This window comes from Erpetoichthys calabaricus, chromosome 7 (genome assembly GCF_900747795.2).
Source record: "Erpetoichthys calabaricus chromosome 7, fErpCal1.3, whole genome shotgun sequence".
NCBI classification, from domain to species: Eukaryota; Metazoa; Chordata; class Cladistia; order Polypteriformes; family Polypteridae; genus Erpetoichthys; species Erpetoichthys calabaricus.
In genome coordinates this window covers 67,977,923-68,266,280 of record NC_041400.2, presented here as the reverse complement: position 1 = coordinate 68,266,280, position 288,358 = coordinate 67,977,923, and the positions used below count along the sequence as shown (strand labels likewise).

Genomic DNA, 288,358 nt, shown 5'->3' with positions numbered 1-288,358 from the left:
ACCCAGCGTATGGCCGAGTTACTTATCGTAGAAACCTTCATCAATGCTCTCCCCGAACAACTCGCCCAGCAGGTCTGCAAACAGGAGGTAACCTCCATGCATAACCTCATTGAGGTAGTCGAGCGACACTGGGCAGTCTGCAAATCGGACAGGTCAGAACGGTCCTCTCGCCAATCCCAACAGGTTCGTGTACCTTATTCTGAGCCCACCCGTCCTCCTTCCGAAGTCTCTGCTCAAAAAAAAGAAAAACCCTCTTCACTGTTTCAAGTGTGGGGGGGTTGGTCATATGTTTACCGCTTGCCCTACTCCGCAGCCCATGGACTGTTCACTAGGAAAGGGAGAGAGGTACTGTGCTGTAATCAATCCTTTGTCTTTTCCTTATACAGGAGTAGTAATCCTTAATGGCTATAGAGTGACCGCGATGTTTGATTCCGGGAGTAACATTTCCATTGTTGCTCACCGTTATGTTTTACTGCAACAATGGTTAAATAGCAAGATCAGTCTGAAATGTATTCACGGGGAAACTCGTTATTACACAGCCGCCTCATGTGTCATATCAGTGGATAACGTAAGGAAAAGCACGGTAGTGGTGGTTATGCCTGATCCACCTTATCCAGTGATACTAGGGCGGGACTGGTCTAACAATAACTGTGGTGGAAACATTTCTACTCCTTTAATAAATGAGGGCTTGGTTATGGATAGGGAAGACGCTAGTCTGACTGCCTCCATGCTGTGTATTAGGTCCCTTACACCCGTTACAGCCATATTATCAAACGGAGATGAAGGTCCTTCAGGCACTTTGAGAGGCACACCACCTCCCGAAGGACCCGAACGGACTGAAACTCCGCCCCTTGAGGTCGCTCAAGACCTCATTCATGAATCAGCTTCACAATTTAAATTTACACCTTCTTCGTTTAAAAGGGAACAATGGAATGATGACTCCTAACAGTTTGCAAGAAATGCAGTAGTTTCAGTAAACGGACATATGTCCTTAGATCCACCACCACAAATGCCCTAATTAAAAATGATTTATTGTATCGTGTGGCAGAGCATGAGGGAGAAAGAATAACATTGCTGCTAATTCCACGCACTTATCATCATCAGGTGTGTGAATTAGCGCATGCTCATCTACTTGGAGCCCATTTAAGGACCGAAAAAACATTAGAACTAATTAAGTTCAGATTTCATTGGCCAGGAATAAATGAGGAGGTCAGACGTTTCTGTACTTCATGTCCAGAATATCAGATCCGTCAGATTCCTAGGAGGGACCATGCTCCTCTTATTCCTCTACCCCTAATTGATGTCCCGTTTGAAAGGATCGGCGTGGATCTCGTGGGACCCTTAGAGCCCTCATTGCGTGGTCATAAATACATATTACTCATGATAGATTATGCCACACGATTTCCAGAAGCTGTTCCCCTGCGCTCAGCAACCTCTAAAATAATCACATGGGAATTAGTAGGGATTTTCGCTCGTGTTGGGATTCCCAAGGAGGTATTAACAAACCAAGGAACTTCTTTCACGTCGGAGACATTCAGGGAGGTTGCTAGGTTACTGCAAATTAAGCATCTATAAACATCGGTCTATCATCCTCAAAGTGATGGATTGGTAGAATTATTTAATCAAACACTTAAAAAGATGTTACGCAAGGTAGTTAGCGAGGATGGAAGGAACTGGGATCAGTTACTCCCTCTCGTGTTCCTTGCATATCAGGAAGTCCCACAGACCTCAACGGGCTTTTCTCCCTTTGAACTCCTTTATGGAAGACAGCCCCGAGGTCTATTGAATATGCTAAAAGAAGGTTGGGAAGAGGAGGTCCTTCCCATCCTCTAATATATTGGAATATATCGCACAGTTACGCGATAGATTAGACAAAATTAGGCCGGTACTTAAAGAACATGTAGAAAAAGCTCAAGCAGCGCAGGCGCGATATTATAATCGAAACACCACCCTCTGGGAATTCCACCCGGGGGATCGTGTGATGGTGCTTGCCCCTACTTCCCACTCCAAATTACTGGCACATTGGCGAGCGTGTCTATCATATCAATTTGCTGAAACCATGGAAGGATAGAGAGGCGGAGCCTCCCTCCAGTATGCCACGCTCCCTTTTCGTAGAACATAAACCCCTTAATTTCGGATCTAATTTGTCATGGAGGCAACAACAAGAGCTGGAAAATGCCATATTGTCCATACCAGAAGTAATAAGCAAGCAACCAGGTTGCACTACGCTGATTGAACATGATATAGTAACTGACCCAGGTGTGGTTGTCAGAGAGCGCCCATATAGACTTCCCGAAGCAAAGAAGGCAAAAGTGGAATTGCAAATTAGATGGATGCTAGAATTGGGCATTATTGAGGAAAGTTACAGCCCCTGGTCCAGTCCAATCGTCTTAGTTTCTAAGCCTGATGGCTTGTGGAGGTTCTGTAACGACTTCCGACGACTCAACCAGGTGTGCAAGTTTGATGCTTATCCGATACCTCGAGTGGATGATCTCCTCAAAAGGCTGGGAAATGCTCAATTTCTAACTACACTTGATATGACGAAAGGGTACTGGCAAATTCCCTTAACAGCCTCCGCTAAGGAAAAAAACGCCTTTAGTACACCTAGTGGGCACTGGCAATACAGGGTCCTTCCCTTTGGTTTGCACGGGGCACCTGTGACATTTCAGCATCTGGTGGATACACTGTTACGGCCCCACAATTCCTACAGTGCCACCTACCTGGATGACGTAGTCATCTGTTCTGGCACATGGAAGGATCATGTACGGCAGGTTATGGCAGTCCTAGCCACACTAGCACAAGCCTGGCTGTGAATCAACCCAAAGAAATGTTTCTTTGGATTGAACAAAGTCAAATATTTAGGCTACCTGGTGGGTGGTGGTTCAGTACAACCTCAGTGTTCTAAAATTGACGCCATCATTAAATGGCCCCGTCCGATTACTAAGAGACAAATACAGGCTTTCTTGTGATTAGGGGCTCCTCTTAAAGTGGTGTGGGATGATAATACTGAAGCTGCATTTTGTGACTTAAAACTGGCACTTATGTCAGCATCTATTCTAAAATTTCCTAACTTTTCTTATCCTTTCATCCTCCAGACCAATGCATCGGACACAGGATTGGGTGCCATGTTGAGCCAATGCATCGATGGTGCTGAACACCCCGTGATGTACCTCAGCCGGAAACTGTTGGATAGGGAGACCAGGTATGCGGCGGTGGAACGAGAGGCTTTGGCTATTAAGTGGGCTGTGACGCAACTTCCATACTACCTGCTGGGACGGGAGTTTACTCTGGTGACGGACCAAGCAGTGGGTGGCTCTGAGTCGGGAGTCAAACCCTCGTGTCACTAGGTGGTTTTTGGAATTACAACCTTACAGGTTCAGAGTCACTTATCGTTGAGGATCTCTTCAAGCCAACGCTGACGCCCTCTCCCGGACCTATGACCTCTCGGTTCAGGCCGCCTGACCCGATGGGTCTGAGATGAGGGGAGGGTCATGTCACACACATGTGCTTAGGAGGCAGTCAACAAGCCCGGAGGTGAGTGATATATTGTCCAACAGGGTTGAATTGTGGTACTGATATCTCTCTCTCTCTACCTTTACAGTACCAAAGTGGAAAAATAATAATACACAATCACCATCAACAATCCCGATACCTGAAAATGGCTCTGCAACAATAACTTCTTCAGAATCAACATCACTTCCGACTCCCACAGATGACATCACTTTCCGGTCCCTCGATGATACATCACTTCCAGCCAGTACTGATGACATCACTTCCGGCCAGCTCAGATGACGTAATTTCTGTTGCCAGCTAACTTCCTGCCAACTCATTTCCTATAGCCATTTTACTGTATAAAAATGATCCTCTCAGCACTATTGGGGGTCGAATTTTTGATATATATTTCAATTTACTTTGACCAATTTTGATTCCAGACATTATACAAGGCAATTCCCCAAATCTTTTCAACGTATTATTGACCTTTATTATCACAACAGGAAACTATGACCAATGGTATTCCACAAAACATCCTTATGAAACTGAGACTTAGATGAGTCTCACTTCAATAAGCCTCTTTTTCAAATCCAGGCAAAATTGGTTCCGTAACCACAAAGTGTTTCTCGTTAACTCAAGTACTAGGGTGCTGTACCGTGTTAGCCATTATGAATGTAGAGAAAAGCCAAGCAAAATGACACCTTTTATTGGCTAACTAGAAAGATTACAATATGCAAGCTTTCGAGGCAACTCAGGCCCCTTCTTCAGGCAAGATGTAATCCAGCCTTACATCTTGCCTGAAGAAGGGGCCTGAGTTGCCTCGAAAGCTTGCATATTGTAATCTTTCTAGTTAGCCAATAAAAGGTGTCATTTTGCTTGGCTTTTCGTTAACTCAAGATATTTAGGCAATCCACAATTATGCACGCACTCATCATATTTAAGCAGCCTGAAAAAGAAAGCACAAAGGAGAGGCTCAATGTGAAGACTGAGTAACAATGACTGTATATATATGAATATGATAGTGTATTATAGGACAGCTTGGAAAAGTCTACAGTTTAATTTAATTGTCTTAAAATAAAAGCCCTGGCTCACAGACGATTACACTATTTCTGTAGCAATTCTGGCACCATAAAAGAGTGAAATAGGTGAGACCTTCAAAAAGACCCACAAAACAGGCCAGAATCCTAAATCACCTACTCCAATGTAGGTCTCTTCCAGGCAATCCTGACCCTAGGGAACTAGGGTACTTTGAGTATGTCCAGGCCTCAAAACAGGGAACTGGCTTTTAAAGTTTAAAAAAACAACAAGAGTCTCAGATATCTCAAACATTTCTCACAAGAATGAAAACTTAAAGCTCTGGCTTGTACAGAAACAATTCCCTCAAGGACCTTAAAAAAACAAATCAGGGTTTATTCATTAAACAGAAAAATAAAAGAAAATACTTAAAAGAGCAAAAACGAGTTGCCTGAAAGGTGAAATGCAGAAATCAAAATTGAAGAAGAAAAGATAAAAAGCAAAAAAAATTGAAAAAAACAGGAGAAGCAACTATTGTATATTCAAAATGTCACCTCCAAGAAGAAACCAAAAAAGCAAATCAAAACAAACTTAAAAAACAAAGAACCACAACCCAAGGACAGATAAAAAAAATCAAAAACAGAAAACAAGAACTTATAAGTAAATCCAAGAAAAGGGATCCAAACAACACAAGCAGGAGTCAACGTCTCAGCACTGTCTTAAAGCATATCTGCCCTTTACTTAAGCTACATGCAGCCACAGCTGCAGTTTTAGGGGGACCTGCCACCTTAGGCTCAACATACAAAGAACAAGGAGAATATTTTACCGATTTTTTTACTGTTGCCATTGAACTTCTCACTATCTGGTTGAATAACCAATCAGAGATTTGGGAATGGTAAGAAAAGGAGTTGAACCAAAATTATTTATGGAGATGACATGATATTTTTAATTACTGACTCATACTCATTTCTTCCAAAATATCTTAACATAATTTATAACACTACTTATTCAGTAATTGGTGCACATGACAAAAATTACCAGATTAACCTACATGGTTTCCATATGTACTACTGTAAATGTCACGACAAGTTTTCCAGAGTTCTATAGTTCAACAATAATTTGAAGAAAACCATATTATTTCCTTATTCTAACACAGTTTTACTTAACTCTTTTAGCAGTTCAATTACCTAGTATTGACAAGGATCCACTGATCAAAATGTAGATTTGGCAACATAATGGAATGTGTTAAATAAGACCTCATCAACGGGTCATGTTTTCATCTCACATTAGCTGGAAAATTAGTATTGTTAAAATAAACATATTCCCAAATATCCAGAATAAATTAAACTTTATCTTTGCAATTTATTTTTTGCCATTTTATTACTATGTTGCTTTGATTTCCAGGGGACAGCAATGTGCATGTGCCATCATGGAAGTTATATTTCTAAACTGAAACCGCATATACTTTTATGTTTGAACTTGAACAACTGTTTCTCAAATGTAACTTTCAAAACATTTTTTCTTAATATTCAAGTACCAGCTTTCCTAACTGTCTCTCATGTAGTAATTATACCTTCTTTGTAGGGCAAAGTGACCATTGCTTATTTTGCTAGGCTTTTAGTGGTACACATGGTCTGTAGGACAAGGACAGTAGATTTAGAAGGTAAGCCAACTAAACTCTCACCTGCATTCCAGGGTGAATACTAAGTGAACGGATGAACTGTGGGCGGCACGGTGGCACAGTGGTAGTGCCTCGCAGTAATGGAGACCTGGGTTCACTTCCCGGGTCCTCCCTGCATGGAGTTTGCATGTTCTCCCTGTGTCTGCGTTGGTTTCCTCCAGGTGCTCCGGTTTCCTCCCATAGTCCAAAGACATGCAGATTAGGTGAACTGGCGATCTTAAATTTCCCCTTGTGTGTGCTTGGTGTGTGCGTGTGTGTGTGTGTGTGTGTACCCTGTGGTGGGCTGGATTTGTTCCTGCCTTGCGCGCTGTGATGACTGGGATTGGCTCCAGCACACCCCCATGACCCTGTGTTAGGATAACATGTTAGTAATAAAAATATAGATATGATGACTGACTGACTGGCTGACTGGATTAACTGCAGCTCTACCAACAGTTTGTCCAGCCCTGTACTTCATCTGATAAAAAGGGTATTTATCATGTCTATAGAGACTTCTTTGGGCAAAAATGCTTCCCAAAGGACATTCATTTAGGTGTGTAATCTGAAAACTGTAATGCACATATAAGCAGGCTGTAGTCCTGTAACTAGAGTGGACATGGATCCAATCAACAAAGGTTAAACTTTCCTTTAAAACTAGAGGCATTTATTTCTTCTGTCTCTTTGGAGTAGGAAGCCACCCACTCTGCTCGGTTCAAAAAGCTCACAAACTTTTCATTGGCCTGGAAGCTACTCTGAATAAACTCTTGGACTTGAAAGTTCTGAACCCACTCTAAGATCTACTCTTCCAAACCAAGCTTGGTGCCAATGATTGAGCCCAGTCTAAGACTAAGAAGCAGCATTTCTTCAAGAAAGGAACTTTAGCAACTAAATTATTTTGTCAGAAAGAGTAATATCTTCCCCTATTACATGACAGAAGACATAGCCAACAGCTTAACAGAAAGTTGGGAAAGGCCACAATACACGATAGGAGAAGGACCACTTAGAAAACATAATGATTGCGCTCCAGTGCATGCAGAGTCCTCCATTTTAACCTAGCAGAATAAGATGCAACTACGCACAGCGATGGACATCATGCGTAAAGACTTGGTATCATAATAAGCTGTTTATTTGTGCCTATATAAATTAGAATTCTAAATAGCTAATAAACAGTCAGCTAATGCCCTCCCTTCTTATATTTGACTGTATAACTAACTCATGGCTGTGGCATGTAAACATCTAAGCTTTTACAATCCTTTAACTACATTGGAAACAAAAGCCTTAAATCACAACATATCAATTTAGCCTTCTCTAACTGAGGGCAGTACATTAGAGCAGGATAATTTGAGTGTGATGTTGTGCTATAATTCCATAAGTGAAATGCTAAATTGGAAACCTTGTAAAACCAAGAAACCTAGAAAAGTAAATAAACTAAGAATAGCCAGCCCCGTTTGAGTTGCATTTATCTAACTAGCCAGTCTAGTCTGTCTTGTATCCTATCTTTATATATAACTAGACAAAGAGCCCGTTCCGACAACTTAAGATGAAACAGGTACGAGTGGAATAGTAATAAGTATAAGCACCACAAACCTGATATAGGTGTATTGAATTAATGCGTAATTGAATCAGAATGTGTAATTAGGCCTCGAGCTGTAGTCGAAATCGCCTTTCAGGCCTCTAGAGCTTTAATCAAAGTCGCCTTCTCTTTGAATTTTTGCGGCCGTAAATCTGCCGCCTGCCGCGATGTTGGGGTTGGATGTCAGTCGAAGTCGCCTTTCTCTTTGAATTTTCGCGGCCGTAAATCCGCCGCCTACCGCGATGTCGGTCTCATAAGGTTTTTCGGGCATCTGCGCAGAAGGCGACTGCGCATTCGGCTTCAGACGGACGTGAGTGAGTGAGTGAGTGAGTGAGTGAGTGAGTGAGTGAGTGAGTGAGTGAGTGAGTGAGTGAGTGAGTGAGTGAGTGAGTGAGTAAGGAGGCTGGCGAATTATGTATTAAGATATGCTACCGCGGCTGTTCATTTGTCTGTCCAGGATTTTAAATCACCTGTAGTTCGCAAACCGTTTGAACTATTAACCTGAAATTTAGAACACATATACTACGTAACGTCTACTATCCACTTTCGGGGTGATGATTGACCTCTAAGGTTATTCCGCTTTTTATTTTATTTTATCGTAGAATCAATTCTTGGCAGCCACCAGCAGGGCGACCATATGGCGCATGTGTACGGGCGCTGTTCTCATCCCTTTGTTGTCACTTCCCCTACCTCTTTTTTATCTTAAATCATTCTTGAGGCAGGTTGAAGACTTAAATGCCAGCTTAAGTGAAAAATTAAATAAAACGTACTAAGTGATTACAACACAAACACTGCCTTAATCAGTTTTAACACAAAAAGATGCAAACGAAAGAAGAGAAGAAGTGGGCCGCTAGGGTGGAGAAAAGAAGAGCTGCTCAGGAAGCAGCAGTGCATCAACCTCTGAGCAAACGAATGCTAAACGTACAGAGAAACAGTCTGAAAACTATTAGTGCTCAAGTCAAGTGTGTTCACTGCACGTTATTGTGCAGTGTGCCATTACTGGTCTTCTATATTGATATATAATTAACTATATTATTTGTATAATTCTTTTGTTTATCAGGAAATTGTATTATTATGTTTCTTAAAATGAGTGTGCTTCAGTTATGCTGATATAAGTCTAATGGCTGGAAACCCCATCAGAAGAAAAAGTAAGAAAAATAAAACGGTGCCAGACCAAATTATCTAATTAATCGTTGGCATTGCCAGAAACAATATCTATAATTAATTAACTGATTTATTGATTGATTTTCTTCTCACACCACCTTTGCACAAACTGTCATGATACAATGGGAATAGGATGACTTGTTTTACTTAAAACTGAAAAAAATCACTTGATGAGTAACTGTTTAAAAGTGCTTTACAACCTGGCAAACCTTTTGCATTTCTGTCTTCATTTAACATGCAGAGCATGATGAACCATTCCTATCGTTTTGGATATTTAAGTACTGTGAGTGGTACTTTCATACTAAATCTTTTTTTTTTTTTCTTTTTCTGCTCTGTATTTAGATGGCAGAGTGTATGTTCTGGTTTGAATAAGATGCAGCATCATACAATTAAAAATTCTTAAAAAGTTTCAAAAGTTTGAAATATGTTCATTGTGATTAAGTTATAAATAATCATTGCAATTTTTAAAAAAGAATGCAACATGTCATTCTTATGTACAGTATTGTAACTTCTCACTTAATAGCATCACGAAATTCACGCAATCCTCAAAGCTAGTTATATCTGTATTACACTTGTGCATACCCCCAAATGCCAAGAGGTTGACAGGGGCACAACCAGGACAGTGCAGTATATGCATAAGACCTACTTAGAGCCATGTGAAGAAACAGCCAAATCTGGCAGAAGGAAAGGTCCTTCACAATGGAAAACACGGTGTGCTAGGGGACACCATGCCCTATACGTTTGTTGGTTTTCCTAGAAAAGCAATAGTTTGGGGCCTCAATGTGAGAGAGAGAACGAGCGAAGCAACCAGCTTTTGAAAGGTAAGCCTCACCATCTCCATAAAAAGTCACTGAGACCAGGGAGGAAACACTAGAGGGGGCAACACTTCCTGATTACTAGACGACACAGTCCCAGGGATACTTGTAGTGGACCAAGCAACATGTCTGACACAGAACATGGCTGCTTTGGAGACTTGGCCCTTTAAGGCCAAAGTAAGGCTCAGAGGTATAAGGGCAAAAGGAAATATAAAAGGTTTTCTAACTTAGCGTCCCTGGAGCTTGCTGCATGCCCCATGACTCAGGCAGGGTACTCCCAAGAATGGGGTTTAAAGGCGTCTAATAGCTATTGATGATTTGAGTGTAGAGTCAGAAAGAGAATGACATAAATGCTTAAATGACAGAAGGATTAGAAGCCACTTTCTTAAAATAGGGATAATGAAAAAACAGGTAAAAGGAGTACTTTTATAGCACTTTGTGGTTGGCAAGCCAGTGCACTGAGGTTCAATACCTGCTTAGTCAGACCCAGGACAGCATGAAGTTTTGACATGCTACCTTTCTTTTGAGATTTTTTTGTTAAAGGTGTGGTTTTTATATACTTTTTGCTTCCTGTGTGGTATTCTGGCAGCCAAGAGAATCTCTTCCTATTATTGAGTGAACCTCTTTCTGACTTCTATCCATTTGGGTGTGTTTTTGACTTATATGAGTTCAACAAAAATAAAAGAAAAACAGTTTTTCAGGATAACATGTTAATGATTATATGTGGCACTATTATTTGCTCATTTATTTTATTACTGCTCCAATAAATCACTCATTTTCTTTCCTTTTCTAGTGCAACTAATTAAACACAACAAGAACAGAAAATGATTGTTCTGTATTAATTTGGTTTGTGGTTATCACAACTTTCTAATAGCCAGTTTTGTTAAAGAGCTTCTTTTGAATAGCCTTAGAGCTCCACTTAGTGGTCATTCTTTATACTAGTGGTAAAATACAGAAAAGAAAAAAAATACTGAAAAAAAGAGAAACAGTGACACTAACTGGACAAATGATTACTGACATCAAGCATGAAATGCAGGGGAGGAAAAGACATTCATCCATCCATCCATTATCCAACCCGCTATATCCTATCTATCCTATCTGCATGTCTTTGGACTGTGGGAGGAAACCGGAGTACCTGGAGGAAACCCACGCAGACACGGGGAGAACATGCAAACTCCACGCAGGCAGGATCCGGGAAGCAAGGAAAAGACATTCACTTTCCCAAATTTCTGTTTCTGTTACACTTTGTATAGTGCCTTCTAGTCTCTGCCACTTGGCAGAAGGTTTTATTTACTGTGCAAATGAACCACTGCCTGGCACTGTGAAAATAGCATATTTTTCTTGTGTCTGCAAATTGTTTTTTTTCCCTGGGTATTCCAGTTGTCAGTCCATACCCAAATATGTGCTAATTTGTGGATTCAAAATTAACCCTGTACACATGAGAGTGGGTGTGTACAAATGTGTATTCTTTGATGCAGCTGCATCTAAATCCAGTGCTGGACATAATTATACATACTTTAAATGTAATATTCTAATACTCTGAAGAATGCAGACTTATAAAGGTAGATGCTTTTTATAAATGCCAACTGGCTATGTTTATTTACTTTTTTTCAACTGTCATGGCCTCAGGCATACTGCCCATACACTAGACCAGGGGTGGGCAAATTCAGTCCTGGAGGGCCGCAGTGGTTGCAGGTTTTTGTTCCAACCCAGTTGCTTAATTAAAAACCAATCCTTGCCAATTATTTAATTGCATGGCTTGCTAGTGCTTTAACTCTGCCATGTCAGGTCATTCTCATATCCTAGATTTATTTTCCTTTCTAAGGATATCATCCAAATGATTTGAAGTCTAAAACAGATGAGTAATTCTCAGTGCTTCACTTTTTTCTCTTCACTTTCCTTCCAAGTATTTAAATAAACCAAATAGTGCGTGATAAATACACACAGGTGTAAATGGTAACAAGCTAAATGGAGAAATGCTGGTCTCTTTTGTCATTTGCTTGTTATTGCTAATTAGGAACAATTAAAAACCAAGAATGCAGCTGTTTAAGACTAAAATAAGCAATAAGGGTTCAAAATCTTAACGAGCGAGACAACTAAAGTGAAGCTGAAGTGTTACTTGAGCAATAAGGGCTTCTTATTAAGCAATTGGGTTGGAGCAAAAACCTGCAGCCACTGCGGCCCTCCAGGACTGAATCTTCCCACCCCTGCACTAGACAACGGAACAGAAGAGGTGTATTACCCTCTGTGATGGAACTGAGCCACCAGCGAGCCTGAACCACAATCACAAAGGATGTTTATTATCCAAAATACCTCAAAAGTAACAAGCACAGTTTCTCTCTCTCCACAATACCTCACAATTCCTCTCCTTTTACCACCGCACTGCCATCCACCAGTTGAGTGTTGCTGTATGTCCTCTCAGCTCTAACTCTCCTGGACAAGGGAGTGCAGGCCCTTTTATTGAGAACCTGGGAGTACTTTCAGTGCCAGGGCTGCTGCCCATTGTAAGTACTTCCAGGTCATAAGGAAGTCCACTGTATTGGGGAGTGCATCTCCCTGTAGCAGCTCCTTGCGCCACCTCAGACCACAGCACAGCTCTGCTGCCAGACTAAAACTCACGGTATTCCCTGCTGGTTCCTGAATGGGCACTGATATGGAGGGCTGCATCTAGGTGGAATAAACATTCCTCAGAGACCGTCCTTCACTGTCCTTCTTTTCTTTTCTCCCATCCAGGGAAAGTACTGGAACCATTTCCAGCCGGGATGCCTGTCAATTTGCCCAAGGCCTCCCGTCCGGGTAAGGAATCTTCTTCTCTGCGTCCATCCATTAGGGCAGCCTTGTCTGGGTGTGACATCCTTCCCTCTCTTGGCAGAGATGCCTTTCTGTGAACTCGAGGCCTCCCGTCCATGTAAGGGATCTTCCCGACTCCATGCTGGGATGCCTGTCTATCCGGTGTACCACCTACATCTCTTATATTATTTATAGCATACTTCCTTTCCATGAACTTTCTGTACAACCCTACCAGTAGATTACATCTATGCAAAAAAGCACTGCAAGTTCTTTCACCCTGCCAATTTATGTGACATAACAGGCAAGAATGTCACATTATTCTTGTATTGGTAATGTGACTAAATCAGAAAACTAAGGAAACGTAATTTATAATAGAAAGACAGAGCATTTGTTTTTTCTTGCTCAGTTGAAATTATAAGATAAATTGAACTTCACAAAAATAAATATGAACATGTTCATAAATTAGAAGTCATAAATCTGTGATACAGGAAAGCCAGCTGAGGTGGTTTAGGCATATTGTAAGACTGCCCCATGGGCGGCTAACCCAAGAGACCTTGCAGCACACCTAGGACACACTAGAGGGAATTATATTGCTTGGCTGGCTTGGTAACACCTGAGAAGTCCCCCAGAACAGCTGGAATCTGTAGTTGGGAACAGGAGAATCTTGTTTGCCACCTGCTGCCACTGTGACCCTCATTAGGGAAAGCAGATAGGAAGAAGAAATGAGATGAAATCTGTAATAAAAATATGAAGGCATGTTTAACTGGGACCGTACAATTTAGGACAAGATTTCTCAAGTAATAATAATATTAATAATATTAATAATAAATTTTATTTATATAGCACCTTTCCCGTGCTCAAGGCACTTCACAGAGTCGCATAAAGAAACAGCAGGTATACAGTATGTAACATTGGATGCAGATATTTCCTGAATAGAACATTAAAACAGATAGGTACAGGATATACAAAGCCATTAAACAGAATAAAAGACAAAAAACCAGAGTAAAATACTAGATTCAGTACTAAAAGAAAACCTAACAAATAACATCATTTGTGATATAACACGCACATAAATTGTACTGAGGATGTGGACAGAGAGGAAGACTGAAAGAGGAAGCAGAATGCCAGGTTAAGTTAAAATCCTTCCTGAACAGACAAGTTTTAAGTTGTTTTTCAAAAGAAAGAGTCAGTTGATCTAATTAATTTAGGGAGGTCATTCCAAAGTCTGGGTGCTATACAGCTAAAGGCCCTGTCACCCATAGAGTGCAGGTTAGTGTAGGGCACAGCAAGATTGCCAGAATCAGAGGACCTTAGTGGGTGAACAGAAGCATAGTGATGGAGAAGGTCACTGATGTAGCCCGGTGTGAGGCCATTTAAAGCTTTTTAGGTTAATAATAGAATTGTATATTAAATTCTGTAAGACACAGGGTTTCAGTGGAGGCTGTTGCTGTTTGTGCTAGGACTCTTGCAGCAGAGTTTTGAATCAACTGGAGCTGTGATATAAGATTAGAAGTGAAACCTGCCAATAGAGAGTTACAGTAATTGGTGCGGGGATGTGATAAAAGCATGGACAAGTTTATCAGCATTAGAAAAGGAGAGGAATGAGCAGACATGGGATATGTTATGGAGGTGAAAGTAGGAAAGTTTTTTAATGTGATTTATGTGTGAGCAATAAAAAAGGGAGGAATCAAAAATGACACCAAGATTCCTTGCATTAGAAGAAAGTCTGATGAAATCATCATCAATAGTGACTGAAAAGGAGCTCATTTTCTTAAGTTGTGCTTTAGTGCCAATTTGCAGCAGTTCAGTTTTGTTGCAGTTTAATTTTAAAGAGTTCAGTTCCATCACAAGTTTTAATTTCACTGAGGCAAGTTGTGAGGTGAGAAAGTTCTGATGAAGTTTCACTTTTTACATTGAAATAGAGTTGAGTATTATTTGCATAAAAATGATAACCCAGTCCATAGCTACAAATGATATGGCCAAGGTGAATCATATAGATATAGAAAATCAGAGGGCCAAGAACAGAGCCCTGAAGAACCCCTTGTGTGACTGGCACAGAGCTGGATCCGCTGTTGCCAAGACTAACAATCTCTTGCCTGTCAGTCAGATAGCACTGGAGGGTGCCAGAGATATCTAGCATGTTCTGCATTCTGGATAGTAGAATGTCATGTCTGACAGTGTCAAATGCTGCACTAAAATCTAACAAAATGCCACAAGCAAAACATTAGTTACCTGAAGCAGAGCAGTTTCACAGCTTTGCTGTGCCCTGAAACCAGACTGAAAGGGTTCTATCAATTTATTAGAGGTTAAGTAATTGGTGAGTTGGGAGGCTACAACACACTCAAGAACTTTTGACAGAAAAGATAAGTCAGAAAAAATTTTAAGATTGTCAGCATTAAGACCAGACTTTTTTAACTGTGGGGTAACGGGTGTAAGGGTAAGGGGGGAGTGGTGGCTCTGAGGCTAAGGATCTGCTCTGGTATCCCAAAGGTTGCCAGTTCAAATCCCTGTCACTGCCAAAAGAGATCCTACTCTGCTGGGCCCTTGAGCAAGGCCCTTAACCTTCAATTGCTCCAGGGGCGCTGTACAATAGCTGACCCTGCACTCCGACCCCAAGGGGTATGCGAAAACTAACAAATTCCTAATACAAGAAATTGAATAAGGCGAAATAAAGAACCAAAAAAAAAAAAAAAACAGAAGCAATTTTAAAAGTAGCTGGCACAAAGCCAGTGTCATGGGATGTATTTATTATTGTCATTGCAGCTGGGATTATGGCATGAAGGCAGGATTTAAGAAGTGTGGTGGGGTGGGGTCCAGTACACAGGTAGTGGGCCTCATCTTACAAAGTAGGTTATTAACAAATGCAGATGTGACTGGTGAAAATTTAGAAAAAGAGTTGGATGGAGTGGGAAGAAAATGAAAGATATAAACAGATGTTAGTTGAATTATTTAGATCTTCAATTTTATTGTAGGAAAAGTGGAGGATATTTTCACAGACTTCAGCAGAGGAAGAAACTGGGCCAGATGCAGGTTGAAGTAGTTTATTAATGACAGAGAACAAGACTCTTGGGTTATCATGGCCACTTTGTATTATTTTGCCATAATGTGTGTTCTTGGCTGCAGTTAATGCATCCCTGCTCCACAGCCCTGGAACTCACTACCATCTGAGCTTAGAAATATTGAATCATTTTCACTTTTCAAATCTAAACTTAAAACTCATTTGTTTAAGACTGCTTTTTCTCTTTGATTACAATTGCTCTGTCTGATTTTAATTTTTGTATTTTAGTTTTGATTATAATCTGTGTTTTATCTATTGCTCAGTGTCCTTGAGTGTTTAGAAAGGCATCTAGAAATAAATAAAATGTATTATTATGAACCTGGTTGATCTGATATCATCAGGTCTGAGGTTTCAGGACTAGGCTTTTTCTGTAATGATGTAATGCAAAAAAAAATTTTTCAAAAATATGTTGATGGGTTTCTTTTCAGTTCCTAATAATTTCAGATGTGTGGGCCTAATATAAAAATCAAAAAACTAGACAGATAATGTTCTTCACAGTTTCATTGACTGAGTAAGTCAGTATCACGAAATATAGCTATGCCAATGTCATTTTTGGCTGGGACGAATAGTGTTTCTTTTCTTCTTAACAAGTTTTTGTGCTGGATATGTAGAAAAGATATACTGATGATCGTGTCAGTGGTGCCTCTCGCTTCAGAAGCCAGCTACAGGAATTAATTGATTTCACTAGTTTCCATTTCTACCACAACTCTCCCATTTCTAGATAGCAGCTTTCCTAGATTTAAAACCTCTTTCATTACAAGCCAATTAACTCGCTCACTTGCATTCTGTACAGATCCTTCCATCCCTTGCATATTAGAAACTTTGTACAATTTTCACAGTTCCTTAGACTCCGTCCCCCTCTGCAGTGAACAGTGAAGAACTCAGAATGAGGTGTTTATTCATTGATAGAGGATACCCTTAATCAAGCCAAGAGTAGCCTTGTAACATCCACTCTAAGGAGAACCACAATAATGAAATCTGTATCCCACGGGTCATCAAACAAAATATCCCAATTTTGCAGACTGATTCCTCCACAAGAGCCATTTTTAACACTTCCTTGACCTCCTTACTTTGACAACCTATTCTACTCAAACTTTTTGTTAGCAGCTCACTTCACAGAGGATAGCCACATTCCTCACCAGGCACTTTAAGCGACAGCAGGATCTGCTTTGTAACTTGCTAATATATCACCAACAATACCCTTGTATCTGGTGCCTCTGGTAAATTCAATATTAGACAAAGGCACTCTTACCTGTCTGAAAATCTTATCAACTGCATTTCCTTAAGGACATGTCCAACTATTTACATAGGTGAAACAGGGAGTTGATTAGAGGGCAGTTTCAGGGAGCATGTTTGAGCTGGCAGGATCAGAGAGTCTTACAAGCCTACTGTAGAACACTTCACATCCCTTGATTATAGCCAAGCTGATCACTCTCTTTGTGTTCTTTCACAAGGCTTTAAAGACACTTTTCAAAGAAAAACTGAAAATGCTAAGCTCAGCCTTTTGATCACAAGGTCTTAATGACCCACTAACATTTGAATCTGTCCCTTCATCTTCTGTAATGGCAGCTATTTCTCAAATACTCACACCTTTTTTCCTTTTGTCTGCCAAGGTTTTCTTTCCTCCTAAATGTTGTTACCCACTCTTACCTTTTCAGTTGCATACCTGATGAAGGCTATACACAGGGTTACCATTTGCCTGTGTTTCCTTTAACCCTATTTTATCTTTGTAGATCCATGTTGACACAGCCCTTCACTAACTCCATAACTCAAATTATATACAGTATTTACAGTGAAGTCCATAAGTACAACCCCAATTCCTAAAACGCTGTGTAAAATGTAAATAAAACCGCAATGCAACCATTTGCAAATGTCATAAACCCATATTTTATTCACAGTAGAACAAAGAAAACATATCAAATGTTTAAACTGAGAAAATATACCATTTTAAGAAAAGAATAAAGTAATTTTAAATTTGATGGCAACAACACTTCTCAAAAAAGTTGGGACAGGGCCATGTTTACCAATGTATATCATCCCCTCTTCTTTTAACAACAGTATGTAAACATCTGGGAACTGAGGAGACCAGTTGCTGGACTTCTGGAGAGGAATGGTGTCCCATTCTTATCTGATATAGGATTCTAGCTGATTAACAGTCTTGGGTCTCTGTTGTCATATGTTTCGTTTCATGATGCACCAAATATTTTCAATTAATGAAAGGTCTGGACTGAAGGCAGGCCAATTCAGTACCCGGTCTCTTCTACTACAAAGCAATGCTGTTGTAATAGATATAGTATGCATTTTAGCAACCTGAGCCTTAATGACTAAAGCCAAAGCCAAATGGAACCTTCATTCGCGTTTTAGTTATGAAACCCGGACTACTAACACGGTTGCACATAGTTTCCGGAAGCCATACGCGTCTCTCAAGTGAGTAAACGTGAGCCGATTTAATTTTTTTTTTTTATGTTATTTCTGTCAACGGTATCATTAGTTCTTCAACAGACAATTAGTTTCAGGACTACATAATACCCACATTGTTAAAACGGATTTGCGTTATGTTTTAGATTACGTCCAACAACTTATATAAGGTACGTTTTATTTGTAATGCATTTTATGAGAGGAAAGAAAAATAATTAACTTATGACCACAAGGTTAATGAATCGAAATGCATAACGAGAAGAGCAACAAGTTGAAGCATTTACAATACTGAAGCCATCAATTTTTGTAAGCGTAGTCTGCGTGTTTCTTGTACACTGTTAAGCAGATGGTTTGGAGAGTTGTCTTATTGTTAAGAATATCCGCGCAACTTTGCGTTCATGTAGAATTATTTTATGCCTGATAGGACGCATTTCCTGGCTTATTCACAAGTGTACCCGAGACGCAGATTTACAACACACGTATAAAGAATGTGTCAGTTAACGTGCCGTTTTTGTTTTAATCAACCTCCATAAAAGTCTAATTAGTTTAAATCTAATGGAATCTGCTTTACACGAGCGTCAAGTTCATCTAATGTTCATTTCAATTTTCTTTACTGGGCTTGTACATTTCCATGTTTTCTTTTATAAAGTGGTATTTAGAAGCCTTCCCTTTTCTATTCCACAAAGCATCTTTAAAAAGTGAAATATAGTTCGTATTTCGAGCTGTTTGTTGAGTTTTCTTTGGCCGTTGAATGTTTTGAAAAAGCTTTTCGAGATTCCGAGTTAACCAATTAATCCTTGCTCTTTTGAGTCCGAGCACATTGATTGAATTTCCCACCCGCTTACTGTGATAGAGGATCGTGTAAAGTAAACCTTGTATGTTTTGAAACGTGTATACTTTATAGGTGAGAAGGAGTTGCATGCAGCATATTGTCATGTCAGGTATGCCTTTTCACCTAAAGTTTTCAAAAATAAATACATAAATAAAAACACTTAAAGGGATACTCCACCCAAAAATATTTTTTGATGAGACAGAGAATTTTTAATCTCATGTTTTAATGCAGAAATGAGAGAAAGACGTTTACGACATTAACAGGTCATTAGTGACCATTTATGTTCAACGGCAAATGATGTGAAAAAGTCCATGAAAACATTTTTTGCTGTCTCATAAACCATATCTTTATCAAAACGAGCAAAAATACATGCTGTTTTGGTAAAATACAGTTTTAAAAGTACTTCGCCAAAAGGTAATATGCGTCATAAATAGGGAACTAGTACTAAAATAACTCGTGGGAAGGACTTTTTGAATTGAAGACCCATAAGGCCCCCACCCCCTTAGGTGATCAGGAGACCTGTCTTCAATTCAAAAAGGCACGTTTTTGACCATGTAGATAATGGACATATGGATTATGTGGCACAAGTAATATGAGAAATTGTTTTACTTTTATTCTTGGACGTTTTTCACATTGTTTGAATATGAAGATATGAGATTAGATTTTTTTTTCTGGCTATCTCTACAAAGTACATGGGGTAAGTAACACATAAAATATATACCTTTTGGGTGGAGTATTCCTTTAAAGTTAAATCACTAATACATCTTTAGTCTTTCCTTGTAAAAAATGTTTTTGTTCCCCACTACAGGGCTATGCAGTGGTTTTAAGTCCTTTTTAGGCTGTATTTTTTTCTGTACACTTGTGAAGAATATGTGCTGATTGGAACTTGGTTGATGTTTCTTTAGTGCAATGCATAATTTTATGCTGACAATAGGTTTAATTCATAATATGAAGAAGCACACCACTGGTGAAAGCAGAGGCCTAGGCCAGGGGTGGGCAGATTCAGTCCTGGAGAGCCGCAGTGGCTGCAGGTTTTTGCTCCAACCCAATTGCTTAATAAGAAGCCCTTATTGCTCAAGTAACACTTCAGCTTCACTTTAGTTGTCTCGCTCGTTAAGATTTTGAACCCTTATTGCTTATTTTAGTCTTAAACCGCTGCATTCTTGGTTTTTAATTGTTCCTAATTAGCAATAACAAGCAAATGACAAAAGAGACCAGCATTTCTCCATTTAGCTTGTTACCATTTACACCTGTGTGTATTTATCACGCACTATTTGGTTTATTTAAATACTTGGAAGGAAAGTGAAGAGAAAAAAGTGAAGCACTGAGAATTACTCATCTGTTTTAGACTTCAAATCATTTGGATGATATCCTTAGAAAGGAAAATAAATCTAGGATATGAGAATGACCTGACATGGCAGAGTTAAAGCACTAGCAAGCCATGCAATTAAATAATTGGCAAGGATTGGTTTTTAATTAAGCAACTGGGTTGGAACAAAAACCTGCAACCACTGCGGCCCTCCAGGACTGAATTTGCCCACCCCTGGCCTAGGCGATTCAAAACATATTTGCAGTATGTTTTAGCTAAAGCCAAGCACCAGAGGCATGTGTACAGGTATGTTTTTATACTGGAAAGTCCCCAATTAATTCCTCTCAATGCCACTAAGACAGGCAGAGATGTCTTATAGGCATGGGAAAGTTCAAACTATAGTGTAAACTATTGTTGCCCATAGTTGGATGAGAGGGAGCTATATGCTTGCAAGAGTTTCCTGTATTCTAGACAGTGGTGCAACTTTAGAGTTATTTTAAAGCTTAATCAGCTCTACAGTAGATTCAGACATGTATTGAGGAACTGCTTTAGTGTGAATATTGGTAAAACAAATATATTTACATTTTATTAACATTTATAATAATATAATGGAAATAAAAAAAAACTCTAGTCTCTCTCAATATATAAAAACTGAACTATTTAAATCAATTCAGGAAAGGTGTATTTTTTCCCCAACCTCTTAACATGAAAGTTGTTAAATTTGAAGTACATTGTTGGGTAGTGCCACAACAAGGTATTTTACAAACTATATCTACAAGTATTATGCACTTCACCTTTGGTGTAGAAGGACTGTTTAAAGTAACTAAGAAATGAATAATATAGTAAGTGTGGGCAGTTTTGGTAACACACAATTAACATAATCTGTTAATTGTGAATTTCCCCTTGGAATTAATAAAGTATCTATCTATCTATCTATCTATCTATCTATCTATCTATCTATCTAATCGTAGAGAAAGTTCAGAAAAAAAGCAACAAAATATATTTCATGAAACCAGAGAATGAGCAGTTAAGAATAATCCTTTAGACATTTGCATTTTTTTTGGTACAGAGATTAACGGCAGACGTAATAGAACAGTTCTGATTGTGAACAGAATAAGCAAGAAGGAACCTGGGGCCTCATGTATAAACGGTGCGTACGCACAGAAATGTTGCGTACGAGCGTTTCCACGCTCAAATCACGATGTATAAAACCTAAACTTGGCGTAAAGCCACACACATTTCCACAGTAACTCATACCTTGGCATACGCAATTTATCCGCCCGGTTTTGCAGACTGGCGGCACCCAGCGTCAAAGCAGTCCTACTGTTCCTGTGTGATCACCCTTTCTTTCTTAGGTCCACATTCCTGGCGCGGCTTTATAAATACACTGAAATTAACTGCATATTGTTTATTAGTGTAATGCATCTGATTGTAATTAACCTGTAACAAACAATATAATGGTCCAGGGAATAGCCATAGTATTCCAAATACCATAACTGCTTTAGCGTTGTAACTCTCACTGCATCTTCTTCTTTCAGCTGCTCCCGTTAAGGGTTGTAACAGCAGGTCATCTTTTTCCATATTACTCGGGAGTATTTATATCACTGTATCTGAGTGGGAAATCACAGCAGCAGCTGATCGGAAAGAGAATTATCGGTACACAGCATGAAGCAGACGCTGCCTGAGCCACAGCAAAACGCTTTAGAGACTTCCCTGTACGGACTTCGCGGTTTAGAAAAGGTTTCATCCCAAGAACTATAAACGCACTAAATCAGTCCATCAAGTGCTCCTTGTAGAACTGTTTGTACTTATAAGTACAATCGCCTCACTGTAAACTTGGGATACAGTTATAATATTGCACAACCTGCGCCACTTTATAAAGCGCGTATTTACATATGATGACGGTATTCATTTTTAAGATGAAATGTAGCAAAATATGTTGATTATATTATACAGATAAAACTTTAACTTCATTTAAATAATCTGTATTGTTAATAATTAAACATGTGAGGACACGGTGCCTCAGCGCTACCTAGTTCAGTAATTGTTCCTGCATTGCATTGTATTCTTGCTGATGCTGACGCGACACTGGAAAGATAGACGGATATAATAATTAAACACGTACTACGAAGATATTTCAATGTTCCTTAAAAGTTTTGAAGAATCGGTATTCTAAGCTTACAGATGGCTTCATGTCTATTACATCGCTGATTGTGTGGCGATTGGGTTTTTAGAGAAATAAGAAGGAAGGACAGGAATTGGAGGATAGTACGTTTGAAAGAGACAGTAGTGCTGTGATAAATTACAGTAATCCCTCCTCCATCGCGGGGGTTGCGTTCCAGAGCCACCCGCGAAATAAGAAAATCCGCGAAGTAGAAACCATATGTTTATATGGTTATTTTTATATTGTCATGCTTGGGTCACAGATTTGTGCAGAAACACAGGAGGTTGTAGAGAGACAGGAACGTTATTCAAACACTGCAAACAAACATTTGTCTCTTTTTCAAAAGTTTAAACTGTGCTCCATGACAAGACAGAGATGACAGTTCTGTCTCACAATTAAAAGAATGCAAACATATCTTCCTCTTCAAAGGAGTGCGTGTCAGGAGCACAGAATGTCACATAGATAGAGAAAACAATCTCTAGCAAACAAATCAATAGGGCTGTTTGGCTTTTAAGTATGCGAAGCACCGCGGCACAAAGCTGTTGAAGGCGGCAGCTCACACCCCCTCCGTCAGGAGCAGGGAGAGAGAGAGAGAGAGAGACAGTTTGTTTTTCAGTCAAAAATCAATACGTGCCCTTCGAGCTTTTAAGTATGCGAAGCACCGTGCAGCATGTCGTTTCAGGAAGCAGCTGCACAAAAGATAGCAACGTGAAGATAATCTTTATCGTCTAGGTGTGCGAACAGCCCCCCTGCTCAATCCCCATACGTCAGGATCAGAGAAAGTCAGCGCAAGAGAGAGAGAAGAGTAAGCAATCTAGCTTCTCAGCCATCTGCCAATAGCGTCCCTTGTATGAAATCAACTGGGCAAACCAACTGAGGAAGCATGTACCAGAAATTAAAAGACCCATTGTCCGCAGAAATCCGCGAACCAGCAAAAAATATGCTTTAAATATGCTTACATATAAAATCCGCGATGGAGTGAAGCCGCGAAAGGCGAAGCGCGATATAGCAAGGGATCACTGTATTTCATTGAAGGTCGCACATGGCGCAGCAAGCCTCTTGCGTGAGACATGAACAAGCACTGCGCCACCGTGTTCCCATGTTTAATAACATGCTTTCATTCCTATCATCATGAAAAAGATATCACGTATACATCTCAGTATTTTAATTATTCAGAGAGCTGTTATTTCACGAATGTAATGGATTATGTGTCCTGTCGGAGAAAGAGAAAGCCCGTTTAAAAAGTAGTTTTCATTTTTTCTTTATTTTTATTTGAACTTTGTATTGTGTATAATTGGAAATATTGATTAGTTTTGAATGGTATCTATGTTCTGCAGTATTTTTGTTGCATAAATTGGAAACATGTCAGATAATGTATTACTATATTAATGGAAGGACTTTTTTGAATCTGGTATAATTATGTTAAGTTTCAGGGAGGCTACTTTAACTTGTATTATCTGCAATTTTTTATGTATCTTCCTCACATAAATTTCCACAGGAAATGTATTCACAATAATTTTATTTGACCTCTAATCCACAGCATCTTACATGTTCCAGAGATTGCAGGAGATGTAGACATGCAAGTTCTCATGTGGTGCTTGTATGCTCCTGGTAAATTCTGTGGGTTTATATTTACTGTTTTTACTGACTGACCTTTTGAGAAAAGTTAATTTGCTTTGTAATAAACTAACTTGATTAGCTTGTTGTGTATTCATTTGTATTCAAGATTTAAGTGGTTCTTTGGTATTGAAAAGATTACAGCTAAACATTACCTCTTTATTTTTACACACATAATTTAAATAAAAAATGTACATAGACTAGCTACTGGTTATTTTCCTGCATAAAATAGCCTGTAGTGCTACAACACTGAAAGCATGTGGTTTCGTAAAGCAGTTGTATAATATCTTGACATGGCGCAGGTGGTCTTAATGGTGCACTAATTCAATGGAAGCAGTGAAAAGTTTAATCTTGGTTGCTGATCTTTCCAAGTAGCTGTCCAAATGATTATTATTTGGAATAGTTTCTCTGTCCTGTGTTTTTTGCTTCTTTTATTTCCAGCTATACTAGACTATATTTTGTAGTGGTGCTTAAATCTTTTATAAAATTTCCATTTTTGCATTCTCAAAAGGTTTCAGAATAACACTGTTGCATGTCAAGTAATGGGTAACTTTTTGTTTCACACTTGACATCTTGAGATTTTCATCTTAATTGTAACCAGCACATCTGTAGCTCCTAAAATTCACAAAAAGATACTTGTAAACTGAATGCAGGAGGTTTTCTTTCAGGCAGCTTTTGTGCAAAGTATCTACTTTTTTGGCTTTGGAAAAGGAACTTGAACTCTTAAGCTTTTTGCTTCCCCTTAGTGTGACCACAGTTATCAGTTTCCAGATAATAACTAAAGGCCCTTCATAAACAGCGTAAAATAAAAGAGTATAATAACTTGATTTTATTTAGATGTTGTTGATATTTGGGTGAAAAGTGATTTAAGTGACTGCAGTGTATTCGCTTCTCAAATCTAATGGTTACCAATAGGTTTTTTTTTTTTAAATTGTGCAGTCTCTGATCCATTGTATGTGTACACTGTACTTACTAAGTCTTTGCTGGAGGTTTTGATTAAGAGCCTTGCTTTTGACTAATGTTTGTAATATTAAATTTATCCACATTTATTAAATTCTGACATAAAATGAAAAAGTAAATTTGGACACACCAAATCAGAATTTAAAGATGTAATTAAATGTTTCATGCTCAATTACATTTAATAAGTGAAAGGCAATTCTGTGCATGACTATCTACATAGTGGCATAGTTCTAGAAATACCCTACTGGTCCTAAAACATTGCATATTCTGTATGAGCACTAACAGCACTTTGAGTGTGTGTTTTTTGTGAATAACACTATTTCAAGCAAAAAAAATGTTCTCCCTACATTTAAATATTGTGGTAAGATCGTTGTATTTATATCCAAGTATGTAGTAGATATGTATGCATTATACTAGTGTCATATAATTCAGCCTCCAAAACTACCTTTTTATGGACTATACATATTGTCCTAATAAACAGTATATAAAGGAATACGTTCAAAATCATATGGTACTCCTTAGACTCTGTAAAGCAGGTGTCAGTGGAATTTCATACATTGATATTCTCAGACAAATAGTGAAAATTCTCTCTCCCGCAAATGCACTTTACCTCAATTTGTGCTAAACTGGGTAGTTAATATTGAATGGAAAAGGGAAAAAACTTTGAAGTTACTATCGTAGAAGCATTGTAGTGGCTGAAGTCAAAGATGTCAGTTAAAGCTAATTCTGTTTTGGTCTATAAATACATGCAACAGTATTGTGTCATACCAGCACAAACAACAAGATGAAAAAAATGACTCTACTAGTAGTTATTTTTCAGCCATTTTATGTGTGCAATGCATATTCATTATTCAGTTTTACTGTATTAATAGAATATTATTCATGATGCTTATTACAGAATATATATAATTTAATTTAAGTCTGCTTTTTAATTGTTGGAATTTGACGAGTATAAGCACTTTGGGTGGAAGCAGCACTACAGTTAACGTTCACTTGGTTCATTGAATGTCTGGTTGTTGCTGTACTGAAAAGTAGGCGTTATTTTGGGGGCTGGCCTCAGTCCACCATAAATCACTTCCATCAGGCTTTGAACCAGGGCAAAATAGGTTGGGGAAATGTTGCAGAAAAGCTGAGTTATTTTTGGGTTCACAGCAGTTTGTGTTTTATGTAAGCAACATGGCCAGACAAGGTAGCAAGTGAAGCTATAGCAAATAATTGGACGCTCATTTAGCACTGGAAGTTGCACAGTCAGTTTTGAATTTATTGTGACTCTCTCTTTTGGAAAATGTTTTAAATACAGTGTTAAATGTTTACATGAAAATGAATAGATTTATATGTAATCCTGACCGAGATCCTGACAGGTGCCGTGACTGGCACTTGTGCATCATTTTACTAGATACTTCTGTAGAACTATTTTTTGACAATTTTTTTTTGTACATTTGGCAACAGACTTGTATGATTATTTTGATTTTTACTGTTTTATAGTTATTAATGAATACCATGTTGGTAAGAAGGAAAAGGTTTTAAAGAATCATAGAAATTGATGGCGTTTTGATGTATTTGCTTAGACTGATTGGACTTATCTGTAATACATTTATATAAAACTACAAGTAGTTTGCCATATATGATTATCACAAATCTGTACCTGGGGAGTATAATACATTTTTTTAGTATCTTGGCATATTCAGTCCCATAAAGTCACTCTGATGTGCAGTGGAGGAAACTAGAAATGCTAGTTGATTGTTGATTCAGGAGAAAATAATTCTTTGGTGTTTCCGAGACCTAGACCAACTGGCTTCTGTGCACTTCCCTGGATAGTTTACGATTTGTATTAGTGCAGACTGGCAACCACGATGGCCTTTGTATGATTTGTTAGCCTGATGCTGAAATTGGGCACTGGGGCTGCCATTTTCCCCTTTTCTCTCCCTCCTTTTTTAATATCTTTCACAAGACTACTTTGGTGAACTCAGGATTTGTCAGTTGGAGACCAATTCATTATTTTAGAATTCTTGTAAAACTGCATTTGTTTTGTTTTTCTTGATCAGACTTTGTTATTTTTGTCTGTATAATAATGAGACTTAGCAATTGAATTGGTCTGACCTTAACTGTAGTATTTATAGATTATTTATTTATAAAAGCATATTTAAAACAAGAGGTTGCACCAAAGTGCTGTACAAAGAAGCATTAGAGTAAACATGCAGAAGCATATCAATAAGACAACCAATTATAACATCCACCACAATACCATTATGTACAGTGAAAATCAGAAGAAAACAAGTAAGTCTTAAGCCGACCATTTTTAAAACCTCGATAGAGGATGAAGAACTGATGTGAAAAGGCAACTCATTCCAAAGTCTAGGATCAACAACTGAGAAAGTTCAGTCTCCCCTTGATTTCAGCTGAGATCTTGGCAGTACAAGGAGAATTTGTTCAGATGGACCTCCGTGCTCTTGGTGGAACTTAGGGGTGAAGGAAGTCACAGATATATTTTGAAGCGAGACCATGCAAGGCTTTAAAAACAAACAATAAGATTTTAAAATCAGTGCGACACCTCACCGGTAGCCAGTGGAGAGAGGCTAAAATGGGGGAGATGTAATCCTTTTTTCTCTACCCAATTAAGAATTTAGCTGCAGCATTTTGAACCAGCTGATGGCGCGACAGAGTACATTTTAGCAGACTCGCATATACGGAATTACGATAATCTAGGTGAGTTGTAATAAAGGCATATATGACTGTTTCCAAGTCCTTCTGTGATAGAAAGGATTTTAGTTTAGAAATTTGTCTCAATTGGTAAAAACTGGACTTTACTACCATGGAGATTTGTTTTTCATAACTTAGGTTTCTGACATCATTATGAATCATTGCTGCCAAGGATCCTGACTGAGTTGCTGATTTCAACTGCAGATGTGGTAGGACCAAAAATAATGACCCGTTTTATTTTTGTTTAATTGTAAGAAATTATGTGTCATCCAATATTTAATATTCTCAAAGCATTTCAACAGGTTTTTTTACAGATGAAGTGATGTCAGAACTAACTTTGAGGTACAGCTGCATATCATCAGCATAACAATGATACACAACATCATGTTTGTAAAAGATGGCCCTCAAGGATAGCAAATAAAGAGAAAATAGAAGGGGAGCCAGGATAGAATCTTGTGGGACGCCTTGTGTGAGAGGAGCTGATTGAGTGAAATTCCCATCTATGTTAACAGACATAGATTTGTTCTGTAGGAGGTGAACCATTTCAGTGCACATCCTTGAATGCCTACTTCATCCTCAGGCTGTTTTAACAGAACCCTATTGTCCATTGTGTCAAATGCCGCACTGAGATCCAGTAAGACTAAGATTGCAGAAGAGCCCGAGTCCAATACCATAGCATATCATTTGTCACCTTCAGCAGAGCCGATTTAGTACTATGAAGTTTTTTAAAACCTGACTGAAACACATCACATACATTGTTATCCTCCAGATATGAAATTAACTGCAAATAAACCACTTTCTCCTTAATTTTGGACAAAAATAGGAGCTTAGATATAGGCCAATAGTTTAAAGAGCTGTAGGATCAAATATGGGCTTCTTCCGCAAAGGCTGAACAAATTGCATGTTTAAAATTGTCTGACATTCTACCAGATTTTAGACAGTTGTTAATAATAGCCAAAACAATTGGACTAAAAGCTCTGAAAGTATCTTTAAATAGGTGTGAGATAGATAGATAGATACTTTATTAATCCCAATGGGAAATTCACATTCCAGCAGCAGTATACTGATAAAATAACTAATATTAAATTAAAGATTGATAATAATAATAATGCAGGTGAAAAACAGACAATAACTTTGTATAATGTTAAATGTTAACGTTTACCCCCCCCCCCCCCCCCGGTGGAATTGAAGAGTCGCATAGTTTGGGGGAGGAACGATCTCCTCAATCTGTCAGTGGAGCAGGACAGTGACAGCAGTCTATTGCTGAAGCTGCTCCTCTGTCTGGAGATGATACTATTTAGTGGATGCAGTGGATTCTCCATAATTGATAGGAGCCTGCTGAGCGCCCTTCGCTCTGCCACAGATGTTAAACTGTCCAGCTCCATGCCAACAATAGAGCCTGCCTTCCTCACCAGTTTGTCCAGGCGTAAGGCGTCTTTCTTCTTAATGCTGCCTCCCCAGCACACCACCGTGTAGAAGAGGGCGCTCGCCACAACTGTCTGATAGAACATCTGCAGCATCTTATTGCAGATGTTGAAGGAGGCCAGCCTTCTAAGGAAGTATAACCGGCTCGGTCCTTTCTTGCACAGAGCATCAGTATTGGCAGTCCAGTCTAATTTATCATCCAGCTGCACTCCCAGATATTTATAGGTTTGCACCATCTGCACACAGTCACCTTTGATGATCACAGGGTCCATGAGGGGTCTGGGCCTCCTAAAATCCCCCACCAGCTCCTTGGTTTTGATGGTGTTCAGTTGTAGGTGGTTTGAGTCGCACCATTTAACAAAGTCATTGATTAGGTCCCTATACTCCTCCTCCAGCCCATTCCTGATGCAGCCCACGATAGCAGTGTCATCAGCAAACTTTTGCACGTGGCAGGACTCAGAGTTGTATTGGAAGTCCGATGTATATAGGCTGAACAGGACCGGAGAAAGTACAGTCCCTTGTGGCGCTCCTGTGTTGCTGACCACAATGTCAGACGTGCAGTTCCCAAGACGCACATACTGAGGTCTGTCTTTAAGATAGTCCACGATCCATGCCACTAGGTATGAATCTACTCCCATCTCTGTCAGCTTGTCCCTAAGGAGCAGAGGTTGGATTGTGTTGAAGGCGCTAGAGAAGTCTAGAAACATAATTCTTACAGCACCACTGCCTCTGTCTAAGTGGGAGAGGGATCGATGTAGCATATACATGATGGCATCCTCCGCTCCCACCTTCTCCTGATATGCAAACTGCAGAGGGTCAAGGGCGTGTTGAACCTGTGGCCTAAGGTGGTGAAGCAGCAGCCTCTCCATGGTCTTCATCACATGTGATGTCAGAGCAACAGGCCGAAAGTCATTCAGCTCACTAGGACGTGATACCTTTGGGACTGGGGTGATGCAAGATGTTTTCCAAAGCCTCGGGACTCTCCCCTGTTCCAGGCTCAGGTTGAAGATGTGCTGTAGAGGACCCCCCAGCTCCGATGCACAGACCTTCAGCAGTCGTGGCGATACTCCATCTGGACCCGCTGCTTTGCTGGCACGAAGTCTCCTCAGTTCTCTGCTCATCTGCGCTGTTGTAATTATGGGTGGGGATGTCTCTCCTATGCTGGTATCAGCAGAAGGATGTGTGGAGGGTGCAGTACTCCGAGGTGAGAGTGGGTTAGGGTGGTCATACCTGTTAAAGAAGATGTTCATTTGGTTTGCTCTCTTCACATCTCTCTCGATGGTGGTACCCCGCTTCGAGCTGCAGCCAGTGATGATCTTCATCCCATCCCACACTTCCTTCATGCTGTTATTCTGCAACTTCTGCTCCAGCTTTCTCTTGTACTGACTGTACCGACGAGGTAAGAAGGCGGTATCGTGGCAGCTTGTTGTTAGCATAGCAGCGTACAGTTCTTACTGGAACTGCAATGTCAATACAGAAGTTGATGTAGTCAGTAGTGCAGTCAACAACTTCCTCAATGTTCTCACAATGTGATCCCTGCAGGATATCCCAGTCTGTAGTTCCAAAACATTCGTAGAGTATTCTCAGCCTCCAGGGTCCACTTCCTGAATGATCGTGTGGTTGCAGGTAGGACCCTCACTTTTGGTTTGTAGTGAGGCTGAAGCAGAACCAGGTTATGATCTGCTTTCCCAAGCGCAGGCAGCGGGGTGGCGCTGTATGCGTCTTTAACGTTTGCATACAGTAAATCAATAGTCTTATTTCCCCGGATGTTACAGTCCACATACTGGGAGAAGGCAGATAATGTTTTGTCCAGCGTCACATGGTTAAAGTCTCCAGCGATTAGCACAAGCGCCTCAGGGTGCTGCGTTTGTAACTTAGCAACAGTAGAATGGATGATGTCACTCGCTGTCTCCATGTCCGCCCGAGGAGGAATGTATACAATAACAACAATGACGTGTCCAAACTCTCTGGGTAATAGGGACGCAAACCTACGGCCAACAGTTCGATGTCCCTGCAGCAAGTGGAGATTTTGACGTTAACATGTCCAGAGTTACACCACCGTGTATTAACATAGAGAGCGAGTCCTCCTCCTTTGTGCTTCCCGCAGGTACTTGCGTCTCTGTCCGCTCTAACTGTGTTAAACCCGGGTAGCTCCACGTTAGCATCTGGGATGGTGTTAGTTAACCACTTTTCGCAAAAACACAACAAACTGCATTCTCTGTAGGTTCTGACATTTTTCACCAGCGCAGCCAGTTCGTCAATCTTATTTGAGATTGAGTTCACATTCCCCATAATCACAGAAGGCACCGAAGGCTTAAAACACCACTTTCTCGCAAGCCGCTTCATTTTCAGCTTCGTGCCTGCTCTGCTGCCACGATACCACCTTCTTACCTCGTCGGGTAAATAGGGAACCACACCGGCACTGGCATTTGTTCTCAGCGCTCGAAGTTGAGTACTTGAATAGGCGAGTCTCGGCGTGTAAAAATCCATGCCCACGTTATAAAAGTAAGTGAGGGTAAGATATCTAGCAGATAATTGGAAGGTTTCATATGCAGGATTATATCAGCTAGCTGAGAAGAAGAAATAGGTTGAAAGGAAGTAAACTGACTGTGCACTGGCCTTAGAGGGGCTGGTGTCATCCCACAGTAATCAAAACTTGGAAGAGTAATGTTGGAATGAATGGCTTGAATTTTATTTATAAAATAGAGAAAATGCTCACAGGTGTCAGGTGTACTCTCAGGGAAGCCGCTAACAGGTGGGTTTAGGAGAGTGTTTATGGTGGTAAACAGCACCCTAGGTCTCAAGGCAGCATTAGCAATCCAATCTGAAAAATCATTTTGGGTCTAATTTGAAGTCCAGTGTAATGCACTATGGCAGGGGTACTCAAAGTTTTTGAATGCCGGTCCACATTCAGTTCGCCACCAACCATTGGGGTCCGCTATAGCCAGGTTTACCGTGTAGGACTGTAGGTGTAGGTCTGTAGGAGGCTAGTAATAGATTCAACGCAAATGCTAAAATTTTTACAGAAGACCAAGACATGCACAAAACATGGAAAACAATTCAAAATAGTCACATGACTAGTTGCAATTAACACACCAGTTGGTACGTAAATGATTGTCACCCAGTGTGAAGTGTGAAACTGTTGTTTCGATTTCATAATGGCAGCATAGTTCGGTGAGTAACCAGTCAGTGCAATTCTTATTGCATTCCTGAGGTTCTGGTCGGTAAATACACTTTGATGTTTCGTCTTGATAGTGTTCATAGTGGAGAACGCACACTCACAAGAATATGTTGAACCAAACATAGTGAGCACGGAAATCGCCAGTTTCTTTGCAGCAGGATTCTAAGAATCTGGAACAAACTTTGACCAAAAAATTGTTATGCCGACTTCGTTCAATTTAGCTTTCAAAACGTGAGAAGCTTGCAAATCAGCTGCTTCCATTTGCAACAGTGACGGGTTTGAGTCCATTCACCGTCAGGCAGGACAATGAAAGGATCAGCAACAAACAAAAACACAGGCTTCAGTTTTCTGAAATCCTTAAAACGTTCATCAAACTCGACCTTCAAATGATGTAGAAATGTGGAAATCAACTGAAAACATGCCTGTTGATCAGCTGTCATGCAGCTCTTCAGGTTTGGGAAATGCAGAATCTTGCCATCTTCCAAGTTATTGATGAAAATGCTCAGTTTTGTTTCAAAGGCACAACATTTTTCTTGCAATTCGACAACGGTTTTGTCTGCACCCTGAAGTGACAAATTCAGTGTATTTATATGTCCCATAATATCAACAAGAAATGCCAGCAGTGCGACCTTGTCACTGTCTTGAATAAATGTTAAAAATTCTGCAGCTTCTTTGTATTCAAGGACTGCAGGAAGTCAGCTACATCTTCACGGAGATTCCAGAACCTTTCCAACACACAGCCCTTGCTTAACCATCTGACGTCATTGTGAAGCAGCAAATATCCAAATTCTGCAGACATCTCTTCAAGAAAAGAACGAAACAGACGATGCTGCAGAGACGAATTACATCGTAAAAAATTCACTAATTTCACAAGAGTAGACATCACTTCCGCCAATTCGTCACAAAGTTTTGAACAGAGGGCAGACTGATGAATGATGCAGTGATAAGCAACAAGGTTGGGCTGAAGTGCCTTCATATGAGTGACAAGTCCTCTGTCTTTACCAGTCATTGCTGGTGCCCTGTCTGTTGTAAGGGAAACCATTTTTGTTACATCCAATCCAGCTGCGTGCATAAACTGCGATAATGCTGAAAACACGTCCTCACCGCGGGTCTGTTTTGCTAGCGGTAGTAATGTCAGAAACTCTTCAACAAAATTATGGCCATCAAAAAATCTTGTGAACATACAGAGTTGAGACATGTCAGTTTTATCAGTGGATTCATCGCACGCGAGAGCAAACAATTTAGCCTGTTTAAGATCTGATATTAACTGACCACCGACCACATGTGAATTTCCCATTGGGATTAATAAAGTGTCTATCTATCTATCTATCTATCTATTGTCAGAAAGGTCATCTGCACGATGACTAGCAGTACTGTCTGATAATGGTATCTGCTGAATCAGTTCAACACACTTTTTGTCGCTAAACAGAACCGAAGAAGCAGACATCATGCATTCTTTAACAACCTCTGCATCAGTAAATGCTTTCTTAAATCTGCCAAGAACCCAAACAATGCGTAGCGAAGCTTCTGTAACATTTGATTGTGTGGTGGTCGCTTTCGTCATCAGCGATGAACTCGCTACCAACGACGACTTAAGGGCGTCGATCTTATGCGAATGGAGCTCTGACTTTGGTGGATAATTCGCATTGTAAAAAAGACCAAAAAATGCCAGATGACCAAACGCAAATTTTACGTGCCAAACAGTTTTCAAAAATGCCAGATTTCAGTTATTTGGCATAAAAAATACCAGTTGGCAACCCTGCTACAGAGTAAATAATAAAACAACAATAATTTTGGTGCTTTTATATTCGGACTTTTGACTTACGCAGAAGACAGTCGCGGTCCGCCAAAAATGTCTTGGCGGTCTGGATTGTGGACCGCGGTCCGCCGTTTGAGTACCCCTACACTATGGGAATGTCCAGACATTTTTTAAATTTTTTCCTGTATCCTACATGGTCCCTTCTTTCACAAAAATAAGTCTTACTTTTCTTATGTGAATCTTTAATTTTTATTTTCCATTCTAAACATGGGATTAATTCACCATTTCTCTGTAATGATAATTATCAAGTTCTTCATCACTAATTTGGGTATTGGATTAATGAAAAAAAAAAGAGTCACCAAAGGCACATTAAGCACAACACATGAACAACAGCTGCTTGATTTATCTATATATATATATATATATATATATATATATATAATATATATATATATATATATATAAAAATCCCTATGTGCGTCCAGGTGTCCGTGTGTGGGTGTCTTCTGGTGAAGTGCGCATGCGCGGGGGCACGGTGCTATGCGCAATATTACTGTCAGAGAAAGTTAGAGGCGTTTTTACGGAAATACAAACCAGTATTACTGCGAGAGGAAATTAAAGGTACACAATACAGTGACGCATATTACAGCCACATACAAGCCAGTATTACTGTCAGAGGAGATTAAAGGCATATTACCGACGCGCACGCCTGTATTACCGCCAGAGAAAATTAAAGGTATATTACGGACGTAGAAGCCAGCGGACGTACAAGATGGTATCCTTCAATAAGGGTGCGCACAGGCATCCTTCAATAAGGGCGTGCACAAAAAGGCGAGCCTCAAAAGGGCACAGCGAATAAAGGCGCGCGTAAATAAAGATCTGCACCTGTTGCTCTTCACATATTCCAGAGCCATTTGAACTAAATTATCTACGCGCCCTTATTGAATAGAGCCGTACAAGACAGTATTACTGTCACAGAAAATAAAAGACACACAATACACAGCGGCAGCCCACGAAGAACGGTCAGCTCAGCAAGTAAACATCAACAAAAGAGAGGCTGAAAGAAAGAAAAATATGACCAACAAAAAGAATGAGGCCAAAGTCCCTTGCCATTTAATATAGACTGTTCCTACTAATGTTTATGCACTACTGTTCTAGCGCCTGTTATTGTAACGGGCTAAATGACTAGTTATTAAATATATCACTACTTAAAATGAAATGTTAACATCTTGGTATTGCAGCAGCAGGGATGTGACACATTTAATTTCAATTTCAATTGAACTGCAGAGTGTAGGGTATCTTTGTCTTTGAGATCAAGATGGTACACCCTCCCACTGACTGTTGTAGATACACTAAGCAGTACAAATTTCACACTGTAATGGCACCTAATAAATATTGTCTCTAGGTAGCCAATGGAAAGACAGTGCAGGATACATGAAACATATCAAGATGTCTGGTTCTGCTTCACCTTTGTCATGAATCACACCAATCCAAGATTTTTTATCATGTATGCACCCAACATACTTTCTAATAGGACACTGATCTAATGTGAGGGATGCATCTGATCCATCAGGAGTGTAATCGTGAGCAGGCAGGATCTCAGCTGCTGCTTCAGTGGTGAATATTCTGACAGTCGCTTGACTGTCTTCACCAGATACCCGACTGACTGTAGGGATGTATCAGTGGTATTCCCGAGTACCAGGTACTCTTTTGGCCATTGAGAATCGAATTCTTTGTTCAGCATCATGAGATAGGACATCGCCATTTGATATGAAAAAAAGTTTTGACATTTTTGATAACTTACTAATTGAAAACTCAACGATTACCATTATTGACACATGGCACATTCAGCCTATGTTTAGAATGGAAAACAAACATGAAAGATTTACATAAGAAAAGTAAGGTTTGTGTTTTGAGAAAGAAGGGATAATGTAGAATAAATGACAAATATTTTTATAATAATCTGCACATTCCCACATGCCGTAAGGGTTCTGAAAATGAAATCCAAAATGATTTTATGGATTTGAGAGGTCTGCTTTTCAGACCCTGGTGCAGTTACTTTTGTTTATTGCTTTTTTCAGAAGGCATACAGGGGTGCGGAAATCCAACGCCCAACTCGTCCGACACGGGTAAATTGACCGTCGGACAAGCGTGTTTTTCTGTTTCAGTTGTCCGCGGACAAGTGCAATTTTCTGGAGAAAAAATATTATATGTGCTGTGCAGGGCACATTTTACCACTACTTTCACATTTTAAACATTTGGGTACGTACTTTGTGCGGAAACCGTCTACTTAGGCATGTTCTTCATGTCTCAAATTGGTCTTCAATATTGTTTACAAAATGACGGCTGATTTTTCAAAGGGGAAGCACTCTTACGGTCTTACATAAGTATTTTACCCTAATACTTACATGCTTGGAGATGCGGTCATTTTTTTCATGCCGACATTACGATGTAATCTGATGATTTTTCATTATAATCAATAACTTCTATATATTACCAGTAACAGCGTACTGCACGATAACATGCAGTGAATAAATACACTTGACTAGAGCATTCATAGTTTTCATCCTCTTTCTCTGTACGTTTATCATACATTTGCTCAGAGGTTGATGTGATTGTTGCTTCCTGAGCAGCCCTTCTTTTTCTCCACCCTAGCAGCCCGCTTGTTCTCTTCTTTCGTCGGCATCTTTTCGCGTTAAAACTGATTAAGTTAGTTTTTGTTTTGCAATTACTTAGTACGTTTTCTTTAATTTGTCACTTAAACTGGCACTTAAGTCTTCAGTCTGCCTCAAGAATGATTAGCGAAGGTGGTGGGGAATGAGAACGGCTCCCATATGCATGTGCTGCCCTGCTGCGCACTGCCGAGAGTTGATTCAACAATAAAATAAAATAAAAATAAAGAGTAATACAAATCATCACCCCGAAAGCGGATAGTAGACGTCACGTAGTATACTATATGTGTATCAAATTTCAAGTCAAAAGGTGAAATGGTTTGCGAGCTACAGGTGATTTAAAATCCTGGACAGACAAACAAACAGCCACAGTAGCGTATTATAGAAGAAGATTGATAGAATTCATTGTTTCTACATAAAAATGCAGTCATTTTACTTACAATTGTTTTCACCACATAACAAAGCTTGTTAGGCAGTTAATCTTTCCTGAAATTTGCGATTTCGTGTAGGTTGTGATATATTGAGGAGTTCAGAAATTTATTGTGTGACAAACATCAATTTTGATGAGCTGTCAATAGATCATTTTTGATTAGCGAATATTTCATATAAAACAAGTTGGTTTCGCGCAGTTTATTAAAAATAAAGAAAACATTCTAACGGTTTCCAAAGGTTATGAAATATCTATAAAAATCTTCACTGTAACTGTAGTATGTGAAACAGAACTAGTGTAGCTATAATGAAGGCATTGTTTATTAGTGAGTTAAAATGATAAGGGAATCTTTTATAAAATGTTCTAGAGCAAGGTGGCAAAACTACTCCCTGAAAGAACTTTTTTCAGTTTTAAAATGGAAGGCAGTTTTGGTATCAATAAAAGAGATCAGAAAAAATAAGCTATTTTTCACTTTTGTTATTTGTTTATGGACAAGTGAATTTAACTGGCGGACAAGTGGATTTTCTAAGTTTACTTGTTCGTGGACAAGTAGAAAAAAATTGATTTCCACACCCCTGGCATATATATTTATCTGAATAAGGAAAAAAATAATCCAAAGTCTATGTTGGCTACAGATATGTGTTACAGAAGCATAAACATAACTAAACAAAAAGCTCAAATTTAGTCAATTTCAAGGGGCTGCTTTGACCATGCAGGGTCATCTGCTATACTAATTAATGTACCAGCATGCAAAGTCTGAGCCTGCTTGGTGGTTTAATTCTTGAGCTATGGACTTGTGAAATTTGATGAAAAAATGACACCGGATAAAATCGATATCCACCCTCCCCTCGGATTTTATCTTGGAAAGTATTGATCTTCCATCAAAAAAATTTTACAGGGTGTCTCCTGACTAATATGGGTATACCTGGTAATTTTTCCCAGAATTTTTTGAGTCAGAATTATGTGCGCCATTGGTTGATTTGACATGGAATCACCCATTTACAGTATTATTAATTGATCAAGCTGCGAAATACCCCATGGGGAGCCCTTGCTCCTGGATCTAACATTGATTAATCGAGCCGCTTGAAGCTCCACAGAGAAACCTCACCCCCCCAGTCCACAAAGAGATTCTCTAACTAATAACTGTTCAGTTGAAGCAGTTGAAAGCTTTGCAAGTCTCACTTCATGAAAATTACTGGCCAGAAGTGCTCAAGCAAAAAAGGAATTAATTATAAATGTTTTGATTATTTAGGTTAAATTAATTGGCACTTGCAATTTATCACTGTATGAATCTGTGTCTGTGTTTATGTACCTGTGTAAGTGAGAGTGGTCCCTGTAATGGTTTTGGCCAGACCTGTGGATTAAAAAGTTTTTAGAACCTACCTACTAAAGTTATTCCATTGAGAGCTACAGTGCCTGCACAACACTCATACACACTTCACTGTTACTCCATGCATACAGTGCATCACTTTTTCAACATTTTGTTATGTTACAGCCTTATTCCAAAAATGGATTAAATTCATTTTTTTCCTCAGAATTCTACACACACACACCCCATAATAACAACGTGAAAAAAAGTTTACTGAGGTTTTTGCAAATTTATTAAAAATAAAAAACTGAGAAATCACATGTACTTAAGTATTCACAGCCTTTGCTCAATACTTTGTCAATGCACCTTTGGCAGCAATTACAGCCTCAAGTCTGTTTGAATATGATGGCACAAGCTTGGCACACCTATCTTGGCCAGTTTTGCCCATTCCTCTTGCAGCACCTCTCAAGCTCCATCAGGTTGGATGGGAAGAGTCAGTGCACAGGCATTTTAAGATCTCTCCAGAGATGTTCAATCGGATTCAAGTCTGGGCTCTGGTTGGGCCACTCAAGGACATTCACAGAGTTTGTCCTGAAGCCACTCCTTTTATATCTTGGCTGTGTGCTTAGGGTCGTTGTCCTGCTGAAAGATGAAACCGTCGCCCCAGTCTGAGGTCAAGCGCGCTCTGGAGCAGGTTTTCATCCAGGATGTCTCAGTACATTGCTGCAGTCATCTTTCCCTTTATCCTGACTAGTCCTCCCAGTCCCTGCCGCTGAAAAACATCCCCACAGCATGATGCTGCCACCACCATGCTTCACTGTAGGGATGGTATTGGCCTGGTGATGAGCGGTGCCTGGTTTCCTCCAAACGTGACGCCTGGCATTCACACCAATGAGCTCAATCTTTGTCTCATCAAACCAGATAATTTTCTTTCTCATGGTCTGAGAGTCCTTCAGGTGCCTTTTGGCAAACTCCAGGCGGGCTGCCATGTGCCCTTTTACTAAGGAGTGGCTTCCGTCTGGCCACTCTACCATACAGGCCTGATTGGTGGATTGCTGCAGAGATGGTTGTCCTTCTGGAAGGTTCTCCTCTCTCCACAGAGGACCCTCTGGAGCTCTGACAGAGTGACCACCTCCCTGACTAAGGCCATTCTCCCCCAATCGCTCAGTTTAGATGGCCGGCCAGCTCTAGAAAGAGTCCTGGTGGTTTCGAACTTCTTCCAGTTACGGATGATGGAGGCCACTGTGCTCATTTGGACCTTCAAAGCATCAGAATTTTTTCTGTAACCTTCCCCAGATTTGTGCCTTGAGACAATCCTGTCTCGGAGGTCTACAGACAGTTCCTTTTGACTTCATGCTTGGTTTTGTGCTCTGACATGAACTGTCAACTGTGGGACCTTATATAGACAGGTGTGTGCCTTTCCAAATCATGTCCAATCAACTGAATTTACCACAGGTGGACTCCAATTAAGCTGCAGAAACAGCTCAAGGATGATCAGGGGAAACAGGATGCACCTGAGCTCAATTTTGAGCTTCACGGCAAGGCTGTGAATACTTATGTACATGTGCTTTCTCAATTTTTTTATTTTTAATAAATTTTGCAAAAACCTCAAGTAAACTTTTTTCACGTTGTCATTATGGGGTGTTGTGTGTAGAATTCAGAGGAAAAAAAATGAATTTAATCCATTTTGGAATAAGGCTGTGTAACATAACAAAATGTGGAAAAAGTGATGCGCTGTGAATACTTTCCGGATGCACTGTATATTTTATTGATTGATTGATTGTTCTCCTTTGTGTTATCATTGGAATTTATTTTTCCTGAGTGAACTTGGAGTGTGACCTTGATTAAATAAGAGTCATCCTCACTTACAGAATCTGGTCAGATCTTGCTTGTAATCCAGATAAATCATGGACACTTTACGCTTGCAGCATAGAATGCCTTTTTGATTTTTTAGAATGCTTGATAATTGTGAATCCCTCCCCTGTATGTGAACTGTGCATATGGGTGTTTTATTTTCTTCTTCTTTGTTTCCAGCTGATAGTAATATACAGTACTTATGAATTACCATTTACTGATATTGTTTCTCTAAAGACCTAAAACCCTCATTTATGTAGAAATTATAATCTCTATTTTATATTTATATTGCATTGTTGTTTTTTGCACTTTTATTGTGTTCTGTAGCGCTGCAACAAATGTTGATTATTGGGACAAATATTAAGAAAGCTTAATCATCTTAGCTGAAAATGATGGCTTGAAAATGAGACTGGCAGTGATGTAATATTTGCTATTATTCAGTATATGTAATTTTTTATGTTTAAACAATTTGTTAATTTTATTAATTTTATTAAAATCAAATAACATTTCCATACAAGCATTTCCATACAAGCAAGTCACCCATGAGAAAGAAAGAGTATATGTCATTTAAAAACATAATGAGAAAAACAGAACCTGGAAAGAGTTTCGTCTTTAATTCATTACCAGCTTACCGCAGTGTTTCAATTTTAAATTTAAAGAAAAAAAATGTTCTTTCTTTGTGCTACATTAAAATAAAAAAAAACATATTTTCACAGCTCAACCTTATAAAGTAAATGAAATGGGTTCAAGTTCAAAGTAAGTTATCTGAAATTTAACCACAAATTTGAAGTCAGTTTGATGGAAATGAGCTGTTGACAGCAAAATGTGATGTTATTTGACTAATTTTATCACTTAAAAATTCACATTCAGTCAATAGAAACCTAGTTTTCTATAATGTTAAATTGTCATTTCAACCGTAGCCTTTATGCATAGAACAATAAGCTTGTAAAAGTGGATTGCACAATGTTAAAAAAAAATATTCTATTCAGATGTTTAAGCAGTCCAGTGTTCAAAATTCAAATCGCAGTGCAACAACCCATTTAATCAGGTAACAAGATATTAAAAACATGTTTCCTGTTTTGTTATTTTACAGTTTTCAAGCCATGACTCGATGGGCCCGTGCAAATAACCACCGACATAAGCCATCTAATGCTACACCATGGAATCAGATGTGGCAGACTTCTAAAAAAGCAAACAATGGACAAGGTTCATCTCAACTTTCTACAAATGCACAGAAACTCTCAGTTAAGCAGAATCAACAAGGAGGTGCCATACATAAAACAAAGAAAAAAAAAAAGGACTACAATAATGAAGATGTGAATGGGTTCATAGATTATTTAAAGCAAAGTGGTCAGCCTTTGCCACTGGATTATGTGGGAGTAGAAGCAGAAAGTGAAATATTTAAAGAGGAGCTCTCTGTTGCACTGAAAAAAGATAAAAGAAAAAATGACAGAAGAATAAAGAGGCAGAAGGCTAAGCAGAATAATATGGTACATTTTTTTGTGATTTGGAAGTAATAATGTTTCTTTAAATCTTTAGGTGCTTTTGTTTGATGGAGCCTATTCAGAATTCATCATCCTGCATGTATTCATTATGATGATCTACTAAAATTTTGACATATCTTTTTTGCATTGCTACCTTCTCCCTGTGGCTCAGTTGTTTCCTTTATGTGTTTTAATGACTTTTGTGCAATTGTAAGTTCTGTTTGTGTTACTGCATGAACTGCTATTCATTATCAATTTTTTATGGACTGAACATAAATTAATTGCATTTTTCCATCAAAATACGCTGAGTAGCTTTAATACGGCAGTCATTTTTATCAGGTAATTAAAATGTATGAAAATAAAGAATCTTTATTTTAAGATTAATTTGGCTATCATGACGCCGTACCTCTTGCTGCATCCAAACGGTGCCATCTTTCGCCTTCCGCCTGGTGCAGCTGTGTTGTTCTTATATGTTAGTGGACGTTTCTTTCAGGGAGGGCTTCTGTTCTCTTTCTCCGATGTAGAACCCTCATCCTTATCTGAGTTCACCTCTATTATAGGACTTAATTTATTTGAAAACTATCAGTGTCAGATTGGGGCGAGCGTGAACGTGGCAGAGAGAATAAAAATGATAAAAAAAAAAAAAAAAAAAAAAACACGCTAACCTTTACAAGTACCATACATTTACACTGGCTGTTACAGACTCAAATCAAATGTTTGTTTTTAGTGTATAATAGTAACAATAAGAGCAACTCACTACTCAAAATGTAGGCTGTTTGCGCCTACATTTGGTAATTCTAATGTTAAAAAACTGTTTAGAACATTAGAACAACCTAGACAAGAACACGCCATTCAGCCCAACAAAGTTCACCAGTCCTATCCGCTTAATTCGAAAAAAACATCAAGTCTAGTTTTGAAAATTTCTAAAGTGTTACTGCCTACCACTCTACTTAGTACCTTTTTCCAAGTGTCTGTGGTTCTCTGTGTAAAGAGAAAATTTACCTTTAACGAGCGAAATTTACCTTTAACAAGTTTCCAACTGTCTTAATGTACTTGATGAATTCATTTTAAAATGACAGTCTCAATCCAATTCCTCAATAATTTTAAACAGCTTTAATCATGTCACCTCTTAAACTTCTTTAGCTTAAACTGAAAAGGCTCAGCTCTTTTAATCTTCATAATTAATCTCCTTTAGCCCTGGAATCAGCTTAGTTGCTCTTCTGTGGACCTTTTCTAGTGTTGCTATGTCCTTTTCGTAGCCTGGAGACCAAAGCTGCGCACAGTACTCCAAATAAGTCCTCACCAGTGCATTATAAAGCTTGAGCGTAACCTCCACACATTGTGCTATATAACCTAGCATTCTGTTTGCCTTTTTAATGGCTTCTGAGTACTGTTGGGAAGTTGATAGCGTGGAGTTCACTGCAACTCCTAAATCCTTCTCATAAGGTGTACTCTTGATTTTAAGACCTCCCATTGTGTATTCAAATGTAACATTTTTACTTCCTACGTGTAATACTTTACTTTTACTAACATTAAATTCCATCTGCCACCAATCTGCATAAGTCCTTCTGTAATGATTTAACAGATTCCAAATTGTCTGCTAATCCACCTATCTTGGTATCATCTGCAAAATTAACCAGCTTGTTACTCTTGAGTCATTTATATAAAATATATATATAATTACATTACAGTATATATTAACAATAGCACTGGCCCTAGCACTTACCCCTGTAGAATACCACTCTTAACATCAGCCAATTCTGATAAGGTTCCTCGCACCATCACCCTCTGCTTCTTGTGTTTGAGCCAATTCTGCACCCATCTAAAAATATTCACCTGAACTCCGACTTCCTTTAGTTTGATGCCCAGCCTCTCATGTGGCACCTTTATCAAATACTTTCTGAAAGTCAAGATAAGTATCATATGCTCCACTTTAATCATATCCTTCTGTTGCTTCCTTGTAGAATTCCAGCATGTTAGAAAAATGTGACTTTCCTCTTCTGAACCCATGCTGACTGTTGTGATAGAAACCAGGCATTAGTGAGCCCAAGACCACGAACACACAGAGTTCCAGGTTCAAATAAAGGATGGGTTTATTTACCACAATACCTTTTCTGTCACACAAGCACAAGTTTTTCTCTTCACAATATTTTTCTTCTCACCACCATACTACCTTCCTCCAGTCAAGTGTTGATCTACTTCCTCCCTCCCTCCTCTGACTCAACTGGAGTGCAGTCGCTTTTATTAAAGAATTCGGGAGTACTTACAGACAGCAGCAGGGCTGTGTTGCCAGACTACACTTCCCAGCATGCTATACTGGTTCCATACTGAGCCCTGATATCCGGGGCCACTGCCATCTAGAGTGCTGGGCAAGTAAAAAGTCCCCTGCGACATCTTCCCTTTCCGGTTGACTGTCCATCCATCCTTTCTGGCCCTGTCTTCCAGGTCTGATCCCCTTCATCTTCCTGGCCAGGATGCCTGTCTGCCTGCTAGGAGCCTCCCATCTGTTTAAGGAATCATTCCTTCTTTTGGCTAGGATGCCCAACCAGCCTGTGTGGCATTTATACTGTTCAGAAAAACTCCTGTACTTGCCATGTGCTGCTTGAACTTATCCTTAATTCCTTCCACTAATTTTCCTGTGATGCATGTTAAGCTTACTGGCCTATAGTTGCTTTGATCTGCCCAGTCACCCTTTTTATATAACGGGATAATATTTGCCATTTTCCAGTCCTTCAGAATCTCCCTAGTGCGCAGTGACTTCCTAAAACTATGCACCAAGGGTTTATATATGTACTCGCTACCCTCCTTAAGAACTCAAGCGTAAATATTATCTGATCCTGGTGATTTGTTTGATTTCAACCTATTTAATCTGAGCAGTACTTCTCCCTCCTCAATTTCCAAATCCTTCAGTACCCCCTTAGTAGTCCCATTTACCGCTATGAGGTTATCCAGTTCCTCACTTGTGAAGACCTCAGAAAAATGCAAGTTTAGAGCATTCACTATTTCGCTGTCTGTATCTTTTAGTTCCCCTTTACTATTTCTGATGCACTTCACCTCTTCCTTGACTGTTCTTTTACTACTAAAATACTGAAAAAATCTCTTAAGGTCGTCTTTTGCCTTATCTGCTATATTCCTTTCCAGCTGTCTTTTAGCCTCCCTAATACCCTTCTTAATGGTTGCTCTCATATCCTCATACGCCCTACGATCCACTTTGGAGTTATTAGTCTTATATGCTGTATAAAGCTGTTTTTTTCCTTTGCAGCTTTTTTTTTTTTTTAACCCACTGTGGAGTTTTTAAAAATTTTCTATTAATTCCAAATTTAGTTATGTACCTGTCCTGCATTACATGCAAAACATTTATAAATCTGTTCCACTGTTCCTCGACTTTCTCCACACTTAAAATATTATCCCAGTCTACCCTCCTTAGACTTTGCCACATCTCCTCAAAATTTGCCATAACAAAGTTAAACTTAAGAATTTTAAGTTTAATTTAATTTTAAGTTTGACCCTAGTGGTTCACCTCTATACCCTCAATTTCATCTTGATTGTTACAAAATACTAAATCCTGACAAAATTCACCCCACATTGGTGCTTTAACATGCTGTGTTAAAAAACAGTCACTGATTATTTATAAAAACTCCTGCTCTTGTGCTCCTCCATTTGCAAGGTTATCTTGGTTAATATTTGGATAATTAAAATCACCCATGATTATAAAATCCCCTTGTAAACCTGCCTTTTTAATATTACTAAAATGATGTGTGATGAAATTACTGTATGCATTGGGTGGTCTATAACACACCACTAAAATAAGGCCTCTTTCCCTAATGCTCTCCAGGCAAAGCCACATGTCCTCATTAAGATGGGGTTCATCATCCAAATGAAGAGGACTTTAAATTCTGTTGGACATAAACAGCAACTCCACCTCCTTTTCTGTTCTGTCTGTCCTTCCTATAAATGTGTATCCCTGTATGTTACACTCATCCCCATCTTTGCTGTTTAGCCAGATTTCTGTTATTGCTATATCATCATAATTATGCTCTGCTACATACAGCTCCAATTCACTGGCCTTATTTTCGATACTTCTAGCATTAAGGCAAACTATTTTTAATGTATTACTCCTTTTATATTTAATTGTTGGGGTAGAATTTACATTACTCCCGTTTCTATTTCTACAGCATTTTTTGTTCCTCCATGTATAGTTCTAAACCTGGCCTGTCCTAAACTCCTTGCCCCCACTTTCCCTATTTTTAACAATCCTCGACTAGCCTACTCATATGCCTCCCCAGTACACTGGTACCCCTCCAGTTCAGATGTAACCTGTCGTGGCAGAACAGGTCCCAATGCCCCATAAACCTATACCCTTCTACCCTGCAGCAAGACTTGAGCCACGCGTTAAGCCTTCCAATCTCCTCATTCTTACCTGGACTGGCATGTGGCACAGGCAGAACCTCAGAGAAGACTAACTTGGCAGTTCTGCTCCTCAGCCTGGCACCCAACTCTTTGAATTTTGAATTTAGATTGCACAACTGACAAACAACCCTTATGTATGTCATTTGTTCCAACATGGGCAATGACAACTGGATCCACCCTCATTCTGGCCAAAAACCTATCTATGCTTCCAGGGAGGTCCCCCACCTGTGCACCCAGAAGGCAACATACTGTGCAAGACTCTCTGTCTCTGGAGCAAACCTGTGCTTCAATCCCCCAAATGACTGAGTCCCCAACTATCACTACCTCTCTCTTTCTGAGATTTGGTTTTGAGGTGGCCCATTGGGGCTCCTCATCCCTGCCTACCATGTCAGAATCATCAGACACTGTCCAGCTTCGCAAGGACCTGAAAACGGTTTAACACTTATAATTCTGTGGTTGATGCCGCTGAACAGTGTGCACCCTTACGCCTTTTGACCGTGACCAACCTACCTGTCTGGTCTGGAATCTCTTGCCATGCCATCTTATAGGAGCACACTATCTCTCTAAAGGACATCTGGGCCAGGTCTGCCAATTTTCTACTAAAGTGCAAGCCAGCCAGCTCCTCCTCCAGTTCATTGTCCCTGAGCTTGAGGTGCTGGATCAGCTGTCATCTCCTGCAGATGTAGGCCTCATAGATGACTGGCTCCTCCAAGCCATCATCTAAAAAGTCCAAAATCCAGCTGGACTAGCATTGAACGGACCTCATTTTTAAAATTTGATTCAGGATTTCTAAAACTGCCTTAACTTTTTCTTTTTTTCAATTAAAATTAAATTATTTAACTTAAATGGTAAAACTAAAAAATTTAGCCAACAAAAATAGATTATAGAACTGCTACAGCTATTTTAAATCTTCTGTCCCCTGCTCCTGTACCATTCTCTCTCTTTCTCAACTGCCTACTGTCTATACTTCTATGAGGTTACATTTAATTTTGTTTTTGTAAGTTTGCGCTCGTCTTATTTCTTATTTAAAAGCACTCCACTCGCACTGTCTGTATTCCCCCATATTAATAAACCCTTATGCTGTTGCCCACTTAACTGTCCTACCTCCAGACTGCTAAGAACTATCCATCCATCCATTGTCTCCCGCTTATCCAAGGTCGGGTCGCGGGGGGTAGCAGCTTGAGCAGAGATGCCCAGACTTCCCTCTCCCCGGCCACTTCTAGCTCTTCCGGGAGAATCCCAAGGCGTTCCCAGGCCAGTCGAGAGACATAGTCCCCTCCAACGTGTCCTGGGTCTTCCCCGGGGCCTCCTCCCGGTTAGACGTGCCCGGAACACCTCACCAGGGAGGCGTCCAGGAGGGCATCCTGATCAGATGCCCGAGCCACCTCATCTGACTCCTCTCGATGCGGAGGAGCAGCTGCTCTACTCTGAGCCCCTCCCGATGACTGAGCTTCTCCCCCTATCTTTAAGGGAAAGCCCAGACACCCTGCGGAGGAAACTCATTTCAGCCACTTGTATTCGCGATCTCGTTCTTTCGGTCACTACCCATAGCTCATGACCATAGGTGAGGGTAGGAACATAGATCGACTGGTAAATTGAGAGCTTCGCCTTGCGGCTCAGCTCCTTTTTCACCACGACAGACCGATGCAGCGCCCGCATTACTGCGGTTGCCGCACCGATCCGCCTGTCGATCTCACGCTCCATTCTTCCCTCACTCGTGAACAAGACCCCGAGATACTTGAACTCCTCCACTTGGGGCAGGATCTCGCTACAACCCTGAGAGGGCACTCCACCCTTTTCTGGCTGAGGACCATGGTCTTGGATTTGGAGGTGCTGATTCTCATCCCAGCCGCTTCACACTCGGCTGCGAACCGATCCAGAGACAGCTGAAGATCACGGCCTGATGAAGCAAACAGGACAACATCATCTGCAAAAAGCAGTGACCCAATCCTGAGCCCACCAAACCGGACCCCCTCAATGCCCTGGCTGCGCCTAGAAATTCTGTCCATAAAAGTTATGAACAGAATCGGTGACAAAGGGCAGCCCTGGCGGAGTCCAACTCTCACTGGAAACGGGTTCGACTTACTGCCAGCAATGCGGACCAAGCTCTGGCACCGATCGTACAGGGGACCGAACAGCCCTTATCAGGGGGGGCCGGTACCCCATACTCTCGGAGTACCCCCCACAGGATTCCCCGAGGGACACGGTCGAATGCCTTTTCCAAGTCCACAAAACACATGTAGACTGGTTGGGCAAACTCCCATGCACCCTCCAGGACCCTGCTAAGGGTATAGAGCTGGTCCACTGTTCCACGACCAGGACGAAAAACCACACTGTTCCTCCTGAATCCGAGGCTCGACTATCCGACGGACCCTCCTCTCCAGGACCCCTGAATAGACTTTTCCAGGGAGGCTGAGGAGTGTGATCCCTCTGTAGTTGGAACACACCCTCCGATCCCCCTTCTTAAAGAGGGGGGACTACCACCCCGGTCTGCCAATCCAGAGGCACTGTCCCCTGATGTCCATGCGATGTTGCAGAGGCGTGTCAACCAAGACAGTCCTACAACATCCAGAGCCTTGAGGAACTCCGGGCGTATCTCATCCACCCCCCGGGGCCCTGCCATCAAGGAGTTTTTTGACCACCTCGGTGACCTCAGTCCCAGAGATGGGGGAGCCCACCTCTGAGTCCCCCAGGCTCTGCTTCCTCATTGGAAGGCATGTTAATGGGATTGAGGAGGTCTTCGAAGTACTCCCCCCACCGACCCACAACGTCCCGAGTCGAGGTCAGCAGCGCACCATCCCCACCATATACAGTGTTGACACTGCACTGCTTCCCCTTCCTGAGACGCCGGATGGTGGACCAGAATCTCCTCGAAGCCGTCCGAAAGTCGTTCTCCATGGCCTCCCCAAACTCCTCCCATGCCCGAGTTTTTGCCTCAGCAACCACCAAAGCCGCATTCCGCTTGGCCTGCCGGTACCTATCAGCTGCCTCCAGGGTCCCACAGGACAAAAGGGTCCTGTAGGACTCCTTCTTCAGCTTGACGGCATCCCTTCACCGCCGGTGTCCACCAACAGGTTCGGGGATTGCCGCCACGACAGGCAACCGACCACCTTACGGCCACAGCTCCCGGTCAGCTGCCTCAACAATAGAGGCACGGAACATGGCCCATTCGACTCAATGTCCCCCACCTCCCTCGGGATGTGGTCGAAGTTCTGCCGGAGGTGGGAGTTGAAACTACTTCTGACAGGGGGCTCTGCCAGACGTTCCAGCAGACCCTCACAACACGTTTGGGCCTACCACGCCTGACCGGCATCCTCCCCCACCATCGAAGCCAACTCACCACCAGGTGGTGATCAGTTGACAGCTCCGCCCCTCTCTTCACCCGATTGTCCAAGACATGTGGCCGCAAGTCCGACGACACGACCACAAAGTCGATCATCGAACTGAGGCCTAGGGTGTCCTGGTGCCAAGTGCACATGTGAACACCCCTATGCTTGAACATGGTGTTCGTTATGGACAATCCGTGACGAGCACAGAAGTCCAATAACAAAATACCGCTCGGGTTCAGATCGGGGGGGCCATTCCTCCCAATCACGCCCTTAAAGGTCTCACTGTCATTGCCCACGTGAGCATTGAAGTCTCCCAGCAGAACGAGGGAGTCCCCAGAAGGTATGCCCTCTAGCACCCCCTCCAGGGACTCCAAAAAGGGTGGGTACTCTGAACTGCTGTTCGGTGCATACGCACAAACAACAGTTAGGACCCGTCCCCCCACCCGAAGGCGAAGGGAGGCTACCCTCTCGTCCACCGGGGTAAACCCCAATGTACAGGCTCCAAGTTGGGGGGCAATAAGTATACCCACACCCGCTCGGCGCCTCTCACCGGGGGCAACTCCAGAGTGGTAGAGAGTCCAGCCCCTCTCAAGGAGATTGGTTCCAGAGTCCAAGCTGTGCGTCGAGGTGAGTCCGACTATATCTAGCCGGAACCTCTCAACTTCGCGCACTAGCTCAGGCTCCTTCCCCTTCAGAGAGGTGACATTCCACGTCCCAAGAGCCAGCTTCTGTAGCCGAGGATCGGACCGCCAAGGTCCCCGCCTTCGGCCACCACCCAACTCACACTGTACCTGACCTCCTTGGCCCCTCCCATAGGTGGTGAGCCCATGAGAAGGGGGGCTAAGAACTAATCAATCTTAAATAAAGAGAAAAGCCATGCATAATGACACCTTTTATTGGCTAACTAAAAAGATTACAATATGCAAGCTTTCGAGGCAACTCAGGCCCCTTCTTCAGGCAAGATGTAATAAATAAATAAATCTTACTTAGTGAGTATCTGCTGGTAGTTTAATTTTTTACTATCTTATCTGCTCCTACAGCCCCTAGTGCCTGATCAGGCATCTTAACGTTTGCCTTTATTGCTTTGAAGTCAGTCATGGGCTTTAACTAAAGAATTACTGTTTCAGTTACTTATTAACTATTTATTGTTATAGATGCCATTATCAGTTACTGCTGCTTTCTACCCTGCCTCCTCAATGCTAGTTCAAATACAGATAACAAAAACAAGTACAAGGAACTACACCTCCAAACACCCGCTACTTTTGCTCCTGTGCTCAGCTCAAGCTCTTTTGCAGAGTCACAAACAAGCAATCATGGTTGAGAACCAGAAAAACAGTGGTCAGCCACAGAAACTGAGTGAAGCAAAGGAGCAATACATTAAGCTTTCTTCTATTTTAAACTTTATTGGTGCAGAACTGGTTGAAACCACTGGGACACCCATCTACATTCCAGAGAAGTCTTATCAGAAGTGCTCTTCTTGTTTACAACAAAGCCACTCTAACAGAGTGCAGTTTGTCTGCCAGCGGGCCTAAGAATGGTACATGGATGAATATCTGTAGGTAACAGTGATGCACAGTAGAGGTTCCCTATAGGGTTGGGGCTGCATTTCTGCAACTTCAGCTGGTGATTTGATAAAAGTTGTTAAACCCCACATTGCTGAGAAGTACAGTCGGTAATTATCTATCATGCAACAGATGGTATGGCCCCAGAGAGTGACAATCTCAGCATCATTGAGCCAGACTGGGATTATTTGCAGAGAGACAGAAGCAAGTAAGACAGCCAAAGTCTGTATTATGGCAAATTCTCTTAGAGATGGTAAAATATGCATCAGGAATGTTGTTTTTTATTTTTTTTTGTTGCACCATAAATACCTCAGAGCTAATTCCCCTGTCAGAAAATTGTGTGTTTGTTTTTCCCAGCCTAGATTTTTATACTTTAAATTTAGGATTGAAAGATTCAGCCATATAGTCAACTCAAGAATTAGAATATTCACATGGGAAACAAAAGCTATTCTAAACACAAGAAATGCATCCATCTAGTAAAGATTACATTTTTCTCTCTATGACTGCATTTGTTAATTATCTGTTTTTTGTTTGCCATCTACACCTCCTAACCTCCTCTTTTTATGATGGGAAAACAGATATGTTTCAAGTGCAGAAAAACTGGCCATGGCCTAGCTGATTGTCCACAGGCAGAAGAGGATCAGGACCTGGGAAGAGGAATTTGCTACCGTTGTGGATCTACTGAACATGAAATCCATAGATGCAGAGCAAAAATAGACCCTGCAGTTGGTAAGAAAGTGAAAAATTGATTTAAATAGTTGTCTTTAAAGTAGTAAAAATATCCTACAAAACATTTTCACACCACTTTTTCTGTTCACGTTATGTTTAAATTCTGTTTTGATATTATCACTGCTGTAACCGGGGTATTATAGGAAATCTGCAAGAAAATCTGTACCAGGGACTGAAGTATATACAGTAGTAGAGCATCACAGTATTTCACAAAAAAGCAAAGGCATTTTCTGATAGTGTCATTGTCAAGGTACTATGACTGGAGTGGTCACCGCCATAACAGTTGTTTAGAAAATTCATATGAAATTATGTTGGCTGCATCAAATAAGCAATTGGTACCCAAAACTTTACATCTATGTAATATTTAATATCTATGTGAAAGTTAAAAATCACTTATCAAACGTTTATTATCATTTAGAGCTATATGAAATGAATGGCTGTTACATTGGGCTAAGAATATGGAATGCTGTTTTGAAGGTCTTATTATTAATATAATTGTGATTGATTCTACTTCAGTATTTTATATTATTAACACCTGAAAGGATTAAAATTGTTTAGATTTTATGAAGAAACATAATATTCAAATTTTAAATTCCGGAGATATTACTGTAAAAGCCACTAAATATTCCCTTAATATGCCACTGAAATCACTTTCTTTAGTTTCCAAATATCAATAGTTTTAATAAGTTGTTTTTTTTGTTATTGTTTACCAAATTTACATTATATCAGTAGCTTTTTGCTTTAAGTAATTTTGCATAAGTATATACTAAGCATGTACACTTCACGTTTTCACTTTTATTCTCTTGTAGGAGAATTTCCATTTGCTAAATGCTTCATTTGTGGTGCATCAGGACACGTTTCAAGATCATGTCCTGATAACCCTAAAGGGGTATATTCACAAGGTAGGAGAATGGTTTGATTCAGTTAGTGTTTCAGTTCACAGGATTAAAGACAGATGTTGTGTTTAAGACTAGTAAGGTTTTACTATTACAGCAGTCATTGTCTTTCTATATATTATTCCAAGTATGGAGTCTCTACTTTCTCTTGTTGTCTATCTTCATTAATACAATACAATACAATACAGTTTATTTTTGTATAGCCCAAAATCACACAGGAAGTGCCGCAATGGGCTTTAACAGGCCCTGCCTCTTGACAGCCCCCCAGCCTTGACTCTCTAAGAAGACAAGGAAAAACTCCCAAAAAAACCTTGTAGGGAAAAAATGGAAGAAACCTTGGGAAAGGCAGTTCAAAGAGAGACCCCTTTCCAGGTAGGTTGGGCATGCAGTGGGTGTCAAAAGAAGGGGGTTAATACAATATAGTGCAGTACACAGAACAGAACAATTCCTCAATATAGTAAGAAATAAAAAATATAAATTTTAGAAGTACAGAGCAGAATTTAACAGTAGATGATATATCCCATAATAAGATTTGGATTTGTGTAGAGTCCTGGAGACCTCATCCTTCAAGCTGCCTCCCCCATTTGGCCATTCCACGGCTGAAACAGTGCTGGGCCAGCCAATCCGATGAAAGGACCCCTCTTTCCCACGATTCCTGCGATCCTCCATCTGGGATGACTTTTCCTTAGGCAGGCAAAACAACTTGGCAGGTGGGCCGTGGCACCAAGTGCCACATTTGAGTACCGAGCAGAAAAACAGAATAAGTGAGGGTTAGTATACAATTATAACTGTCATGTTACTTATGTTTAAGTGCTAATGACTAACAACGCTGCGGTGGGTTGGCACCCTGCCCAGGATTGGTTCCCTGCCTTGTGCCCTGTGTTGGCTGGGATTGGCTCCAGCAGACCCCCGTGACCCTGTGTTCGGATTCAGCGGGTTGGATAATGGATGGATGGATGGATGACTAACAACAGAGATGCAGTCTGTACAGTTAATCAGCAGCTCTAATCAGGATATGCTAAACTGAAGTAGTGAGTCTTCAGCCGGGATTTAAAAGCTGAGACTGAAGGGGCATCTCTTATAGTAGCAGGCAGACCATTCCACAGTTTAGGGGCCCTGTAACTAAAAGCTCGACCTCCCACTGTTATTTTATTAATCCTTGGAATCATAAGCAGACCGGCATCTTGAGATCTTAATGTGCGCTCAGGTTTGTAAGTCATGATAAGTTCAGACAAGTAAGCCGGACCTCGACCATTTAATGCTTTATATGTTAAAAGAAGGATTTTGAAATCTGCCCTAAACTTAACCGGGAGCCAGTGTAAGGATTTAAGAACTGGAGTTATGTGTTCGTATTTTCTTGTTCTTGTAATAATTCTTGCAGCCGCATTTTGGATTAACTGGAGGCTATATAAAGAACAGTTTGAACATCCAGTGAACACCGCATTGCAGTAGTCAATCCTACTAGAGATAAATGCATGAATTAGTTTCTCAGAATCCTGTTTATTTAAAAAGCGCCTTAATTTCCTAACATTTTTAAGATGGAAGAAACATGTTTTGGACAACTTTGTATTATGCACTTTAAATGACATGCTAGAGTCAAAGATAACTCCTAGATTGCGTGCTGATTCAGTAAAATTGACTGGGATTCCAACTGAGTTAAATGATGACAAAATATTGTTGTGATCAGCATCATTCCTTCCAACAATTAACATCTCTGTTTTATCTGTATTTAAAGACAAGTAGTTCTCATTCATTCACTCCTTTAATTCGCTAACACAACTAATTAAAGACAACATTGGAGACACTTCATTTGATTTAAATGAAAGGTATAACTGGGTGTCATCTGCATATAAGTGAAAATTAACATTGTTTCCTAATGAGAGATCCCAGTGGAAGCATGTACAGTGAAAACAGTACTGAGCCCTGCGGGACACCATATTGAACTTCTGTGTATAATGATGGAGTATTGTCAGCACATTTCTGTACATATTGGAATCGATTTGATAAGTAAGAACTAAACCAAGCGAGCACAGTGCCTGTAAGCCCAACATCATTTTCCAGCCTGTACAGTAAAATAGAATGGTCGATGGTGTCAAACGCTGCACTTAAGTCCAACAACATAATTATAGTGGAGTTTCCTTCATCAGAGGATATCAGAATGTCATTTACAACCCGTGTTACTGCCGTTTCTGTACTATGACCAGTGCGAAAACCAGACTGGAATTTCTCAAATAAATTGTAATGCGTAAGGTGTGTCTGAAGCTGACTGGCGACTACTTTTTCTAGTATTTTAGAGAGAAACAGTAAATTTGAAATAGGCCTATAATTAGTATATGTGGGTCAAGGTCTGACTTTTTAAGTAATGGTTTAATGACTGACACTTTTAGTGTATCAGGTATTGTCCCATGCAATAATGAACTATTGATAATGTTTAGGATAGGCGCTGCAAGAACATCCATTGCACTTTTTACTAGTTTTGTTGGCACTGGATCTAGGGAACAAGTAGTGGGCTTCATTTTAGAAATTAAACTTAAGACTTCCTGCTCAGTTACAGGATTAAAATTACTAAAGTGCTGAGTGCAATGTGAGACAGGGTCTGCTAAGCTAGTATTTGGTTTGTACTGTGATGTACTGAAATACAGACTGTTGATTGATTTATATGGAATAAGAATTTAAGAGTGTAGTATTTAAATTAGTATTCATACCTACAAGTATTTTACAGGAAAATGAAAGATTATGTACATACTGTTTTTACTGTACATATGTGCCACTTGGAAGACAATTTTTTTTTTGTTCTCTGGTTTAAGCCACTCAATTCTAGTATAAGACTTTAGTCCACTGAAATTGGGGTGGGGTTGGTGGTCAATGCAGTGTTACAGTGTTTTTTATAACAAGTTATACCTGATATTGACAACAAGTATCATTTAGCTTTTCTGCATGGTGTTTTGGAATCTCTGCCTCAGTTCTAACATTAGTAATCCATTGTCAATGGGAATGTAGAAACAATTTTTTTGACTTTTTACAGCAAATACATCGCTTATACATTCTCGTAATTGCAACACCGTAAACATTAGCTCTACTGCTGAGATTAGTAAATCATATTCTGTGAAGCATTGTAATGAGTGGTCAGTGGCATAGAGCGAGTTTTTAAATAGTTGTGCCCTGTGACGTGCTGGCTCTGATTGGGCCTGGTTGACTTTACCCTGGTGACACTTGGGGTTCCTGGTTGATGGTGAAGGCTTGTGTGAATCTGTGCGTCAGTCAGGTGCCTCATTAGCAACTCAGAGGGAGCATCATTGTTTCACACTCGTACCCAGTTAGGAGATGCAGTATAAGAGAAGCTTGCATAACAGTGAGGGAAGGACAAAAGAGAAGGAAGAAAATGAAAGGAAACAAAGAAGAAAGGTTAAAAGATAGGAGAGAAGAAGGCAGGGATAAGGAAGAGCTGGTACGTGAGAGAGCGAGCAAGTGACAGATGCAGGCAGCCGGGAGGAGAGCCCTTGGTAGAAAGAGGGGCTGATGCTCAGGTCTGAAGAGAGTTACTCTCACTGAGCGCTATGGATACAGAGTAACATGTGGCTTGCTTTTGCATAAGTCTGAGAAGACAGCGGGAGTCGGAGAGGCTTGGATGGGGATCCCTGTTAGGGCCGAGGATGACTGCAAGGACCCAAGCCACATTAAGAAGAGGTTTGGATGGGGCACTCTACTGGGAGTCATGGAGCAGTATAGCCCCAAACCTGGAAAAGGATAGCTGTGTCTGTCGGCAGGCATCTCCCCTGTTTCTAAGATCCTGTTTGGGATTAGCAGAGGAGACATGAATTTTAAAAGGACGTGCTGGGGAATGTGATTTTAAAGATTTTCCTGCTCTATGATTTTAGCTTCATTTTTAATGGTTTATTTATGGGATTGTTTTTAAGCTACACATGTTCACTGACTTTTATGGATTATTTATTTATTGAAGATTTTGCACTGCATTTTTTATTTGAGCAGTTTTTATTTTTTTCCTACCCCATTCCGTAAATGTGTGTCCTCATTTGCCTGACTCATCCCTTGGTTAAGTTGCATATGATTCGGGTTCAAGTGCTTAAGTTGCTTGTTTGTGTTTATTTTGGTTTTTGAGACTTTACAGTAAATAAACAGGTTAATATGAAACATACATTAGATAGATAGATAGATTACTATATGATAGGAATCTCAAATTAAAATCAAGTACTCCACATACTACAAACTTGGATGATTTCTGCAACAGCAGCTGATAGGAGCACTAGAAAGCTAATTTATATTAAATTCCTAAGTACTGTATATAAAATTATGTAATTAAAGCGAATGTGGAAAAGCAAGAATTCTATGCTGAAATCACTTGTCACATGTGTTTGCATTGTTCACAAGCACTTGTCACAATGCTTTGCTTGCTTCAGCTCTGACTGATCAAAGATTGTGTCTGTGTGAAGGGTACATCAGGACTGAGCTGCAACAAAGCTCCATGAGTACACGAACAAAAGAAAAGAAGGCTACTGTTCTGGGAAAAAAATATCAACTCTGAATTTTTTTTTAGTATTTGAGATCTGAATATATCAGACTGTTTAATAATTTATTATAAAAATAGCATATTAATGCTCTATATGTACTTCATTGATTGTACATTTATGTAACCATTAGAACTTAAGATGCATATTTGTGTAGATTTAAGTAATGTTTTAATTGAATTATTGTCTAATGTCTTGTTTAATTCAATTAATGTCTGATGACATTTTATTGCTTAAAAGCCTTCCTGAAAATATAAGGGCTAATCTCTATATGTGTTATGCATATAGTATAACCAGTCTTACTATGGAGATTTGCTTATGTACTTGAAAAATAGAGTGAGATTAAATGTCAGTGTTTTATCCCATTAGTGTGATAAATTGACACATTTTTGCCGATAAGAGTATGATTTCATCCTTCTGTCAAATTAAAAGAACACTAACACTGAGTAAATGAGGAGTTTCATGTTAACCTAGCATGCATACGTTTGGGACATGGAAGGAAAAGAAAATATTAATATTCATAGGACTGTATTTACATTACATAGGATTGCAATCTTTTTAGTTAGCCAATAAAAGGTGTCATTTTGTTTGACTTTCAATTATATTCATAGGACTAACTTACTATTTGAAAAATACTTTCATTATTGCCACCATTGTTCATTTAAAGATTGTTCTATTAGTTTGCAAGTTAATGTTAATGGTGACAATTTACTACTTGGGTTTCATTAACTATTTATTAACACACCCACCCATGTAATGATTGAAATCATTATAATTTGAAGTTTAAAACCATTTCTCATTATGATTCTGTTCAAATCAATCGGCTTCTGTCACTTTTTCAGAACCCTTTTTATGTTTTTTATTTTCTTCTTTGCAGAAACAGCAAAGCACATTCAATATCTGTGCCTTTTAGAAAACTGTAATAGTTGACACAACAATGTCTATAGGTTCATTGTTTCATCTAACTGTGGCAGGGACTGTTTTATTACAGTGTACAAATATTGAATATCGTGCATACTATAAGTGCCGATTAAAATTATAGAGACAGGTTTTGGTACTATTGAGTCTGAATGTATTATTAGCAGTTTAAGTGTTAATTTAGAGGTAAGTTTGAGGCTAAAGCAAATGGGCTGTGAGCATTTACAGTATATTCCTTATGTTGATCCATAGTAACAAGAAATGTCATTGTCTCAAGCACTCTGTAAATGGCAACACAATTTTAAAAGTGTGCTTAAGTGATATTTGCCAGTATTTCTAAAGTATATCTTTGTTCAAATAGGTGGCAGCTGTAGAGTATGTGGTTCAGTAGAGCACTTCCAGAAGGACTGTCCAGAAAATCGGAGCTCAGGTACATTGAATTTCTTAATATGTGTAGTCTAGTTTTCTAAATGCTGTGTCTTTAAGATGTCTTTAATGTATTGTTTAAGAAAACTTATCTTCACCAATAAGGCATTAAGCTCTTTAAAATGTCAGAAAAAGCTGACAATGTAACTATGTCACTCTGCTGCTGTTATTTGTGCAGTGATCACTACGGGGACACTAATTAATACCTGTGTGATGCATATTATAAGGTACAAGTGCCTGTGCTTGGCATTAAGTATATTTACATAAACTGTAAGATAATGTCACATCAGTAAGCAAAAAATCCTCATACCACTCAGTAAGCAAAAGCACTCAAACAGAACAACCAGCTGTGACACCTGACAGTATAGTATACCTACTTGACAAAAAAGGTTTGGAAAGGTTTCTACTTGTTTCTAAGACCCTGAATTTAGTAAAGTTGTTAGGAAAATGGATAGTAGGAAATTTCACTTTTGTAATTTGATTGGTAATTTTTAGGTTGCTCATATATTTCAAAATCTTTAAGAAATGCTTAAATGTAAAATATTACTATTTTTATTTGAATTATCCATGTGACCATCATGGATAGTATTTTAACTGAAAACCGCAAACACAGCTGTGCTGGTATTTTATTGGTAATATATATCCATTTATAAAATCATCTTACAGACAAACTGAATTTTAAATTCTATGGATTTGATCCGACATACATTCCATGGGTTTTGTCATAAATTCCCTGAATTTGATTTTGAATTCTGTTGGTTTCATCTTCTGTAAACATTAACATGCAAACTGAGATTTATAAAACCTTTGACTCGTATAAGAATGTTGTTACCCATACACTAATTGAAAATTATCCTACAAACGTTTCTTTATTCACCAATAGGTTACTGCTTGCTGACTTGTTTTCACCACAGTGCATCCAGAAAGTGTTCACAGCACATCACTTTTTCCACCTTTTGTTATGTTACAGCCTTATTCCAGAATGGATTAAATTCATTTTTTCCTCAGAATTCTGCACACAACACCCCATAATGACAACGTGAAAAAGTTTACTTGAGGTTTTTGCAAATTTATTAAAAATAAAAAAACTGAGAAATCACATGTACATAAGTATTCACAGCCTTTGCTCAATACTTTGTCGATGCACCTTTGGCAGCAATTACAACCTCAAGTCTTGTTGAATATGATGCCACAAGCTTGGCACACCTATCCTTGCCCATTTTCGCCCATTCCTCTTTGCAGCACCTCTCAAGCTCCATCAGGTTGGATGGGAAGCGTCGGTGCACAGCCATTTTAAGATCTCTCCAGAGATGTTCAATCGGATTCAAGTCTGAGCTCTGGCTGGGCCACTCAAGGACATTCACAGAGTTGTCCTGAAGCCACTCCTTTGATATCTTGACTGTGTGCTTAGGGTCGTTGTCCTGCTGAAAGATGAACCGTCGCCCCAGTCTGAGGTCAAGAGCACTCTGGAGCAGGTTTTCATCCAGGATGTCTCTGTACATTGCTGCAGTCATCTTTCCCTTTATCCTGACTAGTCTCCCAGTTCCTGCTGCTGAAAAACATCCCCACAGCATGATGCTGCCATCACCATGCTTCACTGTAGGGATGGTGCCAGGTTTCCTCCAAATGTGAAGCCTGGCATTCACACCAAAGAGTTCAATCTTTGTCTCATCAGACCAGAGAATTTTCCTTCTCATGGTCTGAGAGTCCTTCAGGTGCCTTTTGGCAAACTCCAGGCGGGCTGCCATGTGCCTTTTACTAAGGAGTGGCTTCCGTCTGGCCACTCTACCATACAGGCCTGATTGGTGGATTGCTGCAGAGATGGTTGTCCTTCTGGAAGGTTCTCCTCTCTCCACAGAGAACCTCTGGAGCTCTGACAGAGTGACCATCGGGTTCTTTGTCACCTCCCTGACTAAGGCCCTTCTCCCCCAATTGCTCAGTTTAGATGGCCGGCCAGCTCTAGGAAGAGTTCTGGTGTTTCGAACTTCTTCCACTTACAGGTGATGGAGGCCACTGTGCTCATTGGGACCTTCAAAGCAGCAGAAATTTTTCTGTAACCTTCCCCAGATTTGTGCCTCGATACAATCCTGTCTCGGAGGTCTTCAGACAATTCCTTTGACTTCATGCTTGGTTTGTGCTCTGACATGAACTGTCAACTGTGGGACCTTATATAGACAGGTGTGTGCCTTTCCAAATCATGTCCAGTCAACTGAATTTACCACAGGTGGACTCCAATTAAGCTGCAGAAACATCTCAAGGATGATCAAGGGAAACAGGATGCACCTGAGCTCAATTTCGAGCATCACGGCAAAGGCTGTGAATACTTATGTACATGTGCTTTCTCAATTTTTTTATTTTTAATAAATTTGCAAAAACCTCAAGTAAACTTTTTTCACGTTGACATTATGAGGTGTTGTGTGTAGAATTCTGAGGAAAAAAATGAATTTAATCCATTTTAGAATAAGGCTGTAACGTAACAAAATGTGGAAAAAGTGATGCGCTGTGAATAACTTTCCGGGTGCACTGTATATATGGGCAGAAAATTTTGAAGGCTAGAAACCTTGGCTTCACTTCACTACTAGAGGGCTTTGACAGTTGCATATTATACAAAGAATATGTTGTTTTTGCTCATGATGAGGAGGGGCTCACAGAGCATTATTGACTATCTCTACCATCAATTTCTTCTCTCCCCCAGGAGTTTTACTGTTAGTAATTACAGTGGAACCTCAGTTCACGAACGTCTCGGTACACGTACAACTCGGTTTACGACCAAAAAGTTCGCCAAACTTTTGCCTCGGTTCAGGACCACACACTCGGTATACGAACAACCCAGGTTCCCTTTCGGTTTGTTCATGTTCAGTCTCTCCCTGTGCATTTCCTGTGCAGCGAGCAAGAGAGGGAGCGAGCGAGAGAGCGCGACGCACACACACACACAGAGGCAGCCCGAGAGACAGAGGCACACACACACAGGAGCACGCGTGAGAGAGGCGCGTGCACGCACATACACAGGAGCGCTCTAGAGAGACACACTGTGAGCTGCGAAGGTGATCGCACCTTCAGAGAATACAGACGCCCCTGGGAAAACCCCTAAGAAACATGGACAGACTACCTTCACATTCCTCCTTTCCCTTCTGGCCGGCTCTGTCGCGTAATATGCCTCTCGCGCGGTGCTCCGCCTTCTTAAAAAGCCTGCACGGGCTTCTTTCAGTTTGTTAAATAGGTTGCTTGCTACTCCTTCTTTCTCTCTCAGACAATCTCTGCTCCTGGCGGAGCTGTCATCTCTGACTTGTCATGGAGCACGTTTAAACTGTTGAAAAGAGACAAATGTTTGTTTGCAGTGCTTTGAATAAAGTTCCTTTTTTTCTACAACCTCCTGTGTCTCTGTGCAAATCTGTGACCCTAGCGTGATAACACATACAAGCGCTCCAGGCTCGCAAAAGTGAGACGCACACTCACACATTTGGGGGGAGAGAGAGGCGCGCGCGCGCGCAAACACACACACAGGAGTGCGGCTAGAGAGACACACACAGGCGCTCCAGGCTCGCAAAAGAGAGACGCACGCACACACACACAGGCGGTTTGGGGGTGGGGGGGTATTGGGGGGTTGTTAGTGGGGAGAGAGAGGCCACACACGGGCGAGCTAGAGAGACAGACACAGGCGCTCCAGGCTCGCAAAACACACACACACACAGGCGGGGGGAGAGCGCGGGAGAGAGAGCGAGCGAGCGAGGTAGAGAAGGCGTGTTTTTGTTTTCAGTTCTATTTACAGTGATCGGGTTCGTAGCCTGCATTGTTGCAATGTTACTTTTCTTGGTGGTTTGTTAAATTACGGATTTTTCAAATGTTCATTTTTTTCCCTGTGCTTAAAACTCATTAAAAAAAGTGTTTTTAGCGAGCGGTTCCTAGCACTATAGCGCAAACTATTGCAGTGTTAGTTTTCTCTGTTGTTCAAGGTTTTCTCTGTGTTATTCAATGTTTTTACATTTAGTTTATCATTACGCTGTGCATTCTATGGTATAATTAACTATATTTGTGCTTAAAAACTAAAAAATATATATATTTACATACAGTTCGTACGGTCTGGAACGGATTAATTGTATTTACATACAATCCTATGAGAGAAATTGCTTTGGTTCATGACCAACTCGGTTTACGACCAGAGTTTTGGAACGAATTATGGTCGTGAACCGAGGTTCCACTGTATGTTACTCCACTCGAGGTGGAAGTTCTCCTATACTTCAGTCCAAGTTGGAAGGAACCTTTCAGAGAGAACTTTCACAAAGTTCAGTAGTAGTATCAACTTTCTTTCAGTTATATTTTCCTGTTTGCATGATTTTGATTTCTTGCTTTTTTTGACCACCATTGTCACAGCCTATAGTTTTAATTTTCCAATAACACCAGTTGCACATATAATGTGTTCAGTTGTTATTTAGAGCATGAAATGTATATGTTTGTACTTTGTTTTGTCAGAAGTGGATAATTATAATAGGGTAATAAAATTGTATTTTGTGTCATAGCTTAATAAAGGTAAGCTTATTTTTTGCCTTCTGAATTTATTTTTAAGAGTGGTATTATTGGTATTTAAATAATATTTCAAAATTAATCAAAGATAGAGTTGGTTGTAGTGTTAAGAAATATATCAATAAAGCATAAAATGTAGTTGTAATTCAGAGATATATATAACATAATTTGATAAATGCCTCTATTTTGGATGCACAATTTAATCATTGTTATTTTCTCCTGTATTTCATTTTAAATATATTCAAGTCTGATGTGTTTATTTCTGTGTTTGCTTTTTTTTTTCCATTTTTAATTAGGAAATTCTGTGACAGTAGGAAGATGGTCAAATCAAATGAGTGCTGATCATGAAGATATTCCAGGGCCTGTGAATAAAGTGAAAACCAAAGGACAGAAAATTGTGACATTCTGATTCACCATTAAGGATTTTTTTTTTTATGTTACTGTGGATAAAAGCTTAACTGGAATTTTTCACGATTGTACATTTTGCCTTTATTATACCACCAAACAGATCTTCCACACCCCAGGTGTAGGCTGCATTTAATGAAGCAGCCACTGAATTTTCTCTAAATTTAAGTGAATGGCATTTAGTGACTTGCCATAACGAAATTTTAGAATAATTTACAGCATCCTTGTATAGTCATATCAGAAAATTTCTAGGAAAATGTATAACTTTTGTTGTACTTGTCACCTTATCTTGACATTCTCAAATGCTTTGTGCAGCAGGGTTTGTGGAAGCAAGAAGATGAAATATACCAGAGACAAAAACGTATCAATTAACTTAAAAGAATTTGTGCCTTTTGTAAAATCTGCATAAAGTATTTGTCTTTTATTAGTCAATAGTCAGCTTTTGTAGAAGTCCACAAAATCCTATCTGTGCATACTATATCGATATAAGGCCTTTAAATTATGTGAAAAGATATTTACTGTAATACTGTTCAAATCAAAAGACATTTTGCCAGCAGCAATTAAATGTGCGCAGCTCCAAATGCATCAAAGAATATCTATTTTGATTTATTTTCCTGTTTTTATGTATTAGTAAATTATAGCTACTTTATATGAAAACCTTTAGGCTGGCTTGTATCTAACATTTTATTTGATAAAATGATTTGTGTGCAAATTTGTAACGGCCGACCCCTTACCCGGCCGGCAGCTACACCTCCAAGACCTGTGGCCTGGATAAACTACTGAGCTGAATCTAAATAACAAGTCATACCTCTTAACAAATGAAAATTTCCCCCACAATCGATGGTTTAATCAAGCACGCCAAATACAGATATGTAAAAATAGGTGATTAATTATATTAAATGAAACAATAACAAGAAAAATAGCAAAATACATAAGTATCCCTCCACCAAAGCAAGAACGTGACAACACCATATATATATATATATATATATATATATATATATACACACAATAAACCCTCCCTTGCCCTTGTAACATATAACAAACAACACAAATAACAAAAATGAATGAGATATGGAAATGAATGGTCGTGAACTTGAGTTCAAGTAACAATTGTCCTGAATGCAGATGACTGGTTAACTGATATGTGGAGTGTTTGTATTTCCCAGAACAAAATGGAACAGCCTCACCGTGAATCCTTGCCGTGTGGTGGATGATGAAGTCCGACCCCGGGGTCTCTCGTGATGAGGGTGTTGGAGTAAGTCTGGTGGAATGAAAAACAAACTGGATGCAAATGCGCGATGTGGAATACAGCAGGTGCAGATGGTTCGTGGTCGTGAAAATGAAAGTCTCCTTCTCTCTCCTCTCTTTTTCCTCTGTTCCCTCCTGATTGTTTATATAGTCCTGTGCCGGATGCAATTGATTATTATACACAGGTGCCTTCCATAATTAAGGGGCTGTGGTCTCCCTCCATCATTCATCCCCCCTTTTATTTACGGGGACGACATTTGCTGATGCACACATTAAACCGCAAACTGGACGATGGAAACAAAACGCACACAGTACTAACATTGACAACACTATTACTGTGTAGCCCCGCTACAAATTGTCCAGGTAAATAGCACTAGGAAGAGACATTAACCCTAAATTTAGGCAGCAACTTTCCAAAAAAGATTATGGTGGGGGCAAGAGGAGGTAGGATGGCTCCATCTGTCCGGGTAGACAATGGCTGTGCCCAGTTTAGGACTCAGTTGAGTGTGGAGCAGCATAGGCTTTGGCTGAAGAAACCCATTCTTGAGTGGAAGTCCTTGCTACATCTGCTGCAGACAATTGCTGGTGGTTTCAGTTGGGTAGCTGCTGCTGCAATTTTCCTCCTTGCTCTTCTGTTTGACCACAGTCGGGTTCTCTTCTCTTTGGCAAAGGTGATGCATATGCGTACAGCCTGTCGCCAGGCACAGCAGTTTGCAGCTGTCTCTTCTCATGTGTCCACACTGATGTCAGCAGTCTTCAGGGTCACGTTTGCAAATTCACTATATCGCAGTAGTGGGTGCCCTGTGGGCCAGAATCCTGTGACAAGCTGTCCATATAAGATGTCTTTAGGAATGTGACCATCATGCATAGTGTGGACATGGCCCAGCCACCACAGATATCGCTTTGTAAGGAGTCTTTGTAAAAAGAGTCTGTACGATCTTGTTCGGCATGTGGTCCTTCCAGGAAATGCCCATGCAATGCTCTGTACACTACCATTTTGGTGGCTGTGGTGAGCTGCTCATTTCCCCACACTATCTTGGAAGGTTAGGCCATGGTTAAAAGCAGCTTTCTCCATCCACCTGTTGATCTCTGGGTCAAGGGATGTAGGTGAACTCATTATACAACTTTCAAGGTGTGGTCACAAATACCGAAACAAGTGTTCAGAATGCCATAAAATCCAAACTCTTAAGTCAAGTAACAGAAGCCTTTACAAGCTTGACCAATAGAAGTCAGAAACTAATGACTTAGTAATTGCTGACCCCCTATGGCTTAACATACAGACTTAACAAAAAAAATAACTTGACATTACCAAAAGAAAAAAAATCCAAAATCACCAAGCATTTGTTTCCATTCTCTATTTATAATAGGGTAAATATTGAAAAAGGTATGTTTAGTTAACGCCTTGTTTTCTTTAGTCATGTGACTGTGATGGTTGGGACCGTTATGTTATCAGTTGTGACATATAAATACAGGTCCATGATTTTAATTTACTTTCAACACTCTGTGGATAAACAGCTACCAATTTTCTTTAGTGCTGTTTAAATTTTAAATAGGCCCTAGTTGAATGATTGCTCTCTAGTTTTCGAATTAGAAACTAGCTCCATTTTGAACATTTGAAAATTTGAAATGTAAGTTATGTAGTTTTGTTTTATTAATCTATGGATGGATGGATTTACTGACCTGTGTATCTCCAGTGGGTCTACTTTAATGAACTACTTGCCTTGGATGTGCTAGATGAAGCTTTAACCACAGCATTAAACTACATACCAGTGAGTTTCTTTAAGAATTAATCAAGCTTTATGTACAAAGCTATGAAACATATAAATTTGTAAGCATTTTACTTGATTGAAACTTTCAATTCTGGGTCAAGTACTCCTTTATTGGTATCCAAGAGAAGCAAAATGAATTTGTGGAAGAACCCCCTTCCACTTCATTAGAATAGGCTGAATGAGGAAATATTATACAGTTGAATTTGAAATGTTGCCTTCTATCACTTCCAATTTTTTCCTTCCATTGACAATAATGTTTAAAAAACACAAAGTAAGATAAATGCCTAGAAAAGTAAAATTAAGGCTCCTATAATGGAACAAGTCCCTCATTAAGCACAAGACACACAAATTGAGGTGCTGAACAATGGCAGCAAGTACTCTCAACTGAAGAGTCAGAATATGAAAGTTTTGGCTCAAGAAGTGTTGCTTTAAAAGAGCTGGACAGTGCTATGTGGATGAGTGTCTGTAGTCAACAGGACAGTGAAGCACAGTGGAGGTTCTCTGCTTGTTTGGGACATCATTGTGACCAATGGAGTTTTTGATATGGTCAGAAATAGTGAAATCTTCAATGCTGACATGCCAGCAAGTTCTCGTTCATTATGTAATCAGGTAGGCATCTGATCAGTTACAACTTCATTCAACAGCAGAAAATGGAGACTTAACAAGGTCATAAGGAACAAGTCTTTTAACAGATGGTATGACTTCCACATAGCATCATCAGTGCTGTCTGTGATTACCTGTACAGACATGAGCAAGTGTGCAATCAAAACTTGCAGGGGGACTGAGGCTTATAAAACTATACAGCATTGTTCCTAAAATCTCAGTTTGAAATAAAATTTGGTTTTGCCAGGATCATTAGTGAGAAGCAGGATGTGCTCCTTGAAAGTCCTATCAGATTAAGTTAGTCGCCAACATGGGTAAAGTCCATGGCTGCTTCGACTCTTGGGGGTGATAAAAAGGATACAAAAATTGGAGGCTAGTGCTGTTGCTGGAATGACTCTTTTGAGCCTTCGTCCACTTTAGTATTTAAGTTAATAATAGGAAGCCTGCAGAATTAGAGTTTTGAGACAGGGGTTATGTCCTCGAAATGGGGTTACAAGTTCCAGAGTACAAGTAGGCATGGGCCAATGATGGCAGTTAAAGTTCCTTCACAGAAAGTTAGAAAATCCAAGATGTGATAATAATTTACCAGCAACTTATCAAACTCTTATTTGAGCCTGAACTTCAGTATGGAAGCAGTTATGAATCACAATTCCAAGTTCCCTTAAGAGAAATGGTTACAGGTATAAGGGAAGAGCATGTGTAATACAACACTCTATATCACGCATGGACCCCATATGCTATCTGACTGGACCAGTCCCAATTACTTGCAATATTTGCAAATGTTTTGGACACCAGGACTGGAATAGAATTAAAGTCTGCTATTCTGATAATGATCATGTAAAAAGTTTACACACCTAAAGCATCTCCTAGAACATGTGACTTTGAGTAAAGCGCTATATAAATGTAATGAATTATTATTATTATTTACAATTCACCCCTGGATTGACTGCATTAAAAAATTTAAAGTGGGCATTTTTCAATAAGCCATTGTGATTGACAATGTAACTACTCAGTTTTAAATTTCTCAGTTGGTTTTAAATAGAATGCCAGTATCATAAGAAATGTGCAGTAAACACAACTACCTGTTTTACAATGGTAAATGCTGAGAGAAAAAAAAAGTTCCCTGCACTCTCAGAAAATCAGGTGAGTGCTGCATTTTTTGGGCATGGTATATCTATATGCACACACAGGAGGAAATGTCTTAAGACTGCCGTGCTATAAGTGTGTGTGTGTGCACACCTGGGGAGTGTGGACCCACTTTGACTGTAGTTATATAAATTTAATGTTATGCAATAAAGATGTAATTGTTTAGTCTATTGAAGTATTTCTGATGCCATTTACATTGTTAAAGTAATTGCTGAAAATTAATAAGTATGTTATGTTGTGTGGACAAAGTAAAAATATCTGTAGTTAAATTAACTGAGCTCTGGATTGATTTAGGAAAAATATTAAGATTGGGTTTGAAAACATGTAAGTTTGACAACATGAAGAATACTCCATTTATTTTAAACATATGTATTTATAGCACCTTCCCAGAGCTCTGGCCAAACTCTGTGAGATGTTCTTTCGGTAAGTATAAGGTACTCAGGAGACAAATTTTCTCAAAACAAATGTTGTCCTGCAAGTTATGAAATATGTGTGTGTGTGTGTGTGTGTATTGTGGTTACCTGTAATTTGAATGAAATATTCAAAAACAATATATTGACATTATTAAATGATAAAAATATACAGGAGTACAGAAAAATGATTTTGCATGAGACTGAGCTTATAAATTTTAATTGTAAAAGTCTTTATTTTGACTTGCTTATAGAAGGAATGACAATAGGGATGGCATGGTGGTGCAGTGGTTATCACTTCTGCCTTGTAACAGAGAGACCAATATTCACATCCTGGGCATTTCCTGTGTGGAGTTTGCATATTTTCCCCCTTTATTTATGTGTCTGATGTGTTTCCTTCCACAGTCCAAAGACATACAGGTTAAGTGAATTGGCACTATTGTGTGGGGGTGTGTGCTCGCTCTGTGATGAACTGGCATCCTGTCCAGGTATTGGAATATATGTAAGATGTTATATTGTTTTTTTTTTCCCCATCCTTCCTTTTGGTCATGAGAAACAAAATAACCTGTATATATGGGAGAGCCATAGCTCAGCCTAAGAATCAAATCGGCCAAGAAATTGACTGGATAGACTCAGTAGCAAAAATATTGAAATTGGTTGTTGAAGATGTCAATTCAGAAAATTTGAAAATTAAGCAATGAACAGAACACGAAAAGGAAAACAGCAGTTTTCCTGTCAATGTCTGCTTAATGATCTGAACTTTTGAATTGTGGGGTTTTTAGTTACCATAAAAAGATCAGATTTCAGTATTTTTTCATTTTTCTTGTCACAATTTGGGGAGAAAAACTGAACTATTTTGATACTCAAGTCCTATTCTGTGAAATAATTAAAAGACTATTTAATCATAATAATGTTTTTCTTTATAGTGTCAGGTCAGATCAGGTTGGGGAGCATACACTGGTACAGCACATTGCCACACCCACCTCACAATGAAACACCTTGGGATGCTGGTTGACAACCCCCAGGCAGACACGCAGTCCAGTCTCACCCTCTGGAAATGATCATCTATCTGCTGCAGCCAGGTGTTTATATGTGCGTCCCCTTGGCCTGCGGGCCAGATCACACTCCCTCACAATGCAGGTAATGTGCCTCATTCAGGACTACATGAGCAACTGCTCATTCAACACAAAGTCAAACCAGCAAAACTGAAGGAGTCCAGTCTTCATTTCAGGTCACTGGATAATGTCCATGTCTTGTAACGATATAGCAATATGGGAAGCACCAGGACTCTAAAGACTTGGACCTTCGTCCTTTTGCAAGGATATCGGGAGCGCCACACACCCATTTCCAGCAACCTCATGACCACCCCTTCTACTGATTTCATGGAAATGTCATCAGAGACATGAATGGTGCTGCTGAAATAAGTAAACTTCTCAACAAGGTTGACACTATCTCCACAGGCAAACACACTGCTGATGGCTGTGCCCAAGAGGTCATTAAAGGCCTGGATCTTGGTTTTTATCTAGGACACAAGCAAGCCCAGACAGACTCCTCACTCAGTCTCTCAAGAACCCTGATCAAATCCTCCATTGACTCTGCAAAGACCACATCATAGATAGATAGATACTTTATTATTCCCAAGGGGAAATTCACATACTCCAGCAGCACCTTACTGATACAAAAAACAATATTAAATTAAAGATTGATAATAATGCAGGTAAAAAAACAGACAATATCTTTGTATAATGTTAATATTTAACCCCCCCCGGGTGGAATTGAAGAGTCACATAGTTTGGGGGAGGAACGATCTTCTCAGTCTATCAGTGGAGCAGGACAGTGACAGCAGTCTGTCGCTGAAGCTGCTCTTCTGTCTGGAGAATACACTGTTTAGTGGATGCAGTGGATTCTCCATAATTGATAGGAGCCTGCTGAGCGCCCTTCGCTCTGCCACAGATGTCAAACTGTCCAGCTCCATGCCAACAATAGAGCCTGCCTTCCTCACCAGTTTGTCCAGGGGTGAGGCGTCTTTCTTCTTAATGCTGCCTCCCCAGAACACCACCGCGTAGAAGAGGGCGCTCGCCACAACCGTCTGATAGAACATCTGCAGCATCTTACTGCAGATGTTGAAGGACGCCGGCCTTCTAAGGAAGTATAACCGGCTCTGTCCTTTCTTACACAGAGCATCAGTATTGGCAGTCCAGTCTAATTTATCATCCAGCTGCACTCCCAGGTATTTATAGGTCTGCACCATCTGCACACAGTCACCTCTGATGATCACGGGGTCCATGAGGGGTCTGGGCCTCCTAAAATCCACCACCAGCTCCTTGGTTTTGCTGGTGTTCAGGTGTAGGTGGTTTGAGTCGCACCATTTAACAAACTCATTGATTAGGTCCCTATACTCCTCCTCCTGCCCACTCCTGATGCAGCCCACGATAGCAGTGTCATCAGCGAACTTTTGCACGTGGCAGGACTCCGAGTTGTATTGGAAGTCCGATGTATATAGGCTGAACGGGACCGGAGAAAGTACAGTCCCTTGTGGCGCTCCTGTGTTGCTGACCACAATGTCAGATGTGCAGTTCCCAAGATGCACATACTGAGGTCTGTCTTTAAGATAGTCCACGATCCATGCCACTAGGTATGAATCTACTCCCATCTCTGTCAGTTTGTCCCTAAGGAGCAGAGGTTGGATTGTGTTGAAGGCGCTAGAGAAGTCTAGAAACATAATTCTTACCGCATCACTGCCTCTGTCCAAGTGGGAGAGGGATCGATGTAGCATATACATGATGGCATCCTCCGCTCCCACCTTCTCCTGATATGCAAACTGCAGAGGGTCTAGGGCGTGTTGAACCTGTGGTCTCAGGTGGTGAAGCAGCAGCCTCTCCATGGTCTTCATCACATGTGATGTCAGAGCAACAGGCCGGAAGTCATTTCAGCTCACTAGGACGTGATACCTTTGGGACTGGAGTGATGCAAGCTGTTTTCCAAAGTCTCGGGACTCTCCCCTGTTCCAGGCTCAGGTTGAAGATGCGCTGTAGAGGACCACCCAGCTCCGATGCACAGACCTTCAGCAGTCGTGGAGATACTCCATCTGGACCCGCTGCTTTGCTGGCAAGAAGTCTCTTCAGCTCTCTGCTCACTTGCGCTGTTGTAATTATGGGTGGGGATGTCTCTCCTATGCTGGTATCAGCAGAAGGATTTGTGGAGGGTGCAGTACTCCGAGGTGAGAGTGAGAGTGGGTTAGGGTGGTCAAACCTGTTAAAGAAGTTGTTTCATTTAGTTTGCTCTCTTCACGTCTCTCTCGATGGTGGTACCCTGCTTCGAGTTGCAGCCAGTGATGATCTTCATCCCATCCCACACTTCCTTCATGCTGTTATTCTGCAACTTCTGCTCCATCTTTCTCCTGTACTGCTCCTTCGCCGCCCTAAGCTGGACTCGGAGTTCCTTCTGCACGCGCTTGAGCTCATGCTGATCACCGCCTTTGAAAGCCATTTTCTTCTGGTTCAAAAGGCCCTTGATGTCACTTGTAATCCATGGCTTGTTGTTAGCAAAGCAGCATACAGTTCTTACTGGAACTAAAATGACCATACATAAGTTGATGTAGTCAGTAGTGCAGTCAACAACTTCCTCAATGTTCTCACTATGTGATCCCTGCAGGATATCCCAGTCTGTAGTTCTAAAACATTCTCTCAGAGCCTTCTCTGCCTCCAGGGTCCACTTCCTGAATGATCGTGTGGTTGCAGGTAGGACCCTCACTTTTGGTTTGTGTTGAGGCTTAAGCAGAACCAGGTTATGATCTGCTTTCCCAAGCGCAGGCAGCGGGGTGGCGCTGTATGCGTCTTTAACATTTGCATACAGTAAATCAATAGTCTTATTTCCCCGGGTGTTACAGTCCACATACTGGGAGAAGGCAGGTAATGTTTTGTCCAGCATCACATGGTTAAAGTCTCCAGCGATTAGCACAAGCGCCTCAGGTTGCTGCGTTTGTAACTTAGCAACAGCAGAATGGATGATGTCATTGTCCACAAAGTCAAGAACAGTGAATCTCTCATCACCAAAAGATGCCCACAGCCGTTGAACCCCGTGATCCTGCCCAACACTCAGTCCATGCAAGCATTGAACAGAGCAGGGGCCTCATGTATAATGTCGTGTGTAGAACTCACACTATAACATGGCGTAAGCACAAAAGCGGGAATGTGTGTACGCACAGAAAAATCCAGATGCAGGAATCTGTGCATACGCAAACTTCCATGTTCTTCTGCTACATAAATCCCGATCAGCGTGAAAAGTAACGCTTGTGCACGCGCCTGCTGTCCCACCCCAACTCCTCTCAGAATTACGCCTCTTTGAATATGCAAATCAATATAAATAGCCCTTCAGCTCAGCCTTCTGTGAAAAGACAATGGAAAAAGCACGGGGGAAAATATAAGAATTTCAGCAAATACCAAGTGGAGACAAGGAAAAACGTACTATTTGTTGGTTTAAACAGTGGTGTAATCAACAAAAGGAAGCTGATCGAGTGACAGAGTGTCGGAGAAACTCGAAAGCTCAAGTTCACAAAGTCGCACAGTGCCCAAAATAAAAAAGAAGTCACATATCAAAGTCGCCGTGAAAAGTCTGAGTGTCATATGAAAGCTTATTAGGATACAGAGTGTCTGAGTGTCATATGAAAGCTTATTAAGGTGCAGAGAAAAAAAAATAGGCACACATTGGGGAAAAAAGCACAAAATGTCAACTATAATCTTGAAATTTCCACTTTAATCACATAGTTTATTTTGTCATTAAAGTAGAACATCATAAACTTCATCTTAAAATCGTTAAATTTACTAGTTTCTCAATCCCATCGTAACTAAAGTAGCACGTTAAATGCTTTGTTTTGTATTTGATCTTCTATGTGTTCTATGTGTGTGAATCACTATGTGCTTCAGCACTTTCTCTTTCTCCGACAGGACACAGAATCCATTACATTTGTAATATTACAGCTCTCTGAATAATTAAAACACTGAGATGTATGCATGATATCTTTTTTATGATGGTAGGAATGAAAGCATGTTATTAAACATGGGAACATGGTGGCGCAGTGATTGTGCGTGACCTTCGATGAAATTATTGCAGCAGTACTGTCTCTTTCAAACGTACTAACCTCCAATTCCTGTCCTTACTTTTCTTTCTCCAAATACCCAATCGCCACACAATCAGCTCTGTAATAGACGTTAAGCCATCTGTAAGCTTACAACGATGATTCTTCAAAACTTTTAAGGAACATTGAAATATCTTCGTAGTACATGTTTAATTATTCTATCCTTCTATCCTTCCAGTGTTGCACCAACTCAGCAAGAATACAGCACGAGGTAGGATCAATCCGTGAACTAGCTAGCGCTGTGGCACCGTGTCCTCACATGTTTAATTATTAACAATACAGATTATTTAAATGAAGTTAAAGTTTTATCTGTACAATATAATCAACATATTTTGCTGCATTTCATCTTAAAAATGATATCGGCATCATATGTAAATACGTGCTTTATAAAGTGGCGCAGGTTGTGCAATATTATAACTGTATTGCAAGTTTACAGTGGGGTAATTGTACTTATAAGTACAAACAGTTCTACAAGAAACACTTGATGGACTGATTGAGTGTGTTTAAAGTTCTTGGGATTAAACTGTTTCTGAACCGTGAAGTCCGTACAGGAAAGTCTCTGAAGCGTTTTGCCATGGCAGAGGCAGCGTGTGCTTGATGCTGTATCCCGATAATTCTCTTTCCGATCAGCTGCTGCTGTGATTCCCCACTCAGATACAGTGATATAAATACTCCGAGTGGTGCAGTGAGAGTAATATGGAAAAAGATGATCTGCTGTTACAACCCTTAACGGGAGCAGCTGAAAGAAGAAGAAGATGCAGTGAGAGTTACAACGCTAAAGCAGTTATGGTATTTGGAATACTATGGCTATTCCCTGGACCATTATATTGTTACAGGTTAATTACAATCAGATGCATTACACTAATAAACAATATGCGGTTAGTTTCAGTGTCTTTATAAAGCCGCGACAGGAATGTGGATCTAAGAAAGAAAGATCCACATAGGAACAGTAGCACTGCTTTGACGCTGGGTGCTGCCAGTCTGCAAAACTGAGCGCAGAACTTGCGTACGGCAGGGTATGAGGTACCGTGGAAATGTGCATGGCTTTACGCCAAGTTTAGGTTTTATACATCGCGATTTGAATGTGGAAACGTTCTTGCGCAACATTTCTGTGCGTACGCACCGTTTATACATGAGGCCCCAGGACAGGGAACAGACCCTGACGAACCCCAGAATCACCTGGGAAAAATGCAGAGGTTCTGCCTCCACTCTGCATAGCACTAGTACCAGTGTACAGGCAAGCCAGGATATCCAGCAACTTTGAAGGGATCCCACAAAGTCTCAGAATGTCCCATAGGGCAGCTCGATCAACTGAGTGAAACACTTTACGAAAATTGACAAAGGCTGCAAAGAAACTCTGTCAATATTCACGTTTGTGCTCCAGGAGAACTCACAGTGCCAGGATGCAGTCAATGGTAGACTTCTTAGGTGTAAAACCAGACTGCTGCGGTTGCTGTTAGGTGGCAAGTGATCCGTCAGCTGGTTCACCACTTGTACAATCTCCGTGAGATTGGGTGGTTCACAGCTAATTGGAGGATCACCCTCAAGAACTGTAGACCCAGAGATATAGAACACCCTAGCTGAAGGATCAGTTTTCAACAGCTGCTCAAAGCAGCCAGCCCAGCAGGTCACAACTGTAGTGTCATCCATAAGGACCATTCCATCAGTCGCCCTTCCTGCGACTCTCAGAGGAACAGATTCGGATGTGCGCAATGCTTCGATTCCTCTGTAAGTAGGACATGGGTCACTAGACCACAGATGATGTGTCACTTACTCACAGATTCTTATAACAAATTCCTCCTTATCTGCCCCCAGAGTCCTTGCACCCATTCTTCTCCATTCCCGGTACAGACTGGAGTTGCCATCAAGCTGTGCACTGCAGCTCCTCTCGATGATATCCAGGGTGCTCTGCAACATTAAACACCTCCTTCCAGAAACACTGATAACATCATCACAACCCTCAGCAACCTTCAGAGTCTTGTCATGGAAGGTCTTCTACATCACATAAGGATTAGTAGTTGCACCCAAGGCTGTAAGTTCCTCACACAAACTGCATGCATACTCGTTAGAAACAGCCTGATCTTGGAGTCTGGCCAGATCCAGCCTCATTTTCCTAGTAGGTAGTAGCCTACTGAACCTAAGCTGGATCTTCAGAGTAGCAACAAGTCTGTGGTCCGAATTCACAAATTGGGCAGTTGTGTAGACCCTGGAGTTTTGTAAAAGCCTCTAGCATCTGCCCACAAGGATGTTATCAATCTCCTTCACCACACTGCCAATATTGGAGTACCAATTCCAACGATGCGGCTCAGGGCACTGGAACCAATATCCAATGATCCACAGCCCTTGACCTTTCGCAAAGTCGTGGAACATGGAGCCATTTTCACGACAGTCACCAGACCCATGGGGGCAGACACAATCTTCATAGCCAGCCCTGTCAGTGCTAGTGGTCACATTGAAGTCACTCATGACCAGAAGAGTGTCACCTCACGGACACCCATCAACCACCTAGCAAAGTTGCGAATAAAATGTCTCCCTCATCAAGACATCACTCATCTGGGTTGGAGCATACACTGAGACAACAGACAAGGCACCCAGTGAGTGCCGTAATCTGAGTCTCATAACATGTTTGTTGAAAGAAGTGACATCAGACACTATTGGAAAGAGCTGATCCGCCACAGCAACAGCTACTCCCTGAGTATGACGGATATCAGAGCAACCAGAGATCTGGCCAGTCCAAAGTCTGTGTACCTCAGACAGTGCCACCACTGAAATGCGGAGTTTATGAAGCTCCACAGACACCAGAAGAAGATGATCATCATGCTGGAGAGACAAGACGTTCCATGCGCCTACCTGGATGGGCTGTCTCAGATTGGGACCCAAGTGCTGCCGTGCAGCAGGCGACTCCACAACACCACACCAGTTCTGATCCCCAACATTGACTCTTCTGGGGATGAGGCTCCCAATGGCTTTCCCCCATCCTCTTCATAATGTGAGTACAGCAGAGCTACTCCCGCAGAGAGCAAAAAGGAGTCCTGTCTGTCATCCCAGAGCTGCGTGAAGTTTGTTTTTTTATATATATATATATATATATACAGTGGCTGGAGTGACAATCCTGCCACCAACCCTGACGATTTCCTTGCAAGTTGGGAGACCGCTTGTAGGGCCAGATGCAGTTTAAGGTCATACCCAGGACCTAAATATGATACATGTAAGCGGAAATAGAATTAATAATAACCTAATATTACTGGCACAAAGAAATGTATATTTTGATTGTGCCTTATTGGTTGTTAAAACATTAAAACAAACTCTTTCAGAAGGGAAAGTCCAGGGTGGGACAAACATTCATTAAGATGTAGGAGGATTCAAACAATTTGGAGCAGGAATTTTTGATATAAACAAATCCAGATTTGAAAGATTTAGAAATCTTGAAGCTGGAAAAGGAAGTCTGAATATGTGTCATCACTGCTGAATTGTTGTAGGAATATATTTTCTTCATTTCCTTTTATTGTGCTTTAAATATTTAAGCTAAATTATTTTGATATTAATCTTATTTACATTCTTTCATTTTTCTTGGTTCTGAGAGATGAGGGTTAAGGATTGTCAACTTAAGTTAAATACAGCTCCATGATACTATGGCCTGCAACAGTTAACCACATTTCTTAAAGTCTCAACAGCAGGTGCTACAACCAGAGATCTAGAACTTCAGGGAGAATCTTTAGGACTCTAAATTCACCATTGCCTCCACATCTCTCATCCTTTAGCCCTGGAAAGAGAGATGGGTATAGTGGGTATTTAACCTGGTCACGATCTAGACACATTCACAATAAAATAGCATTCCAAAATTGAGCTGTAGTGATATCACCATCATAATGATAAAAATATTAAAATCAGGAAAACAAACTACACATAAACAGGCATACATTCATAGTAACTACAAGCATGGTGTAATTAAGCTCACAATGCATACATTTCACACATCTGTCTTGTGACTGGACCATAACTCTGAGTGATGCCATCAAGCAATAGCCTTGCCACATCATATATTTTCAGATTTCCCAGGATTCAAACCGTTTTGGTGGGATAAAACACTGCATATCTGTCAGACAGTGTTGGAGTTACAGTCACTCCTAATACTTCAAGAGCATTATTTGAGGATGGTGTAAAGGACTGCCGGGTTCCATGCCCGGCAGGGACGCCTCTGCTACATCTGTTCCGGGGGAGCAGCCATGGACTGTTCAATACCTCCCCCGGGACGCTTGGTGGCAGCCTCCCTGGCAGCCAATGATTCCCCAACCCAGCGCATGGCTCCATGGGAGATGGAGTCCTCCACAGCCTGGTTGGGGGCTCGGATGGCCACCAGGGGGAGCTGCGTGGAGTCAGCAGCCTGGCTGGTCATACCTTCAGCCCCACCCGGAAGGGCAATTAGGGCCAGGTGGCCAAGCACCTGGACCGCTTCCGGGTGGGAAATAAAAAGGGCCAGCCACCACCACTCAGAGAGCCAGAGTTGGGAGGAAGGAGGACGAAGCTTGTGGTGGAGTGGTGGGAGAGAAAGAGTGAGTTATTGTGTGGTGGAGAAAGAGGTGCTTTTGAGACTGTGTATTACCTGTGGGTCACGGGGAAGACGTGCGCCCACGGGTGAAGAAGAAAATAAAGCCCTTGTGTTTTATGTGCCTCTGTGTCGTTCTGTGCCGGGTCGGGCGCTATATAGCGCTCTCTTTTACAATGGAATTATACTATGCAATGAAAACTCTATTTCAGTCTCCTACATTACATTGTGCATGTGTTGACTTATCTTACTCAGCTGAAAGATTCCTCATACACCTTCCATAACTCAATGTGTAGGTCATTTCTAGTATTAACTACCGTGGACATGGTGTAACGCGGTAAGGTGGGGCCTGAGTAGACAGCTCATCTGATCTCACCAGGAAGTGTTCTGTTTGCAGTGTTTAGAAGCAGTATCTGATGGCCGAGGTCAGGAGTTCTCCTTTAGCTTTTCAACAATCACTCTGACACAGGATGAAGAATTGGGCTACCATCACAGCAATCCTCTTTTTAAGAGTAACAGAAATTAAACAAAATCAAGGTATAGTTGCCTCTTTCTTTGCTTTCCATCAACGAGTCTTTCGAATTGAATGCCGTCTTCTTTTCTAGATCCAGATTTATAACAGTTGGCCGCGAAGGGGCAGAGCTTCCGCAGCATGGTTTATGATCAGGAATCCTCTGGGTTTTAATGCTATAGTACTGTAAGCAAAAGACAGGAAGTGGTTAGGGACAAGTCCTCCTCTCATCACGGACTGGAACCTCTTACTTTAACAGAACCTTGAAGGTGTCTCAATTGCACACGTGTGACAAGCTAAAGCTGTAGAAAAACTGCTTCTGATGACCACTGTAATCCAGTTGTTGTGGGTTCATGAGTTCACAAGTTAGCACAGTGTAAATCTACAAACTGAAATGGCTAATTTATGGTGTGAGTCCACGGCAACGGAACTGCAACCAGAAAATATCAAATTATTCTTGTGAGGAATAGTACAAAGCTTCTAAGGCTTCTTTAATTCTGTCTCTTTAATTAGAAAGCATAGAATTTTGAATGGAAGTGACCAGGAGGAGAAACATCATTGAATGACCAAAAGTCCATCCGATCTTTTGTCTAAAACAAATAATAATCCTAAATTGTCAAAAAGCAATAGTCTTATGATTTGTAGCTGGAAATTACAATAATCAAAAACTTTTACGCATAATTGATGATGTCTTATGGTTTTATTTGCAAACTCTGATAAAGATGGATATGAAGCTTTGGCTTTTAAGGTGTTACACTGGTGACTTTAATTGTGCAAATTCTGATACTGTGCAAGCTTGTTGTGACCAGGGAAATGTTCATCCTATAACAGATGTTGCAAAAGATGAGAGATACTTTTTAGAAAAAAATTAAAACATAACTCACTTCATAACATTTTTAATTTAATTATAAAATAATTACCCCTGCTTAATCTTTTGGTTTTTTTTGTTGATTTTTCATTATACATGATGAACTGGATTATTGTAGAATATGAGATAAATTTTCCTTTGTTTGTATTGAACAGACTTTGAAAACTCAATATAACAGTTTATTTGTCGTTTTCATTGGTTTGAACTCTGATGATGTTAAGCCAATATAAATATGTTTTCCAAGTAAAACCATTTTTTGCTTTTTTCCTGTTGGTCAGTCTCACCAATCTTGTTCTCATAATTAGAGGATCTTTGTCCTGCATGTAGCACTTTCTACTGATCTCTGTTAAAGTGCTATTTTCATGCATGTGTCCAGTTTGGAAGACTGTCCATGACTAGATGATTTTGGAAGAGAATGTCCTTGTTTTTTCACATCACTACAAAATAAATACTTAATCTACAACTCTTCTGTGTATAAAATAAAACAAGTGACATTTCAGTTGCTTTGCTAGGAATCTGTACTGCTAAATGTGAACAATGGCAGACAAAAAGAAATGAAGGTTGTGGACCAGAAGATAAAACAGGAAACATTTCCTACATCAGAAACAAAAAGCCAAAGGTCTGTTAGATTATTATACCAAAGCTCTATGGGGAAGCCAAAAATCACAACCAGAAACACACAAGACATCCTAACACCCTTGTGAGATTTTGAGACAATCTGCTGCACATAAGGTTGTTAGACTATCCACAAAGTTGCACACAGAAGAAAATGTGCCACCTTCTTAGTGACAACCCAATGACATCACTTCCTCCTGTGACATGGTAGCAGTAAAGCACTTCCAGCAAGAAAATGGTCCAAAATAGAGGTGCACACATGTAAACAAATGTTGGTATGACATATTTAAAACAAAGTGGGAAAAATAACTAATGCAAAAATAACAGGAAGACACAAAATAGTTCCACAAATAAATTCTCCATCAATCAAATCCCCCTAATAATAATACTCTACTCTATAATAAATCACTAAGTACTGTGTGTCCAGTCCCTCTTTTGATCTGGATGGTCATTTTGACTTTGGTGATGGAGGAAGTGTGAATGTAAGACACACAAGGAGAAATAAAGATATATGAGACATGCTGAGAGCGTCGCCTTCAAAGGCAGCAAGTATAAAATCAGACAGGATGTGAGAAAAGTGCCTCAAAAGTAATGAGAGTCTGAGAAGCAAGCTTTACAGGAACACACTCCAAAAAGGGAGCACCAGTTAAAAGACATTCACACACGTGAATACAGAGGATACAAGGTGCTGAAGGCACACATAGGGCAAGAGATAGCAAATATTTTTTATTCTGTTACCTGTCTTTGACAGGTACTGTGGCTAACAGTTAAAAATATAACAATAAAAATTCATCAAGCACTCAAATTCAGAATAAAGATGAAACATAGTATAAAAAGAAAAAGAGGACAAATTCAGACCTTGGAATCATAACAGAAGGATTGTTCACTGCATCTCAATGATTCATCCACCCAGCTATTCTCAAGACAGTTTCACCAAGCCTGGAGTTATGCAGGCTGGCACCTATGCCAGTGACATCTGCCACAAAGTAGAAAGCAATAATGAGAGAGAGTCCATTGCAGCTCAGTAATTATTTTCTAAAAATGATACTAAAGCTTTCCCAAAGACACAAAATGACATACAATTTTCTGTTTGATGTTCATTGCAATGTTTTGCAAATACATAAAACAATATTTTATGGCATGTAATAGACCTTATGTTAATATCACAGCTTTACTAATAAAGTAATTTTAAAATGAAAAATTATGTTTGGTGTAATTATACTTTGTAAATAAAAAATCAATATGTGCAACCATACAGAATGAAAAAGACCATCTGCCACCATTTAACTTCACCTTATACATCTAAGAAAATATTTGTTTTTATGTAATTTAATGATTAGCTAAATATTAAGAAATGTGGAAAACCTGAAAACCAGGATGCAGAGTCTTAATGTCTCCCGACTGCACATTTCTGCTTTCAGATAATTGAATTATCGTCTATTGCTGCTCTCAGTTATTGGTCTTCCTGCTGCCCAATGATGGCCATTACCAAGAAAATGACCTCTAATTAAAATTATTCCTCTGCACAATGTCTTTGAGTGAATATGGAATAATTTCAGTTGTGCAATGGTAAAATAAGAAATAAAGCAAAACCAATAAATAAAGTAGATTAAGAGAAATAAAAAAATAACAGCAACTTTAGTGTCGGGTTTGTAGTGTCATATTTGTAAATGCTACATGTGTATTTAAAGCAAGTGGTAAAAATGGAGACACTTTGGTTTCATGGCCCAAATAGGGAAACAGATATTTTTCTCTTTATGTATCAATGCCTGTTCTGATTGGCATATTGATAAAAAGAAGAATTTGTGTAAAGATCATAATTACACATTGATGTACTATATGGCCAAAATACAAAATAGCTAAAAGCTATATATTTTTCTTGTTACAATTTTGGCTTTGAAATTTCAGTATAAAAGAAAGCAAAGCAGAAAAAAAATGAATGCCTTTTTGCTGTGGTGATGATGCATGGACAAATTTTTCAGTTTAGATCAGGTCCAGAAGTCTTTGTACTGAAGCACAGGCTGAACTATTCTGCTAAGATTGTAGCCAAGGCTGTGAAAAAATAAAGATGGAAACTCAGTGCAAAATTGATGGGTACCTTTGCAAAAGATTACGTCACCGTGATTTGTGCTCTAAATCGATTTGTAGACATTGTCAAGCATGGATGTTGGTGGACTCCTCCAAGGGCTGAGGAAAGGTATGTAATAACCCGCCGAGATGAGAGGGAGGCTACTGTTGACTTTGTCCTGGTTCTCTTCTTCCCTCACAGCTCAGAGAGACCGCCCAGTAAGGGAACTTAACCCTGCCCCTTCCGGGGGTTTCGCAATAAAAGACGCACAGCCTAAAGAGAGGTGTCTTTTGCCAGAAGACCCGAATAAGCTGCACGGCGGAGCACGAGATTAAAACTCCAAAGAAGGAGTAACACCAGAGTGGGGAGTAGCAGATTTTTTCTTTTCTTTTATGTTGGTTCATTTTGTCTTATGACGAATGAAAGGGACAGCCCAGTTGGCGTCTCAAATTTTTGACTGATTCCAGTCTGTCCTTCCACTGCCTGAACACAGGTGGCGTAGTCAACAGGATAGGTCAGGCTTTTTCAATGGCTGAGCCCATAGGCCTCGCCGAAGTAGTACAATAGCTGGCGATCAGCTCGCCCACCTGCAAGTCCGCCAGGTGTAGTCCATGGATGCGGACACACGCCGCACATACCAGGACAAGGTCCCGCCCAACTACTAGTCCCCATAAGACCTCAGGAAGATGTCGAGGCATATTTGACCATATCTGAGCGGACTGCCAACTGACAGCATTGGCCGCGCCACGATTGGAGTTACATACTAGCACCTTTCCTAGCAGACGAGGCACAATGTATGTATTATGCTCTTGACAAACAAGTAGCTGCAGATTATCCCATCTTAAAAAGGGAAATCCTTGCCCGCTACGGACTAACCCCTAGCTGCCAGGCCCAGCACTGTCAGGAGTGAAGATTCGACCAGGAGCAACCTGCCCGGGCCCAAGCCATCGACTTGTGGGGAAGAATGACCTGTTGGCTACACCCAAGTGAAAATACACTGGAGTAGATTGTAGAGATGATCTCAGCAGACTTCCTTGTTCACGCCCTCCCAGAAAAATTTGCCCTGTGCAAAGACTATCATGGGCTGACATGGAAACCTTGGTAGAGATTAGTGAGCACCACTGATCTGCCAGCCAGACCGAAAAGCCATACTGGCTCCAGCGTGAGACACAGAGACCCCATCTAAGAAGAGCGAAAAATACCCCATTCCACTTCGTTGCTACCTCTGTGGTGAGCCAGGACATACAGTGGCCATCTGCCCCAAGGGAGATGACCCGATAGACTGTGCCTGGGCTGAGCCAGGTAGGTATTGTTTTGCGGTCGCGTCTAACCCTCTCGTTTCTCCTTTCACAGGCACGGCCAAACTGAACGGGCAGCTAGTCCAAGCTCTTTATGATACCGGCAGTAATGTAACCATCGTTTCTGCTCGCTACGTCCGGTAGGGACAGTATGATCGCAAAAGGACCAGTCCCATGTGTATTTATGTTGAGGCTAAGGAGTGCCCCACCGGGACCTGTTGGTTACTGGTCAGTAAGCCCAGATGCGGGTGGTGGTGATTCCAAAGCCTCCATACGCCCTGATAGTAGGGAGGGTCTTGTCCTAGAGCAACTCTGACAGAACCATGCTGTGTCTTATTGGTTCCTCCACACTGGATAAGGACGATAGCCACTCATCCAAGGAGGAGTCCCAGCCATGCAAGAGAGCAGGTAAGGGGATGGCTACTCAGTATGTCCTCGCAGATCTGGAGCTGACTAAAGAAGCGCTGGGCAGCAAGAATAATCCTCCCACTACATTTCAAGACTCCACCGCTCAACTGAAGGCCTCCCTACTAATCTACTGAACCTACCCATACAGTTCCAACCCCTGCCCTCATCTTTTAGGTGAGAGCAGTGGAACGATGACTCACTAAAGCATACCAGAAATACAGTCGTGGCTATTAACGGACAGCCCACCGAAGATTCCACACCTCCCACACCTCACTTTGTCTTTGAGAATGATCTGTTATATCGAATGACTGAAAGCCCAGGCGGGATATGCAGCCAACTCCTTGTTCCCCATCCATTTTGATGGGAAATATGTGACCTGGCTCACATTCACTTCTTGGGGGACATTTAGGTCCTGAAAAAACCCTAGAGCGTGTAACAGCTCACGCAAATTCCCAGGAGGAATTGCGCCCCTTTAGTTTCCCTGCTTATAACTGATATTCCATTCGAGAGATTAGACATGGACATTGTGAGGCCCCTCGAACCCTCGGCAAGAGGACATAAATATATCCTAGTTATGGTTGATTATGCCACCCAATATCCAGAGGCCACACCCCTTAGGGTGGCTACATCCAATGTGATTGCCCAGGAGCAAATAGGGTCTTCTCGCGAGTGGGCATCCCCAAAGAAATCCTCACAGATCAAGGGACACTCTTCATGTCACAAACCTTCAAGGAGGTGAACAGACCACTCTGGACACCTCAGAATGTCTGTGTACCACCCCAAGATGGATGGGTTAGTTGAGACTCAGCTTTACAACTGGTACTCCCGTCTCCGAGAGTTCCGCCCAGGTGACTTCATCATGGTGCTTATCCCCACAAATCATTCCAAGCTCCTGGCACACTGGCAGGGACCATTTGAGGTAAGCGAAAGAAAGGGATAGGTGGATTATCTAGTTTATCAGTCCAATCGGTGTGCGCAAGAATGGATATACCATGTCAACCTGCTAAAGCCGGGGATAGACTGTAACTCTCTGGAGTCAGCGGGCTTCCCCGCTGTTTCCTTGTTTATGGACGCTGAACAATTAAACTATGGTGATAAGTTCAGCCTTTGACAGAGACACGAGCTAACAGCTATAATAACCTTGGTGGAGGGAGTAATCTGTATCCAGCTAGGCCACATTTCACTGATAACCTACGATATCGTCACGGAGCCAGGGGTGGTCATACGTGAGCATCCCTACCGACTCCTGGAGGCTAAGAGGGCAGAGGTAGAGTTGGAGATAAGTCGGATACTGGAGCTGGACAACCTTCTGGAAATCCTGGGTGATGCCCCGGTATCTGTCCACCCTTTACATGTCGAAAGGTTACTGACAGATTCCCTTGACCAAGGCAGCAAAAGAGAAAACCGCGTTTAGTGCCCCTAGTGGCCACTGACAGTACCGTATCCTTCCCTTTGGGTTGCACGGGGCTCCGCGACATTCCAACGTCTGGTGGACCAACTGCTCCAGCCCCATGCTACCACGACAATATTGTTATCTATTTCAGCACCTGGGAAGAACACCTACAACACGTGTAAGATGTTCTCTGGGCCAACCACAAAGACAGCCTCCGGATCAACCCCCAAAAGTGTAATTTTGGATTGACCAAGGCAAAGTACTTGAGTTATGTGGTGGGCAGTGGACAGATCAAACCACAGTGGTCTAAAACAGCTGACATTCACGATTAGCCCTGGCCGCAAACAATGAGGCAAGTCCAGGCTTTCTTAGACTTAGTGAGGTACTTCTGCTGGTTTGTGCCCCGCTTCTCTGAACAAGCCGAACAATTTAACAAAAAAGAAGGCTCCCAATTTGGAGGTGTGGAATCCCATGGCCGAGACTGCATTCCGTGACTTAAATGAGGCCCTGACTTCTGCTCCAGTATTAACAACACCTAATTTCTCTAGTGCTTTAATTCTCCAGACCAACGCCTCGAACACTGGTCTTGTTGCCGTGTTAAGCCAAGTCGTCAATGGAGCAGAACACCCTATTATGTATCTCAGCCAGAAACTGCTGAATCAGGAGAGGAGGTATGCAACAATTGAGTGTTAAGCCCTAGCCATCAAATGGGCAGTGACACAACTGCAATACTACTTGCTGGGCCGTGAATTCACACTTGTCATGGACCATGCCCCCCTGCACTGACTCTCTGCTTCTCAACACTCAAATCTGAGGATCACACAATGGTTCTTGAGCCTCCAACCATATAAATTTATGGTGATACACTGGAAAAGATCACTCCATGCCAATGCTGATGCTCTCTCCCACATCCATGACCTCGCGGTGAGATCCGCTCGCCCCTCCAGGCACAAGCTAAGGGAGGGCCCTGTCATGCATGGACATTGGAGGACTCCTCTGAGGGCTGGAGAAAGGTATGTAATAACCCAACAAGTTGAGGTGGGGGCTAATGCTGACTTTGTTCGGTTTCTCCTCTTCCCTCACAGCTCTGAGAGATCGGCCAGTAATGGTACTTAGCCCCGCCCCTTCCAGGAGTTTCACCATAAAAGATACGCAGCCTAAAGAGAGGTGTCTTTTGCCGGAAGACCCAAATAAGCTGCTTGGAAGAGCACTAGATTAAAACTCCAAAGAAGCAGGAACCCCAAAGTGGGGAGCAGTGCATTTGCATATTTTTTCTTTTCTTTTGTTTTGGTTCATTTTGTCTTGCAACAAATAAAAGGGACGGCCCAGTTAGTGTCCCAAACTTTTAAATGATTCCAGCCTGTCCTTCCACTGCCCAACCACGACATATATAATCCTCCTAGGCACTTCAGATACCTCACAAAAATATTTGTCTTAGATGGTTGCATTATTAGTGTGTTCATAGAAAAGAGTGCATTTTAGAGTTTCAGACATTCCTTTTGAAAAAAAGTGAGGCAATACAATAAGATATTTGAATGTCCTTAAAGAAAGAAACTAGTGATACATCAGTCTCCAGTTAAAGATATCAGGATTTTGTGGGATGATAGCCCAGGACTTGATTAAGCAAGTATAACAAAGCAGATGCTAATCATCAGTTACATCATGTGTAGGCTGAACCTAAGTGATTAACTGGAACCAAAACAGCTGTGTAGAGGAAATAAAACTAGGCAAAGGACAACCAGAATCAAAAGATTTAAGTCTTAGATCAAGGCAGAGATTAACAGGCCAGAGAGAGTGAATTTGCAGGAGTAAATCAACGTTTTTCAAACTGACTGCACGATAACAGATAATGCAGCAGGAGAGCTACGGGTTTCTATAACATGATTTTTTTTTTGTTTTTTATCCAGGTTACTCAAGAAAGTTCCAGTTAAAAGAGCATTAGATACTTAAATGGCTTCTATTTTGTAACTACATTATTGTTTAGACTAATTCTTGCAGAAAAAAAATTGAAAAAGGTAATCAAGAGAGTAGCTACCACACACTGCTGCAATCTGCCACAGACATTTAACATCTGTGCTTCTGTGCTTCCATCCATTCTTTCTTCCAAACAAATCTATTTGGCATCAATTGCAATTTCGCCCAGTTGTTCTTCTTCTGCTGTTGCTGCTGGTGATGATGATGGGCTGTCTTCTTCTGCTTTCTTCTAAAGTAAGCATTAATACATACTGTACACTTTGTGTTATCCCAGTGTTTAGTATACAACTGAGGTCCAGGATGGACACTATATCAATCAGTGTACACCTATATATAGATGGGATGACAATGAAGTTGACTAGATGTGAAACAGCCCATGTCCCTCAGTATAATTTACAAAGTGTTTTCAGGCATTCAGATGTTCTTCTATGGTTATATTCTATTGTAAAAACATTACACTTGAAAAGACTTTTTTAGCTTGCTGTTTTATGCTATTGAACAAACAACTAGACAACAGTTTCTTTTAAAATCCTCTGATTTATTAAATTGTCAGAAAAGAGCTTTTATGAAATGAACTTGGTTTCTTACAGTCTAATATTATAATGACTTTTCCTTTTATTCCTTTACTTATTCCCTTTTATTCCTGGTTTATTCAGTGCTCATGGTCACTTTTAAAACTGAATCTTTGAAATCTATCCCTTTTTTCCAATATTGAAAAGAGCCATATTATATATTACATATATATTACATTATATTATTATATTATATTTATTATTATATTACATATTATTACATATTACATATCCCAGCAGCATTGGAAACAAACAAAAAACAATCTAGGATAGAATCCTTGTTAACAAACACAGTTGCACTTGCACACATTCACAATAAGACAATTTAAATAAACCTAACATGCACGATTTTGGGATGTGTGAAAAACCAGCATACCTGGAGAAAAAAATCGACATAAAATCAGAAAGAAGTAAATTCTCCACTGAGGTACTGGACAAGCCTGGAATGAACCCTTTGATCTTGGAACCGTAAAGCAGCATTGCTCAACTGAATCTTCAATAATCACCTTTAAATTCTGGAAAAGGACAAGTCAATATTTGAACAATACAGTATATTAAATCAAGGAAAAAATGCTTTAAAAAGTAGGGGATCCTCAGCCATACCCCATCACCTTCCTTTTCCAATCCCAATACTCTCCTTAAAAGACGTTCTCAGTCTGAATTTAATTCATAGATATTTGTATTCATTCCAGTTCTGTTTTTAATGTCTCATCCATTGATTTCAGAACAGTGACTTGAACTCACTTTATATGCACTTCTCAGTAGGCCAATTGTATTAGGAAAGTTTTGAGTGGGATCAAAGTCAACATAGCAAATGATACATTCGGCCACAATGTAAAAGTCCACTTAGCATTTAGATGGATGGGTGATCTTCAAATGGCTTGCATGATGTGGCATGGTTGGAGAAGTACAGTTTGTGAGTTATGACAGAAGACCGCCCTGCATTTAAAGAAAAAAAAAATCATGTTAAATATTATGTTAATTATATTTCATTTGCAATATATCCTCTTAATTAAAGAATGTTGTCATGGAATTCATTACAAAAATTAATTTACCATATATGTCAAAATGCCACACTCTGAACACTTTCCAGAAATCTGATACACGATGAAGCAGTTTCTTCCACTGATTTTGACCATCCTGTCAGGGTACCAGCAACAAATGGTAGCACTCCAGGCGTCACCTGGTTATAATAGGACACCTGTTAGGATGGTAGAAAGAAGGATAGGATTGTTAAATTGAAATGCAGCCCCAGTACAGCAACTGCAAGAGTGACTCCTTTGGGAAAGGGGTACCTCTGTAGCTTACGTTAAACTGTTACTTAAGTTAAATGGTAATGCTTCACCCATCAAAGAAGCCGGAATAAACACAAAGAAAAATTAAGTAATTTAAAAATAAGGGGGATTTGTTATAATATAGCACACAAGGAGGATACAAGGAACAACAAAAGCACACCAATAACCTAAAGGATACCAAAACCCTGATACCTCTCTGGGCACTCCTTCATGAATGAGTCGTTGTGACTATCTGGTGGAATGGCTTCCCAAATTCCCATCTCATTACCACACCACAAATTCTTCTTCTTCACATCACTTGCCAGGCCAGGTCATCCCCATTATAATTTTTAAGAACAGTTATGTGTTACATTTAGTGGACTCAGGTACCCCTTGCATCAATGTGCCCCAGCATGGGTAATTGGAAGGTATCCTGTCCTACCAAAAATATAGCAGATGTCCACAAATAATACACAAATACCTCTTTGATGCAGCTCTAGTGGTTATCTGTTGCTCATTCCACTGCCATTATCCTTCATCTGTTCTCCTATTACTTACTAACAATATAGAGTTTGCCATTGCCTAGAGGTTGAGCTGGATGATATCGACTTAAATTGATATTATCATTTTGACCCAGAATGTGATTTTCGATATATCTCAATATGTTCCCAAATACCTTAAAGATTGAAGATTAGCACCATATAGAGATGTATATACATGTTTTCCATGCAGAGTCCAAAACCTGGTATACTTTCTCATAATATATCTTCTTCTTTCGGCTGCTCACGTTAGGGGTTACCACAGCAGATCATCTTCTTCCATATCTTTTTGTCATCCGCATCTTGTTCTGTTACACCCATCACCTGCATGTCCTCTCTCACCACATCCATAAACCTTCTCTTAGGCCTTCCTCTTTTCCTTTTTCCTGGCAGCTCTATCCTTAACATCCTTCTCCCAATATACTCAGCATCTCTGCTCTGCACATGTCCAAACCAACGCAATCTTGCCTCTCTGACTTTATCGTCCAACCATCCAACTTGAGCTGACGCTCTAATGTACTCATTTCTAATCCTATCCATCCTTGTCACACCAATGCAAATCTTAGCATCTTTAACTCATAATATATAATATTATAAAATAAGAAAGTAAAAAAATAGGTTTATTTTTTCAAAAAATCTACCAATTTCGTGAAGAGCTGTGCCACAAAGAAGCAGGCAGAGTATTTTTCCAGCCATTTTGTTTTATATCTCCTCTACTACTTTTTAAGTTTTAACTGTATATATTGCATTCAAGTCCTTACCTGTTTTGCTGGAATCTGTGTCTGCTAATCACTGCCAGCTCAGCACACATTGCTTGCACTCTCTCTGTCTCTCTTTGACAATTTCCAAATAAGAAACGGCAAAGCTCTTGATTAATTACCGCCCTAATTGTGGATCATAATTCATGTGTAGCAGATTGTATATATATTGTAATGTCCAGTGGAGTATTTAATAATAATAATAATAAAAAATAAAGGGCACTGTGACTAACTTCCTAGATTTAAGGCTCAGAGATGGAGTGGCTCAGAAAATGCTGACGGACAAATCAGCGGATTACCAGTTGGGTTGCATATGCAAATGACCTGCAGATAAAAAGAGGAAGTGGTCTTTTTTCATTTGGACAGGTGAAAGTCAATGGAAAACTGTGTCAAGAGAGACAGAAGGAGGGTAGAAGTAGCCAACTAATGAGGCATTAATAGAAAAGCTATTGATAGTTGGCAGCAGGTTATCCTGGTGTGTCCTGGGGTGAAAACATCATGGTGGTGAAGATGGCAACCCTCTAGGCAAGAACATTGGGAGTGTGCTTTGCATATGTTCATTTGCTCTTTCGTTCTTGTTTTAGTGTTAATAATTAAAGACAACAAACTTGGTTCACCTGGCCAATACTTGCTTTCTTTCATTAACCACAGGGTCATGACAGTATGTTTATTATACATATATATTTTATTATTTACTCCATTTGTATTGATTTCAAAATAATTTATTGCATATATATGATTTTTATGTCTGTAATGGCATGTCTGATATATGTGAGTACTTATTCACCAACATTCACCAGCATAGTACTGTGCTCTATTTGTGGCCAAACAACAACAATATTTTACATCTTGTGTTCTTAAAAAGTTCTTGAATCCTTCTTTATCTGAAGTATAACTAAGTACTTTACAGGACTGATGGAAAAGAATAATCTTTAAGGGTCGCTTGAAATTTTAAAACTTTATATATTGTAATTGTTGAGTAGTGTGATGTGGCTTAATAAAACTTCACGTACAAAACACAACTTCCTTCTTATGACCTTTATTTACACGCCATCCCTTCTCTCATTATCTTTTTCTCTCTTTTTCCTCTTCATTAGTCTGTATATGAGTGGGGATGACACTTATTTCCTGTGCTGCAGCAGTAGTAATAAATTCCTCATGTGACTTAGAATCAGCATTTGCATATTTTAATCCATGATTGTACAGATATATCCAATTGTATGGGTCTTTTGCAAGAGGCCATCTGGTTCTACAACCATTTAGATTGCAGTCTAATGCCATTTTTCTCAAACCTAACAGAGGCTTGTAGTCAGTGATAATACAAAAAGGATGGCGTTTGAGATACTGATAGAAGTGGTGAATGGACTACACTATAGGACTACACAACTCTCTGTCATATATTGACCACTCTCTGTAGGTGTTAAAATGTGACTACCATAAGCAATGACATTTTCCATGCAGTAATCATTCATTTGGGACAATGCCTAACTAATGGTTGTGCTTGATGCACTTGTAAATAGAAGGGACCCTTCTTGAGTGAAATCTAAATATGCAAGAATGAGACTGTTGGTCCATGCATGATGAAGGGAACCAAATACTTCCCGCTCCACACAAGTTCAAGGAAAAGGTGTCCATTTCCGAATGAGAACATGGAGTGGCTATGACATCTTAGTAAATGAAATGCCTGTAAGAGAAACATAACCCAGTCAGGTTTGTAGGCATAGACCAATTCCTAACTTTCTTAATGTCTCTGCTATCAGGCTGAAGCCCAGCTGTTGATATAATGTTTCCCAAAAATGTTGCCTACTCTTGTGCAAAGTTACACTTTGAGGGTTATAGTTTCAGATGGACTACTCTTAGGTGGTCATACCTGTCTTTCAATGCTGTCTTTACTTGCCAGTACCTTGAAGACAGGTTCATAGTCCATAGATGAACAAAGAAGAAATACTGAGGGGATCAAATATGTCATTAGTCATGGGCAATGAACGTATGTCTTTAATTTACTGTAGTTTAGGCCTTTATAATTGACACATAAATGCCATGTGCCATCATTTTTTCACACCATTATAACAGGTAAAATCCAGGAACTTTGATTAACTTCAATAATGCCTTTTGCTAGCATATCATCCACATGGGACTGAATCACCCCTTGCGTATTGTAGGTGAGATAGGCTTGTTTCTGAATGGGCATCTCAGACTTTGTTGTGTTTTTATGTTTGATAATATCTGTCATGCTAAAATCTGTAAGGATATTACTGAAAACACCACTATAAGACAGGAGCAAATTGTTCAGCTGTGACATCCTGGCAAGCAAGAGGTTCACATATAATTTCAAATGGCAATGGGGAATTTGACACATTGTATACAAACACTGAATCCTGAATTACTTCATCCTCTGATACTGGGCTAAATCGGCCCAACTCCATACCTGTAATGTATCGAGATGAAGTTCTATGTATTTTACGTTTTATTATTGTTTTTGTTTTAAGTTATTATTTTTCACGTTTTAATGTTATTTTTTTGGTTTTGAATGTGGTTAAGCATTGCTGTACTGTGTCTTTAAATATGAGTATGTTCCATTTTCTTCCTGGGTGGAATCCCAGTCCATCTCTGTTTAGGAACTGCTCCCAGCCCTATAAAGACAGTACAGTAGAAATCATTGTGAGGCCTTTTGGAGTGTATTACTGTTTATGGTCGGATCGTCTGTTTGCTTTTTTTTTAAATTATTTTGTTCTCTCTTGGAATTGATTTCTGGATTGTGTTTTTTGGGACATGTTCGCTGTGAATTGCCTTTTAAGTAACTCCTTTAAAGCTTCCGATAGCTCCATGGAACTTTTGTTACATTTTTGGTATCTGTCTATATATAAAAGAAAATCCTGGAATGGAAAGCAAATGCAAGGCTATGATACGTGATAATCTCGTAAGACATTTTAAAGACCCACGAGACCAAATAGGACAATAGGCAGCAAAACATTCAGTCTTGTGAAGGATTTGAGCACACACAGATCCAGGGCTCTCAGCGCATATAAAGCGTATAAGGACAGTACATTATAAATTAAATGTCGACATCTAAATGAAGAAGAGAGCAGCGTGGAGAAAAGAGACTCAAATGCGTTGGACAGAAAAAAGAGCAAAAAAGAATAATCAAGGTGCAAATTCAGAAAATAAGGAAAGTAATTATCAGCCTGGAACAAGTGGAATTGAAAACAAAGCATGTCCAATCCGGCTCAGAATTAAAAGACAATGAGTAAAAGAAAGTAGAACTTCATAAAGACGTTTACAAATATTGGCGCTAAACACATGCAGAGCAGGTTAGAGACTATGAAACCAGGGAAATTAGAAAGGCTCAAAAAAAAAAAAAAAAAAACGGCGCTATACACATGTGGAGAAAGTTAAAGGTTATGAAAGTAGGAAAATTAGAAAATATAAAAAAAAAGTAAAGATCGCAGTAGCGCAAACAAACAAACTGCCTCATTTAACTATGCACCAGTCTAACTTTGGTTTTGCACAATAATTACTACACTATTGCACCTTAACACTTAATTCTACTTTATTCACATAATTCTACTTATTTATTATGTTCTACTATACTGTTACCTTTCAATCTATGACTTTTTGCTAATCTAACTGATATTCTTCTAACTTTGCACAGTTTTTGATAAGCGGATCAGGATGCATTTCACTGCGTGTTGTCCTGTATAACTATGCATGTGACAAATAAAGAATCTTGAGAATTTCAAATACAGAGTTTACCGCACATGCATTTATTGGTTACTTTGTTCATGTATATATATTTATCTGTCTGCTTATTTAAAAAGCTACATTTACCCCAGGAGTCAAAAATGTTCTGTCTAGCCCTTGTACAAAAACCTAGACAAGAACTGGGGTATCACCTTGGTAACCCCATGTACTTTTGGAACTGTGAGAGGAAAATAGCACGACTTTACAGACAGGAGTCCAATGCAGAACTCTACTTAGTTTTTCACTTTGTAAAAAAAAATTATTAACTGCTGATGATGTAGATCATTTTGTCTGTGCTGAAATTCCAAATAGAGAAACCTATCCTGACCTCATTAAAAAGATTCAGCATATTGGGACTCGCAAGATTACAACTATTGTTTTTACAGAAGTTCTGAAATAAAAGTGAAACTAATGAAATAGCAACAAGTCAAAGAAAAAAAAATCTTAAAAGTGTGTATCCGGAAAACCAAACACGGGGGTTGGCGAGCGAAGCGAGCAGGGGGTGAAGCCCCCTAGTTTTGTAAATAATTCTTCCTTTAAGGGCTAGGGGCAGTATTAGGGTTAGGGTTAGATCCCTTTGTTAGCCTATCTTTGCACCTGCTGAACTTTATAGTTACACTCGTCTGGTGGAGCATTTGTCATATTTAAGATATTAAGGATATTTTGGGACTAACATTGATTTTAGTCCGAGGGAGGCAATTTAATTGGGAATTCAGCCCACGGAATGCAGGTATTTTCCAGGTAGGCAAAAGAGGCCTGACTTGGCCAGTGAAGTTTCTGTGAGGCATTATTGAGAACTGAATGGTGGATGATGGCGTATCCTGGCTGGGAAGATTGTGGGTTACCCTCCCAGTTGGGAAGAATAGATAATGGATGGACAAGGACAACAGGATTTTATGAACAGTTCGCCCCCCAACATGAGGAGTATCAGTTAACCTCTGACAGGGTTGTCTGGTACTTAAACTGCAGAATGGAAACCTTGTCAGGGTCCCTATGTGCTGCATGGGGGAGCTATGAAGAATGAACCCTCCTTTTTTGGGAAACTTCCCTACAACTCTGGAAGGGCTTCTGTCATGCCACGACATGACACCGGACCCTCTTCAACGTCAACCACAAAAGGAAGCCACCTGTTCTGCATCATGGAGTCAGAGTTGGAAGGTGGTGCACAATCCTCACACAGAAGAAGTAGAAAGAGACAGAGGTGCTGTATATTACGGGGTGCTGGACTGAATTAAACCCTCAGAAGGAACTCTTGTAAAATAAATATATTTTTATTTAACCTTGAAATTGAGTTCGGCTGAGTTTTGTCTGGTGTTTGGGGCTCTGGGGTGCTACCTAGTATCTACAACAGAAACACTGCTGCTGGTTTTAATTTAACCTTTCTTGCCATCTTTCTTTCCAATCTCTCGTTACCCTATCCCTTTTTCCATTTCTCACCAGTCAATCAAATCTAGAAACTAGTAAACAGAAAAGTATTCTAAACAAAGTAATTGATTAACAGTGTTTTTCCTTAAATCTAAGAACATAATAGGGAATAAAACATGTAACTGAAGAAAGAATATACAATTATAAAAATACAGCAACTAAATAGCATAATTTGCTTTTTCCCTCTTACAAAATGCTCAGAAAGCATATTATAAAAAGCACTCCTATTTTTATTTTAATTGATACTTAATTTTCTTATTACTGACTTCTGGTAAAAAACAACTTCCCCTAACTTATAATAACCTTAAGAAATTAAAAGATCACCAGGACAATGTGTTTATAAATGTTAATGCAAATGAATGCACTTCTTGTGGAATATCTAAATCTATTGTATTTTGGAAGCTCAGTTCTGTTGCTAAACAAAAACTTCAACTTTAACATGAAACTAATATGGCCAATAATGCAATTTTCTCCCTTAACTGATACACAAAAATTGAATAATTTACACAAAGGAAAATTTCAAAGGCTGCTGTTTTTATCTCCATTTATAGCATTTTAATACAAAGTGGAGACAGTGTGAAATAGATGGATGAGTGCTTGTGTGTGCTTATGTATTGCTTTGATGTGAATTAGGGGTTAGTTAGTGTAGTTTTCTAACCACTGACAAAAAACAAGAAGTACTTTTAGGGCATGAGTTAAGCAGGCAAAACTGTTCTGCAATATAATAAGTGATTTCAGCTTTTATATCCATCTACCTGCCAACAGTATGCAACGGAATGGAGTATATTTTACGGAACTCTGCTTAGAAGGGGTCCGTTTTTCTAGGGAGTCTGGAGAACACGTTGCAAGTACAGCAGGTGTATGGGTGACCTGTTCATATTCAATAATGAATATTAACTTTAGATGTTATAATTCCTGCAGTATAATCCAACTAAACCATTTCGAAACAGCAGAGATAACCCTATTTGTTCTTCCTGTTTGGATCCTCCATTTTATTTTCACATACCCACCACCACCACCAGGCAATATGGGCAGAGTCAGATTTTTCAGAATGTATTTAATGTTCATAAGAAGTTGTGGAAAATCAGATAAAAGTACTGAACATCACAATATTGACTTTTGTGTACTTATTTTTTTTTAAATATCGAATCAAGAAATCACTTAGTGCTATTTCACCTTCCACTCTGCCATGATGATGAACATCAGCACTGACAGAGGCAACTCCTTTCTAATTGTCAGAATCTTATAAGGGCCTGTCAATGTCTTGGCATCTGTTATCACTGATATCACTAACATGGAATATTCCTACTCAACCTTTGCTAATAGAATAACGTGTAGAAAACTGTAAAGAAAGGACTACATCTGAATATGAACCCAAAACATTATGTGGCCTATGAAATCTTTGTTTTAATCTTTGCTAGTCTATGGGTACTTGTTATTCATAAATTGCTAGGATTAGGACCACATAAAACATGAGATACAATAGTTTGTCATTTACTGGGAAGTAAAAATGAAATGACTAGCAGAATAAGCCATAGTATGGCAATATAAAATTCTTAAACCTGCTTTATCCAACTGAAAAAATAAAGGGCTGGAGCCTTTCCAGGCCCAATCAGCAAGGCATTAGTTCAACGAGCTCCCATAAGCTAGTGTATAGAAATATAGCAGTAAGCTTCTGCTGTTTGAAGGCTTGAATGCACTATAACTTGGGATAAAGGCAGTCTTTATTGTTGAATATAGACATTATAAAACATCAGAGAATATGCCAGCAATTACCTTTCTAGCTTGAAGTGGACTGGCATACCAGTTTACTGGCACATTGAAAGTGGCATAAAATTACCATTAATATATCATTCATTATAAATACAAAAAGCAGATACACTGTAGGTGCGTCAGAGGATGATTGCTAAGAGCGTTACTTAGCCCCTGTACAAGTGCCGCCTGATTGCAGCTTATAAAACACTGTGGCATTATATTAATTTCCCTGTCCGGCATTCTTAGCACTTGAGGTTACTTATTAATGCACATCTTAAGCAAGTTCATTCACTTGATTAAATTAAAATCAAATTTCCTTTAGTTTTCTCTTTTGAGCCTGATTTCTAAAAAAAAATTCTGGTGTGTATTTTTATTCAGTATAATTCATCTGCTTCCTGTTGCCTTTGTTGCAAACAGTATCATTACAGAAACTCTGGAAAGACTACTGGTTTCATTAGACAAAAAACATCGCCTTGGAAGATTAAAACAAAATTAGTAAATAAGTGTTATAAACAGATGTAGGTGTTAATAGAGAGAAGAAAAACAAAGCTCAAGCAGTTTTTGAAGAAAATTCTTAACTTTAGATAGAAATAGAGACACTTACTTTACAATGATCATTGGCACCACCATCAATAACAAAGCCTGCACAGAGAATTTCACTTCTTGTGTATCCCGGATCAGGGGGAACTGAAGCCACAATGACTGACCTTAATGCTATAATGTAGGATTCCCTGTAGCAGTCAAAAATGGCAACAGTAAGAAAACACTAAAGACAACACTCTCCTAAACCAAAGTGTTGCTTCTCACATTATTTCTTTTAGTTACTGTAAGGACAGGTTACACTAAGTGGTAGCAGAAAATAAAATGTATCCATGCCAAAATTGTGACATTTTTGTGTTGGATATGAAAGGCTATTTATTTAATGTATCCTCCTGGCAATATTCTGTGTGCATAACCTGAGTTAAAGAACCCATACTGTTTGTTTTAAGTGTTACACAAAACTTTTTTCATGGATAATACAAATGAATTCTCTTGTTTCACTCTTGAAAATGATCTGCAGAAAATATTCCTAGTCTGTAATTGCCATCTCAATTCCACTGAGTCATGTCAACACATATTAAAGTGAAAGGCTTAGCTACTTGATACAAACCCTGCTTTAGATGGCTGTCTGCATGACATAAGCACTACAAAGTCTCTGGCTTTTTCCTTGTTGACTTCTTGACATTTAATATGATAAAGTCGATCATCTTTGCCAACTGATTCAACTTCTTTACAGTCCCTGAAAAGAAAAAGAAATTTGACATTCTATTTTTAATTTGCCGTGAATACCCTTGTTGATCCAGGCCTGTCCTGTTTCAGTGCTAGAGCACTGCATCGGCTGCAGACTTCATTGAAGACAATAAAATGTAATGGATAATTTAGACCTGTAAAGAATCCATCATTTCGTGATTTTGTTTTTCACAAAAAAGTTACTGTAGAATCTATATTATGTTCAGAATTGTGGCACTGTATTTGGGCTAGAGGGTGACATTTTGGCTACCTGTGTTGCCTTATGGTTCTGGAATCCTAGATTCTAATCCTGATTCTAGTCAATGTTTGTGTGGATTTTCTCTCCATGTCTGTGTGTATTTTCTTTTACCAACCTAAAGACGTTTATGTTAGGTTAATTGGCAGTACTAAATTCACCCTTTGTAAGTAGTACTGGTAAGAGTATTGCACTGTGTAAAATGAAATTCTTACTTAGATAACACTACACAACAAAGTTTTTCCTTCTTGAACGCTGTTGGGTGTTTCTTATAGATTTTTGGGTGGTGATCACAAATATCACATCAAAATGTACCCATCACATACTGTTTCAGAGAAATCTTCACTTTTGTCATGATTTTTTCTTATATTTGTATCCAAACATTTTCGCTCCCGTAAGTGACTTATCAACAATGGTTTGTGTAGCCTGGGCATGTCCAGGCATGGAATCAGGCCAGGTTGGAAGCTGTTCTGTGGAAGTTGACATCCTGGGCATGCTTGGGCAGGTCTGAACGAGCCTGACGCTGTCTCAGCATGCTATAAAGGTGGCTTGCATACACTGGTCCTGCTCATTCAGTTAATATAGATAGTCAGTGTGTATGTATAGTATCAGTATAGTAAAGTATAGTATCTGTAGCAATATAATAGTAAGTCAGCTTGATGCTATAGACGTTTTGGTGTCGGGCAATACGTCTCTTCAATGTCATAAACAGCCGCGATACATTCTGCTATATTTGTGGCAAATATATACTTGCGCCTCAGAGACGTTGGATGACTGCTCTTGTGAAGAAAGCTTATCATCTGTATTTCAGCTGCAAAATTGGTGATCAAGACAAGGAATGGCCACCTCACATTTGCTGTGCAACATGTGCTGTCAGTCTGACAGCCTGGCTCAGAGGCACTCGAAAGACGATGCCGTTTGCTGTTCTGATGATATGGCGAGAACAGATAGACCATGTGACGGACTGTTACTTCTGTTTGACTAATGTGTCTGGTTTCTCTGCCAAAAACAAGAAGTCAATTCAATATCCCAATCTGCCTTCAGCAATGAGACCTGTGCCACATGACGACAGTCTTCCAATTCCGAAACCACCAGAGGATTGGACCTTAGACGAACCAGATGAAGAAACTGCAATGCAGGGTACTGACAGTGACATTCACCTGGATTTTGAACCATGCTCATCAGGCAATCCACATCTGATAACACAGTCCAAATTGAACGATTTGGTCAGAGATTTGGGTCTGTCAAAAGCAAAAGCCGGACTGCTGTGTTCGAGACTTCAGGAATGGTGTTTGCTGTCACCAGGTACAAAAATTTCTGTGTTTCGAGTCGACAGTCTCTGTTTCTGTTGTGACATTGAAGGATTGTTCTCGGCCTTGGGTTGTGATCACAACCCGGAAGAGTGGCGTCTCTTCATTAATTCTTTCAATGTTAAGCCTGAAAATTGTTCTACTACACAATGGCAACGTTTATTCTTCAGTACCTGTTGGCTATGCAGCACACATGAAAGAAATGTATGAGAATATAGACCTGTTGCTGAAGTATGCCCAGTATAGCAGGTACAACTGGAATATCTGTGGAGATTTTAAAGTCGTTGCTCTGTTACTAGGACTGCAGCTCGGCTATACAAAGTACTGTTGTTTCATCTGTGAATGGGACAGCCATCCCAAAGAGTTGCTCTATTCTCGACAGAACTGGCCGCTCCGTAAAAAGTTAGTTCCAGGACAGAAAAATGTGGCACATGAATCGCTTGTCAACCCGGCAAAGATATTTTTGCCTCCTCTTCACATAAAACTGGGACTCATAAAGAAGACTCTGATCTCCCACAACCCTGAACTAGATTATGTTATATTTCATCCAGACAGCCTAGTTTACCAAAAAAGAAATGTACTATTCAACCTGAGGTTTTCAGAAAGAAGTGGTAGAGTCAAGGCAAAAATTAATTCCTCTCAATGACCAGACTAATATTTGCTGTAATTTTATTAGAGGTCTATGCACTGCTACACAAGACACTTCTAAATGAAGCAGCAATCTTATTTTAAAGTACAAACAGTAACTGATCAGTTGGACTAGAAAGCTTCTGTCATTGCAGCCCAACAGGTACAGTTCTGGCAACCCTCTTTCATCAAGCTTTCCACCCAAATGATATTCTTCACTCTGTAATAATACACTTACAAATAATGCTTGTCCCACTTAGGTCGAATGCTCAGGTCTGACAACATATAAAAGGATTTTTTGGCCAAAACATTCACATCCATTTCCACCTTTACTGACAGGGAATCATATTCTTCATGCATGTATGTTCGTATCTGAAAAAAACAAATATTTTTACATCAGTAACCATCATTGCTGGATGTTTTAAAATATATTTAAACTATTTCAAATAGATTAATAAATGCAGAAGCCCAATTAAAATTGCTTAATGTTATGTTTAGAAAGCACTCCTTTTCTAAGCACAATAGTCAGCATACAGATGCATTAACATGCAGGAGGTATTCCTAGAGTTTCATTCTATTATGCTTTTATGAAGAAATCACAAAGAGAACAAAGAAGATTTGGGGTAGCCACCCTGTATACTTGCAAAAATAAGCAATTGAAATGCAAAACAATATCTTCAGACTGAGCTCGATACAGAACTGAATGGTAGTGAACAAAATGGTGGAAGTAAGGTCAGTAGAGTTGGGACAGGAAGTGAAGTCAGGAGCATTGGGACCAGAATTTAGGTTGTCAGGAGGGACTTCCTTCTGATGTTCTACAGCTGAGGAGGAAACAGAGAATGCATTATCTGACAGAGCCAACCCCCAGTCCTGCAGACATTCACACTTATTCAGGCCCATAAACTGTCTCGTAATGTGTGTGAGACACTGTGTGTGATACTGTATGGCGCAGGGATTGTAGAGGATGCATACGGAATTCCTGGGAGTGGAAGTTTAGCTTTGTAAATTTCTAGGTTGCATGGCAGCTATCATGTTTTTTTAACAGGCAGATTGTTATAATTGTACTACTAAGAGCCTATTACCTGGGGTGACAGGTCTATGACTTCTGCTAAACCAGATCCATTCTCAACCATACTACTGGAAGAATAAAGTGCATTAACATTGCAAATTTTTGTGACCAATATCATCAATTCATCTGCCCAGTTTGTGAAACTGTTATGCACATGCAGATTTACTGCAACTTGCAGACTATACTAAACATGGTGAAAACAAAATTTTCATAGATAAAACACCTGTGGACAATGCTATTTCTGTCCTAATAAGGCTACTATATGTTGTCTTCAGTATTATTTGGCTCTTCCGGCTAGTAAAGGATTCAGCAGCAAAGTACATGTGGGCTCTAAATCACATTACCTGGCTTCTACTTGAGTCAAACAACATGGCTTCAGGAGCAAAAGAACAAAAAGAGCATGTCACATTACACAACTTTAAAAGCAATTTTCACTCGCAGACTTCAATTAAGTAAATCTTAGTGAGTCAGAGGCAGTTGGCAGGTTTGATTTTTATCTTAAGTTGAAGTGGTTGTATTGTGTGCATGGGAGAACTAACAACAAATTAGCACTAACTCAGAAATACAATGCATATAATTCAGCTACGAGAAATAAGGAACACAAGTGTTTTAGATCTTAAGAGAGGCTCATCAGTCTGATGTTATTTGTTTTACATACCATGAACAGTAAAAAAGAAATGAAAGGGCAGTGACAGAATTCCTTACACCAATAAAGCTTTCACATGGGCAATTGGTCCGTCATGTAGCATATTATTGGCTTTCAGTAAAAGGGGTAAGCTTGCAATACTTTGGAAACTGTCCTGTAAAGTCATTATGCAGTTGTCTGATTTGACATACCCTGCAATTTCTAGTCACCTAATAGGACATGTTCAGGTGACAAGATAAGCAACTGCAGTTACTATATTCTCTTCAATCATTTTAAAACCATGCATTTATGTAATGTAGAGATATACAGAAAACCATTATGTATTGTTATTTGGATATATCCGTACCATTGTACCTTAAGGACAACACATTTAATATTCTGGTCTAGCCACAAAAAACTTGATGTTTAGAATTCTGTGGAATAGAGACATGAAATCCACCTAAACAAGAAAATAAAAAAACACAAAGGTCATTTTTTCTTTAAGGGGTAATGGGAGGGAGATTTTTTTGCTCAGTGTCATTTTAACTAGGGTTTTGCTCAAACCCACCTTGAGCCAATTATCTTTAGTTGCCTCATTCACCCTGCTCCAAGCTCACACATTTCAGGTAATGCATTGTTGCACATGCGTACTCAGAGAAAAGAAGCACCAAAGCTCAAGTTTTACTGCACACTGGTGTGAGAGAGATTATGCCTCAGAAAATCAGTCTCTCATCATGAAGGTCTACTGAATGTGTTATCACTCACTAATATTTATTCATTTTTAGCTTTGACGTGATGCAGCTAAATACTACAAGCACATCATGTGCTAGTACAAATGTCAAGAAAATGAGAGGCTTTATTCTATTAAGGTATATATTTTTGTGATTTACTGCCTGTGCTCAGATGATGGTGACAGTGCACTAGCATGGCATATAGGAAATGGTAGCATTATAGATATATGTATTTTTTATGGAATGAGTGGTCCTCATTATGTTATCTTACTGAACTTATGGAATGACCTGAATGTGTTTTTCCTCAATTGTGTAAAGATGTGGTCTCCATATTTAAAAAAAAAGGTATAGCAGCACTAGAGAAATTCTAAAGGAGAATGACTAGGCTGATTCCAAGACTGAGAAGTATGAGCTATAAAAGAAGATTTATTTCAGTTTAAGCATTTTCATTTACATTTATTAGTACATTCTTTTATCCAGCATGACTTACAAAAGAGGACAACATAATCAAGTAAATGTTAGTCTGAGGACTACTTTGAAGCAAGTGTTATAGAACAACGTTTCTCAATTGACTATCACAAGTAAAGAGCTTTAAACCAAATGGTATGCAAAACTAGTTGATCTTTCCATAGCTATAAGAAGTTTCCAAAGCCTTTATCAATAAGACATAGAACAAAACAGTCTTCAAACATTTCTTAAACACATTGGACAGCTCGTTCTACCAGTTAAGGGCTGCACATGAAATCAGAGATTTGATGCCAAGTTAGCCTAACCTGCTTGTCTTTGCAGATGTGGGAGGAAAACTGAAGCAGAAACAGGGAGAAAGGCCAAGTGTGACATTCAAACCCAGAATGCTAAATCCATGAACTAGCAGTGCTACCGTGCTGCTCATCTATAAAGATGTTAAATTTACGTGTGCCCACCAGTTCCTTTGTCAGGAAGGTGGACAGTTAGAGTCAGGTAGGTAAGTTATTCAGGGTCAGCTGGAGAAGGAGTTGCAGTGAAACTCAGATTACCCATAAAGGGCTCTAAAGGGTTTAGTGAAACAAACGCATTACCATTGACCTATGAATGCTTGGTAGCAGAATCTTTTCCAGAAAATTTTATTATTGTAGTTTCTTACTCTAAAAATTGCAAGGAAAGAAATTGTGTGAAATCATTAACAAATTAACAGAAAATTCATCATTATTTTTGAGACCTACTCAAAGAAACCATCATGTGATAGATATCTCAAAAATTAAAATGGCCTTAGTCACCTTCCTGAATTAGTCAGTTTGTTTACTAAATTTAATCTGAATCTAATTACATTGACTATACAAAACCAAGGATTGTGCTTTGCAGTGAACATTCACTTTTATTACCCTTCTGTATTTAGAAAATGTTTGTTACTTAGTTCAAATATAACATGTACTCCAAGGCCAACAAGCATAAAACAGAAAATAACAAAAAAACCTAACTGATTAATTAACTGAAATAAAAAGCTTACTCTGAAGTGTTAGCACAAAAAGTGTAAACAGGAGCATGACTGCTTTAAAGATGGACAGTAAGAGATCAGTCTGTAAATTATAAATGTACGATACCAGGGGAGGAATTCTCACTTGTGGAGAAAGCTTTCTTTTCCAGATTCATACCTTGAGCCCTAAATAAAAAAGTTAAGTTGATTATGAAGTGGGATTTATAAGTATTTTAGCCCATCAGTTTTGCTTATATCCCTGACATAATGTATGTGTAGGATCAACAAGGTTCTGTGCTTGCATATTAACCAGACTTTTGCATCCACACAGGGGATCAAAAGACAACTGTTCATTGGATATTTAAGAAATTTCTGGTGTTGTGTGTTTGAAGAGGAAACGTATTATCTCAAAAATTTGAAAACATCAAATTCTTGACATAAGGAACTGACTTTCTAAAAAATGACCACCAGGGGTCAGCATTGTACAATGAACAAATTAAAAATAAAAAGTAACAATCCAATCTGAACAATAGTGATGTGCTTATTTGCTTTTGCACAAGGTATGAAGATTTTGGATCTCCTGCCAGACCTTATTTATCAAACCTAGTTTTACCGCTGTTTGCAAAGAAATGATTTTTACAGTTGTTAGGTTGTACCTTGACCATCTTTATTTTTTAGCCCCCTGCATGTTAGTGTATTTGGCAGTACAACGCTCACTGAAAGAGTGAGAGTCAGGCGAGTATTCATTAGTTTTGCCTTTGCTGTCTTGCAGTGACCATGGGTATGTGAGACTATGCTGGGAAAAAACTGAAGCAGCAAGAAGAATAAGAGGGTAGCACAAAACAACTATTTGCACAAAACAAACTGAATTAAATTAAACCAGAGGGGAGGATATATTTCAATAAAATCATACATCCCATTGATATATAAATAAACATTTATAAAATGTAGCTTTTTGTCATTTCTGTTGTTTGAAGCACAGATACAATAAATAAAAATATTTTCATTGCTTAGGCATGCAATTCTGAATTGTGATTTGTCTCAGAGAATTTTAACAGTAACAACAGAATGTCTGCTTGCTAGATTTTCTATTACTTGACATATCTAAGAAAAATGGAATGAATCCCTGCATGTAAAATTTAAAAAATAATCATATCACTTCAAATACAAAATGCTGACATTAAAGTGTTTTGGCACCTCAGGTAAATTAGGATTGTCCTGTCAGACTGAGAAGACATTCAAACCTCTTGGCCTCCTAGACAATGCCTTTGAATCCCTTATGATCATGTCATCTACTATGGGAAAACCGAATGCCGGAACTACTCTCCTTAAAATGCTGACCACAAAAATCACAGCTGATTTAGATGGAATATTCAGCCTTGCTGAAGTTCAAAAAAATAATAGCTGTAGGCAAAATCTACTAATCCAGTCTGTTGATACCCCTGACCTTAGCCTACTCCTATCATAAATTAGGAGTCCTAGGCACATTCATATGGACATGTATGCCATTTTTCTGCTTCTAAGAAGGTGCCCTTTTCTTCACAATTTTGTAATCCTCTAGAGGAGGCCAGAAGATTGCCTAAGAAAATTACAGGATACTGTGCAATTTCTGCAAATAGGTTAATAGGAACTAACACCAAGCTGACAAGAAACTTTATTTTAATATTAAGCTGTATACAGTACGTGTGCAAATGGCATGAACTTGAAGTGAACTTGATGCAACATATGACAATAAAACACAATTTTATGTCATGTAAACAACATTTTATGCAGTGCCTCGATGCCACGCAATGCTTAACCTGTATTCCGTCTGTAATCACCTGTTAACCTATATATGGTAAAGGGACCGCAAAGTTTTAAGTGTCCATCTATTCATGCATTTTTGAACCCATTGCTGGTAGTGTGTGAAGGTGAATTTCTTACCTTAGGCTGTGAAATGTTTATTTCCCATCCAATTCTTCCTGCCAATACAGTAAGAGCAGCAATATTATTATAGCTTAAATATGCCTGTTAGAAAGAGAAGGAAACACATTCTGTAACACTTTCCAAAATAAAACTACAACAATGTAGCATTTCTAGTCAATTACTGAAATGCGCTTACTCAGCAATCACATTCAGCAAATCAAATCCTGACACAGCACCTGCAATGGAAGTCTACATATACTAACATCAACCACTGTTGTTCAACTGCAAATACACATGAAGAGTGCAGTTACATCTCCTTTTTCCTAATGGAAACTAGAAGAATTGGATGCATTGGCCAGTAATCTTCATTAATTCTAGGACATGTGTAATCCAAATTCCAACAGAGTGAACTCAGAACGCCAAAAAATATTAAGAGATATCTTAACCGAATGAACTCAGAGGAGACAACTTCATATTATTAGTTACTAGCTGAAATACCCAGTTTTGCCCGGGAGGAAAATAAAGCTGTTTTTTTTTTTAGTTGTTTGAGAAAAATATAATAAAAAACACACAACTTTAAAAATAAAAATAAATTAACATACAATGAAGATTTACTAATGTGCTTGTCTTGCGGTCTTGTATGTATGCTATCATCCAGTTGATGCTCAGAACCGGACAACTCTATTTAATTTCAAAAGCAACAGGCTGCGGGTGGTGCTCAAACATAAAGAATGCTGGCAGTCACCTCCAGTTCGCCCTCCGGTGGTCGTTCCAAGTGTCAACTGGATGATAACATGCATATAAGACTGCAAGATCACCCTGCACCCTACCCAGAAGGGGGTGGGTTAGAGCTGATTCCACCCTACAGTATTTTTAGTTGACCAATGAGAAACATGTGTATCAAGTTTCATGAAAATTGCTCCAGCCGTTCGGAAGTGATGCTGGAACATACATACTGTACATACACACATACATTGACTTTTATATATTGTCACACACGCGTGTTTAGGAGACCACTAAAGGGCTTGAGTACATGTAATTCCACGCTGGACCAGGGGGTGGCAAAGTGCACTAATTCTCCCAGTCGATCTTTTACAGATCATTCTAGGGAAATCCCACCCGGCTCAGGGGCAGTCAACGATGTCACTTCCGGTTCCAGTCCTGATGACATCACTTCCTCCACTGACCTTTAAAGCCGCCATCTTGCTCCCAGTTAGGGAGTTCTGTTTTGGACTCTGTTGTATGAACATGTCTGTGCTTTGTCAACAATTTTGCAGCCGGGAAAGATTATATGGGTAGCTGCCCCAAACTTTTGCAATGTCTTATGGTCGTTCTTCTTACAATATATAAATAATGTAGACCTTTTCATCTCAGATTTTCCAAAACCCCATAATTCATTGATAGTTAAAAGATGAAAACCCTTTGAGAGACTGGTTGCCATCAAAACATGTAGCCACTTATCCCTCCCTGTACTTGATAACAATGATTATGATGGTTGCTTGAACTTTCTATCAAGTTCTTCCTAACTGGGTTTACACCAACACAGTACAAGTGTGGATGTGTGAGAGGACCCCACAATATCATTTATGGCTGGTGTAATATTACAGGTACCAGTCTTTGTTTGACCTTGACCAGAAAAAGTTATCCTAGAAATTGAACAGAATAATAATATTGCTGTATATTTATTTAATAGAATTTTTCACCATGCAGAAACATTCTAAGGAATTCAAACCAAAATAAAAATATGCTACAAATGTGACAGTTAATATCTATAGTTTCTAAAGAAAAATATGTGGTAAGTTCCACCAACTCTTATACACTCAAAAAGAAATCAGAAATTGGATGAATTAATTAATGAGACCAATGCATCCAGCATTATAATATACCAATAAGACAGCATACATTTTGAAAGAATGAAAGAATTCTAAAGAATGCATGCCAGATGGGAGAGCATTCCAGTCTACAAGTACCACAGCTTAAGGCTTAATCAGTGCACACAGCAGGAGAGCAAGGTAGAATAAACAAGAGTTCAAAGATCAAAGACATCTTGTTTGGAGGGGGCTTTGAGTTTTATTTGTAGTCTGTTTTTCTTCATTTCTTTAATGCTGATTTATTTTCTTTGTAATACGTTTCATTTTTTGCTATATGTTCCTGATGTGTTTCCTTTTTGTAGTCTTGTAAAAGAAAGAAAACCTTGGGTCACAAAGCAAATAAAATATTTTCAGGAAATGAAAGTACAGTATTATGATGAAGTGACGCCAGCGTTCGCATGCAGCACTCCAAGTGAAGCCTTCAATGACTTTAAAGTGACACTAAAGAATGTATGGTGACTTCTAGTAAACAATATATCACTATTAACAATGTTTGTTTCTATTACATATTAAAAAAGTAAATATTAACAAAAAATGCATTTAACCATTGCATAATGAAAGTGATGTTTAGCCATGCATTGAAGGGCTTTTCAGTTGTGTACCTGGAGATTCCAAAGCATCAGTAGAGATGAAGCAGCATCTAACTGAAAATGTCAACTGCAGTCTCATGGAAGCACTGACACCAGCTGAAAGTGGCTGTTCACTTTATTTATTATATTATCAGTCCTTCTTAGTTCAGTTCTGGGTGATTATGGGGCAAAGCCTGTTGTGGCACCATTAGGTGCAAGACAGGACCCGGCCTTCGAAAAAAGATAATAATTCAAACAGACACCCACAGCTGGGGTCAAGTCAGAGTCAACAATTAACCTAACACACAAATTATTAGAGATGTGACAGGAAAAAGGAGAACATGGTACAAAACACAAGTGTTATGTGTCAGGAATAAACATTTGTTTAATAAGCATTCTATTTATTTATTTTTGTTTTTATCACAACACCATTTTGGAACTCTATGGGCACTTCCAATTTGGGTCTTTTTACATATCACTACAAGGTCTATATCAGGGATTTCAAATTCCAGTCCTGGAGGGCCACAGTGGCTTCAGGTTTCCATTTTAACCCTTTGCTTAATTAGTGACCTGTTTTTGCTGCTAATTAACTTCTTTTCTTTTCTTATTTTCAAAACCTTTAGATTTTGGTTTTGGACTCGTGATCATCTGACTTCCTAATTTTGACCACTTGTGTTAAATGGTCTTTTTCTATGAATAATTAGATGGTGTAATGGTCAGACATGGGGTCATGATTTACTGTACTGATGAAAAGAAATGCTTTAATCCATTATGTTAAACTGTTTTCTCTGTTCTAGGGTCAAAGACATCTGAACACTGAACACATTTAAATCTTTGAAAATGTACAATGAAAAACTGGTAGCTTTTAAATAGATGTGAAGGTGCAGAGGTGAAGAAAAATGGCGTTGGTTCACACTAAGGCCTGCTGAAAAATTTATAGACACTTGAGTCCTGTATATCAGTACATTCATACTGTACATAAAATGCAGAAGTTAGTAGCTTTACAGACCACTCAGCAACCCTGAGAGTATCCTTCTTTCTCCACTAAATAATTCCTGTCAAATCCCTTTGGATTTTCTATTAAATATAGTTGTTTTTATTTTTATAATTTTCCATTAAGATAAGGAAAGCCCAACTAATAGTTTACTTATATATATATATATATATATATATATATATATATATATATATATATATATATATATATATATACACACACAGTACTGTGCAAAAGTTTTAGGCAGGTGTGAAAAAATGCTGTAAACAAAGAATGCTTTCAGAAATATAAATAATGATTGTTTATTGTTATCAATTTACAAAATGCAAAGTGAACAAACAAAAGAAAAATCTAAATCAAATCAATATTTGCTGTTACTACCTTTTGCCTTCAAACCAGCATCAATTCTTATAGGTACACTTGCACAAAGTCAGGGATTTTATAGGATTATAGTCAGGTGTATGATCAACCAATTATACCAAACAGGTGCTAATGATCATCAATGTCACACGTAGGTTGAAACACAGTCATTAACTGAAACAGAAACAGCTGCTTAGGAGGCTTAAAACTGGGTGAGGAACAGCCAAACTCTGCTACCAAGGTGAGGTTGTGGAAGACTGTTTCATTTCATGGCAAGATTGAGCACAGCAACAAGACACAAGGTAGTTATACTGCATAAGCAAGGTCTCTCCAGACAAAGATTTCGAAGCAGACTGGGGTTTCAAGATGTGCTATTCAAGCTCTTTTGAAGAAGCACAAAGAAACGGGCAACGTTGAGGATCGTAGACGCAGTGGTCGGCCAAGGAAACTTAGTGCAGCAGATGAAAGGCACATCAAGCTTATTACCCTTCGAAATCGGAAGATGTCCAGCAGTGCCATCAGCTCAGAACTGGCAGAAACCAGTGGGATCCAGGTACACCCATCTACTGTCCGGAGAAGTCTGGGATATATAAATAAACAGGGAAGGCACATGTACTGAAAGAAGAAAAAAGATCAAACGTGCGTTGTACCTGTAGCACTGAATGAGCTCACTTGCTCTAACATCACCCCTCCCCCGATCTGACTCTCTAAGTAAGATCAGGGGGAGGGGTGATGTTAGAGCATGTGAGCTCATTCAGTGCTACAGGAACAACGCACGTTTGATCTTTTTTCTTCTTTCAGTACATGTGCCTTCCCTGTTTATTTATATATCTCTGCCTGTCTGTCTCTCTATTACGCAGTGCTCGACTGTCTGTGTGTTATGGATCTTACAAATAACAGTTATAAGGACAGTTGTTCCTGTTAATTGCAGTCTCAATTGTTAAAAAATATTTTAAAAGGAGCATCCCACATGAAAATATAACGATCTCATTAACTGACAGTGCATACCAATTTATAAATTTTATGTCCGTTTGAGGTTAAAAAGAAAAAAAAAAGCAACATTTCATCCCCAGCGGGGAATCGAACTCAGGTCTGTGAGGTGGCAGAGCTGTTGTGCTCTAAGATGCAAATCTTAACGCGCTATGCCACGGAGGCTGTTGCACCATCCTTGCAGCTTTTGTGAAAGTGTTTATTTGATCTTTGGAACTTGGGCTTTACACATTCTATAGTTTATGCCTATTACATTTTGTAACATTTATTACTAAAATATGACAAAGATTCTGTTTTAACAATGTGTTTACACAGATTACTTTAGAATGACGATCCATTATTTCCACTGTAAAACTCCACTTCACTCCCACATAATCAATGAAGGCAAGAGCTGGGAAAACTTCGCTCACTTTCTAAGTCGGTGGGGGGATGGAATAGCCGGCTGCTGGCAGCTTGTCTTTTATCAGCACATTTAGAGGACAAAGGATGCTGGCGGAGAGGTGTGAACGGATTTAAGAAGCGATTTAAGGTGGGCCGGATATACGAGTTTTTTCATAGGCTCTGGTAATTCTAGTGTTAATTAGAAGCAGATTCTCGTTGTTAATTTAAATCATTATTTAATTAAATGGCTTGTTCAGTCTCTCATTATGTCACAGCAGACATTTCTAAAGCTGTTGATTTTCTTTTTTCAGTGGGCACAGTCAAAATGTATTTTGGACCTGAGCAGACTAATACTTCTCAGACCTTCACCTTTCTTTATTTTCTAATATCGTATGATGGTCACAGGTTTAGCTGGTTATCTGTTGGCTCACTTTACATCTCATGATTGTATGATTGCTAATTAAGATAAAAAGGAACAATTAAAGGGTCGGAGCCTTAAAAAGTAAATCAACTAAAATTAAAGCAAAAGAAGTCAATTAATAGCAAAACTTAGACATTAATAAAAAATGTTTAGAATGAAAACCTGTAGCTACTGCAACCATTGCAGCTCTTCAGAGTTGGACAACCCTGTTTGTTTTTGACTAATTACATATTTAAAAGTCTCAGGATTGTGCAAATATTCATTGCTTGACTGAAATTGGAAAGTTGAAGCAGAATTACAATTAGCATCGATCAATTTATTCATTTTAACCTGGCAAAACCCAGGTTAAGCTGCTTGTGTGTCTTGTAATCCCACCTCTGCCAATCTATCCACCTTGGTCAAAAGAGAAAGGTTCAAACACTTTAAAGTGTCATTCTCCACTTTAAGCCCATCTGGAAGTACACCAAACACAGCCGCTAGTGGATTAGGAGGGATTGTGACATCAAGGCTGTCTGAAAGGCATTTAACACTAGAATTACCAGAGCCTACGAAAAAACTCGTAAATCCGTCCCACCTTAAATCGCGTCTTAAATCCGTTTGCACATCTCCGCCAGAGTCTTTTGTCATCTAAATGTGCTGATAAACAAAAGCTACTAGCAGCCAGCTATTCCATCCCCCCACCGACTTAGAATGAACTTCTCCTAGCTCATGCCTTGCCTTGATTTGATTATCTGGGATTGAAGTGGAGTTTTAGAGTGGAAATAATTCGAGCGTTATTTGGAATACACGCATTTCATGTGTGTTCCATTTCTACAGTATAGTAGTCTGTGCAAACACATTTTTAAAACAGAAACGTTTTTCATATTCTAATAGTAAATGACAAAATGTAGGCATAAACTATATAATGTATGAAGCCTGAAGTCCATATATCAAAGAAACACTTTCACAAAAGGTACAAATAAGAGAACACGTGCGCTTTTATTCAAAAATATAACTGCACAAAAAAAAAAGCCGCGTTAGCATGCCACATTGACATTCTTGCTATATCTACTGCGGTGGCGTAATGGTATCAGTTCCTGACTGGGAATCAGAGGGTGGTGAGTTCGATCCCGCACGGCTCCACTTCGAGAAATGAACTGCTCTTATTCTTACAATTTTAGAATAACAACATAAATTTGATTTCAGTCTGTAACAGCCGGTGTAACTTGATACTGGTAAAGGTTAGCTTTTTTTTTTTTTTTTTAATTCACTTTTCATTCTCGCAGTCGCATTCAGAATCAATCCATACAACCCCATCTGACATAAAGACGCGCTATAGGTCTGCAGTGTACCACGATGCATACTACAGCGCCCCCCCCCCCCCCCCAAAAGGGTTCTGACACACAAACGCTGACGAAGCTGCCTTCTTCGTATCTCACCGTCACTTGAAATCAGCGCGTCTATGTCAGATGGGGTTGTATGGATTGATTCTGAAATGTGACTGCGAGAATGAAAAGTGAATTAAAAAAAAAAAAAAAAAAACCTAACCTTTACCAGTATCATAAGTTACACCGGCTGTTACAGACTGAAATCAAATTTATGTTGTTGTTCTAAAATTGTAAGAATAAGAGCAGTTCACTTCTCGAAGTGGAGCCGTGCGGGATCAAACTCGCCACCCTCTGATACCCAGTCAGGGGCTGATACCATTACGCCACCGCGGCAGTTGTAGTAAGAGTGTCAATGTGGCATGCTAACGCGGCTTTTTTTTTTTGTGCAGTTATATTTTTGAATAAAAGCGCACGTGTTCTCTTATTTGTACCATTTGTGAAAGTGTTTCTTTGATATATGGACTTCAGGCTTCATACATTATATAGTTTATGCCTACATTTTGTCATTTACTATTAGAATATGAAAAACGTTTCTGTTTTAAAAATGTGTTTGCACAGACTACTATACTGTAGAAACGGAACACACATGAAATGCGTGTATTCCAAATAACGCTCGAATTATTTCCACTCTAAAACGCCACTTCAATCCCAGATAATCAAATCAAGGCAAGGCATGAGCTAGGAGAAGTTCATTCTAAGTTGGTGGGGGGATGGAATAGCTGGCTGCTAGTAGCTTTTGTTTATCAGCACATTTAGATGACAAAAGACTCTGGCGGAGATGTGCAAACGGATTTAAGACGCGATTTAAGGTGGGACGGATTTACGAGTTTTTTCGTTGGCTCTGGTAATTCTAGTGTTAAAGATTTTGGTCCAAAATTATGTTAATTTGGTGCACGTCCAAAACATATGGCCCAATGAGGCTGGAACTTGATTGCAACATTCGCAGGTTGAATCTTACCCTGGAAACATTTTGGACAATTTCAAATGAGACAGATGCACTCGATATATAATTTTAAGTTGAATAATTATACGCTTTGCGCATATGGAGCTACAGTGAATTTGGTGCATGGCAGCCTTCCACTCCTTTTCTGAAATGTTGAGTAAGAGATCCTTTTCCCACTGTACTCTGGGATTTTTGAAAAGGAGGGACTTTAAAAATGAAGAAAATTTTGCAAGTTTTGTTTAACGAAACAAACAAAGTTTCTAATTTGGAGGTAGTGAAAGAAATGTGTTGCTGGAAAGCTAAATTTGGAGTGTAATTGTTCATAGGATGTGAAGATATTGTCTATGTACAGGTCCCTAAGTGATTTAATCCCGAATGTTTTCCAGACATTAAAAACCGCATACATTTGAAAGGGTGGAAAAAGGTGGTTATTGTGCAGAGGTGCCACAGATAAAAGCTTCTCTATCTTTAAGTACTTGCTACATTGGTTCTCAGTGAATGAATCACAATTGGGTTGTTAGTATATTGGTGAAAACTTGTACTTATTGGGGTACAAAGCAAAGAATATAAAAAGTACTGCAGGATTTTATTTCTATTGTGGATCAAGCCTGTGTGTTCATTTATTTTGTAACAGCCGACCCCTTACCCAGCCGGCAGCTACACCTCCAAGACCTGTGGCCTGGATAAATTACTGAGATTGAATCTTAATATCAAGCCGTACCTCTAACAAATAAACTTTTCCCCACAATCGACAGTGTAAACATAAGCACAAAAGAAAAGCAAATATGTAAAAATAAGTGAATATATTAAAACAGAACACAACAAAACACTAACGCACATACACCATGTAGAATATATATATATACATATATATATATCCCTCCACCAGAGCAATACCGTGACAACACTATATATATATATATATATATATACACAACAAACCCTCCCTTGCCCCTGTAACATAACAAACAACAACAAATAACATCAATGAATGAAACACGGAAACTGGCAATGATATTGAACTTGAGTCCGAGTGTACAACTGTCCTGAATGCAGATGACTGGTCAACTGATAAGAGATGTGTTTGTATTTCCCGGATTAAATGGAGCAACCTCACCATGAATCCTTGGCGCGTGGTGGATGATGTAATCCGACCCTGGGGTCTCTGGTGATGAGGGAGTTGAAGTCAATCTGGCGGAATGAAAACAAACTGGTGCAAAAGCGCGATGTGGAAAAACAGCAGGTAAGCTGATTCGTGATGGTGAAAAATTGTCTCCGTCTTTCTCCTCTCTCTCCTTGCTTCCTCCTGATTGCTTAAATAGTACTGCCAGATGTAATTGATCATTAACAGGTGTTTTCCAATTTGGGGCTGTGGTCTCTTTCCATCATCCGTCCCCCTTGTAATTTACGGGGACGACATTTACTGACGCACACAAACAGCAAACGGGACGATGGAAACAAAACGCACTCAGTACAAACATTGAACAGCACTACTATGTAGCCCCGCTACATTCATCTCAATGTCCAGGTTTTTATAGCTTGTATATTTGCTGCCCAGTAATAAAACTGAAAGTTAGATAGAGCCATGCCACCTTCTTCCTTAGGTCTTTGTAGGGTTGCCCTTTGAATACGTGGATGTTTTGATTCCAAAAAAAATGAGGTTATGATTGAATCTAACTTCTTAAAAAATGATTTGTTGATAATAATAATAATAATAATAATAATAATACATTTTATTTATATAGCGCCTTTCCCATGCTCAAGGCACTTACAGAATATAATAAAGAACGGCAGAATATACAGTATATAGCATTGTACAAACCAGATAAATAAACAAAGAAGATTAAGACAGTAAATTCTGAAAAAAAAAAACAGACAACATAATTGATGGTCTAGCACACACATACAGGTTACGTTGGCATCTTGACAGAGAAGTAAACTGAGAGAAAGGTAATAAAGTCAAGTAGAGCTAAAAGCCTTCCTGAACAGATGAGTTTTGAGTTGTTTTTTAAAAGAATTCATGGAGTCAGCTGACCTGATTAATTTTGGTAGGTCATTCCAGAGTCTGGGCGCTATACAGCTGAAGGCCCTGTCACCCATAGAGTGTAGATTAGTGAGGGGCACAACAAGATTACCAGAATCAGAGGACCTTAGTGGGCGGGCAGGCACATAGTGATGGAGGAGGTCACTGATGTAGTTTGGTGCGAGGTTATTTAAAGCTTTGTAGGTTATTAGTAGGATTTTATATTCGATTCTGTAGGACACAGGGAGCCAGTGAAGATGGAGCAGGATGGGTGTGATGTGCTCGCTGCTGCTGGTTCGAGTAAGGACTCTTGCAGCTGAGTTTTGAATAAGCTGGAGCTGTGATATAAGATTAGAAGGGGCACCTGCCAGTAGGGAATTACAATAATCGATGCGGGATGTGATAAAAGCATGGACAAGTTTCTCAGCATTAGAGAAGGAGAGGAAGGAGCGAACACGGGATATGTTACAGAGGTGAAAGTAAGAAAGTTTCTTAATGTGATTTATGTGGGCGGAATAAGTGAGGGAGGAATCAAAAATGACACCAAGATTTTTTACAGTAGAGGCAGGTCTGATGAGATCACTGCCAAGATGGACTGGGAAGGAGCTCATTTTATTAAGTTGCATTTTAGTCCCAATTTGCAGGAGTTCAGTTTTATTGCAATTTAATTTTAAAGAGTTCTGCTCCATTCAGGTTTTAATTTCACTAAGGCAGGTTGTGAGCTGAGAAAGCTCTGATGAAGTTCCACTTTTAACATTGAAGTAGAGCTGAGTATCATCTGCATAAAAATGATAACCCAATCCATAACTACGGATAATATGGCCAAGGGGAAGCATATAAATACAGAAAAGCAGTGGACCAAGGACAGAGCCCTGATGTATATTGGAATGTTTAGAAATAGAAATAGGAGCTTAGGAAGGATAAGCATCTTGATAGTGTTAATCCTTCCAGTTAAAGTGAGATGGAGGGTAGACCATCTATGCAAGTCTTGCTTATTTTTTTTCCATACAGACAGCAAAATTTTGTTGATAAAGTGCTTTATATTTACTTGTGATATTTACCCCTAGGTATTTAAACTGATCAGTAATGATAAAAGGGAAGATGTCCAATCTAATATTGTGTGCTAGAGAGTTCACTGGATTTTGTGGATCTGATATACTGTATATATAGTACCATATCATCTGCATATAGTGAAATTTTCTGTTCAAGTCCTTCTCTGATAATCCCCTTTATCTCATAAGCATTTTGACAGTGAACTGCCAGTGGCTCAATGGCAATTGCAAAAAGCAGTGGTGACAAGGGGCATCCTTGTCTAGTACCACGTTCTAGTTTGAAGTAGTCTGAAATAATGTTAATGCAAACTGAAGCTTCTGGACTGGTACACAGTAACTTGATCTACACACAAATGTTCGGGCCAAACCCAAATTTCTCCAATGTAGTGAAAAGGTACTTCCATTCATTCATACTTTTTCATTCATGCTTTTTCTGCATCTAACTATAATAATATCTCTGGGATGTTAGACTTTGTGGGTGAATATATTACATTAAACAGGCGTTGAAGATTGGAAGCTAAGTGTCTGCCTTTAATAAATCCAGTTTGGTCTTGTGATATTACCGAAGGAAGCACATCATTCTCAATCCTTCTAGCTAGGACTTTGGAGAGTATCTTAACATCATTATTCAGAAGTGAAATTGGTCTGTATGATACACATTGTAATAAGTCCTTATTTTGCTTAGGAAAGACAGTAATTAATGCTTGGTGAAAAGTTTGAGTTAGAATTTTGTTGTCTCTGGCTTCTATAAATGGTGTTAATAAGAGGCAAATAGTTTATATCTATTTCACCACCTTTGAGTTAAGTGCTCAAGGGGCTATTGCTTAATGGTGCTATGATTTATCCTCAATGTCTAAAAAATGTGTGTAGTAACATGATTAGGAGGACACTCATTAAATTATAGTTTATACTTTCTGCCGTTTTTGCCTCCCATAAGCTGGTTCACATCAATGCCATTTATGTTGTTTCCCAAAGCTATTTCTTAACTTAATTTGCTCCTGAATGTAAACAGATCACCTGGATTGATTCAGAATATATTCCGAGTTTCTACTTACAGTATAATAGATTGTTGACAATTTTTTTTTTGGAATATTTTGCACTTATCTTTAGACTGTGGCTTTGAAAACCTTCTTAATAATCTAATTATTGTTTCTTGCTTGGGCCATGTTGCAACATTTTGTCTACTCAAAACCTCTTCCTTGCCTGCTTGTTTGTTCATGTTTTTGTTCATTTATTCTCTGACCTTATTTTCCTCATTATGTGTTTGTATCTTCCAGCTGCCTGTCTTGATCACTTCAACCCATTTTAATAGCTTTGTCAGCTGTATTCATCCTCCAACATTCAACTAAATTCACCAAACTGCAATCAGCCCTCCACCTGATGAACAGTTAGCCTTTGGTATTCAAGAGAGGGTGAAGCTCCAGTGCGAGTTGGGTGTTGTGTGCCATATTGCCATTCTCATTTATTTAGGTATTCCCAGAGCAAATGATGAATATGTTGGCAGGAACACGAAAGCGAATGAAAATACAAAATTTACCAGTATATTTATGTATGTTTTAATTATGGTAGTGGATCTGGAAAATTGTGTTTTCTATTAGGATTATTAGGAATCTTTTTGAAACAAGAAATTTATTAACTGTTTTTGACACATAAAAACTTATTTTACCAATAAATCATCACACAGAAAGAAGACAGAAGTGGCACGCATTAGGGAAACAACTAATATTCTTCTTCCACTTTAGCACCAACTGCTTAGCTTTAAATCTATTTGCTTCTTTCAGTATTCATCCTTACTTTCTGCTTAGCCTTTACGTCACACTTCTGTCCCTACTGAGAACCAAACTCTCTGCTTGTGTTTTCTGTTACAACCTATAATAAATCATTAATTGTTTAGGTCATAGCTCAACAATTAATTAATGGACAGATATTGTTGGGTTCTGTCTGTGTTAATGAGTTTCTTTGTTTCCATGTCTGTTTAAATAAATTTGTGTTTTAATGTGTACTCATTATGTAATTAATGATTTGTAAGGCCCTGTGACCCTGTGTTCGGATTCAGCGGGTTGGAAGATGGATGGATGGATGGATGATTTGTAAGGTTTGTTTTTACATTTTACCTCAGAACTTGGCATAATGCTTTGCACCTGCACTCAGTGAAGAACGCTATACAAAAATAAACTGAACTGAAATGAACTGAAATCATTTTTAGATTCTACAAGGCATTCACTGGGAATGCCTAAGGACCCTACTTATAGTAGTTTATTATAAGCTCAGTGACTAGTTTGGCAGCCAAAGAATCAATAAGAAACTTAAAACCTCACCTGATTACTTTTTTCCCAGGGCACAGACAGCGGACCATCTTCTTTACATGAAAGAATATGTTTTCTGCAGGAAACAATATACTGTATTATATTTTATAAAAGATGATTAATACACAGAATATCCAGAAGCTTTTTAAGTTTCTATGCCTTTCCTCTGGTGCAAATCCCATAAGAATAAATTATTTCTGGTTTTATCTGATACTGATTGGTATAATCTGGAGTCTTGAGCTCAACAGTAGATTTCATTACATTTAAGGTGGATTTCCCAGTTGGTTTCATTAAATTCTGAGCTAGAATTAAATTATAACACCCTTAGATTTAGTGACGCATTTTAAAGGTGAGAAAAAGGAAACAAAATGCAATAGATAGAGTGATGAAATAGGTAACTGGGACAACAGGGCTCAAAGTCTCTAAAGACTTTTATTAATCTTTCACAGATCTGGTGAACGTCTCCTTTCAAAAGTCAGTGGATTGGTTTTCATATATTCTTTGTGGCAAAGGACTGGCTTGATACCAGTGGTGAAGTATAAAAAATTAATTCATTAATTTGGACAAAATTCTTTGAGTGGCACTAAAACCTGGGAACTAACAACCATAAAAGTAATTTAACAGAATTTTTAGTATTAATAATTACACTAGAACTGCATTTCCAGTGTTGCTTTGGCATGTCAGTGTCACATTCACAAAATTTCAGCAATAAAGAATATATTAGAGGGACAAAAGTGTTGATGATTTTTAAAGACTTTAAGATTATAAAGGGACATTTGCTAGCTCTATATTCTGTTCATTACCCTGTTCTTCCCCAAACTAAAAATCACATTGAACACAAAACACTTAAATTATAAATGTTGAATACGCATTGACAGGACTCAAAGAATAGGACACCTATTTTGATAAGACATTGTCCCTTAATGTATTTTACTACACAGTGGCTGGTGCATCATTCTTCTAAAACAGACTTAGTCATAGCTCTGATCAGTATAAATTCATGGATTGCTGTTGCTCCACAGGTACTTTTAGATAATGACACACAGTCTTTCAGAATTATTTCAGCCATAGTTTTTCATCATCTGATGCTGAATCTTTGTTCTCTTTTATTACTACTTTGCTCAATTTCCTCTTTGGTTTGTTTTGTACTTTGTTCTGAAACATAAGTGTACTCCACTGCATTTGCTTCACTTGACAGTATATCCCTCTTTGCCCTTTACTTTATGATCTCTTTATCCTGTAAACATCAGTGTCATGCTACTCTTTTTGTCCATTTGCTACTTAATGAAATATAAACACTGCTTTATAAATTATTTTAAAATAGCTTTATTGGTCCACTCCAGTATGACTTTTTCTGTGCTTTCATCAGCATTCCTTTGTCCACAATGCCATTTAAACATCTGTATAAGCCAAACATTTTCATCCTTTCCATAAACTCAATTCAATAATACAGTATGACTGCATTATTCCTATTTTCATTGCACACAATTGGTATCCTTCTTCTTTAACCCTATATCAAAAGGTGTGTGTCATCTTTAGTCTCAAAGGAATTTACAATTCATATGTCTCTAAAGATTAGTTTTCTTCACAATCTGCTAGTTTGGCATATATGCGTCTTCTGTCTGCATGTTCAGCTACTTTCATTATTCAGGTGCATCAGGTTGATTCTCTTTTACTTCTTTGTATTTCCAACACTGTTTATGTTTAACCACCATGGCTTTTCAATTTTAATTTAAATTAGGCAAGCAAGAAAAAACCTAAACCTGCAATCTCATACGCAGATAAGTTAACATTGTCTACAGAGCAGGCTGTGGACAGTGTGACACACTCTGATAATTAAAGAAAAAAAATTGCATTTTAATTCCCTTTGTGATCTTTCAGCACATTCCTTAGATCATTTATTTCTCCCAAGAGCTGAATGGCTCTACATCAAATATTGTTTTAATTTTTTTTCTATTACATGGTCTGCATGTCCAATGATTTACTGGCATGGCATTAAATCACTGTCATGGATTAGCTCCTGAAGTTAGCCTAAAACTACTGAGATGAACTCAAGCACAACTTGATCCTTTTTTTGGAGCAAATAGGTCTGAAAATGAATACAGTAATCCCTCGCTATATCGCGCTTCGACTTTTGCGGCTTCACTCTATCGCGGTTTTTATATGTAAGCATATTTAAATATATATCGCAGATTTTTTGCTGGTTCGCGGATTTCTGCGGACAATGGGTCTTTTAATTTCTGGTACACAAGTAAGTCCGCAATTCCCTAGCGAATTGGAAATCCAAGAATGGCAATCAGTTTCTGTTCCGCCCGATATCTGGATGGATGACATATCATGGAGGGTGGGTGCGTTGTGGGAAATGTCATGTAATTACATAAGCATATCCGTAGTAAAGCGGTCTCGTTTTGTGGAGACGTGATTCCGTTGCCTTTGCTGACACCGACTGTTGGCAGAGTGGAGCACAGCAAGTTCAGTTTACAGGCTGTGGTGTTCGTGTGCCAGCCACTGAGTCTGGGAAGCCGCTGGGTTAGAGTCTGTGACCGTGTTTTGGGAAGTCGCTGCGTTTGACTCTGGGGCGGTTCGTTTATTGTTTTTTTCCATCTGGTGTCATATCTGTGTTTTCTGTGGCTGGACTGTTAATAATGTATTACTTTAATACTGTAATGTGATTCAAATATGCTGTGTAGTCTGGACCTTTGTGGATTCCGTACTGTAATACTGTAATGTGATTCAAACATGCTGTGTAGTCTGGACATCTGGGGATTCCGTACTGTAATACTGTAATGTGATTCACATATGCACTGAATCATTTTGTTTTTGTTTTCTCCATGGCTGTGTCGTTAGCTATGGGCTCGGATTTGTATTTCCGTTAGTTGAGCTTTTTCGTTTTTGAGCCGTGACTCCTTTGCCTGGGAGCTGTTTCGTGCGCTTCATTTGTCTAGCGGGTGTGTTTTCTGTGACTGTGTCGTTAGCTATGGGCAGGCTCGTTGCAGTGGCGATCACACTGGTAGGCGTGTTTTCTGTGGCTGTGTCGTTAGCTATAGGCGGGCTCGTTGCAGAGCGGCAGTGCGCGTACGCTTCGATGTGCCCTGTGTCCATAACCTTCGGTTAGTAATATGGATGCTTCCTCAGTTGGTTTGCCCAGTTGATTTCATACAAGGGACGCTATTGGCAGATGGCTGAGAAGCTGCCCAATCAGAGCACGTATTACGTATTAAATAAAACTCCTCAAATATATTGTGAGCACGGGGGCTGTTCGCACCCCTAGAGGATACAGCTGCTCCTCAAAAAACGCTGAAAGATTACCTTCACATTGCTGTCATCCTTGCTGGGCTTACATGTGGCTGCTTTGTCAATCGATATGCTTCCTGCACGGTGCTTCGCATACTTAAAAGATCAAACAGCATGTATTGATTTTTGATTGTTTACTTTTCTCTCTCTCTTGCTGTGACATTCTCTGCTCCTGACGGAGGGGGTGTGAGCAAGGGGGCTGTTCGCACCCCTAGACGATACGGACGCTCGTTTAAAAATGTTGAAAGATCTTCACATTGCTCCCTTCCGGCTTTGTCAAGCGACATGCTTCCCGCACGGTGCTTTGCATACTTCAAAGCTTGAACGGCACGTATTGATTTTTGATTGTTTGTTTTTCTCTGTCTCTCTCTGACATTCTCTGCTCCTGACGGAGGGGGTGTGAGCAGAGGGGCTGTTCGCACACTGGCCTAGAGGATACGGACACTCCTCTAAAAAATGCTGAAAGACTACCTTCACATTGCTCTCTTCCTTGCAGCTGCTTTATACGGCGGTGCTTCGCATACTTAAAAGCCAAACAGCCCTATTGATTTTTGATTGTTTGCTTTTCTCTCTATCTCTCTGACATTCTCTGCTCCTGACGCGCACTCCTTTGAAGAGGAAGATATGTTTGCATTCTTTTAATTGTGAGACGGAACTGTCATCTCTGTCTTGTCATGGAGCACAGTTTAAACTTTTGAAAAAGAGACAAATGTTTGTTTGCAGTGTTTGAATAAAGTTCCTGTCTCTCCACAACCTCCTGTGTTTCTGTGCAAATCTGTGACCCAAGCATGACAATATAAAAATAACCACATAAACATATGGTTTCTACTTCACGGATTTTCACCTTTCGCGGGGGGTTCTGGAATGCAACCCCTGTGATCGAGGAGGGATTACTGATATATGCCCACTTTTAACCCTACTTATTAGACACTTTGCAGATTCTATTATACAACATGTATGTGTCTTCTATTATTCTACTGTTGCTATGATTTCCTGCCACAACAAAACATAAAAATGGGTGCAGGCCATGAAAAACCAAAGCCAGACTAGCCCTTACCTAAGTTTGCCTCCCCAAGGTAGGCCTTACCACAGGCAGTCTGCCCCAATATTTAACAGGCAGGGTTTAGCCTTCACAGCCACAATACAGGACACAAGCTTTTAAAATTGAAAAATACTTAAAAGTAATAGTAGGTGAGGTAGGAGGAACACCTTCCTCAAGCCTCAGGTCTGCAATAGCAGAACAAAGTTTCTTTATAGATAGAGAATGCATACATAGAGAATCTAAAGAAAAGGGAATGTAGGCAAAAATAGGATTTGGCATATAGGCAAACAAACCAAGAACACAAATCCAAAGATAGAGTAACATGGGTTAATATACACAAAGAAGAGCAAAAACCACAAAAAAAATAATATAAATCAAATTCTCAATGCATATGCTTCTGTATAAACCAAAAAGTGAAGCTTCTCCCTTCATACATCTGGTGTAAGCAGGATTATCAGGTAGTCTCCACTTTAAGAAAGAAGGCCAGATAAATAAAACTAGAACATCCATGATTATTACGATACAGAATAGCAAAATGATAAATAAATACAATAATTATTAAAATTACACTATGCTATAAGTACAAAGAACAGCCAAAAACAATAACAAAATCTTCAAAAATCAACAAAAACATTATTTTACAGAAAGTTTACTTCAACAAGGGGGAAAACACTACTAAACCTTAACAACTCTCTTCTTTTCAGACTAGCTTTCTAATCTTCATGTTTATTATGTCCAGTTTTCACAACACTTTGTGTTCACAGGTTCATTTGGTATCATTGTTTACATGTATGGCTGACTCCACATTGGGTGAACAGCTTCTCATTGTTACTTGTGGCAGCATGGTAAAGGATGGAATGTTATTGGCATTGACTTCATTGAGACGTCAATGTAGCATGAGCTGTCACACATACAAGGTCACACAAAAGGCCAGTACGCTGATCAAGGGAGGAGGCAAGAGAGTAATGAAAAGGTTTGGCAAATATGTGGCCTAATTTGTGGTTGAAAAACAAGAGCAAAATGTAAAAATGCTGGAAAAAGCACTGGTACACTGCTAAGAGACTGCATTAATACTAGGTTTTATGAGACAGAAAAACAATTATTATCTAGCAAAGGTAAAGTGAATATAGATATTAAAAGTTAAGCCACAGCAATACTCAATCCCCCTGCTTCTTGATCGGATGTGAATCACAGTGTACAAAACAACAGGGGCAAACACCACACTTTTATTGAAAAAATAGGTCTTAAATATAAAGTACCTGTAGTTATATATAGCCACTTGAGGCACTTGTATAGAACAACACATACCTGGCCACCCTAATTCGTTTTCGAACAATTGCACCCACATATCGTCGGAGCCCATCCTTTAAAAGACAAGCAGATAAATTTGTTGTTAATATTCATATTGCATTGGTTGTAGACATTCTAAATAACAGAGCAAATCAAAAAAGCATAAAGCTCACATCAAGAGAAGTGAAAGGTCAAACTGATGGTTGGTAGCTGGGCTGACATGTGAACTAGGAGCCTCCTGGACTACTGATCCTCATTTTAAATACAACACTTTATCAAATCTTTGTAAATTCACTGACGGTAAGTTTATGATTAGTGAATTATTAACACAGAAGCTTTCCTTAGAAAAGGATTAATTATTCAAATGATACAGTAAGGAACCATTCAGACATGCAGTGGAAAAATTGCTTAAAATTAACATATCAAAACTAACCTGTATGTCTATCTTTGGAGTAATCCGATGTAATTGCTATGAAGGTTCAGGAGCATTATAATCCTTTTTCAATTAGACTAGGGAAGAGCTTAGTAGCTAATGGCTTAGCCGAGCTATCCGGAAGAGGAACTCAACAGAAGTCACACTGGTTCATAGATTCTCATTAATAAAACACCTCATACCAGAGAAAGTATTTTGGCTAAATTCATTTGGGAATACATTTCCTTCAGTCTTTTTCTAATTTTTACAGTATGTGTATATTCCAAAATAAGCAGAACAAAATCAATCTAAATATTTAGTTTAAAGCAGACATAACCATCTATATTATTAAAATCCTAACCAAGTGAGGAGAATTGTTCAAATATTTAGCATTCTTTTTCTTTATCACCAACACTCCTGAAATGTATTCTGAGATCGGCTTGGGATCCCTCTGACCACAATTTGGATAACCAGGTTTAGAAAATGGATGGATGCATTTATTTTTAATGACAAAGCAATTCATTCACAATATAGCTATTTTCAACACTGTATAACTGAGCCTGTGGGTTAATTTAAATCTCAGTATATTATATATAAAACATTACATACTGTATATATTAATCCATAATTAACTAAGTTTGAAATGCTTTGACCAGACCATAGCGGCTAGTAGAAGCATAAACTCCAGTTGCTTAAGTAAGAATTATAACAGAGTAAGACATTGAAGTCTGTCAATCCAAGCCAAGAACTCAGCAATTTATGAACTGTTTGAAGTATCCACTGAACTATGAATAGAGAGTCTCTCATTTATGTTGGGAATCACCTCATCACCTGATTCTAAAAAGAAAAGATACCTTTGTTGTATATTTAACACCAGGAAACTCCCTGCCGTCAACTCCTGAAGTACTGTAGATGAGGAAAGCGCTGTTTATGTGTCGAGGTTTTCCTTGAGTCCATTCTTCAATATTGTAAGCTTCAACCCGCACTCCCACCTCGAGACTGGAAAGCGAACAAAAGAACTAAAAAAACTAATTGTTGCTTCAAAGGGTAGAACCATCTAGTATAACATTCTTGGACATCAACCTGGCACAAGATTCAAACTCAGGATGGTGGATCCATGAAGAGGCAGAGTTGACCACTATACTGGCGTGCTGTAATTGAAATTATGCAATGCTATTTTGTTTTGTACTATATTTAAAAATTCACAATTGTGAACAACTGAATCAATATGAGAAAATATGTAGCATCCTTGAACTTCTCAAATATGAATACCAGAGATCTGATTCTTCATGCAGAAGGTTTATCTCTTTTTATCTATCTAATTGGGGAAAATGCTTAAGCCAATAAAGAATTGTGAGAGCCAGAGTATCTCCTGGCAGCATGGGAAGCAAGAATGAAACCAATCATGGGTGGGATATGGGTGATAGGGGAGGGAGTCTTTATGGAACAAAAAACAAATGGGACTCGGTGAATTTGCTGCTGGTGTGATCTCATTAGCCTCCTTCTTCACCGCAGTATAAATAGCTTGCCTAAGTAAGTCAACAACATAATTCATTGCCATTTTATTCGCTCAGTATCAACATCTGTCAAAAGCCTTGCAAAGTGTAGATGAAGAAGAGAAAATATGAGATAACATGTCAACATTTAATGAGAAATTCACATTGTCATCACTTTCACTTGATTCAACTAATGTTTCTGTTTCAGTTTGTTCTAAAACTGGATTTACAGATTCTCATTTACATGCCATTGTGTTTCGGTTGAAGGCTCTGTGTCACCAATGAAAATCGATGAGGGGGAGTTACCTTAGAGTGACAAATGCTTGGAAATATTCGTGATTTTTTTGAAGTATAATGATATTACATCCACTGGATAGCAGCAGAATACTATCCCATGAATTATTCAGCCTTTACACTGTAAGGCGGATCATTAATTGTCACTCCTGAGCCTAACTTGGGCTTAACTGTAATAACCTAGAATTTCGAGCCTAAACCATTTCTGACACTATGTGTTGTTGCCTGTAAAAGAAATCATGCCATGCTAACATTTTGAACAACTGAAACTATTTGAGAAAATGTACACCATCTTTAAACCTCTCAAAAATGAATCCCAGAAATCTGTTTTTTCATGCAAAAAGCATATCTATGTTGTCATATTAACTGCAGAAACTGTTTACTCTGATAAAGAGTTCTGGGAGCCAGGGATGAAAGGAAGGAATGGGTAGGACAGCAGTCCAATGTAAGGTACACTGACTCATAAAACCAACCTCACTCATACTACACCAGTTCAGAGGTATTAACTGTTGGCAACTGCACTGTTCTTTGGGATATAAGAGGAACAAAAAACAAATAAGCCTTTTTTTTTGAATCTTCAAAATCTATACAAACAGTGCTGAGGCAAATCTGAAGTTATTTGGATTAAATTGTAGACTAAAAATGTGAAATAATGAAATTTTCCAAAATATATAATTTAATTAATAGAATTAAAATAGTTTTGAAGTAAATAAAGCAGTATTTATTTATACATTGTATGAAAAGATAACAATTAAATGAAGACCAGTTCCTGTATGGAAAGACTGGGTCTCCAAGGCTACATTTCAATGCACAGGCTCTAAATAAGATATCACTTAGGTAAAACAGACTGCAAAATACATGAGCCTGGATTTGGTTAAAATGGGCTCTGCATAATGAATGTACTTGTGCATTTTTACCCATCAGACAATAAAAAATGACAATGAATTGACCCATGATTATGGTATTTCAGATATATTGTACTGCAATATTTCTTTAACACTAGAATTACCAGAGCCTACGAAAAAACTCATAGATCCGGCCCACCTTAAATCCATTCGCACCTCTCCCTCAGAGTCTTTTGTCCTGTAAATGTGCTGATTAAGACAAGCAGCAAGCAGCCTGCTATTCCATCCCCCCACAGCTGCACAACATGCACAAAGTTCTCCCAGCTCATGCCTTGATTGATTATCTGGAAGTGAAGTGCTGGAGTTTTAGAGTGGAAATAATAGATTGTTATTTGGAACACATGCATTTTACGTGTGTTCCATTTCTACAATACTCCGTGTAAACACATTGTTAAAACAGAAAAGTTTTTCATATTTAGTAGTAAATGACAAAATGTTGGCATAAACTACAGTATATAATGTGTGAAGCCTGAAGTCCAAAGATCAAATAAACACTTTCACAAAAGGTTCAAGAAAGATATAACAGCTTCCGTCGTGTAGTGGTAAGATTTGCTGACTTGTAATCAAGAGTCTCCGGTTCGATCCTGACTTCCTCCTAAATTTGCCATTTTCAGTAGTGAGCTGCTCTTATTGTTAATATTATACAGTACACACATACATTTGGTTTGTATCTGTATCAGACGGTGCACATTTATAGGACTTGTAAAAGTTACCGTTTTTTTTCACTTTTATTCTCTCAGTCACGATCACGATACATACTACCGCCCAAGGGATCTGACGCTGTTAGTTTTTATTTGAAACTAGGAGTAACTGTAAATGCGAGTGGTGTTTTGAGGCAATGGAACTGGACATTCTCTGATCTGGAGGGATAAAAGCTGACACACAAACGCTGGTGAATTTGCCTTCTTCGTATCTCACCGTCACTTGATTTTTTTTAATTCAATTTTATTGAGTGTTCCAGCTCACGCTGAATTAGTATGGTCTATGAGGTCAAAAAAAAAAAAAAAAAAAAAAACCAGGGACATAGTTATATATGATATTTGGAATTATTCATTTTATGACCTGTATAGTATATTTCGGAAAACATTGTGGCATGGATGCAACATTATTCATATTATTCATATTCATTCGCATAACGCCGCATGTTTTTTTTTCCCAATCTTGCCAGTCCCCACATGTTGCTGTTTCTTTTGTAGGACATGCAGAGGCAACAATAGTACAGAGAGGCCAGTTCAGCGCTATATGCAATCATCACATTCAAATGTTAACAGTTCTCACACACACAAGGATTGTCCTTCCTACATTTACGGTGTGTGTACCTGTTGCAATGTGCAAACTTCTCTCTCTGCTTTGGTTCCTATTACATTGAAAGGGCACCTGACACTGACTCAGTTTACTTTCCTGGGGTAAGCGGCTGTCTTGAAACAGAAGCTTCTCGATGTTGCATCCTCCTTTTCTTTTTCCATCGCCTTTTCTAGTAAGATGCGACAATGAAATTCCTCTGCAAGATGAGCCATGAATGCTCTTCTTTTCTAAGTGGCCTCCATGCAGCACATGTGAGTTGATCACTGCCAGGTCAAGCGTGTTATAACGCAAGCAACTGGCCACCTGCGTGTTCCTGTGGCGGACTGAATAAGCTGACGCCTTCTGGTGCACAATGTCAACGCAGCACAGAGAAAAAAAAAAAAGACAAATACTGTATATGGGACAATGGGTATAAATTTATTGTACTTATAAAAGTTAGCTTTTTTCAGTTTTATTCTCTCAATCACGATCACGCTGTACCCCCTGATCTGACTCTAAGTAACAGTGCCAGCATAAATTCACACCTGATCTGATGCTGTTCGTTTTCAAATAATATTGCATTAGTGCATATATTGTCTCTCTTTCAGGTGTGTAATAGAAACCACAGTATAGAGAGAAGTGTGCGCATTGCAACAGGTACACACATCGTAAATGTATGAAGGACGGTCCTTGTGTGTGTGTAAACTGTTAACATTTGAATGTGATGATGGCATATAGCGTTGAACTGACCTCTCTGTACTATTGTTGCCTCTGCATGTCCTGGAGTACAAAAGAAACAGCAACATGTGGGGACTGGCAAGATCGGGGAAAAAAAAACATGCAGTGTTATGCAAATGAATATGAATAATATGAATAATGTTGCATCCGTGCCACAATGTTTTCCAAAATGTACTATACAGGTCATAAAATGAATAATTCCAAATATATATAACTATGTCTCTGGTTTTTTTTTTGTTTTGTTTTACCTCATAGACTATAAGGTGCATACTAATTCTGCGTGAGCAGGAACACTCAATAAAACTGAATAAAAAAAATCAAGTGACGGTGAGATACGAAGAAGGCAGATTCACCAGCGTTTGTGTGTCAGCTTTTATCCCTCTAGATCAGAGAATGTCCAGTTCCATTGCCTCAAAACACCACTCACATCTACAGTTACTCCCAGTTTCAAATAAAAACTAACAGCGTCAGATCCCTTGGGCGGTAGTATGTATCGTGATCGTGACTGAGAGAATAAAAGTGAAAAAAACGGTAACTTTTACAAGTCCTATAAATGTACATCGTCTGTTACAGACGCAAACCAAATGTATGTGTGTACTGTATAAATATTAACAATAAGAGCAGCTCACTACTGAAAACGGCAAATACAGGAGGCAGTATGGATCAAACTGGGGACTCTTGATTATAAGTCAGCAAATCTTACTGCCAAGCCACGGAAGCTGTTGTATCTTCCTTGAACCTTTTGTGAAAGTGTTTATTTGATCTTTGGACTTCAGGCTTCACACATTATATAGTTTATGCCAACAATTTGTCATTTACTACTAAAATTTGAAAAACGTTTCTGTTTTAACAATGTGTTTACACAGATTATTGTAGAAACGGAACACACATGAAATGCATGTGTTCCAAATAACGATCCATTATTTCCACTCTAAAACTCTAGCACTTCACTCCCAGATAATCAATCAAGGCATGAGCTGGGAGAACATTGTGCACGTTCTGCGAAAGTGGGGGGATGAAATAACAGGCTGCTTGCTGCTTGTCTTAATCGGCATATTTATAGGACAAAAGACACTGACGGAGAGGTGTGAACGGATTTAAGGTGGGCCGGATCTACAAGTTTTTTCGTAGGCTCTGGTAATTCTAGTGTTAAATCTAACAGCAATGCAAAATTTGTCTCACATTCTTTTTTTTTATTTTATTGGTTTTATTAAAATCAAATAGCATTCCATACAAATAACTCAGGTTTTAGAAAAAAAGGTTTGAAACAAATCAACCTTCAACAAATCAACATTCTCGATATGTTGCTATGCAAAACTGAGTTAGTACTTACAAGTGTCTCAAAACACATTCTAAGATTAAAATTTTTACCAATGCAGATAATGAACACAATGAAAGTGCAACTTTACATCAGTCAAGATAAATAATATACAATTAAATTTAAAACAGATTAATTCCAAAGTATTTGAAAGCAGCACTTGTGCAAACTTTAAAAACCTGTTTTTTTTTGTTACTAGGGCAACCCATGTAGATGACACTCTTTAAGGAAATTCTTTATCTCTTTGAATTTCAGACAGTCAAAAATACTGCTGGTCCTATTCTAATAAGTTACATACTGTATAATAAGTGTCTTTTGTAAGTGCAAAGCTCAATTGCATTCTTTTCTATATGAAATTATGCCTGATTCAACCAAGAAAAATAAACATGGTCATTAAAAAGAAACCAATTGACATAAAATATTACAAACATAATTTAAAAGATTTGACTCAGACTGCCTCACATGTCCCTAGATAAATATGTACAGATTGTACGTACAGATTGATAAATATGTACTGGCCTTCTCATATGGAAGACTCTCCGTGCCAAGATGAAATTCCCAAAATGAATATGCATTGAATTTCAGTGTATTTTACATATTCATTTTGGCATGATTTTTTCATATTATAATTATAAACCAATCATCAAATAATTAAATGCTTTTCAGTATGGTGTGCAATGCCGTGAAAAAGATTTATTTCCACAACCACACAGGTATTGTACCAAAACTAAACAAAGTCAAATGATCAGTCAGCATCAAGAGGCTGCGCAAAGCTTATAAACAGCAGGGGTAAGAGTGATTCTGATTATAGCTGTGTGTTTCTCTGAATTTAAGGTGCTTTGTTTCTTCTCAATCTATAAAACCATCCTAAATGTCATCTGTTCTAAAACTTTTATTTATTGGTCAATTATATAAAACAGATTTGGGGTGAAAAATGTGTTGTTCAGGGCACCTAAAAAGTGATGTTGGAAATGGTTCAAAAAAGCCTGCAAGGCACAACATTGGGTCTGCAAATAAAGACATTGTAAGGGTTAAAGCAGAATACTGTCAAAAATAAACTTCAGTGGTTTTGTATCTTACGTATATTTTAGTAAATTCAAACTCTGATGACTTTCTAAATATGGAGAAAGTCATATCCTGACTACATTTAGCCTGATACTGTATCTATCTGCTGTAGGATATCTGACTTCTGAATTTTATATGATTATCAATAATGCTAATCAGAGATGAACTGGCATTTCTGCACACTTTTCCAGACAATGAAGTGCCTAGAATTACATTCACCTTATGCTTGCAACCGCAAGTTAACCCTGTTGCCCACTCTGATGGGCACACTCACATATTTATAATCTGGCGCTGAACTGTATCTGGAAGTAGACTCTGAGCAGAAGCTACATCTTCTCTTAAAAAGTAGATGCATGCATCTTTAACACTTTCTTAGGGACTCAAATCACTCTCTGCTTGCAGCCAGACACTCAAAAGTCCATTTGAGCTACCTGCTGAAACATTTTCTCTTAGATCTGTTCTTCAAGCTTTAGCTCTGTGACAGTGACAACCATTCTGGGAGAAGAAGCCTTTTACTCCTTGAAAGGAACGTAAGTGGCTAAGCTCATTGAAAGACCATTAAAGACACCTTTTACCTACAAAGTCACAGAGGACACAGTAAAGATCCTATCATCCAAATTGAGCTTAGGAAGACAACACCATACCATGTCTTGTACAAGTACAAAGAACCATGTGGCAATGGCAAATAAGTGAACACCACTGCAATTAAAATGCTTAACTTAAACCTAGGACTATAACAGCACCAGTTTGCACAGCAGTAGACATATCCTTAAAGACCTGGTATCTTTAAAGCCGTTTTATTTTTGCCAAGATAGCCAAGAACTGTAACATCTAGTACTATAATAAGTGAAGCATGATTATAGATTACAAGAACTTCATAATCACATCTTATGAGAAGGATCTAAGAGTCATAATGGGCTCATCACTACATACAACAAGACACTGTGCTGAAGAGCTCAAGAAGATTAAAATGATGTTAGGTTATGTCTGTATATCATGATGTGTGGAGTACAAGTCAAGGGAGATTATGGTTAAGTAATATGACCCACTAGTGCGGCCTCACTTGGAATATTGTGTACAGATAGGTCTCTGGGCTACAAAAAACACATAGCAGTGCAAGAGAAAATCCAGAGGAGAGTAACCAGGCTGATTCAGGGACTGGGAGGTATATACAGTATACAGGTCCCAATTTGGTGCAGCAGTAATTCTGGCACAGCTTCTAACATCCACGAGTAATATGGTGAAAAAATAAATAATGAAACTCATTGATATCCCTGAAATTTCCTTTTTTTAAGTTGGAGAAGATGCTTTAAAAATGCAAGATGGTGAACCATGTTTTAGAAGGACTTTAAAATAAATCACGTAACTCAATATATCCTGAAGGTCTAGTTGTAATCTGATAATTAGGGAAACAAAATGAAAATGGCATTATGACACCAAAACAATGGCTAAAATCAGCATGTGGCATGCCAGTATTCATGCTCCATTGTGTGCCTGTAGCAAAGATTAATTGAGTTAACCCTTTATATCTCTTTATTATTCTTCAAGGCACATGCTTCGGTCCAGGAAAGGTTCACAGTGCTATAAATAATACCAACAATAAAAGAGAATTTTTTACATTTTTGAGTTTTCTATGTGAAACATTATATAAATCAGGCTGATACCAGCAACAAAAAAAAAATACATCAGTGGTCTCTTATACTCATCTTCCCATGGAAAGACACATACCTTTTTTGAAAAGTGTTGTTGACTACAGCTTTGAAAACCAGTCGATCCCCTATAGTGGAAGGTCCTCTGAATTTAAACATATCAACAGACTTTAGGATGGGAGAGAAACCACACAGGCGACTGTGAATAACAAGAACAACAATATTAAAGAAAGCTTTAAAGATAAACATTGCTAAAACAAAATATAGCACATAGCATTCAGCACTCCAAATTGTGAATGTCCATTTATGTCATATGATGGAGCACAATAGTGTGATCCTCAAATGTAACAAAATGATCATTAGTTGGTATTTATGTTTTCTCAGAAATTTTCCAAATGACAATTCTATATATCTTATTGAAGTAAAATTAAAATTGTAACTTGGTGACATCACTGTGATACATAATATAAATTTGCAGACCTATGCTGATTACATTTAGCTTTGCAGATCATTTGTGCATCCAGTCACACATTCATTTTTCAGTTCAATTTTCCATCAATATGTTCCCATGAGTATGAGGCTAAAGACAGGATGCCACCCTGGACTGCACATTACTCCATTCTACAGCATTACAACTACACTGTTATTAATGTTTGTGTAGGAACATATAGAACTATTTTTTCTCAATTTTGGATTTGTTTTATGTGTTTATTGTTTTTATTGCTATGACTATCACTTGCACATGCTGCCATTTTGTGAGTATTTTCTTGCTAGGGCTGTGCCATTGTGTTATGCATTCATAAGGCATGTGATGCAAAGATCATGTGACACCTTGTGTCATCATCATTATAATATAAGGTATTAGGGCATAGTAGCTTGTTATCCAGTCATCAGACCAAAAATAAAGAAAAGAAGAACAGTTTAGTAACAGGGGGAAGTTAAACAAAGACATTTTTGAACAACAAATCTTCGGACTAAGACACTGGCTTTGTGTTTTTGTTTTGACATTCACCCTTGTGTTCCGAGTGTTAACACTAGAATCCCTGAAGCCTGCGAAAATATTTGTAATGCTGGGCCACCTTAAATTCCTTTGCAGCTCTTCGTCAGTGTCTTTGTTTTGCAAGTGTGTCAATCAGCACAAGCAGCAAGCGGCCTGCTCACTCATCCCCCACTGAGGCAGCTGAAGTCAAGTCAGATGCAAAATTCTCAGAGCTGAGAGTAAGGTATCTGGAATTGTACAAGGTAAATAATATATCATTATTTGGAATACAATGATATGTGTAAATGCAGGATGACAGGAAATGCGAGGCAAGAAATGTTGAACACATAACTAAAACAAAAACTTTTTTCATGTCTTCTTATATAATACGCTACCGTGGCTGTCCGTTTGTCTGTCCAGGATTTTAAATCACCTGTAGCTCGCAATCTGTTTGAACTGTTGACCTGAAATTTGGTTCACATATACTACGTGACGTCTACTATCCGCTTTCGGGGAGATGATTGACCTCCAAGGTCAAAGGTCAATCCAGGAAAGTCAAGGTCAAAAATCAAATAACCTGTAGCCTGAAATTTGGTACACGTATACTATGCTGAAACTCTGCACTACAGCTTTATATTAAAAGCGAAGAGTTTTGGAATTATTAATGTTTTTATTTTAGATTTATTTTATTGTAGAATCAACTCTTAGCATGTGTACAGGCGCCGTTCCCTACCACGTTCGGCGTCACTTCCCCTACCTCTTCATATCTTAAATCATTCTTGAGGCAGATTGAAGACTTAAGTGCCAGCTTAAGTGAAAAATTAAAGAAAACATACTAAGTAATTGCAACACAAACACTGACTTAATCAGTTGTGATGTGAAAAGATGCCGACGGAAGAAGAGAAGAAGCGGGCCGCTAGGGTGGAGAAAAGAAGAACTACTCAGGAAGCAGCAAGTGCATCAACCTCTGAGCAACAAATGCTAAATGTACAGAGAAAGAGTATGAAAACTATGAAAGCTCAAGTCAACTGTATTCATGGGACGTTATTGTGCACTGTTACTGGTTATAGTAATAACTGACAAAATGTTGGCATGAAGTGTGAAGAAAGCGTGTGAAAACTAAAGTCCAAATATGAAATAAACACTTTCACAAAAGGTATAACAAAACAAATGCATTTTTATTCAAGAATATAACCAAACAAAAATAAATCATTCAATTTACATGTTACTGGCAATGTGTAACAACTGAAACCCAACTATCAATCGATAAAAAGTAGACAAGTCCGCTTGGGTGGTGCAGAGGTAAGGACTGCTGTCACATAATCAAAAGGTTGCGGATTTTATCCCAGGTCCTCCTCGCATTTACCGTTTTAAGTTGTGAGCTGCTCTTATTGTTACTATTACAAGATATAATAAAAACATACTGTACATTTGATTTGAGTCTGTAAGAGCCGATGAAAATTTATGGTACTTGTAAAAGATAGCACTGAAGCATACACACAAACACAGCTCAATCTCAAGCTTGTCTTTTGAGCAAACAGACACTGTAGTGTGTATTGAGGATGTTACTTTTCCTCACAAATGGACATTCACATCAACATGTCATTTGAACATTTTTTTATCCAAGAAAAAACTGAATAAAAATCATTCAAATTAAGTTTATTCAAGAATAAAGATCTAAACAGCAGCGTGGCGAATTGCTTGCATACTGAAGTGACCTTTAGCTGCAGGTGGAAGTCCCATTTTATTTTATGGTGCCAATCACAGTGCAGCAGTTTATTAGACAGCGAAAGCACTGTGAAGAAGCTTTCTGTTGTTACGGTCCTGCCTTTGTCCAGAAACGGCTCCATAAGCTTTATGACCATAGACCAGGAAAGTCTTTGCCTTCGGTTGTAACTCAAAACACAGCTCTCAATAAAATGTTGCCAGATGTCCAAAATCGCAACAAACCTGTCATTTTTCACACGTTCTGCATGGGTGTCTTTGTTGTCAAAGTGCAAATGCTGCATGATAGTCTGATAGCGGTCACGGGACATTGTATCTTTGATTGCCGATACAACAAATTGTTCTGAGCAGGCATCAGCCACACCGCTACTGTTGTGAAAAGAATAGAGATAAATGCATTCAACTCAGAGAGGGAGAGGCAAGTTCGTTGTACCATGTGAACGTCACTGAGAGAATAAAACTGAATAATAAAAAACAAGCGCTAACTTTTACAAGTATCCAAAATTTACACCAGGGGGGTATTTTTCGTACGTCGCTTAAATCATCCGAGATCAGGTGCCTCATCTTGGATACCGGTGACACTCATCCAGGATAGGTCAGTTTTTCAAATGCAGCCATGTATTAGATTAGTCTAGCTGGATCTAATCATACGAGATGAATGCGCGCGCCCGTGGTGATTGAAAAGCCCATATATATTGAGTCTAGAAAACATGATCAGCAAGTCTTTGATAGGCTGTAACAAAATGACGAAAGAACGGGCGCATTTTTTTTTCACACACGCGGCGGAAGACCTTTTATTCGAAGGACATGAAGAATTTCAAGATTTAATATGCACAAGGGGTAACACTGCAAAAGCCTGCCCAGACCAGAAAAGACGGCTGGCAAAAAGTGGCCGACAAATTAAACGCTAAGTAGTGTGCATTGTCCTTACTGAATGCAGCGTTTCATTTCCTATGTGTCAGATTAATTATTATTTAATATGTCATAATTCCAGATCAAACATGAGCACAAGGAGAACATAGGAACAGGTTAAAGTGAAGTACAAGAATATACTTCAAACTGGTAAATATTGATATATAACTATTTAAAGAATTGTTGACATAAATAATCATATATAATATAAAAAACATTAATTTTAAAGCTAATAAGAAGGCAGCCAAGCAAAAAACAGGTGGAGGTCCACGCGGTCCACACCTAACCCCTGCAGAAGAGTTGGCTCTCCAGCAAAATGCCCATCGCCCTGTTTCTGAGGGCATTCCAGGGGGAGGCTCCTCCTCAGAACCAGTGGCAGGATGCAGTTGTCACTTCATTTCAGGTAAAGGATGGTCATTGCATATATTTGTCCTTCATGTGTGCCATAGGTATGTTCCATATAGCCCTCTTTTTTGTTGGGTCAGTTGCAGGGAATGTCATATCCCTTGAACCTGTGTCTGACCAACGAGATATTGATGAAGGTCAAATAGTTGATGAAGACACTGTGTCTGATTATTCTTCAGAAGGAGAGGTACATTTTCCAAATAATGTTTGATCAAACTCCACTCTGATCAGTCCCATGTGCCCCAATCACATTTGGAAGTCCTGGTAATGAGAATGTTAGGCTGATTGAGATTCTTCATGGAACTGTGGGTGTTTTAGCCTGTGTTTTACCTACCTGCAATGGCATGAAACGCCTCTTTTATTGTCTGCACACACAGGTGTCCAGGAAACAGTATGAAAACCCGAAGGAAATATTTCAGAGCCAAACAGACTTTACGAATTGCCTGGGAAACTGCACTTTTAGTTAGATTTTCCGCATCGCCTACAGTATATAAAAAAGTGCCGCTTGTTAAAAACCTCAAAGCAATGCATACTGTCTGTGTGGTTGTGAGAGCCCGAGTTCGCCTAGTTTGACTTCGAATATAAGGTGCCAATAAATCTTTGAGGTACAATATTCCCCCTCGGCTAAAGCGGTATTTTCGTACAGAATTTCCTCCAGGAGCAATAAAGGATCTTGCTGATCGCGCAAAACTCTCTCTATATGAAATTCTCTTCGTATAATTTGCGCACCAATATCAATTGGTCACTCATTCATGAACGGCGAAGCCATGACTGGATGACTCCCACGCACCGTCACTGATCACGCGTGTAAACTAATCCTTGTTTACGTAGAACAAACCTGCTCCAAGCAGGTTTGCGGATTAGGATGTGTTGCTATGGCAACACTTCCAGCAAGAGTTTCGAAAAACCTACAGATACAAGATCAGGCCAAATCGTCAACAATTACATCTGGCTAAACGACTAATCCACATACGAAAAATACCCCCCAGGTGTTAAAGACTTAAATCAAATGTGTGTTTTTATTAATCATAATAATATAATATAATAATAGCAGCTTACTACTCAAAACACAGGGCACCGGGTCTCAAACCTGAGACCTTTTGATTATAAGACAGCAATTCTTACCTCTACACAATTCAAGAACACATATAAAGTCCCTGTAAATTGACATTTGAGCTTGGGTTTTTAACTAATTGGCAGCAATATGTAAATCAATTTTTTTTTCTTTGGTTATATTCTTGAATAAACGTGCACGTGTCTATTTGATATTTGGACTAAAGTCTTCACACATTATACACTTCATGTCATTATTAGTATAACATGGAAAAAGTTTCTGCTTTAGGTATGTGCGCAGTATTTCTTGCCTTGCATTTCCTCTCATCCTACACCTACCCAGATCTTTGTAGACATGGAACACAAATAAAATGAATGTATTTCAAATAACGATATACTGTATTATTTACCCTATACAACTCCAGGAACGTTACACGCAGATAAGGAGCCTTGGCTTGAGCTGGGAGATCTTTTTGCCGGAGTTGAGCTCCGTCAAGGTGGGGGATGGGACAGCAGGTTGCTTGCTGCTTGTGCTGATCGACACAAAACAAAAGATGCTGATGGAGAGGTGCGAAGGGATTTAAGTTGGGATGGGATTACGAGTTTTGTCGTGGGCTTCAGGGATTCTAGTGTTAAATAGAAATTTGTAAATCTTGTGATGCAGAGATCATTCAAGATTAAAGATTCTTTATTTGTCACATACACAATTATAAAATTACAACATGCAGTGAAATGTGCCCTGAATCAGCCATGAGACTGTGCAATAAAGTTAACAAATAGATAATTTAAATTAAATTTAAAATTAAAAAAAGAAAGAAGGAATTTAAATTTTAAATTAAAAAGGTAGAACTAAGGTGATACAATATATAGGGAAAAAAGTATATATCCAAAGCATTACAATTTAAACAAGACCTGAGCTATGTGCAAATGTAACAGAATAGAATAACTATGTACTGTAAAGTCAGTGAGCTAGTTTGCTGGTTAGAATAGACTTAAAATGGCATGGCAACAGCTGAGAAGCAATGAGGTAGAAAATTCAGTTTGTGTTAATGAACAGTTAAAAAAATTTGTGGTGGCATGTCCAAGTTAGGAAATCTTAATGCCTGTGGGTAGAAGGTCCTCTTGAGCCTCTCTGTTCTGGCCATAATACTCCTAAACCGTTTGCCTGATTTCAGCAGGTCAAACAGATAATTACTGGGGTTAGATTAGTTTCTGATGATCGTAGTTGCTCTAGTCCTGGATCTCCTGGTATAAATATCCTGCAGAGATGGTAGATCCGATCTGGTGAAGCGTTATGCTGCTCAGATCATGTGACTCACTGTGTCATCATAATCTGCCTATATAAGATGGTGGCACACAGAATTGTTATCTAGTCATTGGATTGAAGATAAAAAAGAACAGTTTAGTAACAAGGAAATTAAAGATGCTAGTCTAAAGACATTTTTGCAACAAATGTTTTGAATGTGACAGTTTATGTTTTTGTTTTCACAAGATGCACTGAGAAAGTGTGAAGGGTGCTTTCCCAGATTTTCCAAGATTGATTTAAATAGTGATTTTGCAATTTGGTTTTGTGTTTTTGCGACTCCAGACACTAGGAACTAGCTCTGACCTTTTGACTTTGAATTTTGGTTAGCAATATGGCTTTATTGACTTTCTTTCTAACTTCTTGTTTTGACCCATAACTATTTTTGGTGAAGTCCTTTTCTCCTGTCATCACTCATAACATTTTTTTTACTGAATACCTTTCCAGTTAATACACAGCCAAGAAGACATCAGTACAATCAGTACACTGGAAAAGGCCTGACATAATTCAGAGTTCTGCCTCTGAATCCACCTTTTCTGGTCCTGCTGCCATGTAAGGACACTGACAACAACCGATAGCATAATTTGTGATAAGCAAGGTAAAAGACACAATGTGGCTAGAGTTTCTGAGCCTTAATTGTGATATGGGATAGTTGTAGCTCCCAACCTTTTCTGACATTTTGTTGATACTTATTTTTCATATATCATTTCAAAACTCATTCATACGCTTTTTGACAATGTTCGTTTTAGAATCACCAAGTAATATATTTAGAATGTGACTTTAAATGTTCAAGCATTGACTTTATATATTAAGGAATGTAATATATTTGCCTGTTTAGCACAACAATATATACATTGTTACACACATGCACCTGGGAGACAACTTGCGGTCTCATCAAATAGTTATTCCACCCAAAGTCAAAGGTTGGCACTATTGCCTAATGCTTCTCCTCCTTTCTCCCTAACAGATCTGACAACGGGAAGCACCGGTGACTTCACTTCTGCGTCAGATACCCCAGAGCATGCCTCTTCCACTCTGGCTTACTTTTAAGGGGTTAGTCGACAGGATTACCAGCAATGAGCAAATTGGTAGACCTGACTTTGGTGGTGGCAGCCCCAATGGAGGAAATATAGGCCAGGCATTGCGGATTCAGATGGGAAACCAAATGACTCAACTCACTGAATTGGAGGCTTTGTGAGGAATGAGCAAAGAGTCCCTCCAAGGTATTAATGCCACTTTGTTCTGAAGATGATGTGGAGACATACTTCTTTTTCTTTGAACAGATGGTCATCCGGAATACTATACTTGGGAACACAAGGATGGGGTACACATTCTGGCTCCTTTCTTGATGGGCAAGACTCAGAAGGCTTATTACGACTTTGATGAGTAGGCAACCAGAGATAACGATAAATTAAAAGCCGGGATCCTGGCATGCCATTGTGTGACAGCAGACCTGCAGGCAAGACAGTGTCATGAGTAGCATTTCAGTCCAGAGGGTCAGGGGCACTTAGAAGTGTACAAGCTGTGCAGAAAGCTCAGGAGCTGGCGCAGAATTAACACCACAGAGCAGGTGGTTGAGGTTGTCACTTGTAACTACCTGATTAATTTGCTAGCTGAGTCTCTTAGCCTAACAGGTCCACAGGCATGTGTGGCAGCACATTGACTTGCTTGTCGAAATCATCAAGAGTCTCTGGCTGGCCATGCATGTCAATGATGCGAAAGAGCCGGACGATTGCTGCAAGCCCAGAAGGGATCATGGCCAAAGAAAAGAGCTCAGCCAGTGAGACACAGTGCCAACCACATGGCCTAAGGATAAATCTCCATCCCTAATGTGCTCTTTCAAGTACTGAGGGGTGGAGCACATCATTCCCAACTGCCCCTATCTGGAGAAGTCAATTAACTGTAAAGGTAATGATCATTCACCAACCTCTTACCTCCATGTATAGGTGTGATGGTAGTAAATGTTAATAAAGTAACTGCTCTCATTGATTCCAGAAGGTACGCTTTAATTTTTGCTTACCGATGTGTACTTCCACAGGAATGGGGCTCCAGACAGGCCAGTCTAACATGTATACACGGGAAACCCATCAGTATAACTGTGGTCACATTTCAAGGGGATACTCGCATGATGTCTATGTACATGATGCGGAATCCCCAGTATCCCATCGTACAAGGAAGGGACTGGTCCAAAAGAAACTGCAGAAAGGAACAACACCCACCTGTGGTTAAGATGGGCCTTTCTGTGGACGGAGAACTCCATCCCAAGTTGTCTCCACACTGTGTGTTATCCTGGCTCAAAGAAGAGAGGTTATGGCCATTCAGTAGGAGGCAGGTGATATCTCAGTATCACGCTCTACAGAGGATGTTGACAGAATGTCCCAGACCAAGGCCCCACCCCAGGAGGTCACCCCCGATTCTCTCTCTGAATTACACTTCCAATTTCAGCAGTTGCTGACCTCATTTAAATGGGAACAGTGGAATAATGATTCCCTGAAATTTGCTAAAAATGAAATTGCCCTGCCTGCCCGGGAGTTGTTCCTGCCTTGCGCCCTGTGTTGGCTGGGATTAGCTCCAGCAGACCCCCATGACCCTGTGTTAGGATATAGTGGGTTGGAAAATGACTGACTGACTGAAATTGTCCTTGTAGACAGGTCATGTATTGCACAGCCCATGCCCCTGGAGATACATTTCATATTAAAAAATGACTTGTTATATTGTGTAGCAGAGTATGAGGGGGAAGTGAGGTCCCTTTTGTTAGTTCCAAAAGCCAGGTTTGTGAGCTGGCACACTCCACCTCTTAGGTGCCCACCTCAAGCCCGGTAAAACATTGAAAAGGATATACAGAAGACCATTACTGGAACTGGGTATTTATTCAGGGAGTTGATTCAAGCCTCTCTGAAGCAACCTGCTTGAGAATATGCTATTAACAACATTTACTCTTCCTATTTTCCATTATTTTGCTGTAAGGCAATTCAAATGGTTTCTACCCCAGCTGGGAACCCTAATCCTTTCCACATTTCCTTGTTATTTATTATACCTGTATTTAGCCTGCTCACTGCACAGAATTTTTTTTAAATTATTTGAATCCTCAGTGATATGTCCCCAAACCAACCCTCCACTTCTTATTTGGTAATAACAAATAGGAAATAAGGAAATCACTTATTAGAAAATAAGGAAATTAAGTATATATTTCTTTATATTGAATTTGAACTTTGACATTTTCAAGTGAAATTGGTCTTGAGAAAGCAACATACAGTTGCCCATGTGAGAAGACATGATTAGGGAAGAAAACTCCAACTTTTTGGAGAGTTTGTCCTTGTGACTTGTTAACTGTCATAGCAAATGCAGCAGTTATATGTTACAGTTGGAGTGAGAGAACCAAGGAATTTGACAGGAAAGTTGATTTCATCCTGCTCAGTTCCGTTATTTTATTGAGTCAATTGACAGATACTCCACATATTGTCATTTAAGAAGGTTTCATATTTGATCATTGATTTGGAAGGTTTCATCATTTCTAGGACGTAAGATGGCACAGTTTGGATTTTCACTTACGTCTTGAATACAAGCATTTTCACTGAATATTGCTGTGATTAAATAATCTGTTTCAATGAAATCTTGAGCCACTTCAGTTATCTGTGGTGGGCTGGCACCCTGCCCAGGATTTGTTCCTGCCTTGTGCCCTGTGCTGGCTGGGATTGGCTCCAGCAGACCCCCATGACCCTGTGTTAGGATATAGCGGGTTGGTTAATGACTCACTTCTGTTATTATACAGGTGAAATCTCATTGTAATGAAATTCATGAAACTATAAAAATATTTCATCATAATGGAAATTTTGTTATAACAAAGATGGGGGAAATACGTATACTATTGTGACAAGGGTCTCTGGCTATTCACCATCTCTAATGGCAGTGGTCCAAGGACAGCTCTATAGCTTCTCTCCTGCAGTTTTAACACAGGACTTTTGCTGTTTGTCCCACTCTCCTGGGGCCTCATGCATAACAGCGTGCGTAGAATTCTCACTATAACATGACGTAAGCACAAAAGGCGAAATGTGCTTACGCACAGAAAAATCCAGATGCAGGAATCTGTGTGTTCATCAACTTCCGCACTCTTCCGCAACATAAATTCCACTCAGCGTGGAAATAAATGCATGTGCACATGCTTGCTGTCCCACCCCAACTCCTCCCAGAATTACGCCTCTTTGAATATGCAAATCAATATAAATAGTCCTTAAGCCCAGCGTTCTGTGAAAAGGCAATGGCAAAAATACGAGGAAAAATAGAAGAATTTCAGTGAACACCAAATGGAGGCAAAGAAAAACGTACTATTTGTTGGTTTAAACAGTTATATAAGCAACAAAAGGCAGTTGATCGAGTAACATGGCGTGTCGGAGAAACTCGAAAGCTCAAGTTCACAAAGTCGCACAGTGCCGGAAATAAAAAAGTTGTCACATATCAAAGTCTGCGTGAAAAGGCGACTCGTAGCCCAATGTCTGAGTGTCATATGAAAGCTTATTAGGGTACAGTGAAAAAAAAGGCACACAGTGTGAAAAAAGCATGAAATGTCAACTTTAATCTCGAAATTTCCACTTTAATTACGTACTTTATTTTGTCATTAAAGTAGAACATCATCTTAAAATCGTTTAATTTACTAGTTTCTTAAATCCAATCATAACTAAAGTAGCATGTTAAATGCTTTGTTGTGTATTTGATCTTATATGTGCTCTATGTGCCTGAATCACTACGTGCTCTTCCTCCGACAAGACACAGAATCCATTACGTTCGTAATATTACAGCTCTCTGAGTAATTAAAATACTGAGAAGTATACGTGATATCATTTTCATGATGATATGAGTTAAAGCATGTTATTAAACATGGGAACACAGTGGCGCAGTGATTGTTCATGTCTTACAGCAAGATGCTTGCTGCGCCATGCGCGACCTTCAATGAAATGCTTTATTACAGAAGTACTGTCTTTTTCAAACGTACTAACCCCCAATTCCTGTCCTTACTTTTCTTTCTCCAAATACCCAATTGCCACACAATCAGCTCTGTAATAGACGTTAAGCCAACTGTAAGCTTAGAAAGCCAATTCTTCAAAACTTTTAAGGAACATCGAAATATCTTCGTAATGTTTAATTATTCTATCCATCTATCCTTCCAGTGTCGCGCCAGCCACAGCATGAAAACAGCGCGAGGCAGGAACAAACCGTGAACGAAGCTCAAGCTCACTAGCGCTGTGGCACCGTGTAGTTAAAGTTTTATCTGTATAATATAATCAACATATTTTGCTGCATTTCATCTTAAAAATGATATCGTCATCATATGTAAATACACGCTTTATAAAGTGGCTCAGGTTGTGCAATATTATAACTGTATCATAAGTACAATTACCTCACGGTAACTTGCAAGTACAAACAGTTCTACAAGGAGCACTTGAGCCGCCGTCGTGGATGTGGATCTAAGAAAGGGTAACCACACAGGAACAGTAGCACTGCTTTGACGCTGAGTGCTGCCAGTCTGCAAAACCTAACAGAGAATTTGCATACAACAGAGTATGAGGTAGCGTGGAAAAGTGCGAGACTTTACGCCAAGTGTAGGTTTTATACATCGCGATTTGAACGTGGAAACGTTCTTACACAACATTTCTGTGCATACGCACTGTTTATACATGAGGCCCCTGGTCTTCCATAAAAGTGATTCCAAGCCACTGGTGTTCTAATCTGAAGATGCGAGCCAAAGCTGGGTGATTGACTCATTGCCATGGCTTCTATCTTTTGTGCTTGAGTAATGAAGTAACAGCTCCTATTTTTAATGAAGACTTGAGACTGTACCTGCCTTCTCTATACTGTATTTTCCTTGGAAACCTGGACTCCCCTTTCTGTCTCTTGTGCAACTCTCTGACCCAAGCTTGGCAATACCTGTATAAAAAAACAGTGCTTCTTAATGTGAAAACAATATTATATTTGAAAGCAAGATGTTAGATGTAACTTTTTCAATAGAAATATAGATATGAATACAGAATGAAAATGAAAATGAAATATTAGGTGTAACGTTGTTTCTCACTTGTTTTGTTCATTGCAAAGAAAACTTTGAGAAGCACTATGAAACTCAAACAGTACAGTATCCGCAAAGACACAACTACCCACCTGGATGCTCGGTAAAGCACTGACTCAGAATTCGGCTATACCTTTATGATGTCGCACCTACACTCTCACCGAGACTGCCCAAGACTGGAAATTTTGCAATAGACTGTCAATTTCTTTTAGCCTATCACAAAAGAGACAGCCTGTTGCAGGGTTCCTGAAAGTATAGGCAAGGAATTAAGTTTTTTTTTTACATCACATTATTATCTTTGGTGGCCATTTTTTGGTCGAAAAAACATTTGTTATATTGAAATTTACATTTTGGTAAAATTAAATCTGTTAAACATGATATTGTATGAACATTTGTCTGGGAAATTTTGTCTGAAGTTTCTGGCTAATAAAAAGACTCAAAATGGTCTTTTATGCTTTTGAATATCTTGGAGCAATCGGTGAACATATGTAACTGCATGTCTAAGGGTCTTGCTAGCTTTATCCCATATAATCAATTTTACTTCAAGCAATTCTTTTGCTTCATTTGAAGTTTATTTTGTTCTTGATCATGAACTTTCAGTAATAGGAATAGTAAGTTCAAATAAGGAGTGAAAAAAATAATTATTGAGAATATATGTGGGGCATACCCCTTTATGTTTCTATAAGGGCTAGGGACTTGGGGAAACCTTTAATCGATTCAGCAGGTGTCTGGCTATGTGCCCCTAATATTTCATTCAGTAATCTTCGCATATGAAGAAGTTATACACAGAAATGGGACAAAAAAATGTGTTTTTTCAATTGCTGCCATTTTGAATGTGGCAGGGCCATCAGATAGGGGTCATACTCCCTTTATGGTTCTGACCAAAATTATTAAGAATGTTTTAGTCAGAATTCTGAGGTCATAACTCCAAAAATGAAAGTGCCTATTCCAGACAAAAATCCTTCTCTTGCCTTACATTATATAGATACTGTATATTAATCATTATCGCTTGCATTCTGCAATCTTTTCCATTTTCCGTGATGAAGAGATATCACAGTTTTTATGAAAGTAGATATAGGAACAGAGAAATATATAGAACACTTATGATGTACTTATGAACTGAACTAATGATCTTAAACTCCCAGCTAAATAATTGTTCAGACATGTGAACTAACAAATACATACAAATATGGTTCTTATTTCTTATGGGATATACTATTCTAGATAGTTTAAACTGCAGAATACATAAGGCAGCAATAGGACATTCATCCATCCATTATCCAACCCGCTATATCCTAACTACAGGGTCACAGGAGCCAATCCCAGCCAACACAGGGCACAAGGCAGGAAACAAACATCGGGCCGAGCACCAGCCTACCGCAGGGCACACACACACACACACCAAGCACACACTAGGGACAATTTAGAATCGCCAATGCACCTAACCTGCATGTCTTTGGACTGTGGGAGAAAACCGGAGCACCCGGAGGAAACCCACACATGCAAACTCCATGCAGGGAGGACCCGGGAAGCGAACTCAGGTCTCCTTACTGCAAGGCAGCAGCGCTACCACTGCGCCACCGTGCCGCCCTATAGGACATTCAAAACAAATCAAAAGATGTCAGTATGGTTTTAAGCCATAATATAAAATAAACACATATCTTTAATAGTGTATATGGACTTGTGGCACTGTAACTTGTAATTTTGTGTAGTTTGGTGTAATATGAAATAGTTTTGGTGCATCATTTCTAATTTTGGATTAATAATTCATTTCATTTTTTTTGTAAAGTATTTTGAGTCATGTCATCGTAGTGCCATTTTGGCCTTGCCTTATGTCTTTTGTTGTTATAGTTTCTATCCATGAGTTGATGATGACAGTGAACGTCATAGGAGGTTATTTAGAGATGGTTGTGTGAATTTACAATCATCCAAGTTTTTGGATAAAAATATTTTAAAAATCTTGCAGTTTTGATCTTTGAGTCTCACTATACACTTTATGTTTTCATGATCAGGTTTTCAGTCTTCCTGGTTTTGACCTTTGCCCATTTCTCTGAATATACTTTTATTTTGTCCTTTTCTAATATATATTTTCTGGTCTATGTTAAAAGTAGTCATTCAGGATGAACATGACTATAAGCACATCATGTTAGCTTGGACCAATTCATGATGAATGATCCTCAAATGAAGCACATCTTAAATGATATTAAACAGCTGCAGGGTGATGTAAAACACCATACCAAAACAATTTAATGATCTGGGAGCCTCATCACAGCTATACAACAGTGTTTAGGGAAGTTAGCCATGTTAGTGGCTCCAGACAGAACCATCAAAGAAGTGCATAATCAACTACCAAAATATTTTCAATGTTGCCCACAAACGTACAGGGACAAATCTTTGACCAGCAGTCACTTATACCATAGATAGGTGAAAAATAGCAATTGGTATATTATTGTTGGTAAGTAAGCTTCAAAATAGTTAGCCTCAAAATAAATTATACCGTTTTAATTTTAAACATTTATTAAAGAGTTTAATGCTGTTTTTGACTAAACACAGCATAAAATTGGTTACTGAGCTGCAGACAGGGCAATAAGTCCACTTTAAATTATTTTATAACTTCTAAGATACAAGTGGTGGATGAGGGTTGGGATAAGTCTTCTTTAGCTTTTTTAATGTGTAAATGAATTGTTGGAAGAATTACAAGATGTACCAGCCGTTCACATTGTGGGGAAAATTTTGAAGGCATTATTAGTTTGACTTTAAAACTGGGGAATGTTTTGAATGCTAGGCTCCATAACACTCAAAAATCAAAATAAGCTGAAAAACACAAGGCATGACAGCTAATGCTCCACCACAGAACAGAATGAACAAGGCCCTAATTGCTTAAGGGCGAGGACAGGGACCTCTACTACTTCTGCAAGGTGAGGGCAGATTTGAAAGAAAACAGAATTAGGAAATGGCACAGACAAGTCAGAATTCATATGGATCTATAAGATAATAATTAACCTATAAAGACATGTAGTCAAAATCATGCTGCAGAGAACAGATTGGTAAACCAAAGGGTATCTATAACCAAAGTCAAGAAGCACAAGACATAAATCATAATCAGTTGGTAGAAAAAAAAAATAACCAGAAATTGAAAAACTAATAATATAAAATTTAAAGTCCACTTTAAATTATTTTATAACTTCTAAGATACAAGTGGTGGATGAGGGTTGGGATAAGTCTTCTTTAGCTTTTTTAATGTGTAAATGAATTGTTGGAAGAATTACAAGATGTACTAGCCGTTCACGTTGTGGGGAAAATTTTGAAGGCATTTCAACATCAGATGTAGTATCACTTTATGTGTTTCAACCAGAGTGAAAACATACATTTAGTATATAAATCTATGTTTTCTTAGCTTTGTACATTTTGATTGTTTATGTTTTCTGTTCAATGTGAAGATATTTGTTGGCACTACTAATATGAAAGCTTTTACTTATATATGATATCACCCTTGCCACTGACATAGTGCAGATGCCCTCTTCAATGAAATTAAGTGAGATATTATATCACTTTCCTGTTAGTAGAAATTAGAAATTAAATGTGATGATACTGCAAACACTACATTCAAACTGAAGACAGGAGAAGTATACCTGAACAATTTACAATCCACTTTGGGCCTGTCACTGTTTTGTAAATGATGGCATTGATATTCTGATGCATTTGAAAAGAACAGAAAGCGTGAATTAAATGAAACACTCATTTCCTTATACCTTTTAATTATGAGATGAATAAAACATGCAGCTTGCTAGCTTTTGATGTAAAACAAGTCCTAAGATGTTTCTATATGTAAAATGAAGAGTACAGTTTGACTAATGGCTGGTTTTCAGACCAACGTTATGAATTTTTAAGAAATTATATTACATTAGTACTTTGAATGCAAAATATTCAAATTATGTTGTTTACTGTTCCCTGAAAATTTGTATATATTCATAACAAGTAAAACATTATTTTCTACACAATTGAGTGCTGTCAGAAAGACAAGTCACTTTAATGCTGTAATCTTTGTGCCATTTGGTAAAATGACTAGGGTAGTCCAATCTGTGAACATGTTTCTTTGTTATTCTATAACAAATGTTTCAACTTTGGTAGGGTGCATTTCAGTTGTATAAATCACGTCTTGGCAGAAAGTGTTAGAGTGCTGCATCAGGTACATTCAGAGCGTGAATTCAAAACCAAATACAATCTTCACTTACATAACAGGATGATAAAAACATGAATTTATTTGTCTTTGTTTAGACTGAGTGAATGACTTAACACCTACACTACCCACATGGTTTTCTTGAGCAAACGGGAATGGCATTTCTGGTCCCAGTTACAGAGTAAGTCTGATTAGTCAATTGAGCTAAAAGGCTAATTAGTGAGATTAATCAGTTTATGTTGCCCTTTAAATCAAACTGCCGCCACGTTTCTATAGTAAAACTGATGAAGAAACACACTCCTTAATGTACCCATTCTGACTGGACAGAAAACTCAGTCCAGCCTGGTCCTCAAACACAGTTAGAGATGGAAGGGAGCAGTAGGCAAATAGCCAAGATGGTCCTGTTTTCCTTTTTTTTTTAAAGAAATCTGTTTAGTCTATGCGAGCTTTTACTGAATACTGCTGGGGTTTTTGCTCTGTGTTCAAAATGCTACACACTCGGAGGTACAGTATGTGATCTCATCTCAGCACTTTCACCTCTGAAGAAAGAAATAAGAACACCCCCACTTTTTCTTATCATTAACAGCCCCTTTAATAAATTTCAGATACCTTGCTGCCACACTGGCTGCATTTTCCATCCAGGCCATAATTTGCCCACCAAAAGTGTTGCCATGGTGATTGGCATGCGGCGGCAGGACAAGCTCAATGCTCTCTACTCGAGTAGTTTCTGTTGATACTAGCGAGCTGTCGTTTCCATTAGCTGCATCTAGGGCAGAAAAAAAATGAGTTACTATTTTTGGGAAAATGGCCCTGTTTATGTTTTCTGGTCTTGCAGCACCCATGTTCCTACCAGCTCCACAATATTTTCAAGAGAGCTGTTGAGACTGCTGCAGACTGCAAACAATGTGATTTTAACTGGGTGAAAGCTGTGTTTAACAAACGTCAAAACAGTAATCAATACTGCCTGATCCTGAAAAAGCAAAAGCTTTGATAAATTACAAACAAAGGGAGGTGAGAAGGGAAGCGTGAGCAGCCCATAAAAAAGCACTGTTCTCATTGTCTTTGTCCCCTGATAGAAAATCATAATCTCAGGTTTGTGGCTTCAGAGTGCAGGCAGGAAAAAGCACTGAGACCGGGCAGCAGACAAAGTGAAGTGGAGGACAAAACATTGCAACCCTGGCATGTTTTTAAATAAACAATACATTAGCAAGTGGAATTTTAGGAGAAAAACCTCCTTCTCTGTAAATAAAATGGCTTACTTATTATTGCATAACCTCAGCTTATTGGAAAAACAATATTTTGGGGCACCAAGGAAAATATATTCATGAAACCAATTAAATTACCACTACTTTTTCAGTTGTTCTATATGCAGGCTCAGGGATTCCAGTATGCTGTGCTCAGCTTTAGTGCTCCACATTCTACTGTAACTTCATATGAAGAGGAGAGTCCTACCCAATAGATGAGGTACTCACAGGACAGTGTCGAGGGGCATCAGAAAGAAAAGTCTTTTTTAGAATCTGAGACATTTGAGTGAAGATTAAAAAAAAACATATTCCACCAGTATATGTTATTCAATTTTGTTTTTGATTTCTTCAGTTTACATTTATTAATCCACTTGGATTTGTCACATTATGTTGCATATTCATATAACAACACATTTTTATGTAAAAGTAGAATGCAGATTTTGAACTTCTGCAAATAAATCAGGATGACAACAAAATTGTTTATAGAAAGCCACCATGTAAAATTACGTAAGGATAAATCACAAGAAAGTTTAAATAAAATTTCTAGGATGTTAAATGAATTACTTGGAATTAGAACCATTAGTACCACCAATCCTCTTTGGAAAGACGCTAATCTTTCAAAACTGAGCTATTCAGCAAGAGCTTCTTTAAAGATGTAAGCAACAACTCAATGTCCATCCTGACCGTATCACATAAGTCCTTAAAGAAGAAACAGCTTTCATTGGGTGTGTGATGAAACATTGTGTATCAAGTTTTTTTCTATTTTTAAGTATACAAAGTACCTTTAAATAGAGTAGTATTCACCCTCTTGGAAATGTTCACATTTTATTATTATATAACTTTTAATCATAGGGATTTCATTTGTTTTTTTCACGTTGACCAACAGATTTCTGCAAAGTGGTCTAAATTAATTACAAACAAAAAACACAAAATAATTTACTGCATAAGGATTCACCTACCTTAAAGTCAATCTCAAGTTTTGTGTGCACAGGTCTCTATCAGCTTTGCACATCTGGGCAAAGTAGTTTTTCCTCATTCTTTGCAAAACTGCTAAAACTCCGTCAGGTTGCATGGGAATTATGAGTGAACAGCCTTGTTCAAGTCCAGCCACAAATCCTCCATTGGACCAAGATCTGGGCTCTGACTCAGCCACTCCTGGTCATTAACATTTGTTTAGAGCCGGGCCTGGAGGGATACCCACAGGTAAGGGTCAAAGATGTGAAGGCAATGGTGACTTTAGGGCTGTTCCCGTTCACTCTGTAGTTGCAGATCTTTGGTCATAGGACCTGGTGTTAAGACTTAAACAGGTTTGAGTCACCTGTTATAGGCCATACTTAACACCCCTAACCATGCTTAACCTTTCAATGAAACTCCTAGGATGACACCTCCCCCACCACCTGAACCTCTGAGACCTGAAAAATGTAAAAATCTAATTAAAAATTAAAGAGTTTACCTTTCTTCTTAAAGCATAAATATAAAATACAAGGATTAAATGCAATTGATATATAATACTTTTAGCATGTTTCCTACTTTTAGCTTCTATAATGCAGTTAAAAATATAAGTAACAAAAAAACTAACATACCTACAAAAATTCAGTAGTGATTACACAGATTCAGATCTGTCTCGCTGTCTTCAAGATGGTCTCTATTTCTTTCAAATCTCATTGGGTTTTTATTTAGAACTCCTGCTCAAAGATGTCCAGAAACTTCTACATCTTACTTAACTTTTGTCCCATGCTAGATTTTCCTGTGGAGTTGGTGTAATATTTCTTTTGAAACAAACTGTTTCATTTTATACCTAATAATCCCTAACATACAGTATATGATTAAAATAAAAATTTCTTTGCATAAGCATTATTATATCAACAAAATGATAAAGAGCAACAGACAAAACAGAGAACAAATGTATTAAATCGATTATATAAAAACACAAAAACATAAATGGCAGCAATCAAATCTGAAAATGTAACCCTCCAACCCCCCCCCCCAGACCAGGGGTCCCCAACTCTGGTCTTGGGTTTCATTCTAACCCTTAATTAGTGACCTGTTTTTTTCTGCTAATTAACTTATTTTGAATTAATTTTATTTGACTTGCTCTTGAAGACTTAGACCCCTTAATTGTTTCTTTTTCCTTAATTAGCAGACAAACAATAATGATGTATAAAATGAACCAAAAAATTTTGTTGATTATACAATATTTGAAAATAAAGAAAGGTGTAGGTCTCAGGAATACTGACCTGCTCAGGTCCCCAACGTATTTTAACAGTGCTCTTACAAAAGAGAAAATCAACAATTTTGGAAATTTATGCTATTGCACAATGAGAGCAGCAACAAGCCATAGAATTAAAGAACAGGTTTAATTAACAACAACAATCAGAGCCTAATTAAGCAACTGGTTAGAGTGAAATTGGTTGGAGTTCCAGGCCATGACTTAATTGGTCTTCTGTTGGCTCACTCACTTCTCATTCCATTTCTTTTGGGGGCCATTTAAGGAATAAAATGAAGCAATTCAGAGGAACAATGAAAAAATTCAGGGAAATAAATCTTAAATAACAAGTGAATTAAAAATAATTCAAAAGAAGTTAATTAGCAGCAAAAACAGTACACTAATTAATAAAAGGGTTAGAATAAAAACCTGCAGCCACTGGGGCCCTCCAGGACCAGAATTGGGGACCCTTGCCCCAGACCAACACATACAGTACAAAAATAACACGAATGGAAATTACTCTTTGACCACAGGCAATACGCGAAGTCCATGCAGTTCTGTCACTTCTTCAATGAAACTGTAGTCTTTTTTCTCTTACTCTTTTTGGCAGTGTCTCTAAAATGCTTTATCCCAAAAAAAGAAAAATTGCTTTCAGCTCATCCAATCTAAATCCTCTTGACTGTCCCGTCCACTTCTTCCTAGAGTGCAACGGACGACGATTCTTCAAGATGGCCACTTAAAAAACTGGAAAGGGCTTCAACATTTCACTGAGGCAATCTCCTATCTGGTTGTGGATAGACTACTTTTGTATTCTCCACCACAAAGATTGCGCTCACTCTTGTTCATACTTCTTCTGCCCTTTCATGCTCCTTTTCAGCTGTAAATTAGCATCTATTTACCATGGCAACCTCCCGGAAATTACTGCAACAGATCATACTCCACAAAGGTCCTCCTTATGGCGAACTGCCCAATGTGCCTGATTTTTCCCTCTACTTTACTATAGGTGCTGGCGACAGGATTTACATTAAGGACTTCACAGAGATACAAATGGCAAACCAGAAAATACATTATGATTCCCCACTCCAGCCTCTCTCAGAGAGGAATAAAGAGGGGACTTAAGGCTTAAGGTTGACCACATTTACAGTATCTATTTTAATATCTGCTTCCTTACCCCTTCTGTATGCAGTAGTTCTTTGGTCCTAGTTGGTTTAGAATTAAAGATAGTCCTGTCCATTTAGGCACAAGCTTTAAGAAATACAGTAAGACCCCGCTTAACGCTGCTCCGTTTAATGCTGTTTCAATATTACATGTTTTTTTTTTTAAATTCTAGCTTTTCACTGATTCACTTTGTAGACACATAAAAGCGTGGTTTTCAACGAAAATGTCGGTTTTCACCACAATTGCACAACTTGATTAGATACTTGCATGCAGTCTCACGGCACATTTGATATCAGTGCAGTACAGTACATTACGTATGTTTGACTGCGTCACTGTTCATTTATGATTGGTCATCACCATTATTGTGTAAGGATATAAACATAACAATTTTATTTTACTGTAATAAATAACAAGTATCCCTTTTTAGTTTTAAAATGAGTGGTTGCAAAGAAAAATAAAGTAAAGTGAAAAGGAAAAGCATTTTGCTGGAAATTAAAATGCAGGTGCTCAGACGATTAGATGCAGGTGAATGCCAAATTAGCGTTTCTGAAGATGAGGAAAAGAAGGAACTTTCGACAGATTTTCTAAAAAAAGGTTTAGCCACTATTACAGAAATTATGGACCAGTTTATACAAAACAATCCAAATTTTGCTAGAAGTTCAAAGGCAAGACTAAGTGTCATTGACGAGATGTCTTGCTATCGATAATTGCTTGCTGAATGACAGAGAAAAAGGAAAACAACATTAGATGACTTCTTCACAAGAAAACCTTCCTCATCACAAACATAAATTATGTATTTACTCGAATATTTTTGATTTTCATGAATGGCTTATGAATAAAAATCAATATTAGCAATAAGAAATGTCTATAATTAATGTAATAAAAAAGTATTTAATTATACATGTTACAAAATAAAACAAAAAAAATAATAAACTTTTTTATTCTCTGTCCTATTTCACCTATCCCCATTATTTATGTGTTAAGATGACCTCGTTTAACACTGTTCTGTTTAGCGCTGGGATTTCTTGTAACATATCCCCAGTGTTAAGCGGGTTTTTACTGTACCTTTTACTTGTATCAGAAAGATGGTGAGTTCTAACCCACCAGGTCACATGTCGAGCAATGCACTTTACTCTGCCAGGCACTGTAATATCTGGCATGTCTGGCTGTCACACTCACCAATCTCTTCTGAACATTCCTCAAAAATTGTCCCAGGGTGGTGAGTGTAAGGCATTGGGGTGTGTAAGGGTGCTGCTGTTATCAGATGGTCAAGTGCAACCTTTAGTTGTTGCCCTAGTGCTACCAAGGCAGGGGGCGCAATAGTAGCCTCATGCACTGCCATACTGATGGCAAAGTATAGCTCCTGGAGCCACTTGTCCCAGTCCTGATGGTGGTCACCTACACAGTAGGCCTGCATAGTCTTTAAGGTCCGGTTCACCCTCTGCATCAGATTGGTCTGGGATGGTAGGCTGTGGTCAATTCCTGCTTTACACCGCTGGCAGCATATAGCTTTTGCATTAAGATACTAGTGAACTGCGGGCCTCTGTCAGATGCTATATACAGTACTTTGGTACCCACCCCTAAGTGGGTGAATATTTCATTCATCAGGATGGAGCAAATCTTCTGTGCTTTGGCATCCATTAGGGCAAATAGATCCACCCACTTTGAAAAATTATCCACAACGACCATCAAGACTATCTTCTTGGTGGAAGTAGAAGGCAAAGGTCCCATCAGGTCCACAGCCCAGCATCTCTCTTGGTCCAGACAACATGGTTGATTATAGCTCTCCTGGTGGTTTTCCAGATGGGACCGTCATCATCTTGCATTTCTGGCACCTCTTCATATGATCCCACACATCCTTTCGCACAGAGGGCCACCTTGTCACTTCCAGCACTCTCAGCAGGGTTTTCAACCAACCAAAGTGTCATCCAAATGGGCTGTCATGATAATATTGGAGGAATTCAGGGATGTACCTTTCTGGGATCACTAGCTAGAGCTTAGATTCCTCCAAGTTTTTGCTGGCACTGATCAATATAGTACACCGTACATACAGTTCCTCAAGGTGTATGTGACCAGGCTGTGGTTTACCAGGATCTTCCCTACACCTTTGGCACACAAGACACACATGTTGGGCTTCAGCCAAGTCCTGGAGGCCCAGGGGCAAATGATTCCACTGGCTTTGTGCCATAGCCACACACACTTTGCGTGTTGACTCAGGGTTCAATAACAATGCATCATGGACTACATTGCCACAACCTATCCAGTAGAACACCTTGAAGGTGAAGCCTTGGAGTCATAGCACCCACCTGGTCAATCGGGAGAACATCTTGGGTTGGTTAAATATCTAGGTCAGGGCACTATGTTCAGTGTATACCTGAAACGCAACTCCCTTCAGGGAATGATGCCATTTTTCAACCGCCCACACCACTGCCAAACACTCTTTCTCAGAGGTGGAGTAGCTCATCTCTGTCCATGCAGACTTCATGATGCAAAAGCAATCACTCTCTCCAATCCATCCTTCCTCTGAGATAAAACAGCACCAAGGCCATAGTTGCTGGAATCAGAACGGACTTGAAAGAGTAGTGTGAGGTCAAGTTGAGCCAGGATTGGTGGGGATTGAAGCGCCGCCTTAAGCTGGTCCACTGCATCTTGGCACTCAGAAGTCTATTTTCCAGGGCACATACTTTCTCTTTAGGTGGTTAACGCTAGAATCCCTGAAGCATACAAACTTTTTTGTTGTCCCTGACCTCCTTAAATTTTCCTGACATACACCAGGAAGCTTGTAGCTTCTTATCACTGTGCCATTTGCCTGATTTTGTTTTGCAAATGTGTCAATTAACACCACGCAGCCTTCACTCCCCAACATTCAGCCAGATGAAGGCATCAGGCAGCTACCAACCTCATAGCTGAAGAATGTGTTGAAGTGTTTATCTGGCAATGAGTTGTAAGGAATTATATAGGTAAATGAAATACCATGATTTAAAATATATACATTTCATGAATGTTTTGTGTCTACAAGTATCTATGTAAATTAGGTATAGTATGACATAGGGAATGTGAGGCAGGAAATGTTGAACACAAAGCTAAAACAGAGATTTTGTTTTCATATATTATAGTAATAATGACATAATGTTGACATGAAGTGTAGAATGTGTGAAAGCTGAAGTCCAAATATCAAATAAACACTTTCACAAAAGGTATAACAAAACAAGTGTGCTTTTATTCAATTGCCATGTTGCTGAAGTCCAAATATCAGTCAGTACAAAATAAAAAACGTTCGCATATGTGTGTGTTTATGCATTTCACTTTCGCTTTCAACCAGTGGATATGTTGCTCCACTTAGATCCATGCAGGTGGCGCAGTGGATAAGCGGGCAGGAGATAATGGGTTCAAATTTCTGGTCCACCCTACATTTAGCATTTTGAGAAGTGAGCTGCTGTTATTATTATTATTATTATTATTATTATTATTAATATTATTATCATATAATGAAAACATACATTTGATCTGAGTCTGTAATAGCCTGTGTAAATTTATGGTACTTTTAAAAGTTGCTGAAGGGATAAAAGCAGACACACAAATGCTTGTGAATCATTTCTTTTTGGTGTCTATTGTGGATGTTACTTTTCCTCAAGTACACTTATGTAAAGATTTTCTATTTGAGCTGTGTGTAAAAGTGAAAAAAAAAACTCACCCAATCTAAATCCTCTTGACTGTCCTGTCTGCTTCTTCCTAAAGCAAGTCAGCCGATGAAGTCTTCAAGGTGTCCACGACCAAATTTAAGTGTGTCAATTTCCTATCTGGCCGTGGATAGACTTCGTTTGTATTCTCCACCACAAAGATTGTGCTCAGTCTTGTTCCTCCTTCTATTGCATTTTCATGCTCCTTTTCAACTGTAAATTTGTGTCAATTTACCATGGCAACATCACAGAACTTTCTGCAATGGCCATACCCCACAAAGGTCCTCCTTATGGTCATCTGCCCAATGTGACTGTTTGTTCCCTCCACTTTACTATAGGTGCTTGGGCGGCGACAGGGTTTACATCAAGGACAACACAGAGAGACAAAACACAAACCACATAACCTCCTACAAGTACTTGGGAGGTCCACATTAATGACAGGTTGGACTGGTCTCGGAACACAAAGGAATTATATAAGAAAGAACACAGCTGACCCTTTCCTTTAGGAGACAGCATTCCTTTAATGTGGAAAGTGACATCCTTCACATCTTCTACAATTCTGTGATGGCCAGTACAATGGAGCACTTATGTGCTCAGTTATCTTGTATTTTATATTTGTAAATAATTTAGACCACTTTGCAGAGATCTGTCTTCAGTTTGACATTAAAAAGTGTTTTTGTTGAGTGGTGGGAAAATGGAACATGAAAGGGATACAAAGCATGTTATAATCACACGGAGGAAACGGGCTATAACATGAGAAAACAGAAAATGGAATTTAAGAAGCTTAAAGCATTGCATTAAAGAGACAGTCATGAGAAAGTCGGTAACTATTAAAAGAGAAATCACAAATAACTCTATTACCTGACAACAACAAATGAGAGTAATAGAAATTAGGGAAAAACAAGTGATTAGCACATCTGAAAAAGAGACACATCAAAAGCAAATAGGGCAGGAACCCAGAAATACCAAAGTGGTTATTTTTAAATGATCATAGTAAGAGTCCAAACTTAGGCCAGTCGGTTTAAGAAGAGTGTTTTAAATCTGTTACTTCTCACGTCTAATCGTGACCTTCTCTGCTAGATTAACCGCAGGTCTTTTTCTTATGAACTGCTTAAATAATTCTTCTGAAACACTGCATTTTCTTAAGACAAATTTAGAGACTGTTTTTAATATAAAAAATATTTTCAGGTAGGTTCAGTACTCTAACTGATATTTAGAATTTGAATTCTAAAGCTAAAACCAAATTCAACACACAAAGATTCAATCATGTAGAGTTCTTATTAAGTTAGAGTTTACAATGAATGAGTGTTAGGAACAGTAATGAAGTTAATGTAACAGCAGTTATAAACATACCTTCTTTTATATATGTAGTAAACAAGAATCAGTAGTCATATGACTACTAATTGTAAGAGACAGATCCTTTCATTGTGTTGTTCCGAGCTTTTGTAGTTGTTGAACTGGCTCCTGGCACAAGATAATTCAATGCACTTCATAAAAGCAAAAAATGTAAAACATTGCGCTCATTTTGGAGACTGCAGTTGCTGATCACGCGCTTGCACCATGAAAACGACCTTACGGTGCAGTGGTTAGAAGTCAACTGAACTATGCAGCTGAAACGATGAAAGATGATGTGCTGATATGGATGGTGAGAATCCATTTTAAGCTCTGGGTTGTGAAGGGTCTGATATTTCTTATTTTTTTTGTTCAGTTTCATTGGTAACTTGGGTCTTGGTGAACGCTGGGGTGTCACCCAAAATATTGTGGCGTGTGACCTCAGACATGCGTGTCATAGGTTTGCCGTCACTGCCCTAGACAAATACACTAATTGTTGCCAAAAACTAAGTATTCAATAATATGAGCAAGGACCTGCATTTTCTTATATTTTTTCATAACATTTTCTTATATTCTAAAATATATCCTTAAATTGATATTGATATTGCTTAAAATGGATTCTCACCATCCATATCAGCACATCATCTTTCATCGTTTCAGCTGCATAGTTCAGTTGACTTCTAACCACTGCACTGTAAGGTCGTTTTCATGTTGCAAGCGCGTGATCAGCAACTGCAGTCTCCAAAATGAGTGCAGTGTTTTACATTTGTTGCTTTTATGAAGTGCATTGCATTATCTTGTGCCAGGAGCCAGTTCAACAACTACAGAAGCTCTGAACAGCACAATGAAAGAATCTGGCTCTTACAATTAGTAGTCATATGACTACTGATTCCTGTTTACCACATATATAAAAGAAAGTATGTTTGTAACTGCTGTTACATTAACTTCATTACTGTTCCTAATACTCATTCATTGTAAACTCTAACTTAATAAGAATTCTACATGATTGAATCTTTGTGTGTTGAATTTAGTTTTAGCTTTAGAATTCAAATTCTAAATATCAGTTAGAGTATTGAACCTACCTGAAAATATTTTTTATATTAAAAACAGTCTCTAAATTTGCCTTAAGAAAATGCAGTGTTTCAGAAGAATTATTTAAGCAGTTCATAAGAAAAAGACCGGCGGTTAATCTAGCAGAGAAGGTCACAATTAGATGTGAGAAGTAACCGATTTAAAACATTCTTCTTAAACCGACTGGCCTAAGTTTGGACTCTGACTATGATCATTTAAAAATACCCACTTTGGTATTTCTGGGTCCCTGCCCTATTTGCTTTTGATGTGTCTCTTTTTCAGATGTTCTAATCACTTGTTTTTGTATTTTAAAGAGAAAAATGTATATTTTTAAATTATTCAGTACTTTGTATAAATCAAGAGAAGAAAAAATAATCTGATGAAAATAAAATCAGGTATCATGATGCCATATTGAAATATACATGAAGGAATGAAAAGATGGAAGAAGCATGCCAGGTAATAATATATCAAAATTAGATGTTTCAGAAATGTGGTACAGACTTTCAGATGACAGTATATTTACAGATTAATGACTGCAATGAAAAGTTTTTGTGTCCCAAGATGTAATGCCATTATTTAGTGTATAAGTCTTCAACTGTGCAGTTATAGTAAAGTTTACTACATGCAATAAAGAGTGATATCTGCAGCTTTGACTGAAAAAAGATGAATTTTTGGAATGTAGCTTTGAAGTTCAATGGCATGGTCTTCAGAAAGTGATTAAGGTCAAAATGTACTTTAGACTACACAATACATGAAGAATGTCAGGTGTACACAATATCTGGTATAAGTGCCAGGAAGGAAGAACAGGCATCCTGGCCAGGGTAAAGGAAGGATTTATACCCGACCATGAGGCCATAGTGGAAGCAGCAGACGAAAGTCCATCAGGAGCAGCTCATTCTTCCACACAAAAGGGGGCAGTGTTCCTCAAGGCTGGACCACTTTACTATACCCATAGGGTGGCATGGGAGTTGTAGTCTGGAGACACAGCCCTGTGGGTGTCTTTGGTGACCTCCAGAAGGCGCTGCCGTGGGAGGAGTGTAAAATTTGTTTGGAATAGTGTATTCCTTATTGATCCTTGATGGGTGACTATTGTGATGGTGCACTGGGTAAATTTTATTTTATCCTAGAATCGTGTTGGGCATTACTGTGTCTGATGTTTGGGGCTCAGGTATGGCCCTGCTGGTTACACGGGCGTAGTCGATAGGATTACCTGACCATTGGTGGGCACGGTCCTGGAATACTATTGTAACCCCACCTAGATCTTTAATCCCACACATTTAGCACCAAAAGCCCAATCCCAGAAATGGGAAAAAGATCAGGTAGGAAGACCAGTAGATTGGAGAATGATAGATGTCCAGCAGACTCCTGGTTGCTGTCCAGGAGTTCAAATAATCTCGAAGATGGAAGGCCAACGTACCTTGTGGGAGGGACACTGGATGGTCTCTTCAACAGGGTTTTTCTCAAGGAAAAAAATATCGAGGTATATACTGGTGAAGGGTCAAAGTCCCCGAAAAGTGGTGAAAAGACCATTGCAGACTAAAGTCAATAAAATGGGGAACATGTGGCTGGGCATCTAATGTGTTTTCAGCTCCGTGATATGAAGGCCATGAGGTGCAGAGAGTCCAGAGCGACGCAGACATCTATCGTGAATGCAAACCCAAACACAGAAAATTTAATTCCGGGAATCCTGAATTCCAGACTGGGGGCAAGTGATTCTTCCTCTTTCTTATATAATGCTAATAAGTTGTGGAATCAATGTGTGAATTCCATCACTAAAGTAGTTAAGACAGAGTAGAATGTCCTGGCAAAGGGAATTCCTGATTTCCATTTACCAGGTTATTGAGGGAACCCGACAGAACATGTGCAAAGCCAGCGTGTGGCCCCTGACTCACCACAGAAGAGCGGAAAAAGCCAACCTCCCTCTTGGAAACAGCCAAGTCAATCCAAGAACTGAGTCAATCTTCAGGAGCTGGAGGAGCTGCTTCATTCTGTGCAGGCTTTACGGACTATATTAAATAGCCTAGAAGCTGTAGTCAAGGGGATTGAGGATACAACCAAGGCTACCTGAAAATATTTTTTATATTAAAAACAGTCTCTAAATAGGCTTTGCTCCAAACACTGTATCAATTTTTGCCATCATCCACTGCCTGTTTTCTTTGACACCTCTTTTCAAGCTGCTCTTTAAACATTTTTGGATGCTCGCAGATTAATAATATTATGTTGAGGGTGCCATCATTTTTGTTAAACTGTGAATTATATTGATTTAACTAATTGATTTTTATTTTACAATAAGGTCTTTTGCATAACAACATTAATAGACAATAAATGATTTGTACAATAAATTAATATCAGCAAAACATTTCCACTCTATGATAAACTGACCTAATAAACATAGTCATGACTCTACCATTGATGAAGAGTACCTATGAATTCATAAAAGTGAAACATTGTCTGTTCATTTGTTTAAGAGTGTCACTTTGAAGAAGTGCCATAATAAATGCAGTTCTGATTAAAGTTATCATCCAACGTGAACCAAAGGTTTTTGTGACCTAATTTAAAATAATTCAAACACTGGAATACTTGTAGCAACAATAGGCCATTCATACAAACAAGATTGCCAATGCCATTCAGCTAGATTTTCCAAGATATCTCCAGGTCAAGATTTGACATTCCTTAAAGTCCTGCATTCTACCCTATCTCTTTAAACCTATTCCATGTGTTTATATTTCTTTGTGTGAAGAAATGTGTGTGAAATTTGCCCTTAAAAAGTTTTCAACAGTGTGCCTGTGTTCTTGTTGAAGAAATAGTAACAGCCTATATCCACTGTACTAATAAATTATATCATTTTAACACTTCAGTCATGTCACCTTTTAATCTCTATTTGCTTAAACTAAAAAGTTTCAGCTCCTTCAATCTGTCCTCAATGCTCTTACCAGGTAGAATCAGCCTAGTCACTCTGCTCTGGACTTTCTCTAGTGCTGCTATGTCTTTTTTGCAATATGGAGATAAGAGCTGTACACAGAACTCCAGGTGGGGCCACATTTGTGTGATATGTTATACTGAAAATCTCAAATATAACCTCTTTGACTTGTACTGCACACATAACTGGATATCCAATTAGCCTTCTTGATCGCTTCTGTACATTGTCTAGATGTTGACAGTGTTGAGCTCACTACAACTTCTATACTCTTCTCATAAGATGTACTTTAAATTTTCAGACATTCCATTGTGTATTCATATCTAACATTTTTACTTCCTACACGTAATGCTGCACATTTACTCATTTTAAATTTCATCAGCCACAAATCTGCCCAAGCCTGTGTGCTGTCCAGGTCTGTAAAAATTTGGCTGATTCTCAATTATCGGCTTTTCCACCTTGTTTTGTATAATCAAACTAAGTTGAAACTCTGCCACATACAAGGTATTAAGAAAAATGATTTGACAGGTTTAACAGTGTGATTTCAAATAGTATTAAATTCAAATTTAACCAACAATGTATTGCATCTGTTTCCATTTGGATTTTAAAGTTGAAGTTTATGATGATGCCTACACCATGACACATGTTAGAGCCAGTGTTCACACTCCAAACCATGTTTATAACTGCTGCTTATTAAGAAAAAACATGGTCGATAAAAATGGATGAGGGAAAAATTACATGTAGGTGCAGTTAATATACATTTTTTTTTACTATGTATTATTTTCTTTAAACTATACCACATACAGGACGGCATGGTGGCGCAGTAGTAGTGCTGCTGCCTCGCAGTAAAGAGACCTGGGTTTGCTTCCCAGGTCCTCCCTGTGTGGAGTTTACATGTTCTCCCCGTGTCTGTGTGGGTTTCCTCTGGGTGCTCCGGTTTCCTCCCACAGTCCAAAGAAATGCAGGTTAGGTGCATTGGCGATTCTAAATTGTCCCTAGTGTGTGCCTGTGGTGGGCTGGCACCCTGCCTGGGCTTTGTTCCTGCCCTGTGCTGGCAGGGATTGGCTCCAACAGACCCCTGTGACCCTGTGTTAGGATATAGCGGGTTGGACAATGACTGACTGACTGACTATACCACATACAGAGGCATCTCTGGATTACTGGAATTATTTAATCTTACCTGTACCAAATCTAAATCAATATATATTTTTCAATAATATATTTTTCCAAACTTCAGAGTATTTCCATCAACTTCTTCCCATTGAAATGTTTCTTTTTCTCAGACATACAATATTTTCATATGTCTCATCTGCTAATTTTTCCTTAAATGCTCTCAGTTATATTTTGGTTTTGAGCTGATTTCTGGATATTGTTTACTCTGCATTTCTAAGGTTGCAGCTGCTTATCCTCTAATGTTGTACATGGGTCCTGTCACCTGTAGTATAGTGCAAGCAGCCTAAAAATATGTATTAAAAACCTGGACCTTCAAAAGAAAACCTGGGAACTTGGGGTATAATGTACCAAGGAGCATCTAGAGGACCTTCTAGAGTGGTGTTTGTGGGGCATCCTCTGAAATGAATCCAGTTTTGGTTTGTAAATGACCATTCACGAGGGACTAAATGGCCATGCCCTGCTAATGGTCATTAAATCCTAAGCAAGGAAGTAGGATGGGTTCAAGCCTCACTACATGGAGATAATGAGACCAGATCCTTTGTGAATGTTTTAATGTAAGCACTTTGACTAGCATCTGCACATATTTATTAGATGCTAACCCTATGAGTCGTTAGACCCAATGAAACAATTTGAGCATCATTTAAACATTTGCTTATGTACTCCTTGAATGTCTCTTATATTCAATATATTTAAGATCTCACATCTCATCTCATCTCAGTATTCAAAATCACAATGGTAAGCGTCATGCTAGTACAATCATACAGAGCAGCAATCTATTTATTTTTTGGCTGGCAAGAAGGTTTCTTGAACAACTAAACAGTCTGGATCAGAAAACAATAAATTCACCAAACAAACAGAACCAAAAGGGGCAAGTGGAAGTTTTTTAAAATTTTAAAGGATGCAAGATGTCAAAATCAAACGAAAACCTGAAACAAATGAAGTTGCTCAAGAAGCTAACCTTGTTAGGCTGAAGAGTATTTCATTTGAGAAAACGCAATGCACAAACTAAACAAGCTAAGTCTAAGTCTTTAACAAATGACTTTGGTTGCACCTCGAGCCGGCACGATTATATATGCGCTGCCATCCTAGAACGCCAGTAAAGGAAAAAAAAAAAAGATATCCGGGGAGCAAGCGACCAACACTGCTTTCCTACTACACCACTCCAAGTACAGAAACACTCCAGTGAATGCAGAGTTAAATTAAAAAATTATTATTGGAAGAAATTACACACATTTAACAAAAACCCCTATATACATAATATCGTGCTGCATCGCTTCCCACCCCACACAAATCACGGCAAAAAACACTCAACCACATACACCACTAATACATAAATATGAGAACAAGAAAAAGAAAAACTCAATGTATTCGTAGTCCTTTTAATATTCTCTGTTGGGGATGATTATCTACAGTCTGTGCCGAACCATACCTCCTGTTCCAGGAAACGTACAGAACAACAATCCCTGGTACTGGCCCGTCAGGTCCTCTCCCAAATACAACCCCAAATCAGAAAAAGTTGGGACAGTGTGGAAAATGTAAATAAAAAAAGAAAAAAGCAAGTTTATAAATTCTCCTTAAATTTTATTTCATTGCACAGTATGAACACAAAATAATTCATGTTTTGTTTTGTCAACATCATTTGATTTGTAAATAAATATCCATTCTTGCCATTCAGACTTGCAACACATTTCAAAAAAAGTTGGGATGGGGGCAATTAAGGGGTAGTAATGAGGTATAATAACTAAATAATGATGTGATTTGAAACTGGTGATGTTAACAGGTGATTGCAATCATGATTCGGTACAAAAGCAGCATCGAGGAAAGGCCTACTCCTTTAGGAGCAAAGATGGGCAGAGGATCGCCAGTTTGCCACCAAGTGCGGGCAAAAATCTTTGAAATGATGAAGAAAAATGTTTCTCAAAGACAGATAGGAAGAGATTTGGGCATTTCTCCCTCTACAGTGCATAACATAGTGAAAAGAATCAGGGAATCTGGAAAAATTACCGTGCGCAAAGGCCAAGGGCGCAAGCCTAAACTGAATGGCCGTGATCTCCGAGCCCTCAGACGGCACTGCATTAAAAACCGTCATTCATCAATAAATGATATAACTGCGTGGGCTCAGGACTACTTCAGGAAGTCACTCTCAAGCACTACAGTTGTAGTTACACTAGGAAATGCCAGCTAAAACTGTACTGTGCCAAAAGGAAGCCCTACATAAATAGTGTCCAGAAGCGCCGTCGACTTCTCTGGGCTCGGAGGCATCTGGGATGGTCCATTGTGCAGTGGAAATGTGCATTGTGGTCAGACGAATCGGTTTTTCACATCTTTTTGGAAGAAATGGACACCATGTGCTGCGGACCAAAGAGGAAAAGGACCATCCAGACTGTTACCAGATACAAGTCCAAAAGCCAGGGTCTGTCATGGTATGGGGTTGTGTCAGTGCCTTCGGCAAAGGTAACTTGCACTTCTGCGATGGCACCATCAATGCTGAGAAGTATATCTCAGTTTTGGAGGAACAAATGCTGCCTTCAAGATGACGTCTTTTCCAGGGACGCCCATGCTTATTTCAGCAAGACAATGCCAAACCACATACTGCGCGCATAACAAAGGCATGGCTGCGTAAGAAGAGGGTGCGGATGCTTGACTGGCCTGCCTGCAGCCCTGATTTGTCTCCTATAGAGAATGTTTGGCGCATTTTGAAACGAAAAATGCGTCAACGAAGACCCCGTACTGTTGCGGACCTAAAACGTTGTTTGCAGGAAGAATGGGACAAACTAACACCTGCAACACTTAGTCACTTGATTTCTTCAATGCCTAAACGTCTTTTAAGTGTTGTTAAAAGACAGGGGAACTGTACAAAGTGGTAAATGCTGTACTGCCCCAACTTTTTTTGAAATGTGTTGCAAGCCTGAATGGCAAGAATGGATATTTATTTACAAATCAAATGATGTTGACAAAAAAAACATGAATTATTTTGTGTTCATACTGTCTGCAATGAAATAAAATTTGAGGAGAATTTATAACTTGCTTTTTTCTTTTTTTATTCACATTTTCCACACTGTCCCAACTTTTTCTGATTTGGGGTTGTATCTTCACCAGAAAGGGAAAATAATTTGTCCTGAAATGAACCCGGGTTCACCTGTCGTTTTCTATGCGGTGTCAATCTCTTTCACTCTATCCTTTTCCTTTGATGGCGTTCGCTCCTCTCTTGTCTCTGTGCTCCTCTCTCCTTTTTCCCGCCACCCATTTACATACCGTTGGCTCCCTGTACTGTCTGTTGGGCCCTGGTGACCAGCCTTACAAATTAAGCCATTCCACTATTATCAGGAATGGGGAAAGGTACACACTCATAGTGACACACACATATTACAGACGACCATTACACATATGGAATACACATGTTATACACATGGAAACACACTCGTGAAGATGATCTTATCTTGCTGAAACAAAAGAAAGACAAAATGGCTCCCATGGTGATGTCATGGATACTGTAAAAATCAATGAAAACCAAAAAAAGACACAAAAATACAAAATGATAGAATTACCATATACACTCGTGTATAAAAATCGATCATAACATCAGACTCCGGCTTATACGCCCATTCAAAAATGCTTAATTTGTTTTGGTTTTTTTTTACATCTTCTTGCTTCCTCCAATCTCGCACCAGTTTCTCAGACACATCAAATTTTGTTGCAGCAGAGCTGTTACCCATTTCTTTCGCCACTTTAACAACTTTTAATTTAAAACCAGCTTCATATTTTCTTCTGATCGAAAGTTCCATTGTAGATAAGGGATGCTCTTACAGTAAAGGTGTGTGAAGGTGTGAGATACACAAAACACAAATCAGTGCAAACGTTGTTTCGGAATAATTCAGGTATTACTGTGTGGTCATGTGGCACAATACATAGAAAAAAAGGCACTGTGCTCTGTGGTTACGCTCCCAGGTGAGCATTAGCATATCACAATCTCTTGCATCAATAGCATGAGTTTTCCACATTCGACTTGTACAACCGATATTATAAAATACCAGAAATTATATGGTAAAAATAAGCCCCGACTTGTCCGCGGGAAAAGTTAAACATGAGTTTATACAGTACTTAGCATTAACACCAGGTGTTACTCGGGTCCGGAATTCTATGAAATTTGGTTAAGGACGCGTCAGATTCGGGTTGACATGTAATGGTCCACTTTACAGCAAAAACCCTGAATAACGTTTGATCATCAGATATTGACACAGACAGTGAAACTCCTGCATAAGGCACTGTACAACTGAACGGCCATGATATGCCTAGGTATTTGGCCGCCTAAAGATTTACTGTTGTGCAAGTAGGTGCATGGCAAAGGGCAAAATGATTGCAATTATGTAGAAAGACATTATCCCCATAAGCACTGTTCACAGTCCAGCAACTGACATTCATGTCAGGGTAAAAGTGGAAGTCATTAAGCCTTGTGCTGAGGTAGTCTATAATAACACAACCAGTGAGTCGATTGTACTGTTATTCAACCCTATCTTGCTCAAAAAAAAAAATTTAAAAAGTATGCAAAGAGAGAAAGTACTTACTTACTTTCAGGTTGTGTGTAGTTGACTGTTTCAAAACATATCACATGAAGGACGTGTATTAAATCTGCATCAGAACAACAGTGGACACTAGACATCGGGTTCATCAACAACTGGGACCTCTTTTGGGAAAGACCGCGTTTTTTCAAGCGAGATGGCCCGCATCCGAATAGCTTCGGCGCCCGGGTCCTCTCCGAAAACATATCCAAGGTAATTCGTTTATCTTGACTATCTATCTCTGCTTTTAACCCCTTCCGAAATGCCACTCCTGTGCTTGGTCATAATTGTTTAATAAAATCTTCCATAAAAGTGCACAACATAAATACTGTAATAACCAATCTTAATGCACATAGAAAATCTAGGCAATACGGCATAAATACCAATAATTTAATTAAAGTTACTACTTTAGATGAACAATGTATTAAAACTATAAAAACAGATCATAGATTAAACAAAAAATACACGCAGAGCGGCGCTAATAAAAATAACTTAATTCCTGTTCCATATATCAATAACGCACATAGTATTCATCTCTGCTCCTCCGAAACATTGAATATGGCACTATTAAATATTAGAGCTTTAACTAACAAGACGTTTTTTATCAACGATCTTATTAGTGATAAAAAAAATAGATTTTATTGCACTAAGTGAAACGTGGCTTAGCTCAGATGGCGCAGTTGTTTTAATCGAATCTGCACCTCCGGATTACAGTTTTACTCGTGCTGATCGCCAAGGAAAGAGAGGTGGAGGGCTAGCAAACATTTACTCAAGCAGGTTAAAATGTAAAAATATCAGTTTTGGTAAATTCAAGTCTTTTGAGTATCTCGCCATTATTATTCAGAGAGATTCTCACGTTCTAGTATTATCCGTGTATAGACCTCCAAAATTCAACGTGTCTTTCTTTGAGGAATTCTCTGACTTGATGTCAATCTTAATTACGAACTATGACACATAGTCGGCGACTTTAATTTTTATATAGAAAATCAATGTGACCAAAAAGTAAAAGAATTTATGAACCTCCTGGACTCTTTTGATTTAAGACAGCTCGTTAATCAGCCTACACATAAAGCAGGTCATACGTTAGACTTAGTGATTACTAAAGGACTAAAAGATGATGTAAAGCAGGTCATTGATATTGGTCTATCAGACCATTTTCTTCTACTCTTTAATATAGAAATAATGATAGAAAACACTCATGAGAAGCATATTGTTAAAAAACGCTTCTTTGACTCCTCAGCAGCTTTAAAACTTTCAAACATTCTAACCAATCAGTCCGTTTATAGTGCCAACTACAATAGCGAGGAGAATGTAAATAGTAAGGTGGAAAGATTTAATAGTAAAGTGAGGGCTGCTGTTGACTTAGTTGCACCTGAAAAGACAGTTAAAAAATCTTCTAGCATTGTTATACCATGGAAGACCCAAAGAGTGTCTGATTTAAAGAGAACATGCCGTAGAGCTGAGCGTAAATGGAGGAAAACTAAACTAACTATTGACTATGAAATATTAAAAGTTAAAATAACAGAATACAATAACACAGTCCGTCTTGAGAGGCGCTGCTATTTCTCTAAGATTATAAATAACAATGCTAGTAATCCCAGTCTTATTTTCGACGATTGATCGTCTGTTAAACCCAGGTAACTCAAAGGAATGCCTCCTAAGTACTTCCAGTAAAACCTGTGAGGCTATCGCTGTATTTTTCAATCAAAAAATTAATGATATTAGAAATAACATAGTATATCTCCCCAACACTAAGGATCCTCCTAAACCCCAGTACCCCATAATAAACAAATTAAAGTCTTTCACTAGGATAGATTTACCTGATTTACATAAAATAATTTCTCAAATGAAACCCTCCACCTGTGCCCTTGACCCAATACCAACAAATTTTTTCAAAGAAGTATCGGGCGTGCTTATTGATAATGTTCTTGACATAGTAAATTCGTCATTAGATACGGGGGTCTTCCCAGACTGTCTTAAGACTGCGGTAGTTAAACCCCTACTTAAGAAAAATAATCTCGATCCCTCTGCTCTTGAAAATTATAGACCCATCTCTAACCTGCCTTTCTTAAGTAAAATTCTAGAGAAGGCAGTCATTATACAGTTAAATGAGCACCTAAATAAACATGCTATTCTTGATAAATTTCAGTCAGGTTTTTGAACAAATCACAGCACAGAAACTGCACTCGTTAAAGTAGTAAATGACTTGCGGGTAAATGCAGACAGAGGCCATTTATCTGTTCTCATCCTCTTAGATCTGAGTGCCGCATTTGACACCATTGATCATAATATTCTTAAGAATCGCCTTAGTCAATGGGTGGGCCTCTCTGGCAGTGTCTTAAATTGGTTTGAATCCTACCTGGCAGGGAGAAAATTCTTTGTTAGTTGTGGTAATTATAACTCAAAGACACATGATATTCTATATGGTGTTCCACAAGGCTCTATCCTGGGTCCACTGCTCTTCTCAATCTACATGCTTCCATTAGGTCAGATTATCTCAGGGTACAACGTGAGCTACCACAGCTATGCTGATGACACACAGCTGTATTTATCAATAGCACCTGATGACCCCAAATCTCTTGATTCGCTAACACAATGTCTAACTTGTATCTCAGAATGGATGAATAGTAACTTTCTCAAATTAAATAAAGAAAAAACCGAAATCTTAGTGATTGGCAATAATGGATACAATGAGGCTATTAGAAATAAACTGGATGCATTAGGATTAAAAGTCAAATCGGAGGTAAAAAGCTTAGGGGTAACCGTTGATTGTAATCTGAATTTTAAATCACATATTAATCAGATCACTAGGACAGCATTTTTTCACCTAAGAAACATAGCAAAAGTTAGACCTCTTATATCATCGAAAGATGCAGAGAAATTAGTTCATGCGCTTATTTTCAGTCGGCTAGATTACTGTAACGCACTCCTCTCAGGTCTACCCAAAAAAGACATCAATCGTTTGCAACTAGTGCAGAATGCAGCTGCTAGAATCCTTACCAGGAAAAGAAAATCCGAACACATTTCTCCAGTTTTGATGTCACTACACTGGTTACCTGTGTCATTCAGAATTGACTTTAAAATTCTGCTTATGGTTTATAAAGCTTTAAATAATCTCGCCCCGGCTTATATATCGGAATGTCTGACACCTTATATTCCAAATCGTAACCTCAGATCCTCAACTGAGTGTCTCCTTAGAATTCCAAGAGCAAAACTTAAAAGAAGTGGTGAGGCAGCCTTCTGCTGTTATGCACCTAAACTCTGGAATAGCCTGCCAGTAGGAATTCGCCAGGCTAATACAGTGGAGCACTTTAAAAAACTGCTGAAAACACATCATTTTAACATGGCCTTCTCATAACTTCACTGTAATTTATTCCTGATACTCTGTATATCCAATTCATTATAATAACTATTCATTCAAAATCTGTACTAACCCCTACTCTCTCTTCTGTTTCCTTTTCCGGTGTCCTGTTGGTGGTGGCGTGCGCCACCACCATCTACCCAAAGCACCATGATGTTCCAACAATGATGGATGGATTAAAAGCCAGAAGTCTGTATGACCATCGGCATCAAGTGACTCCGTGAAAAACCCGAACTACAAAGAGGACTATTTCATTTATGTTAGGTAGAATGCCCAGAGGGGACTGGGCGGTCTCGTGGCCTGGAACCCCTACAGATTTTATTTTTTTCTCCAGCCTTCTGGAGTTTTTTTTTGTTTTTTCTGTCCACCCTGGCCATCGGACCTTACTCCTTTCTATGTTAACTAATGTTGTCTTATTTTAATTTCTTATTTTGTCTTTTATTTTTCTTCTCTTCATTATGTAAAGCACTTTGAGCTACTTTTTGTATGAAAATGTGCTATATAAATAAATGTTGTTGTTGTTGTTGTAGACATACATATTCCACTGTATAGTGGAACCTCGGTTCACGAACGTCTCGGTACACGTACAAATCGGTTTACGACCAAAAAGTTCGGCAACCTTTTGCCTCGGTTCACGACCACACACTCGGTATACTAACAAGCCAGTTTCCCTTTCGGTTTGTGCGCGCCAATAATCTCCGCACGTGTTGCATTGTTCTCGGTCAGATGTGCGTGCTTTCACTGTGAACTCTTTGTGCTCTATTTAATTTCCCTTCCGGTTCGTACGCGCCGATTACCGTATTTAAGCACGTGTTCAGCCTCTCCCTGTTCATTGTTCTTAGTCAGATGTGCGTGTTTTACCTGTGAACTTTTTGTGCTCTACAGTATTTCGTGTGCTTTTGCAGTTAACCATGGCTTCTAAGCAAGTGAAGAGTGGTGAGAGGAAAGTTTTGCAGAAAATTGAAATCGAAATAAAGAAAGAAATTATTGAAAAGTATGAGTGTGGCGTTCGTGTTACTGATCTTGCCGCCGAGTACAAGAAGTCAAAATCTACGATTTCGACTATTCTAAAGCAGAAAGAATCTATTAAAGCAGCTGATGTTGCAAAAGGAGTTACAGCATTAACCAGGCAGAGGCCTCAAGTGTTGGAAGAGGTGGAAAAACTGTTGCTAGTGTGGCTGAATGAGAAGCAACTTGCAGGGGAATAGCGTAAGCGAGGCGATGTTATGTGAGAAAGCCAAGAAGATTCATGGCGATTTGCTGCAAAACTATCCTTCTACGAGTGGTGAAAGTGAGGAATTTAAAGCCAGTAGAGGATGGTTTGAAAAGTTTTGCAAGAGAAGTGGCATTCATAGCGTGGTAAGGCATGGAGAGGCTGCTAGTTCCGACGCTGAAGCTGCGAAAGAATTCGTGAAAAATTTCACAAAATCAGTGGAGGACGAAGGCTACATCCCGCAACAAGTCTTCAACTTCGACGAGACCGGATTGTTCTCCACCCAGTTCCTCCTCACTTCATGCCAGAACTCGACTCATGCAAGGTTAGTTTTCTTTTTGGTTTAGGGTTAGTTTTTGTATTACGGATTTTTCAAATGTTCATTTTTCGGTTCATAGCGTGAATTGTTGCAATGTTACTTTTCTCTTTTTTTCAAATGTTCATTTTTTTCCCTGTGCTTAAAACTCATTAAAAAAAAGTGTTTACAGCGAGTGGTTCGTAGCGTGATTTGTTGCAATGTTACTTTTCTTGGTGGTTTATTAAATTACATATTTTTCAAATGTTCATTTTTTTCCTTGTGCTTAAAACTCATTAAAAAAAAGTTTACACAGCAATCAGGTTGTAAGGCTATTAGCGTGAACTCCTGCAATGTTACTTACTTGGTTGCTTATGGTTGGCTTTTAAATAAAGTTCGGATTTGTTCAAATGTTCCTTTTTTCCCCTGTGCTTAAAACTCAAAAAAAAAAAAAAAAAAAAGTGCTTACAGCGATCGGGTCATAAGGCTACAGTATAGCGCGAACTCTTGCAATGTTAGTTTTCTCTGTTATTCAAGGTTTTCTCAGTGTTATTCAATGTTTTTACATTTAGTTTACTATTACGCTGTGCATTCTATGGTTTAATTAACTATATTTGTGCTTAAAAACTTAAAAAAAATATATATTTACATACAGTTTGTATGGTCTGGAACGGATTAATTGTATTTACATACAATCCTATGGGGGAAATTGCTTCGGTTCACGACCAAATCGGTTTACGACCAGAGTTTTGGAACAAATTATGGTCATGAACTGAGGTTCCACTGTATTTATGTCATTGTTTTCATATTTACATGTTTCTGTTACATGTAATGATATTATCTTGTTGAAAAAAAATTCAACGCTTTTGGGTAATTTTTCCAGAAGTAAACATAACACAAAAGAGGTTACTTCATAACAAAGTTAGTGTCATATCCAGAAGTGCCCTGAAAATAAATATGCGAAATATTCAACAATTCATTCCATGTTTTATGTCATATGATAAAACACATTCTAGAGTTTCTACATTATTTTTAGGAACTGAGCATAATGCAATTGAACAACCTGTTAGTTTTAACATTGTCACAAACAGTAAGCACGTAAAAATAAAAATAAGCCACTTTTAGTGCATTGCAACAGGAAAATACAAGGGATTCACTTCTCATGAATACATTTTGGGAATGATGTGAATTATATTGTGTTTTTATTATATTAGTATTGTTATTTTATTTATTTATTTATTCTATATTTTTCTTTATGCATTTTGAAGTCATTTTTTTAATGACTGCTACCTTTTTCTGTGTTATTTAAATGGCCATGACAGCATGCTTATTGGTAACAATATCTGTTGCTTGTTGTATAGCTTATTATGGTCAAAAATGTGATAAAAGATGGCACGGTGAGTTTTTTTTTTAAAGACAATTTCTAAATTTAAATTGCTCAAGAAAACTTCAGTTGTTTTTATTAGGGATCCTCTGCTTGTTAGTTTGTATTTGACCAGGCTTTTTTGACCTTAGAATTTAAAATATAGTTTGATTTTTGACACTCTGTATTATTTTTGTCTATCTGTCATTTTCTGCACATCCTATTATAATAAATATATCTTTGCCTGAAGCTGCTAAGTAGGTAAGGCAGGATCAAGCATGATCCAAATGCATACCAAAAGAAGTTACTCAGTCCAAAAAAGTTTGTTTTTTAAAACAGGTTAAGTGAAAATTCAAGGCAAACAGTTCACACAAGAATAGAAAAAAGTTCTTACACATGCAGAATTGGCAAAAAAAGGAAAAATGTTTCCTCTTTCAACTTAACCTTTTCTTGTCAAACTTCAGTTGTTTTCTATACGTAAAGATGAGTTATTTTTCAATGCTTTACTTCACATTCAATATGTTCTAAATATATAGCGCTGCACGTCCAATACAGCACGTTACATTACAAACTGAGCATGGTTTGAAACTGTGAGCCCTCCATACCTTACTTACATAACTTACTGCAGGTCACTAACTGAGACTAATCTGCCAGAGGTACAAGAAATAGTTAGAATATTCCATTTCAATTCAGCTTGTGGGGGTTATAATAAAACCTCCCACAGACTATGCACTAATATATAGTTAAATGTTCAACAAGTCAAGTCAAGTTAAGTTGGGGAGCATGCACTGGTACAGCGCATTGCCATACCCACTACATGACGAAATAACTCAGGATCCTGGTTGGCAACCCCCAAGACAGACACGCAGTCCAGTCCCACCCTCCGGAAATGACCCTCTATCTGCCGTAGCCAGGTGTTACATGGGCAACCCCTTGGTCTGGTCCAGCCAGTGGATCTTACGATCAATGAGGATCTTACGAGCCGGATCACCCTCGGGGAAACACGCCACATGGCCGTAGTGCCGTAACTGACGCTCCCTCACAATGCAGGTAATGTGCCTCATTTGGGACTCCATGAGCAACCACTCATTCGACACAAAGTCAAACCAAAGGTACCCAAGGATTTTCCAGAGAGACAAAGTACCAAAGGAGTCCAGCCTTCATCTCAGGTCACAGGATAGTGTCCATGTCTCGCAACCATATAGCAAGACAGGAAGCACCGGGACTCTAAAAACTTGGACCTTTGTCCTTTTGCATAGATATCAGGAGCGCCACACACCCCTTTCCAGTGACCACATGACCCCCCAAGCCCTTCCAGTCCGTCTACTAACTTCATAGGAAATGTCACCAGAGACATGAATGTCACTGCCAAGGTAAGTAAACCTCTCGAATAGGTTGACACTCTCGCCGCAAACAGACACACTGCTGATGGCTGTGCCCAAGAGGTCATTAAAGGCCTAGATCTTGGTTTTTATCCAGGACACTTGTAAGCCCAGACACTCAGACTCCTCGCTCAGTCTCTCGAGTGCCCCGATCAGAGCCTCCATTGACTCCGTGAAAATCACAGCATTGTCAGCAAAGTCCAGATCTGTGAATCTTTCCTCACCAACAGATGCCTCACAGCCACTGGACCCCACGACCTTGCCCAACACCCAGTCCATACAAGCATTGAACAGAGTAGGAGCAAGAACACACCCCTGATGAACCCCAGAATCAACTGGGAAAAACACAGACGTTCTGTCTCTACTCTGCACAGCACTCACAGTACTAGTGTACAGGCTGGCCATGATATCCAGCAACCTCGAGGGGATCCCACGAACCCTCAGGATGTTCCACAGGGCAGCTCGATCAACTGAGTCAAACGCTTTATGAAAATCGACAAAGACTGCAAAGAAACTCTGCCGATATTCGCATTTGCGCTCCATGAGAACCCTCAGTGCCAGGATGTGGTCGATGGTAGACTTCTTAGGCGTAAAACCAGACTGTTCCGGTCGCTGATAAGTGAGCAAGTGATCACGGATCCTATTGAGGATGACCCTAGCAAGGACCTTACCTGGCCCAGAGAACAGTGTTATCCCCCTGTAGTTGCTGCAATCCAGGCGATCACTCTTTCCTTTCCAGATAGGAACGACAAGTCCCGTTTTCCAGTTAGTTGGGATGATGCCAGTCTTCCAAATGGAAGCAAAGATTGCTTGCAATGCTAGGAGGACAGGCTTACCACCAGCCTGGAGAAGTTCATCCCAGATACCACAGATCCCTGCAGCCTTTCCTCCCCTCAGCTGGTTCACCACCTGTGCAATCTCAGTGAGATTGGATGGCTCACAGCTAATTGGAGGATTGGCCTCAAGGACCGTGGACCCAGAGATATCCAACGTCCTAGCCGGAGGATCAGCTTTGAACAACTGCTCAAAGTAGCCAGCTCAGCAGGTCACAACTACAGTGTCATGCGTAAGGACCGTTCCATCAGCCACCCTGATTGCGACTCTCCGAGGACCAGATTCAGATGTACGGAATGCTTTGATTCCTCTGTAAGCAGGGCGTGGGTCACTAGACCACAGATGGTGTGTCACTTGCTCACAGATTCTTCTAACAAACACCTGTTTATCTGCCCTCAGAGCCCTCGCAGCCGTCCTTCTCAGTTCCTGGTACAGACCAGAGCTGCCATTGAGCCGTGCGCTGCGACTCCTCTCAATGATATCCAGGGTGCCCTGCAAGATGAAACACCTCCTTCTGGGAACACCGGTAACACCAACACAGTCCTCAACAACCTTCAGGATCTTGCCCTCGGGAGCCCCATCCCCAGAAGAGTCAAAACCGTTGGAGAGCCAATGGGGTCAGGTCTTTTGGGGATAGGAACTGGTGTCGTGCTGAGGCGTCGCCCGCTGCACGGCAGCACACAGGTCCCAATTTGAAGCAGTCCAAATGGGTAGATGCATGGAACATCTTGTCTCTCCGGCAAGATGATCATCTTCCTCTGTTGTCAGAGGAGCTGCATAAACTCCGCATTTCAGTGGCAGCACTCTCTGAGGTGCGCAGACCAGGGAATGGCCAGATCTCTGTAGGTGGATACACCTTTTATTGGTCTGGTCTCTCTGATGGCTGTCATACTCAGGGAGTATCTGTTGCTGTAGCAGATTGGCTTCTTCCAGTGGTGTCTGATGTCACTCCTTTCAACGAGTGCATTATGAGACTCAGATTACGGCACTCCCTGGGTGCCTTGTCTGTTGTCTCAGTGTATGCTCCGACTGCAGTGAGTGATGTCTCGGAGAGGGAGACATTTTATTTGCAGCTTCGCTCGGTGGTTGATGGGAGCCTGCGAGGTGACACTCCTCTGGTCATGGGTGACTTCAATGCAACCACTGGCACTGACTATGGCTATGAGGATTGTCTCAGTCCCCATGGGTCTGGTGACCGTAGTGAAAGAGGCTCCATGTTCCTTGACTTTGCAAAAGGTCTGGGGCTGCGAATCGCTGGATCCTGGTTCCAGCGCCCAGGACCGCATCGTTGGGCTTGGTACTCCAATACTGGTGGTGCGTTGAAGGAGATCGATCACATCCTCATGGGCAGATGCTGGAGGCTCTTGCAAAACTGCAGGGTCTACAGAAGTGTGAATTCTGACCACAGACTTGTTGTTGCTACTCTTAGGATCCAGCTTAGGTCCAGTAGGTTACCACCTACTAGGAAAATGAGACTGGACTTGGCCGGACTCCAAGATCAGGCTGTTTGTAATCAGTTTGTATGCAGTTTGTGTGAGGAACTTGCAGATTTAGGTGCAACTGCTGATCCTAATGTGATGTGGGAGACCTTCCATGATAAGACAAATGTTTAACATAACTAAGAAAATACTTCTGTCAACTTAACATAACCTACATAACTAGCAAATGGCTTTTACGTCTTCTTTAGTTCATCTCTTGAGGCATCATATGTTAAACTTGCTTACACTTGGAAACATGCATAAGGTATTACTTAAGCAAAAATCAGGATCTATAAAACACAAACATGGTGTGGAAATTGGCTGTAAGTTATGGCAAATTTCGACTGTCCATACTATAAGTCCTATGCAGACTCTTTTTGTGTTTGCATTTTAGCAACTCCAGGTGGTAGGGCAAGGACGTGAACAGGAAATCTCATTTTATTGCACAATTAAGTGACAAGTCAGTCCCATTCTGATATTGTTGATCTAATTATATCGCAGTTAATTGACATGTTCTCTCAATACTGATGCTGTCTTTAACATTGGATGTTAAATGCCTTAGTGTGTAGCCTAAGCTGCTCCCACTCTTGATTTTTTTTTCTTTTATTTGTGAATCCCATGGATAGACCAGCAAAAAGAGTGTTTTTGCAATTCTCCACTTCAGTCATTAATAACTCAAGTTCACATTCACTTAAGTTTTATTTTAAGAGATTTTTTTCCTTTGTTCTTCTATGGTTTGTAGTAAAGTGATCAACGAGGAATATGGACAAATTTCTATGGTGATTAGATCATGAATATTCGAAAATGTATTTTTAAGCCATACACTGTTTCTCACCGGCAGTGTCAAGGAATACAAGCAAGTACAAGTACAAGCATAGTTTTAAGTTGATTTGAGATTTATAAAGGAATTTGGTGTGGCACATGGTGTACATACAAGTTTTTTTTTTTTTTTTTTTTGCGGATACAGTTTCTGCCTTTCGGGCATAAGCAAAATTATGGTGTGGAATCAAGGTTTTATACATTAGGATCATGGTTTTGCCTCAATATCAAATAGTGTGTTATTATGTGGGTTACAGCTTTGTATTAAGGTTAAAGTAAAATCAATGGCAACTAAAAAAGAGGAGAAGCATGATACTCAGTCGAATTTCCCCCTAAGAAAAGCCCATAATTTCCTGGTCAATTTCTCGTATCAAAAATTAAAAGTGTCTTTAGATTTGTTTTTTTTCTTACCTCAGCCATCAAACCATGACTTGGTGATGTTATAGGTCCTACTACTAATCACTTAAAAATGCAAACCAAAGCACTACAATGAGTACAAAAGAGTTTGCTTTACATATCTGACCCTGAGCAGTTAGAGGGCACATCAACCTACTGTAACTTCTGATAGGCTCATCACCATCACAGAACTGAAGGTAAAGCAAACAGATGCATTAAAGTACAATAATAAGCATGCCTAAAGATGGCAAAAACAATGTGAAAAGCATAGTCAAAAAGAAGCACAAATGGCAACCAAGTAGCACAGTAAACATTTAAAGGGTTAGAACCTGGCAATTCCAAAATTAAATCAGAAAAGCTGATCATCGTATTATAGTTGTAGGCCTCCTTTAATGGTGGGAAAATGGTATTCATGATGTCATATGACCATGCTAACCATGGCACATCCTCACATGCTCTTGATACTTTGTCATTACAACCATCTTCAGCACTTGAAAAAAATTCAAGACCATGGTCAGATAAAGCCACAAGAGAATCAAACAACAAAAAATGCCAAAAAGAACAAAAGCAGAATAAAAATTCAAAACCAGCAGCAGAACCTGATAAATATGACTTCCTCATCTTAAGAAAATACTATTTAAAGTCATTTTCCCTTTTTCATTGATAGTTATTACTATATATATATATATATATATATATATATATATATATATATATTGTAATGGACTGCCGGGTCCCTTCTGCTTATGTTCCGGAGGAGCAGCCATGGACTCCTCAGTACCTCCCCCGGGACATTTGGTGGCAGCCTCCCTGGTTGATGATGCTTCAGTTTCCTGCAGAGTTTCATGGGAGATGGATATTCAAACCAATGTATCTGAACCGATATGTATATCTGAACCAATGTATATATTTATGAACCAACCTTTTTTTCCTGAACAGCCCCTCATAATATATGTATATATATATATATATATACAGTATATATATATATATATATATATATATATACTAGCAAAATAGCCGCGCTTCGCAGCGGAGAAGTAGTGTGTGAAAGAGGTTATGTAAACATATATATACATATATATATACATATCTACATATACACATATCTACATATACATATATATACATATACACATATATATATACATATATATATACACATACATATACACACATACATACACACACACATATACATATATACATATACACATATATACATACACATACATATATATATACACACATACATACATACATACACACATATATATATATATATACACATACAGACACATATATATACATACACATATTTACATATCTACATATATATATACATATCTACATTTTTTAAATATAGTAGTATTTCCTAGTCTAAGAACAACAAAACAAGTTCGGTGACTAAGTGCGTTGTAACACGGGCTGTGATTGTTACATGGGAGGGAGACGACAAATCACAGCTTCCTGCATTCTAATCGGGCCTGTGATTGGTGCTTTGACTGATGCCTAGATCCCACAGTATCTCCCCTTAGGAGAGGCGTTAGGCAAGTGTAATTGAATAGCGGCGCTGCAAGTTTAGTTTCTTTTCAATAAAGTCAGGCGTTAGGCAAGTGTCATTGAATAGCGGCGCGTCATTGAATAGCGGCACTGCAAGTTTAGTTTCTTTTAAATAAAGTCAGGCGTTAGGCAAGTGTCATTGAATAGCGGCGCTGCAAGTTTAGTTTCTTTTCAATAAAGTCAGGCGTTAGGCAAGTGTCATTGAATAGTGGCACTGTAAGTTTAGTTTCTTTTCAATAAAGTCAGGCGCGCTTTGCAGCGGCGAAGTTCTGCTTTTAAATTTTTATTAAGAAGAAAAGAAAACCTTTTTAAACTGAGGGAAAATATACCAATAACAATTTGTTAAGGATCTGTTTTTTTGTGAAGCTGTCTTTACACAGCTTCTCCGCTGTTTTATAAACGAACGCCATATAAGTCCGTCCTTTCTGCTTGCTTCGCGGTTCTGTAGTGGTTTATTGTTCGTCTATTACGATTGTTTTTATAAACGAACGCCATATAAGGCCATCCTTTTTCCTTGCTTTGCCAAGGAAGAAGCCTTTTTATTTAATGCACGGGTTCTCCGTTGTTTCATTGTTCGTTTATTACGATTGTTATAGTTGTCTTTGTATACCACGTTGTCAGTTGAGCACTCCGGTTAGAATATGATCAAGCCGTGGAAGCTTACTGTTGAGAATGCAACTTATAGTTGTACAGGAGAAAAATGGCAATCTTTTGTAGGTCTATGAACTTAATTTATGCCTGTATGCGTCAGTCGCTTCATATTCTTTTCGTACCTTATCAATTGTGTAATGTGTTTTTTGAACAGGTCTGATTCATCGAAGTGATCACTCGTGCTGTGTTCAGTCAGTCACTCGCTCGCTTCTTATTGTTTCGCTGCCTTCTCAATTGTGTAATGAATGTTTTCTTCAGCGCTCTTTGGGGCTCTTCCTTGTTTTCAGTTCACGTGATTACGTGGGAGGCGTGACGACGAGATACGCAACTCCACCTCCCACGGTCAGCGAGCTGCAGTCCATTACAGTATATGGACAAAAAAGAGGTTCCAGTTATGTCCGTTACGCTTTGAATTTCAAAATGAAACCTGCCTAACTTTTGTAAGTAAGCTATAAGGAATGAGCCTGCCAAATTTCAGCCTTCCGCCTACACAGGAAGTTGGAGAATTAGTGATGAGTCAGTCAGTCAGTCAGTGAGGGCTTTGCCTTTTATTAGTATAGATATATATATATATATCTTGTTTCAGTTCATTGATTTTCTGTTGGCAGTGCATCCTGTATTAAGATCAAGCAGAGGTTCTTTTGTCTTGAGCTATTCTATTCATGTCATCTCTAAGTACGTAGTTACCTTCCTGTACAGTGTGTTTCTGTACCATCTATAATAATAAAAGGCAAAGCCCTCACTGACTGACTGACTGACTCACTCACTCACTCACTGACTGACTCATCACTAATTCTCCAACTTCCCGTGTAGGTGGAAGGCTGAAATTTGGCAGGCTCATTCCTTACAGCTTACTTACAAAAGTTAGGCAGGTTTCATTTCGAAATTCAAAGCGTAATGGTCATAACTGGAACATATTTTTTGTCCATACACTGTAATGGAGGAGGCGGAGTCACGTATCGCGTCATCACGCCTCCTACGTAATCACGTGAACTAAAAACAAGGAAGAGATTTACAGCACGAGTCACACGCGGGAACGAAGGTAAATGACGTTAATTTTTGACTGTCTTTTAATACTGTGTAAGCATACATATTAACACATGTGCAATTAAACGTGTGCATTTACGGGGTGATTTCTCAGGCTTAAAAGCTCACCTTTTATCAAACGCGGGAACAAAGGTAACTGACGTTGTTCACTGTCTTTTAATACTGTGTAACCATACATATTAACACATGTGCAATTAAACGTGTGCATTTACGGGGTGATTTCTCAGGCTTAAAAGCTCGCCTTTTACTAAAAAGGTAAATGCAAAACTATTTTCAATCAGTTTATTGAAACGCTCCCGTTAAGGATTGCAATAACATATTCGCGCGATAAAAGAACGAAGTAGGGGGAAATGGAGGAAGAGCCGCAAACAGCGAACAGCAAAAAATTAATTAAACAATTGAGAACGGAGCGACTTAAGCATACAAGCATGTTCATAAGGGAAACAAAGCACGGTGTAAAACGTAAGTTTAAATTAAGTTTATAGAAACGCTCCCGCTGCGGATTGCAATAACATATTCGCGAGATAAAACTTTCATGAGAAGACACGAGGTATAAACGAACCACACGCCGTGGCGCAACATTAGGGGCAACAGTTTCAACCATTCTATGATCTGCTTCTCGCAACTGAAAGACGGCACATGGCGGATGTTAGCCGACTTGCTGACCGCAACGTTAGGGGCTTCAACTCTGGCGCTGACGCCACATCTCAGTGCCAACACTTTGCAGACTGTACTTAAAAGACACGCCCTCCTCACTGGACAGTTAAAAAGACCAATCAAAGTAACGATGACATCAAGTATTACCCAATCAAAAGTAGGAAAGGAGGCATCTTCATAAAATGCGTGTGGGATGATTTGCATGAGACGCTGCTTTAAAAAAAAAATTATAAAAAAAATACGGGATAAATCCCGTCCAGTATTGATTCAAAACGGGACGCGCAATTTCATTCTCAAACGCGGCACCATTCCGTATTTTAAAGGACGGGTGGCAACCGTACAGTGCCAGGTAACCACCCATACAATCACATTGTGATTCAGACTAGGAATGCAATGAATGTAATTCCCCCGATCTACATACAAGGCGAAAGTCTTGCAACATTCAAAGATGATGGTTTGGGATAAGTACACCATACAACATAAAAGAGCTTATGAAGCCTTGAACCGAAAAAAGCAAGATCTCAGAGATCGTAAAAAAAAAAAATAGGAGGTAATGTCGTTTTACTCGCTGTACATTTTAGTCAAACATTAACAGTTATTACACAAGGGAGACCAGCAGATCAACTCAACGCGTGTTTAAAATCCATGCTTCTCCCACGCTCGGTTATATGTCGCGTGTTCTCGGGTAGGTGCACCAACAAATGTATACATTTAAGCATGTAATGGGCAAACAAAAAATGAGGTATACCCGAAGGCACTGCAGTAGTACTTAATGTAACTTTACTTCTTAAATGTTAATGTTTTACTGTTTAATAATTTATACGCTTCTTATATGTTGTTCAAATTCTTTTATCAAAATACCACTGACAGCGCAATGCACGATAACATGGAGTGAATACACCATACGCATCCGCCCACGGCTGCCCTGCTGTGCGCAGATAGGAGTTCATTCTACAATAAAATAAAATAAAGATAAAAAGACTAAAACGATCATCACCCATAAAGCGGATAGTAGACGTGACGTACTATATGTGTACCACATTTCAAGTGTATAGGTGAAACGGTTTGCGACCTACAGGTCATTTAAAATCCTGGACAGACACACAAATTGCCATGGTAGCAAATTACAGAAGAAGATTTTACTGTTTAATAATTTATATTTATATGAAATCTGCTTCTTATATATTACTTCATATTCTCATATGATAATGATGTTAATGTTTATATTGATTTCTGTGTTATTAAAACTGCATGTATGTGTGTATATGTATATATATATATATATATATATATACTAGCAAAATACCCGCGCTTCGCAGCGGAGAAGTACTGTGTTAAAGAGGTTATGAAAAAAAAAGGAAACATTTTAAAAATAACGTAACATGATTGTCAATGAAAGTCCGTTTCAGTCAGTAAGTCTTATGTGTGTGTTTATGTATGTGTGTATATATATGTAGATGTGTATATGTAGATATGTATATATATGTATATGTATATAAATGTTTATGTGTGTGTGTATATTATATATATATATATATATATATATATATATATATATATATATATATATATAAAAGACAGCAACAGTTATAACAATGACAACACAATTACATTGACAATCATGTTACGTTATTTTTAAAATGTTTCCTTTTTTTTTCATAACCTCTTTAACACACTAGTTCTCCGCTGCGAAGCGCGGGTATTTTGCTAGTCTTCAATAAAAGAAAATCATTAATTGAAGCAACAATGGCCATTTTTCAACTGTGTATTTTTCATCTGATCTAATCAACACAGAATTTTCATGATTTTGTTGTATTTTTTCTGTTCTTTATTTTGCAGCTTTACTGCAACACTTTCAGAACTGAATGTTACCTGAGACTAAAGAGGAGACCTTGTCATTGAAAGTGTAAGACACATATGTATTAGCAAAAAAAAAAGAAAATGACAGGTAATTCAAGGAACCTTTTATATTGAACGCAACAATCATCCATTACATGTATTTTGTACAATCTTAATATCAAATAAACAAAATCAAATTAAGTGGCTATCACGATTGATTGATCAAGGTAGTGTGCAAGATTTTAAAGTAGAGAGCACTGATGTGAACAGGGGATGATCTTGTAAGGGCAGATCAGGTTTGATTCCTACAGGTAGCTGTCATGTCTTTCTTATATAACATATATTAGAGAAACATCATAAACTTGTTTTTAAATAAATACAGAGCATCAGACAATTTGCTTAGTTATCTGACATTACTAATATTAATTTACTACCTGTATTGTCAAGTTATCAGCCCCACAGTAGGTCCAAACACTGGTCTTTCAAGGTTACTGCTCTGAGCCTCTCATTAACTTCTACTCACAAATGCTTAATGTAATATCTGCAAAATACATATACTGTATGTATGAGGACCTAGGATAATATTGGCTGTACCATGATTCACTATTACAGTGCTATAAAAACTCATATATAGCAATCAGAAATGAGAGTAAATAAAATAAGTATCTATGTATATGTGGTGATTGATGTTATATTTTTGAATTTTATTTCTTCTGGCAGTTGTCTCATGTGCCTTGGGTGAACTGTAGCTTGCTCTAGTTGCCAGAGCAATCTTTCTTATTGTTAGTGGGGATGTGGTACCCAGGTTTGACATCTGTTGGGCTATTGTAATGGAGGTTTTAATAGCCCCCACTTTGCTGTGTCTTTATCAGAGCTGCGGATATCAAAAGCCTTTGCTAAACTTATCGTGGATATTTCTTATTTTCTGATTTGGTCTGTTGGGCTCCTGACTTTCGCTTTGTCCTTCTGACCTCAATTTTAGTTTTCCACACCAGCTCCAAAATCTTTAAAGAACACTCTTCATTCCTTTTATGGTTGGTGGAAAGGAAAACACAGGGATTGGTGGCAGGATTGGCATGCTAGTCGCTGCAAAAAACCTCACACTGTTCCATTCCATTTGAACTAGTGTGGTGCTGCGGTGTCACACATTACACAAATGCACTCGGGTCCTAATTTGGGATCCCAGTGCATGCTCCCAGCTTCTGTTTCTCTCTGTTGGTGGAAGAAAATGAAGGGAGAGGCAAGTGATGACCATCTGGATGTACCCTTTAATCCAAAGTAAGTTGCAGTGAGACCTAATGAAGGGTCATGTTTCAAGAAAAAAATAATAAACCTTATATGTTGACTACACACGGGACAGAGATACGGCTTACATAAATGGAAATGACTCAAAGCACTTAAGAATTTTCTATTAACTTTAATTGGAGGTATTTGCCATAATGCTCCCAATGCGTGCTTTTGTCTTGCTTGAGGAGGCTGGGAATGAGTGCTCATTTATCACCCATTAACTCATACTTCTGTTTCCTTGTTTTAAATACTGGAATGGAGTTGGAATGGAATCGATGCCGTTTTATCTAAGTAATATTTTTATATTTTTTTAAGCAACCGGAGACTTCTCCACTAAATAATGTGAAGTCCTCACCTCACTGTATTTCTTTATTGAAAAATGTGTTAAATATTTGTTGTTCTTGGTTAATCCATATAAATAAAATTGCAATCTGTATGTCTGGGTTTATGTTCGCCAATTATATAAAAATGGACAAACTGATTTTCACTAAATTTTGCATGTGTGTTGTAATTGGTGAAACTTAACTCAAAGCCTATATGGAGATAAAGATTGTACAGGACGTGATGCAAATCAGAAACTGTTTTTTAAAGGGGAACTGTAATTCCCATCATACAGCATGAGAGTGTTGGGACTGATAGGAGGACACCATTATCAGCACACGTAAAGTTTTGTTCTGGTCAAAGCAAGTTCTCATCTAAGATTGCTGGCACAACAACAATTTGGCTGAAAGTTTAATTGTCTCTCTGGATTACAGCTTTGTCTGAGTGTATCATTTTGTCTTATTGTGGGTTGTGTTTACCCAGGTTGAATTTCCAAAAGACAGTTTTTCCTCATTTATTTTCATCTGGACCACTTTCTGAGAAACATACTGGTCCAGAAGTGGTATAGTGTGTTGCCAAATCCTTAAGGAGCAACATTCCTTTCTATCAACAGCCCCCAAAAATCTCCAAAGCTACTTTCAGGTGAATTTTGCAGTTATAAAATGGCATGTGAAATGAAGTTCAGCACCAATTTTGTCAAACTGTTTGCGAAAGGAAACTTGTCTGTTTCACTTACAACTATGTATTATTTTGTGATACTATATTATAAGTGGGTTTAGAAAATGGATGGATGAATATTATACAGTACATAACCTATGGTGGGTTTATTGGGGCTGCCGGAACAGTGGCAGCCTGCTCCATGTTGGTCAAACATGTAGACAGGAATTTCATTGCACTGTGTGCATGTGACAATAACTCCAAAATTAACTGATGATACTAAATACGAAACAAAAACAATATAGAGCTGTAATATATATTGTGGTGGATGGCCAGGACCCATACCCGGCCGGTACGTCCCTTTGGCACTGGATCCGGGGGAGCAGCTATGGGATGCACATTACGTCCCCTGGAACACTTGGTGCTGCATCGGGGCCATAATTATGTTACACTGGAGCTCATCAATATTGGGCTCCGTGGCCGCCACCAGGTGGAGCTGCATGGCTTAACGAGCCCGTGTGGACTGGGAAGCAGCAACACCTGGAAGTGCAGCCTGAATTACGTTATCACCTGAAGCACTTCCGGGTGGGCTATATAAGAAACCAGCAGTAACTAAGCCAGCGTCGAATGGAGGAGGATAACGCTTGCCAGGAGGAGGAGGAGGAGGAGGAGAAAGAGAAGGAGAAGTAGAAGGAGGAGGAGGAGGAGGAGGAGTAGTGGTGGTGGTGGTGGTGGTGAAGCGTGTGTCTTGTTTTGGTGCTTTGCTTTATTTTGTTTGGTGTGCTTTTGGGACTGTGTACTGCCTGTGGGACATGGGGAAGACTTGCCCCACAGGTAAAGAAAAATCTTTTTGTTTAGTTTTCACGTGCCTCCGTTGTCAGTCTGTATCAGGTTGGGTGCCTATATAGCGCCTTTCACAATATATATATATTAAACAGGGTGTTTTGTATGTTTATGTATTTGTATGTTTTATTGTTCTATTTTCAATGTAAATGAAGGGGTAATACAATCGCAGTCTGGTGAATTTTGACCTTTCAGGGTACCATAGGAATGCAATACTGGAAGTGATATTTAACAAGGATGTGAAAAAAAATATTTTGGGATGGATGAAAATAGGAGAAGAACGGGTAAAAGGTGTACCTGGTAGATAGAATTTTATTTGCTCCAGGGGGAAATTTGAGAGAGGAGAGTGGTATTTTCTTTTGTTGGAAATAAGCATTAATGAGGATTTAATCTACAGGAACCGAGGAAAAGGAATACACAATGTGGATTTAAGAGCACTGTGAAGACCTTTTTTTGTATGTGACTGTGGACTTAGGTTAATGCTCAGTGGTGAATTTGCAGCAGTGTCAGATTTAGTATTATTTCTTTCAATTATTAAGCTTTTAAATGGATGGGTACTTTTAATAAGTCTATTGCAGTAGTTAGTAAAGTGACTGCTTAAAATTATGGTAGTGTCTTGTGTCATTTGTGTGATTGTTTGTAATTCTGCACATTTCCATGTTCTGTTAATTTGGTAATTCTTACAGAATGTAAAAATAAAACATGATAGAGTACATTGTTTTGGGTGTGGAATCTATAGCAGTTGCCATAGTTATGATTTAAAGTCTGGAAAATTCATAGTTATCAGAGAGCTAGTGTAGATGACGGATAGGGCACTTACATTTCAGACAGCAATGACAAAAGGGTCAACATTTAAAAAAACACATAAATATTTGCTATCTTGTGGTGCTGGACCAATCAATGTAGGCCTTAGGACAGCTAAGCTCACAAATCTAACATTTGTCTTATTTTGTTATTTTTTAAGATGTTCAGGGTTTTTTTTATTGTTTCCTGTTAGTGTTTATAGAGAAAGGAGTAGCTGTACTTAAAATTTAGCATGAAATTTATCTTGCTATCTGCTTTATGTGGAATTTAGAACCTTGAGATGGTACATGGATTCATGAGGATGTCAGACTTTCAACCCAAATAAATAACAATGTAGAAGACTGGCAGTAGATTAATTCAATTTCTCCAAATTTGGTAGGAAGTAGAATGCTAGACAGATCAGAAGTTAGGAAGAAGCCAGTAAGACCCATCCCTTAAATATTTACTCACAGAAGGGATGTCCTGGGCCACTAGAGAAATTTCTACATTAGCGTCCTGGTAAAGAGACAACGTCATCCCTGACACTAGATGGAATTCAAAGGCTTAGCCTAAAAGGAAAGCCTTAGAAAGTGATTTAACACTTGCTCCATTGAAAATGAGTATGTCTTGAGTCAAAAGGACAGGTTCTGGGCAAAGGGACAGTGGTAAAGAGAGAGAGAGAGAAAGGGGCAGTGGAAAATGAGAAGAGAAAGTGCTTTGGTGGCATATTAGAGCTAAGGAAATGGGAAAAACATCTGCTTGGCAGTCAGGGTCAAAACCTGTGTGTTTTCATTTCTTTTGCTACTTTTTTGTACTTTGTATAAACCTCCACTTTGTGGTTTAATAAGCAAAATCGCTTTTTAATACTTAGGACTCCTTGACATTAATCCTGGAGGTAGAAAGCAGTCAGGAATTTGTTATTCTTTTACATTTATGTTTTGTTTAATTAGAAACCAGGTTCCTTTGTATTCCAGATCATAAAGCAAGAAAAAATAAAATGGCTCACCAGTTTGAAGATGAGTCTCCTGCATTAATTTATTGAAAGCCTTTTCATTGTCCAACCTTAACCTCCTTCTCTCTGATGCAAGAGAATATTCAACATGATCTTCTTGTGTAGGAAGGCATTTGACTGGCTTTAGAATAATCTAAAAATAGACAGATAAAGATGTCATAGAATATATCAGATAAAAGAACATTTATTTTCCATGTATGTTGAAACAGTCTACCACGGTTAATGGATTTTGCTCTGTGTTTATTTAGTATGTTGGTGTGAGAATAAATTAAAGTCTGTCTCACAGAAAAATGTTTATAAAATGTAACAAATACTCTTCAATTTTCAGGCATTTGCAATACAGTAATATTACTATGTATTGCTGCTACATTCAAACTTTTGCCATCCTTTGTTTTGGCAAGAGCAGAAAATAATGAGAAAAAAGTAACACTTCAATTAGAGCAGGCAATATAATATCTGTGATTGCTGGTATTCCAATATATGCAAATGTACCCATTATCAAAAGTCTTCATTTCAATCTACTAATATTCTTCTTAAACACAGACACACATCTCTTTTCTACACCGGTTTTAATTTGTATAAGATTGCAAGTGGCTAAAATTTGTCCTGTTATTAAATGTACGTAATTACAGCAAAACAGCCTCTCTCTTTTCAAAAACATTGACTCTTTATACAAGCTTCAGATATAGCTTTCATAGCCACCACTTCATCACAGGACACAAGTACAGTACATGAGAGGTAAAGTGAAGCGAATGTTTTTTGCCAATATACTTCTGGGTAAAAGGGAAAGGAAAGGAAATCTGAAATAGCATACTTACTAATGAAAACAAGTTGTGATGAACTTAGATACATCAACATTATTGTTACTGAGATCATTTGATGTTGGGGGCTTATATACAGTATCATACATACAAAACTGCCTGGTCTGATTAGACCATTGATTTATGTATAAATAATAACGTATATTGACTGCTCCTCTTAATCCATACCCATCTTCATAAGGCTCTCTCTGCTGCCTTTGTGATTGTTCAGAAGGGTTAGCTCTTGTGTATCCCTGTGTGGCATAGCGGGTCCACAGCTCAGATCAAAGGCCACTTTTTAAATAAATAATCGCCGCACTCGCGGCTTAGAGAGGGGGCATGGTAGTGTGGCCAAAGCGGTTCCCGGGTGATTCGTGATGCTTACGGTCCTCGCTTAAGTGCACAGGTGAAGATTCATCCGCATCCGTAATTGGTGCCAGGAGCTGCTGATTGCCACACCTGATCCACATCCCCAGAGCATATAATAGAAGCGCGAGGCGGTCAGGAAGGGGAAAGGAAAGAAAGGAAAGAAAGTCAAGAGAGAGAGAGAGAGACAAGAACATGAGGGGAGGTTAAAGGAGAAGGATGCAGGAAGGAGAAAGCCGGTGCGTGAGAGCGAGAGCAGGTTGGATGGTAGGAGAGCCCCAGAGGAGTGTTTGGTCAACTCTCGGAGGGGGCAGAATGAAGCGATCACTCCAGCTGAGCAGTTTGAAGGAGCTGGAGTGACCGGTAGTGGAGTCGACTGGTCGCTGAAGGAAGCGGAGTCATGGAGGCTTTGGGGGTGTTGAGCCCCAGTGTGAGCATCCTGGCCACTGGAGAAGGATCCCAAGTCTCGGTCCGGCTGGAGCCTGATGTAGCCGGGGATCGGAGGGCTACCGGACCAGAAATGATGGAGCTGCATTTTCTGGTAGGGTGACTCCCCTGTTGCGGGGCCCATTAGGGGAGAAGCAGGGAAGTCTCCAGTAGTAGAACGCACCTGGCTTTAGTTTTAAAGAAAGACTGCCTCCAGCCATTGATTTTAACCTCGGTTTTTAACACTAGAATTACCAGAGCTTACGAAAAAACTTGTAGATCCGGCCCACCTTAAATCGCTTCTTAAAAACCTTCTCACCTCTCCGCCAGCGTCTTTTGTCATCTAAATGTACTGATAAAGACAAGCTGCCAGCAGACGGCTATTCCATCCCCCCAACGACTTAGAACGTAAACAAGCTTTTCCCAGCTCATGCCTTGATTGATTATCTGGGAGTGAAGTGGAGTTTTAGAGTAGAAATAATAGATTGTTATTTGGAACACACGCATTTCATATGTGTTGAATGTCTACAGTAATCTGTGTAAACACATTGTTAAAACAGAAACGGTTTACAATATTCTAGTAGCAAATGACAAAATGTAGGCATAAACTATATAATGTATGAAGCCTGAAGTCCAAATATCAAAGAAACACTTTCACAAAAGGTACAAAAAAAAAAAAGCCACCGCCAAAAAAAGCCGCCTTAGTGTGCGACTTTGACACGCATTAGTTATCCCTGCTTCCATGGTGCAACAGTATCAGTTGCTGACTGGGAATCCAAAGGTCGTGAGTTCGATCCTGCACAATTCCATTTTGAGAAGTGTTCTTATTTTCACTATTTTAGAATAAAAAGATACATTTGATTTCAGTCTGTAACAGCCGGTGTAATTTATGATATTTGTAAAGGTTAGCTTTATTTTTTTAATTCACTTTTCATTGTCTCAGTCGCGTTCAGGATACTTCTCTACCGCCCCCCACCTGACACTGCTGTTATCACATAAAGACGCTCTATAGTTCTGCAGTGTATCACGATACATACAACCGCGTGTTTTTTCCCCCAATATTGCCAGTCCCCACGTATTGCTGTATGCTGTTTCTTTTGTACTCCCGGACATGCAGAGGAAAGCCTAGTAAAGAGCAGTAACTTAGCGCTATATGCAATCATCAGACACTCCCCATCTGATACTGCTGTTTTCACATAAAGACGCGCTAAAGCTCTGCAGTGTACTGAAGTGTCTGCATGCACTTTTCGTGGCATTATACGTGTATTTTTTGAGTATGCCCATGTAGCTCAAACACAGGAACATATGTTGATGTAAAAGTATAACAAAACAGGTTTGAGGGAAAAAAAAAAAAAACACTTTCTTCAAAGCTGGGAATCGAACTCACGTCTCTGTAGCACAACAGGGCTGTTGTGCCCCAAGTCAGCAAACCGTAGCGTTAAGCCACGGAAGCTGTTGTAGCATCCTTGAACCTTTTGTGAAAATGTTTATTTGATGTTTGGACTTCAGGCTTCACAGATTCTATAGTTTATGCCTACATTTTGTAACATTTATTACTAAAATATGAAAAAGTTTCTGTTTTAGCAATGTGTTTACACAGATTACTGTAGAAACGGAACACAATGCATGTATTCCAAATAGCGATCTATTATTTTCATTCTAAAACTCCAGCAGTTCAGTCTCTCCCAGATAATCAAACAAGCCATGAGCTGGGAAAACTTAGTGAACGTTCTGCGACGGTGGGGGATGGAATAGCCAGCTGCTCGCTGCTCCTCTTAATCGGCACATTTAGAAGACAAAAGAGAGGTGAGAACGGTTTTAAGGTGGGCCGGATCTACAAGTTTTTTCGTAGACTCTGGTAATTCTAGTGTTAAAGGATTTTTTTCTATTGTGTTTTTAACCTCCACCCTTTCACCTGTTTTTATTGGATTATTTATTTGAAGATTTGAGAGACACTGCACATATTTATTTGAACACTGATTTGGTTTTGTTGATTTGAATAAAAGCACTTTTGCACTTTTTGCACCATCCCCTTGCTTTGTTGTGTCTCACTGTCCAGCTCATCGGTGACATTACTGACAATGTCGGGTTCGAGGGCTCCCAGAAGTAAGATGGGAGCATGGAGCAGAACCCGCATTATCACACCCTGTAATACCCAGTAGGTCGAATACCTTATAGAGGGACTGCCTCTTCATTCCACAGTCATCTTATATCTATAGGCCTGGCACTATGCACAGCAACCTTTTCCTGCAGCGGTCCTCCAACAAATCCTGCTGCATGTCTCTCTTTCTTTCATACACCTCTTCCATTTGGTATTTCAGGGGATTGTCAGTACCATCATCAACACCCATCTTGTTAATTCAAACAGCAGGACAATACACCATATTGTTGTGGTGATGGATAAAATTGTGATGCCCAAGTAGCCATCATCCTTAACACCTGATCATGGCACCAATAATATTGTCCTGTATGTTATGTTATAGCAAGGTTTTACTCCCTGGCTTATGTTTAATATTTATTGTTTTTTTATTGCTTTAGTATTTTTCATGTTTTTTTTTTTTTGTTTTCATGTAATTTTTGTTAAAATTGCTACATTTATTGATTATTAAGTATTTATATATTGCATATTTAAGTTTGAATCTTTTCCTGGTGTTTAGTGGATGAAACCAAAGAGTCAGGACACAATAACATTGCTATTTTGAGTCCACTCTCAGTCTTTATATTGAGGTTGAGGAGATGTTCACAGTAGTGTGTCTCTGGTTTTTATGCAGCAAAATCCTTCTGTAAGTATCACATTGGTTTTTGTGGTTTACTGAACTTTTGCTAGTGTTTATTGGATTTTGCTGTTGGATTGTGAATTTGTACCTGTTTGTAATGGAGTAAAGCCTCTACCAGTTGAATTTGGGAGGGATCCTTTAAGGCTTGCTTTGGATATAGCTCCAGCACATGGCTCTTTATTTATGCAAATTAGCCATTTAGCGTTGCAGGTTTTTTTGGTTTTTTTTAAACATATGCAGGGTGGAAGGCTGGACTACTAACTGGGTCTTGACATCATGAATGCCTGAAGAAGCCTGGCAATGATCTATAGCAGGGGTAAGCAACGTCGGTCCTGGAGTGCCACAGTATGTGCAGGTTTTTGTTCCAACCCAGTTCCTTAACGAGAACTCAATTATTGCTGATGAAGCACATATTGCTTAAGTGACATTTTAATGCTTCATTTTAGTGGTCTCGCTTGTTAAGGTTCTCCAACCTTAATTGCTTATTTCAATCTTAAACTGCTGCATTCAGTGTTTTAATTGCTCCTTATTAGCAATAAGATGTAAAAGACAAAGCAGCCAGCAGTTCTCCAGCTAGCTTTTTTCCAATTACATCTGTGTGTGTTCATCATGCACGGTTTGATTTAATAAAACACTTAATAGAAAAATGTGACAGACTGAAAATGATCTGTTTTAGGCTTCAAATCATTTGGATGATATCCTTGGAAAGGAAAAAAATCTACGATATAAAAGCCTTACATTGCACAGACTAACAAGCCATAAAATTAAATAAGGTCTGAGATTGGCAATGATTGGTTTCTAATTAAGCAATTGGGTTGGAATGAAAACCTGTAGCCACTGCGGCTCACCAGGACCGACATTGCCTACCCCTGTTTTACATCTTATTGCTAATAAGGAGCAATTAAAACACTGAATGCAGCAGTTTAAGATTGAAATAAGCAATTAAGGTTGGAGAACCTTAACAAGCGAGACCACTAAAATGAAGCATTAAAATGTCACTTAAGCAATATGTGCTTCATCAGCAATAATTGAGTTCTCGTTAAGGAACTGGGTTGGAACAAAAACCTGCACATACTGTGGCACTCCAGGACCGACGTTGCCTACCCCTGATCTATAGTATGCAGGCATGAAAGATGATGTCATGCTGGCCTTGCAAAGCTGGACACTGGAAAAAAGTTTGTCTAAGCCGGCTGCAAGGCAAATGTACAAGAAAATATTTGGCGAACAAGGTCACTGGCAAATACAACACTATTAAAAATAATAAAAAATAAAAAATAGGGAATTCAAGCGCAACAATCAACTATCAGCACACAGTAACATTTTAATTCTATCATTCCTCCTAGTTTGGTATCATCAGTAATTTAACCAACTTGTTTTTATTATTCATATTTTGTTCGCTTATATATATTATAAAGAGCAGCGGCCCCAGAATTGACAAGTGAGAAGCATCAATTTTAGCATCACCTAATTCTCAAAAGGTTCTTCTCACTGTAACCTTCTGTTTCCTGTGTTTGTGCAAGTTTTGTACCCACCTATACACTGTGCCCTGAACTCTCACTTGTTTTAGTTTGATCACTAACCTTTCATGTGGTACCTTTTCAAAAGCTCTTTGAAACCACACATTAAGAAACTAAGGTGGCATTTAGCAATACCATTTTTATCATTTGCTAAAATGATGTTATGTGTTTTCTTGATTTTTATTAACAAGTAGCATTGGTCATCAATACAATATAATGAAAGCCCCTTGTTCTGCACAACATGGGCTGTATTGTACGGTGTATTACTGATGCTCTGTTTAGGAGCTGATGAATTTTTTGATTGCATGTCTGTGAAGCTTTGCTATTAGATACAATAGTGAATTTTAGAAGTGTGGTAATAATAATACCCCACCCTGGACCATCACATTGCTGTGGTAGTGGGCCTTGTTCACCTTAGAGATTCTCAGAGCAAGGTTGTGTGGAGCTTTGTGTTCCTCTTAGGTTCTCCCTTGGCAAACAAGTTTGGACTGAATGGTTAGACAAAGAATGGTCCACAATGACCATCATGACACTTCAAATTAAAAAACAGTGTACTCTGCCTGGGATAGGGTTACTGGGACCGACCTCGGAAGCCAAGCCTCAGGGTGGTATTTGCTGACAACCATTTGGTAGTCAGACAAGACACATAATCCAGCCTGAAATAATAATGGGGAGCTTTCTTCTGGGCTCTTCACCTGCAAGACAAAGGGTGAGGGTCAAGTGTGATGCAAGTTTAGTGACAGGGATAGTCAGGAAAGACTTCTAATGACTAGACCCTTGCAAAGGAGACTGGCATTGGAAACTTAGAAAATTATCTCTCTGAGAAACCTGAGTCAGTGTGGGCTGTGGAAAAGTACCAGCTAGATTTAATCGGTATCACCACCAAAAATAGCATGGGTTCTGGAATTAAACCTCTTGATCGAGGGTGGTCTGTGTCCTATTCTGGAAATCTGAAGTGTGAAAGGCCTTGGGTACATGTAGGAATACTCACAAGCTCCTGACTGAGTGCTGTGCCATTGGAATTTTCTCCAGTGGGTGAGAGGGTTGTCACAGAGAGGAAAACTCTGACTATTATTTGTGCATATGCACCAAATAGCTGTTTGGAGAATTCAGCCTTTTTAGAGAAAGTGGGTGTGGTACTTAAACAGGTGCCATCCATTGACTCAGTAGCCCTACTTGGTGACTTCTATGCTTACATCTGTAATGATGGAAATACCAGGTGGGACATGATTTGCAGGAACAGCCTGCCAGATGTGAACCAGAATAGTCAGTTGTTGTTTGATTTTCGTGCTAGTCATGGATTGTCCATTACAAACACCACATGCAAACAAAAGAAGGCTCATAAGTGAAACTGCTACCAGGGCTGAAGGTCAATGATAGACTTCATAGCTGTGTTGCCTGACCTGAGGCCTTTGTTTTGGATGCTCAGATAATGAGAGAGGCAGAGCTGTCAACTGATCAACACTTGGTAGTGAGTTGGATTCTAAGATTTGGGCATAAGCTGAATAAACCAAGGAAGTCTTAGACAAGCAGTTCTGTTGTCCTGGGAATGTCTGGCTGAGGCTAACGTTTATGTTGAGTTCAACTCCTACTTCCGAGAAAACATCTCTCATGTATAGAGTAAGGTTACAGACAATGAGTCTGATTGGGGACACTTCAAGACTTCAATGGTGGAATCAGCTGCTAAAAGCTGTGGTTTTAGGGCAGTCAAGGCATCTTGTGGTGGCAGCCCCAGGACTAGAAGGTGGATATCAGAGGTGAGGTAAGCTGTCAGCCTAAAGAAGGTGGCCTTTAGGGATATGCTCTCTGTGGGATCTCCTGACTTGGTTGAAAGGTTAAGACAGGCTAAAAGGACTGCTACAAAAGTAGTTATGGAAGCAAAAGCCCTAGCATGAGAGGTGTTTGGAGAGACCATGAAGAAAGACTTTTGGCTTTTCTGGCAAACTGTCTCATGCCCCAGAAGGGGAAAGCATGACCTTGACCAGAATATGCTAAGCAGGGATGGAAAGGTGCTGACATTTTCTGGGGAAATTGTCGAGTGATGGAAGGATAACTTTGAGGAATTCCCCAACGCAGTGGACATCCCCTCCTGTCATTAGGCAGCGCTGGACATATCTGGTGGGGGGTCCTATCACTGTTTCTGAAACCACTATGGTGGTCCAAGACTCCATTGTGATAAGGCTGTTCATGTGGATGAGATCCAGCTGGAGATCATGAAAGAACTGGACTGGTAGTCTGGTATGGTTGTAACGGCCGACCCCTTTTACCCAGCCGGCAGCTACACTCCCAAGACCTGTGGCTTGGATAATTGACTGAGAAATAACCTTACTATCAAGCCGTACTTCTTACCAATTAAACTTTCCCCCCCACAATCGACGGTGAAAAATATAAGCACACAAAAACAGGATGTAAAATTTAAACAGATTAAATGTATTAAGTAAAATGACATGCAAAAAACAGAAACATAAATATATAAATATCCCTCCACCCCAGCAATAACAAGACACCACCAAATATATATATATATATACAACAAAAACCCTCCCTTGTCCCTGTAACAAATAAACACACAACACGAATAACAACAATGAATGATAAACTGAAAATGAATGAGAACGTGAGTCCGGTAATAAAGAAACTGTCCTGAAAGCGGATGACTGAATTAGTGAAATTGCGATGTTTGATTCTCCCCGGAAAAAATGGAACAGCCTCACCGTGAATCCTCGTGTGTGTGGTGGATGATTAAGTCCTACCCCGGGGTCTCTCGTGGTGAGGTCCTTGAAATAAATCCGGCTGATGGAAAAACAAACTGGATGGATATGCGCGATGTGGACAATAACTGGAACAGTTGGCTCGTGGTCGTGAATGAAAAATCTCCTTCTCTCCTCTCTCTTCCTTCTCCTCCTGCTGGCTTATATAGTCCTGTGACGGCTGGGATTGATTGATTGTAAACAGGTGTTTTCCAGGTTTGCGGCTGTGGTCTCCTTCCATCATCCGCCCCCCTTTTCGGGGACGGCATTAACTGATGCACATAAACAGTAAACGGGACAATAAAACAAGACGCACTCAGTACTGACATTTAACACTATGTGGCCCCGCTACATGGTGTTCCCTATATTTAAGAAAATCAGTCTCCTGGTTAATGCCTGTTCAAGGGTGCTAGAAGGGAGACTCCATCAAATGTTTGAGCCTTAGACATTTCTAGATTTGGAAAAAGCATGTGACTGTGTTCTTTAGCATGTGTTGTGGAAGGTGCTACAGGAATTTGGCATAAAATAGTTGTTCTGTTGTGCTATTCATTCCCTATATGAACACAGTGAGAGCTGTGTTTAACTACTTGCCATTAAGTGAAATTTGTACCCCAGGGTTGTCAGACTCCATCAAGGCTGTGTCTTGTCAGCACTCCCATTTGTGGTTTCAAGGACAGAATATCAAGGGGCAGCCAAAGATGTGAGCATGTCCCTTTTGGGGCACTTGGGGTGGCATTGTTTATGCAGATTATGTCGTCTTCTTTGCCTCATTTGACTGTAACCAATGGCACAATCTCAAGCAATTTGCTGCTGAGTGTGATGTGGCAGTGATGAGGATCAGCACCTCCAAATCTTATGTCATGGTTTTCTCTGGGAAAAAGTGGATTACTCTTTCTAAGTGAAGGGGAATCAACTGTCCTTTGTCCTTGTGATGGAAGAGGAATGGAGCCGTGGCCAGTGTTCTGCAGGTACTGTACCAGACTGTGTCAGTGAGTCAAACCTCTCAGTTTAGCAGTCGGTCTATATCCCTGTCCTCAGTGACTAAAGTCACAATATTTAAGATGGCTACTCACACTGAGCAGGCAATTGAAATAAATTATTAATTCAGGAAAGACTCGAGCAAAGTTACTTCTCACACGATAACCATTATAGTTCTGGTTTAAAATTCTTATTAGGTTAATACATACAGATTTTGGTGAGCATTTTGGTTTTGGTAGTAATTTCTGTCCTTCTGTGTAATAGACATTTGATTTGACTCTTGGCTTTATCCTTAAAAGAAAGACTGTAGCGCATCAATCATAACTCAATCATAATACGTATACAGTATAGCAATAGAGTGGACATTGCAAGCCAATCCATCTTCGAAAACAATTGTTTTGCTAAAGCTCAATATCTTTTAACTTAACCATAAAATAAGCAACTGGAGTAAAAGCTTTTTTTTTTTCTTTTTTTTGAGCAAATGAATGAATGTTTGATTCAGTATTAACTTTTGTTTATAGATTTTATCTTTGTCTTCAGTATTTGCATCTGTTGATTTTGAAATTTGTAGTGCATTAGTGTTGTGATTTTGAACCTTTTTACTAGATAAATAAGATCTGTTATATTGTGAGGAATCAATTGATTTAATTTCTGGAATTTTTGTATGTTTATTTTAATTTGTTTATTAATGCTTTATTTATTCTGTAAACACACTATTTTGTATTTGATTTTATAAGGTGGCAGAAATTTTGAAACAAACTCCTGTTTATAGCTGCTCTGCCTGTCGCCAGTCATGTGACAAAGATCACATGATATACCATGTCATCATTCTCTGACTACATAAGACAGCAGCACACAAGTAGCTTCCTGTTGTCATATTAGTCCAACAAAGTAACACATTCATTGACGTTCCTTGAGTAATTAAGGTTAAACAAAACAAGTTATTTAGGAACCTTTTGCAATGTTAATTTAACATTGTTTCTGGTTTAGTGTTTTGGCTTTGGCAGTTGGTTTGATTTTCTTGCCTAGTATTCTGACCCTTGCCTGTTTTTTGACCACTGTACTGCTGGACTGGTTTAATTTCTCATTTTGTCTCCTGGTCATTTCTTTTGTTTAATACAATTCAATCCTTAGTCTCAACCTTAACAGTAGATTTTTTTTCAAATATAGTTGTTGCATATCACGGCCATCAAGAGAAATTTAATTTAACTGTATTATGCTTAACAGATAATGGCACATGTGCCTTGGAAAAGCCCTTTGTGAAACTCATTTAATTTCATTTTGTTCACAAATAAGTACCAAGTTTCATGTCTGACACTTTTTTGAGATATGATAGAAATTCCTGACAGGTTTAATGTTTGAAATTTGACACTGGACTGCTTTACCAGTGAAACATTACATTCAAATAGAATGGTACAATGATAACTTAAAGGTAAGGTAAACATGAAGGACAGAGATGGTTATAGACTTAGGAAGGAGAAGAAAACAGTTTCATTTTCTCAAATATGAGTGAGAAATACCCCATAAATATCTGTGAACTCTGGAAGGGGATCTGTTGATATTTTCTGATTGTGCTTCATTTACTATTTAGAAATTCCATAAATGGCTGTTAATTTTATACAGTATGAACTGAATTACTTCCATGCTAACATTTCTATTTTAAAAATCTGTTTTGCCAAGTGGTTGGTCCAGAATTGATTTACTATAATAAATAGTTTAATAAATAGAAGTATGTTATCTTCTTAAAAATTCCATTTGGTTTTGACACAGCTTAAATGTCAGTTCACATACTGTCACAACATTACAACTGGGTGTTTCATGTATAAGTTAATAATTTGCACAGTGACCACTTCAGTCTATCCAAACTGGATTGAAATCCTATCACTCTTCATTCTGAGACATCATATGGAGCAGAAAAACAAGCCAATTTGTAAGGAATTGCTCTTCTTAAGTTTAGTGTACAGTTGCACTTCTAACAGATTCATACCATAACTTAGTTTTTACACCCATTTAAATATTCATTAATATTAACTTTAAGGGATATATATTATACCTTGGCAGCTGCAGCTGGCCTTGCAACAAATGTTGAATATCCAACACAGACTCTTTTCAAACTTCTACTCTGGACATCTTGTACTGAAACAGTGATCCCGACCTGGTAAAAAATGTGAGTAACATTGATAAAGTGAGTAACATTAATATGTTTTTGATACTGTAAGTTAGTGGCAGTTATGCAATGTTCAATTTATCACCACTCTGTTGTGATATTTTTTTGATGTGTTGACTCAGATTTTATGCTCATAATATTAGTGGTTGCAAATCAAAAGATTCAGGTTTCTTTCCACTTATCATTTCTAAAACTTGACCTTATATCTAAAGTAGGGGACCACCTGAGTTTCAATAGGCTCTCCTAGCCTCAGAGTACATCATATTACACCTCAAATCCTTACCAAAGATGGCCACTTAAATTTCAACATTCCTGGGTCTTACAATGAAAGCAGTAATGGTGAATTAGAAACCCAGGTCTGATTTTTGTGTAAACTATTTAGTAATACCTTTCAAATTAATTATATTTTCTTAATAATGAAAACCATTAGTCCCAGATTAACACACTGCATTCAATACAAAAATTCCAACAAACACAATTGTTTCAAAATAAAGAGAATTCCACATCAGAGGCAGCTGGAAAGTTACATAATACATGGACATTTTGAGGGTCAGGAACAGAGAGAGAGAGAGAGATGGGCAAATTTAGAAACTGGAAAACTTGCTTTTAATAAATTCAATAAAATAAGAAAGAAAGAAACTGAGAATTTCTCTGCATGCCAATTATACATCCGATGTTCCTCAAAAGAGAATCTTTCCCTGGAAGAACATGTCTCTGTCATTTCAAAAGTTGGTGCATCACAAACATTTGTATTAATACAATGCATTGCATTTATCATTCCAATAGATGGTGCATCACAAACATTAACACTGTTTTTAGAATCCCATACCAAATGGGATATGATAGAGACATGGTGCGCTGCAAACGTTAACGCTGAGGTCTACTTTAATTATTTAGATTTCAACCTGTCTTAGATGGATAGTACAGCTAGATAATAAAAACTGGACAACACAATAAAGTTCAAAATTCAGAATCAATGTCTCCAAGACGGGACAGTTAATTTTGTGAGCCAGAATGTTAAAGGCCTGAATCACACATTAAAAAGAAAAAGTATTCTCTCACCTAACAGGTCTAAACGCTAAAATAGTATTTTTACAGGAGACCCACTTATTAAGCAAGGATCAGTTCTGGCTGCAAAAAGACAGGACTGGCCAAATGTTCCATTCCAGCTTTACAAAAAAAAAAAAAAAAAACTAGAGGTGTGGGAATTCTCATACATTGAACAGTCTCATTTGTAGTATCAGATGTTGTATCTGATCCTGAAGGGAGATACATCATTGTTATGGGTAATTTATTTAATTATAAAGTGATTTTGATAAATGTTTATGCACCCAATGTGGACGATAGGGAATTCATCCAAAATCTATTTGCATCCATTCCCAATGTGAACACTCATAAAATTAGAATGGCTGGGGATTTTAATTGTGTTTTAAATCCAGACCTAGATAGGTCTCCTGCCACAGGGGCGATGACATCTAACACTGCAAAGACAATTCCACAGTTTGTAACTGACCACAGCTTATCAGACCCCTGGAGATTTCTAAACCCAAATTCAAGAACATATTCCTTCTACTCGCCAGTGCATCATTGCTACTCAAGAATTGATTATTTTTTTTGTAGATAACCATTTCTTGCCTATGATTAAATCCTGCAAGTACGACGCTATTGTTATTTCCGACCATGCCCCTCTGATCCTGGAGATAAAATCATTGTGCCCCACATACTCATCTCGCAGATGGCGTCTTAACCCACTTTTATTAGCAGACGAGAACTTTACAGAAATTATATCAAAACAAATCAGTTTTTTTCTAGAGACAAAATATATCCTCAGAGGTCTCTGCAGGAATACTCTGGGAAACCCTGAAGGGCTTCTTAAGAGGACAGATTATCTCATATCTTTCCCACAGAAATAAATTGGAAACAAAGCAGGTATCAAAGCTAACCAACGAAATTACTAGAATAGATCAAGAACATGCCAGGTGTCCAAGTGAAGCTCTTCATAGGAAAAGGCAGGCTCTGCATTCAGAGCTCAACCTCTTAACAAACTAAAGAAACCGAACAACTCATTTTTAAATCAAGACATCATTACTATGAACATGGAGAGAAAGCTAATAAGCTTTTAGCTCAACAAATCCACAAGCAAGAAGTTCGCAATGCAATCCCAGCAATTACCAACACAAACGGAGACATAATCATGACCATAAAAATATAATGCACACATTTAGAGACTACTATAAATCCTTATATTCTACTGAGTTTAAAGAAGACAAGACACAATCTAATGCATTTCTGGATGCATTAGAGATACCACAAATAGATACTCTTAGTGTAGAGGAATTGGATAAACCTCTGGTGCTACCAGAATTACTAGATGCCATAAAGTCACTTCAGAGTGGGAAAGCAGCAGGCCCCAATGGCTACCCTGACGAATTTTATAAGAAGTTCTCCACTCAGCTAGCTCCCCTCCTATTAGCAACATTCACAGAAGCTAGAGACAATAAAATTCTACCTCAAACTTTTTGTCAAGCATTAATCACTATCTTTCCTAATCAAAATAAGGACATATTACAATGTGCATCATACAGAACAATTTCACTTCTGAATAATGATGTTAAGATACTCTCCGGCACGGTGGCGCAGTGGGTAGCGCTGCTGCCTCGGAGTTGGGAGACCTGGGGACCTGGGTTCACTTCCCGGGTCCTCCCTGCGTGGAGTTTGCATGTTCTCCCCGTGTCTGCGTGGGTTTCCTCCGGGCGCTCCGGTTTCCTCCACAGTCCAAAGACATGCAGGTTAGGTGGATTGGCGATTCTAAATTGTCCCTAGTGCGTGTTTGGTGTGTGGGTGTGTTTGTGTGTGTCCTGCGGTGGGTTGACCCCTGCCCCAGGATTGTTTCCTGCCTTGTGCCCTGTGTTGGCTGGGATTGGCTCCAGCAGACCCCCGTGACCCTGTGTTCGGATTCAGCAGGTTGGAAAATGGATGGATGGAAGATACTCTCCAAAGTCCTAGCTAGAAGGATGGAGAAAGTGCTTCCTTCAGTAATATCACAAGATCAAACTGGATTTATTAAAGGCCGGCACTTAGCATCCAATCTTCGACACCTGTTTAATGTAATATATTCACCCGCAAAGTCAAACATCCCAGAGATTTTATTATCCTTGGATGCAGAAAAAAGCATTTGATATGATTGAATGGAACTACCTTTTCACTACATTGGAGAAATTTGGGTTTGGCCCGAACATTTTTGCATGGATCAAACTACTGTATACCAATCCAGAAGCTTCAGTTTGTATTAACAACATTAATTCAGACTACTTTAAACTAGAATGTGGTGCCAGACAAGGATGCCCCTTGTCACCATTACTTTTTGCAATCGCCATTGAGCCACTGGCAGTCCACTTTCAAAATGCTTATGAGATAAAGGGGCTTATCAGAGAAGGACTTGAACAGAAAATTTCTCTATATGCAGATGATATGGTACTGTATATATCAGACCCACAAAATATTGTGCCTGCAGTCCTAACGGCACTAACAGAATTTCAAAAGATTTCTAGGGGTAAACATCACAAGTAAACATAAAGCTCTTTATCAACAAAATTTTGCTGTCTGTATGAAAAAAATCAAGCAAGACTTGCATAGATGGTCAACCTTTCATCTCACTTTAGCTGGAAGAATTAACATTGTTAAGATGAATATCCTCCCTAAGCTTCTCTTTTTATTTCAAAATATTCCAATATACATCAATAAATTGTTCTTTATGAAATTAGATTCAACCATAACCACATTTATTTGGAATTCAAAACATCCACGTATCCAAAGAGCGACCCTACAAAGGCCAAAGGTAGAAGGTGGCATGGCTCTACCTAACTTTCAATTTTACTACTGGGAAGCAAACATATTAAAACCTGGACATTGACACAAATAGATGAACATATGCAGGAATGGTCTGCAATAGAAATAGAATCCTGAAGTTCATCTTTATATTCTTTGCTTTGCGCCCCAATAAATGCAAATTATCGCCAATATACTAATAACCCAATAGTGCTTCACTCACTCAGAATATGGAACCAATGTAGGAAGCATTTTAAGATAGAGCATCTTTTATCGGTGGCACCTCTGCACGAGAACCACCTTTTTCAACCCTTGCAAACATATGCAGTTTTTGATGTCTGGAAAACATTTAGGATTAAATCACTTAGAGATCTGTACATAGACAACGTCTTTGCATCCTACGAACAGTTAGATTCTAAATTTAACTTTCCAGCAACACATTTCTTTCACTATCTTCAAATTAGAAACTTTGATAAACAGAACCTACCCAATTTTCCTCATTTCCCCACCTCCCTCTATGCTGGAAAATATATTCATCAGTCTTCAAGGACTTAGACAACATCTCTGCAATTTATAAAACCATTTTACAGTCCCTCCCTTTCAAAGATCCCAAGAGGACAATGGGAAAGGGATCTCTCCCTCAACATATCAGAAAAGGAGTGGAAGGTAACAATGCAGAGAATTCACTCAAGCTCCATATGTGCAAAGCATACAATTGTTCAACTAAAAATTATATATCGAGCACATCTGTCTCGCTTAAAATTGTCAAAAATGTTTCCAGGGCAAGATCCAACTTGCAAACGCTGCAATCAAGTTCCAGCCTCACTGGTCACATGTTTTGGGTCTGCACCAAATTAACATTATTTTGGACCAAAATTTTTAAATGCCTTTCAGACAGCCTTGGTGTCATAATCCCACCTAATCCACTAACAGCTGTGTTTGGTGCACTTCCAGGTGGGCTTAAAGTGGAGAAGGACAAACAAATTGTAATTGCCTTTACTACACTATTGGCATGGAGACATCTTGCTCAACTGGAAGAATCATAACTCTCCCCTTTTAAGTCAGTGGGTAACTGATGTTATATATTATTTGAAATTTGAAAAAATAAAATTCTCACTTAGAGGATCTGTGCAGAAATTTTTCCAAACCTGTCAGGATCTTATCAATAATATTTTAGAATAAGCTTTTAAAGCACAGAGGAAGCAGATTCTCTCCCTATTCTCTTTTTTTTTCTTTTTCTTCTCCATTTATCTATATTCATTTATTAATTTATCTATTTGCTTATTTTTACTAGGTTTAAGTTTTATTCTGCTGCTCATGCCTCTCTTTCTCAAGGGTGGGGGTTGATTTGTTTTCAATCCTATTTTGTAAAATTGATCTATTTGTATGGAATTTTGGTGTGAGTTGAATAAAATCAATAAAACATTTTAAAATTAAAAAAAAAAGTTCAAAATCAAAAAGCCAAGACAGAATTAAAATAATATGGAGCCATAAATTGTAGATGTTGCCCATGTAAGCTAATGCAGCACGTAAGAGACACCACCATGAAAGCTTTCCTGTTTTATGTTTCTTGCCCCCATGACAACATAATAACCATTGTATAGCAACCGGCACAGAAAGTAAGAACTGGTCCAAATAGCAGACACAATGAACGTGATAATGGGAAAAATTTGACTAATTCTTAACATGAAAGGGGGATGGCCAAGGGATACACCCCTGACCACTGCAGGCATTAAGAAGGTAATGAGACCAATGTCCCAGGCTATAATTAACACCACATGTGGGTTTTCTCCAAGTGTCTACCTTTTCTTCAACTTTCCAAAAGATATGCACATTAACGTTAATTGGCAATTCTGCAGGAGCGACTGAGTGTACCTGAAATGGTCAGCCATCCCTTAAAGGGGTTGACAACCCCATTATCAAAAAACAAATAGATATGTAAGCAGCAGCTGTATATATTTAAATAAATAAGTACGAAAAAACTCATTTGTGACTCACTGTGTACTCCTGAACAATTTAGTTAACCAACGTAAAAAATCTAAATGTGAACAGTCATGCCATGGATCTGTGTGTATAAAGTGCTCCCAGTAAAGGGGAAGATGCTCAAAAAATTAACTCCAAGTATGTAAATATTTTGATCACATATCAGCATCAGTTACACAGAATTTGATTAGGTTTAAGCTCAGTTACCATTTGTCAATAACGCTACTCAATTATGGCATTGTATCACATATTCAAAAAATGGTGTGAGCTGGACAGTCAATAAACTTATAATATAATTATACTGTTACATTTTTAACATCAGATAATGGTAATTTTCAGTGTACCTTCACCAACAGTTATTTAAAAAGTATTTGTTGTAATAATTTTTGTATAGTTTCTATACTTTTCTAACAAAAAATTAAACTTTGTGCATGAAATTGCAGAGAGAATACAGAAAAAAATAAATGATTGCTGTGAATATCACTGGCAGACGTCCTCTGACCTGATTCTAAAGCCCCAGTCAAAGTCAATGCATGCACAAACTGTAATTTGCTGGACTGCAAACACAGTCAGTAGACATGAGTGCATATTCTGTACAAAAGATGGTAGCATACTCAATAGTCTGTCCAATCTTTGGATTGTAATATCTACTGTAAAAACATCTTCAGATGGGGAAAGATAAGATTTTTGGCTTCTTTTTCTGTTTGATATTGAGAATTGGTTCTGTGTTGGCCTTACCTATAAAGTGAGTACACACTAAGACCATTCTACAGGTTAGATGTTGGTTCCAGCTTTGGCATTTCTGCCTGTCGCACCTCTGTCAGTGCCCTTGGGTCAGCTGCAGGGTCATCAGCTGAAGGGCTGCCATTTTCAGATGTTTCATCCGCTACTCCTGGTGGGAGGGCACACTGGGGATGTCTCCTTGTCAACCCCTGCAACTGCCTTTACATGGGTATTTGTCCCCAAACGTTGTTCTTCCTCCAAAGCCACAGCCAGTAGCTGATTTTCTCTGCCTCCTCACCCAGCTGGCTTTCCATAGGTTTGACTCCATCAGCCCAGCACCATGGAGCAGGTGAATTACTGCTTTGCTAAAAAGGCCAGGCAACTGACCAGCCTTTGTCTTGGCACTCCACTGCCAACTCTGTGTACTTGAGATGTTTTCTTTCATGGGCTGCTGCCTCTTTAAAGAGGATGGTAAGTTTTATCATGAGGACAATCCACTGTAGACCACATAATAATATCACTCTGGAGCTTGGTTGTTAAGATCTCTCTCGGGAAGACTAACTGCCTTCTGAGGTGCACCAGCATCTGCCATGCTTTGCCTGGCCTTCATATGGCATCTCTCTTATGTGCAGTTGCTTGTGACATACTGCCTTGCTTGATGAATGTTGTAGGGTGAGTTTTGCTTCTTCTGGGGTGCGATTTTCTGCTACCCTACATTTTTTGTTATTTTTATGTTACAATTCAAGGGTCTGTATGGGCCTACTCTTAAAATATCTTTCATTATTTTAATAATACACTTCAAGGGTCTATATAGGCCTACTCTTAAATTATTCATCTAACACTTTTGATTTTACTGTGTACTCCTCAGTTTTCTCCTCTGAAAGCCTCTTATTTCCTAGTTCACCCATTAACATCATTTGCTCCTGTGAACAGATATTTCTTTTCGTCATGAAATCAACAGGATGCTGGAGAGCTCTGTAGGTGTCGTAATTACTGTAGGTTTCAGCTTATTATGCTAGTAACATACAATCAACTTCAGAAGAGAATTTTTATTTCTAGGTCTTTATTCACAAAATTCCCCCCTCTTGTGTGCTTTCTCAAAAGTTTTTTCTTTGTTTTGGTGAATATTGCGCTTAGGAATTATTAAAAAACGCATTCAAATATCTGGCTCAAACAGATTGGTGGCACAATCCCACAGTCCTTACATATACTCTCCACTCTCTTTATATGTGAATTTTGCTTTCTTGTTATAATATATTCAACAACATGTTTTCTATGTTTTCATTATTTTCTTGATTGTTATTCTGTTATTCTTTTGTTGAGCAAAATACTACTGATTTCTTCCAGCTATGTCTAATTAGAGAGGGTCAAGGTAGCATATTTTAGCTCAGACATCAAATTTTAAAAGTATTTATTATTATATGGTACTTGAAACATTTTAAATATGTCCTTTTTTGCATTTGAAGTTGTGAGCACAAACCATCTCATTCAAACTGAGCTGCCATGCAAAGCTGAAAGTTTGTCATGAAGATCACTCTAGATGAGCCATACAGTAACCTTGGCAACAGTAATCATCCAGGAGTCTGAGGCAGAAACTGGCTAGAGAGTTTCAAAAACATGTGCCATCCATTTTGTGTTTGGACCACAGATGGCAATCTGTAATTTATAATCAGATTTAGAAACTGAAGAGAAACATTTACCCGATTGCCAACATTTCATTTGAGCAAATAAACGTGGTTACATAAATAACAAATTTTTTTAAGAAAATTGACTGCTAATATCAATTGCCATTTTTCTTTATTTTTAAAATTATAACATTACTACAAATAAATATTGCATTATTATTATCAGAAATTATCAGACATTACCCTCCATCCATCTATTCATTACATGGCTGAGTTTAATAGCAGACTTACAGAGTAAATTGCCATGTAAAGAGCTTTTGCAGTGCACATCAGTGTCATACTGCAGAAGAGCAGAATTTCAGTCCTGTAATTTCACATTTAAACACTGTCACAGTTCACTCCAGATACTCAGAGCCTATCTTGTTCTCTTTCTACAAAAGAACTAAAAGTGAGGACTGGAAAGACCAAAAACTTCAGATTCTTGACAAACACCTTAAAGGTGAAACCAGAAGATAAGAGGGCCTAATGTAACTTTCGGAAAATCCATAATAAATATACTATATGCCACTTCCAGTCATGCCATGTTATGCACTATCTATCTAAACCAAAACTATGTAAAGTTCATTATATTTCTTCAAAAATGAAAGGCAGCTGGATACAAATTTGTGAATGATTAAAGTGTGTGATTGGAGCTAATTATTGCCTAAAGCTGTTGATTGCTTCGCCTTGAGCTGCTAATAAAGGCTACCAGAATAGATGGCATTAAAAACTTTTTTTGGAGTATCCCCTGCAAATCATAATACAATCTGTTAAAGTGCAATTATTTGGGCTTTCTTTGAAATTAGATCCCAGGTTGTATTACTTTTTCATTTTCCCCCTTTGTGATTCCAGGAATTTCACAATAAATTTAAACTAAAAACATCTTGGATGCTTTGAGCTGTGTATTTTGGGTCATTTATCCTGTTGGTGAATTCATGACCTGCAACTGAGACAGACCTTTCTGACAATGGGCATTACGTTTTGCTTGTTCCCCGCACAGAGGCACCCTGTGCCACACACAGTAAAATAGCCCCAAAACATAACCTAGCCTCCTCCATGTTTCACTGTGGGTATGCTTTTCTTTTCTTTGAATGCTTCATTTTTTGTCTCTGGACATAGAGCTGATGTGGCTTGCCAAAAATCTCTGGTTTTGCTTCACCTGACCAAAGGACATTCTCCCAGAATCATTGTGACCTGTCAATATGCACTTTAGAAAATTCTAGTCTAGAATGTTTTTCTTTCAAGAGTGGAGTCCTCCTGTGTCTTCATCCATTGAGTCCACTGTCACTCAAAAAGCAACGGATGGTACAATCAGACACTGATGAATCTTGACCTTGGAGTTCAGGTTGTATCTCTTTGGAAGCTGCCCTTGGCCATTTGTCTACCATTCTCACTATCCTTCTGCCCATTCTGGGGTCCATTTTCCTCTTGCTAACACATTCTGGGACAATGATTACAGTCCCATGGACCTTAAATGTCTTAATAATATCTGCAACAGTTGTCAGAGGAATATCAAGCTGCTTGGAGATAGTCTTATAGCCTTTGCCTTTGACATGCTTATCTATAATTGTCTTTCTGATCTCCTCAGACAACTCTCTCCTTTGCTTTCTCTGGTCCATGTTCAGTGTGGGACACGCAATGGTACCAAAAGTGACTACTTTACTCCATTTAAATACCCTGAATGACTGAATACACAATTGGAGACATGTGTGATACTAATTAAAGAAAACAGATAGTTTGAAAAATTACTCTAAACTAAATATTTATGATCTATTCTAGGGGTACCAACAAATATGTTCAAGACATTTTAGAATATCTTTGTAGAAGAAGCAAAACTTTATCTCTTTTCACACTTTGTTTGCTTTACTTAACGACATATCAAAGCCATGCAGGTAAACATGGGACAATTGCATATAGCACTTTTTCAATTAGCTTTAAGGGTAACAAAAAATTTGCCTGCATCCATGTCTATAATGCCACCTTTGGTATACCCTTTATAAGGCACTATTTGTACTTATTTATATAATGTTTTCTATTAAAGTAGGTGCCACTCAAAATTCATAATTGTTTATCATCTTTTACTTTCCCTGTATTATTTGAAGACTAATTTCATGTTCTCATGGAGAATGAAGATTACAAAATACTTGATACAATAGACTCCAATGAAGCCCTTCAGTCCAAAAGCTTGATCCCATCTGAGTGTGTTTCACTGTCTTGCAGGACATTATTTTCTGGAGTGGTATGATGTTATTGTTTGTGGGTCTACGCATCATTACAAACAAATTCAGGGTAAGCAGCAGATAAAAAAACATTATATATAATTTTTGGGTGGAGTATTGCTTTAAAGGTGAGATGGGCTCTTGAATAGTGAAACAACTAAAGTTTTCGAATTAAAAGCAATGATAGATAGATAGATAGATAGATAGATAGATAGATAGATAGATAGATAGATAGATAGATAGATAGATAGATAGATAGATAGATAGATAGATAGATAGATAGATAGATAGATAGATAAAACATATAAACTGTCAATGGCAACAGGAGTTTTCTCAAGCTGAGGCTCTTCTGAATCATAGCAGATTTTCCTTTCCTAACTAATGATGGCTAACTTAGACGAGCTGAGTTTTTTACCTCCATGCTGGTGTTGAAGGCTCTGTTCACTGCAGCCTTAACGTTGATAATTTGTCCAATCCTAGAGGGGAAACACAAGAGGATTTGCAGTGATTCCATGTAAGTAAACAGTAAAGCTTGTTCCTGTAATTAAACCATTCCAAGACACTGACCAAGTGCAAAGCTCTAGTATTTTTATATTTTTTAACAGTTTCAGTTCTGCCACATTAGTTAGATTGATTAGGGTCACATAGTGAGATGGTATGTGTTTAACAGTTTAAAATTTACAGTCAAACATTTTTGACTTTCAATGTTAAAAACAGTGAATTAATTCCAAAGCATTATTAGTACTTTTTTTTGATTTTGACAGGGGTGTTAATGAGAGCAGGACTATAAGTAACTTGTTAAATCGTTTTGGCCCATGATTTTGTTAAACTGTGTATGACTTGTATTGGTGCAACAAAACTCTGTCTGGATCATGTTTAACACTAGAATTACCAGAGCCTACGAAAAAACTCGTCCCACCTTAAATCGCTTTGCACCTCTCCGTCAGTGTCTTTTGTTCTGTAAATGTGTCGATAAGCAGTAAACAACAAGCAGCCTGCTATCACATCCCCCCACCCCAGCACAGTTTTCTCAGCTCAAGTCTGTTTACCTGCATGTCAGTTGCTTAGAGTTGTATTGAGTGAGAAGTCAAGCAAAATGACACCTTTTATAAATACTATATTGTTATTTGGAACACTTGCATTTCATGTGTGTTCCGTGTCTACATTGATCTATGTAAACACATCGTTAAAACAGAAATGTTTTTCATGTTTTAGTAATAATTGACAAAATGTAGACATGAAGTGTATAATGTGTGAAGCCTGAAGTCCAAATATCAAAGAAACACTTTCACAAAAGGTACAAATATAACAGAACAAGTGCACTTTTATTCAAAAATATAACTGCAGAAAAAGAACCTGCGTTAGGGTGTGACATTGACACGCATTTGCTACAACTACTTCGGTGGCACAACGGTATCAACTGTTGACTGGTAATCAAAACTTCACGGGTTTGATCCCAGATGAGTCCGTTTTGAGAAGTGAGCTGCTCGTATTCTTACTATTTTAGAATAAAAACATACATTTGATTCCAGTCTGTTATGATACTTGTAAAGGTTAGCTTTGTTTTTTTATTATTCAGTTTTATTCTCTCAGTCGCGTTTACGATCCCACCCCTCCCTTGCATTTGATACTGCTGTTTTCACATAAAGATGCGCTATAACAGAGGTGAACTCAGATCATGACGATGGTTCTACATTGAAGCAAGAATGCACTTTTGCCATCGCTGTACTTTGTATATGTACACGGGAAACTCTGCACTCTACTTGTGACTTTGCGCTGTAGGAAGTAAGTAAATAAATAAAAGATAAATAGGTAAATAACATTTGCTCTGGCTCTTACATACAAAGTACAGCGACGGTAGCTTCCACCTGCAGCTATAGACTCTTCAGTACGCAAGCGACTCTCCACGCTAGTGCTTAGATCTGAATGGTGTATGTGCCCCAAAAAAAGCCTAACTGCATTCTCGTTCCATTGCTTGCATACTAAAGTGTCAGCAGGCACTTTTCATAGCATTACACATATTTTTTGAGCATGCTCTCTGCAGTCTACTTGTGACTTTACGCTGTAGGAAGTAAGTACATAACTAGAGGTAAATAACATTCAATCTGGCTTTTATGTAAGTTTCTGCAGTTATATTTTTGAATAAAAGCGCACTTGTTCTGTTATATTTGTACCTTTTGTGAAAGTGTTTCTTTGATATTTGGACTTCAGACTTCACACATTATACACTTCATGTCTACATTTTGTCAATTATTACTAAAACATGAAAAATGTTTCTGTTTTAACGATGTGTTTACATAGATCGTTGTAGATTTGGAACACACATGAAATGCATGTGTTCCAAATAACAATATAGTATTTATAAAAGGTGTAATTTTGCTTGACTTCTCACTCAATACAACTCAGGTAAACAGACTTGAGCTGAGAAAACTGTGCGGCGGTGGGGGATGTGATAGCAGGCTGCTTGCTGCTTATCGACACATTTACAGGACAAAAGACGCTGATGGAGAGTTGCAAAGCGATTTAAGGTGGGACAGATCTACGAGTTTTTTCGTAGGCTCTGGTATTTCTAGTGTTAAAAATGTTTCTGTGCACAGTGTGAAAAAGGCTAAGAGATGTGCACTGTTCCTTCAGGAGCTATGATGTGTACACAAAGTCCACACTTCAGTGAGCATTGTCACAAATGTATTTTTCTTTCAAAGATACTGTTTGGTGAATTATATTCTGACCTACATATATTTAAAGGTTTGGCTTCAAAAGGCTAACACCATGAGGACTCATCATTGGCACCCAGCCTCTGCTTGTTGTGTTGAACACATGCATACAGTATTGTCATAGTGGTGCCTGGTTTATCTTTCTTTAAGTATTTAATTACTTTCTCAATAAAGGTGTGTCTTGTTTATTTATTTGTGTGATTTTCTAATGTTAACTGTTTTTATTAGTTTAGTTTGTTCTTTGTCCTGTATCATATTTGAACCTAAGGGGGCGAGCCCCCTAATGCTATACTTTAAAGACACTTCTTTTTAATAAAAAGCTGAGAAGCCTCAGTACCTCACTGAGGAATTGGAATTTGTGGTTTAAGAAAGCTTTTAAGGTACCACATATCGAATATGATTTGTGCCAAAAATGAATAAAATGGCAATAATAAAATAAATAATCACATGCAAAAGTAAAACAATAAATATAAATGAGTAAATAAATTAGAATTATGTAAAATTAAATAAAAGTCATCTAATTATTATGAAAGGTCACCTGTGTTTTATGAAATACAGTGTCATCAGTTTATTAGTATTATAGATTTTATTTCAAAATGGCCTAATTTTTAAAGGCTATTTTAATTTCACAATCCGAACTTTCCAAACTGCACATTTCCAAATGACTCTTTTTTTTCTGAGTTATTGTTTATCAATTAAGGCAAAGGCCAACTGGCTGAGCTAGTTCCTATTGGTTAATCCTTTGATGTTGATTACTTCTCCCTGATTGTGGAAATTAGGCTGCCAAAGTTCTCTAGAATTACTTTTACTTGTATTCCAACTGGCAGAGCAGTCAAAATTTGGGATGGTTAAGTTGAATAGAATTATAGATAATTTTGGAATAACCTCTCCCTCTCCTTTCAGACTCATTTGGCAATCATTAAAATGAATACAGTCCCCCGTTTAAACTTTGTCAGTTCAATGCTCCCTCTCCCCCAATCTTCATGTTTTTGGATCTAGGTTTGATCAGCTATCAGCTCCTTTCTATGGAGTAGCAAAAGACCTGCAATCAAACACTCCTTTTTGATTAGATCCAGGATGGGCAGAGGTATCTCCCATTCTGGATTTTATAATGTATTATTGGGCATATGTTCTTTGTCCATCATCCCTATGGCTGAACCTTCCACTTCCCCACCATCATGGCTACTTATAGAAACAAATCTTGTTTCCCCCAACGCTCTACAACACCTATCACTTATTAGAGTTAAAACAAAAGAGGGAGCAAAATTATGTTTTGTGTGTTTGGCACAAATTGGAAAAAGCACCTTGGCTCTACACTTCACTGGCATTGCCTCACACCATTCTTTCACAATAGCTCTCTCAACATTGATGGACAAACCATCTCTTTTCCACTTTGAGCTATTAGTGGTATCAGCACACTTGCCGATGTGTTTGATGGAACTGGGGTTGCCTCTTTTCAGACTCTGAATGAGGAATATTCTATTCCTCTTTTTCTCATTTGTTCTATTTTCAGGTTAAATCCGTTCTTAGGAAATATGATGTAAGTTTTTCTGCCCCCATTCCCAGCCACCCATTATTTGATTTCTTTTTCTCTCTCTTGTGTTCCACTAAATGCATTTCTATTCTGTATGCTCAACTTCATGACTCCATAGCTATATCTATCGCAGTCACTCAAAAATTGATCAGAGATCTTGCCTTATCAATGCCATTTGTGTTGGAATACTATTTTTAAAAACATTAAAAATTCTTCTAGAAACTCTAGCCACCAACACTTCCAATATAAAATTGTCCGTAGAGTTTGTTATTTCCCTAGGAAGCGTTTTCTGATGGGCTTAGCCCTTGATTCATTCTGCATTCAGTGTGCCCTTAATACACAGGGCATCTTTCTCCACGCGTTCAGGAATCTTCCACTATTGCTATTCTTTGGTCTTCAATTGCAAAGACCCTTTCCTCCATCATATCTGTCTCTATTCCTTGCTCTCTTCACACTCTAATTCTTTTAAATTTCTCTTCTTTCTCTCTTTCCCTTTTTCAATCTGCGCATTATTTCATTGGCCACAATAGTGGCCAAAGTTCTAGTAGTTTCCCAATGGAAGAATCCTGTATCTGTCTCTTTCTCGGTCTGGAAGTCCTCTTTTTACAATCTAGCATTATTAGAACTGTCAGCTGCGCAGATTAATGGGGTACCTGCAGATACTATTAGTAAACGTGAAAATACTATCTCCGTGATAGTATGCAGTCATGGCTGACTGCAAACTCTTGAATGCAATCTGACACGTTTCTATTAGATTTCTGTCCTCAACTGGCCACGTGGGCCTCTGGGCCCTGTAAGTGAGCATGTGTACCATCTGTCCTAAATTAGTATCTGCTTTCTTAAATAGCTTCAGGGTGGGGTGGGATTTGTTTGGGCACTGGTGTTTTTTTTTTCTTCAAAATTTCAATATGAAAATGTCCTTTTTTAGTCACTTTGTTATTTGTCTGACATCAATAAAAACTGATTACAAAAAAATAGATAATGTAATACAATGATGCTATTTTGAGATGAATTGATGATATATTAGAATTGCTCAGACACAAAAGTGTTCTTCAAAATGTTGACAATGATGAAGAAGTTTTTAATCATAGCAGTTTAAACAGAAAATGCCTGTGAGGAAATCACATAAACACTCATGAATGCAGATGATCTTTTGTGCGGCCACTCCTCTCAATTGATCTTTAACTAATGAGAAACTCTTCAGCCACATGAATATTTTGAAGAGCACTTCCCTGTCCGAGCATTATCAATGTATCCTACAATTCATCTTAAAACAGCATCATATTGTGGCCAACAGACCACTGTTCAGATTGGCAGGACTAAATGCTTAAGTGACAATAACTCATTAGAAGGGAACAGTGAGTAATGTTTCTAAACAATAGGTAGAAACTGAAAGAGAGGGGAGAGAAGATAAATAGCTCCAGGCAGGAGTTGTGGATTATTCTTGCTGAATCAGGGAGAGTGACAGAGAGAGAGGGAGAGACAATGACAGCATGAGAAAGGTGATCTCAGATACACAACCTGTAGTACATTAAGAAGGGAGACAGAGCAAGACAAACAGTAATGTCTTCTTTTAACAGCCATTTCACTTGGAGTGTGGACAGTGACAATGTTTAACCAAGTAATTAGGCTTTTTACATACAGTTTATTATCATTTAACATATGCACCCATTGCTTGGTTCAGTTACAATATGTTAAACTAGTTCTATATACAGTAATCCCTCCTCAATCGTGGGGGTTGCGTTCCAGAACCCCCCCGCGAAAGGTGAAAATCCGCGAAGTAGAATACATATGTTTATATGGTTATTGTTATATTGTCATGCTTGGGTCACAGATTTGCATAGACACACAGGAGGTTGTAGAGAGACAGGAACTTTATTCAAACACTGCAAACAAACATTTGTCTCTTTTTCAAAAGTTTAAACTGTGCTCCATGACAAGACAGAGATGACAGTTCCGCCTCACAATTAAAAGAATGCAAACATATCTTCATCTTCAAAGGAGTGCACATCTGGAGCAGAGAATGTCAGAGAGTGAGAGAGAAAAAAAGCAAACAAAAATCAATAGGGCTGTTTGGCTTTTAAGTATGCAAAACACCGGCGGACAAAGCAGCTGCAAGGAAGGGAGCAATATGAAGGTAGTCTTTCAGCATTTTTTAGAGGAGCGTCCGTATCCTCTAGGCCAGTGTGCGAACAGCCCCTCTGCCCACACCCCCTCCGTCAGGAGCAGAGAATGTCAGAGAGAGTGAGAGAGAGAGAAAAGCAAACAATCAAAAATCAATACGTGTCCTCTTCGAGCTTTTAAGTATGCGAAGCACCGTGCAGGAAGCATATCACTTGACAAAGCAGCCACATGTAAGCCCAGCAAGGAAGAGAGCAATGTGAAGGTAACCTTTCAGCGTTTTTTGAGGAGCGGCCGTATCCTCTAGGGGTGCGAACAGCCCCCGTGCTCACAATATATTTGAGGAGTTTTATTTAATATGTAATACGCGCTCTGGTTGGGTAGCTTCTCAGTCATCTGCAATAGCGTCCCTTGTATGAAATCAACTGGGCAAACCAACTGAGGAACCATGTACCAGAAATAAAAAGACCCATTGTCCGCAGAAATCCGCGAACCAGCTAAAAATCCGTGATATATAGTTTAAATATGCTTACATATAAAAATCCGCAATAGAGTGAAGCCGCGAAAGTCGAATGCGATATAGCGAGGGATTACTGTATTGCAACTTTTACTGCCTCAATGCTTTTGCCAGTTTGAATGCAGTTGCGTGAAACATACAATGTGCCTACAATGAGGTAAAAATAATCAACAACAAAGGTTTAACCAATACGATGACGTTCAGCCTGTTTGGCTTGATTAACAAGTGACAAAACCATCATGAGAAGAGGCATTGTGAAATGAACAATGCTGGCATTAAAAGAGCCATTCAGAATTGTGCCATCTGGAAAAATCACATTGTGAAATAAAATGGTCTTTACAAATAAGGCCATTTTGAAATTATGTATTACTAGCAAAATACCCGCGCTTCGCAGCGGAGAAGTAGTGTGTTAAAGAGGTTATGTAAACATATATACATGTACATATATACATATACAGTAATCCCTCCTCCATAGCGGGGGTTGCGTTCCAGAGCCACCCGCGAAATAAGAAAATCCGCGAAGTAGAAACCATATGTTTATATGGTTATTTTTATTTTGTCATGCTTGGGTCACAGATTTGCGCAGAAACACAGGAGGTTGTAGAGAGACAGGAACGTTATTCAAACACTGCAAACAAACATTTGTCTCTTTTCCAAAAGTTTAAACTGTGCTCCATGACAAGACAGAGATGACAGTTCAGTCTCACAATTAAAAGAATGCAAACATATCTTCCTCTTCAAAGGAGCAAACAATTCAATAGGGCTGTTTGGCTTGTAAGTATGCGAAGCACCGCGGCACAAAGCTGTTGAAGGCGGCAGCTCACACCCCCTCCGTCAGGAGCAGAGAGAGAGAGAGAGAGTTAGAGAGAGACAGATAAAAAAATCAATATGTGCCCTTTGAGCTTTTAAGTATGCGAAGCACCGTGCAGCATACTTAAAAGCTGCACACAGAAGGTAGCAACGTGAAGATAATCTTTCAGCATTTTTAGACGAGCGTCCGTATCGTCTAGGTGTGCGAACAGCCCCCCTGCTCACACCCCCTACGTCAGGATCACAGATAGTCAGCGCAAGAGAGAGAGAAAGAAAAGTAAGTTGGGTAGCTTCTCAGCCATCTGCCAATAGCGTCCCTTGTATGAAATCAACTGGGCAAACCAACTGAGGAAGCATGTACCAGAAATTAAAAGACCCATTGTCCTCAGAAACCCACGAAGCAGCGAAATATCCGCGATATATATTTAAATATGCTTACATATAAAATCCGCGATGGAGTGAAGCCGCGAAAGGCGAAGCGCGATATAGCGAGGGATTACTGTATATACATATCTACATATACACATATCTACTTATACATATATATACATATACACATCCACATATATATACATCTTATATATATATATATATACACATATGAACATATATATATGCACATATACACACATACATGAACACACACATATACATATATATACATACATACATAGTGCGTTGTAACACGGGCTGTGATTGTTACATGGGAGGGGAGACGACAAATCACAGCTTCCCACTTTCTAATCGGGCCTGTGATTGGTGCTTTGACTGATGCCTAGATCCCACAGTATGTCCCCTTAGGAGAGGCGTTAGGCAAGTGTAATTGAATAGCGGTGCTGCAAGTTTAGCTGTACACCTGTTTTTAAGGCTTATTGACTGAAAGGGGCTTTCATGAAAAAACTTAGGGCTTTGCTACAGGATATACCCTCCACAAGTTAAGGAAGTAAAATAAAGGTATATATTTCTGTTTTATTTAAACCTTTTAAGTTTGTATGCGGGCGGCATGGTGGCACAGTGAAAGGTGCCAGTTAGGAGACCCGGGTTCGCTTCACTGCGTGGAGTTTGAATGTTCTCCCCGTGTCTGTCTGGGTTTCCTCCGGGTACTCCGGTTTCCTCCCACAATCCAAAGAAATGCAGGTTAGGTGCATTGTCGATTGTAAACTGTCCCTGGTGTGTGGGTGTGTGCGCCCTGCGGTGGCTGGCACCTTGCCCGGGGTTTGTTTCCTGGCTTGTGCCCTGTGTTGGCAGGGATTGGCTCCTGTATTTAGGATATAGCGGGTTGGATAATGGATGATGGACATTTGTATGCATAGCCCCATTTGCCCGTTTTCGTCTTTTTTTCTTTCTTCAGTAATATTTCAGCAAACCCGGAGCTTGTCAGTTCAAATCCTGGTACTGACACCACTGTGTGACCCTGAGGAAGTCACTTCACCTGACTGTGCTGCAAGAAACAAAAGTAATGTCACAAATTGTACCTCAGATGTGCAAGTTGCTGGAATAAAAGCATAAGTCAAATAGATAAATATGTATTATACACATAGGAACTATTCATTTATTTTCAGTTAAGTCATCTGCAGCAAACCTTTATAAATGAGGGTTTCTCCTTTTTAGATAGTGCAAACTGTTTCTTCTTCATTGAGGTTTTTCTCTTGGAGAGCTTTTTTCATTTCATTGAAAATTAAAGCAGTAGCTGCCAAAATATGTAGCTTTTCTTATTAATTTTTCAACATTGTGTAAAATAAACTTTATAAAGTAACATAAAGGTTTAAATACTGGTTATCCTTTTAAACTAAAATATTACTAAAGAGATACAAAAAAAGTAAAATGCATATGTTCTTTTTCTTTAAGGAGATTAAATATTACTGAAGAAAGAAAAAAAAAACTAAAACAGCCAAATGGGGCTATGCATACGAACTTAAAAGGTTTTAAATAAAACAGAAATACAGTCATCCCTCACCTATCGCGGGGTTACGTTCCAGAGCCCCCCGCGATGAGTGAAAATCCGCGAAGTACCAACCTATATTTATTTTATTATTCTATATATATTTTAAGGCTTTATAAACCCTTCCCACACTCTTATAAACCTTTCTGTCTCTCTTTTTTACCTTTCCCACACTCTTATAACACTTCCTATGCTCTTAAACACTTCATACAGCTCTTAACACCGCAGAGCAACTCTACTCGCAGCGATCAGACGTTGATGTGTCTGCCACTCGCCTTGTGAAGAGGGGGGCAGGTGAACGCACATTAAGCAGAGGTGGACTTTGTGCTGCTTCTGCCAAAATGCCTGCTTATCGCTTTGTGCGTTCTGAAGGAGGAGGAGGAGTGTGTGTGTGGGTGTGTGAGGGCTGAACTCACGTTCGCTCAAACCCCCCTTTCCGAGGAACGGTACGCTCCTGCCACTTCGCGTTGTGAAGGGGGGGGGGGTTGGGGGTGGGGTGGTGGTGAAGCGGGCTTGCTGAATGCACGCTAAGGAGAAGTTGACTTTGTGCTGCTTGTCGCTCTGCGTGTCAATAAGCCTGTACAGCAGCTGTTTTTCCTGTCTCACTGCCTTGTCTTGCATGAACTTAAAATGTTTATAATAGAGAGATGTTACTCATATCCTTAGTCCGACATCCACATATCATATGTGTTAACAAAGTGTGTTTTATAGATTTACATGTGTTTAAAGTGTGTGGGATGGGTATTTTAAGGCTTAAACTATAAAAATGTTTATTTATATGGTCTTTCTATATCGCGGATTTTCACCTATCACTGATGGGTCTAGAACTAACTTCCGCGATAGGCGGGCGATCACTTGTATTTAAAAAACCCGCGATACAGTGAAAGCCCGTTTCAGTCAATAAGTCTTAAAAACAGGTGTAAAGATATTGACAATAAGCTACGCAAAACCCACCAAGACATGGAATCATTTAAATCAAGTATCATTACATCTTCCTTTCTTAAAGAGAAGTAAGGCAGTACTTATAAGCTTAGTAATGTTATACATTTCAAATGCTACTTTGATAAACTTTATCACTTCAAACAACTGAACTATCCAGAACATTTCAGGCATACATCCAGCATTCAAACTATGTATAAAAAGCACAACTGTTAAAGGAATTCAGCATTTCTTAATTGAAAATGTTCCTTTAATCATCAACATGTCTCAATGAGTCGTTCTGGTGGTTTTACTTGATGTTTTGATCTTCTGGTTAATTGTGTTTGCAGTTGAGATGTTCTTTCCTGATTTATACTTGTTTTCTCGTTAATATTTGTTTTGCTGGTGTTAGTGTTCTGATTAGAGGTTATTGGTCCTTTGATGTGTCGACGGTTTCTTTTTAGAATAGCTCCTATTACGCAATTCCGTCACATACTGGTCTATTGTTTCGCCGCTTTTCTGGAAACATGTAAAAAACTTGTGACGTTCAAACGTCACATTGCGCTTTGGGTTGCAATACGCTTCGAATTTTTCAACTATTTTGTTCAATTTCATATTGTCTCCATGTTCTTCAAACTGAAAATTGTTATACACCTCTAGCGCCTCTTCGCCAATTACATGTAGAAGCATAGACGCTTTCATTTTTTCACTTTTCCTATCTGCTTCAATCGCAGCAAGATACAACTCGAATCTCTGTTTAAATCTTTTCCAATTTTCAGCTACATTTCCCTTTAACTGGAGATTTGGTGGGGGCTGTAATCCTTCCATTTTTTTTTCTCTTTTTGCTAGAACGTCTTAGCGCTTTCTGACCATGTTTCGGGTTACTCACAGACACAAGACTCGTTCAAAAGCTGAACCTCTTCTTCACATTCCTCTTTCAATCCGTCACTTCTGACACCATGTAGTGATCTTGTTAGGTTCGTAGTTTAATCAATACACAGGATTGAAAGATATAATAACTTTTTAATAGACAGACTTTAGAGACATTTACTGTACATGTTACTACTCATTCTTTAGTTCACACCCCATTCTCCTACTTGCATCGGCATTCACAGGCATTACTAATCATTCTGTAAGTATCCCTTAATAGACCTTACTAATCAACTATCATTACAAAATCCAACGTGGTTTGTGCCCTTCAGAATGAAAACAGTTTGCATTTACTTTTTTAATAAAAGGCGAGCTTTTAAGCCTGAGAAATCACCCCATAAATGCACACGTTTAATTGCACATGTGTTAATATGTATGCTTACACAGTATTAAACCCACCAAGACATAGAATCGTTTAAATCAAGGCGCAGTGCCTTGATGATAATGACATTGATCAATTTAGTGACAATCAATTGGATGATTTGGAATCTGTAGGTTCTGGTACTCATGCTGAAAAAGCTTCCCCAAATGTGTTTTTTCATCATAAGGATCCAACTTGTCAGTACTGTCCAAAAAATCAGTATTTGGACATTCTGCCACTCACTGAGCTCAAACAATCACCAACTACCAAATGTGTTGTGCTTAACGAGCGTGGAAAGTGCAAAGAAATGTGTTATCTTTACAGTGCAAGTGCTGAGCCTGCACTCTGTGAGATCCCATGCCTTAAGGACTCTCATTTAAAAGAAGACTTTTATTCATGTTACAGTTGAAAATAAAATAATTAAGATTTTCTTACCATTTTTGATAGTTACTGTTAATAATATTGCTTTCTAATACATTTCTTTACATTTTTGATTGAGTTAATTATTTATTATATATGCTTAGGTCTATACTGCAGCATCCTGGTAATAAATGGTCAATGTGTTAAGTAAATTGTGTGAATCAGTTTGACCCATACTCTTAAGGTGTAATTTTTTTCAACATAACAGGAGGGCTAAATACAACTGCAGACACATCGTCTAACTGAAATGAACTCATCAGGGCTATCCGGAGCCTACAATATCTGTGGTGTCCCTCACTGGACACTCACTCAAGGGCATTATTCTCATTATGGTGTTTATTGCATTTGCTAAGAAAACTCATTGTATTTTTAATTCCAACATACGATACATACAATACTATAACCTGATAAACACAAATTTTTAAATAGAAAAAAAAATTAAATAAAAAAGGCCGAAAGAGACAATATTTTGGAGTCCATTGACTGTAACATAGTGGGAGATAGCTGATGGAACTGGACAACCACAGGTGTCTCAAACTCTTGTACTAGGAGGTCAGCATGCCATCTTTATAGCGGTTAATGGAATTTGTTATTTATTTACACAGTTTACTTATGATGGAATTTTGTTTCATTATTGAGGACAGATCACCAGAATGTTTAATGTACTTGAATGAGTTTAGTACTCCCTCCATCATTCTTTTATTTTCTATATTTTGTTTTCTATAACTTTTTCTTTTTTTGTTTTGGTTTCAATTTGTCTGTTGCATCGGTTATGCAGCATTTGGTGTAGGACTCTCAATGCTAATGTTTGCAATGCTAATGTATAAAATGCATTCCAATGGACAGCATATTGTAAAATTTAACAGTGAATATGACCATCAGAGTGCAACTGTCAGATGAACAAAAGTCATCTTATAAATATACTGTATATATCCAATATTGAAATATATGTATATATGCAAATATAGAAATTTCCCTGTATGTGTTTTTTTCAATTAAATGGTCAAAAGGAAAGGAACCTATCCAGGAACCATCAGACATAAGGCAGGAACGAACCCTGGACAGAATTCCAGTTGAATTTCATATTTCTATATACACCCACATTCACTCACTAATTTCAAGACAAGTAAGGGATACCAATCAAATTAGCAAGAATATATTTTGAATATGTGAGGAAATACCAAGATACATGGATAAGAGCAGCGGTTCTCAAACTGTTGCCATATGTGGCGTAATTTTGCTATTCGTAGGGAAATTTTAAACTTGTAGTGTGTATCGGCAGCAAAAAATCTATGAATAAATTTTATTAGGGTTTCAAAAAAAAAGTTAGGGGGGCGCGATTAAAACTGTTATGAAACTCGGGTCGCAAATACTTAAAGGTTGAGAAACGCTGGATAAGAGCAACATGTCTATGAGGAAACATGCAAACTCATACCAGGACCAACATTATAACATTTTGTGAGAGCTTTTTTACCTGGGTACTGGTATTCTGTGGAGAAAACTCATGGGTGCTGCCATCTTGCCTATGGTAATGATGCCTCATGGCTGTCATATGGATGGCAGTGTGTGAAATTATTTGGGCACGACATGTGATTTTATTATGTTGCTGCTATTTAAGACAGTAATGCAATCTATTGATTTGTGTCCTAATTTTGAGATTCCATTTCTTGCTACAAACTCCTTTTTTCTTTTTAGTATTAGTGAAGCTAAAAGGCACTTCCTGAAGGTCTTGGTGTTGGCTTACTCTGTTTTTAACTCTAATTCTTGGTTTTGTAATTTAAAAGCTTTGACTATTAATATTTGTGTCTGTATTTTGGTATTTTAAAATTTTTGCCTGTTTTCTAACTAAGTCTCTTCCTATTTTTTTTATTATATCATCATTTACTTACACTTCGCTTTTTTGTGTCTCCAACCATTTTCCCTCATGCACAGAAGTGTTAAAAGAGGGCATGTGTGAGTAGCTAAAACTTCAAGCTAAAATGATACATTACTCAACACATAGCATACATTAGTCGATCAAAAAGGAATGTGTCACTGTGATATGCAGATGTTGTTAAGCCAATTTATTCTGTAGTGTAATGACTGGGCCAAGTTTTTTTCCACTGAGTTCAACTATCATCATATTAAACAACCTACTTTACAGTTTCTTCAAACTGGATGTCATCCACTGAAGCTGTGACACAGGGAATTCCAGAATGCTTCTCGGCTGAAAGAAGAAGGACCTTATGGTTAGTGGTTTCAACTAACAATGAGCTTTCTCTCTTCACGCCTTTACATAAGATGCAGAAATGGTGCATTTCTACTAACTCCAAAACCAGGCTAATCCATTACCTTTTTCAAGAAGATCCCAGCAGCCACTTATAAAATTTTGTAAACTGTTTGGTTTCTTCTTCAATCATTTATTGCACAAGTATCTCTAAATGGTTTCAGTCTGTGCTGTCATGGGGACAACCAAAAGTCTTTGTTGATCAGGGTGCCAATTTCCAAAAATTAATTTTAATAATTTTAAGCAGTTTTGCTTTGTGTAATTCATGCCTTTTCTGCAAAAGGAGGTGAAGCACTAGACGAGTGGTACAGTCCTTGGAGACCCTTGCGGCTGTAGGTTTTTGTTCACCAGCTCCACTCTACATTGTTAAGCTGCACTTTTTTATTTCTCTAATTGTACACTTAGGAAAGCCCAGCAGTTTTACATACAGTGTAATAGATTAATAGTAAATTTAAGAATTGTATTTTGCCAAAGAGTTTAACTCACTATTGTCATTTTCCTATTAATTCCTTTGTTCTTCTCCTTAATTATGTCCAGATAATGACAATTAATGATGAACTAGACAATGAGGGCAAATGACAAGGAATTTTGAAAGACTACACCTGCTTCAGTTAGGACACACTAGTGAGTTCAGTAATGGCTTAAAGAACAAGAACACTTGAAGGTAAATGCACAAGACTTGCTTAAATTGACAAGATGGGTTATATTTCAGCCATTTTCAGTTTCACCAGTGAGGATTAGGCGATTTTTCACTTGCAAACTGAAGCAACTAAGCATCACCTCATAGTGTATTTCATACCAGGCTGAAGATGAACCTTAGTGTACTGTTGCGACTTGAGAGTTCATGAAACACAGCCTTGGAAAATGATTCTGACTTTTTTTATCATATGTAAAAGTTACTGCATTCTTATTTACACTATTGTTTAAATTATTCTGATATGTTCATTACAAAGTGATTAAATATTAAAAGCTATACTGTCCATTGAAAACATAAATGATTATTAATATATCCAACCATCCATCCATTTTCCAACCCGCTGAATCCAAACACAGGGTCACGGGGGTCTGCTGGAGCCAATCCCAGCCAACACAGGACACAAGGCAGGAACCAATCCCGGGCAGGGTGCCAACCCACCGCAGATTATTAATATATCACATTTTATATCCCCATTATTCTTTTTTTGTCAATCAGAGATAAAGGAAAAATATATGCGAAGGTAATACAAATAAGATATAAAGGTGTATTATATTAGGTACTTTCAATAATTAATAATTTTAACTTTTAACAAGTCACTGAAATTCTAACAATAAATAACATAGATATTCACCATAATTAAATGTACAATAAAATATGCATGCTTCAAGATCCTTTAGGATCAAACATAGTGTGCTCCTTGTTTTGCAAATCTTATTGAGTTGGGAGCTCACACACTACAAGCTTTTAAGCCACCAGCACAAAGAGTGATTAGAAAGAAAGAAAGCCCTTTGTCATTTCTGAGATATATTCCATGACAATATCTGTAGGTATACTGTCTAAAAATAATGAGTAACATATTTGTAGAATATATTCATATGCATATTAAATAGATGCAATTGCATGCCTCAATAATTAATCATATACAAACTCTTTATTATTCTTATTAAAGTTCATATTGTTCTCTTTTCAATAATGAGGTATTAAAAAGGAAAACATTTTGTAACTGAGTATCTGTCAGTAAAACAGAAATCCTCATTAGAAAAATTGGCAATTATGGTGTGGTACTTACGCTGATGAATTGCATACAGATGTTTCTGATTAGATTTAATACACAAAAAAGTCAATTTTCTTTCAGTCATCCTTTATGATCAGCCATGAGTAGCACAGATTGTACATCAGCCTTTTATAATACCAATTACCAAGATCGTGAAAGGATAGGAGAAACCCCTGATGACTATGTCTATGAAAGATAAAGATTTGCAAAAGTCAACATTACCTACATTAATATATATATATATATATATATATATATATATATATATATATATATATATATATATATATATATATATATATACATATATACACACACTGTATATATATATATATTGTCAAAGACAAGACAAAGAGCCACAAAAAGATTTGGGGCATCCACCTGTATAATTTTTCCTGGCTGCAAAATAGTTAAATTGTGTACAGGTTCGAGTCCAAAACAGAACTGTCTTGATGAGGCAAAGATGGTGGTTTTAAGGGAGAGTAGAGCAAGTGAGGTCATCAGGGCCCGGAACTGGAAATGACATCATCAGGACTAGGCAGAATTTCCCGTAATCAGTCTGCAGTGAGAAAGGAATAGTACACTCTGCCACCCCTGGTCTGGCATAGAATTATCCTCATTCAGGCCCTTTAGCTACATATACTGTAGATAAAGTAGATACTAGAGAGTGCCAGAGATCGCCCAACCACGGACACAACCTCACAGACACAAGTCCCGTTTAGATTAAACCAGTTTATTTACACAAGTACATTTTACAGAGAATCCAGAAGTGCAATAAACACTAATCCTACCACTCTGTCTCGTTCCTTTCTCCACCTCTCCACCTTTCAGTCGAGCTTTGTCCACTTCCACCCGACTCTAACTTGCCTTGATGAGGTTTAGCAGCTTCTTTTATCCTGGACCCAGGAATACTTCCAGTTCTAGGGCATGGCAGGATTGAAGCATTTCCAGGTCAAACAGAAGTCCCTTAAAACAGGGACAAGGCTATTCAAAGGAACTACAATATCCAGAATGCCTTGCAAGCATTCGCAGAGGTAGCATCGCCAAAGGAAGCTGTCTCTTATTGTGTCAGGAGAGTCTGTAGTCCTGCTAGGTTGTCTACCCCATCCTTCCGGGCTGGATATTGTTCCTGGGTCCAACCCACCCGGGACGCCAGTGTGCCCACCCATGCATGTCATCACTATATATATAAATATATACATATCTATATATATAAAATCCCTATGTGCGTCCAGGTGTCCGTGTGTGGGTGTCTTCTGGTGAAGTGTGCATGCGTGGGGCACGGTGCAATGCGCGATATTACTGTCAGAGAAAGTTAGAGGCGTTTTACGGAAATACAAACCAGTATTACTGTGAGAGGGAATTAAAGGTACACAATATAGTGATGCATATTACAGCCACATACAAGCCAGTATTACTGTCAGAGGAAATTAAAGGCATATTACCAACGCGCACGCCTGTATTACCGCCAGAGAAAATTAAAGGTAGGCTATATTACGGACGTACAAGCCAGCGGACGTACAAGCCAGCGGACGTACAAGACGGTATCCTTCAATAAGGGTGCACAAAAAGGCAAGCCTCAAAAGGGCGACCTCAATTGGGCGCAGCAAGTAAAGGCGCGCGTAAATAAAGATCTGCACTTTTGTTGCTCTTCACATATTCCAGAGCCATTTGAACTAAATTATCTACGAACGCCTTTATTCGCCGCGCTCAATTGAGGTCGCCCTTTTGAAGCTCGCCTTTTTGTGCGCGCCCTTATTGAATAGAGCCATACAAGACAGTATTACTGTCACAGAAAATTAAAGATACACAATACATGGCGACAGCCCACGAAGAACGGTCAGCTCAGCAAGTAAACATCAACAAAAGAAAGGCTGAAAGAAAAGAAAAAATATGACTAACAAAAAGAATTAGGTCAAAGTCCCTTGCCATTTAATATAGACTGTACCTACTAATGTTTATGCACTACTGTTCTAGCGCCCGTTATTGTAACGGGCTAAATGACTAGTATATATATATATATATATATATTATATATGTATATATATATATATATATATATATATATATATATATATATATATATATATATATATATACATATATTCATAGCATTCGTAGTCTGAAACACGATCTGATTATATGGGTGGTTACCTACCAGATAACACATGTGGTTGGTCTGCAAGTCGGCAAACGTCCGCCACGCCCTCTCAGTCGTGAGAAGCAGATCATAGAATTTTATATAGTTTTACTGTCAAATAATGCAAAGAGTATGTGACATGTGTTTCGCCCTTATATGGGCTCATCAGGCGTACACACTCCACTGCATCCCCTCGCGGGTATCTGGTAGGTAACCACCCATACAATCAGATCGTATTTCAGACTACGAATGCTATGAATGTAATTACTCTGATCTCCAGGCTGTCAAATAAATGAAACACATGCCATGGCGCAGCGTAAAGGGGCTTGGCCTCTGACTCCGAGGTTCGATCCCCGCCAGGGGATGCAGTGGAGTGTGTACACCTGATGAGCCCAAATAAGGGCGAAACACGTGTCACATACTCTGCATTATTTGACAGTAAAACTATATAATATATACAGTAATCCCTCCTCCATCGCGGGGGGGTTGCGTTCCAGAGCCACCCGCGAAATAAGAAAATCCGTGAAGTAGAAACCATATGTTTATATGGATATTTTTATATTGTCATGCTTGGGTTCACAGATTTGCGCAGAAACACAGGAGGTTGTAGAGAGACAGGAACGTTATTGAAAACACTGCAAACAAACATTTGTCTCTTTTTCAAAAGTTTAAACTGTGCTCCATGACAAGACAGAGATGACAGTTCCGTTCACAATTAAAAGAATGCAAACATATCTTCCTCTTCAAAGGAGTGCGTGTCAGGAGCAGATAAGCAGAGAGATAGAGAAAAGCAAACAAATCAATAGGGCTGTTTGGCTTTTGCTTTTAAGTATGCGAAGCACCGCGGCACAAAGCTGTTGAAGGCGGCAGCTCACACCCCCTCCGTCAGGAGCAGAGAGAGAGAGAGAGAGACAGAGAGAGAGAGAGAAGAGACAGAGAAAAACAAACAAGCAAAAATCAATACGTGCCCTTCGAGCTTTTAAGTATGCGAAGCACCGTGCAGCATGTCGCTTCAGGAAGCAGCTGCACAGAAGGTAGCAACGTGAAGATAATCTTTCAGCATTTTTAGACAAGCGTCCGTATCGTCTAGGTGTGCAAACAGCCCCCCCTGCTCAATCCCCCTACGTCAGGATCAGAGAAAGTCAGCGCAAGAGAGAGAGAGAGAAAAGTAAGTTGGGTAGCTTCTCAGCCATCTGCCAATAGTGTCCCTTGTATGAAATCAACTGGGCAAACCAACTGAGGAAGCATGTACCAGAAATTAAAAGACCCATTGTCCGCAGAAATCCGCGAACCAGCAAAAAATCCGCGATATATATTTAAATATGTTTACATATAAAATCTGCGATGGAGTGAAGCCGCGAAAGGCAAAGCGCGATATAGCGAGGGATTACTGTATATATATTGTCACACACGTGCGACTAGGAGCGAGCTGATTGGACCAAGTGGAGGTGATTACCCACCTGGCCAGGGGGTGGTGGGGTGCTCTAAACTTGTTTCTGTTAATTCTGCAGATCAAATATGGGAAAACCTGCCTGAGTCAATGCCACGTCCGGTTCCGGCTCCCAGACTGAAGTCACTTCCGAGTTACAAACTATAAATTCTCCATATTGCCAAACCAAGTCAGTTCATGTCGGGAACTCAAACAAGCAACATCAGTTGTGAACTTATAATCCTTTTGCAGCTAGGAATAATATATGGGTGGCTGCCCCCAAACCTTCTTTAGTGTGTTGAGACTCGTTATTTCACAGTGGCGTAGTCGGCAGGATGGCCTCCTGGTGGAATCGGAAGCCGAACCAACCTTATGTCTCAACACACCAACGGGCTGAACCACTCAAGACCTATCAGGTAGGAAAGTACCGTTCTTGTGTTGCCGAGCTGGGGTCTGACGGTGTGTGTCGGGGGGATCTTCAGTATGCTCCGACGCAGTTCCTCTTAAAAAGGACCTGGGAGCAGAAGGCAGAAGACTTACAGACGAGGGCCAGGTTCTGAAAGGAACACAGTGGGGACCTATTATGGGCTCTCAAGGATGGGGACCAACCCAAAAATCCCCACATAGAAAAATTTCTTTGAGAAAGGTGGGTGAAAGAAATAATGACCTGAGAATACAACCCAGACGAATCCCTCCGAGAACAGGCCATAACTCTATGGCAGAAAGTCGGGTGTTGGCTACGGCCATATAATAAAAATGCCCGACAAATTGTGGAAAAGGTGGCTTGTGCCATAATAATAAAGGGCCTACCGGCTAAGCTCGCCCAGCTACCTGGGGACAGTCATATGACAACATGGTCACCCTTGTGGGGATCATTAATACCTTGCAGGAGGAAACCTACTTGGGAGACCCAGAACAGAATCCCTGTGAACCTAGAGGGAGTTGTGCCACTAATTTAGGGTCTTACTCTTACATTGCGGAGCATGCTTTGGAAAACTCTGATACACGGTGGAAGGCTTCGCGAGGTGACACGAGGGTCTGCGGAGAAACACAGCAGGGGGCAGGGTGCTCCTACTAATCCTCTGGCCTTTTCTCATACGGGAGAAGCGCTAGTCAATGGCTATAAAGTACCTTCTTTATTTGACTCTGGCAGTAAAATTACCGTTGTTGCTTACCATTTAGTGTTGCCGCGACAAAGATTAAAAATAAAGACCCGTCTAACCTGTATTCATGGGGACGTCCGGTCATACGAGTCCGCCTGCTGTTACATCTGCCATGACGGCGTATTAAAGAAAATGATGGTGGAGTTGCACGACAATCCTCCGTTCCCCTTGATGCTGGGTAGAGATTGGTCAGATATAAACTGCGGCATAACACTCGCTATCCCTACTAAAGCACTCGGTCTTGTTATGGATGCCCCTTCTGTGTCCTCAGCTACCTCCACGCCGTGTACTCAGCCGGTAGGGGAACAGAATGTGGCCTTAGAGAATGATGTGGAAACAGCCGGACCGTCGCAGAGCGAAACGTCATCACCAAGCGCTGCGCCGGCTTGGTCGGAAACCACGCCCCTTGAGGTCGAATCTGATCCTCTCAGTCGTCTGCAGTTTCAGTTTAGGCAGACACCGGCTTCATTTAAAAAGGAGCAATGGAATGATGACTCCCTTAAATTTGCAAACAATGCAGTGGTCTTAGTAGACGGCCAGCGCACCACACATCCCATGCCACAAGGTCCCCACTTTGTATTAAATAATGACCTTTTATATCGGGTGGTAGATCATGAAGGCGGAGTGAGGTCACTGCTCTTAGTTCCATGGACTTACCGGCGACAAGTCTCTGAACTAGCTCATACCCACCTCCTGGGAGCCCATCTGGGTCCCGAGAAAACTTTAGAGCGAATCAAGCTCCGATTTTTTTGGCCTGGGATTAATGAGGAGGTCCACTGCTTTTGCATATCCTGTCCGGAATGTCAATTACGGCAGATTCCTAGAAGGGACTGTGCTCCTTTAATCCCTTTACCCCTAATTGATGTCTCTTTTGAACATATCGGGGTTGATCTGGTGGGACCCCTAGAGCCTTCAGCCAGAGGATATAAATATATAATGGTCCTGGTGGATTATGCCACCTGATATCCTGAAGCTGTTCCCTTACACTCAGCCACTTCCAAAAATATCGCACGGGAGTTGGTAGGAGTATTTGCGCGAGTCGGAATCCCTAAAGAAATCCTGACGGATCAAGGGACTCCATTTACCTCGGAAACGTTCAGGGAAACTGCTAAGTTACTGAAAATAAAACACTTAAAGATCTCTGTATATCATCCTCAAACAGATGGTCTAGTTGAGAGGTTTAACCAAACTCTCAAGCAGATGTTACGCAAGGTAGTCAATGAGGACAGGAGGAACTGGGATCAGCTTCTCCCCCTCGTCCTTTTTGCTTATCGGGAAGTCCCCCAAGCCTCCACGGGGTTCTCACCCTTTGAATTATTGTATGGACGACAACCCCGTGGTTTATTGGATATATTAAAAGAAGGCTGGGAAGAGGAAGTCCTTCCCTCTGTAAATATACTAGAATATATTGCGCAATTACGCGATAGATTTGCAAAAATTAGACCTATCTTACAATTTCACATGGACAAAGCGCAAGCAGCCCAGGTTCGGTGTTATAACCGTGGCACATCTCTTCGGGAGTTACAACCGGGGGATCGTGTCATGGTATTAGTTCCTACCTCGCATTCCAAATTACTGGCTCATTGGCAAGGCCCATATCAAGTTAAGGAGAGGAAGGGTTTGGTTGATTATTTAGTTATCCAACCTAATCGTCGACCTAAGGAGCGGATTTATCATGTCAACCTGCTGAAACCGTGGAAGGAAAGGGATCCCGATCCCTCCTCCAGACAGCCCTGCTCCCTCTTCGCTCATAAATTACACCCTAACTTCGCTGATAATTTGACTTGCCAACAACGACGGGAGCTCAAAACAGTTATCCTGTCTGTCCCAGAGGTAGTGAACGAAAATCCTGGACGAACCTCCCTGGTTGCGCGTGACATAGTGACTAAACCAGGGGTCATAGTCAGAGAACGCCCATATAGGATTCCCGAAGCAAAAAAGGCAGAAGTGGAGTTGGAGATCAAACGAATGCTGGACCTAGGTGTGATAGAGGAAAGTTTTAGTCCCTAGTCCAGTCCCATCGTATTGATTAAAAAAACAGACAGAAGTTGGAGGTTTTGCAATGACTTCCGTCGGCTTAGAGAAGTCTCCCAATTCGATGCCTATCCAATGCCGCGAGTGGACGACCTTCTCGAGCGGCTAGGACATGCCAAATTTTTGACTACTCTTGATATGACCAAGGGGTACTGGCAGGTTCCCTTAACGGATTCCGCAAAGGAAAAGACTGCGTTTAGCACTCCTCGCAGATATTGGCAGTATCGTGTACTTCCATTCGGATTACATGGGGCACCCGCTACCTTCCAACGTCTGGTGGACAAAGTGCTCCGACCCCATAATTCGTACAGTGCTGCCTACCTGGATGACATTGTCATCTATTCCAGCACATGGAAGGAACACCTACTGCAGGTTGAGGCTGTATTACGGACACTAGCGAATGCCGGACTTCGTATTAATCCTAAGAAATGCTATGTTGGGTTGGTCGAAGCCAAATATTTAGGTTACCTAGTGGGCCGGGGTATGGTCAAACCACAATGCTCCAAAATAGATGCCATAGTGAATTGGCCCAGTCCGATAACCAAGCGGCAGGTACAAGCATTTCTCGGCTTAGCGGGGTACTAGCGCCGGTTTGTACTCCGGTTTTCCGAGAGAGCAACGCCCTTGACAAACCTGACAAGGAAGGGGAAACCTAATCACGTGGTTTGGGATAATGAAACTGACGCTGCATTTAGTGACCTTAAGCAGGCCCTTACGTCAGCTCCTATTTTGAAAGCTCCTGATTTTACTTTGCCTTTCATTCTGCAGACGAATGCTTCGGACACAGGTCTTGGTGCCATGCTGAGCCAAAGCATCGATGGAGTGGAACACCCCGTTATGTACCTGAGCCGGAAACTGTTGGACCGTGAGACCAGGTATGCGGCAGTGGAGCGGGAGGAATTGGCGATTAAATGGGTGATTACGCAGCTGAGGTACTACCTCCTGGGTCGGGACTTCACCCTGGTGACTGACCATGCACCGTTACAGTGGATGGCGTTACATAGTGATTCGAATCCCAGAGTCACGAGATGGTTTTTGGACCTGCAGCCTTATAAGTTTTCGGTCATTTATCGTCGAGGTCTCTTGCAGGCCAATTCGGATGCCCTTTCTCGGTGCCACAACCTCATGAACAGGTACGCCCGACTCAATGGGTCTGGGCTGAGGGGGGGGGGGCCGTGTCACACACGTGTGACTAGGAGCGAGCTGAATGGACCAAGTGGAGGTGATTACCCGCCTGGCCAGGGGGTGGCGGGGTGCTCTAAACTTGTTTCTGTTAAATCTGCAGATCAAATACGGGAAAACCTGCCTGAGTCAACGCCACGTCCGGTTCCGGCTCGCAGACTGACATCACTTCCGGTTCCAGCTCCCAGACTGAAGTCACTTCCAGGTTACAAACTATAAATTCTCCATATTGCCAAACCAAGTCAGTTCATGTCGGGAACTCAAACAAGCAACATCAGTTGTGAACTTATAATCCTTTTGCAGCTAGGAACAATATATGGGTGGCTGCCCCAAACCTTCTTTATATATATATATATATATATATATATATATATATATTGTGGTGGATTGCCGGCTTCTTACTCCGGCCCTCACCCCCAGGCCGCCAGGAGGAGCTCTCCGGACAGCGTGGACATGCCCCTAGTTCCAGCAAGGCCTCATGGACTATGTAGTTTTTATACGCAGCCCTGCTGGATACCTTGGGGGCCACCAGGCATCGCTGTAGGGGGGCTCGTGGGCTCTTATGTGCCCTATAACCCGGGAGTACGTCATGGTCACGTGACAGGAAGAAACGACGTGCTCCCGGGTTGAAGAAAAGGACTGTTTACCCTGACCCGGAAGGAATAGGGAACTGTGGACTGTTTTTACAGGAACACCTCCGGGTCAGGGTGTATAAAAGGACTGTGGGAAAGCCCAGGCACTGAGCTGAGCTGGGAGGTAGGGTGGCAAGTGTCTGGGCGAGGAGGAGGAAAGAGTATTATTGAGTAGTTTATTGTTAATTGTATGAATAGTGTAGAGTGGAGGGTGCTTTGTGCACTGTACAAGAGCAAAATAAAGAAGTCTTGTGCTTTTACATCGTGTTTAGAGTGGTACCTGAGGGTCCGAGAGGTGGACAAAGACCTTATCTGCTACACTGGCGTAGTCGGCAGGATTCTCTGGCCATCTGTTGGCAGGGGACCTGATTTCCAAACAAGTATTGTGTATGCAGACGACCCCAAGAAGGTCCCGCATCCATACACGAAGGTGAAAACACCACCCACAACAAAAAGCGATGCAACCGTGAGCCTTAATTTACGGCAGACCACGATGGGGAAGAAATCTGGGAAGAAGACTGGAACTACCCAGAAGACTTCAGTCCCAGATGGGCTGGAGACGCTGTGGACTTACCTAACAGGTGGTGAGGAAGACCGGGCGCGGTTTAATGCCGAGCAAACCCGAGCGGGGAGACAACCGGAACGGTGTAGAATCGCGACTTTCGAAAACTATTATAGGGAGTTGGAACGGGATCATCAACGTACTGAGGTAGGTGCTGAGAAAGCACTCGAACAGCCGGAGACTTTTATTTCTTGCTTTGCAGAGGCCTGTATGCACGAAGCGGACGGAGAATCGGACTCCTGCCTCAGACCTAGGCAAGATGGCCACGACAAGAAGAAGCCGGGCCAGTCTAGGAGTCCGCAGAGGGGAAGCCCATACGGCGAAAACCACCACGTGACCTCACGCAATGGATGCTGGGACGGAGGAGGTCACCTTGGATCCTTCGGTGAGGTCAGTTATTCCCAGACGGTTCTGAGCTCCCTGAAAAGGAAGGGGGAGGCAAGCAGAGCAGCGCCGCAATTAAATAAAGAAAAAGAGGAGCGGGAGGTGACTGAACGGTCTTCTGACAAATTAAAAGAGGCAGATCGCAGTCAGCTGCTGGAGGCTACCCGTTCCTCTTCGGACTCCATTTCCCAGAAGCCTATGCGCAACCCAGCCGAGCACGTGCCAGGGACAGACGTGCTCATTGGTTCCCGGCCAGCAGGTGAGGAAAATAAGGAAGTGAACTTACTTCCGGCCGAACTAAATAATTATATGGCTGTATGGGATCTCGAGGAGGTGCTCGAGCCCGTACTCGGTTTCTTTCAGGGAATCGAGGACTTGAGGAAACGTGTAGAGGAGCTGGGAGCTACAGTCAAAGCACCGCTGATTAAACTTCAGGAATTCCTACGGCGACTGGGGCGAGAAGCTCCGCTGGTGATCGATGCGGGGATACAGGTGAGTCCTGCCCGTATCGTACATAATAAAGGGACACAGTGCAATCCGGCACCGCGATTATTAAGTAGCGGGTGCCAAAGCGCTGTGTGCCTGACAGTAGAGTGTGGCACAATAACCGAGTGGTCGGGGGGAGGATCGGATGAGCCGGGGCATTCGTGTGACACGGCCTACCGAAGTGCTCCGGACCTCAAGACCCCGACCTGTGTGATGAGGGAGTTGTCGCTGATTACCGGAGGGGCGGGGGGAAGTGCCGATCACCCTGGTACAACTAAACAGTGCTGTACATCGGAGTGATGCGGTGCTAATGACGCCGCCTCCGAACCAACATAGGACAACGGATGTGCAAACAGCAAAGAGGCTCTCTCTTCTCCACAGAGAGCCTCAAGCTGAGCACAAGCCCCAGAGTAAACAGGAGATCCCCAAAATAAAATGTGGGTCTCCTGACAAGGTGGAAAAAAGGGCTAAGAGCAGCAAAGCAGCCATAAACCCCTCCTTGGCGGAGGAAAGGGTGGAGCTAATGGAATTTAAGAGATGTTTCTGGTCTCGCAGAGGGAGACAACCAGGAGGGCATCGTTGGTGCTACAACTGCCGTCGGCCAGGCCACGTGTGGCGAAGCTGTCCCCGGAGGACAGGAGAGCGGTGGGACAGAAGATACACCATTCCTCCAAGGTTCTCTGGGGGGCGTAGACAATGAATCCAAGGTCCGACTGACGTGTCCTCCTGGAGGAGGACATCCCTCACGGGGCTGGACGCTCCGCTCCAGTGGTCGTCGCTAAGGGGGGGGAATTGTGGTGGACTGCCGGCTTCTTACTCCGGCCCTCACCCCCAGGCCGCCAGGAGGAGCTCTTCGGACAGCGTGGACATGCCCCGAGTTCCAGCAGGGCCTCATGGACTATGTAGTTTTTATACGCAGCCCTGCTGGATACCTTGGGGGCCACCAGGCGTCGCTGTAGGGGGGCTCATGGGCTCTTATGTGCCCTATAACCCGGGAGTACGTCATAGTCATGTGACAGGAAGAAACGACGTGCTCCCGGGTTGAAGAAAAGGACTGTTTACCCTGACCCGGAAGGAAACTGTGGACTGTTGGACAGGAACACCTCCAGGTCAGGGTGTATAAAAGGACTGTGGGAAAGCCCAGACACTGAGCTGAGCTGGGAGGTAGGGTGGCAAGTGTCTGGGCGAGGAGGAGGAGAGAGTATTGTAGCTGCGTTTTCCCAAAGTTTCTAAAATTCTGCAGCTCAAACTCAAAAAATGGGATTCAGCAAAGGCCTGACGCGCAGAAATGATTCCACAGACAAAATATCTTCGTTTTTAAAAGTTTAGTTAAAATTTAAAGTAAAACAGTTCACACAAAAATAAAGGAAGAAAAATTAAAATAGCAAAAAAAGGAAAAAATGATAATAAGAAAAAATGTAGTTCTGAGCTTAATCGTGTTACAACTTAAATCATTATTAATTTCTTATAATTTCTGAACCATTTCAAAACGGTCAGAAAACTGTATGCTTATCCCATTTCTAAACTTAAATGGGTTTATCAAGTCCCTCTTTACAGGGACCTGTTCTAAACAACAACTGAGTTTATTATCTCACTGTATCTCAGTTATAGCAAGAAGATTCTATCTCTTACTAACTTAAAGGGGGAAAAAGACTATACCATTGTCTATGACTATATAAGAAATTATGTTCTATTCAAATAAAGCAAACATTAATATGAGTTTAACTCAAAACTTTAACTTTCTAAAATTGGCTCTTACAAGTATTATTGAGTAGTTTATTGTTAATTGTATGAATAGTGTGGAGTGGAGGGTGCTTTGTGCACTGTACAAGAGCAAAATAAAGGAGTCTTGTGCTTTTACATCGTGTTTGGAGTGGTACCTGAGCGTTCGAGAGGTGGACAAAGACCTTATCTGCTACAATATATATACAGTACTGTGCAAAAGTTTTAGGCAGGTGTGAAAAAATACTGTAAGCAAAGAATGCTTTCAGAAATATAAATAATGATTGTTTATTGTTATCAATATACAAAATTCAAAGTGAGCGAACAAAAGAAAAATCTAAATCAAATCAATATTTGGTGTTACTACCTTTTGCCTTCAAACCAGCATCAATTCTTATAGGTACACTTGCACAAAGTCAGGGATTTTGTAGGATTATAGTCAGGTGTATGATCAACCAATTATACCAAACAGGTGCTAATGATCATCAATGTCACACGTAGGTTGAAACACAGTCATTAACTGAAACAGAAACAGCTGTGTAGGAGGCTTAAAGCTGGGTGAGGAACAGCCAAACTCTGCTACCAAGGTGAGGTTGTGGAAGACAGTTTCATGTAATGGCAAGATTGAGCACAGCAACAAGACACAAGGTAGTTATACTGCATAAGCAAGGTCTCACCCAGACAAAGATTTCAAAGCAGACCGGGGTTTCAAGATGTGCTATTCAAGCTCTTTTGAAGAAGCTCAAAGAAACGGGCAACGTTGAAGATCGTAGACACAGTGGTCGGCCAAGAAAACGTAGTGCAGCAGATGAAAGACACATCAAGCTTATTACCCTTTGAAATTGGAAGATGTCCAGCAGTGCCATCAGCTCAGAACTGGCAGAAACCAGTGGGACCTAGGTACACCCATCTACTGTCCGGAGAAGTCTGGCCAGAAGTGGTCTTCATGGAAGAGCTGCAGCCAAAAAGCCATACCTCTGACGTGGAAACAAGGCCAAGCGACTCAAGTATGCACGAAAATATAGGAACTAGGGTGCAGAAAAATGGCAGCAGGTGCTCTGGATTGATGAGTCAAAATTTGAAATATTTGGCTGTAGCAGAAGGCAGTTTGTTCATCGAAGGGCTGGCTCTATCCTGGGTCCGCTGCTCTTCTCAATCTACATGCTTCCATTAGGTCAGATTATCTCGGGACATAACGTGAGCTACCACAGCTATGCTGATGACACACAGCTGTATTTATCAATAGCACCTGATGACCCCAAATCTCTTGATTCGCTAACACAATGTCTAACCTGTATCTCAGAATGGATGAATAGTAACTTTCTCAAATTAAATAAAGAAAAAACCGAAATCTTAGTGATTGGCAATAATGGATACAATGAGACTATTAGAAATAAACTGGATGCATTAGGATTAAAAGTCAAATCGGAGGTAAAAAGCTTAGGGGTAATCGTTGATTGTAATCTGAATTTTAAATCGCATATTAATAAGATCACTAGGACAGCATTTTTTCACCTAAGGAACATAGCAAAAGTTAGACCTCTTATATCATCGAAAGATGCAGAGAAATTAGTTCATGCGTTTGTCTTTAGTCGGCTAGATTACTGTAATGCACTCCTCTCAGGACTACCCAAAAAAGACATCAATCGTTTGCAATTAGTGCAGAATGCAGCTGCTAGAATCCTTACCAGGAAAAGAAAATCCGAACACATTTCTCCAGTTTTGATGTCACTACACTGGTTACCTGTGTCATTCAGAATTGACTTTAAAATTCTGCTTATGGTTTATAAAGCTTTAAATAATCTCGCCCCGGCTTATATATCGGAATGTCTGACACCTTATATTCCAAATCGCAACCTCAGATCCTCAACTGAGTGTCTCCTTAGAATTCCAAGAGCAAAACTTAAAAGAAGTGGTGAGGCGGCCTTCTGCTGTTATGCACCTAAAATCTAAAATAGCCTGCCAGTAGGAATTCGCCAGGCTAATACAGTGGAGCACTTTAAAAAACTACTGAAAACACATTACTTTAACATGGCCTTCTCATAACTTCACTGTAATTTAATCCTGACACTCTGTATATCCAATTCATTATAATAACTATTCATTCAAAATTTGTACTAACCCCTACTCTCTCTTCTGTTTCCTTTTCCGGTGTCCTATTGGTGGTGGCTTGTGCCACCACCATCTACCCAAAGCACCATGATGTTCCAACAATGATGGATGGATTAAAAGCCAGATGTCTGTATAACCATCAGCATCAAGTGACTCCATGAGAACCCTAACTACAAAGAGGACTATTTCATTTATATTAGGTAGAATGCCCAAAGGGGACTGGGCGGTCTCGTGGCCTGGAACCCCTACAGATTTTATTTTTTTTCTCCAGCCTTCTGGAGTTTATTTTTTGTTTTTTCTGTCCACCCCTGGCCATCGGACCTTACTCCTTTTTATGTTAACCAAGGTTGTCTTATTTTAATTTCTTATTTGTCTTTTATTCTTCTTTTCTTCATTATGTAAAAGCACTTTGAGCTACTTTTTGTTATGAAAATGTGCTATATAAATAAATGTTGTTGTTGTTGTTGAGAGCGGTACAATAATGAGTGTCTGCAGGCAACAGTGAAGTATGGTGGAGGTTCCTTGAACATTTGGGGCTGCATTTCTGCAAATGGAGTTGGAGATTTGGTCAGGATTAATGGTGTTCTCAATGCTGAGAAATACAGGCAGATACTTATCCATCATGCAATACCATCAGGGAGGCGTATGATTGGCCCCAAATTTATTCTGCAGCAGGACAACGACCCCAAACATACAGCCAAAGTCATTAAGAACTATCTTCAGTGTAAAGAAGAACAAGAAGTCCTGGAAGTGATGGTATGGCCCCACAGAGCCCTGATCTCAACATCATCGAGTGTGTCTGGGATTACATGAAGAGACAGAAGGATATGAGGAAGCCTACATCCACAGAAGATCTGTGGTTAGTTCTCCAAGATGTTTGGAACAACCTACTAGCCGAGTTCCTTCAAAAACTGTGTGCAAGTGTACCTAGAAGAATTGATGCTGTTTTGAAGGCAAAGGGTGGTCACACCAAATATTGATTTGATTTAGATTTCTCTTTTGTTCATTCACTGCATTTTGTTAATTGATGAAAATAAATGATTAACACTTCCATTTTTGAAAGCATTCTTTGTTTACAGCATTTTTTTCACACCTGCTTAAAACTTTTGCACAGTACTGTATATATATATATATATATATATATATATATTGTGACAGACGACCGCCTATGGACTCCGGTCGTCACCCCCAGGCCGCTAGGAGGAGCCCTCCGGACAGCATATTTGCGCCCCGAGTTCCAGCAGGGCCTCATGGACTTTGTGGTGTTTTGACACAGCCTTGCTGGATACCTTGGGGGCCGCCAGGAGTCGCTGTAGGGGGGCTAGTAAGCTCTTGTGTGCCCTATAACCCGGGAGTGCATCCCAGTCACGTGACTGGAAGAAGCGATGTGCTCCCGGGATGAAGAAAAGGACTTTGCCCTGACCCGGAAGGAAAACGGACTTGTGGGTTGGCTTAGAGCCACTTCCGGGTCAGGGGCTTTAAAAGGACTCTGGGTGAGCCCAGACATTTGAGCTGAGCTGGGAGGAAGGGTGGCGAAGTGTCTGGGAGAGTGGAGGATTATTGTTTATTGCTATTATTATTGAGTATTGTGGAGAGGAGAGTGCTTTGTGCACTTATTTATATTAATAAATATTATATTTGGACTTTTACCTGGAGTCTGACGTCTAGTCTGAGGGTTCAAGGGGTCACGGAGACCCTTAATCTGTCACAATATATATACAGTGCATCCGGAAAGTATTGACAGCGCATCACTTTTTCCACATTTTGTTATGTTACAGCCTTATTTCAAAATGGATTAAATTCATTATTTTCCTCAAAATTCTACACACAACACCCCAAAATGACAACGTGAAAAAAGTTTACTTGAGATTTTTGCAAATTTATTAAAAATAAAAAAATTGAGAAAGCACATGTACATAAGTATTCACAGCCTTTGCCATGAAGCTCAAAATTGAGCTCAGGTGCATCCTGTTTCCCCGGATCATCCTTGAGATGTTTCTGCAGCCTAATTGGAAAATTCAGTTGATTGGACATGATTTGGAAAGGCACACACCTGTCTATATAAGGTCCCACAGTTGTCAGTTCATGTCAGAGTACAAACCAAGCATGAAGTCAAAGGAATTGTCTGTAGACCTCTGAGACAGGATTGTCTCGAGGCACAAATCTGGGGAAGGTTACAGAAAAATTTCTGTTGCTTTGAAGGTCCCAATGAGCACAGTGGCCTCCATCATCCATAAGTGGAAGAAGTTCGAAGCCACCAGGACTCTTCCTAGAGCTGGCCGGCCATCTAAACTGAGCGATCGGAGGAGAAGGGCCTTAGTCAGGGAGGTGACCAAGAACCCGATGGTCACTCTGTCAGAAATGAAAAAACAGTTGAAACCAGAATGGAAGCCCAATTCTGGTTCCCAGCAGTAGTGTATTTGTAGATATCTGCACAGTTAACATATCTTGAATGTGAATTTTGGTTTATTTGGTGATTTTCATTATGTAGATTCCAGCTTTGTGATCCATTTATAATTTTAAAATATTTTGATAGTTTAATATAGTTTCTGTCCCAATTTTCCTTTGTTTATACAACCATGGAGAATGCATCACGCAACGTCAGTTGTGACATCCATGATGTCATGGGAGGTGTCAGTACAAACATGGAGCCATTTATTGTTTATTCACATCTTGAAGACAGAAACTCTATTAATGACAGTTAGTTTCCATATCAAATAGGCCCTAGTGTGAAGTTTTGTTTCTAGTTTTTTCTTTTTTAACTCCTTTTCATCCTTGAGTTTGATTCTCGTTTCTCCCTTGTGTTTTATTTGTTTGATTGTTCTGTGCTCTCAGCTTTGACCATTGCTTTTATCTATGATTTTTGGCATCAGTCAGGAGTTCATAAAATTTAGTACCTATATTTAGAACTTTAGGAGAAAGAGTGCTGTCAATGTATATTTTAATTTAAATCACAGGCTTCGAGATTTTAAATGTAAAAAATTTTAGATGCAGGTCTGTAAATGCATCCTGCCATATATTTTGGTAAACGTGTGTGGTAAATATTGAGAGGTTTATGTGCTGTCCACAACGGACTGTTTTCTCTTGCATTCTCATGGTCTTTACAATCACTGTTTCAGTGTTCTAAATTCCCACGTGATACCAACACAAAAGACAATGTGCTCTAGCACTTGTCACCCAAGGAATACAGGGACATAATGTCAATCAGTGCACACCAAACTGGATTATTGTAACAACAATAATGTTCTGTATAAAAATGACATCACAAAGGAAAGACTGACAGCACATAATTCTTTTCTATTTTCCATGGCACGCCTTTTTTCATTTTCATTTTTGTTTTTTCTCTGCCAGGACTTGTGTCTTTGCTCTCCGTTGTTTTTTCATAATTTTGTGTCTTTTTTGCTCTTTATTTTTTTTGTTTACTCATTAGAGGCTAGGTTATTCCAGGCAGGCACTAACATCTGTACAAAGGGACAGATAAGTTAAACAAACTATATAAATTTGTCAGTAAGGCTTTCCACAATACTTTTTCTTTACTAAGCTATAATTATCGCATTAAAGGACATTATAACATTCTGTTTTCATAAATTTAAAAAAAAGTACAATCATATTTTGTTGTTTGCCCACGAAAGGTTAAGCAGTGCAGTACATGTAATTTCCCTGGGCAAACCAGTGCTTCTATCAAGGAAATTTCTGTAGCCTCTGACGACTTTGGTTCCTGTTTTCCCATGTTACAGAACCCACTAGAAAACTTTAATGTTTTTAAAAGTTATTATTGAAAATAAAACTGTATATTGGGCAGAAAATTCTGAATCTCCAGCCTCTCGTGGGAAATTAAACATTTTTTATGCTTTTTATTATGCTCAAGAAAAGGGCTCAGCAGGGCTATCCAGCCAGGATTTTCTGTCTTTCAGGACTCAGCAGGCATCCCTGGAAACCACCCGCTGACATTTTGTGCAGAGGACATGATCAAATTCTACTGAGCCTTGCTGGCTTGAAGGAGCTCATATTTACTTTGAAATGCCATTGTCAAGTTTTGTTGTGTTGTTTTTGATGGGGTAAACAATAATGCAAATAATGAAAATAAATTAATAGCAAAGCTGAGGCTATTTAATGCTTCTACTGTACATATACATGAGTATATATATGAGCATATACATACTGTATTCTTTGTTGCAATAGGGCAATAAGGTTCTTACTATTAAGGGGTGTGTCTGTGTTACTAAACTGAAACATTAATAAAACAATTCAATCTATTATATGAGTCAAGTGTCTTTTTGGTGAAATGACTATTCTCTAGGCCTATTTCTTAAAGAAAGGAAGAAGAAAACATTTTTTTCAAGGCTGACAGTCTTTAAACCTTTTCATTCTTGGCTGCTGTTGTGAAAATATAAAAAGGAGTTAGTAGGAGACTGCTTGTCGGGAGTCTTCCATGTGACTTTTCACCCCATTCACTGTCTGAGAAACTACTTAATTAGAGAAGTGCCCAAGAAAGATTCATGATTTAATGCACTTTGAACCATTTGTCAATTTTAATGAGTTACCATAATAAAATACATCTGTGTGGACTGATAAAATTTGAATGGCATGCCTACTGTATGCTGCTGTTTAGTGTGTAAAAGATTTTAACTTTCTGACTTCTAAGAAAAGGAAAAAAAAAAACTCACACGCAGCATTGACTGTTCTCACCCTGATATAACAGTAGGTTTCCTGTTGATCTTCTCTGGTCTTTACTCTCTGCCACTAGGAACCTGTCGGGATACTGGGCATGCAAGTACGCAACAATATGAATCCTTCTCAGTGTTAAACCTGTATTCTGAGAATTTAAATTTGCCACCCCTCCATTGATTTTGGAAAAAAATGTTAGTGTGCAAGCATTTCAGAACACAGAAAAATACCATAGCTATATATTTTAGTCCTTTTATTTTATAGCCGCTACATTCCACAACACTTCACATCTCTATTTCAGGACATGTACACTAGCTTACACAAAGTCAGAAACCTATATATCTTTGAAATGTAAGAAGAAATCAAAGTATCAAGAGAGAACCTATATGAACACAGACAGAACAAATAAAATTATTCCTCATGTGCATACATATTAATTATTTCCCCCATGTGAGAAAATATCAGTAACTACTTTGCAACTGTTTATAAAGGCATGGAATGAAGAACTGAAAAATTATCATCATATTTTGCATCTATTTCTTCTCTGTAAAGCTGCACAGAAAAAAAGACGAACTGCCACTTCCTAAAAGGGCAGTTGGCTGGACACCCAAACACGTCTTTCATCACTGGATTGAACTGAAATGCTTCATAGACTAGTAAGAAACAAAACAGGCATTTGTTAGGTTGTGTTGGCTAGCTTTGCAGACAGACGAAGAAGATAACTACGGTTTATGGGACTGAGAACTACACAGACAATATAGAAAATGCTTTGCTTTTCACCCCTACACTAAACCTTAGGTTCTCTTCACTGTGAGAACATATACCTTTACTGTGTATTCCTGTTTCTTCTTACCAGACTTGAGGTTTGTCAGTCATAGTGTGCCCACAATACAGTGGGGACTTCAACCACTAAGTAACGCAATTGCTGTTATAGTACTATTTCACAGACTATCTACTGAGAGCATCCCCTCTCATCTCTACTGACTTGGAATCTATAATGCACTCTTAATTCCCCTGGCAACAATCCATAGGCAGATTAGCAGTGTAGGCAAGCAGTTCTATTAAAACCATAAACAGGAGCAAAAATACTACATAAAGTATACAACCTGGACTGTTGTAGCTGCAGCAGTTTTAGGATGAGCTTTGTTCTCTTTTTAGGTGGCTCATTTCTTAGTCACAGAGCCTTTCCAAGGGCAGACTCACATAGGGCTTATATTATTCTCAGATGTAAAAGAAGATACTCCTAACCAGGCTACTGTCTGATTTATATCTTCTATCTATTAGGCAACAATAAGCCTGTCATACGAGGGTTGTCTGGGTTCCGCGCGGAATCACTCGAAATAAGTAGCCAAGGAATTTTTTTTCTATTTTTCTCATGTACTTTGATCCTTTTTAAACTTGTTCCAAGTATTCACCGCAAACATCAATGCACTTTTGGGCTCTTCTGACCCTCGCCGCAAAACACTCGCGAAAGGCTGTCTTTGGGAGGTTGTCCAGCTGTTCTTTGACAGCTGCAATCAGTTCCTCTCGAGTTTCGAAGTTGTGGCCTCGCAGGGGTTCTTTCACCTTCGGGAAGAGCCAAAAGTCACATGGTGCAAGATCGATTGGCCATTGTTGAACTTGTCAAGGAAAAACTTGCACCATTCCACGCGAGCTTGCTTTTGTTCCACAGTCAGCAGCCTTGGAACCCATCGGGCACATTTCTTTGTAAAGCCAAGATCTCGTCGAATGATGGTGTCGACAGCATACCGGGTCATCCCAAGTTCCAGGGCAATTTTCCTGATGGTCACACGACCATCTTCTTCCAGGAACTCCTTCACACGATCAGCATTTCTGCCATCAGTCGAACTTCATGGTTTCGGTTCACGTTCTTCATCGTCAAAGTTGAAGTGGCCTGTGCTGAAGCGCTGGAACCACTTAAAAACCATCGTCTTCTTTGGAGCATTCTTCTTGAAGATGCGAGAAAGTTTTTGGCAGCACTCTTTAGCTATTGAACCATCAGAAAAGTCGTAAAAAATCATCACTAGAAAGTCACGCACGCATGGAGTCGGGAGCTTCACCGCTAGCGCCGGCTGCGCACTCTCAGTTCGTTTGCTTCTCCTGTTCATTCTGAAGGAAGAGAGGGAGCAAAACATCTGAACAAAAACATGCAACCTCTTGAATAATCCCTCTACACAGCAGAACAGGTTTCGACAGGCTGACACTCGACAAATGATTAAATTCCGCGCGGAACCCAGACAACCCTCATATTAATGCAAAGTCATGACTTCTTGTTATCCTTATTTCAAACACAACTTTGAAAACACCCAGAAAATATTTATTAAAAATGCTTAACTTAAAAGAATATACCATTGAAATTAATTTTACATCAAACATTTGTCAAACAATCAATTGGAAAAACTTAATCAAAAAAGAATGCTAAAAAACCAAGTTGTTAAACCTCAACCAAATTAAGGAATTCCAGTAATGTCAGTTCAGCCATTTCAGTCTGTTCAATATGATGATACAAATAAGGTAACAAGGTTCTAAATAATCCCTCCTTTGGGTGTGACTCAATCATCAGAATAGTATAGAAGAAATGAAAACAAAATTAATTTAAAAAATATGAAAACTTTGTCAGTTCCAAATTTTCATCCACACATCAATAGACAAGACACATAGAAGGCAACGTTTAGATAGACAGCTTCACAGTCATACAGAATCATAATTATCTTTGATCAGTGAAAAAATTACAAATAAATACTATTCACGAAGCTCTGGTTTTCTGGTTTAACAGAGACACACATGGCTTCTAAGGGCTGGAGTTGATATACCTTGCTTCTCAAGATCGAAAACAATCAGATGCCTGTGATGGTGTGGATGAAACCCATAATACCGAGTTCCTCTGGGGAGCCTCTCGAGCCTGCCACCATTGATAATGTACCTGAGGGATGAACCAGCAGATGAGGACACTCACACAAAGCAAGAGGTAGGTGCATAAAGGTGTAAAAGTGCTTTTTATTAAAAACAAGTCAAAAACACTGTTCCAAAGTACAGTGTAAAATTCAATAAATCAATAATACATAAAACAAAGTGACGGTGAAGTTTAAAATCAAACAAAATTAATCTTTTTAAGAAGGATCAATCGAAGTTAAAAACACAGGCAGATAACCGTCTTTTAAAATCTGGTCCTCAGTGTGTCCCTTAGATAATGACATCTCTTCTGCTCATCCCGCACTGGATCTCACAGCAGAGGAGATGCCCTGTCAACAGACACAGCTGACCTTGCACAGGTCTGGGTCCCTGCCGTTCTATGGCTACAACAGAGCTCTCCATCCGAACCCAAGGCTCCGGTCCCCAAAAGTGTTCACTATGTGGCTCTCAGTTCAAGCCTCGCCAACCAGGACTTATATGGCAAGTCGCTCCATCACTCCGGCTCTCTAAACCGCTCAGTTGAAGTGATCAATTCTTCAGACCCAGAAGGAGCTCTCTTTCTTGGCTGCCTGCCTCCTCTCTCTCTCACTTACTCACATCAACACTCTCCTGTCTTCCTGCTTGCTTCTCTTCTCTTTAACCTCCATTCTCCCAATTGGGTCTTCCTCTCGTTGATCCTTTCCTTTTCTTGTGCCGGCTCATTCTTATATGCTTCTGTGGGTACAGCATCTCAATCGCAGACCACAGAAAGCCGATGAAGCAATTGAGACAGACCACACCCTTACATGCAGCTGCGTCTCACCCCAGTTACTCCAACAACCCCCCAGCAGCTGCGTGAGCACACACAACCACAGAGATCAAGCCGGTCAATTAATTATTCATTTATTAAAATGACCAACTTTTTCTAAGCCAAGGATCCACTATACCACAATGCCATTCAGTTGTCATGACTACAGGAGTCCCAAGAGCACAAGTCCCAAAACACTTACAGAAATTGCCCACTAGAGGGGGGAAAACACCATCAAAACCCCAACTAGACACCAAAAGGGCCATGAAGATCTTTATAAAATAAAAGGTATATTTTAACAAAAGGTAGTACAAGCACAAAGCTCCAAAGAGCACCAAGGAATTGGCTGAAAAGGCAAGGTAATTCACAGTAAACAAAGTCCCAGTACAGTATCCAAAAAACAGGGCATAGGTTGAAAAAATCCAGGAAACACGAAAAGCATCAGAAAGGCAGAGAAAACATCAGAAACACTCCACTCCCTACCATATCCGTTCCTGGTGGTCAGTGGCAGGTGGGCCCGCTCCTTGGGGAACCACCCACAAAACACAGGGGATGTAACTTATGTCATTACCACATACAATTGAACATTATGTAAAATGTACATAATAAATAAAATGAACATAAATTGAAATAAATGGCATATACTGTTAGTAGACACAACAGACCAGAAACACGACTTTGAACACCAGGCAGGGGGGAAATGCTGGCTGAAACATGACATCAGTGGGACAGCTGGCCTAATTGGAACAAATAGAAAATAAAAACTCCTAAAGCTGTGCTTTGCAAAGCCTGGAATATGGTGGTGCAGAGCTACAGCATACCCTTGCAAAATCATCATGGTAAGAAATTAGGGTGTGAAACAGAAGTGTACAATAAACAAAATGTTCACAAACAATAGAACAGACTTCTCACAATTGCAGCCCAAGCACTAAAAATAGCAATAATAAATAGCTAGCTAGAGGAAAGTTCGACACCACAGTCAAAAGTATCTTGCAGTCTTGCAGTATCCATGAGTATCCATCTGCACTTTTAATTTTCTTCTACCAAACTCTGGACTTTGCCAGATGCTTATGAAATGATGCCTTCTTGTAGACAGAAGATTTCTTATCTGAGCTAAGAAGGGTCATTAAAAACTGCAGCCTTCATGCAAACCTCTGCCAGCTTAATAAAATTAAAGTGCATAGTGTAGCTAGCTCCTGGGGACTGCCACATTGTGGCCCCGTGGAAGTCTAAATATTCAAACTTATGAGCCTAATTGTGTCAGTTCAGCAGAACATTTGTACAACTCCCTCTCTGCAGTAGGCACAACTCATTTTCAAAAATATCCATCAGTCATCCATCAATCAACTTTCAATATCAGATTTTGAAAGATTTATTAAAAGGAATTTACAATGTCACTGGCCATTTTACACTGTCCACTGGGAAATGCTACATCCCCAGAATGACATCTGAAAAAAAACACATTGTACTTCACTAAAACCCCACTGCATACATTTATAGGCGTTTGTAAGACTAGCTGGAAGGCAACTATTCAGGCTCTTCTTTAGGAATAATTTCAATGCTTGTCAGAATGTCAGTCAAGACTCTGAACACATCTCTTGTGCATGTTTTCATTTTTTAAATCTATTTAAAATATTTCTTGTTCATGTGGTCCAAAAATGTTATTTTTTTGTGTGTTTTCTCAAGGCTGTAATCTAGTTTCTGCATTATACCCAGTGTTGCTGGCATAAACTCTGGCCTCAGAAAACACCTGAATTAAACAAAAAAGGTTTGAGAATGTTATGTTATGGTCACTCAATTATATTCAATAAATGGTATACTGTGAATTGATTAATCAATTAACAAATCATATACCCTAAAATGAAAAGATTTTTTTGAGTCAACTTTTTCTAATATATTATTGTGAAAAATGAGAATCTATTTTGGCAGCATCAATCACAAAAAATCGTGATTGGTCTCCCCTAGACTTTCTCATATACTCAGATATGGGGAGGAATATTTGAGGAGTAAACCACAAGACAATGATTATATTTTTATATTATGTACATTAAAGAACCATCTACAACAAATCATGTCAAATTAATAATATTTTGAACAATTATTATAAGAGTAAAGTTGAATAAATTTGACTCAGGAGCTGCATGAATAAAAAAGTACCACTTCTGGTTAGCGGAAATAACTCAAAAGTTGACAGAAATCAATGTTTTGTACCTAATACTTGTATGCAAAATTTGGTTGACCTAACCGAAAGCATTTTCAGGTTATCATGTTTACATACACAAACACACACACACAGACATAATTCCAAAAATGGTATTTTCGGACTCAGTGAGGTCTTAAACATCAAGATTTATCAAAATCTCAAAATTGAACTTTTAGATGATTACAATTCTTTCCCTACAAGTAAGTAAATTGGACTCAGGGAGGTCTAAAATTTCAATATTCATCAAAATCTCGAGGTCGAATTTTTGGACGATTACAATACTTTCCCTATACTTTGTATACAACAAAGTAAAAAAAACTCCCTCTAGACACCAGTTCCTCACAGTGCACATTTACACAAACTCACACCAGCCCTCTCTGACACAAAGCCAGTTCAAAGTCTAGCAACTAATCTAATATGCTTTTAAACATCAAAAGTCGATACAGACGGTAAACAGGGTGGAAACTGGATTTAGCTCCTAGGAGCTGTGAGACACCTGCACTAAATCTGAGTGCCAATATGCCACCCATCAATCTATCCCTAAGTCTTTACTGTTAGCAGAGGACACCATAATGAAGTATTTTAAGGAACAAGCAGAGCAAAAATTCAGGGCGAAACTGAAAAACGTAGAAGAGCTTGGAAATTATTTTACAGAGTCTTGTTGGATAGAACTTGGAAGAAGAATGAGGGTGATACACAGTATATAAAACATGCAATATTTGACCTTTCGAGTGGAGGAGGACACACTCAGTTAACTGATGACATGACTATCCTGCTTTTGAAGAAAAGAATAGAAGTTCATTTGGAAATATTACTCAAGAAAGAGAAACCTTCCTAAGGTGGCTAACTTAGTGAAGAAACCAAACAGTGCAGGCCCACAAGTCATTGGGGCATCCTGTCTTGGACTTCAACCAGTAACCTGTTAAATGTATCTTATTTTCACAAGGGGAAATTAAAAGCTGCAGAACAACTTGCAGGCTGAGTTGAAGATTTTCAGTGTATCGCTATGTTTTTAATATAAATAGCCTGCTCATATTATATTTTTATTTCTGATTATTATTACATGTAATAGCACTGTGTTATGTTTGTCCTTTATGTTGTACATTGTTTGCCTTTGTTTTCATCTTGTGCTGTACAGATCCAAAAGAAAACATTTGATGTGCTCTGCCGAGAGATAGGTCAATATGTTTTTTTGTTTTACAGACACTTCTAAAAAAGGTGGAGTAAAACTGCTGGTTTGACACTAATTGGTTTATTTTATTTGAAACAATATTATCCTAATGTTAAAAAAGTGTTACTACACCCTGGCATGTTGAGAACCTACAACTGCTGGACCCTGGACACACTGTGCACCACATGTTGTCTGTTCAAACCTGGGACTTTTGATTTGCAGCTCTGCACAGCCTTCTACACTCTAAACTTCTGCATACTTCTACAACATCTGAAGAGGACAACCACAGGAACACAGAGAGCATCTCAACTGACTATTGCATTCATCTCTGTTGTCATTTATTGTGGATCCCCAAAAGTGCCTGTTTTCAGATTGGTATGCTGAAACATTCATTAATACAGTTTTTTACATACAAGAAAGTATAAAATTATCATTTCCGTGTGTGATAGATTTGTGTTGTCATTATGGTTATTTTGTCACTGTTGTGGCTTCAAAGTGGTCTTTTAAGTGGAGCAACCTTTTCACAGTGCCGTTTTCAGCACTGAACCTTGTCCATCCGAGCACATAGCGCTCTGTGCTGGATACACAACCAGAAACAAGAATTTTTCATTGAGCGTGGCTAAGTGTTCAGTTTTGATTTTAATGTTAACAGTTGTTAAGGCCTCATGAGCAGCCTTTGGCAGAGTTTTCAAGAGAACAGAACCTGCACAACTAAATATAAATCTTATGAAGCAAAAACAATCTTAATGTAAATTAAATATTAACATTTATATTTTAAAAACCTTCTAAACAGCATGTCTGCTTTAGCTTTAAATCTTGGACGTTGTCTGAAATATATTTTTGTAAATGTCTATCATTGTGAAATGTGTTATATTTCCTCCTTAGTAGAGTTTCAGTTTCACTGTTACACAGACCTGTGCTTTGACCTTATGAAGTCACTTTACTGTGAAGTGTTTTGTCTAAACTGATATCAGTTTGCCTGGGTGGTACACCAAGCCTCAGAAAACAATTTGATAACTAGGGAATACAAAATGTTTTAATAATGCTTTATTTTAAGTGTTAACTTTATTGTTCAAATATGAATTTGTCTGTTTTAATATTTAAGGGGATTGTGCCTGCATATACTTCTGGTTGTTAAATTTGTATATTCAATGTACATAGCTACTAAATGGTTATTCAAAGTAGATCTAGATACGCACCCACTTTTCTTTGTTACCAAACTTCTTTTTGTTTTATTTATTTTCCTAATTACAGATCTTTGTCACTATTTCGCTAAACAAAGAGTAAAGCTTGATTCCTCCAAAAATGTTTTTGCATTTTACATTGAATTCCTCCCAAGTCTTATATTTTTTAGATCAACTTGTTTTAGTTTTTCTCAAATCCCCTTGTCCTGTATGGAAGCCTTGACTCATTCAGCTTATGCAATGCTCTTTCTAGATTTCTACCTTTCCACAAATATCTGCAGAATATTTTTGTAGTTTACTTAGGACCCATGTCTTTGACTTGATTCCTGTGGTGTTATAGTAGCTACAGATTTTCATTTAAATTAATTTCTAAATCACATGTGACTTTTGTCTGTCCATGAATCATAATGATTAGCTTAGTGTTATGCCGATCGCAAGTATCCAAACTGGCTTGGCTAGAATGCAGCATAGACCCACATGTCTTCATGATCATTTAGTTCCATTGCTCTCTCTAAATTTTCTTCTGGCAATGAAGTTAGTGAGCAACAGTGAGGATTTTGTAAAATGGACCAGGAGATGCACAAGTGTTCAAGAATCTGTGCTAAAAGTAAATATCTCAAAATCTGAAATTCTGTTGTCTAATTCCAGACAGCAAAACCATAAGTGAAGTCAAAACAAGAATTGTCAAAAGCTAGTACCAAAGGATGTTAAAACTGCAAACAGAGCCTAGAAATGGAATGCTATGAGCTGGTGACCAGAAAGCTTTAAACACTGTGAGCACTGACTCTTTGAAGTTTTAATCCGTAATCTTGGAGTAAAGCAGTGCACTGTGACCTAGCACACAGTTCATCTTCTTGAGAGGCAGCTTCAAGCAACACTGAAGCATGTCCTTGCAAACCAGTAACAAAATGTTGAAGCTACAAAATAGTAAAATGACAAATTTAAATTAAACAATAAAAACATTTTGGTTTATCCCAAAGTAAATTATTAATACAAATTGTATTATGTATATGTTACCGGCAATGTATGAAAGGCAGGCAATATATAGAATACCAAAAATTGAACGTTAAAGTATGAAACGATTAATATGTCACACATTTCCTAGGCATTCTATGCAATGCCAAAAGACAAACCAGCAAAGTATAAAATACTCCCACTAATGACGTTTCTAATGTTTTTGTAAGAAAGACAATTAAGTGCAATTTAAAATAAAACTCTTTTCTTTCTTGTTGCATCAAGTAGGTTCAATTTTATTTTCTCTTGTTTTCCTCAATAAGAAAGTCCTATACTTTATTTTGTATGTCATTCATTTTCATATACGTCTTTTCAATAAAAGCCTTTTCATGACTCTCTTTTAATACTTTGCCTAAATAGCATTTGCCATTCTATATAATGCCTAGGTATTACATACAATGCCTAGGTAAGTATATATAATATTAAAATAATTCAGATATTTCGTACTTTGCCCAAAAACGCCAGGCATTCTATATATTGCCTAGGCATTCTCTACAATGCCTGCCTTTCATACATTGCCGGTAGCATATACAAAATGAATGTAGAAACAGCAGTAGAAACACAAAAGCACCCAGAAGATTTGCAGCTCAGATGCTCTCCACCGGATCTTTTCCCTAACCGAATGCCCAGGTTGACTTTTGGCTTTATGCATGAAAGATCACTGCTCAAATGGTAAAAGCAATTAACCAGAAAATGCCTGTTTCTTTCAGAAGTAATACAAAAGATTTCATTGTTGGAAACTAGAAATAAATTCATACACCAACAGTAAAGTTTATTGAACACTGCAATTTGTTTTTCTAAACCAGAGGGCTTAACAGTGTTATAATTGACCACTGAAATCCACAGAGGTTTATTTTCTCCAGGGATGCTGCTGACTGGACAGATATCACTAGGCTCCACTGATGTTAGTCAGTTTCAAATTATTTTTTCTCTCTCTGATTAAACAACTGTGTGTACTGGTGTGTACTCATTATGTAATAAGTAATTTGTAAACATTGTATTTTACCTGAGAACTTTTCACAGCACTCTATGCCTGCTGTAAGTGAAGAGTGCTATATAAAAATAAACTGAATTGAATTTAACCGTGATTGTTGTCAGAGAAGAATTGTAAGGAGTCATTCAGCAAACACCATGATGAAGACAGAGTCAAAAGTGAAACAGCAAGATTTAATACCAGAACACCAATAACATGAAAATATAAAATTCTCATAAATTAAAAAAAAAAAGTTATTTATACAAAACATATATTTCAGTTTTCAACCAGCATTATCATATGGCTATGTAACAGGGGGATGCCTTATTCAAAAAAATGTTTAATTCACAGCCTATTGCTGCTTTCAAGTCATAATCTGGGCAGGCTGCACATCAATGAACACTAAAGTTTCTTACTGCAGACTTACTGCACATAAGTTATTAAAATTTGTTCTTCTTTTTCCTTATTGTCTTTTTAGTCTGTTTTCTACATTCAGGTTATGAATTCTGAATTTTTCTACCTCTGCCTTAACCAGCATGGAGACATACAGCAAGACAGTCAAAGGTGGAGTAACGCATACTCCTTTTGTTTGTCATAATGCATTTTCTTGATTAAATACTTAGAAAAAAGGGAAGAAGTTTGGGTTTAAAGACATTTATCCACAAACTCTGAAAGTACAAATTTTACCTGCCACAGGGTAACCAACTAGTGTCAATTTTACAGTACTTGACCAGATACTGTCTTTCTAATTTTCTCAGTCACTGCTATATATATTTGAATTAATTATCTCAGTGTCTCATTTAAATAAAATTAAATTACATATAAGTAGATAGCCAGATAAACAGTAAAAACAATTGTACTATTTTTATACATTTTTATATTCTGTCCTGTCCAGACAAAAGAGCTAAATATCAAAACACATATCAAAGAGACAATCAACAGAATAATAAACTATCAAAATGTCAGAGAAAAAAACTCCTCCCAGACCCAATGGATTTGTCTAATTTAAGTACCAATTCACCTTCAGGGTTCAAACTCAAGTTAGGCTTTGTCAGGATGTAGCAATTAATCCCTGTCTCACATTTACACATCGATGGACAGGTTGCAGAAGCAGTGGAGAATTCAAAGCCCAGGGTACCACTATTTTCTACACTACTGTATAACATGGGACACCATCCATCTGTTTTGATGAAATGCTCACCAGAGGCTGATCATTCTGAGGCAATTAGAAGATTTTCCAAAAATCACAGAAAGGAATGATTATTTTCTACAGGGCCAGTATCTCTATGAAGTATGAGCAACCGGTAGAGGGGGTGGTTGTGTGCTGCTTCTACAGTCAAGGTCACTTTCTCCCCTCTTTGGATTCAATCTAATTTTCTGACTAGTTGAACTCTACCCACCCTTTGCTCCTTCTCCTTCCATCTGGTACATAATTTAGATCAATCAACACCAGATGTTCCAGATTTTATAAAAGTACTTACTCACAAGCCGACAGATGCAGGAACTTAGCATTTATAACTTGGGTGTCATCTACATTCACACAGATAGAGAAATATAGACCTTATTGATTCTAAGAGGAAATTTCAGAGTCACTTCCTTTTGCTGAACCTATTGATTTCCTTCTAAATATGCCACTCCCTATTAATATACATGTCCTTTTTTATTTACCTCAAAAATGTTATTGAATGAAATTTACATATCCATTGAATGGCTTCAATGTATGTCAGTTTTCATTCATTTTTCTCTGCTGTTCAACTCAGAAAATAAAATTGTGTTTCAATAACATTGCATTAATGGGCATGTAAGTCATCCAATTAGTATGCTGGGGCTGACCTTTTAGTACAATAATATTCTGGTAAATTAGAACATCCTACTGATGAGAATGCAGAAAACCTTGGTATAATCCTGGAAAATGAATAGTAACAACTGTACTCAGATGGTTATGCCACCCTAGTAGGAACCTCTGTTAAAACAGAATAAAGGCAGAAAGAAGCAGTCGGATTAAAACACCTTCCATTAACAGCAAGAATTGGCTTCCAGTAAATAAACCAATTGGAAGAAAAATTGCCAGGCCCTAAGGCCATCCATGAGTTGGAGATGGCACTCTATGATGGGATGATGTCCTATCCAGGGTTTGAGCCTCTCCTGTGCCTTAAACCATTAGATTACACTCTAAACTGCCAATCCCATCCTATGTCCCTAAACATGGACCTAAGTATGTGTATAAATGGGTGGATGACTGAGTGCTTTAATTGGTAAGCTTGAAAACAATAAATCTCCCTTGAAAGGTGGTCCAAAGAATTACATATAAATGCCTTTTCATATTTTTACATTGACAAAGCTTAAGTGTGCTTACAGTTTGAATTTGTTACCATCCTTCCTATTTGTCTAACTTGAGGAAAATCTTCATCAGAAATTTTCTTGCTTTTGCATTTTCTCATATTTACTTCTTTTTAGTTATCAGAAAAATAGTAAAATAAGTGCTGACTGGACATTGGAGCTTTTAGGAACAGTACAATCAGCTGCCATGTGTACTTTTCGGTTTCTTAAAGTTTAACTACAGCAACATGACCAGAGATAACACAGAGATTAAACACTGGGAGCTTCATAGTAGATAAGCTCTACAAAGGAGGGCAGAGATCAGAGAGTAAGGTAACAGGGGGACAATAAAGAAATACAAACATCAGGAAGCATAAAATATGTAGCATAAGTAAAAAGCTTTCTTTACCAGACATGGTGGACATTGCGAGAAGCTGGTGTTAAACATGAAATTGAACAATTTAACCACATTTCCATGAAGACAAGAAGGACTAAACAAAGAAAAAACTATTACAGTTCTTGAACCTACTTTCTCCATTGTAGAGTCACAAGCTTGTCCTGCCACTACTGGGTACTCTTGTACACTCCCACATTTACTGCTGCTGAGCCAATATGCACTCACTATCTGTCTGTTTTCTAAACTTGCTTAATCCAAGTTTATGGTCCTAGGGGTCTGGAATCTACTTTGGCTGGCACCCACCCTTTAATGATGCATCAGTCCACCACCAGTCTAAAGTGGCCTTTTCATACTTGCTCACACCAGGCCCAGTAACTTACCACAATCTTCTATGGATGTCTTGTGGTTGGCAACCAACCAACAGACATAGACTTGGCCTGGAATTCAACCTGCTACAAACCACTGCACTGCTCTCTACATATAAAAAAACATAAAAATGATTTTCTGAAACATACTTCATTCAGTTCAGCATTGGTCATAAAGAAGAAGACCACCTTGGACTGGACTAAGAGCATACTCACATACACACTTACACTTATTCAGCCACTTTAAAGATTCTATTGACCCAACACCTGAGAAGAATCCATACTACCTGTTAAAAAAGCAATATAGACATTGGGAGAACATGCAAACTTCATAAACACAGTGACCATGTTGGGTGTTCCTGAAACAGTGAGGCAATGCTGTCCCGTCATTATGATAGTAGTTTTTATAAGAATTGTTATTTATAATTATTATTTAATAGTTTTTTTATTATTATATATTCAGGCACAGTAACAATTATATCTTTCCTGAATGAAGTTTGAATCCTGTTGAAGTAATTCTCTATTCGGTGTTCATTGTGGTTTGGCTTCCTTGTGATGCTGATTTGCCCATTGAATATTAGAATGCCATACCTGGCATCCAGATCAGACCTAAATCCAGCCTAAATAGACACATCATATTTATAACCCTGTAGTGGATAAGGCAAGTCCAAAAAAGAAATGCATGAAAGGATGACATGCCAGCTGTCTGTGTTATAATGAGCAAACTTGATGTCCATGCCTGTCATGTAGCTACCACTTAAAAGTCATGCCCACTTTGCCCACTGTAATTAATTTTCATTTGGATGTTTAGTACAACACAGACCATAGTCTGAATTATTCTAATTATTTGGATAAAGAAAACAAGACAAATGACAGTAAGTTAAACCTGATGAGCATTTTAGCAAGGGTACCATACAATAAATAATTGATGACTTCAGTTAGGCATATCTTACTAGGATTACTTCTCCTCCAAAGACCCAGACATACAACACTGGAGGCATCTGTTCATTCTCTGAATACAGTTTCTCTGGTACAGGGTGTTAGGAGTTGGGCTTTATCTAAAGAGCATCAGGTACATAATGCAAACCAACCTTGAGTGGGATGCCAGTTTATCACAGGCATCATAGGGCCTAGATGGTACATTTATGACAAAGTGAAAAGACTGACAGCTATTCTTCAGTTGTACTTCATTTTTGTTGAGGCCAACAATCCTACGCAGAGCTGTTTAACTTCAGCTTCTGTCATACTCAAACCATTGAGGCATTGCAGCTACCACTCACCTGCCAGACATGCTGTGGTGTCAATCCACTTTAAAAGCTGCCCTGCAGAAAGCTCTCCTTTGTGGTTGGCGTGGAAAGGCAAAACAGACTGACACATTTCCACCTGCCTTAAACTGGCAGAGGTCTTCTCTTTCATCCAGTCTGTATCTTCCATATGATTGCTTGCCTCACAGAAAGAGCAGGACTTCAGGATTGTGTTGGCACTCGGCAGACTCCTTTCCAGACAACAGCTGTCCCCAGGACCTATGTCCATGCAGTCTGAATAGCCAGCAAGACTCATTCCTGGTGATTTCTCTATCTTCTCATCTTACCTCTGCTCAATCCATGCCGTTGGGTTAATAAACTTTCTAGGTAGCCAGTGAATTCAGGCTGAGATGCTGCAACTGTGTGCACTTTTACTTCAAAAGCACATGCCTCTCGGTGTGTAACCTCCTCAGGTCACCTGTGATTGGGAGTGCTAACTCTGCAGGACTTTGTCATATGCAAATATGTGATTTACTGTTGCTGAGTGCTTTTTAGTGCCAGTAAATGTAATGTATTTCACATCTACCCTGCAGTGGCTTTCCTGAAGTGAAAACAGCATTAATGTAAGTTAACATCGCCAGCAATTTTACATCTGAAGCTTATTCTGTGCACTATGTAGCCAAATCATAAAACCCTTATTTCTGTTTCCATTCAAAGTTCTATGCTTTTAACAAGGTCAATACTTTTTTTTGTAAGGTACCTAATTATGAAATATTTCTGTGAATATTTTGTGATAAAGTTTAATGGGAAAGAATGCAGGTTGAAGTTGGGCAAAATCAATTTGGCATTTCAACAGCTCAGACAACTATGGCTTTGCCTTATTTATTTATTTGTGATTACAGTTTTTATTATGAGTTCAATAAGCAAAAGTAATAATCAACAATCACAGAAAAAACATTGTATGCAATAACATGCCCACATTCCTAAAACCCGTAGAAGAGCTTCTAATAGGATTAAAAGTTGCTGATGCCTAGGCAGGCTGGTGAGAGAGGACCCCATACACAGCAAACCCCAGAGAAAAAAGAAGAACCAGAAAAGGGAAGAATTAAGATTTGTGGCATGACGTGGACCCCAGCCAACTAGCTCCCAACGGTTTGGTATTTCTCTATTTTGGAGCTAGATAATCTGTTGATCCACAGCACCGAAAGTTCAAGTAAGATTATATTAAAGAAAGGATTTCTAGAAGTTTACAAAGAGGAAGCCATGAAATTTCCAGGGAGTGGATAAAATTAGTTTAGAAGAAATTGTAAGAGAAGAGAGGTCCAGGAGAAGACATATATTAGAGAAAAAGGTAATGCGTATATATTGTGAACACGAGGGGTCGCTGATTCCCCTTTAAACCCAACAGACACACATGCAGGACACAGGTTAAAAGCAACAAGAAGCCGTTTTAATATTTTCCTCTTTAAATAGTTCCTCTAAGCACCACAGCCAACAATAAATAAACAAATACCAAGCACAATAATCTTAAATCTCTCCTCCACACCTCCAAGCAAGCTTTGTCCACCTCCAACCAGAACTTGACTTTCTTGTTAGTCCGAAAGTACTTCTGGACTACTCATCCTCGTGACTTGATAGTACTTCCAGACTATGAAGGAAATAAGAGTCCCAAGGTTTTCTCATAGCATCCCATGGCAGGATCCACGGTACCCAGCAGGGCTGCGATACCGAACTCCATAGTCCATGATGCCCTGCGGGAATCTGGGGCACCGTTAAGCTGTGGGGAAGCTACCATGTAGCGCTTTGGGGGAAGCAGTGTCCAAATGTAGCCGCCTTCCCCCATCCTTCCATCCTCTTGGCGTCCCGGCCGGGCTGAGCTGCCAGCCATCCCTTACAATATATCTACTTTATATATTGTCACGCTTGGGTCACAGATTTGCACAGAGACACAGGAGGTTGTAGAAAAAAAAGGAACTTTATTCAAAGCACAGCAAACAATCATTTGTCTCTTTTCAAAAGTTTAAACGTGCTCCATGACAAGTCAGAGATGACAATTCTGCCAGGAGCAGAGAATGTCAGAGAGAGAGAGAAACAAAACAACCAATTCCAAAGTTGACAGGTGCAGCACAAGGCTTTTAAGTAAGCGGAGTACCGTGTGAGAGGTTTATCGTGCGTTATAGCGCAAGTAAGAAGAGTAAAGAGCAATGTGAAGGTAGACTGCCAGCTGTTCCAGGGGTTTTCCCAGGGGTGTCTGTGTCCTCTGAGGGTGCAATCAGCGCTCTAGCTTACAATATATAAAATCCTAAGCCTATAAGTGCAGCAATTTTGTGCAACAATTTTATGTAACGTTTTTATGTCACTTTTTTTGTCACGCTCGCTTTAAAACTTTTTTTAAAACCTACAAATACATGTTTGGTATCATTCTTTTCAGAATTATCGAACTTTAATGTGATGTTAGATTTTCAGATTTTTAATTCCGTATTTAAATTATAAGCTAAAAAAATATCAGGAACTCACATCCTGCAAGACAAGACTTTGTGCTAACAGATGTAACCATGCCCGTGACTGGATATAAAAGACAAAGAGTAGATGACAAAGACAGTTACTGTACAGACTTTTAAATGTTCAAAGTGCCACACGAAATGCAGATCACGTGGCATGGCAGCAGCAGCAGCAAGCCAGCAGCTGATCGAGCAAAGAGGAGGTAAAAAAAAAAAACTGTATTTGTTTCCCATTGTATCACTGTTTAAGAGGGGGTTTCGGAAGAGTGACCACGTCTCCTTGGGGTGAGTTCAGCCCACCTCTCCACAACACGAACGGCAGAGACGTGAAGTGGCTAGCACGTAGCGCAGGCCACGGGAGTTGGGGAGTGAAGCAAGCAGGGGGGTAAGCCCCCTAATACATATATATATATATATATATATATATATATATATATATATATATATATATATATATATATATATATACTATATACACACATATTAGCCATCCTCTGCGGCTCTGCCCACATAGTAGTGAAACAGGACAATGAGGAGATCCCTGCCTGGCTACCTACTCCTAACATCATGCTTTCCCCCTCCCTTGGCCTGCAGCCTCTGTCTTGGATTAGCGTAAATATATGTAGTATGCAAGCAAACTATGATCCTTAGCGCAGTGAGAGATGTCACAAATTTAACTGGAATGTTCAAGCAAATTATAGAAAAAAACCCAATCTTAATCCATTAAGTAGTTCTTTCATGAAAAATGGACAGACAAACAGACATTTGGTTTTATGCATATATAAGTGTATGTATATGTATGTATTTGTGTATATATATGTATGTAAGTATTTTTTTTTCCTTAATGGGGACTGTTAAACATCATACCCTTGGTTTATTGTATTAGGACTGTTTAAGACTATATTTTATGTTTATAGTATTTGAACTGTATTTTCAATAGATATCTCTATTTTAATCCTTATACACCACTGCTGGGGGACTTGTTTTGTTTTGAACATGCTCTATTTCTAGGTGTGTTAGAGGACTGAGACTTAATGAAGTGTGGTCTAGCCTCATGTGAGGAGACAAAATGGGGGTCAGGGGGAGAAAGAGAGCAAGCTATTTCTAATCTATCCTTTTAATCATTAAAATTGTAAGTGCCAATACCAATTGACTTCATGGCAATAACTCGTGGAAAAACTGGAAATTAAGGTCAAAGCTATCTTATGAAATAATGTACTACCTTAACTCAAGACTACAAAATGTCAACAAAAGTTCAAAAGCAATGTCTCCATGTCCAAACACTTTGTGAGCTGGAATATTAAAGGTCTCAATCAAGAATTAAAGAGAAAGAAAGTATTCTCTCACCTAACAGGTCTAAATGCTAAAATAGTATTTTTACAGAAGTCCCACTTATTAAGCAAGGATCAGTTTCGGTTGCGCAGAGATTGGACCAGCCAAATATTCCACTCCAAAATTAGAGGTGTGGGAATTCTTATACATAGAACAATTTAATTTGTAGTATCTGACACTGAAGGGCAATATGTGATTGTCATGGGTAATTTATTTAACTGTAAAGTGATTTTGATAAATATCTACGCACCCAAAGTGGATGATAGGGACTTTATCCAAAACACATTTGCCTCCAAAATTACAATGTCTGGCGACTTTAATTGTGTTTTAAATCCAGACCTGGATAAGTCTCCTGCCACAGGGGCGATGACATCTAACACTGCAAAAACAATTATACAGTTTGTAATTGATCACAACTTATCAGACCCCTGGAGATTTCTAAACCCAAACTCAAAAGCATACAGTATTCCTTCTTCTCACCAATACATCACTGTTAATCAAGAAGTGATTATTTGTTTATAGATAACAATTTCTTGACCACAATTAAATCTTGCAAGTTCAACGCTATTGTTATCTCTGATCATGGAGCTCAAATCATTATGCCCCACATACTTATCTCACAGCTGGTGTCTTAACCCACTTTTATTAGAAGATGAGAACTGTACAGAGTTTATATCCAAACAAATTGATTTTTTTAGAGACAAATATATCTTCAGGGGTCTCTGCAGGAATACTCTGGGAAACTCTGAAGGCTTTCTTAAGAGGACAGATTATTTCATATCTCTCACATAAAAATAAATCAGAAACCAAGAAGGCATCTGAGTTAATCAGTGAAATTACCAGAATAGATCAAGAACATGCTAGGTGTCCAAATGAGGCACTTTATAGGAAAAGACAGGCTTTGCATTCAGAACGTGACCTCTTGACAACAACAGATACAGAACAACTCATTTTAAATTACAACATCATTACTATGACTGCGAAGAGAAGGCTAATAAGGTCTTAGCTCAACAAATCGACAAGCAGGAAGTTCATAATGCAATACCAGTAATTACCAACACAGATGGAGACAAAATCATTGACCATTAAAATATAATGCACACATATAGAGACTACTATAAGTCCTTATGTTCTCAGTTTAAAGAAGACAAGACACAACCTAATGCGTTTTTGGATGCATTACAGATACCAGAGCTACATACTCTCAGTGCAGCGGAATTGGATAAACCTCTGGCACTCTCAGAATTACAGGACGTTATAACTCACTTCAGAGTGGGAAAGCAGCAGGCCCTGATGGCTACCCTGCTGAGTTTTTTACAAAATTTTCAATTAAGTTAGCTCTCCTTTTATTAGCAACATTTACAAAAGCTAAAGACAATAAAATTCTACCACAGACTTTCCACCAAGTTTTAATTTCCGTTTTTCCAAAGAAAAATATGGACTTATTACAATGTGCATCACACGGACCAATCTTACTTCTGAATACTAATGTTAAGATACTCTCCAAAGTTCTACCTAGATGGATTGAGAAAGTGCTTCCTTCAGTAATATCACAAGACCAAACTGGATTTATTAAAGGCAGACACTTAGCCTCCAAATCTTCAATGCCTGTTTAATGTAATATATTCACCCACAAAGTCTAACACCTCAGAGATATTATTATCGCTGGATGCAGAAAAAGTATTTGATATGGTTGAATGGGACTACCTTTTCACTACATTGGGGACATTTCGGTTTGGTCCAAACATACGTGCATGGATCAAATTACTGTATGCCTGTCCAGAAACTTTGGTTTGTATTAACAACATTATTTCAGACTACTTCAAACTAGAATTTACTAGTCAAGAATGCCCCCTGTCACCAAAGTTATTTGCAATCACCATTGAGTCACTGGCAGTTCACTGTCAAGATAAAGGGGATTACAAGAGAAGGACTTGAACAGATAATATCACTATATGCATATATATGATATACACTGTATATGGTACTATATACTGTATATTAGATTCACAAAATACTGTGCAGTCCTAACAGCACTAACAGAATTTCAAAAGATTTCTGGTCTCAAAATTAATTTGAATAAAAGTGTGCTCTTTCCAGTGAACTCTCTAGCACACAAAATCAGATTGGTCATCTTCCCGTTTATCATTGCAGATCAGTTTAAATACCTAGGGGTAAGCATCACAAGTAAACATGAAGCTCTTTATTAACAAAATTCTGCTGTCTACATGGAAAAACATAAGCAAGACTTGAATAGAACATTTTTAAGATGAATATCCTTCCTAAGCTTCTTTCTCTATTTCAAAGCATTCCCATATACATTAAGAAATCATTTTTTAAGAAGTTAAATTCAATCATAACCTCATTTATCTGGTATTCAAAACATCCCCGCATCCAAAGGGCGACCCTACAAAGACCTATGGCAGAAGATGACATGGCTGTACCTAATATATGATTTTATTACTGGGCAGCAAACACACAAGCTATAAAAACCTGGACATTGACACAAATAGATGAGCACACACAGGCTTGGTCTGCAATAGAAATAAAATCCGGCAATACTTCTTTATTTTCCTTGCTTTGTACTCCAGGTAATACGAGTTATCACCAATATACTAACAACCCAATTGTGCTTCATTCACTCAGAATATGGAACCAATGTAGGAAGTACTTCATGATAGAGAAGCTTTTATCGGTGGAACCTCTGGATGGTAACCACCTTTTTTTACTCTCTCAAACATGCACAGTTTTAATGTTTGGAAAACATAAGGGATTTAATCACTTAGAGATCTGTACATAGATAATGTCTTTGCATCCTATGAACAATGACACTCCAAATTTTCCTTACCTCCCACCTACTTCTATTCTAAAAGAATATCGATCAGTCTTGAGGACTCAGACAGCATTTCTGTAATATATAAAACATTTTAAAGTCCCTCCCTTTCAAAGATCCCAGATTACAGTGGGATAAAGATCTCTTACTCAACATTTCAGAAATGGAGTGGAAGGCAGTCATGTACAGAATTCACTGTAACTCCATATGCACAAACCATACAATTATTCAACATAAATGTTTTATCGAGCACATCTGTCTGTTTCAAAATTGTCCAAAATGTTTCCAGGGCAAGATCCAAATCTGTGAAATGTTGCAATCGAGCTCCAGCCTCATTGGGTCATATATTTTGGGTGTGTAATAAATTAACATCATTCTGGAACAAAATCTTTAAATGCCTTGCAGGCAGCTTTGGTGTCACAATCTCTCCTAATCCATTAAAAGCTGTGTTTGGTGTATTCTCAAATGGGCTTAAAGTAGAGAAAGACAAACTGTAATTGCCTTTACTTCACTAATGACATGTGGACGTACAGTATCTTGCTCAACTGGAAGAATTCTAGCCCACCTATTTTAAGTCAGGAAAAATGGAAAAAATTTAATTCTCACTTAGAGCATCTGTTCAAAACTTTTTTTTAAACCTGGCAGGATCTAATCAATAACATTTTAGAGTTGGGAAAAGAAGTTTCTCCCCCACTTTTTTCCTACTCATAAAGTTTTACTCTGGCTGTTGCCCTAGCTGTCTTTTCATGGGTGGGGGTTGATTTAAACTTAGTTTTGTTAAGTTTCACTTGCTTGTATGGAATGTTACTTGCTTTTAATAAATTCAATAAAATGCTAATAAATAAACAAACAAACAAGTAAATAAATAAATTGAGTATGCTGGTAATTGCGGTTCTTAGATGATGCAGAGATATTTTCAAGTATAACTTGGTGGTAGAATGGTGGTCACGCTGCAGGAGTGAAAATAAGATTAGGTCAGATAGGTTATGCAGACTTCCATACAGGGATGCCACAGTCTTAACATTTGGAGATAACAAGAAGGTAAAATTATGAATAGGCTGGGATGGGAATTAATAGAATATTGACACCCCTTTCTCTTTAAGGACCTTAAAGACAGAGGAACAGAAAACCTGAACCTAACTAACTGGAACATTGAGAGTCTGGAGAAATAATGCATTTCACCAAGTATATTAATGCCTCAACAAGAGAAAAGAGATTGGCTTACATCCAACAGAAAGAGCAGGATTCCATAAGACTGGGAATAGCAGTACCAAACTGGAGTTGTGCCAAGATGTTTCTCAACTTTCTGCCAAACCTGCATACCATATAATACTAAGGGATTTACAGAATAGTGAAGTGACTTTAATTTCAGGTCAGTGAAGGAAAGAAAGGAAAGAGATCTAGGGACACCATGTTGCATTCAATTGGAAATCAGGATTGTAGAATTGTGGAAGGATTTACCTTCACCGTATTTGTTGAAGGGTAAGCACCCAATGATATATCTGTAGGTCTGGCACAGGCACCTCCCTATTGAACTTATCATGAATCAAAGTGGAGAGAAACATTTCTTACCATTCCATAGAAAGGCAGGCTTAAGAAATCTGATCTGTATTTTATGAGGGGGCCCCTCAGGCCCTGTGGGAAAGAGGGAATATAGCACTAATAAAGTTAAAACGTGGAACTGTATTCGTTTTAATAATTGCCAATGTAGAATGGAATGGCACTGGAAGAAAGAACAATGAGGAAAGGCATTCCTTGACACTCTTAAAAATACAATGGTAATTAGAACTGTCAATGCCAAAATGTTTCAATAGGTTAGCCAAAGGAATGTATGGTGGAAAAACTGACTAGCAGAGTATGGAAATGAATGGAAGGAAAACGGACTTGGCTCAGTTAATTTTATTTTTATTCTCATAAACATAAATATATGTATATTATATTTTACATTATTATTTTATTTCAAACATACTAAATAAACCAAGGATGTGAGGAATATCAGAAGGACTTTACCAAAAAAGAGAAAACATTATTAATATATAAAGAAATTTTATGGTATGAGCCAAGAGCTGTAATTGCGCTGATCAACTCAAGATTGTGAAGAGCAAAAACAAGGGACTCAAGTGAGATATTTAAAAGTAGAGGAGACAATGGACAGCCAGGCCAGTCTGGCAACTTCTAAAATCAGCTAGCAAAAAAAGCATTTTGTCTAAAACGTTCCATATAAAATCCCAATTCAGGCAGTCAAAAGCCTTCTCCAACATATGAGCCAGCACAGCTGGAAAAGAGAGGGGGCTACAACTACTGTATAGCATAATATCTTTTGCCTGGTGGGAACAGAAAAAATGAGTTTGATCGGGTTAGATTAATTTATGAATAATCCTGAGCAGATGCAGTGCAAGGAGCTTTGTTTAGAACTTTGCATCTGAATTCAACAGAGAGTTTGGGTAATAGTTAAAGCAGGCAGATTGCTCTTTATTCTTTTTTAAATTGAGGGTAATAAATGCTGAATTAAATGAGGGGTGCAGATTGAAGAATGAAATAGCATTGTTTATCATCTGCATGTAAAAGGGGCCAGTTGATACCATAATGCAAAAAAGACCTCAGGAGGCAACCATTAGGAGTAGATGAATTTCCAGAAGTAAAAAAATCTAGAGCCTCCTTAAGCTCTGATAAGTAATTAGAGATACAGTGCAGTGCCATTGTCGACTGAAAGATGGGAAAACAACATGTTATCTAAAAAAGAAATTCTGAAGGAAAAGACTTTGAGCTTTCAGTGAATATTTCAGAGGAACACTCCAGGAAATGGTTATTTATATCCAAAGTGTTATTAGTTAGGTTCACAGATTTATTTTTAATAAATGAAATAGTTTCACAAGCCACAGATTTTCTTAATCTCAATGCCAGTAACTTAAGCTCCAGGCACATAGTGTGAAACCAGAATGTAGGGAAACTCAAATTCAGCTCTCTGTAACAGCAAAGAGTTTAATTCAGAGAGTGCACTTCAGATCAAAACAAAAAAATCATGATCTGGATTTGCTACTCGAAGGTGCAGTTCCTCCAAACATGAGAAGTGAGATTAAAGTTTAATGTTTTTTTGCCTTTGTGAGCTAAGTTACTAGCATATTCAATCATGAGGTGAAGAATCAAACCTTTTATGGCTATCCATACATGTGTGGAGTCATCAGCAGAGTTGGAGTTAATTTTAATGAAATCTTCAAGCTTTGAGGCAAGTGTATCAAAAGATTCTTTATTCTTTTCAGCAAAGATGTATTGAACTTCCACCAGACGCTCAGAGTGATGGCATTGGGAGGTCAGTTTCCATCATTTTACAACAATGATCTGAGAGACTGGCTGTTTCAAGAGTTGCATTAACAGGAAGGGAAGCAAATGACTTAGTGAGAATGGTGCCCGGCCAAAAAAAGAAAAAAGAAAAAGTCCTAACAGTGGGTCAATCAACCGAGTTCAAATCAGTGGAAAATTTGAACATGGATGGAATTGACTAAGGAATGCATTGAGCTATAGGAGCTGCCATTTTGTTTATCAGAGGATTCATAAAGGCATGTGCATACTGACAATTACATCAAAAGCTTTCAGATTCCAAGTCTTGCTAGTTGCATGCAGAAAAGGCAGATTCATTAGATGTTGGAGAATAAATGTCGTACAGGACTATTTTACTATCAGCAATTCAATTAGCATGTAATGGAATCTGCCATCGTCATTGTAGTAATAGGACTACTATTCCCATGATGCTTGGCGGTATGCCCAGGAAGTTGGAGGGTTGGGAACTGCCTGCTGCTTGTTGAATAAACGTTTTTCTAAGGTAGTGACTCCGTGTCCTGCGTCCTCATTATACATGGTGTCAGAAGCTACGAACTGTAAGTCTCCAGTCTGTTTTAAAAGTTCGGAAGATGTTGTTATTACCGTCGCAGGACAGATGAGAAGTTGTTTCAGGAAGAGTCAGCTGGTGTGAATGAAAGTCGCTGCGAGGCACATGCAGGCGGAGGGAGACGCGCAGCAGGTGGACGCATCTGAAAGTTTGGATCCTGAACGCGAGGAGAACAGGGATTTACCAACCAGGATGGCGACAACTGTGCAAATAACTCCCCCAGAGCCGTTCGACTTTTCCTGTCCCACAGACTGGCCGAAGTGGATCAGACGATTCGAAAGGTTCAGAATTGCAACAGCTCTCAATGAAAAAACGGAGGAATATCAGGTGAATTCGCTCTTATATGCCATGGGAGACGCAGCTGATGATGTTTTGGCGGTTTTACCACTGTCTGATGCAGATAAAAAGAAATATGACTCTGTTAAATCAGCATTTGAACGGCATTATGTGGGAAAACACAATGTTATTTTTGAAAGAGCACAGTTTAACTCAAGACGGCAACAAGAAGGGGAGAGTGCAGAGTCCTTCATCACAGCTGTACATAAGTTGTCAGAGAACTGTGGTTTTGGAGTGCTTAAGGAGGAACTTATAAGAGATAGAATTGTGGTTGGCATTAAAGACAAAAAGTTGTCAGAACAGCTACAACTGGACTCAGATTTAACACTTTCTAAAGCCATACGTAAGGTCAGACAGAGCGAAACTGTGAGGAAACAACAAACAATATTGCTCAGCAGTGTACAAGAGAAAAAAACTTCCAACATGGACGCCATACGGACAAACATGAAGAAAGCAAAGCCACAAATGTGGCAACAGACAAAGAAAAGACAAGGACCAGACAAGCTGTGTGTTAAAGAGTGTGGCCGCTGTGGGCGTAAAAATACACACTCATGGAAAGACTGTCCCGCTAGAGACGTTGAATGTCGTAAGTGTCATAAAAAGGGACATTTTGCCGTAGTTTGTCGCAATAGTGAAGCTGCAGGCTTACGTGAGGTTGTAGAATGTCAAGATAACAACGGAGATTTTGTGTTTTTGGGAGAAGTAGGGACTGAGAGATCCAAACCATGGGTAGAAAAAGTCCTAATTAATGGGGAAAATGTTAAGTTTAAGTTAGACACTGGGGCAGACGTTAAGTCCATTCCTGAGAAGTGGTACATACCAGAACGAGATGGAGCACTGCAGAAACCCCAAAAGACTCTTTTAGGGCCTGGTGGATACCCACTTAATGTGAAGGGCTGCTATAAAGCACAAATAATAGCAAAAGGCCGCAGTACATCAGAGGATATTTACCTGGTTTCAGGGCTAGTTCAGCCACTATTAAGCAGACCAGCATGTGAAGCTTTGGGCTTGGTGTACAGAGTACACACAGTTATGAAGTCTGATGTAGATTTCAGAGCTGCTTATCCAGAGGTTTTTCAGGGTTTAGGCAAGCTACAAGAGTCTTACCACATTCAGCTAGAACAGGGAGCTACACCGGTGGCTCTGTCTGTCCCCAGAAGGGTCCCCCTGCCCCTCAGAGATGCAGTGCGTGCAGAGCTACACAGAATGGAAGGAATGGGAGTTATTTCTAAGGTTACTGAGCCAACAGCATGGTGTTCAGGCATGGTAGTCATCCCCAAACTAGGTGGGAAGCCACCTAGGATATGTGTAGATCTCACACCTTTAAACGCAGTAGTAAAAAGAGAACGTCATATCCTTCCAGCAGTAGACCAAACACTAGCGATGTTGAAAGATGCTAGGGTGTTTACAAAACTGGACGCTCGATCTGGATTTTGGCAAATCCCTCTTACTCCACAGTCAAGGCTCCTCACAACTTTCATCACTCCTTTTGGGAGATATCACTTCAACCGCCTCCCATTTGGAATATCATCGGCGGCAGAACATTTTCAGAGGAGGATGTCTCAAATGCTCGAGGGCTTTGAGGGAGTCATCTGCCATGCCGATGATGTGCTTGTCTATGGCAGGGACAAACAAGAACATGACCAAAGACTTCACCGTGTGCTCCAAAAGTTTCAAAAAGAAGGACTCACTTTAAATGAAAAATGTGAGTTTGCCCTGACTGAAATCATGTTTGTGGGTCACAAGGTTTCGGCAAACGGCATTGAGCCCGACCCAAACAAAGTCAAGGTGATACAACAGCTGCCGCAACCCACATGTGTGGCAGATGTGCGACGTCTCATGGGTATGGCCAACTACCATGCAAAGTTTGTGCCACAGCTCGCCACGATAACAATGTCATTAAAGGATCTGCAAAAGGAGAGAAATGAATGGAGTTGGGCAGAGCCCCAAGAAACAGCTTTTCAAGGACTGAAAGGGATACTAAGCTCTCCAGAAGTACTTGCTCAGTACTCTAACATGGCAGACACAAGAGTGGCAGCGGATGCATCGTCATATGGGATTGGAGCTGTTCTTACACAAAAGCAGCAAGATGGTTCATGGCGACCCATTACATACATTTCAAGAGGACTAACAGACACCGAGAGGCCCTACGCCCAAATTGAAAAGGAGGCGTTAGCTGTCACATGGGCATGTGAAAGACTGTCATCATACTTAATGGGTCTACATTTCACTTTAATGACAGACCATAAACCTCTGGTCCCTCTGCTCAGCACTAGGGGCTTGGATGATCTTCCCCCGAGGGTCTTGAGGTTTCGTTTAAGACTGCTGCGCTTTACCTTTAACATCATTCATGTGCCAGGAAAGAACCTCGTCACAGCTGATGCCCTGTCTAGAGCACCGCTACCTGGTCCGCCCTCTGCGGGTGAGCTGCAGTTTGAAAAAGAGGTGGAAGTTTTTGTTGACAGTCTGGTGATCGGTCTCCCAGCCTCAGACAGGAAGTTGGAGACTGTAAAGACGGCACAAAAAGAAGATTATGTGTGTAGAAAAGTGATTGAGCACTGTTCCACTGGATGGCCAGAGAAATGCCAGCTAGACCCAGACATTAAGCCCTTTTGGCAGCATAGAATGGACTTTCATCTTGCAAACGATCTTCTGATGAAAGGACAGTGATTGGTAATACCACATATCCTCAGAACAAACATTCTAGAGCGTCTGCATGAAGGCCATCAGGGGATTTCCAAGTGCAGAGCCAGAGCTCGAGAGTCTGTGTGGTGGCCAGGCATCTCGACAGAGATTGGTCGCATGGTGGATAGCTGCGAGATATGTCAAAAACACAGGGTACAGTCTCACGAACCACTGATACCAACTCAGGTCCCAGACCGCCCATGGCAAAAGGTCGGTATGGATCTTTTTGAATGGTCCAAGAGACAATACCTTCTCTTAATAGACTTTTTCTCAAGATATATTGAGGTAGTTGAGCTTAAGTGCACTTCGGCTGAAGTCACCGTTAAAGCTATCAAGGAGATCTTTGCAAGACATGGAACTGCAGAGACTGTTGTTTCTGATAACGGGCCACAGTTTTCCTCAGAGCTATTCAAAATGTTTGCAGAGGAGTATCAGTTCACACATGTCACCAGCAGCCCACGTTATCCCCAAGCCAATGGGGAGGCCGAACGTGCAGTGCGGACTATAAAGGACTTGTGGAAGAAAGATCCTGATCATAGCCGAGCACTACTGGCATACAGAGCCACTCCACTGGAACATGGGTTCTCGCCAGCACAACTGCTAATGGGGAGAAACCTGCGTACATCCCTACCCCAACCAACAGCTAAAATGGATCCTCAGTGGCCGGACCTGCTTGCTTTTCGAAAGAAGGATGAAGAGGGACGGCGTCAGCAGGTTTGGATCACTACAGAAGGAACTAGTGGTGCAGTTGTCAGGTCTGCCAGTACTCCCAGATCATATGTGGTAGAAACAGATAGGGGTACTTTCAGGCGAAATAGAAGCCATCTTCGACCCACAGGAACTATTACTAGGTCTGGTCGAATGGTGAAAGCGCCTGACAGAATGGATTTGTGAACTATCAGAGAAAATAACATCGCACAAGTGTTCTAAATCTAAGTGGTTGCATATGTTTTGCTGTGTGAAAAAAAAAAGTGTTCAATATGTGTTGTTAAAAAAAAAAAAAAAAAAGTGTTCATTATGTGTTGTTGGGAAAGAAAGAGAAAGGGAAAAAGGAAAAGACGATTAAAGCTAAAAGGAGGAGGTGTAGTAATAGGACTACTATTCCCATGATGCTTGGCGGTATGCCCAGGAAGTTGGAGGGTTGGGAACTGCCTGCTGCTTGTTGAATAAACGTTTTTCTAAGGTAGTGACTCCGTGTCCCGCGTCCTCATTATACAGTCATCTTGTACCAGCTATCTCAAAATACCTTGGCTAGTTGGTACACGGCCTCGCCAAGTCAACCTCATACTCTGCTTACATCAAGTTCCCACTCTTATTTCCCCCAATGGAACAGTCCAGAAACAGAAAATCACAAAATAGAAAAGTAAAGGGTGAATATATTGTAAAGAAAGTTGAATTTATAAAAATATAGATAAGAGAAAATGCCAAAAAATAGTGATCGAATTAATAAACAAGAAAACAACCAAATGTCAATATACACTAAACAATTAGTTAATAAACCCTATATACCATCCAAACATATTTCCAAATAAACATTACACAAAATACATATAAAAAATACCATACCCCAGACACACACGAAGTCCAGAATGGAACTGTAACTGAGAAAATGGTGGAAAGTAATGAAGCTGGCCTTACTCCTTGAAGTAAAATGGATGTAAAAAAACAAAAAATGACTGAAATGATAGTGCTATCCCGTAGAAAATGGGTCAAAAAAGCCAAATGAATCTCACCAATGTGAGTCCCACCACATGTGAAGGATTTTCCATGCTCTTTCTGTAGAACTGTAATGAGGTGAATTCTGGAAGTCTTTTGGCACTGGTAGTGGTAATCAAAATCTGTCTTAGTAAGTGAAGTTGATATGACGGTGTATGAAGAATTTTCAAAATGCACCCAAAGAAGAGAGACTGGTTGAATTTAATTTTTTGTGCCATCATGCGTGGCACTCATTTTTAAAAAACTAATCTGCTTGTGCTAGCCTTTAAAGTGTTCTATTTATTTTATTTCATTTATTTACATATTTTTACTATTATTAAAGTTTTACTCTGCTGACCTAGCTCTCTTTCCCATGGGTGGAGGTCGATTTGTTTCGAACTTAGTTTTGTTAAACTTGACTTGCTTGTATGGAATGTTATTTGATTTTAATAAAATTAATAAAATATTAAAAAAATATATATTTTAAAGAAAGCTACCATGGCAATGTGATGACATCACAGCATTCATAGCACTGCATTCTGTTTCAAAATGACAGAACATGATGACATCACAATCCTTGAGTTAAATGGTGAAAAAACAAATAAAAAAACTGTACGGGCAGTATGTGGTTTTCTCACTCTTCATCTTTTTCTGAGTCTTAGGTAGCCACTTTACTTCACCTAAAGTCATATGGCTCAGTTCGGTTGCAGAATACAGAGACACATCAAGTGGCAACCCCTCAGGAGTTTCTCTTGTGAGCATTCTTACATTCTTTCTTCCATTTAGATTAGTGTTCTGTTTTATTCTTTGTTGGCTGTTTTCTTTGTTTTCAAGTTTTGGAGATGGATCAAAGAAGAATGTTTCTGAGGATTTTGTTTCATTCTTTTCCCAAATACCCCAAACCTGTAGTTGCCCTACATTTGTCTCAATCCTCAAGAACAATTTCTCTAACTACTTAACTCCATTTCAGAGCGAAGTGTGTAAGTTTCAGTTTATTTGATGTCCACTCACAATCCCAAATATTGATCTGTTCTAATTTGTTGTGTATGAAATCTGCAAGACATGTATTAACTCACTGGACTGTTGCTCAGGAATAGAAATCGCTAAGCTGAATGGCAGCAGAATTTCCTGGAGCTGGAGCTGGGATCCCAATTGTGGCAAAAGAACTCACCAACTGTGTTTGAAATTGATCTGCTAATTCCGACCAATCCAAATACAATACAACTTGTGTGACCTTTTGCTTCTCTGCCACTTCTTTCTCAGTATATGTAATCAGTTTTCTTGTTAACTGCTTTCCTTTCATTAGGACTGCCGCAGAGACTTATTGACTGTGCCTCTAAGGAACACCACAGGAAAGCACTACATGTATATTTGTGTCAATGCTCAGTTATTTTTTAAAATTTACTCATAAATAAATGTTTTTGAAGCTTTCCATACAGTATATATTGTGAAAGGAGAACACCCTCTTGGCATCTTTTCACATCAGAAATAATACAAAGGACTCCTGATATAGTATATGAAAAGATTTAGGTTGTTTTCTTTGTAGAACATACACGGGAGAAAAATAAATACAAGTTCAACATAAAGTAAAAAAAAAAGATTACAATTTTAATTCTATCAATGTATATTTGTATTGTACTCTTCACTGAGTGCAGGCTCATAGAGCTGTAACAAGTTCACACTAAAATACAATTGCAAACTTTAACAATTGCTAATTACATTGTACTCACACATAAAGATGTAGGTTAATTTAAACACACAGTAAGCAAAAACAATGTTAACATTCTAACAATTTATGCCTTGTCATATTATTAGTAGGGTATGTCCAGTAGACAACAGAAAAATAAAAACTCCAGTCAGCAGCTTTCCTGGAGAAAATAAACCTCTGGATGCCTGAAAATGAAGTCAAAAAACAATGTCAGACACAGTCACAGTCCCGGAGACCTGGGCCACTAGACCACCCATCCCTTCCAGGGCATTCTCCAATAAAAGTCTATGCTGGGCACTCCAAGAAGAAGGCAGAATCTTTCATCCTTAGATTCCAAGACTCCCAGTGACTCTGGTGTCTTTCCCATTGGGAGGAAAACAGTTTGACAGCAAGTGCTACAGGAGGATACTGAGAAAAAAAAAACAAAATAGAGGAGAGTTAGCAAAAGTGAATCACTTAATCACTGTAACACGCAGATTTCTTGCACAGATCTAGACTCTTTAACCTGGATTCAAAGCTGAGACTGAAAGAACATCTCTTATATAAGCAGTTCTTCAGCTTTGGGGTCCTGTAACTTCAAGCTCACACTCCTACTGTTGTTTTATTAATCCTTGGAATCCTTACAAGACTGAAATGTTGAGGTCTTAATATGAGCCTCGGTTGTAGTGACACATTCAGATAGTAAGGTAGGACCTAGACTATTTCAAACTATATATGTAAGAAGGAGAATTTTGAAATCAGTCCTGCACTTAACTGGAACCTATGTAAAGATTTAAGAATGTGGTTTCATTTCTAGTTCTTGTGATGACCATTCTGAGAAGACACACATATATATATATATATATATATATATATATATATATATATATATATATATATATATATATATATATATATATATATAAATAAAATCCAGCGTCTGTCTGTCTGTATGTCTGTCCGCTTTTCAAGAGAGAACTACTTAATGGATTTCGATCGAGATTTTTTTCTATAATTTGCTTGAACATTTCAGTTGATTTTGTGACTTCTCTCATTGCACTAAGTATCATAGTTAGCTTGTGGTACCAATTTATTTGCACAAAACCGACAGAGAGGCTGTGGGCTAAGGGTGGGAGGGAGGGTCCTCCTCAATCATGCACCAGCCTCCATTCAAGTCGGTCTACCTCTCGCCAAGTGTTGGAGCATACCATACCTCCGCTTAGCTAGTGATACCAGTTTTTTCAACAGTCATTATCATCTAAAGATTGTTAAGGAGTAATGGTTGACATTTTTGAGAGAGACATCACAGCTACGTGTGTTTTAGAGGGTATTTGCTGCTTGCCAGAGATATCACGGCCATGTGCTTTTATCCCCACGTGGGAGACGCTCTCCCGTCAGAGCTGAACACAATCAGATACAGTGCCAATGTTTGACGTTGGAGCATACCTACCTTCCTCTTGGCCAGAATTACATTACTTTTTATTATTTTTTATTGATTTTTAAAGTTTGTTCTGTTTCACTACTACATGGGTGGAGCTGCGGAGGACAACTAGTAGGTGATAAGAAAATGTCAGGACTTTTGTCAGCCATCCCCAGTGTCACTCTTATTATACCAACACAGTTTCAGTTTTCATAATGATGGACTATGTAAATAAAGAATTTTGTTTCTTCTTATCTTAAAGCATCACTGCCATCAACTGGAATACCCTTGTAGCTTTCACATCTCATCACAGGGTTTTCCAACATTTTTTAGTGTGTCCTTTCTTCACATTCTGATATGCAGTTATTCTATCACTTCAAGTGCTGTTCACTGTTTAGCTCAGAGAACCCCTATGGAAATTCTTTATTATTCCAGACAGATAGATAGATAGATAGATAGATAGATAGATAGATAGATAGATAGATAGATAGATAGATAGATAGATAGATAATGTATATAGATCCATTTCATATTACTTCCTAGCCTGGGAAAAAATGGGTGAAGAATTTTAACTAAATCACAGAGGATTAGCATAATGAAATAAAAAATCAGAAAGCCTTCCTAGTTCCACTTAGTCTAGCTGATACAAGCAATTACTCAGCACCATATTATCCTAAGCACTAAGTCACCTTCCAGAACTAGATTTGGTTAAGCCCAGATGGATATCAGCCATCAGACCTCTTATGGGGCTTCTTATAGGATGGTTCCTAGGGAAGCCAGATTAAAATGCTGCTTGGTGAACTTAAAACACTATTACATTCTTGATGCCATTCTGTTCAAGACTTAAGTACTTATTATATTTTCTGGGGCAGCATGGTGGCGCAGTGGTAGCGCTGCTGCCTCGCAGTTAGGAGACCCGGGTTCACTTCCTGGGTCCTCTCTGCGTGGAGTTTTCTCACCGTGCCTTCATGGGTTTCCTCCGGGTACTCTGGTTTCCTCCCACAGTCCAAAGACATGCAGATCAGGTCGATTGGCAATTCTAAATTGGCCCTAGTGTGTGCTTGGTGTGTGGGTGTGTGTGTGTGTCCTGCGGTGGGTTGGCGCCCTGCCCGGAATTGGTTCCCTGCCGTGTGTTCGGATTGAAAACTGTGTTTGGATTCAGCGGGTTGGAAAATGGATGGATGGATATATTTTCTGGGATGTCTCTCTTCCATTAGGGGCAGCAAAATCTGCCCTGTATTGCTATTAACATCTGTTAGCCTAGAAGAATTTGGCTTTCTGACAATCCCTGTTTTGAATTCTCTAATGGATATGATTAGGAGATTTGCTTCTAAAGACCCCAACCCACCAACTTACAAAAACATCACATGAAGCAAGGAAAGTTTTCTACAAATCTGTTACTGAAAGTTCTATGACCTCCTCCACAGTTTGTTATGGTAGCCTATTTACTAGAGACAGTGTATTATCATACTATTACCTTCAAATTACCCAAGTTCATTACCGGATTGGTCTACTCTCACAACTTAAGGTTAACACACACATTCATAGATATACACATACACACAGACCATATCACATAAGTGTCATATGAATGATGAATGCAAAGCCCATCACTCCCTAACAGTTTAAAAGACTTACTTATCATTGGCATGAACAAAGTAGGATATATCTCAGACCTAAAAATTTCTTTGGTCTCAAAGAATATATTTAAACATATAAAGGCTCAATATCTTTGGCTATATGCCATTTATCAACCAATGATGTCTTTAATGTACTGTTCCTTCTTTTGGATGGACCTCCACTCCACAACATAATAAACCCCACAGATCGTAGCGTATTGCAAATTTCCTATTGCTCCAGGTACTCTTAATATTTACTTTATTACTACAATCAATCTGGTTTTAAAGACAATGTATAGAAATTTAAAAGCAACATTGAATTTATTAAAGAATAATAATAATACCAGTAGAATAAAATATAACAGAAAATACAGATAGCGAAGTCATACATATCTTGGTGTCCTTTTCTGACATCGCCTTCACTCTCTTCTCATGTCCTTTTTGGTCATCGCTGTTTCCTCTTCCAATATTGGTCCCTCAGACAACCCATATTTATTTTAAAATTCCATTTGGGCTTTTAGACATGTGATATTACACACATTTGATTGGCAGGCCATTTGTATGCTGGATGACTTCTCCCACAGTTTTTGATCTATGTATCTCCAAACTCCTTCCTTTTCCCAAGCTGTAAACTAATTTGGCAATTTCTAGTCTTATAGCATCCATTTGTTTGTAGTTTATTAAGTTTTTCCTGGTCTTCTACTTCATTTACAGAGATGTTTAAAGGTGATTGATTATTGGTCAATTCAGGAAAAGAAGATGCTTTGATGTTAATTTTCCATGCAAGTGTCCTGTATTTCAGTTCATCTCTTTTGTTTGAGCAAATTAATAATGAAAATACAGGCATCTATTATTCTAATGTGTTTATTGTGGTTTTTTGCTTAATGTGATTTATTGGATGTTGTAACCTAGAGTAAGACCTTTTGGACAGTTTGGATTGTGGTCTGTATTCTGTGGGTATTTTTGAAGGCCAGACCTACGGTACTTTTCCATTTTGGTGTCAGAATCACTACACTCCCAATGATTTCCCAATAAATGGAAGCTGGCATGCAAAGTTCAAAATATACTTTAATGTTCTAAAATATCAAAAAAATGACCCATAAGAGGAAGAAAATGTGAAAAACGAATGCAATTCAAAGTGCAAAATCTTTATAAAATGAGAATATCAGTTCCAAAAGGAAATATGTAACAAAAATGCTCAAAAGAGCAAAACAAGAATTGCTTTAATGCGAATCCAATTCAAACAAGTCTCAAAAGAACAACCTGTAAGCAATAACCCCAAGACCATGCTGAAAAAATGTCAAAACTAGTAACAACACTCAGTAAAAATTAAGGTGGAGTGGTAGCTCTCTGGCTAAAGGATCCGGGCTGGCAACTCAAAAGTTGCCGGTTCGAATTCTGGCAGTGACAGAAGAAATGCTACTCTGTTAGGCCCTTAAGCAAGGCCCTTAACTTGCATTTGCTCCGGGGGCACTGTACAAAATAGCTGACCCTCCGCTCTGACCCCAAACAACCCTGTGTGTGTCTCTGAAGAGTAAGGTGAGGTATGTGAAAAATGACAAATTCCTAATATAAGAAATTGCATATGGTAAATAAAGGATTAAAAATCACCAAAAATCACTAAAACAATACTGACAATCGACTCTAACTTCAGTGCAATGCAGACTGAAATCCACTTTTTCTGGACCTAAATAGCCAGAAGGAGGCCTCAGAAGTGGCTATATCAGGATGGCCTCGCTTCTTGGGGTGCCAACCACAGAACACAATGAATGAACTCACATTAAAGCAACAGTACATAATTAACAGAAATAACATATCAGTTTGAAAAATAATATAGCAAAACAGAAAAGAAATACAAACTCAGGAAAACAAAACTGTAATATAAATGTAATATAAAAATAGGCATTTGTCACCCTTAGAGTTAAGACGCAAAATATAGAGTGCTATTTTTTTACAAAACTAGCCCATCTGATTTTAGTCATACAATGCTTTGATAATATAATTATTCCATAACATACCAAACTTGCACTACAATTATGTGAATTCTATAAAGAATGCATTTCTAACAATTATAAGAAGTGTACGTCTCCCAAAACCCAAAATAACATTATTTCACTAGGCTACCTCTATACTGTTTCTTTATTAACAGAACTTTTTATGATTATTATAAAATTAATTATGTGTTTTTCCTGAGCATTGTTATGGTTATCTCCTGACATGTACTGCAAATATGACCTCTGCTCTAGATTATCCCTGTCAATATAGAAAAAATGTTGGCATGTGACGTGTCAAATCCTAGTCAGTCTTTGCACAAGCCAAGAATTGAACTTAACCTTTGAACTTGGTGTAATGCACTAAGGTTACCTAGAACAAACAGAGTGTAATGCAATGGATCTAATCACAAAAGGTCAGCTAACTAAGAGGAAATACTAGGGTAAAGTTTAGAAGAGTAGAAAGAATACTGAAAGATCAAAGGTGTAAATTACTTTTTATTTGCACCCTCTGGAGTGCTATTTGTGATTGGCTACAAGTATTCTGTAGAGTTGCCTTTTTCAGTGAAACAACACAAAATTTTCTGTTTACTACCTATGTCTTTGAATGCTCAAAACAATTAAGGGAACACTTAATCATCACAGTCTAACACCAAGTCAATTAAGCTTCGGGGATATCAGTCTGTCAAGTTAGTAAGCATAAGTGATTTTGAATCAATTTCACCCACTTTGGTGCAAATGAACATGACAGGGAATGGTTTTGCAGGTGGTGGCCACAGACAATTGCTCTCTCTTTATTCTTCCTGACTGATTCTTCTCTAGTTTTGTCTTTTGCTAGTGTCCTTGTCACTACTGGTAGCATGAGGCAGTACCTGCAGCTGATTCTAGCTGCACAGGTAGTCCAGCTCTCCCAGTATGGCATATCCATACTTGCTATCACAAGAAGGTGTGCTATGTCTCCCAGCACAGTCTTAGGAGCATGGTGGAGATGCCAGTAGATGGGCAGTTATACGATAAGAGCTAGCAGCAGGACCGGTATCTGCTTCTTTTTGCAAGGAGGAACAGAAAGAGCATTGCCAGAGCCCTACAAAATGGCCTCCAGCTGGCTACTGGTGTGAATGTATCTGACCTGACTGTCAGAAACAGACTCCTTGAGGGTGGCACAAGGGCCCAACATCCTCTACTGTGCTCTTAGCCCATCACTGTGCAGTTCGATTGTCATTCTCCAGAGAATACCACAATTGACAGCTGCGCCATACATACCCCGTTCTCTTCACACTCATTTGTGAAGAGAATGGGATGCCAATACCACAGCTCCCATTTGTGGTATTCTCTGGTGAGATTTTATGGATCCAGAACCTATAAAAAAAACTTTTTTTGAAACCTGACTTTCAAGAAAATAGTCTTCAAATTTAACTAACAATATTTTGTACAAGATTGACCACAATAAGTTTTAATTGGTTAAAATTGTAATCTTGTAGCAGTGTTACTTAGATTTGTACTACATTTCCGAGTGGTCCCAGTGGTATAATGCTATTGGACAGCTTTTGGAGGGCGTAGTAGCTGCTGGGAAGAAGATTGAGTGGGCTGGCTCTTCAAAAAAGGGGCATAGAAGTCGGACTGCTACATTGGGCTATTCATACACTATTCACGCCCATTTGGATTAACCGTTGATTATCTTGGTTTACTGTTCCAGTCTGAATGTGCGGTATGTCTTGTGCCTGCCTGTTCATGTGAGTTTGTGCAGATTGGATACATCTTCATCAGAGGAAGCGCTCCGAATCACCTCATCCTACACTACATCAGAAAACTAAGACAAATTTTACATTGCTTACAGTGAACCATTCACAGGATTCTTCTTTTGCCCGTCCAGCATCAAATGCTTCTGCTACATTGGACTCGTTCTGACATTGTTTATTGTTTGTAGTGTTGTCTTTGGATTTGTTATCACCTTTGGGGAACGGAGAGGATTGTTGCATATGTGATGTTGTTATATTGTGTGTTCGTTTTCCTTCATTCAATTAACATATTTCATTATTATTTATTGATTCGTTGGGCTACTCTGTGAGTGAATCTGTGCTTGCTGGGTCAAGACTGGGTGTGTTCCTGGATTCCCCAGCATAAAATAAATAAATTGTTGTCTTTCTGACGGTGTGAATCTTAGTGTCACCACGACTGCTACAATCTTCATTTCTTTTTTCTGCCTCATTCATTTGGTCAGTTAAGTTTTAAAGTTATCAAAAAAGTTGTTTTCAATTCTTTTCATCTAAAGTTTA

At 39.1% G+C, this 288,358-nt stretch overlaps 2 protein-coding genes across 6 annotated transcripts; one reads left to right on the top strand and one right to left on the bottom strand.

Moving 5' to 3' along the window:
- The first annotated feature begins 17,871 nt into the window (after positions 1 to 17,871).
- Positions 17,872 to 63,750, top strand: zcchc9 (zinc finger, CCHC domain containing 9). Of its 5 annotated transcripts, none has more exons than XM_028804699.2 (6): positions 17,872 to 17,993; positions 41,290 to 41,686; positions 51,560 to 51,710; positions 52,520 to 52,612; positions 58,412 to 58,480; positions 63,294 to 63,750. In XM_028804699.2, the coding sequence occupies exons 1-6, from the start codon at positions 17,887 to 17,889 to the stop codon at positions 63,404 to 63,406; spliced, it is 930 nt and encodes a 309-aa protein (XP_028660532.1). In that variant the 5' UTR covers positions 17,872 to 17,886; the 3' UTR covers positions 63,407 to 63,750. The 5 variants fall into 5 exon arrangements, with proteins under 5 accessions (XP_028660532.1, XP_028660535.1, XP_051785589.1 ...); XM_028804702.2 differs by lacking the exon at positions 17,872 to 17,993 and adding an exon at positions 18,000 to 18,154; XM_051929629.1 differs by lacking the exon at positions 17,872 to 17,993 and adding an exon at positions 18,268 to 18,290.
- A 24,186-nt stretch (positions 63,751 to 87,936) lies between these two features.
- On the bottom strand, positions 87,937 to 264,550 carry LOC114654272 (acetyl-coenzyme A thioesterase). Its single transcript, XM_028804705.2, has 16 exons — positions 264,134 to 264,550; positions 229,133 to 229,202; positions 215,145 to 215,205; positions 204,199 to 204,300; positions 192,526 to 192,664; positions 152,000 to 152,156; positions 134,855 to 134,974; positions 126,881 to 127,025; positions 125,633 to 125,688; positions 120,001 to 120,064; positions 106,727 to 106,810; positions 101,164 to 101,297; positions 98,614 to 98,742; positions 98,068 to 98,194; positions 89,027 to 89,172; positions 87,937 to 88,910 (listed from the first exon to the last, which is right to left on the bottom strand). Exons 1-15 carry the CDS (start codon positions 264,411 to 264,413, stop codon positions 89,035 to 89,037), a joined length of 1,806 nt encoding a protein of 601 aa, XP_028660538.1. The 5' UTR covers positions 264,414 to 264,550; the 3' UTR covers positions 87,937 to 88,910; positions 89,027 to 89,034.
- Positions 264,551 to 288,358: the final 23,808 nt, after the last annotated feature.

Excerpts from the sequence above, each read along its gene's own strand:
- zcchc9 (XM_028804699.2), top strand. The coding sequence starts at position 17,887 with ATGACTAAAGCCAAAGCCAAATGGAACCTTCATTCGCGTTTTAGTTAT. Across the intron at positions 52,613-58,411 it reads TAAAGGGGTATATTCACAAG|GTGGCAGCTGTAGAGTATGT; the intron begins GTAGGAGAATGG and ends TTGTTCAAATAG. Across the intron at positions 58,481-63,293 it reads TCCAGAAAATCGGAGCTCAG|GAAATTCTGTGACAGTAGGA; the intron begins GTACATTGAATT and ends ATTTTTAATTAG.
- LOC114654272 (XM_028804705.2), bottom strand. The coding sequence starts at position 264,413 with ATGAGTCTTGCTGGCTATTCAGACTGCATGGACATAGGTCCTGGGGAC. Across the intron at positions 229,203-264,133 it reads CACCACAGCATGTCTGGCAG|CCGAGAAGCATTCTGGAATT; the intron begins GTGAGTGGTAGC and ends TTCTTCTTTCAG. Across the intron at positions 127,026-134,854 it reads AACAACACTTTTCAAAAAAG|TCTCGAGGTGGGAGTGCGGG; the intron begins GTATGTGTCTTT and ends TTCGCTTTCCAG.